Below are 246,361 nucleotides of genomic sequence, written 5' to 3' on the forward strand. Positions count from 1 at the left end.
TGGAAAATAAGTATTTGGTCAATAACAAAAATACAACTCAATACTATGTAACATAACCTTTGTTGGCAATAACAGAGGTCAAACGTTTACTATAGGTCTTTACCAGGTTTGCACACACAGTAGCTGGTATTTTGGCCCATTCCTCCATGCAGATCTTCTCGAGAGCAGTGATGTTTTGGGGCTGTCGCCGAGCAACACGGACTTTCAACTCCCGCCACAGATTTTCTATGGGGTTGAGGTCTGGAGACTGGCTAGGCCACTCCAGGACTTTCAAATGCTTCTTACGGAGCCACTCCTTTGTTGCCCGGGCGGTGTGTTTTGGATCATTGTCATGTTGGAAGACCCAGCCTCGTTTCATCTTCAAAGTTCTCACTGATGGAAGGAGGTTTTAGCTCAAAATCTCACGATACATGGCCCCATTCATTCTGTCCTTAACACGGATCGGTCGTCCTGTCCCCTTGGCAGAAAAACAGCCCCATAGCATGATGTTTCCACCCCCATGCTTCACAGTAGGTATGGTGTTCTTGGGATGCAACTCAGTATTCTTCGTCCTCCAAACACGACGAGTTGAGTTTATACCAAAAAGTTCTACTTTGGTTTCATCTGACCACATGACATTCTCCCAATCCTCTGCTGTATCATCCATGTGCTCTCTGGCAAACTTCAGACGGGCCTGGACATGCACTGGCTTCAGCAGCGGAACACGTCTGGCACTGCGGGATTTGATTCCCTGCCGTTGTAGTGTGTTACTGATGGTGACCTTTGTTACTTTGGTCCCAGCTCTCTGCAGGTCATTCACCAGGTCCCCCCGTGTGGTTCTGGGATCTTTGCTCACCGTTCTCATGATCATTTTGACCCCACGGGATGAGATCTTGCGTGGAGCCCCAGATCGAGGGAGATTATCAGTGGTCTTGTATGTCTTCCATTTTCTGATGATTGCTCCCACAGTTGATTTGTTCACACCAAGCTGCTTGCCTATTGTAGATTCACTCTTCCCAGTCTGGTGCAGGTCTACAATACTTTTCCTGGTGTCCTTCCAAAGCTCTTTGGTCTTGGCCATGGCGGGGTTTGGAGTCTGACTGTTTGAGGCTGTGGACAGGTGTCTTTTATACAGATGATGAGTTCAAACAGGTGCCATTCATACAGGTAACGAGTCGGGGACAGAAAAGCTTCTTACAGAAGACGTTACAGGTCTGTGAGAGCCAGAGATTTTCCTTGTTTGAGGTGACCAAATACTTATTTTCCACCCTAATTTACGAATAAATTCTTTACAAATCCTACCATGTGGATTCATGGATTTTTTTTCACATTCTGTCTCTCACAGTTGAAGTGTACCTCTGGTGCAAATTACTGACCTCTGTCATCATTTTAAGTGGGGGAACTTGCACAATCGGTGGCTGACTAAATACTTTTTTGCCCCACTGTAGATATAAAAAATGAACCCCTGGGTAATGCTGAAGAGTTAAAAATAAAAGTAGGCCTTCTGTGTATGGATAATTCAGTCGGTAGTAGATGATGAGAGGCTGTGGTAGTTGTAGTTGATTCCCGGAGAAAGTCTTGCTCTGTGATCTGCTCCTTCCAAGTGGCTGCCTTTGGCAAGCTTTACCCTTCTATGGAGGCAGGCTAATTAAAAACACACAGTAAACCATGGATTCTGATTAAAGAAGTTCTCAGTGCAGGGAACATAGAGGGAAGTATGATATACTTTATTTGGACATACCTTCTATTGCAAAAAATTTTTTTGGTATTGCAAGTGACACACAAGCACATTAGCTAATAGGACCTATATAGGCTATATTAGTTTTACACTGTATAAAGACCATTTGCAAAGCCAAGTAGAGCATCAAGAGATTCAGTAAATCAGTTCTCCTACTCCAGTAAGCAGAGGTCATGTAAAAGAATGGACAATATTTATTTTGCATTATAAGCTATTTGGTAATTAGACTCAGATCAGGAAACGCAGCAGTCCTGACAATATTTGGAAGTAGGAGAAGATGCTGGTGGTTTTGGCGGCGATGGCACACATGGAGGAAGAGGTTCACAATGATTGATGTGTGGTGGAGATGGGGAGGAGTAGGGTCATACAAATGAGTCTAAAAGGCAAATGGACAAGAGTTACTAAGATTTAAAGCACACAGAACAGAAGATGATTGGCTTTCAGGGGGCGAGAGAAAAAATGATTCGTTCAGCGCGATTGCAACTGAAGTGAATTTAACATAGACTGAAAAGAGGAAGTGATGAAAAAACAGCAACCAAATACCCAGTAATGAAGGCAGACGAGTGCACACAGATCTTTCTCACTGAACTTATGCATAAGCTTCAGTCATTTCTAAAATAAATATGCACAAAAGAAGGTCTTTCTCTGTGTAACCCAACTAAAAGGAAATGGTGTAACACTATTGTCGTTCAATCAAAGCATCACATTTGAGGCTTTAAAGCCATCAGTGGCACTACAGACAAAATAATTTGTTGTTTTGATTGTAATGCTTTCCATTCAGGTGTCAGATCTTTCCCAGTTTTCATTGGGTAAAGTGAAAACCACTCTGTGAACTCTGATGGCGTAAAACACAGCCAGCGTATTAAACATTTGATGTCATTGTTCAAAAAGGTCTCAGGAGCAGATACCCTCTACCCTGCACAGAAATCATTTTTGCTGCAATAACCTTTTTATAGCATTCATTTTTATTAATGAATTAATATTCATTGTTTACAGGTCATCAGGGTTTGTTTGCTTTTTAGGTTGGTTTTAATTATTTTTAATAGACTCCCTGTAAATCTGGGGATGTTAATCTATAAAGCACCTCCACCTGAAAGGTATATTCTGCCTACTTGGCAGTACAAATGAAATGTGTGCCTTTGTGTTGGCTGTGCAGATACTAGTGCATCAGTTCCATTAATGGCTGGAAAACATGGCTGTAACACTCAGACAGACACAGATTCTGTTTATTGCTGATTGGCATCATTGCTTAAATTTGTATTTCCTTACTTTAATACAAGATAATTGCCCTGTGTTACTTGTGTTTTGTCTGTTGTTAAAATGAATATTCATACCAAGCTTTACCCTCCCACACACACACACACACACACACACACACACACACACACACACACACACCAGGAGACTACCATCTTAGTCTTAATTGAAAGATGTAATCTTGGAAATGGAACCATGAAACATTAACAGAGAGAGGGAGAGAGTTTATGTGTATATACTTTATATTTAATCCTCAAGAGAGTCACTCAGAGACACTTCTGTCAGAATTTTAAAAAACTGACCTTCCCTCATCTTGTTTTCATCTTCTTCCCCCCTTTTTTAGTTTTGCTCTCTATTCTCTTCTTTTTCCCACTTCCTCCTTTGCATTTCTTTCGCAGTCTCCTTTTATGCCTGTATCCTTATCCCTCCCTAAATCTGACTCTCAGATGCCCTTCCCATTCTGCTAGTCTCTACCACACACACACACGCGCACACACACACACACACACACACACACACCACATCTCTCATTTTCTCTTCTCCTGCCAACTTCTTTCCTTCTCTCTAGATATCCCCTCTTTCCTGATATCTGTTCCCATATCTCACATCCATTGAGCACCATCATCTCACATGTGTGTCCACTCAATCACTCCAATTTTCTCTATTTCCTTTATAAAATATCTGAATAGGTACAATGTCTCACAGCCCCTGGTCATGTTTTTCTTATATAAAACTTATATCTATTCTTACGCTCATGCCTTTCAATATAAACCTGTGTCACTCCGATGTATGCTTTGTGAGAACCCTAACAACCTACTGGTGTTTCTGTGTGTTGTTGAAGGTGTGCTTTGTTAAAGTGTTCTGCACCCACTACACATCTCATCTGTAAAACAACTTTTTACCCTCAAGTTACTTTATATTAAATTGAAATCATATTTACATGCAGTGTGGTACCTCTGTGTTTATGAATATTAATACGACTTCATGAAAACCTGGAATAAAACTTTTCTGTATATGTTGCTAGCAGTTCAACGGTTGCAGCACACTGTAGGATTGTGCTTTATTCTCCAAATTGTACAGCTGCTTTCCTACATGAGTTGTTCACACTTCATTTTCCAAAATACTATATACTAAAAATGTTATGAAAAAGACAACCCTGGTGAGCGGTGTTTCATTTACTGTGAGTAGTAGCACAGCTCCCAGCACAGATAGTTAATACAGATAGGTTTAGACAAGAAGTACATTTTCAATTATTATCAAGCATTGGTACAAACTGTGTAACCTGTATAGCCCATATTTATGCTTAGTGATTTCCATCTGATATCATTTGCTGAGGGTTTTTTTTAAATGATCTACACATTGAGCCTATTTGTTGTCTCATCCTGGACAGTGGCTCTGACACTCACCAGTTTTCAGCCTCCTTACTTTTGCTTAGCGTACAATCTCAGGGTGCTGGACTTGGGGTAAAACCCTCTATGAATGGTCAGGAGCTTCCTTGTATTGATGTCAGTGGCTTCTGTCTTCTCCTTTGGCCATCTTATAATCCCAGCAGGGTACCTGATCATCGGCCTGGCGTAGGTGTTGATTGCTCGGACCTTGTTCTTGACATTCAGGTGACTATTTGCCTGACCATCTGCAGGTACTTGGTGATTGTGGCTTTTATAGAAGCCTCTTCATGGTTCCCATTTGCCTGCGGGATCCCCAGGTACTTGTAGCTGTCCTCAATGTGTGCAATGTTGCCTTCTGGTAGTTCAATCCCCTCATTCACTTTTTTTTTACCATTCAACTACACCTCTCCAGTCCAAATGACATTCCGTTGTCATTGCTGTAGATCCTAGTGTGGATCAGTGAAGCAATGCCTTGCTCACTCCTGGCATACAGCTTAATGTCATTCATGTAGAGGAAGTGGCTGACAATTGCTCCATTCTGTAGTCGGTATCCATAGCCAGTCTTGTCAATGATGAGGGGGGTTCAAGTCGAAGCAGAACAGCAGAGCGAACAGGACGTCTCCTTGATAGATTCTGCACTTTATCATGACTTGTGAAATTAGCTTGAAGTTGGCCTCTGCACAGTTCCTGATGAAGGCTCTTAGGGTCCTGTTGATCTTGTATAGTTCTAGGCATTCCACGATCCATGTGTGGGGCATTGTCATAGGTTTTCTTTTAATCATTCCAGGAAGTGCACAGGTTGATAAGCCTGGTCCTGCAGTCTTGGGCAACTGCTCTGTCTAGCAGTAACTGGTGTTTCGCTCCTCTGGGATTTCTGCCAATTCCTTTCTGTCCGCCGCTCATGTATTGAGCCATGTGCCTGTTCTGTGTTTAGGCCTTTCATCCACACGTAAATGGCATTTTGGATTACTGAAACATGCATTTTTAAAAACTCCTTCCAGAGTGGAGTTTTTGTGTTTGTGTGTGGACAAGGAAAACGGAGATCGAGTAACGCAAAGTCAAAGGTGTGAGCCTTTTTTGCCGTAACGCTGTGCGCCACGTTATTGTTTACATGAAATGAATTTCTACAAAAGCTTTCACGTGGATATGAATTTTGATTGTGATTGTGTGTATTATTGTGGATGCACCATAGAGACTATAAATGAAGGCTGTACTTACCCATGTCGCTGGTTTCTGAACTCCAGATATGAAGCATCAAGATCAACATTTCCACTATCTCTATTGGTTCCACAAAATGCCAAGTGTGATGAGGAGGGGTGGGTCTGGCTGAGAAACTGCTTTGTCATTGGCTAATGACTTGTGATTGGCAAGTTATTAGCCAATGAGCAGTGGAAAATACCATGGATAAGCCTCCTGTTTGAAATGTGATATGACCAAGATGTATAAAACAGATTTAATTTTTATTCCTAAGACAATGAAGTCATTAGCAAAGAGAGATCGTGCCTTCATTTTCCAGAAGCTACATCTATTTTTTCTTCTATTTTTTAGGAAATCTTAGGAGTGAAGAAGGGCGAGGAAATGAAGAAAAAAGCAAGTTAGCTGTTCTGGACTTGCACAGTCAAATTCCTGCCACATACTCTTCAGTCAAAGAAATGAATAGCTTTACTTGCACATTGCTTTGACCTGCAGCCACAGAATTACAGCTACCTTTTCTTTTGTCTAATGCTGCATTTGTGTTAGTTTTGCTATTGAAACTAAACATCATTAAAACAAAATTACTGCGAAACATAGAAGGACTTATAAAAAAAAATGGATGCATAGTGAAAATAAGCAAGATGTGAGAGAGTTCCCTGAAAAATGAGGAAATCAACACTCTGTATATCCTGGTTTTGCCTATATTTTGTCAAAGAGTTATGTATTATATTTCTGCAAATTGAGTTAAAGTGCCCTGGTGGTATGCAACTCTTGTTAAATGGAATGTGAAAAATTTTAAAGGTTATGGCTAATATTATTATGCTTAAAATAGCCTTAGCTTGACAGTCACTTTGTAACTTTGTAACACATTGCTAATACAGCTTTCTAGACACTGGCTGCTAGAACACTTCTTTGACATATTAAATTCCAATTTTTTCAGCTAATCACAGTCACTGTATTAGCCTTTATGTCCCTGTATATTATGATGCAAATTGTTTTCCCCTCTAGCAGGCATTTTTGTTTTATTTTTTCTTCTTCTTTTTGTAATAAAGCACATTGAGGTCTGTCTCTGTAGAAGGCCTTCAGTGTCATAGTCACAATATTAAAATCACTGTAAGGAGTATGTGGTATACCTATAACTAAAAGGATGTCCACTACCTGTTTAACAAAGGAATTGTTAGTTTTGTTTTAAAGTTCACTGATTTCATTCGTCTGTCTTTACAACATACTTCCTATGTGGACTTTAGAGTTCTTACTATATGCATTTTTCTCTCATTTTAATATCTATGGCCTCTAAAGCTATACTATAAAATGAGCATATGCCACTTTATCCGGGGCCAGGTCGCGGGGGCAGCAGCCTAAGCAAAGAGGCCCAGACCTCCCTCTCCCCAGCCACCTCCTCCAGCTTATCCGGGGGAATACCAAGGCGTTCCCAGGCCAGCCAAGAGATATAATCTCTCCAGCGTGTCCTGGGCCTGCCCTGGGGCCTCCTCCCGGTGGGACATGCCTGGAACACCTCACCCAGGAGGCGCCCAGGGGGCATCCTTGTCAGATGCCCGAACCACCTCAGCTGGCTCCTTTCGATGTGGAGCAGCAGCTGCTCTACTCTGAGCCCCTCCCGGATGGCCGAACTTCTCACCCTATCTCTAAGGGAGAGGCCAACCACCCTTCGGAGGAAGCTCATTTCTGCCGCTTGTATCCGCGATCTCGTTCTTTCGGTCACTACCCACAGCTCGTGGCCATAGGTGAGGGTAGGGACGTAGATCGACCGGTAAATTGAGAGCTTCGCTTTTACACTCAGCTCCCTCTTCACCACGACGGACCGGTGCAGCGTCTGCATTACTGCAGCTGCAGCCTCAATCCGTCTGTCGATCTCCGCCTCCCTTCTCCCATCACTCGCGAACAAGACCCCGAGATACTTGAACTCCTCCACTTGGGGCAGGAACTCATCCCCGACCCGGAGTGGGCACTCCACCCTTTTCCGGCTGAGAACCATGGCCTCAGATTTGGAGGTGCTGATCCTCATTCCCGCTGCTTCACACTCGGCTGCGAACCGTTCCAGTGTGAGCTGGAGGCCCTCACCCGATGAAGCCAACAGAATCACATCATCTGCAAAAATCAGAGATGAGACTCTGAGGCCACCAAAGCGAAAGCCCTCCGCCACTTGGCTGCGCCTAGAAATCCTGTCCATAAAAATTATGAACAGAACCGGAGACAAAGGGCAGCCCTGGCAGAGCCCATCACCCACCGGGAACGAGTCCGACTTATTGCCGGCAATGCGAACCAAGCTCTTGCAACGGTTGTATAGGGATCGAATGGCCCGTAGCAATGGGCCAGACACCCCATACTCCCGCAACACCTCCCACAGGACACCCCGAGGGACACGGTCGAATGCCTTCTCCAAGTCCACAAAACACACAAAACACATTCTTGATAAAGCTGCAGGTGTCATGAATCGGCTGTGGCACGCAGGATGTAGGACCCAAAATGCAGGACACTTGAACAGAAGAGCATACTCAAATAGGCTGCTTTTATTGCAGTAGCAGAAAAAAAAACTCCATAAACAACAAACTTGCAAAAACCAAAACTAAAGTAGAAACTAATGCTAAACACTAAGAAACCTGGGGACGAGGCGCACAGAGTGAAAACCACACAGCATGAGGGGACGAAGCAACACTGACTGAGAGAAACGCGGGGCTAAAATACAGTATTAAATTCCGGTTCTTTTGGATTCTTTAGGGCCAAGAAAGACACGGCTCAAAAGTGGTCCTTTTACTTAAAAAAAAAAGATCTTTATTTTACATATCCGGGATATGGAGACCTGAGCACACAACACACAACCCCAGGTCTCAAGCACAAACGGAAGCCTAGGTATTTATATACTTGCTCTCTACGTCACACCACACTTTAAGTTTCGATCAAACAGCCTAGTTGGTTTCACTTTCTAGCTGCAAAAGCACGCTCTGCAAAAGCATGCAGTTTCCTGTCAGCACTTTTGGCACAGAGTGTACTCAGAGTTAGGCCTTTCTTATTTAAAGCAATTTAATCAGCATATAAACATTTAAGATGATAAATTTAAACCTCAACAGTTCCCCCTCTTTAACTAATTCTATTAGTTAAACTAATTAACTGACCCCCTCAATAACTACTGTTTACTAACAACAGATATAATTAGCTTTTCCTGGTCAAAGGGCCTACTTACGTTTATCACTCGTTGGAAACAGTCTCTTTAGAGTTAAGTTTTCCCACCCCCTCTGTGGATAACATAAATCCGGTCTTAGCACTATTTCTTGGGCAATTTACCTAACATAGAAATCCTGGAAACTATTACTAAAGTTGCTCTCATTACTCTTCATTACTTTTATGGTCACATTTAACCTTAACAAGCTTTTAATCTCCTAAACAACACATTTTATTCAACTGTGGTGCTCTGTGCTTCTTTTGGGTGCCCCTCTCTGGTGGTCCGGTGCTCCCTGGAATCTCGCCACCCCCGTGGTCGCTGTGGGCCCAAACTCTCCTGCAAATGAAACAAACACCTTTCCCTACTATGCCTCCCTAACTTATGATGTTCATCAATTGTTCTCTTAATTATTCAAACTTGGTTCAACCTATCATGTTCGTGACTCTCTAATCAAAAGCATTAACCTAATTATGTGTATAAGCATGTTAGCATCTATCCATCGGCCCTCAAGGTCCTCCCTACAATATATCAATTCAGTCAGTCACGCTGAACCAGGTTTTCAACTTTCATTTATATATATTCTTCAATGTTACTCATCTCAGTAAACAACCTTTTAACACCTTTAACACACTTAAAGCGACGCTTTCACGTCCCTCCAGGTGCTTCCTGTTGCTCACTCTCTTCTCTCTTATCTGATTATCAACATCCTGCACACAAAACTGTTGCTTCTGCAAGTGTGAAAGTTTCCAAGCAGAATGTGCCTCTGACCTACAAGTCACAGTACATTTTATCTGTTTCTGCAAGCATCTTCATTGACCTTTTACACCCTGACACCTTTCACAATAGATTACAAGAAAATCATTATAACTGCTTATTCTACTAAAAGATCAAAGAGAAAACAAACATTTTAATCAATTGAGTTTAAGCATAAAAGCAATTACTTATGTGTAAGTTTTATCATAGCTAAATCAAACTCCCACCAGGTCCTACCATGATCATAAAGCCCCTTATTTCAAATTAAACCCAAAATCACCCCTTCTTGACACATCTCATGTGTCAAATACGCTAAAGCCAGCTCCTAAAACGTTATAACATGTTCTTGATACAGCATATTTTGATTTCATTTTGCTCTTAATGTAACGGTACATTCTAATTATACTTTACCAGACTTAACCAAAATATATGTGCTTTCCTTACTTTGCTCCTGTTTTAAAGGAAAAGACCTTGGTCACTTCGACAAGTGTTTGTTATTCTATAACTGCATGTTATATGAAAAGTCTAGCAATCGCCTCTGTGACTCATAAATATTACTTTTGTTTTAGTTATTTTCCTCTATAAACTTTAGTTGACTTCTACAGTGGCCTATTTTGTTAATGGCACGAGTTATATCAAAAAGTTTCTCCCCTTTAGCATTTGGCATTTTCCCAACAATATAATCTAGTACCATAATCTAAACCCAGTCAATAAAACAGAAATTTTCTTTTTAAAGCAAACGTCAGCAACCCAAAATCAGCAGCCAAAAGATTAAGTCTGCAAGGCATCCCCTTTCTCTCCCCAACCTAGTCAATTGTTTGTCCCCCTTTATTCATGCTAACCTTGGTCCAGTTGTCAGTCCAGTCACAGTCCAGTCATTCACACGCAATTGTGAATGACTGGACAAAACAATTATCTATCATTTTTGGTCTGGATTGACACGTGGCAATCCTTTTAGACAAGAACTCGAGGTTCCCACAGGTAGCCTTCTCCTCAGCCAGTTGTAATCTGGAAAAGGTCACCTTATATTTGCTCTCCCGAAAATGTTGATTCCCCACCTTAAATAACAGCATTCCTTGTCTTCAGCCAGTTCAACCAGAAACTCGGCCTGAACATTTCCAGTGATGTTAACCTATAACTTTCTTCCGACCGCTGCATGTGGAAAATAACAAAACTGAGACATTTTCATTATTATCATCAGTGCTTAAACGACCCACTTCTCTCTCTCCAGCCAGAAATACCAATTTATTTCATGTATTCACCTTGATAAATGTGAGCGTGTTCTTCCTTGCGTTCATTTTATGTGGTCATGTTAATGGAGTGTAAGCTGCTCCTTCATTGCATATGTATTTTATAATCAGGTTTAACTCATGCCTCTTTGCACTGAGCTGTGGATTCAAACTATCTCAATTCTGCTTCTCCCCAAAAATAATTTCACATGTAACCATTTGTATGTGTGTTTTCTACTCATTAATCTAATTCTTAGTTTCTCTCTTTATTTTTACCCTTTTTTAAATTTATTTATTTATTTATTTTTACCTATTATTGTGATGTGGTAGACATTCCTAAACCTCCATGAATTCAGCCTGCAATCCAATTTTCCCATATGCATTCACCATATGGCGTCCAGTTTCACCTCTCACAGTTTCCTGTGGGGCCTCGCAGATCAACACAGGCCCAAATCAGCTGTTTCTTCTCTCCATTGCTTCTCTCTTGATCTTTTCAGTCTTTTCTTTGAGGATTACTCCAAGCATGGCAAATATGAAACTCGGTGTCAAGTGCTTTCTCACAGTTATTTATCCCACTGTTCTTACCAGCCTGTAATTCACCGTGCATGTTGCATCACGTGCTTCCTTACATGTTGTTGCTGGAGTCGTCAGTATTATAGTTCAGTTGCACTGTCTTTTTGCCTGCTGTTAATTCTTCAAGTACACGGTGTTCTTTCTGTCTTCTGTCTTCATCAGGAGATTGACTGTCCTTTAAGCTTCTTCTCAGGATAACAAGACAATGAGAGGTGAAGCTGTCAAATTTTAAGCCAAAGGCTGGCCTGTTTTCCTCCCAATTCTGTTAATCTATGCTTTTGCCGCTGTACGCATGTTTTCAGATTGAGAAGAGTCCACCTGTATTGACACACTAAAACCTTCAATTAATATCCTTTTCATTTCTTTTCTTAAGACACCCATTAGCTTCATCTGCTTAGATCTTAACTCTTCTCTCTCTCTCTGGGTGCACACTTCACACACCAGCCAGTTTCCTTTTATGGGCATGCAAAGTTCCTGTCACACACACTGCTTCCTGTCTCACACACACACACAGCCACACAGACTAGTTTTTTCTGTTTCTCTCTTAACTGTTTCTACAGGCTAATCGAACTCTTGTTATTATTATTTCTATTTACAGTCTATAAACCCTCTGTAATTCTGCTCAGTCTTGATCTAAAAACAATGCACCCTTATTACACGCACACACACTTAAATATACTAAGCTCTTTCATTTGCCAGCATTCACACCAAAATCTTCAGCGTGCTTAGGAGAGCTCTTTCAGACATCAGGACAATTAACAATTTTCCACACATATCACCATTCTTTCAGCTCAGTTTTGTAGCATCATCCACACAATAATTTCATCAGCATTTTACACTCCTCCCTAAACTTCCTTAAAAAAACAAAATAAATCGTCTCACACACACACACACCATGCCCTTTTTCTCTCAACACAATGTGCACCTTTAATCATTCATCCCAAATAACAATTTTACACTCCCTGCTGGTCAATCACCCCGCTTTGGGATGATTAGGCCCTAATTAATTTATAACCGCTAACCGCGGCTTGACAGGAAGCTCCACCTCCAACTTGCACCTTACAGCTTTACTTAAAGCTTACCTGTCAGTCACATTGAATGGTCACGGCCGGGGCTGCGCCCCTGTCGGTCAAATAGTGCAAGTAAAGTGGTGCTTGACGACTAGCTATTAACGAGCGTCCCCAGTGCTCGCAGTTGCCAGCTGAATTAACATTTAAGATGATAAATTTAAACCTCAACAACAGTGAGGGATAACGAGGGAATGGGACACAGGAGAAGAGCACACCTGGCAGTAATCAAGCACAACAAGACCAGAGGAAGCCAAAATATCCCAATTCAGGGTCTGCAGCCTTAAAGGCTGCATTTTAAGGCCGATTACGTCACAGTGGCGCGCCGAAGGCTGTCCCAATTCAAAGGCTGCTCGAAATGCGGCCCTCAAATGCGTCCTTCATTTCCCTGAATTTTAAGGTTGTGGCAGTGTAGACTTCGTGGTCCCATATATCCCACAATTCATAGCGCCGGCAGTCGGTGTGGATAATTCTGCCGCAGACGGCAGAAGCGGAGCGGCCGTAGAGTAAACTGTGAAAAGTAAGTACTGAATATTATGTCACTTATTTATGTGCAAATGTCTAATAATGAGGAACATTAAAACATTACTGTTGGCCACATGTTGGCAAAGTTATTTGCCATTAGCGATGTTTGTACGTTCAGCTTTTACTTGCTTTTAAAGCCTTTAAAATATAATAATACAATAGTCGACCTTAATCTTACAGAGAATGTGATGATTTTGTGGATAATTAAAGTCAGTCATATATCCACAAACACAACAAGCTGAAAGTCAGTGAATGCTGCTCGGTTTGCAGTGCTGAATATCACGGCACAAGCAGGATTCACTGCACTGCTAATGTTAGCTATGTTATATTGCTGCCTCTATTCGGTGGTGTCGAGCCAAATGGACTTTAACGTGTGTTTGAACGAGCTGACGGTTCACTCGTTAGGCTGAAAGAAAGATGCTTTAATCACAGGAGTCACACATGTGTCCACTGTACCATCTGGGAACTCTTCTTGTTTAGCACTCGTAATAACACAAACACTAAATCCTCCTGTTTGTAGCAGTGTATACACCTGAGACTGTCACCTGTCTGTCTGTCCTGCACTCTCTCTCTGTTTCTTTCTCTCTGATTGTGGAATAAAAGTATGAACATGTGTTTATAAGTTACACTTGTGTTTGAATCCTGCAGCTTATCACACATTTGCTTTCCATGTGTGACAACTGCAAATGTCCAGAGTGAGGACAGACTGAGGGACCCACTGCTGCACATCATCTGTGAGGCTTTGCGCCCCTGATGATCCACCAGGACAAACTCAGCAGTGTGTGAGGAGGAGGAAGAGCCAGCAGCAGCTGACAGATTGAGAGAATAGACAGACTGTTCCCTGTTTGTGAAGGACTGCTAGAAAAGTTTAGAATAACTAATTGTCTGTCCTGAATCAGTCTTATTAGGTAATGTTCAAATCATTTTATCATTCCAGTGTTTTCAGTGTGGGAGAAAGTACTCAGGGCATTCAGGTTACACACTATGAAAGGAAGCAACAAGTTTAATATTCAGAAACCTAAAGTATGTATCAGCAGCAGAATGGAGCTAAAAATTAACGTGTGTTTCAGTTCTATGAAGCTTTGAGTATTTTGGATTAGTAGCACTGCTGTGTTTGTTGTATCATATTGCTGTAATTGTTTATATGCTTTATATATTCTGAGGTAAGTTGATCTATAGTGTTACATCATATTCTATCAGGATGTTATGTGTTTGTATACTTTCTGCCCAGTTTGACCCATTTAGCAGAAGCCAGCCTGTTTAAGGCTCTGATATCTATTCTGTATGACTGAAAGCAGTGATGACATGGTCTGATTTTCTCACCCAATAAAGGAATATTTAATATATCAGTCTACTCTTCATTTTATCACACACAGTTATCACAGCTCGTACATTTGCTTTTAACACATATATGTAATCATTGAGCCAAATGTAATAATGCCAACATACTGAAGGAACAACATTTGTCTCTTATATATAACACATATATATACACTGTCAAAGATACTTGAGTGTCTTTGAGTGAAGATTTAAGGTGATAGGACATATAAATAGCTGCAACTTTTATCTTTACTGAAGCTCAGTATTTGACACAGAGTTCACTCACATGTGCTGTACCAGTGTACTTGCACATGTGATGTGACAATAGAAGTGATTTGATTTGAGAGTTCAAACTCACTGCTGCAATAACTAATAATGATTAGTATAATAACTATAACATTGGCCATATCATATTTACACTGACTTTAGTCTCATGAACAATATTAACTATTTGTTATTTACTAGTGTGGAATACACCAGGCACAGACACACGCACACACAGGTAGGTACAGCCAACTTCCACATTTATTCAAGTGTTGTTGTTTTGACAGCTGACTCAGTCACACAGTCTGACAGCTCACGAGCCCAGCTGATCTCTCCCCTGGCCGCTCCTCCTCGTCTCACTATAAACACAGCGGAGGGAGACCATCATCAGTCCATAAACAACATCAGCTGTTCTTACCGGCCTCGCAGCGCCGCCCTGATGAGCCTTCCGCTCCACTCCTCCCCTGCAGCTGCGCCCGGGGCCACGCCTCCGCCACACACCCCCACCGCCCGTTCGAGGCCGGGGAGCCGTCCGGCCGAGCCAACTCCCCCCCCCCGCGAGCGAGAGAGGAAATCGGCCACTGCCATCTGCGCCCCCGGCCTATGGATCACCTTGAACTTAAAGGGCTGCAACGCCAGATACCACCGGGTGATCCGGGCGTTGGCATCCTTCATGCGGTGGAGCCACTGCAGCGGGGCGTGGTCCGAACAGAGGGTGAATGAGCGTCCCAGGAGGTAATAGCGCAGGGAGCCGACCGCCCACCGGATGGCCAGGCACTCCTTCTCCACGGTGCTGTACCGGCGCTCGCGCTCTGCTAGCTTCCGGCTGATGTATAGGACAGGGCGGTCGGCCCCCCTTACCTGCTGGGACAAAACGGCTCCCAGCCCTCTGTCCGAGGCGTCAGTCTGCAGAACAAAAGGGAGGGAAAAGTTAGGAGTGTGAAGCAGCGGCTCCCCACAGAGAGCCTTTTTCACCTGCACAAACGCCGCCTGGCACGGCCCCGTCCACTGGACCAGATCCGGGGCACCCTTTCGAGTGAGATCGGTCAGGGGGCTGGTTAGCTGCGCAAACCCCGGCACAAAGCGACGATAGTAACCCGCCAACCCCAAGAACCGTCTCACCTCCTTTTTCATCCTGGGGCGCGGGCAGGATGCGATAGCCGCCGTCTTCTCCACCTGTGGACGCACCTGCCCGCCCCCCAGGTGGTACCCCAGATACTGCACCTCCCTCCGTCCAACCGCGCACTTCTTCGGATTGGCCGTGAGCCCCGCCCCCCTCAGGGACTCCAGGACCGCGGCCACCCGCAGCACATGCTCCGCCCAGGTGTCGCTGTGGATGATCACGTCATCCAGGTAGGCGGCAGCATACGCTGCGTGCGGACGCAGTACCCGGTCCATGAGACGCTGGAAAGTGGCCGGGGCCCCGAACAGGCCAAACGGAAGTGTCACGAACTGGTACAAACCGTACGGAGTGGAGAAGGCCGTTTTCTCCCTGGCCTCGGCAGACAAGGGAATCTGCCAATAGCCCTTGGTTAAGTCCAGTGTCGTGAAAAAGCGGGCCGTGCCTAACCGGTCCAGGAGCTCGTCGACCCGAGGCATGGGGTAGGCATCAAAGCGTGACACTTCGTTCACCCTGCGATAGTCGACACAGAACCGTATAGACCCATCCTTCTTCGCCACCAGAACGATGGGGCTACACCAGGCGCTGTGCGACTCTTCTATTACTCCCATCCTCAGCATTTCCGCCAATTCCCTCTGCACGATTTTTCGCTTGTGCTCCGGGAGCCTGTAGGGCCGTGAACGCACCGTCACGCCAGGCTGCGTCACGAAATGGTGCTCGATGAGGGACGTCCGGCCGGGCAGGGGGGAGAACACGTCCGCAAAACGCTGTTGCAACGCGACAACATCCGCTCTCTGGGCCTGTGTGAGATGGTCATCACAAGGGAGGGAGGCGGGAATGATAGAATTTGGCACCTCAGGCCCCAACTCATCTCTCTCCTTCACCAAGCTCACCAGAGAAGCGGTTTCAACCTCTCGCCACAGTTTGAGGAGATTGAGGTGATAAATCTGCGTGGCTCCTCCCCTGTCCGACCGAGCGACCTCATAGTCCACGTCCCCAACTCGCCGTGTGACCACAAAGGGTCCTTGCCACTTGGCGAGCAACTTCGAGCTGGAAGTAGGGAGTAACACAAGCACTTTATCTCCCGGTGAAAATTGCCTGAGCCTAGCCCCTCTGTCATACAGGCGTTGCTGACGCTGCTGAGCCTGGAGCAAATTCTCCCGTGACAACCTCCCCAAAGTGTGGAGTTTTGCTCTCAGGTCCAACACGTACTGAATCTCATTTTTGGCGGGGCTCGGACCGTCCTCCCAGCTTTCTTTAATCAGGTCGAGCACCCCACGTGGCCTCCTGCCGAACAGCAGTTCAAAGGGAGAAAATCCCGTGGAGGCCTGGGGCACCTCCCGCACTGCGAATAACAGAGGGTCTAGCCAGTGATCCCAATTGCGTTCATCCTCGTTAATGAACTTCCGAATCATGGACTTTAAAGTCTTATTCAGCCGCTCCACCAGCCCGTCAGTCTGAGGGTGGTAGACACTGGTCCGAATAGATTTAATGCCCAGTAATTCGTACAGTTCCCGCAGTGTACGAGACATAAACGACGTGCCCTGGTCAGTCAGTATCTCTTTCGGGATTCCGACTCGGGAGATGACCTGAAACAGTGCCTGCGCCACACTCTTTGCAGAGATGGTGCGCAGCGGAACTGCTTCCGGGTACCGCGTTGCGTAATCCACCAGGACTAACACAAAGCGGTAGCCGCGTACACTCCGGTGAAACGGCCCGATGAGGTCCATGCCGATGCGCTCAAACGGGACCTCAATGAGGGGGAGAGGGCGCAGCGGCGCCTTCGGTATGGCCGGCTGGTTAACAAGTTGGCAGTCCGGGCAGGACGCGCACCAGCGGCGCACATCCGCTCGGATGCCCGGCCAATAAAATCGGGCCGTTATTCGCTCCAGAGTTTTCTCATAGCCCATATGCCCTGCCATGGGGTTATAGTGGGCCGCCTGGAAAAGCGTTTCCCGGCGGCCCTGCGGCACCAACAACTGGGTGTGTGTTTCCTCTGTCTGAGTGTCACGACTCACTCGATATAATCGGTCGTTTAATAAGACGAAACGCGGGTAGGTCTGCGCGGCCTCAGGGCGCACCACGTGACCATCAATAGCCATCACTTGGTCAAAGGCTGAGCGTAGGGTGCCGTCATGAGACTGCTCCAGTGGGAAATCACCCATGGGGGACACTTCCGGGGCCGGCGGGACGTCCCGGCTCCTCCCCCCCGGAGTCAGTGTCGGACGACCCCGCGTCACCGCTGAACGCCGCGCACACGCTACACCCCGCTTCCGGTCGTGATCGCACCCCCGCGTACTGTCCCAGTAGCTGATGAAACCCCGGCCAATTGGTACCCAGAATCAGGGGGTGCGACAGGCGCGGGCTAACCGCCGCCGTTACTCTATGCGTTTTGCCCTTATACTTTAATAACAGCGGCACTATGGGATACCTGTGAACGTCACCATGCACACACCTCACCTCCACCCATTCTGCCTCCAGCAATGCCCCGGGGCGAACCAAGCTTTGGTGTACGAGGGTCTGCGTGCAGCCCGTGTCCACCAACGCCTGGCGTATACCCCCTCGAGTCCTTACCGGAATACTGTATGTCCCTCCTGGACCGGGGGAGGGTGCTGGGGCGCCAGCAACACGAAACACCTGCCCCACTTCCATAAGCGGACAATCCCTCCTCAGGTGCCCCGGCTGCCCGCACTTCCAACACTCCGGCCCCGGCGTCTGTGCTGCTCTCCGTGGCTCAGGGCGGCTCCACTTGGCTCGGCTGCCCTGGACGGCACCAACGCCGCGAAAGGGTTAGTGGGGCTCAGCGCCGGCAGCCGCTCTGCCTGCCCTGGTGCCGGCACACGGCGCCTCGGGGCCGGCACCGGGGCCTGTTTGTTCGGCCTCCGTCCGGCGTCTCCGGGTTCCCCTGCTCCAGCGGCAAGGTGGTCCTCCGCCAGCGTCACCGCTACCTCCAAGCTTGCGGGCCGGTGGCACCGGACCCATCTCGCCGTCTCCGCTGGCAATCCCTCCGTGAACTGCTCCAGCACCACCTTGTCCACCAGCTTCGTCTCCCCCTCCGATGTTCCCGGTTGCAGCCAGCGTACCGCCGCGTCGCGCAGCTGCCGGGCCCAGGCGAATGGTCGGTCCGTTGTAGCCAGCCGACAGGCCCGGAACCGCCGGCGGTGGTCTTCGGCGGTGAGCCCTAGCCTGTCCACCACCGCCCGGCTCACGTCCGCGAAGCTGCTCCTCAACGCCGGAGGCAGACTCAGGGCCGCTGTTTGTGCCTCCCCGGACAGCAGGGGGAGCAGCCGCGGAGCCCACTCCTCCTGCGGCCATTGGCAAGCCTCCGCCGTGGCACGGAAGGTCTCCAAAAAAACCTGTGGGTCGTCCCCGTCCCCCATCCGGGGCACCGCCACCGACAGTGGCGAGGGCTTCGGCGTGGCAGCGGCCCCGACCAGCCGCTCCAGAACTTGCGTCTGCCGGTCCGTCTGCTCCCGCAGCGCGGCCAGGTGGGCACGCTGGTCGGCCGCCTGATCCCGGCTCATCGTCGCCATCTCCGCCAGCATCTGCGCCAAGAATTGCAGAGGCTGGGCGGGTGGCGCGGCCTGTGGGTCGGACATTTCCCCACCGGCACTTTCCTGGGTTTCGGCACCACTTGTGGAATACACCAGGCACAGACACACGCACACACAGGTAGGTACAGCCAACTTCCACATTTATTCAAGTGTTGTTGTTTTGACAGCTGACTCAGTCACACAGTCTGACAGCTCACGAGCCCAGCTGATCTCTCCCCTGGCCGCTCCTCCTCGTCTCACTATAAACACAGCGGAGGGAGACCATCATCAGTCCATAAACAACATCAGCTGTTCTTACCGGCCTCGCAGCGCCGCCCTGATGAGCCTTCCGCTCCACTCCTCCCCTGCAGCTGCGCCCGGGGCCACGCCTCCGCCACAACTAGCTAATCTTATATGACTGTTCAGCACAGATATGAAGCCCAACAATAATGTTTTACAGTCCTGTGGTCTCAGCCTCAGATACTTATTAAATCACGCAAAGCTCATGTAGAAACAAACAAACGAACAAAATATGTTCTCCTTCATTTCTGTCAACCACACATTTCCAGCTATCATGTTTGTTAGGCAACCTGGGCAGCGCAACGGAGGCTAGACCGTCCCATTTCACAAGCCTCACACTTCCAGCCTTAGCGGTCTTTGAGTATGCGGCCCTTGAGGACCGTTGAGGCTGCATACTTTAAGGCTGCAGACCCTGAATTGGGATACAGCCACTGACATGAGACACAGACTTACAAAGTAAAACAGGAAACACAAAACATAAACACGGATTTGACAAGGGGAGACAGAGCAACCATGGAACACAGAGACAAAAACCAGAATACTAAGAACGCTAACACAGAAACCAAAATACTAGAAATAATAAATACTGAAAAAAATCAAATGTCTATAATAATACAAAACTCAAAATCGTGACAGCAAGTCTTCTTTTGTTTTTTCTTTGCCTGTCCCATTTGGTTCTTTAGCTGCCAGAATTGTTATCTGATTGCCAACAAAGATGCCCAGTGGATTTACTTTACCAAGTGGATCATCACAGCCTTGCCGTATTGGCCATTTGATCGACCTTTGTTGTTATTATTTATTTTATTTTCAGTTGTTACAGATGGGAAAGACATGGCTGGGGGATAGGAAAGGGAGAAAGAAAGATGAAGGAAAAGAAAAACAGTGGGGAAGAGGGACAGTGAGAAAGGGCACTTAAAAAGAAAAAAAAATCTCCCAGATCAGCTGTTGAGAGAAATAAAAGAGAAAACAAGCAAAAAAAAAAGAGAGCAACATAATAAACACAACACCATCGTATTAATCTAGTTAAGTGTAAATAACAATAAATACTAAATATTGAATTCCAGGACCGACAGTGCACAATGTGCTTTGAGGTAGCAGCCAAGAAAGGTGTAGTTTGTGTCTATGAACAGTGAACACCCGTGTGCACACCTGTGTGCATGAGCGTGCTTGTATTTAAAAGGTCTCTCCATGTAACGATCTGCTAGAGGGTGTAGGAAGCCATAGCCCTTACAACCAGGGCATGAAGCAGGCATGGAAGAGATGCAGGGCCCAGACATCCAGAGGCCTCAGAGTGCGAGAGCCCAAGGAGGACCACCGGAGGGGCATCCATGCCACCCTCCTGGAAAGAGCTGAGGACAGCCCCAGACGAGGGGTCACCCAGCAGCCATGGAGCAAAATCCAGAGGGGCTGCAGTGGCGTGTACGGGCTCTGCCGGTAGCCAGCTGTGCCAGAGTGAACCGAGCCACAGGCCCAAAGGCCGGAGGCCTGAGGGCCCCCATGCCCCGGAAGAGGCCCGACCGAGCCACGGACGCCAGGCCCCATCAAGCAGCCACCAGGAGTGAGCGGGTACACACCTGAGCTCCCAGCCCCGGACACCAAGAACCACCAACGCACCGATGCCTGAGGGCATCAGCCACCGGCAGGGAGTGTGGTGATGGGAGCTATAGGCCTCCATACTGAGAAGTTCCCAGAGAGGTGGAGTCTAAGACCCAACCTGACATATGGACACAGACAAACAGGCACACACAGACACAAACGTGCATTCCCACCCTCATGCACACATATACAAACACTCAGCACTCACCCAACGTGAAGACAGACACAAATGGACACTGTACACACAATCATACTCCCCAAACATACTCTATACCCCAGGTTCATGTACCCTTGCCCCCAGAGGGGGAAACTGCACCTAGACCCAGAAGCTGTGGGTCTTTCAAAGTTTTGCCTCCTAGACACCTCCTCTGGGAGGTATTTCCAGCATGTTCTACCTGGAGGAGTTTCCAGGGCTAGGGAACATCTCAATGTGCCCACTGATGAGTTGGAGGAAGTGGCTGGGGTGAGGGAGGTGTGGGCTTCACTGCTCAATTCCGGATATGCAGAAGAAAATGTACCTTGTACCTGACGATTTTCTGAACAATTTAGTTTGTTTACTTGTTTGTTTGTTAAGTCATTTAACATGATCTCATGAATCATCTCAGCATAAAAAGTCATAAAAACTCAAGGTATGAATCAATGTGTCTGGAGTGGAGGACAAAAAAAGACGTGGTAGGCCCAAACATACTATCCATAGCAGATGAACTGGATCTGAAAGTTATGTTCCTAAGAAATACAAAACATCCAGCAAAGACCTGTCGCAGGACCCAATGTTTTTCTTTTGAAATATTCAAATGATGTTTTCAAACTGAACTTCATAGTATTCTCTTTCTCTATAATTGGCGATGGTTAGTAGAACTAAACTCATCTTACAATGACTCAAACGTTTCACTTTATGGAGAATCTGCCTGCTAAGTAAGGGTGAATAAATGAGTTAGCTAATTTCTCAAGGTTTTCTAAATTAAAAACTTAGTGTGCAAGAAGTAAGAGAGATTTTTTCAATATGCATTCATATTGAAACTAGCTTCACTTTGACTCCTAGGGGATTCTTTACCCTCTCTCCAAAATGCACATGGAAATCAGCAATAATAATAATCACACATAAACATACTAGAATTATAACAGCTGCCCTATGACAGCTGGGGGATGACACATTCCCATCCCCCAGCTGTTAAATAAGCAGAATAAATTAAATGGATGCTTTCTGCTAGAGAAGAAAATTCACTATAAAACTGGAAAAGAGTACTACTGCTTTCCTATTTGCAGACCTTTTAATTGATCCATTCTGCCGAGTTGACAGACTTGTCACAGTTTCATGCAACAGTTGTTTCTCTTTTAAACAAAGAGCAGTCCAACAGATCTCATTTGTAGCACTGAGGGACTAAAGATTATTCAGTTAGCATCATGGATTGTTCTTAAGCTTTTGTCAAGCAAGCTAACTAGCAAAACAATGGAGCCAAGGTGGTTATGCTTGTCTTCAAAGTTGGATGGATAAAATCAAATCAATTACATAGGAGATCTAAAGATAGTATAACACATCTAAACCTGTATCTGGTATCAAATAGCACTTGTCCAGGTTTTTCAGTCCACCCAGTTTCAATTGCAGTCACTACTGCTGACACCAGCCTGAAGCTATACACTGAACATAGCTTTTGATCACTGCCATAAAACATCTAATTTGCACATCGCACAATATGATGGAGAACTCAGATAAACTAAAATAAGTGCCTCGAATAACCAGAGAGAAGGCTCAGTGAGTCTGTGTAACAGTGAGAACGAAAGCAGGGGAAGAGTCATACAGCAAACTCATCGGAAGAAAGAACTCAGATCAGAAGCTGTTTACACTGCTGCTGCAAACAAGCAAAGATTAAGCTCTTTAACCAAGCTCACAGGCCTCTTTGAAACAGACATCAGGGCTTTGTTCGGCGAGAGCCTCAACACAATAGCTACAAATTCGCTGCATGGCCACACACCCCGAGAGTGACAGAAAACTGATGCACCTGCCTCTATGGGGAGCGCCTTTATTCAGACTTGGCACTGCTTCTGCAACACTGAGAGCTTTTTTCTGTTTTTATATTTTTATATAACAGCACAGAAGAAACTGTTATGAGACTGATGCAAGAGAAGTCAATCATAAGAACTGCCCTCACCATTGTCATGCTGGGTCATTCCAGCTGGGCTTATTGACTCTTTCAGGGACAGGTGGAGAAATGACGTTTGAGTACAGTATCACTATTTATAGTAACCTCAATTCAAAGTCTGCTTCCATGTCTAAATATCAATGCAGAAATTTGTAAAACTACACTACTGTACAAAATGACTCAAGATATAGTCTTGAGCCATTTTGCTTCCAAAGAGACAGACTTTCTTGTCATTTTTTGAAAGGTTTTGAGTAGTTCTCCAGACTTTCTGCAGGTCTTTCAAAGTTTTCTTTAGCCATTGGCTACATTTTCACAAATTTTCAGGCCAGTCATTGTACCTAACTATTTGCAGAGGAATGTTCATGTTTTTAAGACACTTAATCCTAATAATTCAAGCATAAAAAAGGCAAGGGATGAACCAGAGCTGCGTGTGTGTCCTTTAAATATTTGAGGACATTGGACAATTGGGGACAAAAAAGAACTAACAGGCCTAACAAACCATCATGTCCTTAGGAAACAGGAAAGATTCCAGCAAAGACCTGACACAGGACCTGAGATAGTGGATGGCGCCCTTCAGTTGATCCATCTACTGTGTGGGATCGTCTTGGCAGAGAATGGAATGAAAGCCAGCCAATATTCAAAGAAGAGCTTTGAATGTCCTTTAAGAAGCCTGGAAAATTATTGCTGATGACTACTTAAAGAAATTACAAGAATGCTTGCATACGAGAGCTCAGGCTGTGGTGAAGAATCAGCATACCAAATATTGACTTTCAAGCTTAAAATTGTACAAACGTTTTTGCTTTACATATTCTATTTCCATTCATGTTTTTTCATGTTTCTGTAGATTGCTGCACCTATTTCCAAAAATTCTAAACAAATGTGCACTGGCTCTAGACTTTTTGGACAGTACTGTAGAATATTTAAATAAACCCAAGTTGGAAGCAAAACAGACACATTTGCTAGCAATTTCGTTGTGTGAAGATGCAAAAGTCCAAAATAAAGAAAATTATATGGAATAGAGATGCATTGAAGGTGTTTATAAATACACAAGGTGATGAAAAAGAATAAGGAACTAAGATGTTTGGAATGATAAGAAAGGAGAGCGTGTAAGGGTAAAATGGGAGAAGGGAATGGACACATAGAACAACAGGGCTTGGAGAGGGGATCAGTGTGCAAAAAATACGGAATATCAGATAGAGAAGGATTAGATTCGAGAGATACGTAATTTGAAGGAAGAGGGACAGCTAAAATACCATTTGGGAAATGTAATGATAGTCCACAAAAGAGTAACAGAGAATTTAATTGGAAAGATTCCTTAGAGGGACAGGAAAAGAAATAAAAAAGGAATTTGAGAACAATTTGCAGCGTGTGATTGAAGGAGGAGAGAAGATTCAATATTTAAAATGAGAAGAAGCAAGTCACAATGAGCAGAACAAGCACTATTAAGTAATGGCTGTGGTGAGTGAGTGTGAGTTGATTCAGCAAGAGAAAGAGACAGTTAAGAGGATGGTCCAGACAGAGGGGTGGAACAAAATGAGGGTAAAAGTGTGATTCAGAAAGCGATAGGAGGAAAGAGGGGGTGCAGCAGGCATAGACAAGCTCAGAAAGGGGGGTCTTCTTCCGTTCAGCTGTGTGTCTTGGCCGGCTGTGAAAAGCCGCTCTCTTCCTGTCAGCACAGGAAGCCCACAGGGCGCCATTGTGTCAGACTCGGAGAGAGATGAGGACAGAGAGATCAACAGACAGAGGTTTGAATAATTTAGTGGATTTATTGATACATTTAAATTTCAGGAGGTTGTGTATTAGTTGGTATTCAAGTCATGCTTGTTTGTTATATATTTCCCCACCTATGATTTAGCTGCCGCATATCTAGATGGCCAATACCAGACAAGTCTCATTAAGACTAATAAGAGACTGATTTGTGTTTGTTGGACTGATTCACAGTCCCAATCGCAACAAAGACAGAATGAGGCTGCCTTCAAGCATGACAGTCGCACTCAGTCATGCGGTGGCTTAAACCCTTCAGCCCCCCCCCCCCCCCTTGCCCATATTGACTAATACATTTAATTACTGGGAAATTTTACCCAGGGTCTCTGTTTCACAGACAGTTTATTGTCTTCTTTGGGCACATTCACCCTAATGTCACTCAGAGATTAGTTGCCAAGAGTCTGTAGTGGTAACTGGTTCTCCTCAAGGGAGATAGCTCTTTCAAGCTCTTTCAGTGAAATGAGAAAATCTTTCATTTAATTTCACTTGTTTTTGTAAGTAATTGAGCAACTCACACTCTCAGAAAAAGTGTCTCAAATAGAAGTGCACAGCTGTGTGTTCACTGGAACAAAAATGTCAATCATCTCACCTTACTCATTCAAACACTCGCATTAATTGACACAAATTGCACATCATAAAATTACAGTACATGGCAAGACTCTTCCGCCTGTTTATTAGTTTTTCCCATTACGCTGTTTAATTTTTAACCAGAGTTAGAAATCAGCGTGTCTACTATTGTGACTGTGATTTTTTTTTTCCTGGTGGGATTTGTCCGAAATACCTTACCTAGGATGACGGCTGTCCAAATCACACCAAACCACCATTTGAATTTGTGATCTCATTCTTTCAGTCACAACCCAGAGCACATGACCACAAGTGAGGGTAGGAATGAAGATCAACCAGTAAATCAACAGCTTCACTTTTATCCAACACCCACAGATAACAAGCTTGACTTATTGTTTGCACAGTGGTTGTACAGGGATCTGCAACAATGGGCCCATGGGCAAACTCCTATGCATCCTTGAATATCCTTGCGGAGACACAGAGCTGGTGCAGAAAAATTGTTTCCTTGAATATTATTGTTTTGTTTTGGGGTTTTATGTAGTGATGTTTCCAGGAAATACAAGATTCCTTTTTTGGGAAGTGTGGAAAACTGATTGATCATCAGTTGGAAAATAGGCTGACCTGACCATAAGTCAGGTAAGTGTTAAGTGTGTTAGGTGTTTTAGGTCAAGGAGCCAGAAAAAAAAAATTGAGGAATTGAGAAATACTACAGTGTCTAAACTATGAACTATGATGTCACACGGGACTGTGAACTATACAGCAGGAGCAGAATGGAGTCTCAGGGAGAGGGTTGCTGCTTGCGCAGTGGAGTGTCAGAGACAAGTCTTTGCAGATGGAAGCTGGCATGGAAGGGAAAGCAGTCAAAGTGGTCCGGGTGAGTTTCCAGAGGCAGGGAGTCCAGAAGGTAACATGGTTCGTAAATCCTTTTGCTGTGGCAGGGAGGCAGGCAGGTAAACTAGCAATGAACTGAGCTTGGGCTGTGGCTGTGATTCCAGAGAAGACCAACATGCAGATAAGAGTGAGCATTTCCAAGGGTGAGATAATGAACCGAAGGATGGACTAGTTTAGCAGAAGATCTAGTGAGGGCTCATTGAGAGCGCTGGTCTTATATACTGGCAGGCCAAATTGCCCACAGGTGCAACTCGTGGTAGGGATGAAGGTGGCTCCTTCATCCCTACCACTACAGCTCTATGGAAAAACAAAGCCACTCGCCATAACACTATGGATAAAACTATTGTCAAGCTGTTGTCAAACAAGCTGTGGATCAGAGGCAATAAGTAGTAATAACTAACAAAGGAAAAGAAAATGAGGTATAGCAGCATATATAACATGTGCATTCTGAGGTGTTGAAATCATAGATCATAGGGTAAGTATTACTTACTTACCTCCCTTGTAGTACACCCAAGTTTGAAGAAGGTAATTTGTTTTGAACATTTTAATTATTATTACTTTCTGAATCCTCTCCACAGTGTGGTGTTTGTCCTGTCTTCCTCCCCTCACTCCTAGCTGGTCACAACAGATTGCTGCCCCTCCTTGACTCTGGTACTGCTGGAGGATCCTTCCTGTTAAAAGGGAGTTTTTCCTTCCCACTGTCACCAAGTGCTTGCTCATAAGGAGTCATGTGATAGATGGGGTTTTATCTCAAGACAACTGTTGTTGTGATTTGGCATTGTATAAATAAATTTTAATTGAATTAAATAACTAACAGCAGAAGTTACTGTTGAAATATTTGTTGGTCACATAGATTTCTTTCTTTACTAGTGAGATATTTTCTGATTCCTTCAGTCCACTCTTGAAACTTCCGTACAATAAAACAAACAACATAGATCATTTACTATAAGTATTCATATCTGAAAACAATTGTCTTTGTTTTCAGTTATTTCTTCGATCAAATTTTCTTTTTTCTTTCCCTTGTGCGCTTCTTTCATATTTTCCTTTCACATTCTTTCCTTGTCCTCTCAACTACCAAATCCCTGGTCTCCTTTTCTCTCTCCTCTTTTTCTCTTTTATCCCTGCTCCCTACTCTACCCTGTTTTGTTCTCCTTACTCTGTCTTGTTCTTTGTTTTTGTCTTCAGCTCTTTTGCTTCCCCTTTTAAGCCATCCTTTCCTTTCATGTTTTATTTCCCTATTCCCCTTTTCCCATCTCATATTATGTCTTGCCTGACCCATTCTGATTTCTCCTCCTACCTTCTCCTTTCATTTCTACCACTCATTCCTCTTCAGCCATTGCTTCTTCCTTTTTCTCTCAACAAAGTTTCCTGCTTATTTTTTTACTTGTTTGATAATAATCTCTCAATGGAGGCATTGCCACTATTACTCCATCCCAAACAAATGTAAGCACTGACAAAAATGGTGAATGTAGGCAAAGAGTAAAAAAGTAACATGCCAAAAAAAAAGTATTGTAAAACTAACATCTTTTGGACTGTGGACTGATGCAGCCATCTGCAGTGAGACCGGGTCATCACAGATGAGATGTAGGGTACCACACTCAGCTATTTACTCTAGTGGCTTTTTGTAGTGCCAGGCCATAATAAACCACAACCACGACTTTTATACACAGATGCTAATGTTGGAACAAAACACCTCAGGCAAAATTCTGAACACCCAACTTCAAGTTGCTGGTAGTTACTTCAGGCCCAAGCCCTAAGATCCTGCTGCGAATTTAAGTGTTGCACCACAAAAGTGTCAGCATGGGTTCATCCTCTGATCTGTTCTTTTTTTTTTTTCCTTCACTTGATATAATGGTTCCCATCTGTAGCTATTTTCTGGTGCTCAGATTTGTTCACAGCAAGAGAAGGCCAAGCTGACCCACACAAAGCCTGACAGCTTCCAGCCTCTAACAAAATGCGTTGACATCACATTAATTGGCTCAAAGTGATATATTACACAGGTTACAGCAGACAGAAAATGTCATTTTCAAGTTAATATGAACTTTGAGTAGTTCTGTAAGATCTTGTGTAATTTATGAGTCACTGCACTGCTTTTGACATAAGTGATGTTTTTTTTACATACTGCTTTTTCTCTTAGCTGTGATTACCTGTCAACTGATCTGAAAAACAATGCCTCACTGAGAATACATATTCTGAGATCACTCTGTGGGCTTGATACCTGCAAAGCTGCAAAAACAAATGTTTTCAGCATACAGTATACCAAGGTCATAACCAGTGGATTGAATTTTGCAGGTGGGAGAGCCCTAAGATCCAGTGCTGCAGAAAAAACAATTTGTAGTGTGCTCCGGTGTTTCTGTCTTCATTCTATGTGTCTGAACATTACTGCTCAACATGCCAACAAATAATTCATCAGTAATTATCAGCTACTTTAACTATAGGCAATAGTAATGATATATTTCTCTCTGCAGAAATTTTTTTCATTGAGAAATACCAGAATGTCCTGCCACCTACCAGCACTAGATTGGAAAAAACTTATATTTGATAATCTAAAGGAAAACAGGACATGAATTCCATGTATTTTAAATGGAAAATAGCAATTTTGAGACATTTGGGAAAACATCATGTACTGCACAAAATGACTTTGCAGTGACCTCTTTTATTTGGACGTCCAATTTCGTCCACTAATGGGGTTGTTTTGTAACGCCAGGCAAAGTTTTTTTTTTTTCAGATGTCCCATGTTTGGGCTATTTATAATCCAAATGTGCTCGTTGTGGACGTCTTTTCAATGTCAAATTTAGACTCATTTTAGATGTTGTTTTTATATTGCTTCTTGAGGTTCTGTAGTCCCATATTTCCAGAGGGTGGAGGACATGTAACCTTTAGGCTCATTTTCCTGTAGTTTTGTTCAGAGGCGGAGCCAGACATTTGAAACACCCGGGGCTTAGCCAAAAAGGGTAGTATGCATGTGGGATTTTTTTTTTTTTTTTTTTTGGGGGGGGGGGGGGGGGGGGGGTAGAAATGACTGAAAGATTAATTGGCTCTGTTTTGAGTTTTGTTCAAAGAAGAATGACTTCATATAGGGAAAAATATATATCATATGCAGGACACCTAAAACTAGTTTTTTAATTAGGCAGCAAGGCAGAACAAGGTCAGGGCTGTATCAAGACACGAGGACTAAACCCCAATTCAACCAGACCCAGAACTGATCCAGAATTAAAACAGGACTACAACAGTTCAAAATCAGGACTACTGAGGACTTAACCAAGACAGAACCAGAATCAGAACTAGATGATAGTAGCACTAAAAATCATCATAGACCTGCACTACACTTATTTTTTTAATTCTACCAAAGTTCACTATTTAGATTGAGAAAAGTTTATATAATTATTTAGCCTTGTTGTGCAAACAAGCCTGCATAACTTAATAAATATAGAATTTGAAAAATAACAAACCTAAAAAGAAACACTAGGTACGAGATACATGAGGACCTATGATACGGTGATACTTTTGGTAAACAACCATTTGACTAACATGTGTGTCTCACCTGCTCTTGTTCATCTCTGTTCTGTCCTCATTCTCCATCTCCCTCTCTGTTCCTCTCTCTCCCTCTTTGTGCTGACAATCATCAAATATACAGTTGAAACCACATATTTACAAACTCTTCAGATCAAAACACTTTTATAATTGTAACATCAAATCAGACTAAATGTTTATTTTTTAGATTGATAAATATAAAAAACATATTTGTTAACTTTAAGAGTAAAGAGAGAAACTATCTGTATTTCTTAATTGTAAATGGCACCAAATTGTATTCAAACTGAGCCACACTTATGGAGCTCCACAATTATTTTCCTGGTGTTTTGGTTGACATCTCTTGATTTTCCCATGTCAAAGAAACAGGCTCTGTGTTTTGCCTTATATGCATCCACAGCTGTGCCACCAATTTACTCACATGGACTCTACTAACCTATCAGAAGCTTCTTCAGCTCAGAATGGAATCGTCTGGAGTTTTCTTATTAATTAACAATAAACTTAGTGTACATGTACTCCTAAATTTGATGAAAGTGATAAAAAACAGAAATCTCTGTCTCTCTTTATTCTGACATTTAACTAATTCAAAATATATTTCAATATTTATCTAAAACAAAAGTTTACTCTAAATTGATGTTGTACAGTAAAAATGTTTTATGTTTTCTCCCTAAAGTGTATGTAAATATCTGGTTACAAATGTGAATATCCTGCTGTGTACTGAAATCCCTCTTATTTTGCATAGAAATATACTGAACAACATACAAAGCATAATATATAAAATAACATTTACCTGAGTTTTTTCTTTGAAAGAACCCTCGAATGTCCATTCTTATATTTCAGTACATAACTGAAACCGATTTAGTCGGGGAGGGTAAGAACTGAAAATATGAAATAAACACACGTAAGCTAAGACTCTCTAAAAAAATAGCATTTGTTCGGCTTTTCATTTTGCCATTTGTTGATTCACTTGAAGAGCAAGTAACGTAATATTGGTCAAGTGATCAGTTTGATATCAATCTTTCGTGATGCACCGTCATATTTACATTATTTGTACGGTACGAATGATTTGCTTTGGTACCTGCTCAAACTTAAGCTCTCCTAGTATGGCTGGCTCCGTTTCTCCAACAGCGCACACAGGCAGCAGCTGCCCCGCCCCCTCGCTCAGTCGCTTAGTGCCTGAGCTCAGATCATACCAATATCAGGGGGGATTCACGCACAGTCATAAATTCCCCCAAGTGTGCACTATGTGCTTCGAATATTGTGTGTACTTTTTGTTTTATACAGTTGTCAGCCAGGCATCTATGAAAAAATTACACTCCAAAAGACCCCGGGCTTCTGACAAAACAACCCGGGCTTAAGCCCAGTAAGCCACCCCCACGCTCCGCCCCTGGTTTTGTTTACATCTGCAGCTGAGAAAATCAAATGAAATTATTGGAAAATGATCTGGAACAGTATGCCACCTTCCGAAATGGGACTAGATCATAACAGTTATGTGTGAAGGAATGCAGAATCAGCAGACATCTGCATGATAGTGCAGGCTTTTGACGCTAAAACAAAAGTGAGCAGCTGCACGGACTTCGAGCAGAAATGTCCTCGGCTTCTCACAGGCAGTTTGCAAAATGTACAACAAACAAACAGATAGTCCAGTTCATACACACTTACACAAACATCTCATACTTTCCATTCTTCTCTCAGTCCAGCTACCAATCACAACCACATTCACTTCCTCTTACAATCATGAACTTTTCATAATAAAACAGGATACTTGTAAAAATGAACCATTTGTAATGCAAATGCAATTTATTAAACACATTTTTCTAAACACTTTAACCATTATTATTTTACATTTTAACATGGATTTCAATGTTTTTTAATATTTCAACACATTTTAATAAATGGCTGTTTTAACCTGGTTACAAACAAATAAGTTGATTCATTAAAATAAATAAGCCAGTTAAAGAAAAACAGGAACATTTAAAATAACAAAAAAAACACTGCACGTGTACTGAATAAATCAAAAGAAACACATAATAAATCATGTTTGTTTATAAATAATCTGTATTCATATTTATGTTGATAACAACAATGTTGATATTTTTTTAAAGAAATAAATAAATTATTAATCATTTATATTTCCTGCACCTGCCATAGATGTTCACATGTTGTCCAAAAAAAATTACCCAATCCAAAGTTCAAATGTTAACGTGTCTATAACAGAGTCTATAACATTTTGATAAAGGAGATTGTTTCAGTGGCAAAAATATTTAATTTTCTGGGAAGCTACTTCTGGTGTAAAGCTTATGCTCTGTATAGAGACATTAGATGTTCTCAAACAGCTTCACTTTTCCTATACACAGTAATATAATGCATGACAAAATGCCACTTTTGTACCATTAGGCAGCATGGGATCAGGCACCTCCAAAGGATAAAAAAATATTGTTGATATAAAAAAAAAACGTAAGTTAATTGTCTGCTTTTTTATATCAGACCAACTGAAACCATATATGATACACATGCATAAAAGACACACACTGTTCCCTGCCAACCCCCTCTCCCCCATTATCATCATGATCATTTATTAAATGTGACTTCCACCACAACGAGTGAGACTAAGAGTGAGGGAGCTCAAGGGAAGGAGGGATTGCTTTCTTAATTAAACGAGAGGAAAAAAGAGGAAGAGCACGGCGCCACAGGCTGGGCTCCTTTGAAGAAAAAACATTTATCTCATTCACTGCATTCCCCTGCTCCTCGTTTCTCCCTCTTTAAGTTGGCTTAGTTGCTCTGTGGCAGAGAACAACACGTACACACACACACACCGCTGTTCTGTCGCTCATTTTCTTTGTAGAGGTGTAACATGAGGATTATTTCTTTCCAGGTCACAAAAACTGTGCTAAATTATATAACATTAAACATTCTTGTGCACCTGCCAGTTTGGCTGCATGTCGTGCTCTTGCTTTCTTTCTCCCACGCAAACTCACACAACTCAAGTGCATTCGAGTTGAGGTGAGTAGAGTTACACACATTAACGCTCACAGTTAATAACATAAGCAGAATTTACACGAGTGCAGATAGAAATGTAATGATAAAAAAAAAGCCATAAAAGAAAAAGGAAATCCTAAAACTTAAGCTTTTAATTTCTATAATTACTTGTTATTAACGCCAGTAACATGAAGCGAGCTCATATACACTTTAATGATGTCATTCATTTGTCGTGCATCATTTATATTTACATACAATATGACCATTTTGTGAAAAAAGCATTACATAAAGTCATGCAATTGTAGGCCGTTTTTACACTTTTTAAAATGGTCCTCGACTAAGGGCGTTTCCCCTCTAATGGAATTTTAAGGTATTTTATTTGAAATGACAATTTAATTATAATTACACACAAATACGTAAAGGTAGGTACATTAGAATAAGGGTGTAACAAGTCAGGTTTTACATTACACAACGGAAAAATTATACTTGGCTTATCCTCGCTCAACTTACAGGTATATTACAGCAAAGGGTGAGCAAATTACATCTTAAGAAGTTTTAAGTACAACATAACAAATTTAAGTAGTGTGTAGTTCCTTAGTAATTTTGCAGAAAAACAATATTTCCCCATTTTGCAGTACAATTTACTTTCCTGGGCTTTATTATGGAGCAACTTGACCTTCTCTTCTAACATTGTTATTTAATATTTACTATGTTGATATGCATTATGGATTTTCTTTTACTCAACTATCCTTTTGTACTTATGCTGTACTCAAAATTACAGTATACTTGCAGTATAATGCGTCTCTTTTCCTGTAAAATACCCAGAACTTGGGCAGGGTTAATGCACTCTATAATATGGAAAGTACAGGGTATATTCGATGTAAGGTTGGGAAATATTGTTTGTTTTTCCACTATATTACCAGGAAATTATGCAGTATCTAAAATTATAGTATATTTTTTTCCTGATTTTTTTCCCCATATTCATGTGTACCTATCTTTGAGTATTAGTATGTAAATATGATGGCATTGTAATTTTAAATAAAATATGTTGAAATTACATTTATTTACAGAGTAATTACACCTTCAGACATGGGCCACATTACAAAGAGTTACCAATAGTTTTATCAGTTTTCCGTTTGTATGACCTTCTTTCACGATAGGTAACACAAATTTTAAGTGCTTGGCACAAAGTAAATAGTTTAAGACTGAGTTACTAGTGATTTACTTGCACACTGTCACTTGCAGTGCTATGCTTGTGGGAATGGAAATGTCATCAATATCAAGCAAGTTATTATATGTCCAAGTATTGCTTTTATCACATCGAGTTGGTCTTCACGGTTGGGCATTATTGTCTGCCCCACAAGCGGATATCTCCAAAATAACAAGCAGCTTGGGTGAACTGATAGCAGGCTCAGTTTTTTTTTTATGTTGAAGCAAAAGCCAGCATAAACGTTGTTTTGACAGAACATGAAATCTACTCAATTTGCTCAAAGAGGTCTCCAGAGAGCCCTGAGCTTCTTTGGATACTCCCTCTGAGGAGATTTAAACACACACTGTGTCCTCTGCCCCACTTCCTGCAGAAAGATTAAGATTAAGATTAAGATGGCGCCGGTGAGGTCGGCTGCCGTCACGACTGCTCCGACCACTTTTTCTTTGTCTTTGTTTTTTACGTTAGTTTTCAGCGTTTCTAAATCGGCAAAATCATCACCATTGGGTACATTAGGTATGACAGTGACACTCTTGTTTCTATTGGTATACAATGTACTCACAATTCGAAGTTTTTAACTCCGGATCCGAGCTGGCCGAGTGAGATCTCGAGGGAGAACAAAGGGAAGCGGCGGCGGCCTAGAGGGAAGCGAGCCGGCGTCAGGAACAGGCTGAGAGCTCGTGCACACCGCACACCTCTGCCTAGCATCCTGCTCGCCAACGTCCAGTCACTGGAGAACAAGCTTGACGACCTCAGGGCCAGGATAAAGTTCCAGAGAGACATTCGGGACTGCAATCTCCTCTGCTTCACCGAGACATGGCTGAACCCAGCGGTGCCGGACCACGCCATCCAGCCGGCCGAGTTCTTCTCGGTTCACCGCATGGACAGGACACGGGACTCGGGGAAGTCAAGGGGAGGCGGCGTGTGTTTAATGGTGAACAACAACTGGTGCAACAGTGCGAACGTTGTTCCTCTCACACGCTCCTGCACACCAAATCTGGAACTACTGTCCATCATGTGTCGTCCTTTTTATCTACCTCGGGAATTTACATCGGTCATTGTAAGTGCCGTTTATATTCCACCACAAGCGGACATGGTCACCGCCTTATGCGAGCTGCATGAGGCACTCACACAGCACCAGACACAACACCGGGACGCTGCGCTTATTGTGACGGGGGACTTTAATAGCGCCAACCTCAAACGCGCAGCGCCGAACTTTTATCAACACATCACCTGCCCCACCAGGGGTGAAAGGACACTGGACCACTGCTACACTACGGTCAAGGACGGCTACAAGGCACAATCCCGCCCCCCGTTTGGCAAATCTGATCACGCCGCCATCTTCCTCATGCCAAAATACAAACAAAGGCTAAAACAGGAAGTTCCGGTTCAGAGGAAGGTCGCGCGCTGGACGGATCAATCGGTGGCCGCGTTACAGGACGCACTCGATGACGCAGACTGGGGCATGTTCAGAAACAGCTCCGACGATGACGTCAACGTGTTTACGGAAGCGGTTGTGGGATTCATCGGGAAACTAGCGGATGATACCGTGGAGACAAAGACTATCACAACGTTTCCCAACCAGAAGCCGTGGGTGGATAAAATCATCCGCGACGCTCTGAGATCCCGCACCGCTGCCTACAACACGGGACTCACGACGGGGGACATGGACCCGTACAAAGCCGCGTCATATAACGTGCGGAGGGCGGTGAAAGAGGCGAAGCAGCGCTACGGGAGGAAACTAGAGTCACAACTCCAACAGAGTGACTCTAGGAGCCTGTGGCGGGGACTAAGGACAATAACGGACTATAAAGCACCAACAACCGGTATGACGAACGCGGCCGTGACTTTGGCAGACGAGCTGAACACTTTCTATGCTCGCTTCGAGGCTGCAGCTAAGGTCTCCAACAATGCTAGTGTTAGCAGCGCTAACGGCTGCAGACAGGAAGATACTGCCAGCACCGGAAACGTGCTCGTCATCTCCGAGCATGAAGTAAGGAGAGCCTTCAAGAGAGTGAACACCAGGAAAGCAGCAGGACCAGACGGCATCCCAGGTCGTATCCTAAGAGACTGCGCATACCAGCTAGCTCCTGTGTTCACTGAGATATTCAACATCTCTTTATCTCAGTCGGTGATCCCCACATGCTTCAAAGAGTCCATCATTGTTCCTGTCCCGAAGAAACCCCACCCTGCTTCTCTCAATGACTATCGCCCTGTAGCCCTCACCTCAGTAGTGATGAAGTGCTTTGAACGCCTGGTCAGAGACTTCATCATTTCTTCACTACCAGACACACTGGACCCACTACAGTTCGCTTACCATCCAAATCGTTCCACAGACGATGCCATCTCTCATCTCCTCCACACATCACTCACTCACTTGGACACTAGAAGGGGGAATTATGTTAAAATGCTCTTCATAGACTACAGCTCTGCATTTAACACCATAATTCCCTCCACACTCACCACCAAGCTGGAGCATCTGGGACTCAGCTCATCTATGTGTCAGTGGATCTCCAACTTCCTAACTGGCAGACCACAGGCAGTAAGGATGGGCGGACATGTCTCAGCCTCCACCACTCTCAGCACTGGAGCCCCCCAGGGGTGTGTTCTGAGCCCCCTGCTGTACTCTTTGTACACATATGACTGTGTGGCCACTACCAGCTCCACCACCATCATCAAGTTTGCTGATGACACCGTCGTGGTGGGCCTGATCTCTGATAACAACGAGACGGCCTACCTGAAGGAGATTAGGAATCTGGAGAACTGGTGCCAGAGGAACAACCTCCTTCTAAACGTCAGTAAGACAAAGGAGCTGATAGTGGACTTCAGCACTAAGCAGGAGAGGAACTACCAGACCCCCGTCATCAACGAGTGCCCAGTGGAGAGAGTGGACAGCTTCAAATACCTCGGAGTTCACATCACGCAGGACCTGTCATGGTCCTGTCACATCAACACCGTGGTGAAAAAGGCCCGACAGCGTCTCTACCACCTCAGACGCTTGAGAGACTTCCAACTGCCCTCCAAGGTGCTCAGGAACTTTTACTCGTGCACCATAGAGAGCATCCTGGCGGGAAACATCTTAACCTGGTTCGGGAACAGCACCATGCAGGACAGACGAGCTCTACAGAGGGTTGTGCGGTCAGCTGAGCGCACCATCCGCTCCGAGCTCCCTGACCTGCACTCAATCTACAGCAGGCGGTGCTGGACCAAGGCCAGGAAGATCGTGAAGGACCTCAGCCATCCCAACAACAGACTGTTCTCTCTGCTGAGGTCAGGAAAGCGATTCCGCTCCCTGAAGACCAACACAGAGAGACTGAGGAGGAGCTTCTTCCCGCAGGCGATACAGTCTCTCAATCACACCACCACACAGTACTGACCCACACATATGGTTCTTACACACACACTGGACTTTCTGGACTTTGGTTTTGCACAACACTGGTCACTATATTCTTCATTTCCGGTTAATACTTGTACAGCTGCTGTTATTGTGTATATATTTATTAGTGTGAATGCTTGAAAAGCATTCACAGTATTGTTCTTCTAATCTTTATTCTTCTATTTTATTATTATCTATTCCGTACGTTTTTTGAAAGCCTACTCCTTCAAAACCGTTCAACTTAGAAAAACCATTCAAACACCATTAGATTCCTATTCTTTTGGACATGATTGCTTGTATTTTTCTCATTTTTAACATTTATATTTTTAATTTTATTCAACTTTATTCAACAAAAATTTCCCATGTATTTCAATGGGGAGACCCTTCAAATTCTCATTCAACTTACTCATTTTTAAACTCTTACTACTTCAACATACGTTCACATAGAGCCACCATTCAAACTTTAAAACGAAGACAAGACATTCAACTATTCAACTTGTATTTATCTTTTCAATATCTATTATACTTTTTCTTCAGTTCCAGTTTAAGTTTCATGATGTTTTTTCACCCGTTTCAGAGTTTATAATGGGTGTGTATGGGACGGAATGTTGGGGCTAGAGTGAGGCAGCTCAACTGCTAGAGTGAGAGGAGCAAAAAAAAATAATCTTAAAATCTTTTTTAAAACTGCTGCTGTGTCCGCAGCGTTTGCTCTACAGGTATGATTTTACCCTCAAAACGTAGCCATGGCTGTCCTCTTTCATCCAATGTGTTTACTATTGTACTAGGTGTTATGGTTCTTTCATGAAAGTCACCAATGCACAGCCTCCTCCCTCCAACTCTTCCATAGACTCTAATGTTAAAATGGCTCAGAAGGTTCGTTTGAAAATCAGAAGAGCATGGTGTCTTTCCACTGTCACCACGTCCATATAATAAACTCCACAGGCATGAAAACTGAGAATTCAGTAGACTAGAAGCTGCTGTCACTCACGGTGAAAGAATTTTGTCAATACGACTTTTACTTTTCATTTGGGAACGATTTGTTTCGGCCTGACTTTTCTGTTCATTTTAAGCAGCAAAAGTGAGGCGCATGTCTGTGTACGTGTGTATGGAGCCATTGGGTGCGGTCACTATAGCAACCAGGCTCACACCTGCCTGCTTAACGAGCTCTGCCTGCCACTGTACCAAGATTCATCTTAAACACTTCTCTTTCAACTGCTGCTGTGTCCACAGTGTCACAGCCATCATTTTACCCTCAAATTGTCGCCATTATTGTTCTCTTTCCAACCCCGTATCTTTCAAAGCTCAGGCATTTAAACTTTTTAAACTGTGTGGATCAAAGTGGAGGGATCACATTTGAGTCATTCAGTGATTCAAAGAATATGACCTTTTAATATTCATTCAGATGTTTTCTGACTCTAAATGTTCTTTTCTCATTTCTTAGGGTTTTCTAATTTACATTTAAAACATTTTCAGTTTTTTTCCAACTCCTTCTTCTGTGTAACCTTCAGCTTTTAGCAGTTCAGCACCTTTGTTTTCAGGTTAAATTCGTTTTTTTTTTTGTTTTTTTTTAATCTCATTCAATATTTTTAACTCAAAATTCAGCAATTAATTCATTTCAGTGCATACATTCAGATTCAAGCATTCACACTGCAGTTTCTTCAGAAAATGCACTTTCTAGTTTATATTTAGATTTCTTCATACATTCTTATATAGTTCTATATTGTGTATTTTGTTGTACAGTTATTTTATTTTCAACTTTAATTTATATATTTATCTTTATCTTATTCTTCCCAGTTAAATTTACCCTTCATTCTAATTTGTGTTGTACAGTTATTTCATTTTTAACCTTAATTTATATTTTATTCCTTCCTAGTTAAATTTACCCTTTTTAATTTTTCATATTTATTTCCTATCTTATTCATAGCCTTTTCCTTTTTTGTTTTCTTTAGGTCACGAGCAGTTGTCCAAGCATTTCACTACATATCGTACTGTGTATGACTGTGTACGTGACAAATAAAAATTTGAATTTGAATTTGAAAGCATGTTACAACAAAGTGACTGAAAACAGGCCTCCAAAACCAAAACCAAAATGAGGCATGCTCAAGATAATTTTCCCAGATACGTTCTGTCCAGTGAAAATGATGGTTGTGCAAACTGAGCAGGGCAGAGAGGAGAGCCCTTTTTCCTACAACACATTTAAAAGCTCATCCATTTGGATTTTCATACAAGAACAGTAAATTCAGTAGATCCATGCGCACCACATGATCCCCACCAACAAGGCGCTATCGACATTTTTTTTTTAATTGCTATGTCTGGTTTCTGCTATCTTATTACTATATGCATATTTGTATTGTACAGCACTTTGGTCTACCAGGTGTGTTTTTAAAGTGCTATATAAATAAATGAGGATGATGATGATATTCACATAAGTTCGAGCAAAAACAGCTTCATTACATCAGTGATTCTTGTTGTGCTATTATGTCACTAAGTGCTTGTACCTGACTCACTTTAAAAGTGTTTTCTGTAAACACAGCAACATCTTAAAATGGACTACTCTTTTAAGAGCAGGGGGCAAAGCTTGGGAAAAGGGGGGGGGGGGGGGGGGGTGTCAAGGAGCAAGTGCTGAAGAACATTGTATCCCTGACATCCATCTGTAGCAGCCTGATGTTGCAAGTCTTGACAGTTCTGTCTCACACAACCAACTTGTCATGGTCCTGGGTCGTGTGACCCAGTGTGTTATGCTTAACCTATTTTGATGTTTATTGTTTGCTTAGGTTCTTTAAGGTAGTCCAGTCCTTTTTGTAATTATGTTACCCTTGCATTACGTCTCCCTTGCCCTTCGTGTGTTTATGTCTGTGTGTCTTGTACTGTCAAGTTCATACTGTCAGTTATGTCACCTCCCCCTGTACTACGTCTCCCCGGTTCATGTCTCATGTTTCCTGTTTTACTTTGAAGGCCTGCATTCACTGTCTGTGTATTCAGCTCACTCCTCCTGTCCTGTCGTTAAGTTCATGTGTGTCAGCTGCGTTCCCATGTGTGGCCACTTCCCCTGATCATCCCTCCTGTGTATTTAGTCTCTGTGTTTCTTACAGTCTGTGTTGCGTCGTCTGTGTTCCCACCCTCCGTGTTTCCATGCCTGGTCTGTTGTCTTCCAAGCCATAGCCTCACCATAGTTTGTTCCCAGTTTAGGTTTTTGTTTAGCCACGCCATCCCTGCTGTATTTGCACACCTTGTTTTCAGCCATATTAAAGGCTCGCCTTCTGTTAAAGCTCACTCCCGTCTGTTCACTTGTGTATGCACCTGGGTCCATTACACGCATTCTCCACTCGGTCCGTCACAGCGGACCGTGACACAACTACATTTGTTCCCTCTTTTACCACCTCATGAGTGAATTTTATTCTGAGAAGGTATTGTAAGTCTTCTTGCGTCACAATCTAAAGGATTTAACTTGGATTCAATAGCAAACTGATTGCTGGAAGAAAAGGTAAGTGTTGCTTTTTGTGATGTTCTTGTCTAGGCCTGGGCAGTTACACTAATTACATATAGGCAGTTCCTATCACAGCAGCGTGAAGCAACTAAGTGGAAAAAAGTCATTTAAGGCTTCAGTAGTTACAGAAGAGTGAAAAATTAAATAAAAAATTACCATGAAGTGTTTTGGCCACCAATAGCCTAAAAGTGGGGTTCAACTTGATTGGATTGTATCGGCTATAAAGAGCCGCAGAATATAATTCATGTCATTTTTATAGTAATCAAATTACTCGATTCTCTTTTATTTTTTTCCCTCCCAACATAGCATTAGGCTTTATAGAATGTGAAATCAGAACTTGGAGATCAGTCTAAGAAGAAAGAAAACTATTCACACTTGCAACAGACCCCTTAAAACATAAATTACTGTCAAGGAGAACGATACAGGAAGCCGTCAAATTATACAGGGACCATACTGTGCACTAAAAAAAATATTTAAATACCTTTGCACTTGTGTTGACCATTTAATAGACTTTAATACTCTGGGGTATTTACAGACCGTAATAATATTAACTGTTTATTTATTCATCAGGAAAAATACCTGCACATAGAGAGAAAGCTGATTGCACTGCAGATAAAGGTCATGAAAGGTTAGTGACTTCTCCCACTGCTCACAGTCGGTTCTCAGTCAGCAATTGCGAACGGAGGGAGAGAAGTGAGAGAGAGACGGACGGAGAGAGAGGAGGAAGGGGAAAGTGAGAACAGAGAAAATAACCGTAGCTCAAAGAAGGGTCCAAAAAATGGAGGGAGTGAAGGAAGCAAATTAAAAATGAGAAGAGAGTATAGATAGGAGGAGGATGCGAGGTTAAAAGAAAGAGTGGGTTGAGTAGGGTTTCACAATTAGATCATTGATGGATGGATGGCATTTAGCTCCCCGCTACTTACGGAAATAACTAATTAAGTGTGTGCATGTATGTGTGTCTGTGGTCTTGGTATTAGAAATGATATGGGACCTATATCTTTTATCTTTAAGCTGCAAGTATTCACAAGTATGTCATGTTTAAGGGAACTTATTACGTATCCTGTCTGATAGACTAATGGCTATAATCCTCCTACTAAAACAGTCTGTAAAGAGGATGAGCAGTGAGAAAAATAAGTTGGCGTGGAGATAAAATAAGGCTAAATGCTGTTGTTTCTAGAAATTTTGCAAACACCGTGTTACATTCAGATATGTGTTATGAATAATACTGTTAAAGTCTGGCACCAAAACTGGCTCCAAAAAGTAATGACAGCAGGCAATTTGAAGCGCCCCACCTCTATTAGTAGGAGGTTTACACTTTTCCAAACACAAATTGGTCCAAACATTTCTTTTTGTACCTTTTCTGTCCTAAATAGTTTATATATTACCATTTTTTAAACACTTTCTATTTTTTTGATTATTTTCATTCAATGTGCGATTGCTTTTGTGGAAGCACTCCAACACTAATAATAACTCAGTGGTAGTATACGCAACATAATTGGCGCGATACATTTTTGTAACAATAATTTAAATAATTGCACCCCTTTCCTTTTTTTTGCCCGTCCCGTTTGGTTCTTTTGCCATCAGAATTATTGTCTAAAGGCAAAGGAAGATGCCCAACAGATTTACGTTACCAAATGGACCATCCCGGCCTTGCCGTATTGGTCTATTTGATTCACATTTGCTTTTATTGTTTATTTTATTTTATTTTCACTTGCTACACACGGGACAGACTTGACTGGGGAAAAGAAAGGGGAGAAAGAAAGAGGGAAAGCAAAAGCAGTGGGGAGGAGGCACAGTGATAAAGGGCAAAAAACAAAAACCAACAAAACAAACAAACAAAAATACATATATCAATCACCTGGATCACCTGTTGAGAAAACAAGCAAAAAAGAGAGAGCAATATAATAAACAACATCATCATGATGATCTATGTGAATATAACAGTAAATACTAAATATTGAATATTATTGTGCAGCATGTAAGATCGACAGCGCACAGTGTGCTTTGAGGTAGGAGCCAAAAAGGGTGTAGTTTGTGTGTGTGAGCACCTGTGTGTACACCTGTGAGCATGAACGCGCTTGTATTTAAAAGGTTCCTTCATGTAATGATCTGCTAGAGGGTGTGGGGGGGCCACAGCCCCATCCACCAGGGCATGAAGCAGGTATGGAGGAGATCCAGGCTCCAGACATCCAGAGGCCCTCAGAGCACAAGAGACCAAGGAAGACCAACAGAGGGGCAGCTGCGCCACTATCCTGGAAAGAGCTGAGGAGAGCCCCAGATGAGGGGTCATTCAGCAGCCACGGAGCAGAAGCCAGGGGGGGTTGCAGTGACGTGCCCGTGAGCTCCGCCGGCAGCCAGCTGTGCCTGAGTGACCGAGTCCCAGGCCGAGAGGCCGAGGGCACAACACCCTCGAAGGGGTCAGAGCGAGCCCCAGGCTCCAGGCCCTGACAAGCAGCCACCGGGAGTGAGCCAGTGTGTACCTGGACGCCCATCCCCGGACACAAAGAACCACCAATGCACCGATGTCTGAGGGCGTCTGCCACTGGCAGGGGAATTGGTAAGGGGAGATAGGCCTCCATACCTTGGAGGGCCTGAGATGTCCCTAGAGAGGTGGTGTCTGATACGCGACCTGACATATAGACACTGACACCCCTTTCCTTTTAACATGAAACACATGAGTTTTCATTTCAGATGGAAAAACATTAATATTATATAAATTTCCTGAATTAATACATCATTATGAAGAAGATTACTGCTTAACTATTTTGGACTGAACCACAGATATGCAAAAACCGGGATGGTAGAATTAGTTGGTAGTTTTATTTTTAACTTTTTGTACTATGACAGTTTTATACTCTATGTTTTCTCCATTCTGTTATGTATCTTTTACCTATAGATAGTGAGTATCTGTTCCACTTTCACTTTGCTTAATTTCAATCTTTTACTCATTTGAAATTAGGAGAAAAGGACTCATGAACGCACCAGACTGCATACTACTACTTGCTTAGCAATTAGACCATATTGCGACCATATTGCTATACAAAGCTTTTACGTGACTTTCACAGAAAGCATCCAGTGCAATTTCCTAAACAGTAACAGTCCATTGCCTAGATTCTACACAGCATACTTCTGCCAATGTTTATGTTTTACACTGTATTTTTCCATTTTATATAATTTATCCACAGGCTTTATCCTAAAATATTGTATTCCCTGATCCATCTGGTATTCATCTGGGTAGCTAATTTAGCCCGTTGATTATAATGGAGGATTGCCAGTACGCCAAGGGGGTTGTCCTCAAACAGACTGTGTTTTAACAGAGGTGGTTCCTCAAATAGGCCTATTAAAAAAACAAATTTCAACCAGTACTACTCTAAGTTTTGGTTTACAAGTTATGTTTCAATTAAAAATATTTCTCCAGAAGACTTTTTTTTCCCTTTCTACTAAATCTAAACAATTTGAATAAATTCATAAAACAATTACAAAGACTGGGTTTACTATAAATATACATGGTTAAGATTAAAAAGGACTACAAAATAAAAGATTAGTTCTACAAAGGAGCAGCATGGTGGTGCAGTGGTTAGCACTGTTAGCCTGTCTGTGTGGAGTTTACATGTTCTTCCCATGTCTGCATGGGTTCTCTCCAGGTCCTCCAGCTTCCTCCCACACTCCAAAAACATGCAGTTTGTTGGGTTTGGTTAAGCTGGTGTATCTCAATTGGATCCTCACGCTATGGCAGCTTGGATAGCCCACCTCCGAAACACCATAACAGTAAATTGGATAAGTGAAAGAAAATGGATGAATGGATAGTTTTCCAACACTGGTGTTTTACCGGGACATTTTAAAAAATTTAATCACTGTAGCTAGCGTACAGCATTATTGGTACATGCTGCACAATCAATCCTCAGTCAAAACAGTGCTTGCTTGTGAAAACAAACCAATCTGTACAAACCTCAGCCCCATCTGACTGAAGAAATGAATAAGCCTTCAGTTTCATATATTTGAGTCTGAATGCACTGTCAGCATGTGACGTGTGTTATCGCCACCACTTTGTAACTGAGAGCAGCGGGTGGTCGAAGCTTGTTCTGAGTGTCTTTCTGAGAGGTCTCACCTTGCGTGCTGCTGTGATCTGTTTTTTACAGCTTCAGGAACTATGCCAGTAGACTGTGGACAAACATCAATTTGAGCACTTTATTATAGTTAGGAATTACAAAAACTGTTTAAGATATCATTGTCTCTGGGATTAGCAATAAGAAATTAGTTGGTTGTTTCAGTCACGATAAAGGTCAATGGAAAGATATAATATGCAATTCTAGGTTGCGGGGGAGAAGTTTTAGTGCTCATAAAAAATCAGAGTGAGAGAGAAACTGATGAAAGGGGGGTATCATCAAGATAATTGTCAGGAATGAAGAGATGAATACGAATACACAGACTGAAAGCTTTTATGCCAAATGTTAAAGTGACAAAGTGCTCTTGAGGAAGAGAGGAAACATAGTCAAACACAGCTTTTTTTGCTAAACCCCACCTAAAGGACAAAGTGCTCTTCAAGTATTCTGAGCTACTGGCAAACACTTGTCGTGCTCACACGCATGCACACACACTTTCATCCAGTGCTGTGTGTTTAGAAAGCTCTACAGATATATGACACTCACCTGAACTCCATTCAAACATGCACGCACGCACACACACACAAACACACACACTTCAGCTTCTAGGAAGGGATTAAACTCAACCTCCTCATACTGTACCTTCACTGTGCTGCATGTGGCTCAGCTGGTGTTAAATCGGCACACACTTACACACTCACACACTGCCTTGGTATTACTTTTACTTTCAGTGCCAAAAATAACCACTGTGTCATGTTGAGAGAAACATAATTTTTTCATAGGCACAAACTAGTTGTGGAATACTTCACTGTGTTTATATTTCATAGAAATACAGTATGCACTCATAGCTGATCACTGTTGAGTGGATTAATTTTGAATGCAAGACTTCACTGTTAACCTTTGCTGTATTTTTCACAGTAAAATACCACAAAATGCCCAGTAACTTACCTGAAAACATTTCTACAGTTAATTACTGTAATTTGCTTTGCATTATGGGTATATTAAGGTTATTTACATTTACTTACTGTATTTTTTTAAATTGCGGTAGTAGTTATACCTACCGTTAACACATTAGCAGTAGTGCTACTGTATTATGTGATTTGAATGGTTCATCATACTGTTTGTGTATTTTTACTCTTTCAGTGGTTGGTTGCAATAGTGCATTACATTTTAACTCTTTCACTGCCAACCATTTCCAGATTTTCCTCCAACCTATGCCATTTGTCAGTATGATACCAGTGAAAGTATTATGGTTTTGACTTTTTAGGGGACTTGCCTGTGTGTAAGGTTCAAGAATTCTGATCATCTAATCTGCTGCATGCAGTTGTATGCACATGCACAGCTGCTGCAAATGTGTGCTTGCCACTGCGTTGCCAAAGGCGAACTTCAGTCAGTGGAGAATATTGTAATAATTTGGCGGAGGCTTCTCAGTCGAGCAGTAACTGAATTGCTCATTTACTGAACGTGCAACATGTACAGAACTCTTCTGGGAACTAGTCAACCCAACTTAGTGAAACACACACTGAATGCATGCTGGCCCCGCCCACCCACCTATCTCTACCAACCACCACTCCATATCCTGACTGACATGACCTGTGATCCAGTGATTGACAGGAGAGGAAAGACAGTCCAACTTTGTTAACTCTTCATTACGATATGCTCGAGAGGACAAAAGATTTTGCACCTCGTTATTGTTGGACCTCTGTGTGGAAACTGCAAACGGGACGTCATAAGGTAATGCAAAGGACTCTCCTACCTAACATACTCGTTTATTAATTCTTAAGAGCATATATATTTTTTGTGTGGGGGGGGGGCTTAAAATCGGTGTTAGCTTGGTCGAAATAGCACATTAGCTGAATTATTCTGGAAAAAATAGGTTGTGTGTGTTTTTTTTCTTTTCTTATTTAAATATATTTAGATATATATTTTCCACGGGGAGGGGCGAAGAACACAGGCGCAACGACAGTCTTTGTCTTTTTCCCGCCGAGTGTGGTGCATTGTTCTCCTGCGCTTCTGTTCTATGACTATTGAGAAGCTGGCCATGCTAACAGTGGGACATTTAGCTTCAGCTAAAGCAGCAGGTAAAAATACACATTTAATGAGAATAAAGAAAGACAACTTTTTTTTTGGAAATTTAGAGACTGCTAAAACAATCTTATCCAGTTTTGAGCTTGCTCATGTAGGTTAGCCTGCTTTATTTAATTTTGTGTGAGCTGCAGTACACAACATTAAAAAGTTAATATAACATTAGGTTGGTGGCGTGAGGAACTCCAACCTAAGTTTAATATTTATTATTTTTTTAAGTGGGAAGGGGAGCATGTTTTTTTCCCTTTAATACAACGTCTTCCAGGGCCTTTTTCATAGGAAAACCGTGTAACGTCTGTGTTAGGTTGGTCAAAAGAGCAATTAGTTGAATTATTCTGGAAAAGATGGGTTGTGTGTTTTTTTTCTTTTATTTACTTATGTAAATATATTTTTCAAGGGTTAAATAAATGCAACATTAAATTAACAATTGTCTCTCTGTCTTTTCCCGCCCAGTGTGGTGCATTGCTGTTCTCCTGCCCTTGCTGGCTGCGCTGACAGTGTGATGTAGCCTCAGTGTTTGTGTTTTAAATGCTTTTTCCACCAAGATGTCTGTTGAGAGAGAGATGACCTTACCCATCACACCAAGGGTAATAGCGCTTGGTAAGTAAATACTTTCAATCCTCTTGTAATATTTTTGTAAAAAATCTATGTAATTATTGTGGTATTTGTACCCACAACAACTTACTTAACAGGGGTTTGTCTGTTTTATATTGTATAAAAATAGAATACACACAGTTTGCTGCTGTTTCTCTTATTATTTATTATACACAATGACCAACAGGAAAAAACAGCCTAACATTTCAGCACAGGCCAAAATGCCAAAACATTAGGCAGTTTTTTCCTGTAATTGATCATAATTTTCATTACATAATAAATAATAAGAGAAATAGCAGCAAACTGTGTGGATTCTATTTTTGTACAGTGTGAGGCCTGCTATCCAGCATTCTTGTGGAAACCTTATTTGTAACGGTGAGCACATTGTCTTATTGGACTCTTGTCTGTTTTTAGGGAATAATTTCATGTCTGCAAGCCGCTGGATGATCAGTTTGGAGGGCAAGGCATTTTATGAGCCTGAGCAGATGCATGACTTTGCCAGCACCCTTGCTGTCTTCTTTGCGTCATACTACGTTTTCAACCTTGAGTATCAGGAGTCAGCGTCCATCACACAGGAGATGATACAGAGGTAAATACTTTACACCATTAAAGCTTACACCATTTAAGAATGAAATATATGTGATAGCTTGACTACAGTTGCAGAAACATATAGGTGATTGCTGTAATGTATGTTTTAATTTTGAAATTAAAGCAGCCTTTTTTCCGTTAAAAGGTTCTTTGTGAGGATCAATCCAGACATGGGAACAAAATGCCCTGCAAAACTTGGTACAAGCTGCAAGACAGGTCGTGTCGTAAAGAGGAAGGTTACAAGCATCAGCCCTCGGATCACCACCTTCCTCCAGCGGCTCTCTGAGTTTGAATGGAGGACTTCCAACTAGGTAAGAATACAGAGATGATAATATCTTTTACATAGCTGATAATTATATACATACTGTACACACATCCATACAACAGTATGAATGATCTCAGACAGATGTGAACAAGTGAATAACCTGAGCAAACATGAATATTGATGATGTGTCTTTGACAGGTGGTGATAAAGACTACACTGAACCCGACCATCCTGGTAACGGAAATCTAAATCCCATGTCACATTCTATTTCCTGGGACCCACTGATAATTATTACATTTTGTAAATGATTTTTGTTTTACAATTGTAATAGTTTATTTAATGTTCATGCTGGTGGGTTTGTCCTGTTTTTAGTGGAATGAAAAACTGTTTTCCTTAAAAAAATCAGACACAGAAAGGTGAAGGACTGTGTAGTTTTCATGTACACTTCTATTTATTTTGGTTATTGACATTGTTTTTATTCAGTTGAAAAATGTTTTTCTTGTTAAAAAAAATATCAACAATAAATGTTGGTTTAATTCACTATTCTGAGACTACTTTATTGAATTATATTGTTTTTTGTAAATGTTCTTATATTGAATATGAATGTTAACATTATTTTTATTTGCTGTAAAACACAATTACAGTCTAAACAAATTATACTGTACACAATTACAGTGTTATACCATAAACCACATTTGCAGTACAGTGATACTATAAAACTTAATCACGGTAAGTCTTTCTAACTGTAAACCACGTTTACAGTAAAGCTGTTATACTGTAATATATGTTTACAGTAAAGTGGTTGAACTGTAAAACATCACAACAGTAAAGATACTGTAGATCAGTAATTACAGTAACTTACTGGCAATAGTGTTGCCAGTAAGTTGCTGTAAAAATACAATAAAATGTCTAACAGTGTTGCTTCCGCACACACGTTCTTCTCTTTCTGTCCCACGCATATACAAGTTCAGAACAAGTTAAGACACGAGTAGAGTACAGACATGTTGTTCGGCTGTTTACAGTGGAAGCAAGCGTTTCATTATTCATGTTGATTAAAGAACATCTCTGTTTTTGTGTTCCACTAACAGGCCAAACAAGAGGACAGGAACAGAAGGAAAACAGTAATTGTCTTCATTACCAGCAGCCTTCATACGCTGCGCAACACACACTCAAACACATTCAGCTTACTGCTTACCATGTTTAAATGACTGACAGCTGAAACTGGCATTGTGTTGAGTTGCTTGGAGTATTCCTTTGTCTTGATTGTGTAGGTTTGTTCACAATGCTGGCTTGGTTTCTATTCAAATCTAGTGCAAATTTTAATTGAATCTGCAGAAAATCTGCAAAAGAGAACCATCCACAGCTGTTGTGCATAAATAAGAGGTTTGCCTAATTTTTTTTTAAAGCAGCAATAATCCAGTTGAAATTAAACCAACCAGCTGAAGAAGAAGAAAATATGATGCATGTATGACATTTCTGTGTGTTTCACCTATTAAATTCAGAAAGTTTCCTTTTCATAATGCACATGTTTGAAGGTTTTGTCTGCAACAACAAGAGAAGACACTTCAGTGGGCATTTAAATAGATTAAGCAATGCTATTGTTCATTTGTACAGTAGTACTTTCATTATGGCATTACTAGAAAAGGGCTGGGATTAGATAACATCAAAAAAAAGACCCCATTCTGAAGAATGTTTCATGGTTATTAGATATTGTTTCTGTAATTAAGTTTTAATGAAAACGTGTGTGCTGAAAGTTGCACCCATGATAAAATTCTACTACAACACCAACTTATGTATAGCATAATACCTATAATCAATTCAGAGGGACATACAGTACAGTACATTCATGTTGTAGTAGTGATCTTGTGAATGTTTGGTAAAAAGCAGGTGCTCATGAATATTCAATAAGAGGGGAAATTGTCCAAATGTGTGCTGCTTTTCAGCCTAAAAAACATCCACATGTATGTATTTGTAGTTAACGTATACGGGATGAAAATATGTTTCCATGTATACTGCCACTGGTGTGAGTACTCGTGTTTTCTTCTGTCGACGTTTCAGCTATTCAAACTGTGTCATAGGTTTGATAAACCCTCTTCTCTTCAAGCATCTTGTCTTTCATTAGTATGCATGGTTGGGTTCACCATTGGTTCACAGAATGAATGAATGCAGTAAACTGTAAGAGCTGTCTTTGTGCCAGCAACATTGCAGTCATTTTGATTTCTCAAGGTTATTTTTCTCTGATATGCATCCAAGAAATGCCACTGTGTTGTGACAGCCAACAATGAAAGAGAGTGATATTATACCCCTTTCGTCAAACTGACAGGTCATTAATTATTCATGAGCTCCGGAAGTAGGAAGTAATTAAGTAATAAAAATATGATATTCATAAAAATATGATATTCATAAAAATATGATATTCATAAAAATATAATTGATTATTTAGAAAGTTTCTTATATATCAAAATAGCATTCTTTTATTTCTTTAAGCAATTAAATTTTCTTTTTATTTTTTTATGCTCAAAAAACGCCATCTGGTGGCGGGTCAGTGTGTGTGTGCGCGCGCCCGCGCGCGCCCGAGGCTGTGTGTCTGGGCGCGCGGGGGCGCGCCCGTGTCTCCGGACCGTGCTCTCTCGGGCTCCGTGCTCATGTGTTTAAAAATGTATTAAACCATATTAAAATTGTTTAGTTAAACTTGTGCTTTTGTAACGTTCAGTATGGCCACAAACACATGCTGCATGCCTTGGGGGAAAACTTTATTTCGATTTATATGCATTTGTAGATTTAGAATAAAACTCATACTCAGAAAAAACTCGCGATCCCCTAACCCTCCTTAGACACATAAGCAGGGAAAACTCCTTAAAAAACCCTCCGCGTTTTCTCCAAAACCCTACAATAACTTGTTAGGGTACCCCCTCTATTCCCAAAACCTTATATTCGATAACAGGAGAAATCCTGAAAAAATCCTTAGTCTTTTTTCCTTCAAAAACTTCCCTCTTACTAGCAAGCTCTAAAATTCAACCCACACTCTAAGTTCTACCTCGCTCTTAATCTCCGATCCACAACTTCTTGCAGAGCACAATTTTTTCCTACTTGTTCGCTCCCTGCTCTGCTCCCGAATGCGCTGCTTACCTCGTTTGAAAATTCCCCCCTTAGACCAACTCCGCCTCACTGCGCCCCGCTGCCAATCACATAACCCTTGCACCGCTCCCTTCGCACCCCGGTTAGCCAATCCGCTCCAGGTCCGATTTTTATGATCTCCCGCTCAGGTTAAGACTACCCCCGAGCTCCCAGAAGACCCCTGCCTTCAGCCATATCAACAACTGGAACCGCTCAGACTGCTTGCGAGTTCGCATAGGGAGCGGCCGATTTCAACAGCAACTTGCGTCTCTTTCCTTATCCGCATATCATTCGGTAAGTGTTAATCTTCCTCTCTAACTACATTTTTGCATTTTCCTTTTTACCATTCTGTCAATCCTTTCATTTAAAAAAATAAATAAATATCACAATGGTTTGTAACAGGTACAATACACCATCCATCCATCCATTCGCCTCCACTTATCCTTTTCTCAGGCTCGCGCGGTGCGCTGGAGCCTATCCCACGTACAATACACTTTAAAATATATATAAGCTCCACTTTTAACTCCCGTAAAAGTTTATACATTACATGTCTACATCACCTATCATGGCCTCATCGGGTATCTCATATCATCTTGTTATTGTTATGTTATGCTCCTTTGATATTTTGCTAGTTTGCGTGTTTTAAAACTCTTTTTGTTTTTCTTTATATTTTTAGACCCAGATGTGTTAACCTGATCCCTGCGAAACACCAGCTCTGCGTGGATTTTGACCGCGAGTGACCGGATGTTGTTTCCGGCCTGAGGTTGCCTGAAATGCCGTGAGGCTCGTTTGAAAGATTGCGCCCGAGACCAACTCCGCCTCCAAGGCATGCCTACCTTTAGCTGCCACCAGTGAGATATCAGAGCCGGGCTCCACATATCCAATCAGGAGCACGAGCAAGACAGCTTTTGCAGACTCTCCAGAAATATACAAGTCCTTACCAACTGCTCTGCAACCCAGTGTTTCTGGTCCCCTCACTAACATCGCTTTTTGAGATATTTTTTATGAACCACCAAAAAAGCAATTTTACCCCACAGTACAGAAGACTGGGTCTGAGGGCAGCAGCGGGGACAAATGATTGTAATGAAGCGACGGACATTTCATGGCTGGTCTTGCATAATCGTGAGTTATTATGTCATATGGTGATAAGTACATAGTTTTGCAAGAGGCATACAAGCACTGTGGAAAAAGTAATCATAAAACTGTTTTTGTGAACACCCTACGTTATGCTTTAAAAAATGTGATACATGTAATGTGATCATCAAAGAACATGATTTTTTTTTTTAACTTTTATTCTTATGCTTTTAAAGTATGTCAGATTATCTTAAAACACTTATTTGTATGTTATAATGTTTTTCTTACACCATGTGTAATTTTTATAGACACCTTATTCATTGTATCAATGTGTAATTATGTATCTTTGATAAATAAATAAAATATTTAATCTTGTATTTGTGTACTTTCTGGTGATTCAATAAAAAATTAGTCACATATCGCTCTGATAAACACAGATGGCTGAAAGAAATGTTTGATGGAACAAAGGAAACAAGTGTCTTGCTGCTAAACTTTTAAGTCACCATGGTTTAAATGAGAAAGTCTGTATGTAAAACATGAAAAACTCCATATCAGTGATATCTACAAAGGTGTACTCATTTCTTTGTAATGGTACTTTACTGTTCCAATGAAACAAAAAGAAAATCTCATTTTTAAAGTACATTTTTCGGCCATCCTGACCTATTTTCAGGGGCAAGAATGTTGATGTTAGACTGTGTTTTAAATCAGGTTGTGATCTTAAACTAACTATCACAGCACTGATTTCAGTTGTAATCTCAATTAGAATCCCAATTTGGCTTTTCTCCAGTCAGTGTTATGGTGAAATTTAACTTGTTCTTTTGTGTAATTGCACATGGCCCAGCAAAGGACCCCTTAGTAAGCTGTACAGCATAAGTTTTCAATTCACTTTTGTCAGAAAACTTCACAGTATGAGAAGTTACAGCACAGTTTCTCCAAGTGTGTGCTTCTTTTTCAGCCAGCGTGCTTTTAGAGCATCTACATTAGCTCATGTAGTAAAAGTACAATCAGTAAGTGTACTTTAACATTTGAGATTCCGAGTCACTCTTGCTTAGATCATGTGAACTATATCATGAACCTTTTTTGTATAATGCATCAAACGTGTTCAAATCAGTTTATTTTCAATTTATTTTAACTAATCTAGAGACAAGCAACTCCTTTTTAGCTTCTGTTATGCATTTACCTCTCACACCTTAATCTAGATGTTAGTGTTCTCAGAGTTAACATGTCTCATGTTGCCATGTTGTATTTCTAATACCCAGCCTCAGTGTTCGCCCTGTTCACCCTCAAATCCAAACACCAATGATCTAGATATTCACAACATTCATAAGGAGATTCTTAAGGTCTTAAGTTTTGTTGTTTTTATGTTTTACAAAAAAAAAACTTCACATTTTTTATATTTTTAAACGAAAGTGACATGCAAGGATATTTTTCTTTAGTGATGTTGCTTCAGCAATCTCAAATACTAATTATTCTGGGAATTTTTATGGTCAAACTATGTGATTTTCCAAATGTGTGTGTGTGGAGTAAAATGACCTTGTTCTTATGATGTTGTCACCGTGAATCATTTAGGATTAACAACACAAATTGTATCGATAGCAGAAACAGTCTTATAACTTATAATTCTCACACGTTACCGCTAGTTTTACAAACGCAGTCTTCTTCAGCTCTGTTTATGTAGCTTTTATGAAACTGATTTTCCATAGTACAAGTAGAATTTAATTTTTCTTTGCTCTCCAGTATAAATGCAATAATTTGCAGGCTTTTTACTGAAACTCTCACAATGCAACACTCAATGCTCAGAGCTTCATATATCAACAGCTCTGAAAATATCTTCTTTTTTAAAGTAATGTAGGACAGGATCTCTCACTCTCTGTGTCTCAAAAAAACCCAACTAAACTGGCAATCACCACTAAACAAATGAAAGTAGTTTATGGCTTTTTTTATCAGCTGCATTTCTTTCATTTATGTATTGATCCCATTGTTTATTGGTAATGCTTTTAGGTCACTGTTTTAGCATGTCTGCCTCACACTCCATTTAAACAGTTTAACAGATAGTGGGGTCTGGTAAGGAAGTTGGGGGGAAGCAGACAACTCCACAGGAAGAGTCTTTTTGTCTTTTCTCCACTGTAAAAGATAGCAAGGCAGTGTGAAACTTTCTTTGCGGGAAAGACAAAACTGAGAGCCATGCTAGGCTCAGTGAGAGACTCTGCTCACCCTCTGCCCCAGCGATGGCAGTCCCTCACCAAGCTTGATTTCTGTTCTTTGTCTTGATTAAAGAATGTTAGCTACCGCTCATCGCTTGTCTGCAGGCTTTATTAAACGGAAAACTTCCACAACAACCTCTAAACAGTGGTTTATGGCTTTTTGTCACCTGCAACATCATGTAACACTTGGATGTTAGATTCTTTTACCAGTCAGTGTTGTTAGCCCCAACCCCCAGGCTCCAGCTGTCTGAGCTCTAACCCTGGCTGCCAAATGTCCCCCTGAGGCCTTTGTGCCTTTTACCACCAGACTAAGTTTGTAGTCCTATCTACTAATATTATTTTATTTTTTTATTATAGCACAAGGTTCAGTTAGGTTACTACTTTGACTTCCTCAATTTGAGCACATTTCTGACCCGATACTTTATCAAGCTTTTACTCGAGTGTTTTTGACACTAGCAGCTGTACTTCTACTTAAGTGAAAATTGCCTGCAATTTTGCCACCGCAGTTGCCACTTTTCTGGAGTTTGTACACTTTTTATATTGAAACGTTCAACGTTTTACGTGTTATCCTTGATCACAGTTCTAAACAAGTTAACTTTCTTCACTTCAAAGTAACCCAAAAAAGAAACTATATGTCCAGTTCTCTTTACTCCAAACCTGGTTTAAGGCTATGCTGTTGTTGTGATATGGCCATACAAATAATATTAAGTTTAATTAATCTTTAAAAAAAATGGCTGCTTCATGGCTACCTGTTCAGAGAATTTGCAGACTTTTATGGAAACTGTCACAATGTAACACTCTCACTGTCAAAACAGGGTTGATCCATGTTTCTATGAACACTGATTAATATATCAACAGCTCTGAAAATCCTTTTTTTTTAAGTAAAGCAGAACAGGATCTCTGTATCTCTAAAAATCCCAACAAAACTGGCAATCACCTCTAAACAAATGGAAGTAGTTTATGGATCTTTATCACCTGCAACACCATGTAACACCTAGATGTTAGACTCTTTTACCATCACATTTGCAAGGGTTTATGTGTTATCCTTGATCACAGTTCTAAATAAGTTAACTTTCTTGACATAAAAGTAGCCCAAAGAAGACAAATATATGTCCAGTTCTTTTTTACTCCAAACCTACTGATCGGAAAACATTATGTGATGCTGGAAGTTTTCATCCTATCCACCTGCAAAACAAGTTTACCTGTAAGCCAACACATTAGACGTAAGCAAATTTGTGAAATTCCTGAACAATGTGCTTTGTGGAGTAGCAGTAGTACTAGAACTAGTACTAGTAGTCCTAGTATTCTGCAGCAACCAGGCTTCAAGAGTGATCACTCTTCTGGCTTTCAAATGGTGAAAACATGTCACAGTCTTAACCGCAAATAAGAAATGTTGGTAAATTTAAAAAGGAATTTAAACGTCAGCTTTGACATAGACACAGACTTTATTAATGCCACACTCAGGAAATTCACATGTTACACATGATTTAGCTCACCTGCTAAATCCCCAGAGCAATAACCCCATCAGCATCATTAGCCTGAGTGTTGATCCTCCAGGTGAGCGTTGTTGTCAGTCAAAACCTTTTTGGAAACTCTTTACAAGAATCAATGTAATTATTTGTTTTACTTGAATCAAATGTAATGGTTTATATACCTGAAATAAAACCCTGTACATGAAGTAAAAGGTTTTTGATCTTGTAAGTTCTGGCTTTAATATTTTCAAACTGTGTCTCATGCGTGTGTATTGTGACTGCTCCATCACAATGTATAATTTGACTTGTGAGGTACACACAACTTTGTAGAAAGCAGCCATCCGATCAATAGGTTTGGAGTAAAAAAGAACTGGACATATATTTGTCTTCTTTGGGATACTTTTATGTCAAGAAAGTTAACTTATTTAGAACTGTGATCAAGGATAACACATAAACCCTTGCAAATGTGATGGTAAAAGAGTCTAACATCTAGGTGTTACATGGTGTTGCAGGTGATAAAGATCCATAAACTACTTCCATTTGTTTAGAGGTGATTGCCAGTTTTGTTGGGATTTTTAGAGATACAGAGATCCTGTTCTGCTTTACTTTAAAAAAAAGGATTTTCAGAGCTGTTGATATATTAATCAGTGTTCATAGAAACATGGATCAACCCTGTTTTGACAGTGAGAGTGTTACATTGTGACAGTTTCCATAAAAGTCTGCAAATTCTCTGAACAGGTAGCCATGAAGCAGCCATTTTTTTTAAAGATTAATTAAACTTAATATTATTTGTATGGCCATATCACAACAACAGCATAGCCTTAAACCAGGTTTGGAGTAAAGAGAACTGGACATATAGTTTCTTTTTTGGGTTACTTTGAAGTGAAGAAAGTTAACTTGTTTAGAACTGTGATCAAGGATAACACGTAAAACGTTGAACGTTTCAATATAAAAAGTGTACAAACTCCAGAAAAGTGGCAACTGCGGTGGCAAAATTGCAGGCAATTTTCACTTAAGTAGAAGTACAGCTGCTAGTGTCAAAAACACTCGAGTAAAAGCTTGATAAAGTATCGGGTCAGAAATGTGCTCAAATTGAGGAAGTCAAAGTAGTAACCTAACTGAACCTTGTGCTATAATAAAAAAATAAAATAATATTAGTAGATAGGACTACAAACTTAGTCTGGTGGTAAAAGGCACAAAGGCCTCAGGGGGACATTTGGCAGCCAGGGTTAGAGCTCAGACAGCTGGAGCCTGGGGGTTGGGGCTAACAACACTGACTGGTAAAAGAATCTAACATCCAAGTGTTACATGATGTTGCAGGTGACAAAAAGCCATAAACCACTGTTTAGAGGTTGTTGTGGAAGTTTTCCGTTTAATAAAGCCTGCAGACAAGCGATGAGCGGTAGCTAACATTCTTTAATCAAGACAAAGAACAGAAATCAAGCTTGGTGAGGGACTGCCATCGCTGGGGCAGAGGGTGAGCAGAGTCTCTCACTGAGCCTAGCATGGCTCTCAGTTTTGTCTTTCCCGCAAAGAAAGTTTCACACTGCCTTGCTATCTTTTACAGTGGAGAAAAGACAAAAAGACTCTTCCTGTGGAGTTGTCTGCTTCCCCCCAACTTCCTTACCAGACCCCACTATCTGTTAAACTGTTTAAATGGAGTGTGAGGCAGACATGCTAAAACAGTGACCTAAAAGCATTACCAATAAACAATGGGATCAATACATAAATGAAAGAAATGCAGCTGATAAAAAAAGCCATAAACTACTTTCATTTGTTTAGTGGTGATTGCCAGTTTAGTTGGGTTTTTTTGAGACACAGAGAGTGAGAGATCCTGTCCTACATTACTTTAAAAAAGAAGATATTTTCAGAGCTGTTGATATATGAAGCTCTGAGCATTGAGTGTTGCATTGTGAGAGTTTCAGTAAAAAGCCTGCAAATTATTGCATTTATACTGGAGAGCAAAGAAAAATTAAATTCTACTTGTACTATGGAAAATCAGTTTCATAAAAGCTACATAAACAGAGCTGAAGAAGACTGCGTTTGTAAAACTAGCGGTAACGTGTGAGAATTATAAGTTATAAGACTGTTTCTGCTATCGATACAATTTGTGTTGTTAATCCTAAATGATTCACGGTGACAACATCATAAGAACAAGGTCATTTTACTCCACACACACACATTTGGAAAATCACATAGTTTGACCATAAAAATTCCCAGAATAATTAGTATTTGAGATTGCTGAAGCAACATCACTAAAGAAAAATATCCTTGCATGTCACTTTCGTTTAAAAATATAAAAAATGTGAAGTTTTTTTTTTGTAAAACATAAAAACAACAAAACTTAAGACCTTAAGAATCTCCTTATGAATGTTGTGAATATCTAGATCATTGGTGTTTGGATTTGAGGGTGAACAGGGCGAACACTGAGGCTGGGTATTAGAAATACAACATGGCAACATGAGACATGTTAACTCTGAGAACACTAACATCTAGATTAAGGTGTGAGAGGTAAATACATAACAGAAGCTAAAAAGGAGTTGCTTGTCTCTAGATTATTTTCAATTTATTTTAACTAAACTGATTTGAACACGTTTAATGCATTATACAAAAAAAGGTTCATGATATAGTTCACATGATCTAAGCAAGAGTGACTCGGAATCTCAAATGTTAAAGTACACTTACTGATTGTACTTTTACTACATGAGCTAATGTAGATGCTCTAAAAGCACGCTGGCTGAAAAAGAAGCACACACTTGGAGAAACTGTGCTGTAACTTCTCATACTGTGAAGTTTTCTGACAAAAGTGAATTGAAAACTTATGCTGTACAGCTTACTAAGGGGTCCTTTGCTGGGCCATGTGCAATTACACAAAAGAACAAGTTCAATTTCACCATAACACTGACTGGAGAAAAGCCAAATTGGGATTCTAATTGAGATTACAACTGAAATCAGTGCTGTGATAGTTAGTTTAAGATCACAACCTGATTTAAAACACAGTCTAACATCAACATTCTTGCCCCTGAAAATAGGTCAGGATGGCCGAAAAATGTACTTTAAAAATGAGATTTTCTTTTTGTTTCATTGGAACAGTAAAGTACCATTACAAAGAAATGAGTACACCTTTGTAGATATCACTGATATGGAGTTTTTCATGTTTTACATACAGACTTTCTCATTTAAACCATGGTGACTTAAAAGTTTAGCAGCAAGACACTTGTTTCCTTTGTTCCATCAAACATTTCTTTCAGCCATCTGTGTTTATCAGAGCGATATGTGACTAATTTTTTATTGAATCACCAGAAAGTACACAAATACAAGATTAAATATTTTATTTATTTATCAAAGATACATAATTACACATTGATACAATGAATAAGGTGTCTATAAAAATTACACATGGTGTAAGAAAAACATTATAACATACAAATAAGTGTTTTAAGATAATCTGACATACTTTAAAAGCATAAGAATAAAAGTTAAAAAAAAAAAATCATGTTCTTTGATGATCACATTACATGTATCACATTTTTTAAAGCATAACGTAGGGTGTTCACAAAAACAGTTTTATGATTACTTTTTCCACAGTGCTTGTATGCCTCTTGCAAAACTATGTACTTATCACCATATGACATAATAACTCACGATTATGCAAGACCAGCCATGAAATGTCCGTCGCTTCATTACAATCATTTGTCCCCGCTGCTGCCCTCAGACCCAGTCTTCTGTACTGTGGGGTAAAATTGCTTTTTTGGTGGTTCATAAAAAATATCTCAAAAAGCGATGTTAGTGAGGGGACCAGAAACACTGGGTTGCAGAGCAGTTGGTAAGGACTTGTATATTTCTGGAGAGTCTGCAAAAGCTGTCTTGCTCGTGCTCCTGATTGGATATGTGGAGCCCGGCTCTGATATCTCACTGGTGGCAGCTAAAGGTAGGCATGCCTTGGAGGCGGAGTTGGTCTCGGGCGCAATCTTTCAAACGAGCCTCACGGCATTTCAGGCAACCTCAGGCCGGAAACAACATCCGGTCACTCGCGGTCAAAATCCACGCAGAGCTGGTGTTTCGCAGGGATCAGGTTAACACATCTGGGTCTAAAAATATAAAGAAAAACAAAAAGAGTTTTAAAACACGCAAACTAGCAAAATATCAAAGGAGCATAACATAACAATAACAAGATGATATGAGATACCCGATGAGGCCATGATAGGTGATGTAGACATGTAATGTATAAACTTTTACGGGAGTTAAAAGTGGAGCTTATATATATTTTAAAGTGTATTGTACGTGGGATAGGCTCCAGCGCACCGCGCGAGCCTGAGAAAAGGATAAGTGGAGGCGAATGGATGGATGGATGGTGTATTGTACCTGTTACAAACCATTGTGATATTTATTTATTTTTTTAAATGAAAGGATTGACAGAATGGTAAAAAGGAAAATGCAAAAATGTAGTTAGAGAGGAAGATTAACACTTACCGAATGATATGCGGATAAGGAAAGAGACGCAAGTTGCTGTTGAAATCGGCCGCTCCCTATGCGAACTCGCAAGCAGTCTGAGCGGTTCCAGTTGTTGATATGGCTGAAGGCAGGGGTCTTCTGGGAGCTCGGGGGTAGTCTTAACCTGAGCGGGAGATCATAAAAATCGGACCTGGAGCGGATTGGCTAACCGGGGTGCAAAGGGAGCGGTGCAAGGGTTATGTGATTGGCAGCGGGGCGCAGTGAGGCGGAGTTGGTCTAAGGGGGGAATTTTCAAACGAGGTAAGCAGCGCATTCGGGAGCAGAGCGGGGAGCGAACAAGTAGGAAAAAATTGTGCTCTGCAAGAAGTTGTGGATCGGAGATTAAGAGCGAGGTAGAACTTAGAGTGTGGGTTGAATTTTAGAGCTTGCTAGTAAGAGGGAAGTTTTTGAAGGAAAAAAGACTAAGGATTTTCCCTGTTATCGAATATAAGGTTTTTGGGAATAGAGGGGTAGCTAACAAGTTATTGTAGGGTTTTGGAGAAATCGCGGAGAATTTTTTAAAGGAGTTTTGGCTTTGTTTGGCTGAGCATGAAGGGAGCCGCGGGGCGCTGAATTTGAGAAAAAAGACTAAGGATTTTTTCAGGATTTCTCCTGTTATCGAATATAAGGTTTTGGGAATAGAGGGGGTACCCTAACAAGTTATTGTAGGGTTTTGGAGAAAACGCGGAGGGTTTTTTAAGGAGTTTTCCCTGCTTATGTGTCTAAGGAGGGTTAGGGGATCGCGAGTTTTTTCTGAGTATGAGTTTTATTCTAAATCTACAAATGCATATAAATCGAAATAAAGTTTTCCCCCAAGGCATGCAGCATGTGTTTGTGGCCATACTGAACGTTACAAAAGCACAAGTTTAACTAAACAATTTTAATATGGTTTAATACATTTTTAAACACATGAGCACGGAGCCCGAGAGAGCACGGTCCGGAGACACGGGCGCGCCCCCGCGCGCCCAGACACACAGCCTCGGGCGCGCGCGGGCGCGCGCACACACACACACACACTGACCCGCCACCAGATGGCGTTTTTTGAGCATAAAAAAATAAAAATAAAATTTAATTGCTTAAAGAAATAAAAGAATGCTATTTTGATATATAAGAAACTTTCTAAATAATCAATTATATTTTTATGAATATCATATTTTTATGAATATCATATTTTTATTACTTAATTACTTCCTACTTCCGGAGCTCATGAATAATTTAATTACTTCCGGAGCTCATGAATAATTAATGACCTGTCAGTTTGACGAAAGGGGTATAATATCACTCTCTAATGAACTACTACAATCTGTCATGACACCTGTTTGCACTTTTTTGGTGATTTCGTTTTATATATAAATATATGGTGGTTTCATCATCAAATAAGGTCCAGACTCAGTTTGTTAACATGTTGACTTCAGTTGATACAGCATTTCTTCAATACAATACAGGCCATCTTTGACTTAACAATAACATTTCTAAAAATGTTTTTATATACTTTTGAATGTTTTAAGATTAATAACTTACAACTCCCCCTTTAGCAGACTACAGTAAATTGTCTGTGCTTTCACTGGTACTACCGGTGTTAAGACCTATTAAAATATATATATATATATATTGCTAAATGCACTTAAATGCTAAACTGAAAAGAAACAGAAGATAAAACAAATAGAAGAAACTACTAGTATGTCTACAAAAATTCAGATAATAGATTTTTTTAAACTGGTTCTCAACACATTTAGGCATTACACCATCTTCATCTTTGAGAGGACATTTGTACCATCACATGCTCGGACTCCCGGTGATACTTACATGTGGATGTTTTGCCCCAACAGTCATAAACACTTTCCAGATTGCAGTTTATCTATGTGCTGCAGTGTTGGATGTGGGTACTGTTAGGCGGTTGAGAGTGTTGAGGGAGAGCAAGGTTGTGCTTTTTTCATTGATCCGGATTCCACTGCAAATCCCCCTTTAAAGGAGTGGGTTGGTCATAAGGCAAACCTTTTTAAATTTCTAAATTACTGCCTGGAAGGAGCTATCAGACGTGATGATACCACAGTAATAGTTTTTACCTCTCGACATCATGAAGAAATATTAGACCAGGTAATAATCTGTAATTCTGATGACATAATCAAAATCATTAAATTTCTCTTTGCTTGGGGTTTTAATAATACATTCAAATCATGAAGAGAGGTCTGTATGGCCAAGAAAGGTTGATTACACTGAGTTCCAGCTGAATATTAACAAATTCAGGTCGACAGTGTCAGTGCCGTGTACGTGAAAGGTTGTTTAAACATGCAGGCCTGCTTGTGTTCATACATCATAATAGTTTAATTGCTGGTAACTTATATTTCCTCTGCTCAGCTCAAACTTACACATACAAACAATTTAGTTCAGTTCAATCAAGGTTTATTTATACAGCCTTAAATCACAACAACAATCACCTCAATGTGCTTTAGCCTGCACTAAAGACCCTACAGTAACACACATACACAAACACACAGACGCAAACCCAATTTGTAGTGCAGGCTTTTCTTAAACATACAGGCAATGACAGTAGTGTTAATAAATATTCAACTGCCGTGCACAAATGAAATACAGCCATGCACACACACACACGCATGTACACATTCAATGAGCTCACAAGTCGTAATCAGCTGCCATAAAAACCTTGGTGTAAACCCCTGCCTCCCCCTTAAATCCCAATAATTTCACTGAGGCCAATTCTCAGCAGGCTCTTTCAGCACACTGACATACCTTCAATCACACAGAGAGACACACACAAGTACTGTTGTATTCCATGTTTTAGATTACGCCTTAGGTTATTATAGTGAATGTGAGGGGTGGAGATGGTCAGATGCCTAGTTTGTCTGCTGATCAATTGAAGCCAATGACCTATTGAAGACAACATCATGGAGCTTACACCTTGTAAAAAACATGTATCTCCCTTCATGAGATACCAAACATACTGTTGATTTCAAATACAACTAAGATGCAAAATGTATCTCCTTTTTCCTTCTTTGACTTTCAAGAATCCTACTTCTCTTCCCTTATGTTTTGATGTACCTACGACCCAAGCACCTACTTATAAGCTCCAGAGAGCTATTTTCTCATTCCTCATTATAGTTCACCAACTTCTTATGTAACATATTTGTGGGGAGTGATGAGCAGCTTATATCCTGTATGCAAAAGTATAACTACAGAAATCCTTATTCAAAAACAAAAGCCTAAAAGATTTGTAAAGCAAACAGAGGGCAGTAACAAACAACTGATACAATGTATCTGTATCTGTATCTGAAATTATTTCAAACTGGTTCTCAAATGGTATCCACAGTCACCAGATCTTAATCCTACAGAGGGATGTGGTGGAATGTGTGATTTACATCATGGATCTGCAGCAACTATGTATTGTTATCATGTCAAAATGGATCAAAATCACTAAGGAATGTTTCCAACACCTTGTGAAGTCTCCACAATGAATTAAGGCAGTTCTGAAAGCAAAAGTGGGCATAACCTGTTACTAGCTAATCAAGTGACAGATGATAAGTGTGCATTAAAGAACATTTTTGTAGACTGTGTAGCTTTTTGGAAAATAATTTCGATTTTCATGTCAAGAATGCGAGGCAAATTGGTAGTTTCCAATGCTTCCAGTTTTGTTCATTCGTCTCTTTTCTATTAGAAAATAAGGTTTCATTAAATTCTTAATGCAATTGTCCATCCATCCATTTTTAGGTTCTTATCTGAGTCTGGTTCCCTGATGTATATATAAGTCAACAAAGAGATATAACCCCTTGAACATATCTTGGGTCTGCCCCATGATTTTCTCCCACCAGGACATGGCTAGCAGGTGCCTAGGAGTAATCCTAATCAGATGTCTAAGACACCTCATCTGGCTCCTTTCAAACTGGAGGAATAGTAACTTTATTTTGATTTGTTTCTGTAATCTTATTCTTTCAATCACTACCCAGAGTCCTTGTGCCCATAAATGAGGGCAGGAATGTAGACTGACTGGTAAATCAACAGCTTTGCTACATCCTTGAATATCCCTGAGAGAATAAAGAGCTGGTCCAGTTTTCCACAACTAGGATGAAAATACCATTTTTCCTCCTGATTCAGCTAGCAGACCAATCGTCCTTCCCAGCACTCTGGCATAGACCTTTCAAGGGAGGCTCCAGCGTATGATCCCTCTGAAGCTGGAAGAAGCTCACTGGTCCCCCTTCTTGAAAAGGGAACCACCATCCCAATCTGTCTGACTTCCAGGCAGTGTGGCAGAGGTGTGTCATCCAAGAGCTTTGAAAACCTCACAATGAATCTCATCCACCCCAGGATCCTGGCTACCAAGGAGCTGTTTAGCTACCTCAGTGATCTTGCCTCAAGTGCTAGGCAATCTACTCCATTCCTCTAAAGAAAGCATGTCAGTGGGATTCAAGTGAACCTTAACATATTCCTTTAATACGTTAAGGTTAGAAGTTAGAAGCACTGCAGCCATGGTGTGTAGTGTGGACAGCTAGACCCTAACCCATCTTGAGTTTCATAACAGTTTGCCAGAACCACTTCAAGGTCCACCAAAAGTCTTGTCACTAAGCTCTTCCCACACCTAGGGTTTTGCTTTGGTTGTTTCTAGCGTGAACCTCATCTTTTCCAATTGCCTATCAGCTGCTTCTGTAGTCCTACATGCCATTCAAGCTCAACATGACTTCTGCAGCTTGACAGCTCCCTTCACCTCTTGTGTTCACTATCTGATTTATACAATATTACATACATATTAAAACATTAGATATGCTGTAACTGTCATTATATTCAAATTATGTTTTCTCATAGAACAAAGAATTTTGTGATTTTTACATTAACTGATGACATGGTCATATTTAGAAGTCTTAACTAATCATTCATTTTGACACAATAAGCTAATGTTGCAGAATAACATATTTGACATGGGTGCAAATGTTGCCATTGATGTGACAGATGATGTTAAAACATTATATTTCAGTGAAAAAAAAATGTTTTTTTTATTTGTAATTAAATCCTTAAAAAAGTTAAAAAGAGCAGCGAGAGCAGCCAGATGTAGATGAAGAACATGACATGGGTAGACCATCATTCTAGCATGGAGGAAGAGAGGGAGGCAGAGGTTTGTGACCACTACATTAGCCTCTGTGCTTGTCTCCCTCCAGCACCATTAGCATATCATTAGAAAACATCTGAACTCACAGATGTTGGACGCTTAGCCTGGCAGGTTTGCTGGGAAACCAACACACACAAACACATGCACACACAGGCTCACTGCAAAGCTAATGTGTTCTCTTGGTGAACACACCACATCGAGACACACAATGAACGCCCAGATGTTTTTTGCTGGCTGATGGCAGGATGAGAGAAAAGGAGAAAGGACATGGTGCAGATCTGACTTAGGCTACGTTCACACTGCAGGTCTTAATGCTCAATTCCGATTTTTTGATCAAATCCGATTTTTTTGTCTGCTCGTTCACACTACAAATAAAATGCGACAGCAAACGCGCTCTAGTGTGAACGCTCAAAGCAGCAAAAGAAGATGTCACACACAACGCGCTCTGTTTAGACCCAGAGCAACAGTATTGTTTGACTGATGGCCCTTAATATAAAGACTTCGGACTTCACGTTTCCCAATTTTTGCTTTAAGTTATTTTGTTATTTACATAATAATGTAAATAACCTAATAATGATCCTTATTGCTGTTTAAGAGAGGAGCGGTGCTTCAAAGGATAGTTGCAGATTTCTGTCAGAATCTGCAGATTATACAGTACAAATAAAATGTTTACGTTGTCTTCCCAACAGTTTCACTAACATCTACACTGGATGGCTAGGAAGCGTTCGCGATGTCTTCTCGGGCGCTTCTCTGGCGCTGATAATTGGCTTCAGTGTGTCGGTGACGTAAAAGGCGGATTTAATGCGACTTGACCGTTCAAACAGCAGTCGCTTTCTAAAACATCGGATATGTATCGGATTCAGTACCACATACGAAAGTGACCCAGATCGGATTTGAAAATATCGGATTTGCGCCATTCACACTGTCATAGCATGATCGGATATGGGTCGCATAGGGTAAAAAAAAATCGGATTTGATGCGCTTTCGCCTGCAGTGTGAACGTAGCCTTAGAGGCCAGATAGAGAGATGCAGAGAGAGATTTTATTTCCATCCATTCACTTAAAACTACAATACAAAATATTCCATATGTACATGTGCATCACTATCAATGCAAGCCAAAGTGACAATTCTCATAGCCCTACGGGTGCTCAAATGCACATGTATGTGTTTAGATCTCTATGTCTGTATGCACTGGTAAACTTCCATTGGCAGCACTGCAGATTTATGTGTGTGTGCCTGAGCCTGAATGTTCAAATGGTCATATTATCAAAGCAGTTTAAAGCCATCTGCCAGCCTTTGGGGACAGTGCTGTCTGTGATCTGTCAAACAGTTTGCATTTAGTCTGCCTTGCCAGAAACCAGGCAGAGCATTTAGACAAGGTGTGTGAAGATCCAGGACCACTGCACAAGAGGGTAATCATTATCTGACAGGCACCCAGGGATGGCATTTAATGGTTTTGGCAACCGGCCCAGCTAAGTCATTTGCCTGCTGGCTCCAAACCATCTCCACAAGGATTCTTAAAAAGGGCAACTTAAGATACATGCAGACTTGAGTACAACAAATGCAGATTTTCTGAAGGCCCAAGGTACACAAGGTAATCTTAAAAACCAAATGAAACTATTTCAAATCCAATTTTGATAACATTAATTCCTTGCATGTAGTACTTTGGAAAAACAAGCAAAAGTACTGCAGATTGACCTTTCAGCACAAAAGGGAAGCAATTTACTTAATAAAAATAAGTAGAGGTGTGACAGTCCACATCGCAAGATCTTGCCGCGTTTGTGTTGCACAGCTAAATCGGGTAGTATTAAATGTGACTTTAAAGAATAATAATTGGATAACTACTATTGTCACAAAAAGGTGCGCAGAAAGAGCGAGATTGAGGTTGCAATAAATGTATCTTAATTTATAATCTGGTTAAAAAGTTTTCATTAAAAAAAAATCAAAGTCTTTCTACAAACGTATCTAATTTTTAGAAGAGCCCAGTGTGAAATTCAGATAAAGAGACTACTCTTAGTTTTAGCTGCAGCCTCTGGGTGACCTCAGCTCCCTCGCTATCAAGTGGTGTGTCCAACTGGCGAACACAGAAGGTGAAAACAAAGTAGCGGTTTCCTCTCATATCCTCCTGTTAATAAAGAGTTAATGTGATTTAACACCTTAATGCCTAGTGTATCATATTTAAAATGAATGAAATGAATTGAAAGAAGCATATATATTCCATATATAGCATATTTGAAAGCTGGATTATCTGTAGTTTTCCCACAAAGTATGTCCCTTATTCCTGGAGTGGTCTGTATTTTCCATTTCTCCCAGAGTCATTCTATTTCGTCCGTTTTTGAGAGAGGTGGGATTTTCAGTGACGGGTGTTACTACCTTTGCATGTGCTTCTGTTTGAATCTGAACTGTATTCTGCTTTAAATCTAAGATTAATATGGTTTCATGTACTTTCCCCTTCTTTCATGATAATTCCTCTCACGTCCAATACCCACATGTGAGCCAAATTAAGAGCAAGTGTTAGCCTCCACTTGTGCAAAGCTTGTACTTAATTGTACTATTTTTCAGTGTGTCATTTCTTGTTGTATTATTACCAAAATGTTACATGAGTTGTATTTCTATTTCATCCAAATACTGTAAGTACATTATATTTAATTTTACTGTTATATTTGGCTTCTGACTTTGACTTATTATTTTTAATTTTTCAAATAAAAGTTAAATCCATATATGCAAACTGTTTTATTTAGTTGCTGACAGAAAATACGAATGCATGCAGACCTACATACATAAATGCTTCGTCAGTAATAGTTTTATTAATAAAATGTTCCTCACTGGAGCCTCTGAACAACTCTCAGAATGTTCCTTTTGTGACGGTTGCATTTCATTCAAATCTCCCTTGCTGCTTTCCTTCAGGGGCTTTCTGCCTAAAAGGCTTCGTGATGGAGTGCTTTTTTAATAATAGTCAGTATTTTTTGTGTGTAGTTTAGTGAAGCTAGGAAATAAAGTACCTGATTAGGTTTAGGAATGGGTCATGGTCTGGATTAAAATACAACCTTTCAACAACCTGACCATGACTTAGACAATCCTCCTGGCAGAAAGCCTTAAAGGACCTCAACCACACCTAAACACATCCCATCACCCTGCTACATTGGGAAGCATTAGGACTTGAGTGCCACTTTATGAGTCTCTTCAATGAGCTCTTGTGTATTTATATTTAAGTCCCATGGACAGAACTCAATTTGATTAGAGGTTCCACAGAAACAAGTAGTGCCAAGGATACAGCAGTATGTTGCAACTATATCTGATAAACAAAGTGCTTGGTGAAGGACGTGAGAAACGTTATTTTAGTTGCAAGTTTTTCAGCATGTCTTCAAGACCTCTAATCCATATATGGCACAATATATTATAACGGCCACTTGATTTTGCCTCTTAGTGTACTCTGTCCACTGTGCTGGACTGTCTCAGGGTTGTCATTGCAAGTATGCTCCTATGTTTATGGATCTGGTGCTTAGGGCCCTTTCAAGTGCTGTCATGATTAGGGCCAATGTGCTACCTGTCTCTTTTTTAGCCAGTGATAGGATTTCTTCCTCTGTCTGGAGTGAATTGGTCTTCCGTGACATTTTCTTCTCCTCCTCCTAGTCATTTCCATCAGTCGTCTGCTGCCTTTGGCAGTTCTTGTAGCAGTTTGTCTCAGGGGGGCATTTCCCTGATGTATTCAAGGATGCTCCTTGTTTTATCCTGGATCATGGCTCTGACACTCACTTATCCATGTAGTCCTTCTTTTTGCTCTCCTCAAGCCTCAGCATGCTGGACCTTTGCTGGAACTGACGATTGTGGGGAGTTTTCATGTCTTGACATCAGTGACATCTGTCTCATCTCCACTGTTCAGCTGTGTATCAGATGACTGGTAGGACATTACAGTTTTTCTCAGTCGCTTTGGTGCATTTCTCACAACAGAATTGAACTCTCCACCACTACTAAGGCACTTCTCAAAACAATTAGTGCAAACTGCAAAACATGGTGGATAACTTGCAAAAGTGAGTCACTCCATCAAAAAGAAAAGTCAGGTGTCCAAAATAAGTTGTCAATGCATCAACAACAAATCCCTTGAGCAAAACAGATAATACATTCATCAAAAGCAAGTACTTATATCAATCAAAGTGTCAGGGCTGTCACAATTACAAGTCATTACACCAGCACCTTTGGTCACAAAATCAAATGGTTTGAACATGTTCTCATTGTGACGGATTTCTTTGTAGGTGCTTCCCAATGACATGTCAAGTCTGGACAGCATGCATGGCATGTTGAAAACCATAAATTGTAAAGGAAAATCAAGACACTCCATATGCACTCTTGATAATATTTAATTGAAACTGTTCACAGCATTGTGCAAACTGGGGAAATACAGTAAATCAAACATTTTACAGCAAACATAAACTCACTTAGACAGTAAACCTCACTCCAGTGGTTATGAAACAAAAAAACAAAACTGAAAAACAGACACTGCTGCATATCAATCATTGATATCTAGACGCTCCCGTCTGTCTGCCCACATATTTGCATCAACATCACAGCGAATGTCAGCTCTATCGATGCATCGGGGAAAGTATCTTCTGGAGTGTCAACTCCACTCTCTGCAGGACTCTGCTGTGATGTCATCACAAGCTGCATCCATAGCTGCTAGCAGGGTCATTTGGGTATGTGGATGCCTGTCATATACCTTCCACCTCCAGAAAGAGAAAAACTCCTCAATTGGATTTAGGAATGGAGTGTAAGGAGGAAGAAACTCCATAAGTATCCTGTCGTGTGCTGCAAACCACTGCCCGACTACAGCAGAGTGATGGAAGCTAACATTATCCCAAACCACTACATACATTGTCCGATTGTCACCAGGATCATCCCTTTCATTTTGTGGGATTAGGTCCCTATAAAGAGCGTCCAGAAAAGCCAACCGGTGTTGTGTATTGTATGCACCAATACGAGGAATATGGGTGTGAACGCCATTTTCTGAGATTGCTGCACACATTGAAATATTTCCTCCTCGTTGGCCTGGGACATCAATGGTGGCTATTTCTCCAATGTGATTTCGTTCACGCCTTTTGCAAGATTGAATCCCGCTTCGTCAAGATATACAAACGTGTGCAGGGGTTTCATGGAAACTCCTTAAAAATAGGGTTTTCAAAATGGGTGTACAAAGTGTTTGACAAGATGTTCAACAATTTTGAGTGCACTGACACAAGCAATGAAATGAAGACTATTAGTTGTGAGGACAATGACTATTCAGCCGGTACAAGTATGAATAATTGTGACATTCATGATAAAAGAAAGGAGATAGTGATGAATAGGAAGTCAAACGTGACCATTCTTTAGATATTTGTACTCACTCAACTGCTTCATGTCCAAAGGCATTTGCCTTTGGACGCAGTGAACGTGAAACCGCCACAGGGTTGTGCCAAAACGACTACATGTTGTGGTGGTTGAACTAACTGTTGTGCAATGTTTAATTCTGTTGTGAGAAATGCACCAAAGCGACTGAGAAAAACTGTAAACCTCACTCCAGTGGTTATGAAACAAAAAAACAAAACTGAAAAACAGACACTGCTGCATATCAATCATTGATATCTAGACGCTCCCGTCTGTCTGCCCACATATTTGCATCAACATCACAGCGAATGTCAGCTCTATCGATGCATCGGGGAAAGTATCTTCTGGAGTGTCAACTCCACTCTCTGCAGGACTCTGCTGTGATGTCATCACAAGCTGCATCCATAGCTGCTAGCAGGGTCATTTGGGTATGTGGATGCCTGTCATATACCTTCCACCTCCAGAAAGAGAAAAACTCCTCAATTGGATTTAGGAATGGAGTGTAAGGAGGAAGAAACTCCATAAGTATCCTGTCGTGTGCTGCAAACCACTGCCCGACTACAGCAGAGTGATGGAAGCTAACATTATCCCAAACCACTACATACATTGTCCGATTGTCACCAGGATCATCCCTTTCATTTTGTGGGATTAGGTCCCTATAAAGAGCGTCCAGAAAAGCCAACCGGTGTTGTGTATTGTATGCACCAATACGAGGAATATGGGTGTGAACGCCATTTTCTGAGATTGCTGCACACATTGAAATATTTCCTCCTCGTTGGCCTGGGACATCAATGGTGGCTATTTCTCCAATGTGATTTCGTTCACGCCTTTTGCAAGATTGAATCCCGCTTCGTCAAGATATACAAACGTGTGCAGGGGTTTCATGGAAACTCCTTAAAAATAGGGTTTTCAAAATGGGTGTACAAAGTGTTTGACAAGATGTTCAACAATTTTGAGTGCACTGACACAAGCAATGAAATGAAGACTATTAGTTGTGAGGACAATGACTATTCAGCCGGTACAAGTATGAATAATTGTGACATTCATGATAAAAGAAAGGAGATAGTGATGAATAGGAAGTCAAACGTGACCATTCTTTAGATATTTGTACTCACTCAACTGCTTCATGTCCAAAGGCATTTGCCTTTGGACGCAGTGAACGTGAAACCGCCACAGGGTTGTGCCAAAACGACTACATGTTGTGGTGGTTGAACTAACTGTTGTGCAATGTTTAATTCTGTTGTGAGAAATGCACCAAAGCGACTGAGAAAAACTGTAATGGCTTATGAGTTATACACATCACTGTGCTGGCTTCTCAATACATAACTTGTGTGTGTGTGTATACACATCTGTATTATTTATGCACTAACTCTGCATTATTCATGTGTTTATGGTTAGTATTTAAACATTAGACAATATCACTCCTTCAAAAAAAGAACAAATACATAAATTGCAACCTGTTAAGATAATGATGAGCACAACACTGCTGGCTTAATCTCTGAATTACTAGCTTCCTCACAGTTGTAGCTGCCTCTAATTTAGCCTGACGTTAATTCTTGCCGGTAGTCATATTGATGCGGCACACTGCCACTCTGTCACTGAATCAAACCATAATAGCATTTATTTACAAGTCATGGTTTACTGGCACAGAGGGCTCTGATTTCACAGGTGTGGGAGAGACTGAGCACAGTCTGTAACCATAATCTGCATATTTCCTCAGTCATCGATGTGCTCTGCAAAGACCTTCAAATCTCTTCAGAGGTTTGTGTAACTACTCAATGTGTGGGCTGTCGCTCCAGCCTTGCGCAACTGCCGAACATGTTGCTTTAAGTCTTTCACACCTAAATTTTGATTTAAATTTGTATTGATCTGTTACTTTCACTGAGCACACTGACGTCTATCTACACTTTCAATATGCATGCCAGTTTTTTGGGGGGAAAAAGCTGCATTTTATAGTAATGGGTGTAAAAATGACCAAGACCTATGTCTACATTATATCCCCACTGTCATCATTTAGGGCCATTACTAAGCATGCATTTTTTAACAGTCTGAAGTCACATGAGCTAAACAATAGCTGCTACGTGTTATAAATGCACTGGTCACCGGATGTCATTGATTTGCATTGATCGTCACTCTACTTAGAGTAATGCAGCTCCAACCTCGTGGTGTAATACAATCCATTGATGCATATCTACAAATGCTCCTTTTTTTGGTCTGTTTTCAACAAGGTGCAAGCTGGCTAAAGGGAAGCTGGGCCATAGGACACAATTTGACATGGTACTACAGGTCAAGTTGCAGGAAGGGAAGGGTTGGGGACAAGAATTAGATAAAAAGATAAAGTAGAGGGAAGACTACTGAGAGGTCTGATAGATTATGATATCAACATAATGAAGTGCTAACAGAAATAAGGGAGGGTTAAAAAGAGAGTGGGGAAGGAGGAATATGGTTATGTGAATATGGTTAAAAGGATGAGTCACAGAGACCATGGTTAAGGTAGAGGATGAAGCTGAAGAGCTGTAGGAAGTATGCGGAAGGTGGGGAAGGAGGAGGTGATGGGGAGGAGGAAGAGGACATTTAGACTGATGAGTCAGCACAAGAAAGAGAATGATGGATGAATAACCAGCACTCAAAGTGGAGGGGATGATGGTTATTTCTTGTAACCTTTTAAGCACGAGTGGTGACAAGTTGCTCAGTGGCTGCTGGAAACACAACTTACGATCTAACAGACAGACAGACAGACAGACAGACAGACAGACAGACAGACAGACAGACAGACAGACAGACAGACAGACAGACAGACAGACAGACAGACAGATAGATAGATAGATAGATAGATAGATAGATAGATAGATAGATAGATAGATAGATAGATAGATAGATAGATAGATAGATAGATAGATAGATAGATAGATAGATTGATTCTTTGTTATTAAATATTCCACAGTCAGCTGTTAGTGGTATTATAAAAAGTAAAAGTGATTGGGTGCAACTGCAACAGCATTATAAAGTGGTAGGCCACATAAAATCACAGAGCGGAGGCCAGTGGATGCTGAGGCGCATAGTGTCAATCGCTACAGACCGTCAAACTTCATGTGGCCTTCAGATTACCACAAAAGCAGTGCATAGAGAGCTTCATGGAATGAGCTTCCTTCGTCAAGTAGAGCATCTCTATGCTCACAACTTTGTAATAGCAGTTTGGACATGGCCCATTTCTGTTCCAGCATATCTGCAAACAGTGCACAAAGCAAGATCCATAAAGACATGGATGAGGGAGTTTGAGGGAGACATACCACGTATGGGATGAATTAGAGTAAAGATTGCTAGCCAGGCCTTCTTGTCCAACATCATTGTCTGACCTCACAAATGTGGTTGGAAGAACTCCTTCTGGAAGAATGCTCCCACACACTCTTAAACCGTCTGTCTGTTTGACAGAGTGTGTTAATGGTCCGTAATGATGACGAGAGAGCTGAGTGTAAAAGCGAAACTCTCCATTTACTGGTCGATCTACGTCCCTGCCCTCACCTATGGCCACGAACTATGGGTAGGGACCGAAAGAACGAGATCGCGGATACAAGCGGCGGAAATGAGCTTCCTCCAAAGGATAGCTGGCCTCTCCCTTAGAGACAGGGTGAGAAGTTCAGCCATCCGGGAGGGGCTCAGTAGAGCCGCTGCTCCTCCACATCGAAAGGAGCCAGCTGAGGTGGTTCGGGCATCTGATAAGGATGCCTCCTGGGCGCCTCCTGGGTGAGGTGTTCCAGGCATGTCCCACCGGGAGGAGGCCCCGGGGCAGACCCAGGACATGCTGGAGAGATTATATCTCCGGCTGGCCTGGGAACGCCTTGGTGTTCTCCCGGATAAGCTAGAAGAGGTGGCTGGGGAGAGGGAGGTCTGGGCTTCTCTGCTTAGGCTGCTGCCCCCGTGACCCAGCCCCAGATAAAGCTGAAGAAGATGGTTGGATGGATGGACACTCTTAAACCTTGAGTAAGGCCATCCCAGAAGAGCTGAAGCTGTTATAGCTGCAGAGGGTGGGCTGGCATCATATTAAACCCTATGGATTGATTATGGGATGTCACTCAAGTTCATATGCGTGTGAAAACAAACGAGTGAATACTTTTGGCGATATAGTGTATCTTACTATATTAGTTTACTGATGATAAATTAAATGCAGTAGAAGGTGTTTAGTAACATGAAATATGGCAACAGTGATTAAAACTGGATTGCTTATTTAAACTTTCAGGAAACAGTCGAATGAAAAGTAAAAATTTCTTTTTCACTTTACACCCATTCTGGTTTGAGTCAGCTGAAAAAGCAAACACGAGAGTGTCATTTACTACAAGCCTATGGGACTCTTTGTTGATCGGTCGTTTTTACTGGGGTGGTATATTGACTGTGAACTTAGCAAATGACTTCAATCCAGCAGAGGAAGAGAATGCCTCAGAGGCAATGTATATATTGATGAATGGATTCAGAAATTGGTTACAGCTAGATATTGCAAGATATGAGGGAATGTGCAATCATTTTCTGCTGTAGCATTATCTGTATTGACTTGCTATGAGTAGAACAGAAGTATATAGACAGAACTAAAAACTCTCCTTTCTATATCGTCTTCATTTAGTTATTTTTTCTGTCTACTTTCCAGGCCGCGGAACAATATAATATATATATAATGCAACATGCTACCTTTTGAATGCTGGGAATTTGTATTTGTAAACGGTCCAAAAAGTATGTGACAGGTGACAAATGATCTCTTTGTCTATTGCTGTCCACCACAGGTCAGCCTAAAATAATCCTGTTATTGATCCCTGCAAAAACAAGCCACGTCTGAGAAGCTTTCAGAACAAGCAGACAGCCATTTATGTAGTTATAGGTATTTAAGTATGTAGTTCATCATTCTTGCTTTCTGTGCAATGAACATTTGTGCATAAAAAGCCACGGGGAAAGGCACTTTCAAAAAAAAAATAAAGTTCTTGCCTGTAGCACACATACTGTGAAGTCTCACAAGATGAATTCTCTCAGGATCAGGATCTTGCAAATCTTGCAAAAGCCCAGCTGCCTTGCAAGCAATAATATTCACTTTAAGAAACTATTCATGTTATTATTTTTAAAGCATCCTCATGTTAATTTCATCCATCCATGCATGCCCAGACCTCCTTCTCCCCATCCACATCTTTCAAGCTCTTCCAGGCGGACACTGAAGCATTCTCAAGTGAGCAGATATACATAATCTTTCCAGCATATCCTCAGTCTACCCAGCAACTCTCTCCCAGTAGAACATGCCAGTGCTTATACACTCAACAGTGCACGCTGGAGGTCAACCTTCAGTGAAGCCAACAGAATCCCGACATCCTTTGCCTGCATCCAGAGCTTCTGTTCATAAAAGTTAAGAACATCATCAGTGATAAAAGGGCAGCACTGGCGAAGTTCATTATCCACTGGGTATGAGTCTGACTTTTGACTGGTAGTGCAAAACAAACTCTAATTGTGTTTGTACGGGGATGAAATAGCCATGGCAATGGGACCCTTACGCCTGAAGCACCCTGAAAGGAACATGGTCCAATACCTTTTCCAAGCTTCTCTCCCACTGCTGGCTTTAGGTTGGAGGCCTGATATCCCACAGGCCGGCTCCTCACTCTCATCAAATTTTCCTTGGTAGATCCCATCAGGGACAAGCAGCCTTTGACAACATAACTCCTTTGATCACACAGGCATGCAAACCCCTCCAACACAGTAAAGTGGTCATTCATGAAGAAACTTCTGCATGGTGCCTTGTGTAAACTTCACCCTGCAACAAACACTAGGTTATGCAAAGCGGAGCACTGAACTGTAGCTTTTACTGAATACTAGAAAAGATATTTTTTATTAAAAATTAAAAACCTTTTATTTTGAATGTTTTATAACATTCACAATTGATAACATAAGCACTGATATTGTATCTCAGTCATGATCCATCTAATGCATTTTTGAGGCAACGGAAAAAACAAACCAAATTCAAAAAGTCAATAAATGTCATTTAGTTGCTGCATGTTTGACATTTTAAATATTTTTATGAACTGTTTTTGAAAAAAAAAATCATCTGGTAAAAAAAGGAGTTAAAGTGTTTTGTCACATATTCTTTGTAATTGCCGTACTTTTCTTTGGATACAGTACACTTCACATTTATTTCATCCTTGAGCTGCAACATCAGCTGGCCAGGCAATAATTTAATGATTTAATAATCAGTCGGTACATCAGTTTGATTCAGTGGCTGCTTTGTTTTGATTGTTCAGTTTGCCTTACACACAAACAAAGCCACTGATACACACATCTCAGTCATATGGTGTTCTTGTGCCGTTGAAATGGGACCACCTGGAAGATGAAACCAGTGGAATCCAGATGTCGGTTATTATGGTGAACTTGTTCTTTTTGGGTATACTCAGGAATGCCAAGTTTCTGCCTCTCTAGAAGATGTTCAAATTACAATCTGAATATTTTTGTGTGAAGATTTTACCACAGTTTACATTGACTAATAAAATACATTTTTACATGTATATCGTAGAGTTAACAGTTATTAAACTGCTACCTGCTTTTGCCAGCTTTGCTTTCTGTATGACTAAACTTTTAAAAATTACTGTGGGGTTTTATTTATTGTCATCACTGTTTAAAATGACTATATCAGTAATGTGGAAAAGCTAAGTGGTTGTTTTTGAAGCCGCTGATGTCCAGAGTTGATTTCTAATGGCATTGCGTTGTTGCAGAAAGTGACTTGGCAAGTGACAGTGGTAAAAGCCATTATTACATTCAGTGAGCTTAAATTCAACGACCGGGACATTTACACTCCACAGTTTTAAATATGAGGTGGTTCTGTGCTCAAAATAAACCACAATAAATGTCCATTACCATGCAACAAATTATTGTACAGATGGCTTAGCCCTGGACTGAAAACTCTGAGAAAATATCTTCACTTTGGGTTCCCAACACCACATTCTGCTCACTCTGGCAAGTGACTTTTGTACAAAGCAGCACAATGGATCAGTGGATCTGTGGCTTTAGTCTGGACAGAGGCCATTCTGGCATGCATTTGTATTGTCTGCAACACAGTTAGAAAATGTTCACATAGATAGTCCACATATACATGATATGAAGAGTAAGCAGTGCTACTGAATTTCTGAGATCCTATGAGATCCTTTCCATTACAGCCACATTGCAATACTTGGTATAATTATATCTATGTATAAGTTTACATTAGACTTCACCAAAACAAGTGATTATCAAGTAGATTACTACAATTTGCATACCTGACTAAATTAAAATGTCAGAAAATGTATATATAAGTGTATCTTATGTGGCATACACAATAATGCCATCCGGCCAAGTAACAGTCACAGTAGGAGGTAGGTACTAATTAGCACACCTTTGTCCAGAGGGAAGTAACTCATCAGCATTATGTTCTGGTGTGATGATTGTTTTTAGCGATACCTGCAGATTGTTTGCTCTCAGCGGCACATGGTGTGAGAGCAGTGACGAGTCAGCCTGCCTGTAGCGCAGTTTGACTTCAGCACCATGGACAGATTTCGTCAGTGCGGTGGAGGAACTTGAGGCTTCAAACTGCTGGACACTGGTTTGCAGGACTCTGAATATACATGAACCCTCAGCGTGTAGCTTTTGAGCTTTTGAATATAAAATGCTTGTACATGATACTGCCCGATGGAGGTAAACAACCAGCCAAGATCAACGATGCCACCCTGTTTATCCAAGCACTCTAATAAGGCCAGGCTACAATAAGATGCAGAGTGTTTGCTTCTATGGAAAAACTCTAGCTTTAAATCAAATACAATCAACCGTTTGCATGCTGCTTCATCGCGGAAAGAGAGTCTTAATTGTAAGTGAATTAACATTCTCGGAAGGTAGAGATGTATAGTGGAAAATGTAAGAAAATGTTGAACTCGCATTTTTCCAGGCTGTTTGATTTAGTCGCATGTTCTTGCAACCGACCGGGAAAACCCTTCAAAGACGGGCAGAGTACATCTTTCACTGGGACAAGCCGTGAAGCAACCCTTTCGTTTTGCCATCTGGAAAAATGAAACTGTGCTCTCCACCGTGTAACTACGCGATCCCAGACCGTCTGTCAGTTTTACCGACCTGCTACCGGCAGGCTAGATTAAACGACTCTGAATGGGATACGGCATTAACATAACGCACTCTAACACGGAGTACTCCGGGCTATGATTCCCTTTCCGCCGTTTTATTCCCTTATTCTAAGCTATTCCGACTATCTCATTATTTCAGACTTTTATGAGCCCGTGTCAAGGAATGGTCGCACCGTCTCTCTTGTATTTGCAGTTTTCCCCTCACTGGGCAGATGTTTGCGCTCACGGGGTCGTGACGTTGAAATAACGATGATTTTAGCTGAAACTCGGGACGCGAACGGCGTCCGGCAGTTAAAGAGAGCTTGAGGTTTCCCTCACAGGTTTGCACAGGTTGGACAAACATATTCCGCTCTAACAGCGGAGTGGAGCGCTGCGTGAGGATGGATTGGGTTCGTAATGTAATTAGTTATTCACCAGCGCGCGTTCTCTGACACTCTTTCTCACTTTGGACTTAAACCCCACCAACAACAACGCCACCCCCAAAAACCCAACAGTATATATGTTAAACGTCGCATTTTCAAATTAATCACTTTGATTTTCTGACTTTATGCCCCGCGCACCCCTTTTGTGAATCATTCATTGACAGATTAAACATGAGTTCTGTTGTTTTGTTTTTCTCTCCACTTTAACCCGTCCAGAATTTACCATTTGGGTTCAAGCAAACCTAAAGACGTCGGAGAAGGAGGGTGGAAGATGTAGAAGGAGATGGAGAAACAGTCCGTCTAACCCTGGGTGAGTGAGTGAGCGAGTGAGAGACAGAGCAGGGGCGGACGAGCTGAAGAGAGAGAGAGACTGGGCGCGCATGTCCAGTTCTTCCATGCAGGCTGTTCTCCCTGCTCGCCAATCATTCTACGAGTTTCCCCTCACTCTTTCTCTCTCCCTGTGTTCACATGTGCACCGGACCCACAGCTTTCTTCTGAGCGGACACTGCAGGGAAAGAACCGACCGAAACCACCATGGAATAGGAATACGACCCGGGAAACGGGGGAAAATAAAACCTCTCTTATCTTCTTCTCTCTTTTTTCCCCGTCTCTTTTTTTCTAGCGCCTTTTTCTGTCTTTTCGCATCTTCCCCATCTCCCTCGATGTCTCTCAACAGTTTCTGAAGGGATTGAATTAAAGAAAAATGAGGATTATAATTTTTTCTTGGCACTTTCTCGGGGTGTATTCCGCCCTTTGGGGGCTGGCGACAGGGGCTTTCCCCAGCTCAGTGCAGATAGGTGAGTTGGATGATTACTGATTTTACGCACGGACACTCAGATCTGACACACTAAGCGGAATTTTGGTGGATTTTTAGCGGACAGCAGTCACCATGAAAAAAAGGTGCACCAGGACCCAGCAAACCATAAGATTCTGTAAAACACGAGAAATCCACTTAAGAATGAAGGAACAGAAGAACATATAACTATAGGAACATTCCCTCTGTGGTGCATCTTTTCTTACTTTTATTATTATTTTTCTAATCCAAGATATTTTAGTGCTGGTTTGGTTGTGACTCATATGGTTTATAAATGCACACAAACGCTTTCACTCTGTCTGTCCTTCTAATGTATTTGCGTGTATTTTACACGCTGTTCGGGGCTCATGAATGTTTCAGCGAGCTTTGTTCCCTTCTAGTCTTCTTCAGTGTTTAGACACTGCAGTATTCTCTCTCTCTCTCTCACACACACACACACACACACACACACACACACACACACACACACACACACACACACACACACACACACACACACACACACACACACACACACTCTTTCTCTCTCTCTCTCGCTGTCTGCCCTTTTCCAGTTACCCCGTGTCAGTGCGGGATGAGCCTGTATTTCAAGCCATCTAATAGATCTGAGATGAAGTTAACTGCATCTGAATCATGGGTTTACTCATATGAACCACCACACATGCTCAGAATCTCTTCCTCCCCTTCTTTGCTTCACGCACAAACATACACACATCCAGCCAGGCATGTGTGTGATAATGAATGCACTGCATCACTCCTTGTGGGGGGCAGCTGGGAGGTCCTATAATGAGATTCGCCTCCTTGACTCTGTCTCTCTACAGCTGCCAATAAACTTAATGCGCTAAATATTTCCTGATTTTATACACACAGGTATACGCATACACACATACACACATTTGCACTGATATTCAAGCATGGATGTGCACACATACACTGTCCACATACAGTTAGAGTAATGCACACCTGGTGTATTCTGCGCATTTGAGTAGTTACAAATGTCAAGCACGCATCTAAACATTCAACAACACATGCTCACAGTGAACATGCTTGCATACGTCTACATGCTGCATGAAGCATGCACGATCATGCTAAAGCACACACATGCAGTCTTTTCTTCCCTCCTTCTGGCCAGCCTCCTTAAAACACTCCAATATACATACATGATCATCCACTTGGCTCTCGGGCTGACTTGAGAAGTCATTTGCATATCTCTGCATTGCACACAAGTGTAATGCCATTGGATGCACAGACAATTTTTTTTTACATACGTGTGTTTGAAAAAGAGAGTGTGAGACAAAGAAGAATAAAGATGCGAATATGTAGAAAAAATTATTTGACAAACTACTGCAATGACGTCCTCATCTAGTTTCAGTACGTGTTAAGTGTGTTTGTATGTGTGTGCGTGTGTGTGTGTTCTCTCAGAGGATATTTTACCCTAAAACTAAAATATATTTTCATTTTTGAACAAGCCACTTGGAATTTCTAATCATAAGCCATACAACAATTCAGTTTTGGATGAAATTGTAATGTTTGCACAAAATTATTTCTTGTGAAATTTGCGCAGTTCCCACACATGCTCCAGCTGTAAGGTCTTCTCTGTGTATGTGTACAGACGTGTGTCTTGATATTTGGAGATGATTTCTCTGGGCTTTGTAGAAGAAACACTAGAAATCAGAGTGAAGCTGATGTATTAAAGGGACACATGCAGCCACATGGATAAGTGACATGTTATGTTGTGATAATTGCTTTGTTCAATATGCTCTGCCTCCCAACTCCTCCCCTGTCATTCCTTTCTCAACCCCTCTTCTCCTCTCTCTCTCGCAAAGCAATGTCAAGGCTTCACAGTCTGCTCATGTAATCCAATTCAGTTGACTTGAGCCTGACTCGGTTGAAACTAATTCACGTTGGTTTTCCTCAAGTCGTAATGTTAGGCAGAATTAATTTATGTGATTATCTTAACGTCAATGTCAATCTTTATTTCAATAGAACAAAGCAACAAGGATGACCTAGTGCTTTACAAAACAAACAAGATAAAATCTTAGCTCAGTAAAATAAGCACAACAAAACAAAACATAAAAACAAATAAATACAATTAAATGTGACTAAAAACAAACCAAAAAAGACACCACAACATAAAAAAGACATTAATGGGACTCAAGAGTAACAGGAAGTCCAACTGAACTGGAATTAAACGGCAAAATAGAAAAAGGGAGTTTTAAGATGGGATTTAAAAGACTGTATAGACTGCAGTACAAATATCAAGTGGCAGGTTTTTCCACTAGAGGCTGCAACTGCAAAAGCCCGATCCCCTCTATGCTTAAATTAAGACCTCGGCTGCACTAAGAGCATCAGGAAAGATGATCTCCGTGCTCTTTTTGGGGTTATATAAGTTGAGCAGCTTGGTTAAACAGCTGTGTGCTATACCATTTAAAATTTGAGCAAATTTAAATAAAATGTTCAAATCAATCCAAAAAACGGACAGGTAAACGGACAGCGTGTAAATCTGTTAAAACTCCAATGATGCGCTCATGCCTTCTAATACCTGTTAAAATCGCAAGATTTGCAAGATAAATTGCAAGATCCTGATCCTGAGCACTTATAGCTAAACAACAAACCGCCTGGACTTATAGATGCCCTACAAGGGACTACTTGCCAGTAAGCGCTACAGGTGTGTTTTTTTAGTTATGACACTAAATAAATGATTTATCCAAGTACTTGCTAAGTATTTTAAAGATACAAGAAAGTGACTGACTGCGAGTTGCTTTCATACGTACAATTTTAATATGTACCTAACACAAGCCATGACTGTTAACAGCACTGACTGCTCGATAGCTCTAAAAGCTCCTTTAGGTTGTGGCTTAATTTTATTGTCTTCTGACTGCCGAGTACATTTGTGATTGACGTTTAAAACAGTTTACAACACAACATTCCAGATGGTTCAGTCAAACAGACCATTTCGCTCACTGGTTTTCTCTCTTCTTTGGTGGTTGGAGGTTCATTGCTGCCATCCATCTGTTGGAGTGAATCAGGTGAAAAATCCATTTTTTTCAGTGTTTTAGCTGATATAATTTTGCTATGTTATGTTATCTTAACACAGCTTAGGCTGCTGATGTGTAGTTTACAAGGGGTTATTCTTTGCATATGAGGTGATATGAAAAAAAACTCTAAACATTTTCACATCACTCTTTGCAGTCCTGTGAAAAACTAAGTACACCCTTAATGTTTCCACAGGAATTAGGAAGGTAAGTAGATGCCAGATGCTGCCAGATATTTGATCACCTCATCATGAGCAAGTTTAAGCACCTCTAGAAAAAGAGACCTTTTGCCAGTTTATAATTTTGAAGCATTCGGGTATTACTTGGCAAAATACCACAAAGATTGGACCTCCCAGTGAATTTGCACCATGGTTAGACTGCGTAATGGAAAAGTTCATGAAAAGATTGAATAAGTATGTCCTGAATGGGTTTTCTGCAGAAAGCCTCTTCAAAATAGAACATGGCAGCATTGCTTAGGTTTGCAAAGCTGAACCTGAACAAATGACAAGACTTTTTGAACAATGAGCTTGTTTTTCAGCCACAGTGGTCCTTAAATTCTGCTGTACACCAAAGTGTTCTAGAGTCAAATGGGAGGTCATCTGTTCGACAGCTAAACCTTAGCTAATATTGAGTCACGCAGCAGGACGATGACTATCCCAAGCATAGCAATAACCTACAACAGAACGGCTGAAAAAGAAAAGACTCAAGCTGTCAGCATGACACAGTCAAATTTCAGTGCTCACACTGACTGAAATGCTGAGATGAACATTAACAGAACTGTGCATGAACAAACCTCAATGAATTTTAGTAACGCAAAGAAGAGTTGGCCAAAATATCTCTATCATGATGTGAGAGACTGATGAAGTTATAATAAAGTTGTTTTTGAAGTGAAGTTTTTGCTTCTAAAGGTGCTGAATCATGGGGTGTACTTAGTTTTTCACTAGACTGCAGTGAAAAACTTCATGTCTCCCTACGCTCCTCTTTTTAGTGGGTGGGTCACTCTCAGAGCTTTTCAAACATTGTCTCACCCACTTATTTAATTCATATTTTGTTCCATTTATATCTCACTGAAGGCAAATACCTAGCATATCTATAACATTTTTGATCTCTTCTGTTGATTTTAGAAGTTACTGGTGTTATATTACAGGTAGCATATTTTTTCAAGGTTAAAGAACAGAATCTTTTCCATTGAGAATGTATGGAAAAGATTACATGACCTTTAACAGCTTTTCCCCCATTTTTTTCTTTCTTTCCTTTCTAGTACAGGTAGTAACCTGTCAGTCCCATCTATCTCTCTAGTTCTTTTCCTACATATCTGTATAAGTTTTATCTTCTTGTTAATTTGGCCTTTTTTCCTGTTTTATGCAATACAGCTACCTTTTCTGTTTCTTCCTACCTCTTCTTCTCATTCTCTTTCACTGAACTGCATGAGGGGAAGCTCTCATTTTTTAAAAAAAAAAACAATGACTTTTAACGCTTGCTCTCTGTTACTCTGTGTTTTTTCATGGCATATTCTCCTCCTTTATTTGGCTGACCCTTTTTGATCTGTTTTCTTTTAAGTCCTCTCAGACTCATTATCTCTTTGATGGCTTTCCCGACAGCTTAGTCGTTTCTCTTTTCTTCTCCTTTCCTCTCCATCTCTCTGTCTTTCTCAGATTTCATCAATGCAGTCTGCAGTGTGAGCCTCCATAAATGTGTTGGTATTCATGTTTGTGCGTGAGACAGAGAGCGAGAATGTTCTAAAAGACAAATTACCTTTTATAACAAAGCTAATGAAGATCTTGGCTATCTCCTCACTTCTCCCCTCCTCTGTTTTTCTCTGCCCTCCCCATTTATCTTTCGTTCCCCTCATTACTCTTCTACCTGTCACTCTCCGTCTTTCGCGACTTTTCCCACCCGACCCCTCTCCGCCTCACAATAACTCACTTCCTTTCTTTTGAATCATGTTTCTTACCTTCTTGGCCTCTCTTCTTCTCTCTTTGTCCCTCTTTCTAGGTGGATTGTTCATTAGGAATACTGATCAGGAGTATACAGCTTTTCGACTAGCTATCTTCCTTCACAACACCAGCCCTAATGCTACGGAAGCTCCCTTTAACCTGGTTCCACATGTGGACAACATAGAGACTGCCAACAGCTTTGCAGTCACCAATGCATGTAAGTACTTAACTATGTAGCTGGTTAAACAACAAATGCGTACAGTATGCCTCTCTCTCCATGCCTTTTGCTCCCTTTAGCTAATCTGTCATTACCATTTTAGATAAATATTTGTTTTATTTTCTACCTGAAGTTGTTCAAAGGATCAAACTGTAACCGTATTTTAAACGCACAGTATCATATCTTGCTTCGAGCGGTCTTTTTCTTCAAATTGATGTTTTAAAGTGCTGATTTTAGACACTGTACAAGACAATGAAACAGTGATAAATGCTAAAGTCGTTGCTGTGTGGCATTTTGAAGCACTGTCAAGTGGTTAATTCTGTTGGCAGTTGTTACCCAGACTGATTTATTTCATTCTCTTCTATTCACATCATCACTCCCATCTGTAAAAGGATAACATAACCCATCACAAAATATTGCAGGCTGTTACAAGTATAAAATTAGTCTGGGAACTGTTGCAGACAGTGTTTAATATGGGTCCTTTGTGTTCAGAACAGAGGGGAACAGTTGGTGCTTGTGTCCTCTCTGATCTTTTGAAAGATGACAGCTAATCTTTCACCATCCCTGTCTGTTCATGAGGGGATGACATCTAATCCTTCAAACTCCCTGTCGACCTGGAAGCCTACGAGAGAGATTTTACGATGTTTGCGCTCGCAAGGTAGTGTTAACAAGGCTATATGGGCAGCTGGTTGGCGATATGTCAGAACTGCTGCACATGCTGCAGGTTTCTCTGGGTTTTTCATAGAGGAGCCCCAACTGTGGAATACCGATTTTTGCCAGAAGCTATTTTCTTTCCAAGAATTGTAAGTGACAACATATGGACACAAAATTTAATTCCACTCAATGCAATTTGCATAATGAAAGCATTTAAGTGACAGTATAAATAAAGTGCTCTGCCATTGGAAAGAGATACCAAAAATGAGCTTTTGAGTTTACCTGACCAATCTTACCTTACCAAACAAAATAAGATGGAACAGATTTATTTAAAAAAAAATCACATGTCAGGTACTTACATCATTTTACAGTATGTTTAAAACTTCACTAGATTACAGGACATCCACCCTTTTCTCTTTTTCACTCAGCTCCATTATTTTTTTCTTAACTGCTTTGATCCTTTGCTCATACCGAGGCTGCTGGCTTGCGGCTCTAAGCTCTGGATAGCGTTAGCTTTAACACATTTTTCTTTGTTGGCTATTTTTATTTATTTATTTATTTTACATATTTGCACATCTACATGTGTAAGATCATCAAAAACATTTTAATATTACACAAAATTAAACAAAATAAAATGATAACTGGTTGCGCCACCCTTGGCAACAATGACTGCAATCAAGTGTTTATGATAAATGGTAATGAGTCTTTCACATTGCTGGGGAGGAAATCTTTACAGAGAAATCCAGCCACTGATGATAACCTCTGTATGAGGTTTGGATTTAAGAAACTGGATTTAAGTCTGGACTTTGACTAGGCTACTTCAAAACCTTAATTTTCTTTGTGAGTCACTCAGAGGAGGACTTACCTTTCAGATCATTGTTGTACTGTGTAACCCAAGTCTGCTTGAGGGGGTTCCATTCATGGTTCCATCAATTACGACAAGTCGTCCACTTCCTGAAGCAGCAAAGGTCAAAAGTCAGTATTAAAGTATGGTCATCTTTGAAATCGCCAAGAGAAGAATGGTAAACTGATATTTCAGTGGCCATTTACCACCTTAGACTGTTTTTTAACCCATTTTTTCACCCATTCTTGATTGCTATCAAATGTGTTAGGTTTTTCCGCTTAAAACCCTTAACACGTTTGAGCAGCAATCAACACTGGGTTGAATTTATACTAATCAACTAATGTTGTTTCCCACAAAGTTCAGAACTGTTTGTTATAACTGCTTCTTTAGTCTGATTTGTGTCACATCGCCAGTTTGACCAACAGTTTAGGGAATGTTAGATCAATGTGATTCTTGTTCTTGTTTTCAACTCATATGACTGAGAGATGTCCTTGTGTATTTTGTATGATAGTCATTTAGTTATTTGTTTTCTAGAAGCCCCAGTTTAAGTCAGTTGTGTGCCTGCGCTTGTTTACAAGTCTTTGTGATTGCATGTTTGAGTGCAGTGTCTTTTATGCCAGTGTTTGAGAGGGGATAAAGCTTCACTGATACTCTCGGTGAGCTGAATCTAGACATTGGGTGAGTTTGATAAAGCAGAAAAGTGAAAGCTTTAAGAAGAAAGAATTTATTTATCATTTATCCAACTGTTCGCAAAATATGTGTTTTTCCTCTCAAGGGCATCATCATATCACGTTCCCTCGTTAACTCAGTTCTAAAGTCCATCCATCCTATTTTAGGGAAATTCTCAAGAGACTGTGTTGCACCGTTTTACCTCCTTATCTCATTAAGCTTTAACAAATCGACCACCAGGGTTATTAACTAGGTGCTGTGTACGAAATCAATACAGTATTTTACAACAATGCACCGCTTGTCTTCACAATATTATATCAATTTGTTTTCCAGGAACAAATAAATGGTTCAGAATCTGAAATGTTTAAAGCATCACCTGACAATAGTTTTATGTTTGTTACGTGAGTAAAATTAATTTCGAGATGCCATACCCTCCACCCAAAAGGGAATTGCTAAAATTTAACTGAAGTAAAATTCTAGTTATATTTAATCATAAATCAAAAGTGTACAATGTAATTTCCAAGTTTGTTTCTACACACTGCACCACAGAGCCACATAAATTAATAGATTAGTTAATACAGCTACAGTCACTGGAAAATTGATAGTCTACAACCTCCCACCCTTAGATTCCTTCACACACTGCATCTGTTCCAGTCCATTGTTAAGCTGAGCGAATGAGTGGAATGGTGCACAATGAATAAACATCAGGTTGATGCTTTCTTATAAAGTAAGGGGAGGAGTATGAAGGTGCCATCAATCAGCCTGACTGACTTAGAAATGTGACCATCAGAAACCCTGTTGTGCCATAAAAAAGTGGAGATTTGGGACTAAATATTTCAATGTAAGCGCTGCATTTTTTCCCAATGAAGAGATATAGAGATATAGATATAGATAGTTAATGTATGTTAAATGATATTCTCAGAGAGGGTGGATAATTTTTTTCTCAGATATCGCACAGAGTGTCTAGTGTCTTTCTGTGTTTGCATGTTCTCCCTGTGCCTACATTTGTTCTCTCTGAATACTTGTCACACCTCTGCTATCCAAAGGCTAAAGAAGCATTCACTCTTAATCGAAAATATCAAATTCCTTGTGATAACTGAAAATTCAGGGAATCTCCAAAATCATTCGGTTTCAGTCTTTGGATTCTGTTGATGCAGTTCAGGAATTCACATTCATGAACCATCATCAAGAAGCCACACTTTTGTGCTGACTGACCCGTTTCTTCCTTGCTCTTAACACAACCGCTCAAGTTTATTTTCAGTGAATCATATGTGTACCGTTCTCTTACAAGTGTGCAAACAAACACACACATACACGCACAGGTGTTGGCAAGAGGAGGCTCTTCTATGCAAACCATGGGCTCTTCCCCTCTCTCTCTTGCTCTCTCCACAGGCTACGCGTAACAAGCAGAGCCACTTCTTTCTCTCTGCATCTTTTTTCTCTCTCTCCCTTTCTTGCCCACTCTTTTCACTTTTGTTCCATCCCTCCCTCTCACCTTCGCCGGTTTCCACTTCTCCCTCTTTTCCCTCCTTGTCTTTCCATCTCCTCAGACTCTTCCTCTTCATTGCGTTTTACTGCGCCTATCCTCTGCACAGGCGTGGCGAATGGATCACTAAATTAATCCTTGACTCTTGCTCCGGGTGGTGAGCAACACTCCGAATTTGAATAGCGAATACTGCCTCTGACCTTGGCTAGTTCCTCTCTATTCTAGCATTCAGAAAGTGTGAATGGATCATGAAAATCCTCGGTCCCCATCGCTTCTCCTGGTCACCCAGGAGTACAAACCATTTTCTCATAGCAGTGTCACACATCCGTATATCCTCATCTGCCGTCAATCTTTGTATTTCTGTCTATATCAGCACATATATCTGTGTAGGATGTGACTCTGTGTCTTACTTTGTTAAAGCTGTGTGTATTGATGTTTGTATTAATGTGTCCCAGTAGAGAACCACACTACTCCACTGGGCGAAGAGCTCCATCTCTTTTCAAGGGTTTGATCATGCTAATCCATGTGCTTGATTTGTGTACGTGTGCGTCTACAAACCTTTGCACCACTAAGGTGCGTGATAGTGTGTGTGCTGTGAAAACCAAAACAATCCACTGAGACAGAGTGCAATGAAGATAGTCAGAAAGTGATAAGGTGCATTAGAGGCAGAGACGGAAGAAATTGAGAGGAAACGATTTGTAACAATAGGTGGTTATGCTTTGTTTGTGGCGTCAAAGCTTAAAAACATAATGATGAGTGTTTGGGTGTAAGTGAGATTCTATTCTATTCTATTGCTTTCTATTCATTACTGCACAGCTGTAAAGATGATTAGGCAGGATGTGCAGTTCTGTGTGGTGTGGTTGGTTGATTATCGCTGCGATGCATGACCTCATTTGCCACCTTAAGTTAATATAGATTGTCCCTATAGTCAGTTATTCACAAATCAATAACTGACTGCCACAGACTGCGTTTACATGCTGGCTGCACATGATTATCTCTGCAGCCTGCCTGAGTCAAACTGTTGGAGTCAGACTCTCCTTGATGTGTCCGTCTTGCTTTGTTCCTAAATTAATCAGCTCAGAGATGTGGTGACAATTAGTCTTCTCAATTAAGAGTTTTCCACCTATGCATCACACAAAAAAAACAGCCTTCACACATCTAATAAGTATATGGACACAGTCTCGTATATAGATAATGATAAAATATCATAAACTGCTTACACTTCACATTTGTTCAATCTTAGCTCTGTTGCTAGTTGTGCTTCCCACTTTTAGAATAAATGACACAGTGTAACAAAACATTACTGATACACTGAACTCATTGGGTGTTTGCATCACCGTGGATATGGATAACCAGCAGTGTGCAGTGACAAGCAAAACAGTAGACCTACAGATGGGTAACAAATTAAAGTAAAAACCCAACATGAAGGGCCTCAGTCAGATGGAAGCTTCAAAGTGCAGTGACATTGGTTCACTGAGCTTCTGGACCTTTGATGGAGTGATAAAACACCAATCTTCCAAAGTATGTTGTCTTATTTTGAATTTTGATGACGTGGTGGAGTGGGCTGTCTAATAAGTCAATAGAAAACTCTCAGCTTTTCAGCTGGTTCGACATTGGGTGACTTTGAAAGCTGTAGCACATGATTTACATCATCTTTATACTCATCAAACTGTTCAGTGACCCTTTGTACCTTATCAGCTTGGGCACTCCTGCTCTAGAAGAGACAATTCCCATCGAATGCGTCGAATGTGACCCATCCCCATAGGGGTATGAGTGGATCTAGATTTGGCTGGTGTGGGCAGTATGGTCTGGATTTTTACTGCTTGTTTGGTACAAGATGTTATTTTCTGATTGTCAAAGATTTTCCCTGAAAAAAAAAGTGTTGAAAAAAGAGTTGTCGCCTTTTCAGTACTAGATTTCTTGCAAAACCTTCTCTGTTGCAAACCTTCTGCTCGGCACAGTTCCTGCTCTGTATGAATAAATAAACAGAAATACCGCAGTTGTAGATTACAGAAGTCTTCCACTTAAAAAAACACGATGTTGCCTGCATGTAACTTTTTTGCAGGGGGAATATTTCATGTCAAAGTAAATGAAAGAATAGGATGCTATGAATGCAAATCTGTCATAGAAATGTACAGGTGAACAGGCAACAGCAAGTGACGGGTAGCTTTAAAATGATTGCGAGTGTGCCAGGGTTCCAGTTAGCTCAGGTTGGCTGATATCATTTCTGTCAACAGCTCTTAGCGCTGCTGTTTTTAAGGGGCTTGTTTCCAACGTGTTTCTGGAAACACGCCCGATCCTTTCTTATTGACAAGAAAATGACTGATACGCTGCACCAATTTAGGTAGTGATTGAAATGGTGTTGATGCACGGACGACAATGAGCTCTGTGTGTGCACACATGTAGCCACACACTTCAAAAGAGTTCATCAGTGTTTAAATTTTCTCTGCATATCCAGGCTTGGAGCTTTGATTAAATAGATTCCTGGAACAGATGGCTACAACTCAACACCACCCACTCTCACACACACATAAATACAAATTTTTACACAGTCTTCTTGACACACATTGATTTTGCCAACCTTTCCACTCGTATACAGCATTACTCTGTGCCTTTACCTCACTCAATTCCTTCATTAAAAGGCTCTGTCATCTTGTAGATGATTTGAGTGGCTCAGTAATGGCACTGTACGATCTTTTTTATTTGTGATGTTTTGCATGGTTATATGTCTTCATAATGACCACACTGGAGGAAGTACACTGAAATTATATCTAAAACGCCCTGGAAAAGCAAGGAGATTGAATTTGCAACAAACCTACATTTATTCATGTTACTTGTCATGAATTATTCTAATTGTGCTGACATTCCACATCCCCAAAATGCCAGGAGTCATCCTGGATGTCTTTAGTGATATAGACTGGGTATTGTATTTGGAAAAAAAAGGATGCCACATTATTGATATGAAATGAAAATTATTAACCTACATGGGGCTCAATTCAAATACAAAAATCAAAGTGAAAATATTATGCAGGAAGTTTGTCCATTTCGCTCAAATTTCATTGCAGCGATTCATTTTAATCATACAAAATTGTACAATACGGCCACCACATGCTTGTATGTATGCCTGGCAATTTAAGGACATACTCCTAATGAGACGACAAATGGTGATCTCCCAAATCTGGACCAGGGAAGCCCTGCGCTTCTGGATAGTCTGAGGTGAAACCTGGTAGTATCAGATGACACCTACAGTAATGGCAGTCAGGATGACATTGCCTAGCCTGTAGAGGTCTGTGTGTCCATCCTGGAGGAGTTGGGTTAGGGTTAGTTAGGGTTAACAACCCCCTCTGTCATTTAACCAACCAGATCAATATCCCACACATTTAATTGGCTTGATACTACTCTCTGTTTAAAAAGCGTCCCTTTAATTTGGTGAGCCATATACATTTGAAATGTTTTATGTGTTCCTATTTTGTCCTGCGTTAATATTAGTTTTTGTTCCTAGAATTGTGATGATACATTAATGAAGCTTTCAAGATCATGTTCTTATGAACTGCTGGACCAGTTTCACATACCACACAGTTCAGGGTGTTTCCTTTGAATGTTCTCTCTGAGACACTACAAGACCTTAACATTAGAATCAGCATTGGCTGTCTCAACCCTGGAGGAGGAATGCATAGCCTGGTGTTGTTCCAAATCTAACACAGTGCCTTTTGACTTTGAAATGAAGTCTTCTGCTTCCAGAAGGTTGAGCTTTAGCTGAAGATCCTAATCCTTCACAAACAGTTTGAGTCCATTTGAAAGAGATACTAGTGTTTGCACACAAGTTTGATGCTGAGGTGAAATTGTAGAGTGCAAAGTACAAACTTCTCTGAGTGCACCTGACTTGGACCAACCAATGTAATTACATATTGAATGTAATTGCTGATTGAAAAACACTGGTTTTCAATTATCATGTTTACACAAATCCTCTTAAATTTTGCTCAACATCAGTATCGATGAGTTTACTAAAAGCTGCTGTGACTCAAAAAGAAAAAAAATGAAATGAACGGATATTTGATATAAATCACGGCTGTAACACAGTGTGTTATAATCACTATGTGTATCAGTGATGATGCGATCTAAACAGACTACGTTTCACTCAGTTGACCTTTGAGCAGTCAGCTGTGCACGGAGCACAGCGAGGTCAAAAAATTTTGGCGCTCACTAGTGTGAGCAGCTGTGGTGTTCACTGTTGCAAGTTGATGTGCCCGATACACTGACATAAAACAGGAGGAGTTCAGTGAGCATTCAGTGTGTTTTAAGTCAAATTATAAATGAATTTCAGTAAGAAGAGATTGTTTGCAAAAGAGAAAAAAGTGAAAGTAAAAAAGCATTTTTGGCAGATAGACTCCAATGAATCATTAAGGTAAATCCCAGATGAAGATAGTTTGACTGCGCCCCAGGGTGCCTAGAGACTAGACATAAGTGGGAGGCTGAGGGAGACTTTGAGTGCAACACCCTGGAAAACCGAGATGAGGTGGTGGGAGGCACGATAGACAGCTTTAATAGGAAGAGTGACAGGTCAGAACGATTTTAAAGAACAACGGCTAAGGGCTTGGAGAATGTGGATACATAGATCACTGGACAAGAGCGGTGACGCTGAAAGGTTGAATGTGATAAAATTGATGGTTTGGGAAAATGTAAGTAATGAATAAAACTACAGGGAATCCAAACTGAACATGAACATGAGAGTCAGCTCTCCCTCACAGTGCATTAAAAACAGTTTTGTAGCGTGGAGACTGCATGTCATAACTGTGTATTAGTGAATCGCACTTACTTTAAAGTTATTCATTGATGTATTTTAGTGCATTTAGGCTTCACATGAGCAACAAACAATTGAAAAATTTAAAAAATAAAAGTTACTGCCCATGTTAACATTTGTGATTCAGTGTTTTCAGTCATTGAAAATGCGCTCACGTACAGTGTGGATATAAATCTCATTTATTTCATTTTGACTTCTCTTGACCGCTAGGTTCACATGCACATGACCATCTGTGGTTGGCTATCTTACCACAGTATTGACTTTCATATTTTCCCCCCATTTCTTTTTTGTAAAATAACCACTGATGGTCAACTGCTGAACAGCCGCCTATGTGTAGGGTGCGGGGCTCCTGTGGATCACTGTAAGTGCTCCCTGAAGAATTGCTCGGTTGCTTTGTTTTACTACAGCCTCTTCAGTGATTACCAAAATGTAAGCAATATTATTAAATCACGCAGTATGTTGCAATGATTCAGCCCACTGCCTCAGATAATCTGATTTTATTTTGTGGTACAATAAAACATGCACTCTCAGTGTATTTCAATTCTTTCATTAAAAAGTCCACTGTTAGGAAGACCTGGCATCTTCCCAGTGAGAGGATTTCTAATGGCAGTAGATTCTGTCTCCTTCAGAGATAGTTAAGGCTGTGACGGACGGGATGTTTGGAGTATTTTTTTCATTTAAAATGTTTCAAAAAAGAATCGGGAGTGGCATAGTCGTGTGGTGGTTAGCGGCATGCGTGCATTAGGCTAAATTGATTATCCTAAGCTAGCTTCAGGTGTGGGTATAAATGGTTGTCAGTCTCTTTCTGTTAGCCCTGTGATAGATTGTGTACCCCGCCTCTTTTAAGCTAACGTTCACACACTCATACACCAGTGTATGCATCAACAACAGGGGTGCCAGGTGTCCCACCACTGTTCTGTTAATTGATGATGGATGGATGGATGGATCTTAATATTTGTACATATCACTGTTGTCTAAAAATGCCTCTCAGGAAATTCCAAAATGGTGATAACGCTTGTGTATCTGTGTAAGAAAGAAAGAGGTGGTTTGGATAATATATAGAAACAATATATTCCCAGTCTGACATATAAAAACATTTTGGTATAAAAGTGAAAAAGGGACAATGTATCCACTTTTAAGGAGTCAGACTGATGCTAAAGCTGCACTGGAACCCATATTAATGAAATTCTTTTTTGTGGGTCTGCTGTACCTTGAGGCGAGATGAGACACTGTGCCACATTCGTGTTGCAGGTTTTGCAGACTACCAACACTGAACCGTTAAGTTAAATCCTCCCACAACATACTGCAGTGTTGTTGTTGTTTTTTTGTTCTTGTCTTGTTCAGACAAGTGATGTGAAAGCAACAATGAGAAAAAATATTTCAATTAACTGTGGTTAGGCAGAGAACATCAATCGGGTGGATGGAGGTTTTTTCTTTTTTTTTCTGTTTTTTTTGGTGGATGTGATTTGCGGGTCAGCACTGTATTCTCTTGCCGTTTTGTTCAAGCCCCGGTAGTAATGAAGAGTGAATAATATTATTAGCCCATGCAGTATGTCTCAGTGAATAGCAATGTTCCCTCCAGGTAATCTGACTTCTCCTGGATGAAAGGCCGACTCTGTCTCTTAAACACACACGCTGACCCACACCTACACACTCGTATGCACTCACAGAGTGCCTCAACTGCCTCTATCTGTCTAATGTGTTTCATTAAGATCTCTATTTTCCCAGTAGGCATGATAGCTGTACTGTAAACAGAAAAAAAAAAGTCTGTTTCCTCTCTGTTTGTTTTTCACGCTCTGGCGTTTGGAAGATGAAAAGCTGGAGAAGAGATGACAGAGGATTTTAAGTGTTACGCGTCGCCTTAGCAAAACACAGGGGTGTTTATACTGAATGGAGACGTGTTCACAGTAATTGTCTGTGACGTCTTTCTGTTGTTCTTCACTATCTCGGCTTTACTGCTGTTGTTTTTGTGTTCTGATCAAAGGATTTCCATTTGTCGACTTTGTGCTCTTCCTTAAATTCCCCTCGCTTTGCTTTTCCTCCATCACGAGAGTCCGTTTACATACTCGGACCTAATTACAAACATAAACACAGTGCGTGTCTGTTGCCTTTTTAATGTTTTTCCTCATCTTTCCTTTTCCCTTTTTCCCATTTTCAGTAAGACATGGTTTCACCTCGCATTTACACTTGCTATTTTTTTCCTCTCTCACTTTCTATTTCTCTCTCGCGCCATCCTCTGTCTGTCATTACTCTCCCTCATTACTCATTAGCTGTTAAAAGGCTTTTGGTGTCGGACAAAACCTGTGATGTGTCTGTAGTGTGTTTATCTAAACTCAAGCTGACACCTTCGCTGCTAAAGCCCACACTGAACCTACACCTACGTTTTCACATCATCTGTCACCTGCCACAAAGTGGAACCTGGAAACTCAGTAAACCTGCAATAGCTCGTCAAACGGTTTATTTCGTATAGCACTGTTTTACTGTAAATACAGTGATATGTAAAGTATTTATTTTATATATCACACACACGCACATACAAACAGCAAGACCTTCCTGAGGCCCACGTGTGTGAGTTTGTTTCCATGGATTTATGTTGTGGATGAAAGGAAGGGCATTAGTTAATATTGATGAGTGCTGCCACTCAGCTCTTCTCACTGAAGCTCACTTAGAGATGAGAGACATGACCTTTACACACGCGTGCACAGACGCACACTCGCACACATACACACCAAGGTGTTATCTGCACGCATGCACTAACATTCACAGAAGCACACAAAAACACACAAAAAAGTGCATTTGCCGTTGTGTTATTTAAGCCGAACTATTTGTACTCCTAAATTATTCCCACTCTCACTGTAAATGGTGAAACCTAATGCGTGTGTGTAGCTGAGTGTGCTTGTGCATGTGCAAAAAAAAGGAAGGAGAAAAAAAACATGCATGTTGCTCTCAGTGTTAGTTAAAACCACATTTCCGCCTGTAGGATACGCCAACCTTAAGGTCAGTGTCAGCCTTGAACCAATTCATCTCTAATGGCTCTTTGGTATTCTGCTAGGGTAACACATTCCAAGGTAACCAGCAGGTAATTCATCACACTTACAAATAGGAAGAGACAAAATAGGATGTGAAAAAAGCTATTAAACAGATCAGAGCAGTAGTTGGACTGATATGAGGAGAGAAAAAGCCTCTCATGGAAATACAGGAAAACAATGAATTATGCGCTTTCTGCTGATTATCACAGGGACAGGAACTCTTGTGCACACATAAACACACATATACAGACACACTTTGCAATTGGGTAAAAGCAAGTCATCTAACCTTGTGTGTGTGTGTGTGTGTGTGTGTGTGTGTGTGTGTGTGTGTGTGTGTGTGTGTGTGTGTGTGTGTGTGTGTGTGTGTGTGTGTGTGTGAGAGAGAGAGAGGCCAGGCAAGATGTGTGCCTGTGTTTCAAAAGTCACATCACAGTTTGCCCACTCACATTCTGGCTCTCTTCTGTCTGAGGTAGTGGAGTGCATCAAATAACATGCAGACACACACGCGCAATCGATCTGGCCCTTCAGACAGTCACAGTGATGGATGGACACTCCCCTGCTTCTATTTTTACGCCGGAACACTCTGTGTGTCTGCCTTCTTCTTTTCACAATTACAAAAACATAAAGAAAACCCCTGTGTCATCAATACAAACTCGTCTGTGTGTGTACTGCGCGTCTTCGATACTGGTGTTTCTTTTTTTCACCCTGGTTGGAGCCCAGCAGGATTTTCCTGGCTGAACCAAAGGCAGACTTCTGACACTTTTACTCATGCAGCAGAAGTTAGGCACAGCACCACATGGCAAAACTCACAGCCTCATACGGAGGTTCCTTTGGAGTTTTTCTTTTCTAATCATAAAGAAACATGTCAAAGCAAAACCAAGTGAAACACAGTTGTAGGCTCTTGTGGTGCTTGTATTTGTGGTTTTAATGCTCCAGAATGTGTCACATTGTGCATGTGTGCCAGCTTGTGAGCATATTAGAAAAAGAGTGCGACGTCTGAACCACTAGAATTTAATGCCTTGGAAATGTCCAAACACATCACATCAGCATATTGACCAGCTGAGAATTGAAAAACACCTTATCAATAAATAAGGATGGATAAGGTAGCACCAGTAAAGGAAAATCAATGCAAAACTCAAGGCAAATGAATGTATTTGTAATTATTGTTTTGAAGGCTCTTCACCACACACAGCTATAGTTAGTTGTTACTTTGCAGACCGAAGACTTGCACTTTAACTTTGGTGTAATTCTTCTGTATAATTCAACATCTAGTCACCTTTGGTGGGGCTATTTGTACATGATGTGTTATGTAATAGGTTAAACTACAGGAGTGTGTTTCCCCCCCCCCCCCCCCCCCCCCCCAAGTTTCAATCCCATATTTATTTAAATCTTATCACTCGGGACCAATGTTCCCTCCCTGAGCGATCCCGTGGACAACTGTGAGCGACATCAGACGTGTGCACTGTGGTCACGCCAGCATCCATCCAAGTTACATGGTTTATTAAAATAATCAAATTACAGCATTTACATTTATGTTAGACTACTTTTAAACTGCTTTAGCCCACTTACAATGAAAATGTAAAAAAAAAATCTAGCCATTGGCCTGTGTAGTATGTTAACACTATTGTAAGTAAAAATGACTTGAACTCCAATTTCGAAAACACAACTTTCTTTTTCTTTTTTCTTTTCTTTTTTTTATATATATATAAAGCTCTGCAAAATATAGTATATAATGACCAATGTTGGGCAAATAATTATATAGTTACTCCTCAAAAAAGTAGCTCAGTTTGGCAAACAACAACGTTTTTTGCAGCTATTTTTTTAAATGCAGCCAAGGCATTTTTAAATAAACATTTCAAACTATTTACAGAACAATCAGCTGTTCTGCATCAAATTTGATGCCACACAGATTATTTGTGCCACTCCAAAAAATAATTTCTGTCCACTATGAGATAAAGGAGAACAACAGCCTGATACCTGCAGGCCTGACAACAGGAGATGTATCACTCCTGTAACACCTGTAACATTCAGCAGTCGCCTCACTGTTCTGACACACACAACAAAACTATTGACTACACTACACACTAACTACACAAGATTTGCGCTAAACGTCTCAAATCTCTCACATCTCAAAACACCGCCGTCACTCCTAAAATTTCCCCCCGTTACTTAACAACTAGATGCCATGTTGCCATATCATTTTTTGATTGGTTGACATGGTACTTTTTTGGACGAATAGGAAAGAGAGAGGGGGGTGGGGGCTTGTTTTTGCTCACAGGCGGAGAGCGCTTTCGAGCCTTTTTTCTTATAAAACGCCGTTTTTACTGTTTCTTCCCGCAGTAAATATAAACAACATAGTATTCAGGAAGGAAACCAAACATTGCATTTTTTTAAAATCACAACTCTGGTTTCACGTGGCCTATCAACACAATTTAAAAACTGGTATTGTTCCGTCTGTCCTGCTCACATCTCCAATGGTTGTACACATTGTCATTAACGTGGCTTCACTCCACCTCAGCCACACCACTTTGCTAGCTAAAACACCGGTGTCGGCACAAAAGGGCGCTGTCATAGCCTGTCAACGACGTTGATTGGCTGCATATACGAATGTGAATCGCATTATTGGCTGGACTATGGGATAAAGTGGGATCGTTCTAATCCCATACGGGAGCAGCCAGTCACTTACTGACTAACACTGCAAAACAGAATTGTTAAAGTATTCATTTTAATTTCAATTCAGGTTAGATTTTTTTTTTTGTGCGCAACGCAGATTTTCTGTGTGCAGAGACCGTGCCAGCAGTGCGCAATTGTGCACGTGCGCAGCTTAGAGGGAACATTGCTCGGGACCACAAGGCTAACTTAGCAATTTGTACGAATCCAGACAGTCCTGATAAAATGTCTAATTATATCAAAGCTTCAAAGCTTCTTTTGAGATTGTAGGTGCATTTTTTTAAATTGGTGTTGCAGTTTGTGGCACTGTGGTATTACTATCTTGTGTAATAGCAGAACATCTTTACCAGCACTTGTGCTTACAGCTGTGATTATCATCAGTTTTAAAAATGTCTGTTGTAATCCAAAAGAGATCTGGTGACTGTGGAGACAGTGAACTCATTGTCATTTTCTAGAAACTACACAGCAAATTCAAAAGTGTTAAATGTTTTGGTGTTAATAGTCTTCTTGCAAAAGTAGAGTTAATTTTACTCTAAGTAGAGTCACATTCTTTTAATGTAACTCTGAGGTGTAAAATGATAGTAGTTAAAATCGAGTGTTAAAAATGAGTGTTTCTCTGTCAAATCTGGAGGTGTTACAATGGAAACATTAACTCTTGACCTCTTAACTCTGAACTCCTACAGGGGCTGTGACACCAACAGAGTAAATTCACAGACTCCGCCCCAGCACGGCTCCAATCGAAGCTGAAGTGAAGCTGTTTCAGAACATTTTGCTCTACATATTTGAGTTGTTTGCCATGCTTGGTAAGTCATTTTTTCAAAGATTGTTTCAATTATTATTATGAGCTTTTACTTCTGTGGCTCTTTGGAGTTGAGACAAAGCTGTGTGAAAGGCATTAGCCATGTTGCTCGGTGATAGCATAATATTCTGTTTTAGCTAGCTGAAAGGTATTGTCTGCGGGCAAATACCACAGCCTTGAAAAAAGCTTGCATGTGAATTTTCAGTCAAACTTTTGGTCAAATACACCTAAAACAATGTCTAGAATGTGAAATGTTGGTATAATGGTGGTACTTGAAGCCTGAAAACGATCGCCCATTAAAAAAAAAAACGAGCAAACAGCAGTAGCAGGCGTCCTGACTGGGTTCTACGTTAGCATAGATCCCTCCAGAGTTTTGTGCAGACGGTTTAGGTAAAAATGAAAAAGGTTGAGGTTTTACATTTAGTTCAGTATTACCTGTTGCCTGTGTCTTTGTCTTTTGGGAAAATACTTTACACAAGTAATGGCTCAAAGAGGATTCCTTTTTTTTTTTTTTCACTGTGCTGCAATTGTTTACTGGATTATTTGTGCCATTAATTAGTGTCAACTAATTTTTATACAATCTCCACACAGGATATGCTTGTGAAGATGGAATATGGGGGAGAGCAGAAGTGCGTTGAAGTTCCACAAAGGGATGAAGGAAGGACATGCATATTGTATTGAAGAAATAAGTGATGAGAATGCTGTTATTTGCATTTACCAGTTCGCCTATGTCAGACCTTTTGATAAACACAATTCTAATGAAAGTGAGAACATGTATACTGTTACATCTTTCAGAAAATGTTTTGAAATTGTGGTGCACAGTTCAGAATAAATGTTTTTCAAAAACCATTGCATCTTTTTAGTAAAGGTTTATTTCCAAAAGAAATTTCTAGAAGTTCAGAACAGTAAAATTCCTGCTTTTTAGAATGAATTAGAAGATGACTCTTACGTAGTTAAACTAAAATACTCTTTGAGAGTTAATATATAAACTCTTAACACCAAGTGTTAAATTATCAGGCGGTTTGGTTCTTGCTCTGCTCCGAGCCTGCTGCGCTCCGAACTGTGCAGCTGCCGCCACCGACCAGGAGAATCCATTAGGGACCTAGCTAATGACATTGAAGGGCTGGTCCACCGCACCTATGCCCACATGCCCCCACCATCCAGGGCGAATTAGCTTGTGACCACTTCCTCCAGATCCTGCTTCCAGATGAGCTGAGGATCCAGACACTGTTAGCTCACCCTAAATCCCTTCAGAAGGCCCTGGAGTTGGCTACAGAGAGAGAGTTACTGTGTGCTGGGGCTGCTAAACCCATGAATGAGCCGACCAGGCCACCGCAGCGATACTGGAGATGCACAGCCCATTCGGATGAGGCCTAGACGCCTCCCCCTGGCCAGACAGGCTGCAGCGGAGAGGGATCTGCAAGAGATGCAGCGTGCTGGACTCATTGAACCATCCACCAGCCCCTGGGCCTCCCCGGTTGTTATGGTTCCAAAGAAAGTGAAGGATGACTGGAGGTTCTGCGTAGATTTCCGGCCTTTGAATAAGGTGACAAAGAAGGACCCATATCCTCTACCACGTATAGATGAGACCCTTGACACTGTGGCGGGATCCTCATGGTTCTCCTCCCTAGACCTACACAGCGGGTACTGGCAGGTACCCCTCGCACCAGACGCCAGACCAAAGACTGCATTTATTACCAGCGGAGGCTTATGGCAATTTAAAGTTCTTCCTTTCAGCCTCTGCAATGCCCCTGCCACGTTTGAGAGACTCATGGATAATGTGCTCACTGGAATTCCCCGCGTAGAATGCGTGGTTTACCTGGACGACATTTTGGTCCATGGTGCTTCTTTCCACGCTGCCCTCGGGGCCCTCAGACGGGTCCTGGAGAGGGTATTGGCAGCAGGGCTAAAACTCAACCCAAAGAAATGCTGCTTAATGCGACGTGAGGTTGCGTTCCTGGGTCACCGACTGGGGGCCGGGGGGGTCAGCACCATGGATGATAAGACCCAAGCTGTTAAGGACTGGCCCACCCCAAAATCTGTGCAGGAGTTAAAGAGCTTCCTGGGCTTGGCGTCGTACTACAGACGGTTTGTAAGGGGTTTCTCCTGCATAGCCGCGCCACTGTTCCACCTGCTCCAAAAGGGTGTGACCTTCCAGTGGACAGCAGGCTGCCAGGTAGTTTTCACCTCACTGCAGCAAGCCCTAGTGGGGGCCCCAGTGCTCTCTCCGCCTGACCCCACTCTGCCCTTTGTCCTTGACACAGATGCCAGCAGTGTCGGATCTGGTGCAGTGCTAGCCCAGGTGACACCCGGCGGGGAGAAAGTGGTGGCATACCATAGTCAGGCCTTTAACAAAGCTGAGCGCCGCTATTGTGTCACAAGGCGGGAGCTGCTGGCAGTGGTATGTGCCATACGCCACTTTAAGTACTACCTCGGGGGCCTCCACTTTACGGTCAGAACTGACCATGCTGCCTTGCAGTGGCTCATGTCTTTTAAGGAGCCAGAGGGGCAGCTAGCGCGCTGGATTGAGGAGCTGCAGGCTTATGATTTTGAGGTCATGCACAAACCTGGGGCCCAGCACAGAAACGCAGATGCGCTTTCCCGCAGACCCTGTGCCCAGGACGGATGCCACTACTGTGAGAGGAAGGAAGCTCAGGAGGAGGACCAATTGGTGCCCGATGTAAAGTGTGCTGTGACGGGGGTGGAGGAACGGCCATCCAGTCAGAGGCTGGTTGCTGTGGATGCAACGGAGTGGAGACGTCAACAGGAGGAGGATGCTGACATCAAGCCAGTGCTTGGGTGGATTGAGGAACAACGACAACCCCAATGGGAGGAAATCGCCATGTTGTCACAGACCACAAAGGGACTCTGGTCCATGTTTAATGCCTTGCGGCGGCACGATGGAGTGCTACAAAGGGGCTGGAAGGAACTGGCTACGGGCGAGACGAGGTGGCAGTTGGTTGTCCCGCGGGCCCTGCAGGAGATGGTGCTTCGCGCAGTGCATGGGGCCCCAGGGTCTGGCCACTTTGGTGTCACCAAAACAATCCGCCGCCTCCGGCAGGGGTTCTATTGGGCCCAACATAGACGGGATGTAGAGGACTTTTGCCGCCGCTGTGACAGCTGTACAGCACGGAAGGGACCCACAGCCAAATCCCATGCCCAACTGCAACAGTTTCCTTCAGGGTACCCTATGGAGAGGGTGGGGATGGACATCCTGGGTCCTTTTCCCCGCAGAGAAAGGGGAAACCGCTATATCCTCACAGCTATGGACTATTTCACAAAGTGGCCAGAGGCACACAGTTTACCTGACCAAGAGGCCGAGACAATTGTGGATGCTCTGGTGGAGAGGATGTTCAGCAGATTTGGGGTGCCTGAAGTAATCCACACGGACCAGGGCAGGAACTTTGAGTCCCGTGTGTGCCATGTGCGAGAAACTAGGCTCCCATAAGACCCGTACAACACCCCTCCACCCACAGAGTGATGGACTCGTTGAGAGATTTAACCGTACACTGGCAGAGCAACTGGCGCTAGTGATGGCTAAACACCAACGTGACTGGGACAGTCATGTTCCCCTGGTCCTCATGGCATATCGTTCGGCGATCCAAGACTCCACTTCGTGCTCCCCTGCCCTTTTGATGTTGGCCAGGGAGATCAGGACTCCAGCGGAGATGATGATGGGCCGACCCCCCGATGCTGATGGGGACCAACCAGGTCCTGACTATGCGAGGAAGCTCCAGGATCGCATGGAGTCTGCTCATGACTTTGCTAGGAGGAAACTGATAAGTGCGGGGGGGCGGCAGAAGAGGAACTACGACGTCCATTCCAGAGGCCGACATTTTAAGGTGGGGGAACTGGTCTGGGTGTACAACCCCCAGAGGAAAAAGGGCAGATGCCCTAAGCTGAACAGTGACTGGGTTGGACCCTGTAGGGTTCTGGAACGTCTGGGGGAAGTGGTGTATAGGGTACAACTGCCCCCAAGGGGACGGAGAGTCGCCCTGCACCGGGACAGACTGGCTCCCTATCGGGGTGCGGCCACTTCACTGGCACAACAGGGTGGGCCGCTGACGGACATGGACTCCACCCATACAGACTCTGCCACCACCATTGTGACAGCCCCTACTGTGAGCCCTGTGAGCCCTGGGCCCACAGCCACTTTGGACGTGGCCCCTCCCCCACCTCCCTCCGGGCACCTTCGCCCAAGGAGGCACCATAGACCACCGGGCCATCTGAGAGACTTTATCCGCCCTCGTGGGCGAGGGACTTTGAGGGGTTGGGGTAATGTAACGGACCGGGTTACAAGTTAGTTGACTGTTGTGTTATCAGTGTTTTGTGTTCAGAATTGCCAGTTACTTATGGCATAGTTGGACCACACCCGCAGCATGGTGATTTACTGAGTGTCCTTGAATGTGCAGTAGTCTAGAGGCCGGTTGGCCTGTCAATCAGATCAGCTACCAATGACAGAGAGTCTGGAGGAGAGCAGGTGTGTGGTTGGCTGAGAGTTTTCGTGGGGTGGGGGTTAGAGAAAGTGTGTGTGTGGGGCGGAAGAGAAGGAGAGTGTCGGGGGTTGTGCTGTTGCTGGAGAGCGCACTTTTTCGCTGTTTTTTTGGCGTTGGCTACGGCCCACAGTAGCCCGTGTTACTCTTCTGAATAAACAACGGTAACTGGAACGCTGATCGTCTGTGTCTTCTGTCGAGGGATGCTACAGTATAAACAATGCTCATTTGGTATTATGGCGCCTAAAGTGTGACAAGAAAATAGTCCTCACACCATCTTCAAGAACTGACAAGTGTGCTCAGACATGCTCTTCTTCATGCATTAGATATAACAAGTGGTTATTTCAGTTGCTGTTGCCTTACTGCACTCTCGCCTAACAAGCGGTTGTTAGATAGATTGTACCTTAAAAAAAGTGACTTTAATTGTCTGTTTGAAAATGTTTATGTAGAATTAGATGTATATTAGAAGTAGTGGCATCCACATTTCCCCCACTGAGCCTCATTAAAATGCTAATAAAAGAAATATGAACCATGTAGCAGTGACATATTTTTTTTAATTTTATCAAAAATCTACTGTGTTTCTTTTCATTGTAAAGCCAATGAATAGAACAATAAAGCATGACTGGATGCCAATTCAAATGACTAGTATAGGTAGAGTGGGCTCCAGCCTCCTTATCTGTAGTCAAATATAATAGAATATATATTAGATTAATATATATAGAAATGAAATTTTCAAACTCCGTGTGTGACATGTTCAGTCTGTGTTATGATAGCAGTGACACATTCTCAGTCCTAACTCCATTTAGAGAGCAACTGACTTGGGAAATGAAAACTAGATGAGCGTTCACATTACCTTTTGGCAATGCAGAAAAAGTTCAAAAAAGGTCAAAGCCTTCCCATCTGGGTCCCTTTTAGTTGGACGAGTCATCAGAGGGTACTTACTAAACACGATCACAAACTGCCTTGATGATCCGCGGCTGTTACTCCTTTCTGAAGGGGACCTTTTGCTGTGTGTTCCACATTTATTGAGCCGTGTAAAGGCTGTGTCTGTGAATACCTAGAATATAAATAAGATCCATCCGTGTTCATCCATCCATCCATCCATCCATCTCCAGTTATAGCAATCCGTACAAGCGCATACATATGCATTAAACATGCTTAACAGAGAGAAACATTAAATTCTGATGCCCCTGACTGGGAGAACAAAGTGCAGTTTGCAATTCTACTTATAGGACTACCATTAAAACTGTATGAGAGCCTGGAGTGTCAAAGCTGAGCTGGTTCTTCAAAACAACAACAGAAAAATATATCAGAAAGTTTTATGTTGGGAATGTGTTTATTTCTAAAGATCAGAACTATAATGCATTATTTTTAAAAGTGTTACATTAATTATACTACTTTTAAAAAAATGCAATAATGTAACTTATTACTGAACTAAATTTGGTAAATTCATTGCAGTTAGTTACTTACGTCACAAATTATCTCAACATAAGAAAAAAAAAAAACACAAAAACTTGCCTTTTTTCTTCCCAGCACTTGCACTAAAATCAGGCAATTCTAGATCGTGCAGGAAAGAGGAATACCAGTTGAGGCCTACAGTTTCTGAGTGGTGGTGAAATAAAGATTAGTTTTATTCCTATTGCAAGGAAAAACAAGAGCACAAGGCTAAAGTGCAAACTGTAACCAGGAAAGAAACAACGGCATAGAACAAGACAAAATTGGCTCTTTGCAAACATCTGCACAAACCTTTCTGCTAACACAAAGTTTGCATAAGCTAGCAAGAACCCAGAGTGATGTTGAAGCTGAGTGTGTGCTGACTCGAGCCCAACAGCCAGAGCCCGATCTTTAACAAGTAAAGGTAGTAAAGGTACAAAGCTTGTACCTTTATTTCTACTACCTATTTTTCTGCAGTATAATTTCATTAGCCACCCCTCCGAAGGATCTTATAACTGGTTTGATATGTTTACACTTAAATTGTATTTATGTTTTCATTAGGATGGGGATTTTGGTATGTGGGATTGAGGTTAATGTAATGTAAAGAGTAGTTAAACAAATTACTTTCTACAGGAAGAACAGTGTGGCGTGTAGTACCTCACTTTTGTTGAGTTACAACCCCAACGCTGCTGATGAGTGGAGAGGAGATGATAGAGAGGCTACACAGGCTGAACGAGGATTCCTGATCAGTCATCTTGTATGCATTAATTAACAATGATGACAGCATGTGAAAGCAGTGAAAGAATCGTGACAGCATATACACAGAAAAAGAACAACTACTATAATAATCAGCTCTATGTGAGAATTGCTGCACTGTGTCATCACAATCCTGTTCAAGGAATAAATAAACAGAGTGCAAAGGATCTTAACCCTAAAAACCCTAAAAAGTTTAAACCAATTTAAAAAGGACATTTTTATTATTCCTTTAATCAGTTTGTACAGATACAAAATTGTCATGTTGTGTGTATAATTTTAATCAACTGTAAATTAATTGTATTTTATTCTTGTTTGCATTTAAACAGTGTCTAAACTTTCTGAAAACAGGTTGTACACAGATGCATTATTGGCACAACCTAATGGGCACTTAAATTCCCTCTCCATCATGCTCATTCACACAACTATAAACATGCACATGCATGCTACTCTTTTTGCTCATTTTCCCACAGGCTCTAATCCTCACACAAACACACACTCAGTCACACGCTCAAGGGGATGATAGGATGATAGCATAGTACAGATGGCATACTAGAGTAATATTCTCCATATGGGAAGGTAATAATCAGTGCAGTCATGTAGGGAGAAGAAGAAGAGGAAAGGGAGATTAGATTTTCAGAGGGTGAGAAAGGCTGGGCTTGTGTTGTACATGGTCGAGGGATCATGCAAGACTGCATTTTGGCAATGTGGAATGGCTTCTGTTTAGCTCAAATAGTAGAAAATATAGATATTAGATTAGGCCCATAAGTATTTGGACAATGACACAGTTTTGCTTTTTCTTTTTCAATTTTCCTCCAAACATAAGAGCAGTAGATTTTAAATCGGTCAGAGGCGCTATCTGAGACTTACATGCAGCGTTGCAGAGACTTGTCAACCAGGCAACCCAAGCAACATGCTTTGAGGAACTATCCCAGGGAGCATGCTACAGAAGACTTTTTTTAACAGCCTTGTCGACATCAGTCAGTATCCCCATGGAACAGAATCTTCAGCCAGACTTTTTCAACCTTAAAGTTAAAACTAGAAATTGTATATAACACAAATGAATTGAAGAACTGACTTAAAACTACTGTCATGTCGGGGTGCGCCGGTGTGTTTTTTGAAACAGGACCCAAAAGCAGATGTGGACGAGGAGTTGCAGGTTTAAACAAAAAGCGATCCTTTATTTGGATGATGGCAGGAGTTAAACATGGTACCCTAAGTAAACTAAAAAAAAAAAAAACTCTAAGAAACAAACACTATGATGCTCTATGACTAAGACAATGGTGAGGATAACAGACGACCTGACAATGACATTCAGAAAACAGAGGACTTAAATACACACTAAATTAGCTTTCCATGGCGGCGCATGCACACGCAGCGGCTTCTCTCTCTCTCTCTTGACACATGAGGCGATCAGGGGAAGTGGAGACACATGAGGAAACAGCTGACTAGGATAAACATAATGATGCACAGGAAAGAGGAAAGCTAACCACATGAACACAGAACACAAGACCCTTTTCAAAATAAAACAGGAAACATGCAGACTTAGACACGACAACACAAGCTTAACAGGCCTAACACACATGACAGACTAGACAAGGAACCAAACACAGAAACCAATGAGACATATGATAAATAATCACTAACCTAAACCGCCACTAACCCCTAAATAAGAACAACACAAACTTATAACCAAACTAACATGAAAACTTCAAAAATTACAAAATAAAACACAAAATGCTTGGTCAGAGACCCAGCCTGTGACAACTACATTCTTTTGGTTCACCAGCAGGCAGTAGCGGTTTTAGATACGGGTGATACGGGCGACACGGGCGGTTGCCCGGGGCGGCATCGTGGTGGGCATCAGCAAAAAAAAAAAATGCTCGTACTCATGCTGCCCCGACGTCAGCTAGCGCATACTGGGAATGGTACAGGCACCGATCGGTTCTATCGTCCATTTGCTGGGAGTAAGGGCACCTTCCGTTTGCGAGGTGCGCCTGCTGCTTGCGGCGCAGAGAGGAGAGGGCGGGGCGGCGGGGGATTCTCTGGCTGGCTGGAGCAGCATCTAATAACCAACTCGCAAAATAAAACAAAATAAAAACAAACCAACAAACACGAAAACACCAGACATTATAATACAGACTTATAATTTGCACCGATGTTTTTTCGAAATTCTACACGCGAAAAGTGAGCGCGAGAGCCCTCGGTGCGCCTGCTTGCTTCTGAAGTCAAAGTAAACTTTATTGTCATCTCCACTACATACAGTCTAGTATATAGAGAGACGAGACGACGAGGCTCCAGTTACAGCAGTGCAAGTAAACAAACAATATATATAAGAAGAGTAAGAAAATAAATATACACTTTAGGACTATGGGTAATTGGATCAATAACAATTTAAAATTTACAGTTTGATGATTTAAAGTCTCACACAAGCCGTCGAAAGGGGAGGGGGGCCTGCTTCTTCCAAATAGAGCACATTTCATTCATAATGATGTAAATCCAAGCCCATTATGTATTCATGATTTGAATCCTGGGTTGTGTGAAATCTCAGAAATACACCTTAGACAAAGTGAATCTGTGAACTAGGTGTAGGTCTATTAGGTTATGTTGTGGTGATCCTCGAGTTGGGGGATTTGTGTTCATACTGGAGTGCAAAATTAAAACCAATGGAAGATGGACAAGAAAAGTTCAAAGCCATCAGGTGCTCAGTTTAGAACAAATAGAAAAGAAGAGGAGGAGAAACGAGCAAAAGATGCAGGTAAGCAGATGTGTCACTGGATAATAGCAGGTCATCCTGAAACAATCAGAATCAGAATACTTTATTAATCCCTAAGGAAATTATGTGAGTTACAGTTGCTCCAAGAAGAACAACATACTTCATACCGTGTACATTATAACATACCATAATAGACCCATTTCTGTAATATACTCACATATCTATATTATTGCTAATATATATTGTAATATATCTATATCACTAAAGCACTTCTGGATGGATGCAAACTGCATTTCGTTGCCCTGTACCTGTGCATGTGCAATGACAATAAAGTTGAATTCTATTCTATTCTATTCTAAATGGTAAAAAATAGCAACAGTAACAGACTAAACTCCAAACAATACATTATGTTACAGATTTTAATATTAATTAGTCAGTGTCAATTGTTGATTTGTCCTGTTCTCATTGTATGACAAATTATGATGGCTGTTTGGTAGCCGTTTGCATACTATGCATACTCTCTCTCTCTTCATGTGTGTGTGTGTGTGTGTGTGTGTACAACAGTTTTATGTTAATGTACAGTCCGTAATATGTTTTGTGTGTCTTTGTGTGTGTGTGTGTGTGTGTGGGGGGGGGGGGGGGGGGGGGGGGGGGGCAAGAGGGAGTGTTCGCCCAGGGCACCAAACAGGCTAGGACCGCCACTGCCAGCAGGGCACCACCTCTAATTGCAAAATATTAACTATTATTAGTGACACTGACTTATCACTTCATTTCTGACCTCACTAAACACTTTCCTGATTTCCTGAGTTTGTTTAAGGCCCATCCCACTATCTTGGGGGCAGTTCTGGGCTACTCTCGATTGGCTGAAAAGCGAGGGTAATCACCTGGGTCTTCCATGACATGAATGATAGTACAGATTATCTTTAATCCACGCTAGTAGGTATCAGTCTACTCTGATGAAGTAAACATCTTGTGTTGACTCACTCCGGGTCACATACAGTCATGGTAAAAAGAACGTTTATCAGAAATAACTTGAAGTAATATTGAAGTAATATTTTCTATGTGGCTAGATTTCCCCAGATGCGGCCGACAAATGCGTCCTCCTTTTCACCAGATTTGAAGGATGGGTTGGGTGTATCTTTCGTGGCTCAACCTATCCCAGAATTCATAGCCATTTCCAGTTACCAACAATGGCAGCAGCTACTTTGTTTTAATATTACTGTTATTACTCTTTCTGGGTCACAAAATATTTTCAGGCGAGAATGTAGGTGTGTAAACTTCAAATATCTGCTCAGTTTATCAAGACATCGCATATTTGTAAAGGTTCTCCAACGTTTTCGGAGTCGTCCCACCAGCTCGATAGCTAGCCGGGGGTTCAAGACTCACTGGAGCTGGCGACAAACACCGGACTCCCGGCAAATCATTTTCAGATCCCCCGCCGGCTTTCACTACTCAGGTTAAACATGATATATACTTACTTTTTCATGCACTACTTCTGCACTTTGGCTTAACACAACACAGTGTAATATGTAATGGTTTGTTCATCTGAGGTTGCAGTTACCTTGTTAACTTGCTAAGAACCAGATCTCTTATTTGATCCTGAGACCTGGTACTTTATTTTTGCCATGACTGTAACTTGTTCTGATTTTTGATAAGTCTTCATTCCACGTTTTAAGGCTTCAACAAAATATGATGTTTGTATTGCAAATTTATGGCTTTATTCAGGGTAGAGTCAGTGAGTCAGATCTCTTGGTTGTTATTTCTGGTTTCAAAGAGCATAGATTGAGACAGCCAAAATACCACAAATGAACCGATGTTGTATCAGTAGTCATCTTCTATTTACAGGTTATGGTCAAATCTGAGTATCTTCACACAATTTTATTTGTTTAACTTTTTGCAAAACCAAAAGATGTTGTTTACAGTTTCCTTTTCAGCACCTCCCCAAATAAATTTAAACAGTTGTCGTAACAACTCACAGAGACTGGAGGATATAGATCGTAGATTCTTTTTATAGAGCAAATCTATTTTTCATGAGTAGACACTGCATTTTGAGCTGCCTGGACTTTTGAGTGTTTGCCTGCTTTGGATGCTACATATGATGCTGCCAAAAGAGATGAAAGATGAAAGACCCATATGACATTAACAACACATTCAGCTTTGGAAATATTTCTTTTTATTAGTAAAAGAAAAAAGTAGAAAAAATGCTCAGGTGTTTTCTCTCCACTGAATTTATGCTTCTTCCTTTGTGCTCAGTTGTTCACATAATGCACGTCTTTACATATTTTTTTATTCATATATATACATATATTTTGAATGAGAAGTTTGTTTGTAGTAATCTGCATGCAAATGGCTTTGCCTCAAGAAAAAGAAACTGCGTCACAATCAAAAACAGCACCTGAAAGCTTGATGTACAAAAAGGGATTTCAGTGTGCATCTGCATATGTGTGATGGTGTGTGTATAACAAACCAACTGGCATACGCTTAATGCTTTGCGGACGTTGTTGTGGTTGACCTGGGCCAGTCCAAGAATGCTTATTGCATTAGATAAAAACAGCATTTATCCAGGCACCATAGTGCACAGTGGTTAACACCGTCACCTGGGCTTAAATCCACCCACTTGCTGGCTGGGACCTCTTTGTGTGAGGTTTGCATGTTGTTCTCGTGTCTATGTGGCTTCTTTATGGGTACTCTGGCTTCCTTCCACATGTCCAAAGAGATGAATCGATTAGATTAACTGATCACTCTAAACTGGCCTTAGGCGTGAATGTGAGCATGAATGGTTGTCTCTCTGTGCTGGCTCTATGATAGAGTGGGGACCTGTCCAGGGTGGAACTGGTCTCTTGGTCTATGACAGCTGGTACTGGTTCCACCCCCAACAGAAAATGGATGAATGGGCACTGTTTATCCAGTGTGAATAAGTAAGATGCCAAAAATATTTCTGTGTGTCAAAGCACAAAACAGCCTTTAAAGCCAGTTTCAGGAGGATTTGTTATGTATAAATAAAAAATAACCCATTACTGAGCATAATAAAGTCCTTGTTCACTAGTGACAAGCACTGTATTGACATAAAGCCTTCTGCTATATCATTAATTTGGTCCACGTATCCAAGCAGTTACTTCTAAAGTCATTATTATTACTGAACTTGCAGGCAAAACTATTACCAATTATATATTTTATTGGATGTTTATGCATGTTCTGTCAGTTGCGTGTGCTTGCTGCAGCTGTACTGCTAATTAAAAACTTCTCTGTCAAGGATGACTGTGCTTCAGACAGCGCTGGAACTAGGACATTCTGCTGCTGCAGTGCATTTCTGATAAACTTAATTCATTGTCTTATTTGCACAAATGCTCAACATTTGATTTCCTACTTTAACTTAACAAATGTCCTAATACATGTCTGAAAAACACAATGTGAAGGAATTTCTAAAGAGAAAACTCTGTCCACCGATGCACAGTGTGACTCATACTGTAATCAGAAAACCTGCAAAACACAAATGCACTGCGTCACAATTATGCTTATTGCCATCCTAATCTGAGGATTTGATTCCTCAACAACACTCAGGTTGTCATGATGACTACTGCCAAAACAGCAAAAATCAAAACTTCAGTCCATTATGTATGCATTCTTGCCCCAACTTTGAGCTCATGAGCACTAGGTCAGCTGCTTCCACACTCTGTGCTGTATGCATCAGTGAATATCATTGTGTTCCATCTCAAAGAGTATTTATTTATTTTTACTGTAAATGATAGCTGACTTTGCCCTAAGCGAATAAAATCTACATATGTTAATGAGAGATGTTTTGTGAGTCTCTTCCGAGCTTCTTATTCTGTAACACTAGCTGTCTGTGAGATCAAACCAACTATGGGCATACTGAGCATGCAAATAAAAAACATGACTGGCTGTAAACAAGAGGAAACAACAGTCCCCTTGCTCTTGGGGGTCATGCATTGACAACCCAAAGACTGCACTAATGCCCTTCTTTGATCCCACAGAGAAGTCTTGTACGCTCATAGTTATTAGATGTGCATACATAACAGTTCAGCTGGGCCCACTGTTTAGTGCTCACTTTTCAGTCAGTGAATTGTAAAGCCTGCTGTTATCTGTCTTTTTCATAGCTAACTTCCCCTAAACTCAGTTAGAAACTGTCCTTGGCAGTACATCAAGAAGAGCCCTCAGCAGTGTTAAAGTAATCTTATCTAATTAACTTGGTGGATAAATTATAGGTTCTGCACAATTCTACACAATGATTAACATGATTTCATTATACCGCACATTTTTATAGTACTTTTTCCCATAATGGGTCTCTCTCTTTCTTTCTTTTTTCTACTCTTGTTGAAAAGGTTTTTCCATGCAATTATGCTTTTACTGCACTGGGAGTGTGTTTGGCCATTGCCATACTGAAAATGAAGCTATTGCCAATCAGACACTTTCCAGATAGTATTATATGGTGGACCAAATTCTGATGGCTCATAATCCCTTCATCCATCCATCCATCTTCATCCGCTTTATCCGGGGTCGCGGGGGCAGCAGCCTAAGCAGAGAAGCCCGGACCTTCCTCTCCCCAGCCACCTCCTCCAGCTTATCCGGGGGAACACTCCAGCGTGTCCTGGGTCTGCCCTGGGGCCTCCCCCCGGTGTGACATGCCTGGAACACCAACCCCAGGAGGCATCCTTGTCAGATGCCCGAACCACCTCAGCTGGCTCCTTTCGATGTGGAGCAGCAGCTGCTCTACTCTGAGCCCCTCCCGGATGGCCAAACTTCTCACCCTATCTCTAAGGGAGAGGCCAACCACCCTTCGGAGGAAGCTCATTTCTGCCGCTTGTATCCGCGATCTCGTTCTTTCAGTCACTACCCACAGCTCGTGGCCATAGGTGAGGGTAGGGACGTAGATCGACCGGTAAATTGAGAGCTTCGCTTTTACACTCAGCTCCCTCTTCACCACGATGGACCGGTGCAGCATCCGCATCACTGCAGCCGCCGCACCAATCCGTCTGTCGATCTCTGGCTCCCTTCTCCCATCACTTGCGAACAAGGCCCCGAGATACTTGAACTCCTCCACTTGGGGCAGGAACTCATCCCCAACCCGGAGTGGGCACTCCACCCTTTTCCGGCTGAGAACCATGGCCTCAGATTTGGAGGTGCTGATCCTCATTCCCGCTGCTTCACACTTGGAGCTGGAGGCTATCACTCGATGAAGCCAACAGAACCACATCATCCGTGAAAAGCAGAGATGAGATTCTGAGGCCACTGAAGTGAAAGCCCTCCGTCACTTGGCTGCGCCTAGAAATCCTGTCAGAATCGGTGACAAAGGGCAGCCCTGGCGGAGCCCATCACCCACCGGGAACAAGTCTGACTTATTGCCGGCAATGCGAACCAAGCTCTTGCAACGGTTGTATAGGGATCGAATGGCCGTTGCCATTTGACTAGCGGACGAACTCTCCTTTCCAGCACCCTGGCATAGACTTTCCCAGGGAGGCTGAGTTAATTCCTTCAGTATTAACAATATCCCGACACCACTGTCTGAAATGCAGCCCCAAACCACGGAGCCTCCATTGTGGTTTACAGAACGCTATAGACTTCTCTGCTGACCTCTTCTATACATACAGATGAGGATTTCCAATAAAATTGTCAGATAGGGCTTCATCGCTCCATAAGACTTGTTGCCCCTGATTTTCAATCCATTCTTGGGTAATTTGGCCTACCCCAGCCCTTTCTCCCTGTTTCTATTTCATAAGGATGGCTGCTTGACAGCCACCCTTCAACTGAGACCATTTCTGATGAGGCTTCAGTCAACAGCAGATGAGTCAACTGAAGTGCCAGATGTATCTCTCATGTTCTTCAGTTGATTCATCTGCTGTTCACTAAACCAAAGAGAATATATGAAATAGTTTAAATGATTTCAAAGCCCCTCACAAACCTGAACTGAATAAACAGAAGAGGGTGGATGGATGGATGGATGGATGGATGGATGGATGGATGGATATCTTAAGTGAAGATATTAGCAAAGCAAACTCTCACTCATGTATGATTTCATCTGGTCAGCCTTAGATGGGTTAGAGTTATTTTAACCATTACTCTGGTCAACTATCATTGTTTAAAGATTAATTTTTGTGTTTGTTTGCATTTAACACACATGCAACACTGATAATGTGAAATTTTCCTATGTTTAGCTTTGGTTAGAAATATATGACCATACAGTGAGTGCTTTTCATTATGCTCACTTGCGCTCTCTTCCCACAACCCAAAAACGATTCCTCCATCTACCATCCTGAAGGATCTATCAATTCCTTAAATGCAGTTTGAGGAGATCAAACTGAGCAAGGAGGCTTCTGGAGAACGTTAGAGTGACAAATCGAAGGTGTCCTTCTTCATTTCTCTCTCACACATCCTGGCGTTAAGGAGCATGAGGAAAAGATGTGAGCGGAGGAAGCGGAGAGACACAAATAATGAAAAGCACCCAGTGGTAGTGAATAAGACACGTGTGTGGATGCGTGTGCTTAGCTTTCATCTGCAGAGGCTGGCTTTTTGCTTGAGGACAGGGACTGTTCACTGTGCTGCTACCCTGCAGAGTGTCTGCGTGTGAAGTCTCCCTGGGGGACAGAAAGTGTAGTTACATTCTTGCCAGAACTCGGGACGCTCACAGTTTATACACCTTCTATTATGTTCGACTCTCCTTTATTCTGGTGTGTTTGACAAATGGTTTGAAAAACTTCCATGTGGTAAATGCAGCATCTCATCTGGCAGCATTGCTAGTGACAGTTTGAATTGGAGATCTTGTTGATTACATCACATGAGGTATTACTTGCATGTTATAGGTAGACACCAGTAAAAACTAAAAGCTAACATTTGATAAAGACTAAACTAGACTTTAGACTACCTTGTTTAGACCAAACAATGATCCCTGCTGCTCTAAATCTGAGTTTTTGAAGTAAATTAAAAGGCTCTAAAAACTGAGTTATCAGATATATTTGTAGAGCAGACATCAAAAGCATGTATTATAAAACAATGCAAGGGGATGTCCGTGAATACCAACTTTTACCTCAGTACATAGTACTATCAACACTGTAACAGCATTTAAAACTCTATTCACATTCAGGTGTGAAGCACAGTATAAAACACAAGAAATGTGTTCTTAGCTACTAACCATACAGTACAACTTATGTACTGTTTATGTGTTGTTAGGTAGGTTATGGTTATAGGTTCTATATTTTGTTTCTTTGGAGTTAGGTAAGTTTCTTTTATTTCTACATCAGGGATGTTTTGTTTGTTATGTTGGCCTTGGCTCTGCCTGGCGTTATACCTCACTCTGAACCCAAATCCCATCACCAGTATTAAATAAACCTTCTACAATTACCATCTTGGCTCCTCCTTCTCTATCCACCTTTATGTTCGTCCCTTCAACCCCCTAGATTAGCCATGGGACGTCACATACTTACTTGTAAGTTCTGAACTCTTCTTCTTTCACCAAAGATTAGTTAGTCTGACAAGAGGCACTAAAATCAGTAAGTGCCTAATTCAATAATCTTCTGTGATAATCTGGACTATTGCTTGACCTGCTGAAACATGAAGACTGAAAGGCTCCTAGAGTTTCTAACAGTAGAATGGAAGGCAGAGGTTTCAGCTGTCATGCTGCTGTACTATGGAGCCAGCTCTCAGTTTCAGGAGGATTCAGGAAGCATACACCCTTTTTACTTTCAGGGTTAGGGTGACTCTCATCAGGTGTATCAGGTGACTCTGAACCCTCCCTTAGTCTTGCTGCAAAAAGCTGCTGGGAGGCTTCCAATGATGCATTTAGCATTTCCTCCATTTCCTCTTCACTTATCTCTTTTCACTCTGAGGTTAAACACCAGTGTTGCATTTAGCTATTAGTGATTATTAAACTCTGACTCTCTGCTATAGTGTGTTTTCCCCTAGTCTCTCTCTGCTCTTTTCTCTTTCCCATCACCACTAATCAGTCACAGCAGATTGCTCCCACTTCCTGATCCTGGTTCTTCCTGGTTTCTTCCTGTAAAAAGGTTTTTTTTGCTTCCACTGTCACCAAGTGCTTGGGTTGTCAGGGTTGTCTGATTGGGGTTGTCCTTTTAATATGATAGAGTCTTTCCCTTGAGGTTAGTGTTTTTGTAAATTGGGACAATTACAAATATATTACAATTGCTTTTAAATGAGTTGATCTGAACTGGAGTTTCTTTTGAATAATGCACTCGAATGATCAAACATAAATATGACAAGAAGGGAGTTTACTAGCTATCACATAGCAGCTCCCATAATGAAACAGACTGTCGAAAAGCTAATCAGTGTTTTCTTTTTAAACCAACTTCCCAGAATGACTCCCTTATGCCTGGGGTTCATTTTATTCCTTAACAGCTACAATAGTTTCTAAAGGAGCGTATCTTTACCAAACAAGATTTTTTGCATGTTTTCTTTAATGATTAATGTGTGGGTTCTAGATTCCCAAACCTTCTGTCTCGCACAGTCTGTTTACTCATGCTGGGTGTTTGACAGACACACAAACAGTAGCCACAGTGTAGTGGCTGCTTATTGTGAGAAATTATATTCATTCTCAATTTTTGACATTCAGTAACATAAAATTATCAGCCTGCTGGTATAATACGCTATATTCATAACACACATCATCTCATGTCATATTGCATAGTAAGATCGTTTTATAGTACCTCAGAGGGAAGGTAACAAAAAACACATGAAAGTCTGGTTGGGGTTGACCAAAAAAAAAAACATTGTGAGAAACTAGATTCTCTGATTCAGTCAAACCATAGTTGTCTTGTCTTGAGGAAATAAGGAGATCATCCATCACCTGTCCAATACCATCTCAGTGGTGAAGCATGGTGGTGGCAAAATTATGTTATGGTGTGCTTTTTAGCAGAGCGGCCAGTAAGTGGCTGTCATCTACTGATTGAAGGTTGGTGGTTCGATTCCTGGCTTCCCCTAGTCTGCATGTCAAATATCCTTGGGTTAAAGGAAAGCTGAACGAGATGTTAAGTACTACAGGGCACCCAGGAACATCGAAGGGAGCCGAAGGGTTACCTTCCAACAGTACAATGACCCCACAGTACAAAGACCCCAAGCATGTGTCAGTCAGCGATATTTGTCACACACCTTGGTTGTCGTTCTACAGGGAGTGCAGAATTATTAGGCAAGTTGTATTTTTGAAGAATAATTTTATTATTGAACAACAACCATGTTCTCAATGAACCCAAAAAACTCATTAATATCAAAGCTGAATGCTTTTGGAAGTCGTTTTTAGTTTTAGCTATTTTAGGGGGATATCTGTGTGTGCAGGTGACTATTACTGTGCATAATTATTAAGCAACTTAACAAAAAACAAATATATAAACAAATATATATAAACAAATATATATATATTGATATATATATATATATATATATATATCAATTATTTATTTTTACCATTGAAACCAATATAACATCTCCACATTCACAAATATACATTTCTGACATTCAAAAACAAAACAAAAACATATCAGCGACCAATATAGCCACCTTTCTTTGCAAGGACACTCAAAAGCCTGCCATCCATGGATTCTGTCAGTGTTTTGATCTGTTCACCATCAACATTGCGTGCAGCAGCAACCACAGCCTCCCAGACACTGTTCAGAGAGGTGTACTGTTTTCCCTCCTTGTAAATCTCACATTTGATGATGGACCACAGGTTCTCAATGGGGTTCAGATCAGGTGAACAAGGTGGCCATGTCATTAGTTTTTCTTCTTTTATACCCTTTCTTGCCAGCCACGCTGTGGAGTACTTGGACGCGTGTGATGGAGCATTGTCCTGCATGAAAATCATGTTTTTCTTGAAGGATGCAGACTTCTTCCTGTACCACTGCTTGAAGAAGGTGTCTTCCAGAAACTGGCAGTAGGACTGGGAGTTGAGCTTGACTCCATCCTCAACCCGAAAAGGCCCCACAAGCTCATCTTTGATGATACCAGCCCAAACCAGTACTCCACCTCCACCTTGCTGGCGTCTGAGTCGGACTGGAGCTCTCTGCCCTTTACCAATCCAGCCACGGGCCCATCCATCTGGCCCATCAAGACTCACTCTCATTTCATCAGTCCATAAAACCTTAGAAAAACCAGTCTTGAGATATTTCTTGGCCCAGTCTTGACGTTTCAGCTTGTGTGTCTTGTTCAGTGGTGGTCGTCTTTCAGCCTTTCTTACCTTGACCATGTCTCTGAGTATTGCACACCTTGTGCCTTTGGGCACTCCAGTGATGTTGCAGCTCTGAAATATGGCCAAACTGGTGGCAAGTGGCATCTTGGCAGCTGCACGCTTGACTTTTCTCAGTTCATGGGCAGTTATTTTGCGCCTTGGTTTTTCCACACGCTTCTTGCGACCCTGTTGACTATTTTGAATGAAACGCTTGATTGTTCGATGATCACGCTTCAGAAGCTTTGCAATTTTGAGACTGCTGCATCCCTCTGCAAGATATCTCATTATTTTTGACTTTTCTGAGCCTGTCAAGTCCTTCTTTTGACCCATTTTGCCAAAGGAAAGGACGTTGCCTAATAATTATGCACACCTGATATAGGGTGTTGATGTCATTAGACCACACCCCTTCTCATTACAGAGATGCACATCACCTAATATGCTTAATTGGTAGTAGGCTTTCGAGCCTATACAGCTTGGAGTAAGACAACATGCATGGAGAGGATGATGTGGACAGAATACTCATTTGCCTAATAATTCTGCACTCCCTGTAGTTGGCTGCCAGTAAATTCATAAATGTTTATTTTGGGTCTCACCAACTTCCCAACACCTGTTCTTATTTTACCTGTAATCACTTGAAGTCACGGGATATCATTCACTTTCTATAGTAACTGGTCAACACGTGTCTGCAAAAATTATGTCATATGCTCATTTAAAAATACGGCTTTGTTGATTTTCATTATAGCATCATAATAGCTGATAGAAAGCTCCAACATATTTTGAATACTTTCTGAATGGTCTGTACTTGTTCCCTTTCAGTCGATTCACTCGGTACAACACATAAGCATGGGATATCACGCCCTCGCGTGTCCTGGCTGAAGAAACCTTTAATCACGCCTTTAAGGCAGTTGACGTGTGATGACACGCGCACAGCCCCGCCTGCACATATAGCCGCTGTCATCACAGTCATCCCTCAGTTCTTACGCTCTTCACCTCGCTGAGAACACCTCTGCTGAGTTGGGCTAGCTAGCTGCTGCTAGTTAGCTCCGTTGTCTGCCAGTACATGGAATTGGACAGCGCCGAGGGGGCTGGCTTAGCTAACCCACCCCCTATGGAGCCGTCTCTGGCTGCTTATCTGGCCCCGTCCCATAACCATGGTGTCGGCGGCCCCGCAACTCTGCCGTCCAAGCACTGCAGATTCTCTGCTTTGCAGCTGGAGAAGATTTATCGAGCTCAGGCCGGCACTGCTCGCGCCATGAGCTCTGTCACCATGCTCCAGACGTACCAGGCAATGTGCCTGACGGAGCTCGGATCGCTGGTTCCTGATGACAGCCCGCTGGCACCTCTTCTTAACAAGGTCAGAATCGCCACAGATTACATCCTCCGTGCGTCTCGCTGTGCAGCACTCTCCCTCGGCAGAGGGATGGCTTCGACAGTAGTGGCGCAGAGGCACCTGTGGCTGACCCTCTCTGACGTCCCGGATAGGGACAGGGCTGTATGTCAGGGCACCAGTGTCTGCGGCTGGGTTATTCGGACATTCACTTGAAGCCATTCAGGCTAGATTCGATCTGAGGAAGAAGCAGATGGAAGCTCTGCGCGACATCATCCCCAGACGTCAGCCCAAGCCCAAGCCCGCAGCTAGCTCTCACAGGCCCGCCGCTCCTCTGCCGACTGGCAAGAGACCGGCGCCCACTGCTGAAGTGGGTGTGCCGCCAGCGAGAGCACATCCTCCTGCCTGAGCTCCACGCCAGTCGGCCTGGAGCAAAGGCCCACCCTCGGGCCCCCGGCAGGACCCGACGCCCAGGAGGAAGAAGCCTCAGCCCTCTTAGCTGTGGTTTCGAGTGGAGAGGGGGTCCAGCAGCAGGGAGACACTGTTTTTACCCCTCTGTTGCCGCACAAGAGGTGCCGCTTAAGTTCTGTTCAGGTTGTCAGCCCCAGAAGGCGCTGCACTTTCCTAACACTGTCTCCCAAGCACAAAACCCCTGCACACAAAATGCCTCAGGTAACTCCCTCTTCAGGTGTGTTAAATGTTCAGGTGACCACATCGAGTGTTCCCGCTGTTTTTCATTGTTGTGCCCCAGAAAAGGTGCCTCCAACAAAATGTATAAATGTCAATAAAGAGTGTTGTTTATTCTCAAACAATCACAAATGCTCAACCTGCAGGCAGAATGAGCCAGGTCAGGCAGGTGATGCAGTCCCCTGCAGACACACTGGGGGGCGACAACGCCCCGTCGACGGTGCTGCAGGTCAGCCGGCTGGCTGCTCACTTTCCTCAGTGGCGCGCTTGCGCCCCCTCTCCGTGGGTGCTGCGAACCGTTGCCATGGGTTACCGGTTGCAGTTCCGGGTCAAGCCGCCTAGTCGTAAACACGACTGTCAGCACCGAGGCGGCCATGATACTCAGAGAGGAAATAAAGGCGCTATTGCAGAAAGGAGCAATATGAGTGGTCCCCGCTTCGGAGACAGACAAAGGTTGGTACAGCCGTTATTTTGTTGTTCCGAAAAAAGGGGGAGGGCTTCGTCTCATCTTCGACCTGCGAGTCTTGAACACGTATCTACAAACGTACAGGTTCAAGATGCTAACACTCAGACAGCTCTTGAATGCGGTCGGCCCGGGAGATTGGTTTGCAACAATCGATCTAACAGATGCTTATTTTCATGTGGTTATACACCCGAAACACAGGCAGTTTATGAGGCTTGCATTCGAGGGCATAGCCTACGAATACCTAGTGCTGCCGTTCGGGCTGTCGCTCGCTCCTCGCACCTTTACGAAATGTGCCGAGGCAACGCTAGCGCCCCTCAGAGAGAGAGAGGAATCCGCATCTTAGCCTACCTAGACGACTGGGCTCTCGTAGCTTGCTCCAGAGAGCAGGTGAAGACACAGCTGTCGCTGGTTCTGTCACACATTCAGACACTGGGGTTCTCTGTGAACTTTAAAAAGAGCTCGCTAATCCCGAGTCAGCAGATTACTTTTCTCGGTTTGGAAATATGCTCGCTTTCCAGCCGCGCACGTTTGTCGGAGCACAGAGTGGCCGCGTTTCATCGCTGCCTTGCTCAGTTTCATTTGGGACGCAGACTGCGTTTCCAGACGATATTAAGCTTGTTGGGCATGATGGCATCTTTGATCGCCATAGTGCCACTTGGACTGTTAAAAATGAGAGCGTTTCAACGCTGGACTCTCTCTCACCGTTTGTGTGCATCGCGTCACCTGCCGGTAACCGCGTCTTGCATGCTAGCTCTCAGTCCTTGGAGGGAGCCCGGGCTGCTCCTGTCTCGCTCTCTGCTGTTATGGTGCAGTGTTAATTTTCTGTCTCTAAGAGCCACCCATGTCCCGGGCCACCTGAACCTGGGGCCGGACCTTCTCTCCAAGGGGGGTCCTCTGGTGAGAGAATGGAGGTTACACCCTTTAATAGTGGCTCAGATTTGGGACCTATTTGGCATGGCGCAAATAGATCTTTTTGCTTCCAGGGTAAATACTCACTGCCCCCTGTTCTTCTCCATAATCGACCACGATGCACCCTTGGGCAGACATGCTCCTGTATCCATTTCCCCCAGTGGAAACGATATCTCCAGTTCTAGAGAGAGTGCGTCGGCATTCCCCCTCTCTCTGATTCTAGTGGCCCATTGGTGGCCCACAAGGTCGTGGTATGCAGAGATAATCAGCCTGCTAGCAGCGAGTCCTTGGCAGCTTCCTCTCCGCAGGGATCTCCTCTCTCAGGCGGGAGGAGAAGTGTTTCATCCGCGCCCAGATCTGTGGCGCCTTCATGCTTACCTGCTGAGAGGTTAAACTTGATTGCTAAGGGTTTGCCACCTAGTGTGATAGCGACAATTCAGAGCGCTAGGGCCTCATCTACTAGAGGCTTGTATGCTTATAAATGGCGAGCCTTCGAGCAATGGTGCCAGGACCGCCACACTCTCCCATTTCAGTGCTCTACTGTGGATGTTTTGACATTCCTGCAGGAGCTGCTGGATAAGGGCCTTTTATTTTCAACAATTAAGGTTTATTTAGCGGCTATATCTGCTTGTCATATTGGCTTTGACGGGGTGACACTAGGTGCACATCCCCTCGCCATACATTTTCTGAAACGAGTTCGCCGGCTGAGGCCCGTGCTTAAGTGCAGTGTCCCTGCTTGGGACTTGTCTTTGGTGCTGGAGGCCCTTTGTAGCCCCCCGTTTGAACCCATTGAGTCTGTGGATATGAAATTTCTTTCATATAAGACTGCATTACTTCTCGCTTTGGCTTCGGCAAAGCGAGTGGGTGACCTTCATGCGCTCTCTGTGCATCCCTCCTGCACACAGTTCTCTTCTGATGGCCACAAGGTCGTATTGTGTCCAAATGCTGCCTATTTTCCCAAGATCATGCCTGCATCTTATAGCTCAATGGAGTTTGAGTTGCTGAGCTTTTGCTCCCCTCCTTTTGCATTTGAGGAGCAGAGGAGGATGCATTTTCTTTGTCCAGTGCGTGTGCTATGCACCTACATTGAGCGCACTCAGAATGTGCGTTTATGTGACCAGCTGTTTGTCTGCTTCGCTAATCCAAATAGAGGTAGAGCTCTGTCCAAACGGAGGCTGTCCCACTGGATTATAGAAGCTATCTCACTGGCATACGGCACTGGTGGTCTTGCTTTGTCCCACAGGGTGAGAGCTCATTTCACCAGGGGGATGGCAACCTCATGGGCTCTTTTTAAAGGGGTGCCTGTAGCTGATATTTGTGCGGCAGCTAGTTGGGCATCAACGCACACTTTTGTGCGGTTTTATCGGTTGGACGTCACAGCCCCTTCGGTGGCTCATGCTAACCCGTCAACATATTCCATGTGGTCAGCCCAGCTAATTGCGGGGACATCGACCGGAAAATCCTCGTCTTCGGACTCAGACGAAGCCGGGGCTCCAGACTCGGAAAGGAGAGGGTCATGCCGTGCGACAGCCGAGCATCCCAGCACTTTTTCCACAAACGTCACCTGCCTTTCCAGGGTCGAGTGCCGGACCTGGCGACAAAACGCACAGGCTTCGGGCTCCGTCAATGGTCTCCTAGCGTGGACGATCCCCAGGCAGACAGGGCAGGCATCGTGCTGGTCGCTGTCGTGCAAAGAGAAACCGCATCCCTGAGGACAGGGGCGAACAGAAGATTTCTGCTTTGCTCGCTTCGGTTTGGAGTCCATTCCAAAACACAAAGCAAAACGCTGCACGGGAAAACTTGAAATTAGCGCTCCGCGGGCAGCCTACACACCAACTGCGCGGTGGAGGCTAACACCAACAGGGGCAGTTAAGCTAAGTTCACGTCGGCAGACAACGGAGCTAACTAGCAGCAGCTAGCTAGCCCAACTCAGCGGAGGTGTTCTCAGCGAGGTGAAGATCGTAAGAACTGAGGGATGACTGTGATGACAGCGGCTATATGTGCAGGCGGGGCTGTGCGCGTGTCATCACACGTCAACTGCCTTAAAGGCGTGATTAAAGGTTTCTTCAGCCAGGACACGCGAGGGCGTGATATCCCATACTTATGTGTTGTACCTCGTTCCTCTCCTTCAGGGAACAGAAGGTATAGACATAACTATTCGTTTTTTTTACTATTGATTAGGTGGTGAGCAAGAATTGTTGTACTTGCACTGCGTGAAGCTAATGTCTATATTTGATACTGTATATGTATTTTTCCCTTTATGACTAGTTATATAAGGGGTTTAAATGTATCATAGAAATTATGCCAGACGATTTGTGATAACTGATCCAACTAAACAAAAATTCTGTGATACTTCTCAGATTGCTGAAATGCTCCCTTTACCTCTATAAGCAGGTCAGTGGCTGCAGGTTCATTTTTGGTACACTGCTCCAGGGATTCTAGTGTCTGTATCACTGAACTGGAAAAAATACAAATAAAATTTGGTTCTCTTAATTAAATAGCCATCTTTGCTCATTCTAAGAGAGATATGAGGCGCTTAAGCCTTGTGTCGATCAAGCACTTCTTTTTTTAGCTAGCATCGGCACTTAGCAGATGCTTGGGGAAAGTGCTAGTCATGGTTTCGACTGTTGCTATGAGACGATATGAGACAACTCAAAGCTCAAAGCTCTTTGGGTATTTTGTTTTTACTTGAATCACACTGGCACATTGAGTAAATATGCTCAGCTCTTAGCACTTGCAAACAAGGAGACAAATTGGCCAGTGAAGAATGTTACAGTGGACCAAGTGATGCAGGAAATTACTGCTCAAAGTCGCTGCAGGTTTCAAACATCTGAGACGACATCTTCAAAAACACTATTAAACAATTCTCATACATGTTTTAATTCACTAGGTTAGATAAGTCATACTAACACATCTTCTCCACATCTATTTCATACAGCACATGGAGTTAATAGGGCTGTAGCCAACATATACAGAAATAACAGAGCAGGTGTTGTTTGTGTTGACTGTATGTGTAAGAAGTGGACCGTGGCTAATGAGGGGAGATACACTAGAATGCTTCTGTCCAAAATGAATGCTTTCAATCATTTAAAAAAAAGTGACATAAGTGCTGGCATCCTTTAGGAATTAAGCACTTTGGAGAATAATTTTTCTCTGCTTTTGTTCTGCCAAATTATGCACTGTCAGGATCTCCAGACTTTCCATGTAAAATTGACTTGTAATAACTTCCATGACAAACACGAAGCAAGCTCATTTTAGCTCACATTAACCACACTATAGGTATTTTGTACCTATTGTAACATGTTACTACTAATTAATGCACTATGACCCAAATCTCTTTTTATATAACAGACCTGTGATTATCTTCTTGAATAATGTTAATGGAGTCTAAAAGCTACCGACATCTTAAAGGTAATGTAGAAAGTGTAAATGAGGAGGGGGAAAAAATGCTTTTTTTGTGTTCATTTTCTTCTCATTCATCCACTAACAGCAGCTGTGTAATGGCTGTGCATAAGCAGACGTTTGAAGTTCAGCTTTATCCTAAAGGACATATGGACATTAAGAGCCGGGGATTAAACCAATCATTCATTCAGCAGACATCTGCTTTCCTTTTTCTCCTGCCACTGCCAACTTGTACTGTAAGATGAGGCAGATGAAATTAACGTGACTAAGTTTGTTTAGACTTGACTCGATTTGACTCGATTCAATTCAAACTTAAAGTTTTAAATGTAATTGAATTTACATGAATTCATCTAAAGGATAGAGTCACACTAACTGGAGGCGAGAGCTCGGCGGATGGAAAGAGATGAAGAAGAAGACAGAGATCAGCAGGAGAGCAAGATAGATGGGCTGAAGAAAGGATGAGGAATAGCGAGGGGGAGCACTGAGACAGCAGGAGAAATGGGTGATGGGACGCCATTACCTCCCTTACATTACTGCTCTGTTTATCTTGTGAGCACACTCAATCACCGTGGACCTGTGCTCAGCTGGAAGGACACACAAACGCATAAATAGTGGCATCCGGACATATTTGTATTACTATTTCAAACAAGCCATTAAGTAACAGTTCCTCCATTTGTTGTAGTTATAGTGATAGGAGAAGACAGATGTGCAGCACACACACATATGCAATTTTTGGGTGACTGTGCATCTGGATGATGTAGATAGTCCACAATTCAATTCTCGTGCTCATTTCTAATCATTTCTACTCTTAAATGTTATCATCAGAAAGGAAGAGACGAGGTCAGAGATAAACATGAAACAGAAACACAGACACATTTTGCAATCTTTTATTTTTTAACAGAAAAATCAAGCAACAGTAGTTGAACTTTGAGAGATGGTTATCACTGACAGCTATTCAAACAGTTGCATTGTCTGGCTCAATATGCATCAGTCAGTAGTCAGAGCTTTGCTGACGGCCCTGCGAGAAAAAAAGACCTGAGATAAAATCAGCTGCTTTGTGTCCTCTCACAATTTTACAGTCAATATCAGACCGGCAGCCTTTTCTTGTTATGTGTTATTCAGCTATTTCTGAGACATGCTGTGTGTTAAACAGAGTAACACAGAGCAACTTTTGGAACGTTAATAAGACTCAGAATTGTCATTGGACACTAACTCAGATCCTCATTGATTCCTTGGACGTTGAAATAGAAATAAGTAAAAACAACTGCCTTTCTCACATCCTCTGAAAGGACGGCACCAGCCATTTCAGCAAGTCGCACAAAAAATATTCAAATGACAAAGCAGCTAGTTTGAGCTGTAGGAATTTACCAAGTTCGAATAGATTGTCAGCTTAACAAAGTGGGGTCTTTTTACACAGGAGATTGCATATTGGCAGTTGAAATGGGTTCCTTTCAACCATGGCAAGGAAGTTATTACGACCATGACAACAGAGGTCCTGTAACCCTGAGAAAGTAGCAGTTTGACCCATAACAAAACTCCTTATTCTCATCCAAACTGTGATCGTTTTCCAAAGCTGCAGGCAAATGGAAGGTTTTACATATCAGAACATGATAAAAAAAAATATCATCTTCATACGGTTTTAAAGTTTGTTACGCACAACACCTCCTGATAAGTAAAATCATAGACTTTAAAGAGGGTGTACTTTCATCTCACTCTGTACCTAAACCTATCCAAACCACAACCACAGTTTTGAGTTTTGTCACATTAACTTTTTCTTTCATCACTGATGATGAAGGCTAAGGATACTATTTGACAATAGTAATTAGCTACTAAGTAGTGGTAACTATAGTCACCGTGATGCACTTGTGCACATATGACCTAGTTAGCGCTCCGTGTGATTGCTACTTATCATGTTTTTTGCAGGCGCTCCTAAGAAGCAATCACACAGAGCGTAGAGCAGAAGGAGCATCCACTTCAAAAATACCTAAAGTTGTCCAGTAAAACGGCTTTACGCACCTTGGGCTGTTGAATCAGAGTGTGAAATGAACAAGCGGAGAATATTAAATTGGCTTTTGGATGGTTGCAAAACTGCAAGGATAACACAAGGCACATCACAAGAGAAAAGTACACATCAAGTCTGCTATACCATTGGAAAGTGGTGGGCTTTTTTTTTTTTTTTTTTGCAGATTTTTCTGTGCGATCACTCCTCGGGGGAGATAAAAGCACAGTACTTACATACAATATGAGGCTGGCATAGAGAGTTTCTTTCTCTCCTCCTTACTTTCTTCTCCTGCCCTCCCTCCTCCCTTGTCTACTGTGATGAATGGTTTTGATATTGGCTGTGTGTGTGTGTGTGTGTGTGTGTGTGTGTGTGTGTGTGTGTGTGTGTGTGTGTGTGTGTGGTGGGGTTGGGGGGGATGAGGTGCCTGTGTTCATACTGGACAGCCCAAGGGGGTTTTAGCTATCGTTAGTACTCCTTAAAGATGACTGAAAAAAAAAACACTGTCTCTTACTCACTCTCACACACACACACACACACGCATGCATGCACACACTATAGATTATCCCTATTTAAAAAACTGCATCCCATATGGTAGCAAAGCCCTGTGACAGGTGATGTGTAGTCTCCGTCGTTCTTTCCCTCTTATCATTTCCCTCCCCCTTCCTTACTCTCTCCATCTTTTATCTCAGAAGTTGCAGACCTCACTGTTGAGACAAAGTTTTTTGTAGCGCGTTGTATATGCTGCTCCAACTGCGCGTGCAGATGTGGGAGTCTGTGTGTGCATGCATGTTTTACTGGTGTATCAAGCTGTGAGCAGATCTGCTTTGGGCTGGAACTTTGCTTTGAGACTTTTTGTCAGGTTCTCCATTACAAGATTGATAACACGCCTCGGTAAAGACAATCCTGGGGACATTCAAGCATTGTTTTGTTTCATAAATGGTAAGATATTTAGGAAGGTGGACTATTTATTGCAATTGCTACTTAAATGGTAAATGGCCTGTATTTGTATAGCGCCTTTCTAGTCCCTAAGGACCCCAAAGCGCTTTACACAACCTGTCATCCACCCATTCACACACTGGTGATGGCAAGCTACATTGTAGCCACAGCCACCCTGGGGCACACTGACAGAGGCGAGGCTGCCAGACACTGGCGCCACCGGGCCCTCTGACCACCACCAGTAGGCAACGGGTGAAGTGTCTTGCCCAAGGACACAACGACCGAGACTGTCCAAGCCGGGGCTCGAACCGGCAACCTTCCGATTACAAGGCAAACTCCCAACTCTTGAGCCGATCGTGGCTCAAGAGTTGGGAGTTTGCCTTGTAATCGGAAGGTTGCCGTTTAGTGTGATCATTTTTGTAAGTTGTGGGGCGATCGTGCCCCACAACTTACAAAAATGATCACACTAAACGGTGGCACATCAGTCGTGTGGCTGTGTGTGTTGGTGTTTGAGGCTTGTAAGTGCAGCATCATTCTTAACCTGGTTATGTTAGTTTTCAATTGCAGTAAATCTCTGTGACGTGTGGGCAGCAGAATCTTTTCTAGAAGAGCCTCATGTTCCAAAGTAATGTGCTGAGCTAAGAGATATGAACTTGAGACACTAATGAGATGTTACCAAAATGCGATCGCTTCCTCACGACTACACAGAAAACAGAACTGCTGATTGGTCGTGTCCATGGCTCATTGGACTGAGACAATAACAGTTACAACTCACATCGGTGTTCAATCACTTGTGCATGTAATTCCCTTGCTCCCCATTTTATTAGAACCCTCCATTTTCAGAGTTGACTAATGCAGGAAAATGCCACAAACTTAATATTAAGAAGCAATTTTTGAAGCTCATTATAGCCCTGATGTGCAGGCTTCACACCACATTAAGACAGGTTATTAAAAATGTTCAAAACCAGAAGTGACTCTTTACGAAATGTCAATTTCATGTTTGTGCAATTCAAAAAATGAGGAAGAAGTCTATTTTTTTGATATGCTTTCCACTCCATTTTTGTAGGGTGGATGATGTTAAAGAGCTCATTTAACTTAAAACATCATCTGCTTCCACATCTGACAAACTAGCTTTGGTACCGCATTCCAGCAAAGCAGTGAGTGAAAACAGCTCGGAGCAGTGTGACAAACTTGGAGAATACTGACGCCAAAAGACACCTTAGGGGTATTTGACACCCTGGCATGAGAACTAGAGGTGGGTTTTGATTAACGATTTATGGATTAAAATTGATTCTGGGTTGGATAACGCGATATCAATTAATTAAAATCCTGAATCAATTTTTAAATATAAATTTATTTTGCCCGAAACGCCAGAATCTCAGGTTAAACCTCACAAAATTTCTACAACCACCAAACAGCTAAAACAGTAAATGAGAGCAGGTACACGGATTCTGCACAAAGACGTGAACACAAAACACGACCCAACGCATCCGAATCAGTGAGATGTTGCCTTTCTCACCCGACGCACGTATGTGGACACGGACACGCCGTCGGTGCTGAAAGCCGACAGCTCACTGATTTTGAAGTGTCAGTGGGCGCTTTGTGTTTACGTCCTTTTTGCGCTAGATTCTGAAGCTGCAGGTTTTATATCTCTCCAAACAATACTGACTGAACAAGTAGCCAAAGACAATCCAAACTACGCTTCACATTTCGCTTCACATAAACATAGTCACGAATTTCCTCTTACTTTTGCTGTTTTGCTTCCACCACGATAAAATCACACTTCATGTAGAGCTTGCTCTCTCTCCGCTGTTTTGTTTTTGTTTTTTTTACGTACTTCTGACAAGAAGGTAAGGCAAGTTTATTTATATAGCACAATTCAACAACAAGGTGATTCAAAGTGCAAATAAAAAGCATGATTTAAAAATTATTTAAAAAAAAACAGTAGATAAAATCAGTAGTTAAAATGTAAATTTTGAAATTTAAGCTTAACATTGTGGATTTGGTGTTTTATTCAAATGCAGCTGAGAATAGGTGAGTCTTCAACCTGGATTTAAATAAACTGAGTGTTTCAGCTGATCTGAGGCTTTCTGGGAGTTCCAGATATGTGGAGCATAAAAGCTGAATGCAGCTTCTCAGTGTCTGGTTCTGATTCTGGGAACTGATAAAAAACCGGATCCAGATGACCTGAGAGATCTGGAAGGTTCGTACACGTGAGGATGATACCAAACAAGGCAAAGTAAATAGTTTTTAAAGCTGAAATGTAGAGGGAAAATTAAAAGTAGTCATTTCTGCTGTTCAATACTGAACAAATTTAAACTTTTTAAAATTATGCAAAATTGCAAAATGCTTAGCTGTCTCTAATCAAACCTCTGTAACTTTGCTCTGCTTCATTTCGTTTTTGACTGCACAATATTTTTAAGGTCATCTGCTATAAAAACCCAGACCAGGAAAACCGCCTTCATGTTTTTCTGTGTTTTATCCTCAGTTACTTTGACACAAAGGAATCTGCTGTGATGCTTACATCTTTGATAACATCTCACAAGTGTCAGCTTTCTTTTTATAGATATAAAAATATAGATATGTATTGGTAAGTGATCAGGATTATAATATTTCTGACTGTCTGAGGCAAAATTTCCCCAATTCAAATCGAATCAAATCGAATCGTGGATCGAATCGATTCTAGAAATCAGTGACGATACCCAGCCCTAATGAGAACACATTTTGCAGACAAATTTGTGTTTCTAAATGTGTTCTGCAATTACATTTGGAGCTCTGGATACGATTTATTTCCTAAGTTAAGCATGTTGGTTGGTTAGACTGCGTGATGGACCTATAAAGCACATGATAGTAAGACCAGAGATTAATGTTTACATACGTGCATTTCAGCTTTGCAGAAATTAAGGTGAATATCATAAACAGTGTTGGGCAAGTTACTTTGAAAAAGTAATTAATTATAGTTACTAGTTACTTCTTCAAAAAAGTAACTGAGTTAGTAACTGAGTTACAAGATTCTAAAAGTAATTAATTACTTGAAAAGTAACTATTGCTTTACTTTTAAAAAAAAAATGTTTAACCCTCTGGGGTCCAGGGTATAATTGGCCATTTTTGACTACTTTTAATTTTCCCTCTACATTTCAGCTTTAAAAACTATTTACTTTGCCTTGTTTGGTATCATCCTCACGTGTCTGAATTTATAGTTATGTTTTCATTTTGACATACTGTATTAACACAATTAACAATTGATCTAAAATCAGACAAAAAACATAAAATCCGAGTAGAAAGTTATTATTTTTACTGTAACAACCACAAACATGTTTAATGAATCCTATTTCATAACTTTAAATGCAAATATAAATTGTCAATTTTAAAATCATATGCACAAGTTTTGCAAACAACAAAGTTATTTGCAGCCTTTTACCCTTTGTTATAACCATTTCAAACTATTTACAGAACAATCAGCTGTTCTGCATTCAATAAGATGCCACACAAATTATTTGTGCCACTTCAAAAAAATAATTTCCGTCCACTATAAAGGAGAACATCACAGCCTGATACCTGCAGGTCTGACAGCAGGTGTATCACTCCTTTTTCTACCTGGAGACAGCAGTCGCCTCATTGTTCTGAAACACAACACCAAACTATCCACAACACTACACACTAACTACACAAGAAAACACATTAACTACACACTCCAAACACGCTAAACGTCACAAATCTCTCTAACGGTAACGGCGTTGTAACGATGGGAATAGTACTGAAAAAAGTAACGCCGTTACTTGTAATGTCGTTATTCCCATCACTGATCATAACCTCTGCTTCAACAAACATTTATGGCAGGTTCTTGGGCACCGCGCTGATTGTTTGTTGTTGCACTCCTTCTGTGACGTCACCACAGACCATTGCTGTTCGCATTCGCTCTTATAGGCACACTGAGCTCACTGCAGTCTTTTCTGGAACAATAAGTGTCGCCAAAAAGAAAAAGCCTTTGTTGATGTAGGACTAGAAAAAGTCAAAAAAGTTAGCAAAACTATGGCAAATATTTCTTTTGTTTAGTTTTCTCCAGAATGTCTTTTCAGGCTGTTGCAACATCTCCCACAGCATAATGTGAGACTCCTTGAGAAGCTCCTACACTGATATAAGTCTATACGATCCTGTCGGTAAAAATCGGTTTTTACCAACAAGACTGTATACTCACACAAGGACAGAAAACTTGAGAGCTGCTGAAGTTACACCAAAGCGTGCAAGTGGAAATTTCACTGTAAAAGAAAAACCTGTGGGTTTGCAAATGAAATGCACTGTAAGATTTGCTAATATATTTACTCTATATGAACATATTCTCTAGGTGACTGAGATAGACAGCCAATAACCTCAACTCACTGTGAACTGCAGAAAATTAGTAACATTTAACTCACCTCAGTCACAGGATAAATGATCCGAAAGTAAGAACTAGAGTGTCCAAGTATTTATTTTTACATATATTTGATAGCAGGGAGTGAGCCATAGTGTCACCAACTATTAGTATTCCCTAAATGGGATAACACTAAAGGCCACACAAGTACTGTAGTTGCCTCTCTCTTGGGTACCTGTCCTCATTTTCCCCAGTCATTATTCTTATTCTTAGAAGCTTTATTCATGAAGCCTCGGGGACAGGCCCTGGGGGAGGAGCTGGGGAGGAGTGAGGAGGATGAACAGGTGCAGAGAAGCAGAAAGATGCAATCAAAGAGAATAAAGAAGTAAGTGTGGTAGTTCTACCCAGGAGCATTTTCTCCTGATGTCCCTCACCCCTGACCCGACATTCAACCCTGTATTCAGACACTGGTCCTAAAAAAAGACATATTATGAATGCTCTTTGAAGCAGCTGTGCATGTGTGTGTGTCGGTGTGTGTCAGTGTGTTAGTGTAAACGTCAGTGTGTGCTTGTGTTTATTAATGTGAAGACCTGACTCCCAACACATTCAAATGGCTATGAGTGCATTTAAGGACTAATTTCCAAGCCTTTTCTATTCCTTCACTGCCCTCCAGAGCAGTATTTCCTCACTTTCTCTTTCTCTCTGTTTGTAAATATCTTTCTCTACCTCTTCTTTTCCTCTGCACTGTCTGCTTGGCAGACTTTACACTCTCTTGCTGTCAGAGCCCCTCGTGGGTTTTGGAACTACTCTCTTCCTCTCTTGCTTTTCTCTCTCTCTCCATTTCTTCTTTCCTTCCCTCACTGAGAACAACCGAAGCCTCCGTTTTCTCTCTGCTTGAGGCAGTTTTGTGAAAGAGGGAAGAAAAAAGGGACGACAGAGCGAGATAGACGGGAGAAGTAGGCAGACAGAGAAATGAATGGCCTTATTCACAAGCACAGCAAAACCAGACACACACACACACACACACACAGTAGGGTACATAGCAATCTATCATTCTCAATAATCACTGCCCCTGTTTATGAAGCTGTTGTGGCTCAGTTATCCTATTAGCTATGTTCTACTGGAGAGGATTCGATATGAAATCCATAAGGTGGTCAATTGTTCTTCCCAGACTATTGATTTTCAAGGTTTATCTTGTCTTTATAATGCTACTAATTAGCCCACTTGAGGCATGGTGTCCCTGAAAATGTCTGATCATGTCACGGTCCTGGGTCGGGTCGACCCAGTATTTTGAGTTTCTTATGTTTTGGTTTATTTTGCATTATGGATTAGTTATTCTCTGGTGATACTGTTTTGATTACAATTATATTCTGATTCTTTAGTTATCTGATGATGATGTTGATGATGATTATTTCTGGTTTAGGTTTTGTTATCTTGCCCTTATGTTTGGTTTAGGTTGCCTGTGCTTAGTCTTCTCTGCCCGTATGTCCCTCTGTTTGTCCATGACGTCATTATGCCTGTTTACGAGTCTGTCTCTGTCTGGCGTGTGCTTCCTGTTTTATTTTGTAGGTCTGTGCCCTTTGTCAGTGCGTTCAGCTTTGTGCTCTCCCTGTCTCGTCAGTGTAATCAACGTCAGCCGTGTCTCCCAGCTGTTTCCTCTTTGCTCCGTTCACCTCTTGTATTTAGTGTCTGTGTCTTCCCCTACTCGGTGTCGCATCGTTAACGTCTGTTTACCCTCGCTTCCTCCGTGTGCTCCGTTTGCCAGCCAGCCTTCCTGCCTACTCATTCCGTTCTTCCAGTTTAGTTAGTGTTTTTCTGTTCTGCTTCTTACCAGCAATAAAGCTGTGTGTTTTGAATTACTTCCGCCTCAGTGAGTCCTGCATTTTGGGTCCTCTCTTCCTGCCTGCCCACACTCAGACATGACAGATCAATTGTTTTCTGCATGTTTGCAGATTTTTGCATTATAAATATGTTTTATTAAACTGGATAAACATATCCCATGAGATTCAAAAAACTCTTTAGGTAGCTCTTCTAGGGAGAAGAATGCGTTATAATAATGTCTCCGGGAAGGAAACCACAAAAATATTTAATTCTTCATAACTCGTTTATGCCTCTTGCTTATATTGCTTATACTGCTGTGCATACCTCTTTATTTTGGTGCTGAACAATTGGCCATTGCTTAAAAAGCTCTCGGATGCCTCCTAATTTTGATCTATTTTATAAAGTAGTGAGCATTTTCTCTCAAAGAATATTAATCTTTAGGCTTTTAGCCTGACTTCATACCTTTTTTCTTTTCTTTTCTGCTCATAAATAGAGTGGATAAAAAGCTGCTTTCTTGATTTAAAAATAAACGTGTGTAAAAAGTGTGCATGATTGTCTATTACAGAAGCATCTGTTAACCTGTTTGCTTTTTAAGAAGAGCTGTGGGGAAAAGTGTTTCATGTGTTTTACTGTTGCATGATTTTATAGAAAACATACCATTGGGTATCCTTGTTGGTCTTCAGACAACAATTCTAAAGAACCAAATGGGAGAAAACAGTAAAACAATTTTACAGGCATATTATGAAATTTCTTTTCTAACCTTTGTGGTGCCGGCAGCTTTTTGCAAGGAGTTGCTCCATTGTGTCATAATCTCCAGTATGGTGTATTATATGGGAACTAATCTGAAATCCATACAGTGACTTTGCACTCTGCCAGATTTTATTGATCTCCAAACTCCTATCTTGTCTTTATAATGGTCCTCTTTAACAGAGCTTTTGATGCCCATACAAATGTAGTGCTTCACTGTGTAATAAACGAAACTTCTAGAATGGTGCAGTGGTTAGCACTGTCACCCCACAACAACAAGCCCCTGGGTTTGAACCCACTGGTGGCTGGGTCCCTTCTGTGGGGAGTTCTCCACATGTCTGTGTGGGTTCTTTTTAGGTTTTTAGAGGCCACAATAAACCAGGAGTTCCACAAACAGACAAAGCTGGATCAGATAACTCAAGAAAGACTCTGTGGCTACAAACACACACACACATACACACACAGAGGTATAATCAGCAGGAATGGATACAGCTGGGTAACAAGAGATAGGTGATGACAATCAGGAACATGAGCCAGGGAGGAAGTACAGGTCAGAGCAAGACATTAGAAATTACCAGAGCAAAAAATGAACATTAACCCTAACTGGCACAATGTGTTTTTTGAATAGAATAACTAATTTCACATACAGTAGGAGTCTCAGTCACTGTGGACATTTTACTGTTCAAAGGATCATCCTCAAGCAGTTAAATATTTTTTCTTTGAAAATCTGGACTTTCACTTTTGCTGCGCTGGAACAAAAAAGCACAGGAGCTTGCTTCTCCAGAGCTTACCCCTGGGTAAATGAGTTAAACGTGAACTTTCAGTGTAAGCCATTGTGCAGTTCATTTGTCTATAATTATATTGCACATAAAGTCTATTATTGGTATTCACCACGTCCCCACTCCCCACCCCCCCACCCCATTCTCGGGTACTACTGCTCTACCCTGTAGGCAGCCCCAGGCAATGTCAGGGAAAATGCACCTTATGGCTTTTAAACAAGCTTGTACTCCTCATTTGCTCATGTGTGTGCTTTATTTTGGCCTTTGCCTCAAGATAATGGGAGATCACAGACTGAGAATTGCATGTGTGCTTTGGAGGATGGAGGGATACTTGTGTGTGAAGGTAACTACAGCATCTACAGTATGGGTCTGTATATGCGTACACTCAAAAAAATAATTCATTGGATGAACGTAATTTCATCTTGCCACTTATATTCCATCTAAACAAATCATGTTATATTAATCCATCTTGATTGTGTTGTTTCCACACAATATATGTTTGTTGTTGTTTGTACCAAGTTAGTCTACTTAAATTTATTTAAAGTCATGTTATATTGTTTAAACACTTTGGCAAGTGAAAAGTCAGTCTTGTTACATGAACTAGTAAAATATTTGTTTGTTACACCAGTGATAATCTTGTTGAATGAACAAATGTAACTTCTGTCTGTAGTGCATGTTGTGTTCATATTACATAATGTTCAACAAAAAAATTCAACGGATTTAGAGCAACTTCCAATCCACCCATCCTCTTATCTTTATCTGGGCTGCGGAAGTGATAGGGTAAGAGGGGCAGGGTACATCCTGGACAGGTCGCCAGACTATCACATAGAGACAAACAACCATTTGCACTTTAACACCTTTGGGTAATTTAGAATCACCAATTACCCTTACCCTAATAACTGCATGACTTTTAACTGTGGAGGAAACCAGAGTACGCAGAGAGAACCCATTGCAAACTTGGCCAGATTGTGGACTTGAACCCAGGACCTTCTTGCTCTGAGGCAACAGCACGTACCACCATGGCATTGAACCATGGTGGTACTCAACAAAAGTAGGAAAGCTATGCTTGATGCAGAATTTTCTTTATGTTTTTGTCCTTGACAAGTTAAACCATAGTAAATAGTAATACATACAATACACGTGGTGTGTATGGTTGTCTGCCTCTTCCTGTGGTTTGACATCTCGTGTAATCTTGTGAATTTCGTGAGTCCAGGCAACTAACCACTCTTCCTAGATTGTATCATGTCATCTGAACAAGAACAAATTAAGTTTTTGAATTTCATGCACATCCAACGTGATTTAATTACAGAAGGTATCTATTCTCTCTGCTATGTTAACAAAAGAAAAGCAAGAAGCTGTCGTAAAGACATCAGCATCATGGTGAGGAATTTGAGAGGGAAAATGGTTAAAGAGCAAACAACACCAGAAGCAAAGAGAGCGACTCTGTTAGACTGTGAATTATTGTACTGTTTCAGCAACATTCTTTCTTCCCTGTTATGCAAATTGGACAAATTTGAATGTGAAAACAAGAAATAAAGTGATTTTGCAGAGTATGCAGATGATTGAGAGGGCTTTCTATATAAGCACAGAGATACAAATCAGAGAATAACATGGACGGCCGTGGATGTAGAGGCTTGAGTAATGCAGACAAAGGAAGGACATCAGATTTATGGAAGGGTATGCGCAGAGAAACAGAGATGTTTGACAGACAGAGCGAGTAATTAAGAATCAAAAAACAGACTGTACATTAACAAAAAAGGAGATGCTCGTGAACAAGTGAAGGGGGAGCAACTAGATGTAAATGTAGGAGATGTCCCTGGAGACCTATTGTGTCCAGTGCTTTAACTGTGGTGATGATGTACCATGCCGCTGGTCCCTTCCTCTCATTAAAGCTTTATGAAGCAAGCTTAGCACACATTTTATTACAATGACGCCACTGTCTGGCACATTCCAGCCTTGCGGCAGGGTGGTGTTGGTGGAGAGGGTTTCAGAAAAAAAAAAAGCCAATAGAGGCATAGATCAGAAAGGGAATCAAGAGAGAAAGGAAGACAGTGAGTGTAAGAAAGGCAAAACCAACATCAGGAAGCACGAATAGAAAAAAGAAGAAGCGATAGACGGAGAACAGAAGCTAAGAATGAAAGCTCAGATGAATGAAAAGTGGGATTTCAGTTATGTGCTCTGGGCCTGTGTGTATAGTTGCAGCTGTCTTGGTATTGTATAAAAATAGACTGGTTTGGGATTAAGGCTATCAATATTTCTTTAGGTTTTGATGGAGGCCCATGAGGTAGAGGGAAAATTCAAATTTGAAGACAAGTGATGTCATAAGCTGCATCTAAGCCAGAAGTTTCAGTCAAATTTCAAAAGAAGTCATCAGCTGGCACAGGAGCTCTGCTCCAATCTGCTACCCAGGATGTCAGCTCACATGTTCAGTGCTTCAGTTCTATTATTTCTCATTCTGCTGGGTTTTTTCCTTAACTCAAAATAGTTGATCCTTTTACCACAAATTCATCCAAAATCAAGCCAGTTGTACTGAGATTTATACATACAAATGGATTTTCTTTAGCATTTATAATAGATGAAACTCCAAGTACTGCACTTTCCTGGCACTTCACTAAAAAAGTACAATCTTTTTTTATTATCTTATAACACAACCTCATTTCAGCATCGCTTATGTTACGCTCATGTGCACTGAAATATCAACCGAAATCTGGGAAAAAGTTGTAAAACTCATTTGTGAAGACACTAAGAACATTGACTTTAAGAACGCCATGACTCAGCTACTGCTGAATGACGCATGCTAAGTACGTCTAGTATGCTAGTTCTCTGAATTGAAGACATTTAGCTCCTGTCATAATCAGAGACTAAATCCCTGCCTTATCGCCTCCTGGGTGTAGGGGCCTCAGCTTTGTTTAATTGCCACAAGCCCAAGCGTCAAAGCTGCATCTCCCTCAGTGTTTACCCCCACTGAGGCTTATAGCTGATAATGGAATTACTCTGAGTCCCAGGGGGAGGGAGAGCAGGAGGAACAGGAAGAGGAGGCAGCTATAGATGAAGGAAAGTGGATGATGGTGGAAGCTGAAAGAGAGAGGATGGATGGAGCATCTGCCTGGAAAACTAAAGAAAGGGGCAAAGGTATGAGGTGATGTGATGCACAAGAAGATAAATAGAGGGAGAAAGACAGGAAGGAATTTAGAGTAATGCCTGACAGTTGCCAAAAGCAAACCCTGCAGTCTTCGTGCCTTACTGTTTACTCCAGTGTGACGTATGATGGGGCGGAGAATGAATTATGATGCAGGGTAGAGCTGAAGTCTAAAAACATGGCTGTTTGAAAGAAAGGAAGAATGGGACTTAGAAAAGAAAGAGGAGGAGGGAATAAGAGGATAAAAGAGAAAGTGGGCAGCCGAAGTGAAACATTAAATCCTATAAAAAGAAATAAATGATGACACAGTTTTCTTAGACTTCACTCGCTTAATTTCTGTCCTCTTCTTTTTTTGAGAATATGGAGGATTCCTCTGTTCACATACCAAATGCTTTTTTCTTGGTTGAGCTACAAAGATGAATGACAAAACAAAGCAGAGGGTAGAATTTTGCAGAAGCGACATAGCGGAAGATGTCAGTGCTTTTTAGTCTTCTCTCTGTCATGTTTGAAAGCTTCCGGATGTTTGGCGACTGAGCTGCAGTGCTGTAGCAGAAAATGACTATATTTGAAGTGAACTCGTGGCTTGGTCTCGGATTTTTTATTTATTTTTTTGGCTCTGCATGTCTGTATGTGTGCAGAGATGGATCTTAAGGATCTAAAAGCTGTTGGGAGTTTGGATTTCATTTTAATTTTCTCAAAAAAGGCATAAGAAGCAACATGAATTTTGGCAACTGGGAACGATTTTGTGTGAGCATTTGAAAATGTCTTGTCAGGGAGCTTAGGTTGGCGTCTGGTTTTCAACCCATGCCCCTGCAAATGTTTGTGCTTGTAATTTATAACTACATGTGGAAGTACATAAGTAGTGGCAGGGAGGGCTATTGTGTTGGGGCCTGTTTTGGGTGAAATAAAAGTCATTTTGCAAAGGCAGTCTAATGTGAAAATGACTGATGTATTTTCAAGATCTGTTCTGTTTCATTAGGCATTTGCAAAATCAGTCACACACACAACTCAAAAATAAATTAAAGAAAAAATGCAGTTTGTGGGTCTAATTAGGAGTGTAAAGTTAGTGCATAGCTGACACAAGTTGAAGCCGTCTCTCATTAAAATTGGTTCACATGTGAAACCCGATTCCACAATGTGAATTTAATTAAGGGCTTCTCCATCCTCCCTTCTTGCTGTTTTTGGACCGTTTCTCTAGCAGCTGAGTCACTGAGTATAATATAGTGTCATATAGTATTTTTGTCGACTTACCCACTTTTTTTCCTTCTTCTACCTGGATCCCTTTTGTGTCCGACACCTTATCCCCCGACCCCTCTCCATCTTCCACCTCTTCTCTGTCCACAGTCTGTTCTCAGTATTCAAGGGGGGTCTTCGCTATCTTCGGCCTTTACGACAAGCGTTCAGTAAACACGCTGACATCGTTTTGTGGGGCCCTGCACATCAGCCTAGTGACACCCAGCTTCCCCACTGAAGGCGAGGGCCAGTTCACACTGCAGCTTCGGCCGTCCATCAGAGGAGCTTTGCTGTCCCTGTTGGACCACTATGACTGGAGCCGATTTGTCTTCCTCTACGACACAGACAGAGGTAAATGCCCAGCAATGACTGTGCTAATGTTGCATGTAAAAACAGTTCGAATATATAGTGGTCTTATGACCAAGACAAAATCTGACCACTTCTAATTTTCTTCTACTTAACTTTTATTCCTTCTGAGTTTTAAAGAGCAAAGTCAGAAAAAAATCACAGAAAAAAAATCCAAGCGCTAATGGGCAGGTGTGTCATTGTTTTCATAGGACTCAATGCCATTCTGTTAATACTACATACACCACATGATCCAGTAGCTTCTGGATCCATCCTTGGTGTTAAAAATTTTTTTAAAATTAAAGTAATAATTTTCTTTTTGATTTTTAGTATTTCACATTTAATTCAATTCAGTTCAGTTTTATTTTATAGCACAAAATCACAACAAGAGTTGCCTCATGGCACTTTATATTATAAAGGTAAACACCTCACAATTATACAAAGGAAAAACCCAACAATCATATGACCCACTATAAGCACACACTTTGGCAACAATGGGAAGGAAAAACTCCCTTTTAACAGGAAGAAACCTCCAGTAGAACCATGCTCAGGGAGGGGCAGCCATCTGCCGTGACCAACTGGGAGGTGAGACAGGATAAAGACCTGCTGTGGTTAGCTCGCTCTGCTTTATAATGTTGTAATTTGAGGTTTTCGTGCATTTGCTTAAGGTCCCGCACACTGTCTCACAGCATTGAGGGCTAGACTTCGACTGGGTCTTTGCAGCACCTTGGTTCTTTTCTTTTACAGCCTATCTGTTATAGATTTGCTGCTGAGCTTGGGATCATTGTCCTGTTGGATGACCCAAGTCCTGTGGCTTCAAAACAAGCCCCCAAATGATCAACCCTCCATGCTTGTGCTTAACAGTTGGCATGAGGTGTTTGTGCTGATATGTTGTGTTTGGTTTTCACCAATCTTGGCACTTTGCTGGGCATCTCCACTTTGGTCATGTCTTTCCAATGCAAGCACTAAAGCCTTGACATTTTTTTTCAAAAGCATCTTTGCAAACCTAAGTCATACAGCCCTGTTTTGTTTTTGTTTTTTAAGGGGAGGCTTTCTCATGGCAGCCTTTCAAAAAAAGTTGTACTTTTTTACCAGTCAATCTTCATCTAATTGTGCTGTGACAAACTTTAACATTTAACACACTTACTGAGGCCTATAGACCCTGAGACCTATTGCTTGGAGGTGTTTTGCATTTCTAAGGCCGAGCATTGCATTGTTTGACTATATGGTGGATTTCCTGGGACGTCAGCTCCTGGGAAGATTGCAGCATTGAGCTAAAACATTCCTGAATCCTCCAGAACATCAAACTGTCAAAACTTTTTCTTTCATAGAGGTGCTCAGACTTGCAGATGATCAGTTAATCAAGGACATTTGATTAGCAGCACCCAGCTGCTACTGACCCTCTTAATTCCTATAAAAGCAGTAAGGGCGTACCCCTCTTAGCCTTAACCCTTTCGTTTCTTTTTTTTTTCTTTTTTTTCATAAAGTAACTCCCATATTTAGCCCTGTGTTCTCATGGAAACACAAAGGTTTTATTACTGGCAATGGGCGACCGTGGCTCAGGGGGTTGGGAATCGCATCTGTAACCGGAAGGTCGCCGGTTCAATCCCTCGGCTCTCTGTCCTGGTCGTTGTGTCCTTGGGCAAGACACTTTACCCTACTGTCTACTGGTGTTGGCCAGAGGGGCCGATGGTGCGATATGGCAGCCTCGCTTCTGTCAGTCTGCCCCAGGGCAGCTGTGGCTACAACTGTAGCTTGCCTCCACCAGTGTATGAATGTGAGAGTAAATGAATAGTGGTATTGTAAAGTGCTTTGGGTGCCTTGAAAAGCGCTATATAAATCCAATCCATTATTATTAATGAGCAGACTTTATAAGGACAGCAGCTGAAACAGTGGTGATTTGGCACTTTTCAGCCAGAGACAAAGATTTGGCGTCAGCTCTCGCGGCGTTCACCTGCTTTTGATTCGACCATGCCAAAATGCAGCACACGCAAGTTAGTGGAGCAGGCACAGCTGATGCCCTCAGACCCTAACCACTGTCATGGGGATGCTTGGCACGTTATTTCTCTCACACACACCTACATGTGTGCACAAATAGACACACACATACACTCCCACACAGACTAATCCCCAGCCACAGGGAGTGAAACACAGGTCAAACATGACGTAAAGTCCCCAGACCGTACTATAGTGGGTGTGTGTGTGCATGTGTGTAGGTGCCTCAGCCAGCATCCTGTGGCCTTCGTTGTTTTAAGTTATTACCTGGGGGAGCAAAAGGGGAAAAAAAGAGGAAGGAAAAGGGGGAACAGGAAACACAGGTTAGGTCAGTCGTGCTGGTGGCAAAGTCAAAAAGACAGAAAATTAGCTGTGAGTCATGAGAGGAGGAGACAAACAAGGTGACGGGGGCAAGGGCTAGGAAGAGGAGAAAGTGGAGGTAGATGGGGGGGCAGTGGAGGATGGCAGGGGGAGCATTACAGAAAGGAGGAATAAGTAGACAGACAAAATCACAAGCCTCTGGGGATGTACAGTAGCATATAGCACAGGAAGGAGGGGAAATGTTTGAGAGAAAGGGGGATGGGAGGGAGAAATGGAGCGAAAGATGGATGCGTAAGAATTTGGGCTGTACTCACCCATGACTTGGCCAAGGCAGGGCCCGTCATTACAGGCTCCCATCAAGACCTGCTGCCTGTAATGTGCTGGAAAATAGGCAGTAACACTGTGATCTGTTTTATGCACCCTGCTCTGCTCCAGAGACAGCTGCTAACACGCACTCACAGAGGCACGAACTGTGGATGTCCACAGAACTGCACATGTGCATGCAAAGGCAAATGCATTCACAGACAAATTCAAATAGATTACATTAGTGCATACCCATTTCTGAAAGCATTAGATAATATGTGTAAAAACAGTACATAGGAAGGCACACATACTGCAAAACACCTGAGTAACTTACAATATAATCAGTTTGTATTCTGCAATTAGTTTTAATTCTGATTTCATTTCGATTTTTTTTGTGTTCAATACAGTTTAGTTTCTGAAGCAGATAAGCTCATTTGAGTTTAGTTTTTATCCACTCTTTCATTTTCTTCTGCCTCACCAGTTCAGGGTTGCAGGTGTGCTAAAGCGGTCACAGGGCGAAAGGCAGGGTGCAATGCAAAATGATGATTTTTAGTTTAGTTTTTATTAGCTAGTCTTAAACTGGTTATTGCAGTAAAAACAAAGCACTTTGTGAAGGCGGTTGACTCCAGGTCACGCACACCTGCTAATTCTTAATAAACAAAATCAGCAAAGTCTCATCCAGGCAGGTTATGATGACACATGTGAACAAAATGTCAAAAACAAATTTTCTTTTAGTTTAGTGGATTTCGTAAGTTCACAAAATCGTTTTTGTCAGTTTATTTTTCTCCAAAAGTTGGGTTATTTTTTACACCAAGTTTTACCTTTTTAGAGTTTTAGGTTAAGTTTTAGGCACAGACATTTTCATTTAGACACATGTATGATTCTATATAGCATCAGTCTAGTGGTTAAAAAGGTCAAACTAGAGTGTGTGCTTTCTCGTCTTGTGTTTTAGAAGACTCCCGCTGTACTCGTGTTTCTCTGCCTTTGTGTCCATGTGACTTTCAGCGAATTGTGATATCATTTTATTTTGATTGAATCTGCTTTGCTCAGAGAGTTAGCATCAAGGTTTGTTTCAGCGCTCATTGTGATAGAAACATGGCCGCATGCCAATATTAAGAAAGAATATTGCTGTTGCATTGTGTTATTACTTATTATTACATGTTTCCCATTTGTCTTGACCCAACATGACACTTGTTCGGTGTAATATTATATCCATTGTCACTCATGTTGACACCGTCTGCTTGTTTGATCAAGTCAGATTCATTAGAAACACATTAAGAAGACAGCCTGTTCAAAGGTGTGTTGCCTCATATTGTAGAAGCAGAAGTCCATTTTATAGTTTTGATTCCAGACTATAAATACTAAGTATTTACACATGAATTACTTTTTAATCCTATTTTACTCTTAAGGGGGAAAAGGATTGAGAATTTAATTTCAATGAAATGTCAACACTGAGTGTCAGAATTCGACAGACAATTCAGACGTTACACTTTGCAGGCTGGAAGATAAAAAATTAAGTTGAAGATGCGTTAAATGCTAAGCATTTTGCCCCTAGTTTTTAAGCGTAATGCACACCTGGAAACAGTTTTGCTAATTCTGGTATAGTGTGCAAAGGTTTTACCTCAACTATGATTAGGATAACAGATTTTGAAAACACGAGCACTTTTATTTATTTAGTTTTTTTTCTGGAAAAAACAGCAAAGCATAATTTATCCATTTTTCAACTGCATCATGTACCTAGTGCAGCATTAATTCACTTTTTTGCTTCCCTTACTCTCTGTTGTTTAGGTTATGCAATACTGCAGGCAATTATGGAGCGAGCGGGGCAGAACGGATGGCAGGTCAGGACACACACAAATGCGCAAATTCTTGGAAACCTGCTAAAACACACACACATGCACAAGAATTGTCATGCTTTCTCAGAGCGCACAACTAGTATATTAATTTAAACATCCACATGCACACACTGTGCTCCCATGCTGTGTATTCACATTTCTGTGATTAGTTCTTCAAATAGCTTTTTCATTTGCTTGAGGTTTACATGCATGACTCTATCCATGATGTCTTCTCTTGTGTTCCTGCGCGCATTTGACATGTACAGGTGAGTGCAATCTGTGTGGAGAGTTTCAATGAGGCGGCGTATCGGAGACTCTTAGAGGACCTGGATCGACGGCAGGAGAGAAAATATGTCATTGACCTGGAGCCTGAGAGACTACAGAGCATCCTGGAACAGGTACTGTTATTGGGAAATTTAACCAACAAGATTGTGAATACTTCAGTCTAAAATCCAAAATAGTGCTTAAGCCAGCAAACCATGTAACTCATGTTAGTTGAGTATGGAGGTTGAATATGGAGAGATTTGTGGTGCAGATAACTTAGCAGGATGGAAAAACATGGAATAATTAACAGGTCTATTAAATGTTAAATAATTCTGTTTTAGAGTAAGTTTGAGGTTGTTATTGCCATTTATTAATGGCTACATTACATTTACAGCATTTATAAATACTCTACAGTCCCTGGTTACAAGTAATAAAAGGAATTTTTAAAATGTAAAAAAAGAATTATCCAACTGCTGGTGCATGGAGGTCTGACACTGATCTGGATGCTAAACAAGATCATGAGATCGAGTTAATGGCTGCCCAAATATCACTGAGTGAGGGCAGAGATGACATTACTGACCTGCACTTAACACTTAATGAGATACAGCCAAAGCACAATGATGCGTTTTTAGATCCTTTTAACCACATAATAGGTTGTGTTAAGTAATGAGGTGAGACCCTGTGAGAAATAGTGAAAACAATTAGAATTAAAGTTAAGTTACTAATGACTGTAGTACCACATAATGGAGATTTTTCACCGTACCACTAGTGTCTGCCGACTGTCTGCTCCACTCAGCTGGTTGCAGCAGCTCGCCTGATGCTTTCTGACATCTGGAAAGAAAACAAGATTTGAGTTTTTCCCTGGAGTTCGTAAATGTGGAATGAAAAACTGTGACTTCCCCAACAGTGTGTGATTGCAGTAATGACAGTAAAGAGTCCTATCGCACACAGATTTCAAGCATATACCCACGTAATAAATATCAAGGCATGCGCTCGGACACCTTATGGCTGTCTGAGTTCATTAGATTGTCTGTCTTGTTTGATGGTTAAGTCTTGAGCTCTGACAGGTCTCAGGAGTGTGTGTGAGAAAGAGAGAGCGTGTGACTCAGGGCTGCAACATCCCATTGGTCCTGCCACCTGTCATTACATGTGATCCTCACTTTGCATATGTGATAAACTCACTAACACAAACATACACACAAGCACATTCACTAATGCACATACCTCTCAGAAACTCCTACAATTACTGGTAACACACAGAAATTTAATATATGTAAAAAAAAAAAAAGCTAAAATTACAGCATTACAATGCACATAGTCATACAGCTACACAGACACAAACCCACACTAGTAGCGGCATCTCAGACACACAGACTGTTTCTTAATTGGCTTCTGTGCTGAGTGAACAGACAGACAGGAGGCGCATGCACAAACGCACACATGTGTACTGAGACGGGCATACAGACACAAACACACACACTAGTCAGCTCTGCAGAGCTGGCACTGGCTTGCATCCCTGCTCTGAGACAGAGACTGCTCTGTTTGTCTGCCCCTGCCAGCTGCGATCTTTGTGTGTGCACGCGCGTGTGTGTACGTACATCTGTCTGCGTCAGTACAAAGCCGCTGATATGTGTGGGTGAGAGAGAGACAAAGAAAAATGTGAACAGTTTGTTAATTAGGTTTATGCCACTTGTTAATCTCAATATGCATTCGACCACTTTGTCAGAATTCCCACAGTCTGCTGTATTTTCGCTCCATTTCCCTATATGGATAATATCAGTGACCAAAAACTCACGGGTTTTAGTTTTGAGCAGAAATATTTTTACCTTATAGGTCACATTTGAAATCAAATAGCAAACAAAACAAAAAACAAAAAATGAAAAGAGTGAAATCATCTGCAGCTTTTATAACCCATATATTGTGTTTGGGTCAGACTTGACCTGTTTTCAAGTTTAGGTAAAGTATTATATGCTTTCTTTCAGTGGAACTACATTTCTCAAAAGCAGCTATTTCAACAAAACAAATTAAGTTTTATCATTTCAATTTGAATGTCTCCAAAAGACAAAGTACTGGCTGTTTTCTGCATCACTAAAACATTTTAAAAGTCTGCAGAGTTTTTAGCCAGCATGGTACCAAAGTCTTCATCATTTTATCCTCCTTTAATCAGCATAATAAAGTAACCACAGCACCACTGTTAAGGAAGGTAATGGAGCAAGAGATGGAGGAAATCACTTTTTTGTCCTTGTCACCCCTGTCGTGCTCCCTAATGCTACTTTTCCCCTGGTTTCCAAATTAAATCCACGTTTTCTCTCCCCCTCTCTCTTTTCAGGCTGTCAGTGTGGGGAAACATGTCAAAGGTTACCATTACATCATAGCAAACCTGGTAAGGATGCTGGCGTTGCTTTCAACTGTTGTCCTGCTGTTTTCTGAAACACGTTTCCTACAGTGTTGGTGTAATATTTTATTCCAAAAGCCTACTTAAGAATCCACAGTTGACATGCAATACTAGACAAAACAAGATGGACCTTTGAAGAATTTTTCTTCAAGTCTTTGTCGTTACAGAGTTGGAGATTTTCTGCAATGATTAAAAAAACATTATCTTAATTATTTTCTATTTATTTCTACCAGATCCTATTATGTATTTTACTAAATTACTATTTTATCATGTGTCTCTCCTTGACAAAGTCACACCTTTGGGAAGCTGCTGGAATCAAGCTCAATAAAATCAGCATTGTTTCAACCTTAATTCCTGAAATCTTTTGAACAGTAGTTCTCTCCAGCACAGTGTAAAAGGGTCCGGCTCAGGTCAGGTTAGATGGAATTTCATTGCTTTTAGTGATTCCTCAATGTTGCAAAGTTTCCACTGTGGGGATGTAATCTGGAGATCTTAGTTTGTGGGAGGACTTTGAACCTTAGACCAGGGGTCTCAAACATATGGCCAGGGGGTCAGAATTGGGCCGACAAGGTCTCCAATCTGGGTCACTGGACAGTTTTGGAAAATGTGAAGGAAGGCTTAAACTTTGGACTTTTAACTAAAGTTTTATGTTTTACAGCTTTTCCTGCTCATAAAGACATCCCCCCATGGCCATTCATACGATACCGAAGTACTTGAGTAGTAGTTAATCAATTAAATGATCTACTGTAGAAAGTTCTGGGTTTTGCTTGACTTTTACAGTGGTTCCACAGTTAGAATAAATACATAAACAAAATAAAACACATTTCTTTATCAGAAAAACTGAGACTTTTTTCTTATATTAAGATATCTCAGGCAATAAATGTGTAGTTAGTGAAGTGTACCTTCTTTACACTGATTAAATGGTTGTTTCCTTGGATATTTCATAAGATGAATATGGACTGCATTACATCGTCTGGTCTGAAGGTTTTTGTGGTTTTTGTGTTACATTGTTCCAAACACATTTCTTTATTTCTGTCATGCTTTTGGTCTACCCAGGGTTTCAAGGACATATCTTTGGAAAGGTTCATGCACGGCGGGGCCAATGTGACCGGGTTCCAGTTAGTGGACTTCAGCAAGCCTATTGTCATAAAACTTATGCAGCGCTGGAACAAACTCGATCAGCGTGAATACCCTGGATCTGAAAGCCCACCTAAGGTAATAAAAACACGTTGCTCTATCATTGAATATGCATTTTGGAAATCTGCGGCAGACAGAGGTCTCGGTACCTGAAACATATTCTTGTGTGGTATCTGAAGCACTGAAATAAATTCTACAGCAAAATATGGAATGAAGAAAATGCAGGACTTCCATTCAGACTTACTTCAAAAATGCATGGTATTGAGATAAACAGTTACTTGAAGTGCACGCACACACATTACTGCCATTGATGTGCAAATTGCTCTTTGTACCTGAAATTCAACGCAAAAGCTGCACGGAAGGTTTTCAATCAGGTATCCAGCCACAGGGGGATACGCAGTATTTGAACCATTCAGAGTGTGATGTGGTGCATGTGTTACAGCTTCTTAGCCAATCAGAGCATGACCTCAGAATATGGCAGTGAAAAGGCTTATCTGTGATTAAGTCTCAAGGTTAACGTGATGCATACAGATTATGTAGACTAAAGACTTTGGTGTTCTGTGTCTGTTTAGAATAAAATTCTGCTGTCATGTGTCGGCTCTCTCACCTATTTACTCACTTTTCTGAGATATCTTTCTTTAACCTTTATAGTTCCAGCTCCTTATAGATATTCACAATTAAATCCCTTGACAGAGCACTGACCTGTGGGTATATTTATAGAAAAAATGTCCACCTACCCATTAAAAATACATCAGCTGTCAGCCCTCTGCCCGCTTGCTGAAATTGTTTGTATTCAATAATCCTCAAAAAAACACAGTAACGCAGTAACTACTTGTAACTAGTAACAGTGATGCAAATATATATTTATGGTTTTACGATTTCTAATTGGCACGCTATTTTTCACCCAGTCCCAGTGTTAATGAGCTAATCATCAGTTTTAGATTCACCTAATGAATTCTCATTAGTAGATGTCAGCTTCATCAATCGTCCCTTAACATTTACACAACATTTAGTGTGTTAATTGAGGTAAGCCTATTATGCATGATTGTGACAGATAAACACAGTGAACATATTTTGATGCACAAAACAGAAGCAAACACACCTGTAAGTGCTCAAATCTCAAAACCTCTAAACATCTTTGTTTAAGTGCATTCAGAGAATGTATTTACTTTTGCTGCCATGTACATATACTGTGTTACAAACCTGGAAACAATGATTTGAATGATTTAACAGTAACAGAAATCCAGTTACCTCTCGTGACAACAGATGCCTCCAAATTGCTCTTGGCTAATTTTTGCTCTGTAAAAAAAAGAAAAAAAATGAGCTCAGTTAACCTTGGGGCAACTGGTAGCCTTAGGCCAAATAAAAATGTGGCCTGATAATGGGCAGGGTGGGAAATACTACTGAGAATTGTCCCTTCTACACTTGAGGCTGGAATTTGAGCCGCCCATCAATCAAAATCTCTTAACTGCTGGTTTCTCTTTGTTTTGCTTGGAGATTTTATTGAAAAGTAATTGTCAAAGAAATATATTAAGCTCATTAAAATGTTGTAAATAATAATTAGGATCACTTCAGGAGATACAAACAATTTTTCCAAATTTCTGCAAACACTTGATCTGACTTTATGAATGTTGACCACATCTGTGTTAACAGATTTAATCAAAAATGATTAATAAGAAGGATTTAATAATGATCATCGTGATAATAATCTTAGTAAACATTAGATTTGCTCACTTAAATTCTACTTTTAGTTATTATTGCTGGTATGAAATTAAATGTTCAGATGTTATTTCCCTCTCAGAAACTCATTTAATATTTTTTTCAATGTAGTGTTTAAATGTTTTTTTTTCTTTTTGTTCGTCTATTAACTTCTTGCACAATCCTGACGTTTTCCATCTTTCTTGTTATTGCTTTTAATCAAATCCAGTTTATCCGTATTTTTTTTTAGCTATTTTCACAGGAAAGACACCCAGGTTCAGAACTTACAGGTGGAAAAGATAAAAAATTAAACATTCATATTGGGTAGAAGGCAGCAGCCCTACTTTAAAAAAAAAAAAAAAAAGAGCACACAAGCGTAAAAACACAGACACTCTGAAAACGACCAAAGTGACACAGGACTGTATACAGAGCGATGATCAGGGATGAGAGGAAACACAATGGGAACTAGACACAGCTGAGATTAAGCAAGACAATGAAAAGACAGTAAAACTAAAAGCAAGTCAAAAAGAGACAAACAACTCACAAAATAAAACAGGACATAACAAACAGCTAACAGACAAAGTCTCAAAAAGAAGGAAATGCTGGAGAGACAAAATTAGAACAGAACGTAACAGTAAAAGCCTTCACTCACAGACCGTACCGTTCTCCCTCTGAACGAAGACGAACTCGTGCTCAGCCAGTGTTATTCATGACGCCACGTTAAATGCTGTCATGCAAGGACACATCTATAACAGATTCAACAACCCTGGATATCTGGAAAACCAAAAACCCTTCTCAAAACAGGAAATTACAACTATACATGGAATTAAATAAGGAAGGCTTTGGCTACAAGACAGCAAACAAACAGCAGCTTTCAGTGAAACAGCCTGCAGCATCCAAACCCAGAGAATAATCAGAAACATGTATTTTCAGTCATCATATTGTCACAGTCATGGGAATTGTGGAAAAGGAATTTGACCTGATGATCAGACTGTGAATGTCAGGGTCAAATACCAAGTCCAAAATTATTCAGGATCAAGTTTTAGCTGTAACATCTACCCAACAGCAGAATTTTGCTCTGTTTGATTTTTGTTCTTTTGTTCTTTGTGTGGCAGTAAAAGAGGTGAAGATTCAGATGTGGAAGTCATCAGAATACTTCCAGGAGTGATCTGAAAACAGGAGGGGAGCCATAAGAGAGCTACACAAAGACAGTGAAATTTAGGTCAAATATGGTTTTGGCTCGAATTGGATGGAGTCGTTTACATCACAAACTTAGTTAGTTAGCAAAATGGCATTTTTATTAGCTTTAAAGATAAATAACAGCTGATGCTACTAGAAATAATTTTAGTTTTTCTTGCATTTGATTATACTGGACAATGTTCAAGTCCTTCCACTTGCAAAAGGAGGGATTTGATCATTTCACTTTTTGCAAAGCGTCATAGCTGCATAGATTTTTATAAATATGTGTGAAAAATGAAAACTACTTGGTTCATCTTTATATATTAATCATAAAGCCGGTCCCTGATATTTTTCTCTAAATGTTTTATCCTGTTTGACAAGCCACATTTAAAAACTTAAAGATTGAATCTGATCCTGGGGAACATTTTCTGAAACTTTGTGTTTTTAAAAGGTAATTCTGTTTCTTTGTGCCCCCAAAACATTTGTACTCTGCTCCTGACATAAACTGAAAGTTAGAAAACTACTTGGCTCACTTTTTGTTTTCTCTGTGATTCGGATAGTCTTCATCTGTCAGTCACATGCCTAAAGGCTTTCCTTAGTTTCAAAGGGTACAGATGAAAGGAGGATGACACAGTTGCGTAGCCTTGCAAAAAACACCTTGTGGGATACAAATCAAGGGATGTCAATAAGAGAGAAACTACCTGCAGAGGCGTGGAAAGCATTGGCAAGAGAATCTCAGCCGACTTGCCTGCATCCTTCCATTTTCATCCCTCCACTTCTTTCTGTCGCGATGTGAAGGCAGCCTGCTGAGTGTTTGACTGCCTCCATCTGTGTGGAGCTGCGTGTCTGTGTGTGTCCTGGGTGGGGGTGTTGCTGCTGAGTGTGTGTGTGTGTGTATTCTTCCCTGCAGCGCTGTGTCTTACCTATAATGAATTTGTCAAGCAATCTGTCAAGACCACCATCACTTGCAGGGTTTCATCAGAGCACAGACACTGATAGTGTCTTACATTGAATTAAAATTAATAGCAAGTCATTTTAAAGGTATTAAGTCTATTTTATAATACAACCCAGTGAAACAGTAATAAGCGTTTGTAAACCTTGGCAATCAGCATGACAAAGAATTATGGCATATTTGAAAAACACGTTTATGATATAATTTAACTCATTTAAATGGCTTCAATGTCACGTACAGTGACTTTATTTAAAAACTGTAACTCTGTCTAATCCTGGCACATTTACAGTGATGTTACATTTATAGTGGTGTTGATTGATATTTACTGGAGAAATAAAATAAAAGTCAGAGCAGTGAGATAGACTGTGGCACTGGTCACAGTTTACATAATGACCATGTTCCCTTATGTAGAGTTATGATGGTCTAAGCCTGGTCAAAAGATGTGAGTGGGTAGTAATACTGTTGTAGAAAAACATTCTTGGAAAGCAACAAATATACTGAAATACTTCACACTAAACATTTTAATGCAAAAGGATAATAAAACAGTTTTTAGGCAATTTATGTTATCAGTTATATAACATGAAGGACCTAAGATATACATACAGTTCTATACAAAGTTTAGGCTTGTCAAAGAGGTAACCTTTGTCCCCTCTCTCTTTTTCGCAGTATACCTCATCTCTGACTTATGATGGTGTCCTTGTAATGGCTGAAGCCTTCCGCACCCTTCGCCGTCAAAAAATCGATATCAGTCGCCGTGGCAATGCAGGTGACTGTCTGGCCAATCCAGCTGCTCCTTGGAACCAAGGAATAGATATGGAGCGTGCGCTCAAACAGGTTGGCTCAATTTCACTGATAGTGTACAAATTTTATAATAGAGTGAATGCTAAATGAATTATCCATTATCACATGTAAACACACAAAAAACAAATGAAATGAACAAAACAAAGAAGAAAGACTAGGATTGTTGCTGATGTAGAATTTTTTATTTTTTTTTTGCTTTCTCCTGAAAAGCTGGAGGTAAATAGGTTGTAAATAATCTGAAACAAAATGGTAGCAGAAAAAATTACTGAAAAGGTTTTAAACACTAACTAAACTAATTAAACCATTCAGATAAACTCTTGGTTTTGTGCCTTTATTTTGGAAAGTTAAATCCAAGTGCTTTTATTTTGAAAATAAGGCATACAGTACATGGATGCTCTGTTAGGGACTGCGGCTGTTGTCTGTTGTGAATCGGTAGAAATTTTGTGGTCATAATGTTAAAGTTGTGGAGGTCCCAACCATTTGATGATAAAAACAGCACATGACAGAACAAAATATTATGGAAATAAATGCTTTGGTCCAGTTGTTTTAAAATACTGTATCAACAGGACTTCAATTGTCTCTATGTTTATACTTGTACTGCCGTATTTCTATATCTTATCAATTTATATTAATGTCTCATGTACTTACCCATCAGCGGTATTTGCCTCAGACTTTCAGTGTAATGTTTAAAGTGAAAACGAGACAATATTAACTTTAATTAGACTTGGCCTCTAAAAGCAAAGACAAACTAACGCTTAATGACAACAAATGAGGGGCAACCTAAGAATCAACAGAGAACATTAAACAACAAACTCAAAAACACTGGGTCAAAGTATTTGCATTCATTAATTCTTCTGTTTATAGTTGCTTAGTGGCAGCAGCTAACATTCCCACACTCAATTCAGGTTTTCAGCTTGGGCACAAAGTGTTCATAGGAAACAATGCAAGCGTTTCGTTTGACATAATTGAAATAAATAACGGGTATCAGTCTTAATGTTAACTGTGCATCAAATTATTGCTAATGGAAACTCAATTTTGTCTCTGTTGCAACATCCCGTTGCAGTTATTGAACTATTTGTTTAAGCACCGCTTGCTTGGCTTCACCATGAAGACAAAAAAAGAAGCCCAAGCACTCCTATTGTACTCCTGACTGTTCACTGAGTGTCTGCGATCTTAAACATCTGTATGAACTATTTTAGTTTTATGTTTCTACTGTTACAATTCATCCAGGTGCGCATTCAGGGCCTGACTGGGAATATTCAGTTTGATCACTACGGTCGGAGGGTGAATTACACGATGGACGTGTTTGAACTCAAGAGCAATGGCCCGCGCAAGGTAAAAGTTCCTCATGCATTAAAAAAAGACAAGGACTATAAATTTTTGAGTCCAGATACTCACAGCAATACCATGAGCAAAGTATTTTAGACCGTGTTTCTAAAAAGCCATGTTAAAAGACAGGAAAATGCAAAGAAAATGCTGTTTATCTTAATTTGAGCAAATGCGATGCCTCAGCAGGATATATACATAAATCACAATTAATTTAAACAATTCCTGTTAATTTGTATAGTGCTTCATTCTTCATTCAGCCTCCATTCATAAAAAAAATAATTTACGCCATAATTATTTTCATAATTCTTAATTAATAACTTCTGTTTGCAATTATGAATACCATTAGATGACTGCAATCAAACCAGCCATCACAGCTTGTGTATATTAATGGCTTTTTGGAGTACACACTGGAGATCAGCTCCCAGGCAACCTGGGGGTACATAAAATCTGCAGTGACATAAATAAGTAAAGTTTGAACATAATCTGTCTCAATAAGAGAAGAAAGTAAGAGGACAGGATGTCATTTGGAACAGCTTATAAATTCTCTATACTGGAAAATCACATACATGTAGCCCCAATAATAAAGATATAGCACCATGTTCCAGCATCGCAATTGTTCCTTCGACAGCAATGTGTGTTTATTGAAGGTTCTTGGCTCACACTCAATATCTCCTACAGTTCCAATGGGAAATTTCCTGGAGTTTGCTCAATCTGATTTATCTTTCTCTCAGTCTCATTTTCTCCTATTTCGCCTTCTCATTTCCTTTAATGATTCTGTTTTACCTTTTCTGTCTCGATTGTATTGCATGCATGTCGAATTACATTTTGCATAAATTGTGCGAGGGTAAAACTGATTGAAAGTACATTAAACTATATTTTCATGGATGTTTTTTCTCTTTTCCCTCTCATTCATCTTCTCCTACTCCCATATATCCCCCTGTTTACCTCAGATTGGTTACTGGAATGACATAGACAAACTTGTGTTGGTCCAGAATGAAAATGCTCTGTCCAATGACAGCTCGGCTATGGAGAACCGGACTGTTGTCGTGACAACTATCATGGTAATGTACCATCTGACTGTTTTCATTTCTCCATTGTTTGGGTGCTATTTGGGTGAAGCTCTCCTTCAGCGCGGATACTCAGTCGTTCCAAAATACATAGCCTAATGTCACCAGAATCTTGATTTGACTTGAGCACGTATGCAGAGAGTTGAAGTTTATGTTGAAAAAAAATTACACACCAGAAAAAATATGATAACCATATGAAATAAGTTTTTATTTTACATTTTTTTCCAAGCAAGATTAGTAAGTGGAAATTGATGGAATAGGAAAACTATAGGCAGAGAATTTCTCATATACAGAACACCCACTTAGAATATTTCACAGGGGATAGGATACACACTAACCAGTCACTTTATTCGGCACCCCTGATCGAGTGGTATAATGCAAATACCTAATCGGCCAATTACATGGAATCGAGTCCGGTACATTCAGGCATATGGACAAATCAAGATGACCTGCTGAAGTTTAAAGTGAGCATCAGAATGGAAATAAAAGGGGATTTAAGGGACTTTGAATTAGGCATGGGTGTTGGCGCCAGCTTGCTGATGTTTCAGAAACTGACGACCTCCTGGGCCAACAAAGAATGGCCCAGAAAAGAGAAAATATCTAGTGAGTTGCAGTTCTTTGGGTAATAATCTCTTGATGCCAGAGGTCAGAGGGGAAAATTGCCTGACTTCTAGCTGATTGCAAGGCAACAGTAACACCAGTAACCACTCATTGAAGCCAAAATAGCAGCACATCAATTCGATTCAGTTTGATTGTATAGCCCAATATCACTTGTAACTGTTCGAAAGGATTCACAGGCATAAAAACATTAATGCACAGGATGTCCAACCTTGAAGCAGATGAGCTACGACAGCAGAAGAGCACACTGGCTGTAGCAACTGAAGCTACAATTCCCAAGGATTCATCAAAATTGAACAATCGAAGGTCTAATGATCCTTGATTTATGCTGAAACAAGATGAAAAGCATGGAGCCATCTTCGTGTGGTTGAAGCTACTAGAAGTGACCTAATGTCAGAAAGCTCACATCATCTCAAGCTGGTTTCTTGAATATTGAAAAATACTCAGATTAGCCTCCACCTTTTGCATTTTATCTTCTAATAGCAAGTGAGAATCTTGTTTTTAAGCCGCATCACTCCTTTTCATTGAAGGGTGTCTTGAAAGTACCCTCTAGGTGAACTGGGGCTATTTTCAGTACAATTAAATAAAGGAGAAGTGGGCATGTGTCATCCCTTAGTGCTAATAGAGTCTGCCATGAATATTGCAGTCTGTACTGTGGGGAAACAATGGCCACAACATTAATGTGATAATACGAGGCTAAAGTGCCCCTTTTAAGTGTTGTTAGACTCGTCTGATGGTTCACAGGACGATTGAACCCTTATGTCTGGACAATCTGGCTTTTCAGTCAGCCTCTGGCACACTCTCACCTCAGCCATTGTTTCAGCGTCCATGGGAAGTGTTTGGAAACTTCCACTTATCAAAAAAAGAAATGTTTTTTTAGCTTGGACCCTCTTTGTTTTCTTTTTATTGGTGGGGGCCATACATTATTCAAATGAAAACGGTAATGCGTCCGCTGATTACTGATTACACACGATCGTAACCAGTCAACATATGCAATCACTTTTCGTAGAGAGGGAAGTTACCACAGTTACTTTGTGGATACTGTAGAACTGATAGCGCTTCAAGTCCAGCTCTGTGGTGAGGTTTACCTGTCTTTGTGGTCTTTTTGGATACATTCAGCATCAGAAAGCTGGAGGATGAACTCCAACAAGGGCACAACATGGCACCGTTTTAACACTGAAAGAAAAATCAGCCTGGAAGTGGACGAGCTGGATGAGTTCAATAGAGCCCTCGCAGTACAGCCAGGAGGGAGTGGCACTTGTCCAGCTGGAAGATTTCACTAATGTCTCATTAGTAGGCAAATCCAAAAGTGACCTCAGATCACCATTTAGAAGTGACCTCAGTCCAATCTCTTCTAATAGCTTTCACATAGACACTGCTCTGCAGCCCAGTTTAATTATTCCTCTTTCTTCTACAAACAAGGATAAAGGAGGGCTAATCGGTGGATGTGTGCACATCCTCCGCTTACATTTGATTTCACTTCACCCATCTGCAGCGTTTTTATGGTGGCCATCCCCTTCCTGTAAATGCAATCAGTCTAATTCAATTTGGCATGCAAAGTGATGCAAGTGAAAGCAACTCAAAAGACTAATTTCAGCCCAGAGATAAAACAAGCCACAGATGCTCGGGCTTTAATTCGGTGTTTTGTTTTAAGGCACATTGCATCGTTTCATCCAGAAAACTCAAATGTGACCAAAATATCTGCAGTTGTACTTCGCCATTGCCCTCCCCTCATGCAAATACTTACAAACAGACAACGGCTCAAAGATGTTGATTTGAGAGTGCAGTGAGTCTACAGTGCCTCCGGTGGCCAGATCCAGTCATCACTCCTGCTGGCGCAGAGGAAAACAGCCGCGCATGCTGCTGTAAAGAGTTCAGAAACACTAAATCAGCTGGATTAGGTGTCCCCAGTTTGAGCTTCACCTTCAGCCATGCACATTTCAGCTGGCAATATATCAAACTACACTGCAGTGTTTGGTTTGGTGACTCGAGTCAGGTGCAAGAGAAACATACAAACACATCATCAAGATCAGATACTTAAAAGGGCAATTTAGTAATCTCTGACAGTGCAGTGCTGTTTTCTGTTTATTTTGTACTGTGTCAATACATTAATCTCATTTTGGTTGAAGAGCTGGTGTTATGAATAAATTAGTATGGTGAACAGTGTGTACATGCTTCCGTTGTTTATTTCCATCTGTCATTCTATAATATGTCTGTCATTCATCTGACATTCCAGCACATCTGTCCTCGTACTCCCCTCATCTCTCCTTCGTCTTCTCGATTCTCTGTAACTGTACTCACCTCTTCAGCCTCCCCAAACCTTTGTTTTCTACCTCCATGCCTGCAGTCTTTGCATATTTCTCTGTGGATGGTGACCTCAGCAGGGCTTGACTAATGTTAGCTCAGCCACCTCCTCCTCTTTGCAGCCTCTGGTGATGAGGAAACCTCTGCAGCGACACTGATGCCGAGTCTGCAGACAAACCAACAGACAGAAAACACAGACCCTCGAAAATGACTGAGAACAGACAGCCTGATAGAGTTTCTCTAAAGCTCTTAAAGGACTTATCTTTCTTTTCTTTTTTTTCTGTATAACATTTTTTTTTATTATTTGGTTCTGACATCATATATTTGCTTAGATGAAGATGGCTAAGAAATAACGGCACAGAGAAGAGACGAGAAGGAGGATCATGGCCCTGTGAGGTTTTGGGCTGACTTGCTCATTGTGCTCCTGTCTTCCTCTCGTAACAAAGCTACCACCAGATGAAAGCTCTGCAATGGATTCTGCAGCGTCTGTCAAGGTTTGACATTTGGTCGCACAAAGTCACCGGACTGTGGGACAACGTGTTAATTTAGATTCTTCTCTTTTTGAGGACAACACAGCTACCACCGTCCTCTCTGTTACACTGCCTGCAGAAGAATTTGCCTTAATCAGATTTCGATTTTATTTTTTACTTGTTTTTTTTTTTTTTTAAGAGAAGATGTAGGTGGAGAGTGACAGGTCTTCACTGTCAGTCCGGCATTTTTTTAAGCACTCACCTTTCTCTCCTCTGTCTTCATCTCTATGCTGTGTCTCTCTGTAAATCTATTCAGTCATGCCTACTCAGTCAACTTTCCTTTAGTGTATTTGAGCTCTTCTGATAGGTTTTTTTTTTTTTTTTTATCTCTTCATCAAAATAAAAGGGTAAAGTAAACCTGTTCTCATAATTTTAGGTGACTTGTTGGGCATTTGTATGAGACAGTGCTATTTTCCATGTCTCTCTATGTATTTAATCTTACTTCCACAGAGACACTGTGATCATTTGTGTACTCTACATGTAAAAGAATAGCATTTTTTTAAAAACTATCCCAGAAAATACTCCAAAGCTGACCCTACACGAAAATGGAAATATTGCAGACATCCTCAAGACCCAAATGCTAAAGTAAACATTAATTAGAAACCCAGTTACACAAACACATGAATACATGTGCATCAACAAAGCCCTCACAGATCTCAGAGCAAAGATGAGGGCAGATTGTTAGATGTGTTGCCTATGGTCATTATTAAAGAGTCCTTAACTCTATTCCAGATACACCCATGAGGACATGACTGTGTCTTATTTATGCCCCTGCTTTATAATCATAGTAGTGCAATATATCTGACTTTATATTAGTTAGATTTTAAGTTAAACAATTCTAATCTTAAAAGAAAGAATATTGTTATTGAAAAAATAAAACCAAATCTTTAACGAACCAAAAGGATTGTGCACGGCTGGTCGGTTAGACTTAGTCTGCCTTGATGTCTAATTAGTTGTCTGACTGATTCATATGTTGACAGACAAACTGACTGACTGTTACTGAAGAGGACTTGAAGGACTGGCAGTCTTCGTCTTCTGGTCATTGGTTGGCTGCTCAAATAATCTTATTAACTGCTGAACTGCCCTGCTTTCTTTATGGCTAAATAGCTGGGAGTTAATCGCACTGACCAACTGGCCAAATATGTGACCGGATAGATGATTATGTACTGTGATTGCAGTAATTGCTTAATAAATGGACTGCCTGACCAAGTAACTGACAAAGGCTGTGACTCACTGCCTGCCTTGCTTCTCTGGTCATGTGAACAGATAGCTCGCAGGCTGGTGAGATGTCTCTTGCTATGTAAAAATCTGGCTTTTAAAATGCTGTAATCCAGTTGGGGGGTTGAGGGGGAGTGAATGAATGACTGGACAGTTAGGTTGACTGTCCATTGCATTGGGGTTCGTCTTCTCACCAGGCTAGCTGACTGGCTTACATAGCAAGTCATTTCTGCCTTTTTGGCACCAGAGTGAAGTGTTTCATGTCTTATCAGCCCCAACCATTTGCTTCTACAAAGCTGTTCTCCCTCTCTCACACACCCCTTTCCCTTCTTTGCTTGCTCCCTCGCTTCTTCTCCATTTTTCTTTTTTTGTCACATTCTCTCTTTCTCTTAATCTCTCCTTCACACTTTCCCCCTTGCTGTTTCTATCGTCTATTCTCCTTGTAGCGATCACTGTTTGTATTCTGATCTCCTCCCTCATCTTTCTTCTGTAGTTTCTTACAGCCAAAACGCCCTGCATCCCTCTCATCCTGCTAGTCTCGTTTCCATTACCATCCTTCTTTCCTTTCAACCTCCTGATTCTTATTTCTTCCTCTCTTCTCCCCTCCCATTCCTTGCACTAACTCATGATGCCACATTAGGCAACACCCAAACATGATGCTTTTTCCCAGCAGTAAATACATGCGCTAACATCTTGTACACACACAAACTCACTCACTCACAGCAAGACAAAAGTGTCTGGAGCAAACTGATAACAAACCTTAAGGAGGCATTAAAGTGATACACTGCCACTTTTGCCAGAGCTTCAGCTAAAATGTGTGTGTCCATACATATAGTATATCCTTTCGTGTGTATCGGCTTACATAAAACTAAATTAACTCAGCAAAGTAGACTTGTCAGACTTTAAGCATTTGACCTTGTAATTGAGATGGCTGCATTCTCCTTAACACAAGCTGACTAAAAGATTCCCGCTGAGAATCAGTGATTAAAGATGAAGCAAACAAGCGCTCAAGGTTATTTTTTAAGGAAGGGACCCGATAAGGCGCTTCCATTTCAGGGTCAGCAAAGAAAGTTGTTTGGACGTGACAGGATTGGATTCACAGAATTCACTATAAAGCTGACAATAAAAATAAATAAAATAAATAAATATGCATTAGAAGATATTTCCATTTGCCAACTGCCAAGAGTTTGATTTGGACAATAATGCTGTTCTCCATTTGACACTACAGCATGTGCACGAATACTTGTGGATATGATTTTAAGTTGATTATTACATAAACCTTAAACCAATTATATCAGAAACAATCTCAAATTCAAATTAAGCTCCAAAAATAGGAATAGAGTGGTTTATTCAAAATGAAAATGGGAAATAGGTGTAGCAGTTTATTGAAACATGTGCAAAGATACATGGAAATAGAGATATATAAAGAAATAAATAGCTTGTTACAATTCTAACAAGCTTGAAAGGTATGACACCTTAAACGTTCAACATAGTCTGAACTCTCTTAGCTGAACTGTAGTTCTCCAATCTTCTTGAATGACATTCAAAGCTCCACTTTGAATGTTGGCTGCCTTTTTGTTCTGTTCTCGTTCAAGATTATCCCACACTTCTTTAATCATGTTGAGGTCCAGGCTCTGTTTAGGCTAAATCCTGACTGAGAGTGTTCCACTGTGTGTGTTTTTTATCAAGGTATGCTTTCACTGCATTGGCAGTATATTTGGGATCACTGTCATGTTGAAACATGAAACTGTTGCCAATCAGATGCTTACCAGATGGTACCTTTTTTTGTGTTCATAATTCATTTTGAAACGATCCCCAACCCCACTAGCTGAAAAGCTGATCTAAATCACGACAGTACCTCCACCATGTTTTACGGATGGATGTAGAGAGCAACAGAACTATTGCTCAAGACCGCTTTAAAAAATCACTGAGGAGATGTATGTTGTATTTTTCAGCTAATCCTTTGGTTGCATTCATTCCAATGGACAGTTGTGCTAAGCTAACCGTCTCATGGCTGCAGCTTCATAATTAACTTACAGAATTAGAGTGGTATCAGTCTAGCTCTGAGCACATATGTGTTAATGGAAACTATTAAGGTTATAGATAGTGCTTTAAACATGCAACCACATCAATCAGATTATAATATTGCATACGTTTGAGTTTCCTTATTTCCTTATATATATTTGTACAAGTTGTCTGCATTACAACTGGTTCCAGCGTTCAAAGCACTTGTACTTTAAAAGATGATTTCCTCACACTATCGCTTTCCTCTTACTTTTTATCCCTGGTATGCGATTGTGATGGCTCTGTGCATCTGTTTCATTTACATGAAACTGCTTTGCTTTTCACATGATTGATGTATAGTTTGTGGAATTTGTGCCCCGGAAGCTGCTAATGTATCTGATAATCATATTTTTGGGAGAAATGTTTTGTTCTTTTATGTTTTGTTTTCTTTGTATGTTATGAAACTGAGCACCAAAGGGCAAATGTTTGTACTTAATGATGATGACGATGATTGTCTTGGTAGTGCAAATGTTCAGCATTAATATTCAACATAAATTAAGAACTGATTTGAATGCTTGGCTTCAAAAGAAACAGATTTTCTTAATAGTGTTTTACTGAAAAGTGGAGAATTTTTTTTTTTTGCAAAAAGCACCTCTGTAATGTGTATTTGTTTTTGAATTGTCTAAATGTAATGTTATTTTCTGTATGTTTTTTTTTTACCTTGTTTATGTGGAAGAACAAAAAGGTGTGCATGTCCTAAGCAAACTAAAAAAAATGATGATGAACTCATTTAAAAAATAATATTTTAGAAAAAGAAATGTTTACAGCTATCCTAGCAGCTTTTTCAGGTTGTGAACATGCTTAAAATAACAATGATAATACTTTATCTTGATGTTTTTTGGGTTTATTTTATTTTGGTGGTGGCCAAAATCAAAATACCAGACTGGAGTCTTCAGAATGGTAATCCTCAATCCAGTGAGCAGTGTCAGGATGTCCAGCAGAGGCGGTGGGGAATGCTTTTAATTTTCAAGATATTTACTCATAAACCAAATTAGGAATCAGATAATATAAGACAGAAATTCTTCTGCAGTATAAATCATCTTTACATTTAGATAAATGCAAAGTCATTAAATACCCCCACTGAGAAGAATTTCTCATTTTACGCCTCAGTCGTACACAAGTGCACAAGTAAATGGTTTCATTTCAAGCTCTTTGTTTGCTGAAGAGAATAAGGATCAATCTATAAATCCAACTTCCCTTTGAAGGATTTGTTTGTATCGCTCAGCTCCTGTTGTGAGATGGTTTTAATCCCTCTGCATGCCTTCCTTTGAGCTAGACCTTTTCTTAATGTAATTCAATTTCCCAGATTGAAGATTCTCCCATTGATTTCATCCAGATCTGTGTTCTTTATTGCTCATTTGACATCTTTGATTCATGTCAGCATAAAAATTCTCCTTGATTAAACTGTACTTGAGTTTGGTGTGAATCAATTTCGCGAATGAAGAATTCAAATGTTATCGTTTTGTATGCGTTTTATCGTCCACATTTACTGTTTCATAGCTCGGCCGTGTTGGGTATTATACCGGGCCTGTTTGATTAAACAGATGAGATTAGTCTTTGATTAAAACAGGTTTGATAACATTTTAATAGGCTTTGTTTCATGTGGATTACAGGGTAAGCTGCCTCAGGCATAATACCATTACTCACTGCTTCTGATAGATGCACTGTCACTCAAAAGACTCTCTGCGTCTGTGTGCGTTTCTTTTCTCTGTGGATATCCTACGTGCAGCGATGCATTTGTGCTATTCCTAATACACCGACCACCTCACATTAAACTCACTCTTTTCGCTTTCATCTTTGATAACTGCATGCACAGAATTCATTTCGCCTAAAAGCACCAGTCTCCTCTGCTTTTTCTTCTCCTTCTTTGTATTTTTCTTCCCTCTCATACATTTCTCTCTTCTCAGCATTAGTGTTGCACTAATTCAGGTGAGGGTCCCTGTGGAGTCATGTAGACGAAGGCATATAACACAGTGCTGCAAGTTAGAAAAACAAGATATAAAACTTCACCTTGTAAAAACCATCTGTAATATATAGATATTTTCCCATTTTATCAACTATCATTTTTTATCAAGTTCTGGCTTCTGTGTTTTACTAACAAGGTAGTTTGTGTGTGAGATTTTATGTTACTACACAGTTACTAACACATGAATCTGATAATGTGATGGTGGGTTATATGGACATGGTCCTGTATGTACGCTAAGATATCATAGGGTGATGTGTATGTAGTTTATAAAATTCAGCTGATTTGCTCTTTGGTCTTTTATTCAATCCTGTAGCTTTGCATTATTTTCATATCTTGTAGAGATTTGTTACTCAAAGATTGTTTTTTACAAAAAGAAGTTCAATATAAGCTTCTCCTTAAAATCTATATACATGTCTATTTTTCACAAGAATAACATCAATTTTCTTTGTACGTGTTTCATGCGTGGTGCATTGTTCGTAAGCAGACTGGTTCCTCTTAATTCCTGCCATCATGTTCGTCCAAACAGCTGTCCTTCTTCCCTTATGCTGGTTTTGTAGGAGGGTCCTTACGTGATGCTGAAGAAGAACTGGGAGCTTTATGAGGGCAACGACCAGTATGAGGGATACTGTGTGGACCTTGCCTCTGAGATTGCCAAACACATCGGAATTAAATACAAGATCTCCATTGTACCAGATGGGAAATATGGAGCGAGGGATCCAGAGACAAAGATATGGAATGGCATGGTTGGCGAGCTTGTGTACGGGGTAAGGATGGAAAAATTGCAGCATGCAAGGAATGCTTTGAATTTTGTTCTGGATTTTCTGTTAAGTATCAGAGTATGGCGTTTAAGTGAAATCACAATGACATTACAACAGCATCACAAATCACATCCTGTTATGGTGCACTTCGGTGCCTTTTGGCAAAAACTTCTATAATCTTTGCAGAGGTCGTATGAGCTGCAGAGACATTACATCATGCAATGACTGAGAAATTCTCAAAATGACTCCCTGCAGTATAGCAACTCTCACAAGCTCTGCATCTCCATAGTTGCCAAGTTAGCTTCCCACTGAGATGTAATGTCACGGCAGGTTCACTTATTTCTTGAGATTTTTGCCACGCTGGTTAATTATGCCATATACTCCCAGGCACAGTCTGAGATCTCACAATGCTGTCTGAATACAAACTTTATTTGCACACACAAGACAATGTCAGTCGTCGATTTGACGAAGAGTGAAAGCGGAGACGTTGCAGCAGAACACTGACAGAATTAATTACCCTCCAGAATCTGGAAGGTGACACAGCAGAACATTGACTAATCGGGTTTGATTTGCATCAAACACTCACAGTCCGTCCTGATAACTCTTCTTCCACACATAGAAAATACTGTACTGCACTTGTAGTCTTTGTCTTTTCTTTGTTGTACTTTACCCCCCCGTCTTTGCTGTAATTTGTTTTATCCGTCCCTCTATTGTGCATTAGGTTGAGTGGGTATTTGATATCCTGTCCTCTCTGTTTTCTTTTCATATCACTTCTGTCCTCGTTCTTTTATATTTGCTGTTTACTTTTCTTGTGTTGCAACATCTTTACTCTTTGTAGCAATGCGCTGCTATCGTAGGTTGTTTCACTTACCACTGTAGCTATCATTTAGAATCATGCAATCATTCAGCAGTCTGTGTGCTGAATTAATGGTATTTCTGACTTTTCTTTGGATTTTGTAAATGTGTGTAAGTCTGTATGCACACTGCCTTTCATGTCTACTGTATGAAATACTCCTCTGTCGTTCTGGTATCCCATCACCCGCCTGCATTTCTTTCAACCCTCTGCTCTCCCACTTCTTCTCTCACCTTTGAGTCCAGTTCCCCTTTGCTTTGCTCATTGACAGTTTCTATTCATTATAGCTTGTTTGTTTTATATGCAGTTGATGCAAATTAACTGCAGTAAAAACATGAGAGTGAAGTGAAATCTCAGCCCCACCCCTCTCCTTTGCAGAAAGCAGAAATTGCTGTGGCCCCACTGACCATCACCCTGGTGAGAGAGGAGGTGATCGACTTCTCTAAGCCTTTCATGTCTCTGGGAATTTCAATCATGATCAAGAAGCCTCAGAAGTCTAAACCAGGTGTTTTCTCTTTCCTGGACCCACTGGCCTACGAGATCTGGATGTGCATAGTGTTCGCTTACATTGGCGTCAGTGTTGTGCTGTTTTTGGTGAGTTATTGTTACATACTAGGTGTTAGAATTTGAGCTGGATCCCAGGACTGGACTAGAAAAGTTACTGAAGCCTTGGGTTAAGGGATGAAAGTGCATACAGTAGCTACAGAAGTTAGTTTTTATTGTAAGGTGCTTTTTTACCACACAACTCATCATGACTCTTGATGTCTCTGAGTATATATTTTTTTATGTTTTATAGATTAGCCCTCAATAGCTAATGCATTTAAAAATTTAAGAAGTATGACAGTACTCCCTTTACACTCTCAGCTGAAATGGCATTTACAGTGTTGAAGACAGCTTCTAGGCAGGAAACCATTGGATACTTAGAGGCATCCTCTATGAACAGAAATATCATAATAGTGATGTATGTGAGACATTTAGATGCTCAATGTCAGATATTTAAGACAGCCCACTTCAGCATGCACAAGATCAGCATAAGCCCTGTGATACCAGATTGTCTGAATATTCAAGGAAACTGTTTTTCCTCTTTTATATAAATCAGAAATTCACTCTCCAAGGTTTTCCTTTTATCTGTTCTGAGATGTTAAACAGATGTCTCTCGCCGCTTGCTAGCTCAGTTTGCCTCTGAAAACACATTTCTATCATTTTGTATTAACTTCTGTGTGAATAGATTATAGCGCAACTTAAAAAATGCAACCCTACCCAACTAACTCTGTGACCTGTGGACTGATCTTAAACAACAAAAGAAAACAACTCTGGTCAAACTTGAAAATTTAAAGGTGCCAAAGGTGATGAAGACCAGGCAATGCTACTTGCTAGGAAATGGAGTCCACTAATAGCTGATAATCATTTTCAAAAATACACTTCAACAAAAACTTCTGCTGTTTAGTTGATAGAGGCCACCATGCTTTGCTGTAATGTTGCAAGCCCATAATCAGTGTTCATTCTCAGCCTCTGCATCTTTTTATTAGCACTACTTGTGCACTATATTATTATGAATTTATTAAAAATTCACAGAGTACACTTCAGCCCATGGGCTCATGGTGTCCTGGTCACCAAACATTTGAACATTTCAGAAAAGAAGCGCTCCCGGGCAAGAGCGATTCTTTACTGTAAGCTTTACAAGCAGCATTTGCACCTGGAAATAGCTAATGACATCAGATTTTAAAAGTGGATCAAGGTTTTTGTTTTTATTTATTCTTTTTGTTTGTTTGTTTATTATTACTATTATTATTATTATTATTATTATTAAAGAAGTTACAAAAATTATCTGGATTCAAATATGGCAGTAATGACAGTGTTAGTGAGACGGTAAGTTAAGGTTAGCCAACTTGTGAAACTTTAGCAAAACATAGTTAAGACTCTGGTAAGTCCAGCTCCCATACATACTCCCAGGGGTTGTCTTACTCATGAAGTAATTTGAAAATAACAGCTAACTAATCAGATAATGTTATCAAATGACTATAACCAAAGTCATGTAACAAAGTTACAGGTTACAGTTAACCTTAGCTTGCTAAAGTTCTGGAGTTAAAATTATTTGTGTACATATTAACTGACTAGCCAGTCAAATTACTTCACCAGCTATAGAGGAACGTGATCCATCACATCACACAGTACTGTGTATTTGCCAAAGTTTAATTAAGGCCAAAAGAATATTCATTGCCTCTATATAAATAAAAAGCCTAATACATTTTTGTACTTTACAGTCACATGTGATAAAGTAGAAAACTGGAAACAAGAAAATGTTGTCTGATATATACTGTAGAGTCAACAATTGTGATTGTAGCTTGCAACCACAAATGTTCTTTTCTGATGACCAACGGCCCAAAAAGCTATTTTTTCCTTATTTTGCTGCTTTCCTTTTCAATGTTTCTCTTGTTTTTTTCTGCCACACAAAAATACTGCCACACAACTGTGTTACCTCAAATGGGTCTGTAACTTTGTCTACACTATTATTATTACTGAGCAATGCAGGGAAATGACGCCAAGCCAGCTACCTGTACTGTAATTTAGCTGCACACCATGTCTACTGTTTTTAGCTTTGTCAAGTCCAAGTTTACTCTGTTGCTATTATATTTATACGCAATATTTAGTATAGATTATATACACTGGTATTGCTGACTTACATCTCTGGTGATTCCTTTAGTGTTCTAATGTTGTGGAAGAGCATAATAACATTGGTGATAGTGCTGTCCGTGTCTCATTACCATGTGGTTAAAAAAGGGGATTTTGACCATTTCAGACCTTGGTAGTCCTGTAGTGTCTTTCTTGAAATTAAAATGAAAACATTTGTGTGCATATTCAAGTCCTTAACATGTTTCAATTTTTCATTTTAATGTTCCTATTCAGCTTTTCTTTTTCTTTAAAATTTTCTAACCACTTTTCTGCATATGCTATCTTAGGTGAGTCGCTTCAGTCCGTATGAGTGGCATGCAGAGGAACCAGAGGAGGGTGCCACAGAGCAGGGCCCCACTGACCAACCTCCAAATGAGTTTGGCATCTTTAACTCCCTGTGGTTCTCACTGGGAGCCTTCATGCAACAAGGCTGCGACATCTCACCACGGTGAGGGAGGGAAATGATCTGTGAGAGACAAACAGAGTGCATTTGTGTTTGCATGTGCGTCAGACTGAGCGAGATCATATTTAAGGCTGTGTACAGGGTGAGTGTGTGGGCTGGGGAGAGCATGTGTGCCTGTGTAACTGTCTGTAATGCTTGAGTGCTGTAGTATTAGACAGTGGTGATTCAGACTGTTGACAAAGTGAATCACCTCTTTTAGCACTTTTCTAGGTTTAACTGAGCTGGGCTGATACACTAAGGCACACACATGCAAATACAAAAACGTAGAAGTGTGAAGAAAACACCTGCATACAGTCCAGTGGTGATGTACATGTGGGTCTGTTATGGTGGAAGATTTAGCAGTTTGCTAGGTGTGTATGAATCTTTAATGCACCACAGAAGAGGCAGAGTCCAGCTATATTTTTAGAATATTTATAAGAATATGCCATTTTATTATTGATAACCTGAGAATGCAGTTTAGTGAAATATTCATTGCCAGCATCCTCAAGACCTTTAGGGAGCAAGTCTAAGGAGAGAAGGAGCAGCAGGGAGCACTTCACACTAAAACAAATGAAAGCAAAGCCTGATGAGTGATGAACGCAAGAAAAACATAGTGTGATCAGTCGAGTTTGGGAGAACAATAAAAAAAACTGTTATGTAAGCATTCACGCGTATATGGAAATGGAAGCTTCACACTTTAGGAAGATAAAGTTATTGCTCAACTGAACATTATTCCACCTGCAACATGACATTACAACCCTTTCGTGTTACCTGAAATCGTTAAAACATGACGTTTATCTGCCTGTGGGAGAGTTACACTCTCCTTACATTTTTGGAGATTATCTTTATAGCTGCAATATGTCTTAATGGATTTAGTCTTCCAAGCACAAGACATCGAAAAGAATCCAGTCAGTAAGAACAACACAAATTAGAAGATCCCACATGCTGCAACCCAAGCAACGGTCCATTACCCATACTGGAATCCAGTGAGTGGATCCAGTCCTGGAGTGCTGTGTATATGTATTGATTTGGTACTAAGAGGTCAGGGATGCAACAATGACCTTAAATGTCACAATATGCACTGCAGGGGAAATTTACAGGCAGTCTTTTGCTGTTTTCTAACAAGCCGGGTCACTTCTGGATTTCGTGTCAGCTCTTTGCAGATGATATAGTTCTGTTGGCTTCATCAGTTGCTGGCCTCCAGCTCAAAGTGGGAATGAGAATTAGCTTCTCCAAATCCAAGCCCATGGTTCTCGACAGGAAAGGACTTAAAGTATCTGGGGTTTTGTTCCAAAGTGAGGAAGCGGAAGGTCGACAAACGGATTTGTGCAGCATCTGCATTGATGCAGATGCTGCACAAATCCATTGTGGTGAAGTGAGCTGAGCGTAAAACCAAAGTGTAAAACTACATTGCTACACTTAACTATAGTCGCAAGCTCTGAGTAATGACCAAAGGAGATCATGATTCCATGGGGCAGAAATTGGTTTCCTCTGAAGCATGGCTGGGCTCAGCCTTAGAGAAAGGGTGAGAAATCTAGTCATTCTAGAGCTGCTGCTCCCCCATGCCAGAAGGAGCAAGTTGAAATGGTTAGGGCATCTGATTAGGATGCCTCCTGGGCCTCCCCTAAGCAAGGTGTTCTGGGCATACTCGGTGGAGGGCCCACAGTATGCACAGGAAACTATGTCTCTCAGCTGGCTTGGGGACAGTTCCTCTGGATGAGATGAAGAAGGTGGTTGGGATAAACGAGGGATGGATGGATGGATGGATATACTTATACTTAAATATACTTAAAGAGGAAAGCTTTTCCTGATTTTACCTGAGTTTCAGATTCTGTTACCATTTTTTATTTCTTAAATTATTTCTTTTGCAGCACTTCAATTGTCTCTGGTGCTTGTTTTATTTTGCTCACTAATCATTTTACTTTGCTGCTCCTGCAAAGGACTTCATATCACAGATCTTGAAAAGTGGTATATGGCAAACTTTATCATTATTCGTTATTTTCTTCTTCTCAAGGACTATTCTGCTGTTTCTGAAATGAATTGACATCAAGAATCGCTCAGACATTTGTGCTGCATCTCCATTTGCATTTCTCTTTCAAAAAAAGAACAAAAGTTTCTTTTCATCCCCCCAAACTTCACTTTCGTCCTCCTCCTCTTTTGCTCCTCTGCCCTTCTCTTGTGCTCTCGCATCCATCTCTTTCATACGCTCTCCTTTTCTCTCTCCACTTCCCGACACATGTCGTCTCCTTCTTCTCCCCACTTTACTGTGACTGACAGGCCAATTCTAGCCTTAGCACACAAAATGGAAAACACTCACATCGGCTGCGCGCACAACCACTCAGAGATGCACGGTCATACAAGTTGTGCACACGAATAAACAGACACTTTACAGACTTTGCTTTCCTTATACACACGCATGTAAAAGAACAAAACAACCAGCGTACAGTTTCACAACAGTCCAACACACACATGTGGACCTTTCTGTCACTTGCAGGTCCTGAGTATAAGCTACAGCTGTCATATCAATAATGTGATACTTAACATGAAGCCAGTGTTCGTCACATAAATCACTACAGCCTGTCACTTCCAATATAGCACAACGTCTCCATAGGCCAGGATTACAGCGGCCGCAAATGCCAGATTATATTCTTACAGTAAGAAATGTGTTTAGTTTATCTTATGGATTTTTCAAACAAATCTTGGCAATTTAGGCTTAAGATTTTTCCTCATAGTAGCACCTCCTACAGTTACAGTTGATGAAGTAAATGCACTTTGATTTACACTGTATCAACATTTTAGTCTCACAAGATACACAAGGACGGGTACATTTGCTGTGTTTCTCCACTCTGATGGCATTTGGTTTTCAACCCCCTGTTTTTTTACACAGAAATGAGCTTTGGAGATGCATATCTCTTAATTGTAATATTGACAATATGGGGACATACCTGGTGTTTTCTAATAAGAAAGAAGAGGCCAAGGAGAGGTGAAAGCATTCAGTGAACAGGCGCGAGGTTAATGATGGAAGCACAAATGAAAACAAAAGTATATTAACTCTTGACCACACATGTTTAAATAGATAGCACTCAATGTTCCCAATGGCTTTGTCCATATATGTGGTGCTTTATATGGGCTCTTGCTGAAAACAGCGTGCTATATATAGTGAGTCAAGGGAGACAATGTATTGCTGCATGCTTACAAATAAGAGCAATGGTGTCTGTAAAAGACTTAACTTCTCTGAATCATGAGGCTTTGCGGTTTGGCAAATGTCATTCAGATTGGACCAATGTCATTCAAAATACAGCAGCAGAATTTTCAATGGACTCATATTTTGGCCAGTGGGTGTTAAGGGCTTAAAGTGACTTTTAGCGTTATGGGTGAGATTATTTATAATCAAAAACCTTTTACAGTCTGCCCAATCTTTTGCCCAACCTATGCATCTCGTGCTAAACCATGCATCCCTGCACCGTGATTAGCATCACACCCCTTTCTTACAGCAAACACTAAGGCTGCTGATTATAGCAAAGGAGTCTCAGTAAGGGGAGGAGAAATTTGCTATTGTCCCTCTTAATCTCTCTTCATGTGGCCCTAACGTGCTCTCCCGTATCTTTCTCCCAGTATTTCTTTTGTCATTGGGAGCCACGCTGAATGAAGCCAAATTTTACTGTTTTTAATGTGCCAATTTGGCTAGATAGCAGTGTCTGTGACTATAAAGCTTTTAAATTTAGGTTGTGTTCATGTAGTAGCATTATTCCACATGAAATCACGGTCAAAGAGTTTATTAGTCATCAGACTCATTGATGAAAAAATGAAATAAGCCCGGCGACCAGGCTTTTTGCCATAAAATCATGTGATGGATGAGCCTCTTTGACACTGTGCTCTGCAGAAATACTAGATCATGTCCTTAGAAAAGGAGACGTGTCCTGCATATCATAATGTCATATCACTTTTCTTTCTCCTCAGTTCATTTCCTTTAATCTCACATTCCCTTGTTCACCTTTGCAAGCAGGCAGAATCATAATGCTAACTCAAGTCACACCTGACAGCAGAAATGTGCTACAGCTACAGTGAAGACAAGGTATTTATGTATTATCATAACACAGACTGTAACCCCCCCCCCCCTTTTTTTTTTGCCGAGATGCCTTCAAGTTTCCTTGTATTGAAAATATCCAATAATCTTTTACTTTTATTACAAATTTAAGGATGTCTTATGCGTATGTTACCGTGATATCTATATGCAGTATCACATTCCCTCTATTAGCTGTTCAACCATATCAAAAAACAACAAAATGAACTAAATGATAATAAAGGCAAACATAACAGAATTTCTTGCAATGTTTGTACGAGAGATCAAATCCACCCATACGGAAAAGAAATAGTAAAAACTTATATGTGATTTACTCATGAAAGTGGCCACTTTCGCATTACTTTCACACATTGTTTTAGTAAGTATCCAAAACATACAAGTTTCATTATATAATTTTTCAAGGGATCTTATATCTGTTTTCACACTTATATGCTTTTCATACAAGTTTCACACAAGACAGATACAAACTTTATAAGATTTATATATATCTTTTCCATATGGGCAAAGAGACTGTATATAAACAAAATTTGAAAAAGTATGTATATATGCATTATTTTTTAAGCTTTATGACTTCTTTGGGCAAGTAACCCTCTCTGTGACACAGTGGCTCCAGATAAATATGTTATGTAAAAATGATGAATTGAAAACAACCAGAAAAACTGAAGAAAGTTCAATTTTGAGTATTGTCCACTGTAGGTAAAAACACTATGGTAGCATTGCTGGAGCTACGTCTTCTTTCAGACTTTACATGCTGTACTTCATTTTGTTATGTCTACAGTTACTTTATTTTCTCTGCAAATTATTTTGCTGAAGTCTTTGAAGAATCTAATTTCTTTATTGTTTTCCATCGTTTTTCATCATCCATATGTCTACTCTGACGCCTATTTTTTTGCTCAGGCTTTATCCTCACTTTCCTCCATCTTTCCAGTTGTATTGTCCCTGGCCAGTCAGCGGGGATCGGAATATCGAGGCTGACATTTACTGTGGAGTTGGGAATAAAGGAAAAGAGGCAGCCGCTGCAGGAAGAAATATTCTTTCTGACTGGTTGAATGCGTTCCTGTTTCTTCTATATGTTCATTTCAGTCTGTGTTCATCTGCTTTGCAGTTTGCCTCGTTGGTTGTTACAAGTGCATGGTTTCTTTTTTTTGCTTGGTGAACTATGCATCTCTCCTGCCCCGCATTATGTTTTGTCTTATTACATTTATGAACATCTGTATCCATGTGTCGATACTGGTTGTTTGACTCCGTATACTCTGTGTATTGACTGTGTATGTTGTAGTGAGCTGCCATAGTAAGTCCATTGGTATTCAGCGTGGGTCCCTCTCTCTGTGCTGCAGTCATCTCTGCAGTCTAGGAGACACAGTGTAACAACACTCCTATTCAGCTCTCTTCTTTCTTTCTTTCTCTCTTTCTCTCTATCTATCTGTCCACCTATGGCCTCCCTACCTCTTTTTTTCTTTGATGCTCACTTTTGTAGTTGGCATTTATATAATGGAAACTGCTGTGCACGTGTGTGGTGGCGTGTCTACATGTTTATGACACTACTGACTACTTTATCTGAGCATCCCACGCAACCGACGCACCGACTTGTGTTTCTTTCACCTTTCCAGTCAAGCACAAGGTAATGGCTGCCATGAACATATTTATACACCCTCAAACACATTGTCAGAGTGACCTTGATAGGGCATTAGCCCCACCCGCCTGTCATCTTTTAGCCCGGGCTTTTGGGTTTCTAATGATGGCGATTGGCTTGGTCATAACATAAAGGGTGGCAACAAAGTGATGGATGGTTAGGTGATAGTGCGGGACTTAAAAAAAATAAAAGAAAGAGATTAAATCATGGTGGAAATGTCTGTTCTCAGAATAAGAAAGACCAAGAGGGACTGCAGGGAAGCAAGAAAGAGGTAAAGGGATCGCCAGTGAACATCTCACAGGGATTAGATCTGCCTCTGTCAATAAGCATATGAAATTACAGCTTCCGTCTCTTGTGTGTACGTGTATTGAGGGGGGCTGTGCGAGTGTGTCTGCTGCTGTCTGGGCAGTTGTGAGCTTGAGTGTGTGTGGCTGCGTATAAATGTGTGTTTGTGAGTGTCATGTGCATTGAGCAAATGGCTGTGGGTGTGTTGAATAGTTAATGGTAGCAACAGATCCAGCTAATGGCATGACTAACTAACTGCACTGGGACACCGAAGCCTACTGAGTAATTAATGATTAGTCTCAAGGTCACTGATTAGAACCCAGTCACGCTGACAGACGACGTGTTTATGAATTTCACAAGTAATCCTTTTTATTTTATGAACAGTCTTTTCAAGGCTCCTCTCTCTAAGCAGCTCAGATCTTTTCTGCTTCACTTTTATAGTTCCTCTTATTGTCTCCTATTATGCCGTTCATTACCTGCCTGCAGCACCTACTGTTTAATCGATTAATTTGATTTTTTTTTTTCATGTTCGCCTTGATGCCCTTTATTCTGCCTTCATCTGCTGTGGCGTCTTTGAGCCCGTTTCAATCATTTTGCTGATTTACTTTATGTCACACCTCTAGTCGTTCCCGGAAAAAGATGAAAGCAAGAAGAGACAAAGAAGAGAAAGGTTGTATTATATTATGCCTCCCACCTGCATTATTCAGCCTTTCTGTCTTTTATTGTGCCAAAAGCAAACATTTAAGCTTCACTTTCTTAAAACATCAGTCACACTGCCAGCAGACTTGATATTTGATGAAACTGGTCTCGCTTCCTCCCGTAACTTGAAGACAGCTTTGCTTTAGATGGTTTGGAGGTGTTTAAAGGAATCTTTGATGTTGACTGATCAAAGTGAAGTCAAATGAGGTGACTCGTTGTAATTGTTGCTGAAATAACATTTAATGAGTAATTGATTATAGTTTTCAACTGATCTGCCTGACACTGATCTTCAATTGGTCTTATGGGAGTAAAAATAAAAACACACTCTAGATATTATGGGCACACCTGAAGCTCAAAATTGCAGTCTCTTCTGTCAGGCGATGAAATCCAGATGTATTGGATGCTAAACAAATTGCATAGCTCAGAAGGATTCGAGTGTTTGCGGGTGACAGTGTGAGTCCGTGTGAGAGGGAGTGAAGACGAACAGCATGCCATTAATCTTTCACACACTGGATTGGGGAGGCAATCTGTTGGCTATCATAGATGATACATGACCAGCTATAGAATGACTCGCCTGTTGCATACCAACACCGTGAAACCGCACACACAGGCAGCATCTCTCACACAGACGCGAAAAGAATCAAAGACACTGCTGTCAAAGATCAGCCGAGTGTACTGGCATGCACTCTGAGAACAGCTGAATTCATCCACACGTCCACATGAAAGCACATTTGTACACATGCCTGCTTGCACATATTGTCACACACGATTCCATCTAAATCAAGCGCCAGAGGGCAAACGTGTTCTCCAATAGGATGGTTTTCTATCAAGCTGCCTGAGATACAGAACCATTTTTAGTTCATTTTCAGAATAAAAGCAGTAACCTCGCCCCCAACATAGCATAAAAGAATGTGCCAAAGCGCATGTGCAGACTCAGTGAGCCGTTTAACTTTTACAGTGTTTCTGTCATTGTCACATCTGTATTAACAGCCCATTCAGCAAGAGGAAAACTGTGCATGGGAGTAGCTATAATTGTAAATCAGCCTTAAACACACTGAAAGGCTGCACAATCTGTGTCTCTTCCCAGTGTATTGTAATTAGTGTGAGAAGCTTTACTGTGAGGTTTAACGACTTTGCTTTATGTTACAGATTTGTAGGACTTCATTAAACGCTGAGCCTTATTTAAATGGGGAAGCCCATCTTTCCCTGGCTCTTCACTGTATTGCTGGGTTTTATCATTTAAAAAAAAGAAAATCCTCGCTAAGATCAAGTTTAGTCTGAATGTAAACAGAACAAAGGGAGATTGTTTGCAGCAGATGCTAGCCCAGTCTCAGCCCAGCAAATGACACGCCAAAGTTAAGGTATTAAAGTGAAAAAAAAATTAGTAAATTAGACTCTACTATAATGTCAGATTAACTTTGCTGGCTGTCCTGCACTGTGGTCCAACGTTTTCCCCCCTATGAAACCTTTAATCTAGAAATAAAATGAATCAGATGTGATCATTTTAGATTCATGAACACTGAGGATGATTTATTCAAAGAACCTCACGGGTTTAATGTAAATAAAATTAATTAGAAAAATGATTGAATGCTCGAATTGAGCATTCTGCTGATAAAATAATGGACCTCGGAAATTCATCTGTCAACAACTACAGCTGAAAATGCTGCTTGGCGTTGATGGATGCAGTGTTTAGTTTAAGATGACAATTCTAATGCAAAAAGAAGAAGAAATATGTCCTCATCGTACCTTATTCCTCTCTCATCTAATGACACATGCATTTTAGGTCCTAGTACATGTTCATACTGTAGTACTGTTTAGACCAGGGGTGGGCAACTCCAGGCCTCGAGGGCCGGTGTCCCTGCAGGTTTTAGATGTGTCCTTGATCCAACACAGCTGATTTAAATGGCTAAATTAGCTCCTCAACATGTCCTGAAGTTCTCCAGAGGCCTGGTAACGAACGAATCATTTGATTCGGGTGTGTTGACCCAAGGTGAGATTTAAAACCTGCAGGACACCGGCCCTCGAGGCCTGGAATTGCCCACCCCTGGTTTAGACTGTGGTTTTAGATCACTGTTAGGTGATTGCTAGATCACACGATGATGCCATAACATGTGATATTGATAAGAACCTTCAGTGGGCTGTGATGAACCAGTGTGCCCGATTGTCTTGATTCCTCAACTCCTGATCGTGTAGGAGGAGTTGGTGGACAAAAAAAGAGATTTTGTTTGCTACAGTAAGATTGCATGTTATTAGGAATGCTACTAACATCTGCTTTAAAAAAAAAAGCAAGAGTGCTTACTTACATGCTGGTCTAGTGCCTCTACAGGTCAGAAGCAGCAAGAGAAATTACACTTCCAGAAAACAAGTCAGTTTAACTGGTATAAAGAGTCCATTTTCAATGAAGGAGGTAGTGATTTAGACACATATCAAACAGACGATTTTCAGTTTGTATCCTATGTTTGGCAATTACTATTTTACTTCTTCTCTTTTGCATCTGTGGCTGTTTGCACTACTTTAGGGCAAGAACGTGGTTTAGGTTATATTAAATCTGAAAATTGTTGGAAAACAACAGTAGTTATATTTTAGCTTAAAATTTCTATTAAAGAGCCTGCGTATACGTTGCAAAAATAATTTTTGTTATTATCAACAGTGTTAATTTATGAAAGCTGTAGGCCGGAGCCTTTAATTTGATGTAATAAATTTGAGGAACCCGTATATTTTATGTTAGAGATGTGTTTTGCTGCAGTGTATTGTCATTCAGTATCTGCTCATACCAGCACCTGCGGTTGCCCCAAGAGGAGCTGTCAAATGAATTAATAAATGCTCCTTAAAAATACATTAGAGCGTATATTGGTTATTAAAAGTTTATGTAATGCTTATGAATACAAGATATGCAGAACTGCAGTAAAGTTTTACGCCACTTCTCTTGTCACCGGTCCTGCCTGAAGCACTAGCCAAGGAAATAAGCAGTGCACTCTGCCAAATGCCACTCAGTGATTATAATGGGTCAGTTACAGAGGACAAAATTTCCCCAGTGATCAATAAGGTGCAACTTAAACTTCAACAGATTCCTTACACGGTCATTTTTTCTTTTATACCACTTTCTTTTTCCACTCACCCAGAGTCACTCCACAAGGTTGAATTAATAAGGTATTGTTCACCAGCTAACCAGTCAGATCACCTCTGCGTTTTTGGCCACTAACAGAAATCCTGTGAAATCTATGAAACTTCTGAACATGCCATCCTCTTCATCCTCCTAATCTCTGTCACCGGCATATTTCCTTTTCTGGGCTCAAAGACAAACATTACATCAAAGTGTCACATGGTTAAAAAAACAGAAAGTTTCTGTTGTATCCTAATAAGTATAAAAATATATCTAACAACAGTTTCGTCTGAGAATCCATCACGGTGTATGCCAGGTTCATTATTTCAAGCAAACAGATCAAGGCCTCAAGGACAAACACTATCAAGTCTGTGTGTGTTTGCGTGTGTGTGGATTAAGAGGTGCGATGGATTTTGAAGAGCAGCATAATGCAGAGTTGCTCCAAAAGGTGACAATTTATGCCGAGTCATGCGTCAATGCGTCTCTCCACTTTCTCGCTCCTCGTTTTCTCTTCCGCTCACACTTCTTACAAATAAACCCGACTAAAAATAATTTGTCTGCCGCCGCTCTCACATCAGAGTGTTGGTATCACCAGGCTGTCCGGTAAATATCGGAACACATTGTCTGATTGTATGCAAGAGGATCTGATTATCGCCCGAGGTTTAAGTGGCTATAATCAGTGTTTTTATGATAACAACGGATCACAGATCACCTGAATCAGGAGTTCATCATAGCACCTTTCAGTTGTTTTATTTCTTTTTGGTGTAATTTTACCAAAAAAATAATAATATTAAAGTGCTTCTTAAAAGCAAAAGCGATGAATTAGAATTGATGATTTGCTTTCATGCTCAAGTTATTTATCAGGTCTTTTATCAGTCATTTTCTGCATTTTTTCTTTCTTTCTGAATGTCTTGTAGTGTATGCCCAGTAATATTTTCACTTTGTTTCTCACTCCTTTGAAGTGAAGTTGTTTTTTTGATTTTTTTTCTGTATTATTATTTTCCTTGTTGCTGTTTCTGCCCATTAGAATTTCAAGGTCTTTTACTGACTGCGGTACTTAAAAGGAAACATCATGTGGCCTTCATGTAGTTTTCTCTGACTTTCTCTAATAGGTTCACTCTCACTTGCTTTCCTTCCTTTTACTCAGTGAAAACAAGTTCATGCAAAAAAAAAAAAAAATGAATTGCCACTTACTTTGATGCTCCTGCTCACAATTGGGAGATAAACAGCGTAAGCATGGAGAAAAGGAAAAGAAGGAAAGAGGATGAGAGAGATGCTGGCTTGCCCCGATTGCTATCTGTTTCATGTAGCCTCGGTTGCTGTTAGTGCTGAATTGGTTTTCAGGTTGAAAGACAATTACTTTGGCGGTACTGTCAGTTTTGTCATGCACACAGAACGCTTTGTGAAGCTACAGTTTTCTGTGTTGCATATCTCTGCAACGGTAATTGTGTTTCTTTCTCTCTCGCGTTTTTTAATCCCTTCACTGTCGTCTTTACCTTAACCATCTCCGTTTCATCCATCTGCTGATTTCTCGTCTGTGTTTGCTTTCTTTCATCTCCCTAATCTTGCCATCTTGGCCACTTTGTAAAAAAAAAATTGACTTTATCTTTCCCTTTCTTACACCTCACTCTTCTTTCCCTGTTTTTTCTCCCTACCTCACTCCCCACTCTCTTCTCTGCAGGTCTCTATCTGGACGTATTGTTGGAGGTGTGTGGTGGTTCTTTACTCTTATCATCATCTCCTCTTACACAGCCAACTTGGCTGCATTCCTCACTGTGGAGAGGATGGTTTCACCGATAGAGAGTGCAGAGGACTTGGCCAAACAGACAGAGATAGCCTATGGGACGCTGGACTCAGGCTCCACTAAAGAATTCTTCAGGGTATGAACTCAACGCCCACTGTTCATTTTATTTGATTGCTTGAGCCTTTTCAGGTTAATGGAAATATGCAATCAGCCAATCACATGGCAACATTTCAGTGCATTTAGATATGTAGAGATGGTCAGGACAGGCTCCTGAAGTCCACACAGGCCATCATAATGCGTGGAAAAGGTGATTTAAGTGATTTTAAATGTGTCATTGCTGTTTGTACCAGACAAGCTGTGCAGTGCACAACATATCCAGACTTGAAGCTACTGCAACATAAGGCTGTTCCTGTCAGCTAAGAGCAGGAGGAACTGAGGCTACAATTCACATGGACTCACCAAATAGGACAATAGAGATTGAAAAATGGTCTGATCCATCATGGAATCAACAGTGGTGGTGGTGTAATAGTGAGGGAGATATTTTTTCAGATCATCTCAAACTGGTTTCTTGAAAATAACCTCCACAATCATCAGATCTAAATCTAACACCTGTGGGATTGATTGGTGTGCACCCAACAAAGCAGCAACTGTGTGATGCTATCACGTCAGTATAGATCAAAGTTTTCAGCACTTTGTTGAATCGATGCCACGAAGAATTAAAGCATTTTTGAAGGCAAAAGAGGGTCCAACCTGGTATTAGTAAGGTATAGCTAATAAACTGACAACTGGGTGCAGATTCAAATTTACAGAGATGACTATTTAAAATATTACATTGTTCAGAAAATACTTTAGTGGCAGAACTTTAATCACTTGTATGCTAGTAGGGAATAATGAGTGTGCCTCGGTTACCTAGGCTAATTCAAGCAGCACATACTTGAAAACCAATCTACAACATTCTAGAAAATCGAAATTAAAGGATCTTTCGTGTACTGATCTCGACTTGAGAGAGACTTGAAACGTGATGGTAAGCTGAGATGACTTTCTGTTTCCAGTTAGTTTGCGTGTAAAACCTGATCAAAGCCCACAGTAAGATTTAAAAAGATTACACCGGACATGAGAAAACAAAAGATCTGTGCTGGATTTTCTCAAACGCAATGTTGATTACAGTGAAAAGATGTTTTTTTTACCACAGTCCTCAGCAGTTAATCAAAATAAAGGAATAAAACCATAATGATTATAAAAGTAGGCAGTAAGGTAAGTAAAGTCAAGGATAACCGGTGGGATAGAATATGCTGCTATGAAAAGAAAGTGGAAAGAATAGCAGAGTGGGGTAAAGAAGCCCCAATTACACCTTCACCCTTTGACCTCTTCACCTATGTGGCTTCCAGTCAGTGCTAATAGTTGACACACATGAACATGCACACAATCCTATTTTTTTTTTCTTTCCCTTTTGCTTCACACAATTATTAAGATTTGTTTTTGTTCCTGTGCATGTTATGTGTATATAAACAGTTCTGCTCTGTAGGAATGTGTGCACTGGTATTTGTGTCTGGAGACAAAGGAGGAAAGGGGGGAGAATGTAGCAGGCAGTTTGTGCTTCTGTTAGTCGCTCTGGCATCATCAACATAACGAGCAGGCTGAAATCTGTGGAGGGTGAAAAAGCAATTTACTCTCCCACAGCTGAGGGGGATTCGCCACCACCATTAATTATCTTGTGTGTGCATGCAAGTGTGTTTGTGTGACCGTGGATGTGTACATACAATATCGTGTGCACATAAAGCAACATATGCATGTGTCTTATATGTGTAAGCAAGTTTGAGTGGCGTTTTGTAACGCGCAGAAACACGGTACGTGCGTCCATGTAAGTTTAAAAGCGTTTCCATATTGTGCATGCCTGAAGGTGACTTGCAGCATCCATTTTCCTCTTTCACAGCTACGCTCATTGTTAAAGAATCTGGAAAGAGTCACACCTTATTGTCACACATCCATCCCTCCAAGGCTAGACGGCGCTTTGTACACGCGCGTTTATTATCGGCGTCTCTCGGTCTCACTTTCTTTGATAGGTGGGGGCTTGGATAGATGGGCTGGAGGTGTACAGGAGGGGGGGTGAGAAACTGTGATAGACTTTGGCAGACAGAGGAAGAAATGGAAGGAGAAAAATGAAGAGAAAGAGGGTTGAATGAAGAGAGGCGGAGCCTTTTGATGTGTGTGACATTATTATGGGATAGGTGTCCGTCACGCACTAGCAGCACACTGATACACACACATATCATTCCCCGGGTGCTGGTTTCAGTGGCTGAGGCCCTGGCTTGTTGCTCGAAGAGCGACAGAATAACACTTTATCACCAGGAGTGAAAGAGAAGAAAGAAGCAGTGCGCTGGTGGAGGATGACAGTTTGACTCCTCTGCTTGTTATTTTCACTCTTGAGTACACGCAGTTCACACACACAAGCAAACAAATCATTTCACATATATACACACAGACCGATGTGCAGAATTACAAGACCACAGACATATGTAGGATGTATACAGTACACATTATAAAAAAATATAATAGAGTTTATTTACAATACTGTGCAGACGTCTTAAGCCACCTTTCATTTCTTCGTATTTTGCTAAGAAACTGGTGAATTTATTTACTGAAATATGTGCAACAGAGTTTGTACAATTATAATAAGCTCAAAAGCCAATATCTGGTATGACCACACAAGACGATCCCACAGCGCTTCATGGATGTTGAGGTCCAGGCTCTGGGGAGACCAATCCATGACCGATATCCAGGTGTGCTTTTACTGCATTGACAGTGTGTTTGGGATCATTGTGATGTCAATCAGACGCTTTCCAGCTAGTACAGCACGGTGGATCAAGATCTGAAAATACTTCAATGCATTCATAATTCCATCAGTTCTGACAAGATCCCCAGCACCACTGTCTGAAATGTTTTACAGATGGCTGTAGACACTCACTGTTGTAGCTCTCGCCTGACCTCCTCTGTCTTCAAATTGATTGAACCCAAAAATTTCAATTTGGATTCACCACCCCATATGACCTGTCGCAACTGATATTCAGTCTTTTTTCAGTGATGTGACATACCCCTGCTTTTTGTCCCTGGTTTGTCTTGTAGTTTTTTAGGCCTGCCACTTCTGTCTCTGTCATTTCCATTATGTGTCTTTAAGGAAACACTGTATAACATGTGGAGATGTGCTAGATTTTTGGCTCTTTGGGTATCACCATATTGGTACAAAAGCACAGTTTATATGCTTGAAAAACTGAGTTATTTTGGAATTTTTCATAGATTCAAGTTTCAAGTAAAGAAATTGCAAATAATTATCATTTTTTTAATAGGCTAAGCTAATAGTAACAAAGTGCCTAAAGATACATTTTGTTATATTTGTAGCTACAACACTGGTTCACCCATTAGGTTCGGCATATTCTGTATGCTTGAATGATTCAACCACAGTAAGTGGTTTTAAAAAACACAACATTCCTCTGAAAATAGCCAGGTACAAAGAGTGGACTGAAAATGAGTGAAAAAGCAGCCAAAGTCCAAAAACGTCTGGTTTGTTCAAGGCAAAATATAAAGAAATAAGTGGTGGCTGAAGACTTTTGTACTGTACTCAGTCCTAAATTCATAACCACACACCAGCTTAGTGTACAAGTATTCCAGTAAAAAGTAAGACTGATGCTTGACTTGTTAGCATCTACGTCATAATTTAAATGTGGTTATACAGTAAATGTGATTATACACCAGGAGATAAACATTGAAGACACAGCACACCATCAACAGCATCATTTTACTCAGGGACCAAAAGAGGAAAAGTCAGCTTCACATCATATGAAGCTGTAGCAACAAATCAAATCCAGTGGAAACATGGATTGTTAACATGGATTAACAGCTTCCTTTTTGCATCAGTAAAGTCAGCACTAAGGTCAGCATGTCGATTTGAATAATTAATTAGATAGTGTCCGCACACTGTTCAAAGTAATATTTATAAAAGAAAAAGACTGGCAGGCATTGTTCTATTTTTCTTGTAGCTGAAAACCAATTAATTTCTACTCATTCCTTAAGCATAAATCCATTTGAAATAGGTCACAAAAATGGAATTTTGTATTCATTTTTGTTAACCTTCCCAAATCAACTTTAAGAGCAATGTGTTTGGCAAGTTTGAGTGTTTAATGTTTAATATCTTTTGGAGAACATCAATAACTTAGCAACAAACAGGCAGTATTTGTTAGTGGGACTCATTTATTTTTATTAAACGGCTGAAATATATACAGTGAACATCTACAACGTAGCTTCCTTGACAGCTGGCTTCCACATCATTTTAGGGAAAATTTGCTCCTATAACTGTGAATTTATACCCATTAATTCCCTGTTAACCTTTTCCTTTCTCCCCTTTGCTCCTCTTCCATGCTAGAGATCCAAAATAGCTGTATACGAGAAGATGTGGTCATATATGAAATCCGCTGAGCCAACTGTCTTCACCAAAACCACAGCAGAAGGCGTGGCAAGGGTCCGAAAGTCCAAGGGGAAGTACGCCTTCCTTCTCGAGTCCACCATGAACGAATACACGGAGCAGCGAAAGCCTTGTGATACCATGAAAGTCGGAGGCAACCTGGACTCCAAAGGATACGGCATTGCAACACCGAAAGGCTCACAGTTAAGGTGGGTGGAATAGTGTAACAATAGGAAACAGTAACGACGCTGATACTGGACTATTGCTGCGATATTCCACCTACCCTGCTGTGCCTTTAATACTTGACCTAAATCAACCTCTCACTGCTGTCTGGTGAAAATTTCTCAACCAAAGAATTGTAAAAATTGACCGAAGTGGATATTGATTGATTCTCGCAAGCGTAAAGTCCCAAATTAACAGTAAATGTTATTGATTTAACACAGTTTATGGATTTATGGCAGTTATATGTTTTTACCGAGCAGCAGTGACTTCGATAAATGTGTTAAACGTGCAAATCATTTGTTTAGTCATGGTTTCTTTTGTTAATACCTTAATTTCTTTTTCCCCCCACTTTCTGCCTTCCTTTTTGTATTGTTTGTAATTCTGTTCGACTCTTTGCTCTCACTTCTGCCATCTGTTAAATCAAAGCATGTCACCTCCACTGTCTTTGTCCTGTGTCGCTGTCATCCATACGTCGCTTTGTGCTTGTGTCCTTCCTTTCTTTTTTGTTGCTATTTTCAACCACCTTTTCTCCACAGGGCCACCTTCCAGGTAACTCTGTTCATTTGTCTGCTATCATCTCACTCTTCCATGATACTGATGATGACAATGATTAAAAGAGAGATTTATTACCAGAGAATGACCACGAGGAGAGGCAGAACCACAGACTGCTGCCACTCCATCCAGAGCCACGGGGGGAATTTATAGACAACCAGGAAAAGAAAAAAAGTGAGGAACAGGAAGCAGAGGGGCCTGTCCAATGGGGGGAATTCAAAGTAAATATAATACAGGAAAAATACAGATCCACAAACAAAAGAAAGACACAGTTTCAATCTTTAAACCAGTTAAATTAATAGATAATTGAACAATCTCAAATTAAAGCCCAACAAACAGAAAAATTAGTAGTAGTTTTTTAAAAGGAAAAAGTGCATCAACATGAAATAGAAACCAAAAGATGGAGGAAACAAATGACAAAGTGAAGTTGGTCATTTTATCTTGTTTTTCCCTCAGTAGACATTTGTTTCTCTGGCTTGTTAACTTGAGCTTACAGTAACAGTCTCAATAGGTTTCACTGCGATATCCTCAGCAATGCAGATAATTCATTTTCCAGGTGACTGTGACAGCAGTAAAGAAACTTTGTCTTCTCAATGTGACAAGTGCCTGCTGAGAGAAAAAAAATAATTGACTAAATTCAGCAAAGCTGGACCACTTGCTCACTCCTCTCTCCTCCATCTATCTCTGTCAGCATTTCAGATTTGCCACATAAAAGGCAAAGCACAAACAGCACATCAGCCTCACACCATGTCCTATAACTTTCCCCTGTGCATGGTGCAAAGTTCCTCAAGACCCCTGTCGCCCTGTAGTTTAGCTCTTATTTTCTTAAAAGAGAAAAAAAAAGGTTTTCCCGTTTATGAGGGAAAATTGTGACAGACAGCAAGTGGATAGGTTCCTTTGGAAGCTCCCCCGTAACACATACCTGGGACTATCCACGGTTGTCTCTGGCAGCTCTCAGTCTGCAGAAACAGACTTGCACAAGGCTGCGAGTGCGCACGCCGGGTGAGCCTGCCTCTCCTCCTGGTGCAGTAATCATTTGATGTGATGAGGATGATGATGATGATGATGATGAAGAAGAGCATGAATACTCTGCTGACTGAGCTGAACATTAATAGTATTGTTTACTTTCTGCTATATGACTCCTTTTGATGTGACTTTTAATATGTGACTGTCATTATCATGCTTTACAGATCTTTTTGAACTGTTTTCATCCATTCCTCTTATGTTGATGAGATTAGTCATGGCCGGCAGATTAGATCACCCCAGAGAACGCTGTCTCTTCTCGAATCTCTCGAATATTGTTTCTAAGCTCTTAACACCAGTGTACCATCAGACCGTCAGAGATGAGATAGTGCTTCCAGATAGGCAAGTGCACAGACAAAGGGCCAGACAAATAAACAAGTACGCAGCGACTGCTGTGACCGTTGTGCAGAGATTAGTTTGGCCGATAAGCATCGCACAAACAAAAGCAGAGCACAGTCGCACAAGAAGAGGATGACAGGAAAGAGTTCATGGGCAGCTGTAAAAATCAAAGATGTGGCAGAGAAAGCAGAAAATGACACAGTCATACCATAACTCTTGGCCCTTGTAAACATGAAGCATGATTTTTCAAATAATGTTGCCGCGCAGCAAGAAGGTCCTGAGTTCAATTCCACCAACAGGCGGGGTCTTTCTGTGTGGAGTTTGCATGTTTTCCCCGTGTTTGCGTGGGTTCACTCTGGGTACTCCAGCTTTCTCCCACAGTCCAAAGACATGCAGTTTGTGGCGATAGGTTAATTGATTAATCCAAATTGCCCATAGGTGTGAATGCCCATAGGACAGACTGGCGACCTGTCCAGGGTGTGCCCCGCCTCTCGCCCTATGACAGCTGGGATAGGCTTCAGGATAAGTGGAAGTAAATGGATGGATGGATGTTTGCTATAAATCCAGGATGTCAAACTGATTTTACATTATGGGGCACATATGTCTCGCTTTCATCATAAACAGTCCAAACTCCCTTTTCTGTCAGTGTAAAGATGTTTAACTACACATTTAATCCCATTTAAAATAAGAAAAAGAAGTTTAATTTCAATTTGATGTCTCAGTTGTTCTACATGATAAAAAATTGCTGCTGTAGTAAATGAAAGAAATCTGTTAGCATAAATAAATAAATGTGTAAAATTACAGAAAAACGTTCATGTGGCTCGCTACACGGACTCTACTGCAGTTACAATTACTGGAGAGTAATTCATAATTAATAAATCATCATTAAGAAATATTTCTAATATAGAAATGTCTTTGTATTGTTACTTTGGCGTAGTATGGCCATTGGGGGGGCAGAATCTGGCCCTTATGTTTGACACCCCTGCTAAAAACTGTGTATTGATGAAGTAAATTGCCATTCAAACAGATTCAATTAATTTTTGTTCTTTTTTGCATGGAAAATTTACATGTAATTAAATTACTTAAACATAAACATTTTAGACACTCGAGGCCACACACTGCATGCACATCTACAAAGAAGTATTGGCAAGTAATGATTTTGTATTTCATTAAAATCATGCTAGGTATACAGACAAACATACACTGTACGGATGCCAAATAGTTATCCCTGTGTCCCTGAATTTTGTTTAGAGGTCAGTCCCTTTAACAGAGTAAGCAGGGCCTTAGGAAACTGAGGCCACACAAACACAATGTGCACACACAGAGCAATAGGACGACAGGGGGGCAGCAGGAGGGGGCAAGTGCCTCATCAGTACACTACAGAGACCTGGTTAACACACTATATACCAGTAATCTGACACTCACTGTGGTAGCATCTGATTTTAGTGCAGCCAGATACAGAAGAGTAACGCAAGAGGGTTTTTTTTGTAAAACCACAAAACAAATTTGGAAAAAAATTCCAGAAGTAAGTCAAGGAGTGATAGTAAGGGAGAGCGTTGTCCGGGGTGCGGTTTTCCCCCTCTAACTCACCTGTATGTGTGAATTCAGCCCATCCTAATTTCTGCTCCCTCTCGTCCTCCTTTTCCCTTTCCTTCTCCTGACTACGGTCCCCCGTCCATCTTGTCTGTTTGTCCCTCCATCCTCTGCTCTGACCAAACTATCTTATCTGTTCCTCCTTTTTTACTTAAAGAAACGCGGTCAACCTGGCCGTGCTAAAACTCAACGAGCAGGGCCTGTTGGACAAATTGAAAAACAAGTGGTGGTATGACAAAGGAGAATGTGGCAGCGGGGGAGGGGATTCCAAGGTTAGCCCTCTCTGTCTGCCCCCCCCACCTCCAGGTGACAGGGGCTGCTCACCAGCTGAGTGGCTCGCGACAGCCCCCGTCCTGGGAGTGTAACACATGCATCTGCCCTGGCAAAGAGTCACGCAGCGTACAGGGAGGATAGAAGAGATAGCTTAAATCTCTTGAGACAACCTGCAGTTGCAAAAATAGGCACATGGTTGCACTGATGTCCACGGTCTGTGACTTTATATATAAGTTCAGACACAATGACAAATGCACTTTGAAGCTTGTTGATACACATACAATGAAAACCCCTGAAATAACTTCTTTTTAAATGAATCAGCTGGCTGGACCTGGTAGAGACCCAGAACCCGATTGCTGGAAAATGTAAATATATCCTACTTTCATTTTGAATCATCAGGGGGGGAAATGCTCATTTTCTTTATAATGCATGGAAAAATATCCCTATTCTGAGTAACTGCCAAAATAAATCAAGCACATCTCATGAAGATAACCATTTTAAAGGTGCTTTGCACTGAACTGGTAATGTCCCTCTGACAGGACAGAGTGCAAAGTAATGGAAAGAGGTTTCCCTGATGGATAGCTGGAATAATAAAGAGAGCAATTACTGTCAAGACGGGAATATTTGCCCCCTAGTGGCAGCTCTGGGAAGAGTAGAGAGAAAACAAGCAGTCTAGTTAGAGTCAAATGCAGACACCCCCTGAGAGGCTCAGTTTGACTAAAGGCAAGTGGAGAGATGAATAATTAATAAAACCAAAAAAACCAGTCACAGGATATGTGTGATTTCAGCAACATTTTTCAGCAAAAAAAGTTCTATAGTGTGATAAAGAGTCAAATATTTTAATTTCTAAAAGTATTCAGCTAGATCTTTAACAAAAGTTTCATTCCTTTAGTCAGTTTGAAAACTGAGAAATTTTAAATGCAGTCTATCAAGTTCATTTGAACAGGAATAAATTCTACATGCTTGTTAGTGGCTGTAATTAGATACAGGCTTTGAGCTAAATGCATGCTAATTAGTTGTTATTTGTCATGTAATTAATATTAATTATTGTTAGTATGCACAACTATATAAACTATTATTGAAACCATCATTAGCAGTGTATATATTTAGATTTTGTCACAAATCAAAACACTGAATAAATAAAACTTTGACTCTGTGATGAATTATTTCAATTCATCTTTAGGAACACAAGAATTTCATTGCCTAGTTTCATCCAAATATCATAGCAGTCCATCGATTTTAGTCACAGCCCAAAGTGGTGGACTGGCAGTAGTCTTCCTGTTAGTGTATTTCGATGATGACTGATTGTTGATGACTGCCAACGGATTAACCCTTTGATGCTCACCCCAAATTTCACAACTAATGGGGTCAAAACAGTCAACCAACCAACAGACAGAACTACCCATTTGTTTTCTCTGATGATATGCATTAGGGAGAGTTTAAAGAAAAGATCATTTCTGCTTCGACGCATGCAAAGTAAGTTTGCGAACTTCTCACTCTCCCAGTTGTGACACAGAGCTAGCCTGATGCCAATAGTCCCGGTTTAATAGTAATTGCCTCTGGATTGTTGTAGGTTGAGCTGGGGCAGCATGGGTGTGTTACCTGAAGTGACAAAGGTGGGTCCCACTCATATGTCTGTAGCTCGCCTTAGCTCCTCGCTCCCCCCAGCCCCTCCTCAACGAGCATACACACATGTATTCAGTGGGATCCATGCTAGGTCACTCAATCTAAGCAAAAGTTTTTCTTTGTTACTGAGATGTGCAATGCAAATGAGAAATACTCTAATAACATAAAATAACATGACCTATGATGTTATTTATGTTATTTTTACACGCGAAGAACCCCAGTAAACCTTGCAGTTTTGAAACTGAGCGAAGCAGGCGTCTTAGACAAACTGAAAAACAAATGGTGGTATGACAAGGGAGAGTGTGGACCCAAGGACTCTGGAAGTAAGGTCAGTCTCACGCTGCTGTGGCCCGCAGAACGCTAGCCTGAAACTCTCATCATGAATACTACTGCAACTACTGTCTTAGAAATAGCATTTTAAGCACTTTAGATATTTCTTGAATGTGCTCCACATTAAAATTAAAAGAGTCTTTTTGGATGGTGGACCACATTTACCTCATTTTAAATACAAATGAAGACAACAGTCTTCTTCAGTCTCTGTAGCAATCTGAGGCAATTCCATCTTCAAATCAGTTATGTTGAAATATATTAAAATATGTAAAATCAACAATCTTCACTTCCATGTTTCTATTTTAATCTCATATGCTAGTCCATTCCACATGAGAATGGCACTGATCCTTATGCATCAGCAATATTAACTTGTTGCAATTACTGTCTCCATTTTATATTTGAGATTTAATCAGGGACCAGCTCCCTTGTTTTCTATTAATTTAAGAATGTTTCCATAATGTCTAGATATGTTATTATTTCCTCAAAACTTTTGTTGAAAGAAGTCAGTCAAAATAAAAAGCAATGATCAGCAGCTACACTCATTTGACTGGTTAAATTGACATGCTGTAAAATCAGTTCTGGAGTGTGCCAGGAGCCCAGCTACACAAATATATATAAATTTTTAATAAGGTAAAAACAGAATGTTGCATTTATCATTAATAGAGTTTATATCACTAATAAATAATATAATGAGCTATAAGCTAAGCTAAAAACAAAACACAACAAAATTATGTTTCTATATCTATGATTACGCTTTAGTATTTGTATAAATGGATCTAAATTACCAATGAATTACAATTACAAAGCAACTGGGAAATAACCAGGGAGTTCATACTGCATACCTCCCCTGTTAAAAACATTAATCAAAATTATATTCAAATTTTTTCAAAGTTAAACCTAAAAATTGTTGCTAAACAGTTTTGGGGTTTTTTTGCCCTGCTATAAATATTTGACATGGGAGTTGCTTTAAGTTTTAACTAAAGTACTGGAGCTTTTCCAAAAAATAGAGCAAAGTAAAATCCCCGCTCAGATTAAAATCTTGCTCTACAAATAATTCACTCTTGCTGCACTATTTTGCACACTGTAACATTTCTAGAACTGTTGAATGTTTTGTAGCTGTAGTGATAGATTTGTAGTATAAAGTATTTGTGGAGTAGCAGATGTGGTGGCAGTAGAGATTAAAGTTTTATATGAGTAGTATGTCAGTTTATATAAGTAGAATGTATTACTGTGATCATTTATGATAATACCATAACTTCAGTACCTGTAACCATATAAATTTTTCTGGTATATTCTCCATTTCTCTGTGTCTAACTTACTGTATCTGCTTTTCTTTGTCTGCTTTTTCCCTCATTTTCCCTTTCCCTCTGATCATTCCCTATTCTGTCTCCACCTTCCTCATTGCACCACTCTCCTTTTACTGCTCTCACCTTGAGCCTACTCAACGTCTCACCTCACTTTTCCCCTTCTTCTCTACTCTTCCTTCCTGTCTACCCACCACTTCTCCTCTACCTGTCCTACTACTACTACCCTTTCATCTTTTAAACACATGTTCCTTGAATCCTCCCTCCCTCCCATCTCTTCAGGACAAGTCGTCCCAGGCTCTGAGCCTGTCCAACGTGGCTGGGGTCTTCTACATCCTTGTGGGCGGCCTGGGCCTGGCAATGCTGGTGGCCCTGGTCGAGTTCTGCTACAAGTCACGGGCCGAAGCCAAGCGCATGAAGGTGGACCTTAGCCCCCCCCACTGCCCCAGCCCCTCCCCCAGCACCCAGAATCTAGCCACTTATAGGGAGGGGTACAACGTGTACGGCTCCGAGGGGGTCAAGATATAGGGGTAGGATTTAGAGGCTCCCGTATAGGTGGGGTAATGGTGGTGTTGAACATGGTGGTGGTGCTGTAGATTTTGTACCGACGAGGCTGTCGCAGCAGCCCCACGCAACCGTGTTGTTCTTCATGTGGTGATAAGTATGTGGTCAAGCATTGTGGAACCAATGTACTTTTTAATTTGTTTTTTTATGTTTTCTGCTTCATTTTGGCTGTTTTGGTTATTTATTTATTTATTTATTGGCAGAATATTTTCTTAGACTTTTGGGTTTAAATTTGGTTTGCGTTTTGTCACGGTTACGTCACCCTGGGCTAGACTGGGGTTAGCATTATGTGACCGCAGATTTGGTTCCATCGTCTTTGGCTGCAGATGATCATGATGGTGATGATGATGATGACAGTGGTGGTGATGCTCTTGGTTAATGACTAGGCACCTGCATTGTAATTTTCAGATAACATATTGAAGCCGCGATGCACAACTCCAGCATTAAATACATTTTGATTTTTTAGAACCTTTTTATTTTGAATGAATAAATTAATGAATATATTATTTATTAATTATTTATATATTAATTACCGTAATTAATGGTGTTGGTTTATTATCTTATTTCACATGTGACATCTTGAGTCCCTTCTTTAAAAGTTTCAAGTTTATTACTGCTAAAAACGTCTTCGTTATCCTCATCTGCTGATGTGTTTTCTTGGTTAAACTTTCACAAGGTTTTAGGGATTATCTATTTTCATTTTTTCACCATCCTGAGAGCAAAAGTTTGTTAATTTGGTAGCCCTCATTAAAATCTGTGACTGCTTCCAGCTACAAATTAATTAGCTAGTGTGCGGACACCAATTACTGTGGATTTGGGTCTGACTTAAAATATTTTTACCCAAAATGTGACAGACATCTTATGATGAAAAGCATTATTAAGATATTTATATAACTGTAGATGTCCGTTCTTTCAGCATAACTAGACATCTCATTACTCCCTCTAGCACCACTGCAATACCAGACAAATGGGTAGAGTGGGTTGTTAATAGCACATGAACGCAGATAGAAATTTGTGTTTGGTCCCTCTTAAGACCAGTTAGTGTTGAGCCAATTCAAACTAATTTAGAGCACGTCTGGTCTTCTGAAAGCTTCAGCAAAGTTGCTGCTGCGCCACATTCCCCCTGAAAAATTACCTTAATCAGTAGAAGTACAAATTCTTGAGGGAGATATAAAATGGCAAGGTGATTTTTTTTAAGCCAACAGCAGCTTTTAATTGCTTTTATTTATTAATTTATTTATTTATATATCTTTTGTCTGTAAAAACTTTATTTTTCCATTTATCTTAATTTCAAGTGGAAAGATGAATACAGATATTGACGCACGTAAAAGCTAAATTTTCCAACTACCACATTGTTTGTTAGGTATACCTTTTCAGTTATTATTAACGCAATCCAATCAGCCAATCACATGACAGCAACTGAATGCATGTAGGCAGGTGGACATGGCCAAGACACCTCCTGAAATTCAAAAGTGATTTCAGAAACTGCTGATCCACTGGGACTTGTCCCACACTATCATCCCACTGCTTTGAGTTAACAAGCAACAGTGAATCAAATCTGAAGAGTCTCATTTTCTCCTAAACATTTAGATGGTAGCCTGCCTTGTATCAAAGTTTCATGTTGCTGCTGGTGGTGTAATGGTGTGGAGGATATTTTTTGGCACACCTTGGGAAATTTAAACACCATGTCCAGCCTGAGTACAGTTTCTGACCATGTCCATCTCTTTTTCTGAGCAGAGTGTACCCAACTTCTGATGGCTGCTTCCACCAGTATAATACACCATGTCACAAAGCTTGAATCATATCAAACTGGTTTCTTGAATATGAGTATAAGTTCACTGTATTCAAATGGCCTCCACGGTCATCAGATTTCAATCCAATAGAGCAACTTTAGGGTGTGCTGGAACAGACGCACAAAATGTGCAGCAACCATGTAAAGCTATCATGAAAATAAGGATTAAAACAATCTGAGGAATGTTCCCAACACGTTATTGAATCTATGCCACAAGAATGAATACAGCTCTGAACGCAAAACTGGATCCAATCCAGTGCTAGCAAGGTGTACCTTATGAATTGGCTGGTGGGTGTATACTAAGGTACAGGTGAACACAATGGAAATCCTTTGTGCTAAAAAGTATACGCAAACACCATGAGTCTAAATGATCTGTTAATTCATTCCTTTTATTAAATGTGTTAATTCCTTTTGAATTTATAATAGAATAGCCCTTTGTTGTCATTGTACAATACCAAAATATAATATAAAAAATATAAATAGCAGACAGCAGGAATAAATATAGAGAAATTTATACAAAAACAATACAAAGGCACACATTGAAGAGCAAGTTCCAAGTTACCAGTCTCATCTCTGCTGGCTTTTAGTTGATATTGTGTATCATCTACTCTACGTCTCTATTGTGTCATCCAATACCTGGAGTTGTGCATCCTTACTGCAGACAGACAAAAAAGGCACTTTGGCTTTCCAGCTCTGACCATTTCAAAACAGCCCGGTTACTTACTTAGTTTTAATGCAGACGAATAATTGATGAAGCAAGTACTTCATATGGAACAGCTACTCTGTGATGTGGTTGCAACATGACTCATGTTTATTGTTATATAAAGGAGCAATTAACTAAAGTGAACAGAAAACACTGAACATTTCAGTGCGTAGGAAACCATTTAGAGGCATTATGAGGTCATACTTGATGTTCACCTTGAGGAAAGTAGCAAAATCGATACAGAGGATGCAAAAATAAGGAGAGCTAAATGCGCACTGAATGTTGGCTCTTGACATAAACTGACAGTTTTGAATACGATGGAGAATTCACCAAAGACAAACCACTTTCACAGCGGACCATTTTGGACCACACTCAAAAGTAACAACACTGATGTTAACAGCAATTCCCCAAATGATTATGGTCTGCTATCAGTCATACAAGAATATTTCAAAGAGCAGTGGTACCACACAAAAGAAATTAAATGCATAGGTTATTTAAAAATTCCATGTCTTCTCTTTAATTCTACACTTCACAACCCTTAAAATAAGAAAGCCATACAACGGAAAGGGGAATTAAATAATACACAACATTATTTTCAGATGTTATCTTGTAATTCAAGTATACAAAAGTTCACACAAGAACACCTGATTCGAAGTTTAAGATTAAGAATGTACTATTTTTCTTTGCTAGCATCGTTTAAACAGATTATTGCCTCTAGATGTTCAGTGTACTCAGTTTGAAAACCTCTAACATGATTTAGCAGGCGAGAAATTTTAAGAAAACAAAACATCCCAGAGTAGCTCATCTGTGTGAAGTGTCACCCGACTCTGAGCAGTATAGCCAGTCACTCCCTCTCTATGAATTTGAAACCCTGGAAGAAAAATCACTCCTTCCCGTTTTCCCTCTGTCTTTCCAAAGTCCTCACCATTTCAATCCTGTCCTTCCAAATCCACACCCGAGTCTGTCAGGTTACTGAAACCCAGAACCCAAAAACGCATGGTCACCTATGAAATGCAGTTGTCTAAAACACAAACCCTTCTTGTCTATAGTGTACATGTTTGTGGATTGTTGCCTGCCTCTGTATGCTACAGTAGCATTTGCACAGCGTGGTAGCCTCTTAATGAGATTTGAATGTGCAGTTTAAGGTGCTTTCACACCTCATCTGTTTAACGTAATTCAAAAAGAGGATTAGAGCTTTTTTTTTTTCTAAAATACAAATGAATACTAACATCAAATCAAAACATTTTACATCGTTCTCTAGATAACCTCTAATTTGGTGTCAAAAACAAACTTAAAGGTTTCCTGTGGCGTTTTTTATCATTAGTACCACAATGTATGATTGCCTGTTTTATTTTATTTTGTTTGCATCATGCACAAGAATGCACATGTACTCTTGCTAGTAATCGCTTAGCACAGCAATTCACAAAAAAGAGAAGAAGTGCTAGCAAGTAAAATGTAAATTAGAGTTCAGTCAGCACCACTGTGATGTAAAGATGTTATTTCCATTTGCAGTGGTTTATATTTGGAGAGCATTGCTCTCTTCTGGGACTTCCCTACCCTTTCTCACGCATATGTGGAAAGCATAAGTCAGGGAGAGCACTCCTCCCTGCCGTTTCATCTGCATATAGGAAAGCTGCAGGAAGGCTGAGCACAAGCAAGAGCCTTGATATGGATCTAAGCAGGCATTAAGGACAACAGCAAATTACTGATTAAGTCGGACACAACAAGAAAGGAGGAGATGGATTGGAGGTGGGATGCAAAGCTGCTTGCAGATGCATGCATTACATAGCACACTCGGTCAAGATGTCACATAACAAGAAGCCTACATTCCAGGCTTTTATTAGCAGCTTTTATAATGCTCCCACAGCCTCAATGAATGAAAGTTTTTAAAAAGTAATGAATAAACTTTTTCTTTTTAAATGAAGTTTGTTTACACGAGAACTCTACAGGTCACCTTTAACAAGTGCAATTTCAAAATTTGATATTTTCCAGGCTATTGAACTGAAATCCATGACCCTTTTTTTATTTTGGTTTGTTTAATAATTAAAAAAAGGAATAAGCTTCATGTCTCATATTTGGTCAGCATTTTACAATAAGAGACTTGTTTAGCCACGTACGACTTTACTAACTACTTTAATTTAGGGGACACCTGAAGGGGAGGTTACGGTGAAGCAATCCTGAAGTAATAAGGAACTGCTGAGTTAAGTAGCATCTCCCAGCTGGGTATTTGGTAAATAATCATTTTTATACTATAAAATCCAGCATCAGGCATTATTAGGGTAGAACTGATGAATAACTCATTAACTACTGGGTTGCTCCTTATTCATTCATTTACTACTACAGCTTCTATTCCTACAACCAAGCAATTGTTTGTGTCTCTTATTGTAACGTGTTTTCCTTATATGTTGATCTAATGGTCTTTTTAGAGGGATCAAAAAGATGCTGACTAGAATTTACCAAACCACAGGCTAATGTCTTTGTTACTTTTGTTAAACACCCTTGAATACAAAGACATGTACTGAATAATAATAATAATAATAATAATAATAATAATAACAAGTGTAAAAGGGAAATTAAGTACGTGATCAGTTTGAGAAACGGCAAATGTTTCAAATTTTTATTTGATCAATTATTTAAAAGAAGAATCCATCATCAGAGTTGCCTCTGATTAGCTTGATAATTAATTAAATCCTTTATTTGGTTCCTGTAGCACTGGTTTGCTTATGTACAAACTCCAAACAGCGAAACCTTCTCAATATAATTTTAACTATTTCAAATATTTTATATGTCTACGTGATCGCGCCCTGAGACCTTTTTTTTGTATTTGTGAGCCTAATATGTGTAGTGTGTGTACAGGCACATGCATGTGTAAGTGCTTTTTGTGCATGTGTTTGTACAGAAAGTTGTCGTTTTAGTTGTTGTTGCATTTGCTGTGCGGTGTTTCTGTCTATGAGAGTGTTTTCTTTTTCTCAAACGATATCTCCACTCTGCTATTTCCTCCCCTTCTCCTGTCCTCCCTTTCATCTCTCCTCATGTAGCTGTCTTTTTCTGAAGCCATGCGGAACAAGGCTCGTCTGTCCATCACAGGAAGTGTGGGGGAGAATGGCCGCGTCCTGACGCCAGACTGCCCCAAAGCTGTGCATGCTGGCCACGCCTCCCTCCGACACCCCGGCCTTGCAGTGGTCTCCTCTGGACTGCCCTGAAAACCAAAAAACACCTGCCGTGCCTTAACAACACACAAACATACTAGGACTTCGACAAAGACCCAAACACACACTTACATACAAAAAGATCTATATATATATGCTCACACACCCGCACGTACATGATCATAGCAACAGAAGCTCAAATATTCAGATACAGAGAAACACATTTTTACATGAAACACACACACACCACATCATCATTTCACATTTCCTGCTGCCACTGACTCATTTTACAGAAGACTGATGAATACAACTGTGGAGCGAACGGTGTAGAAACAGAGCAATGGACAACTATGGCGTCACACTTGCCTGCAGCATTCTTTTCTTTTTAATTTTCTTTCTTATCTTTTTTTTTTTGAGAGGATGCCAATATCGCGAGATCATCGAACCAACAGGAAAGCCAGCACAGATTCCCATGAACAATGAGCTGTGAACATGACCATAAAACTGATCATGATGATGACAGTGAGAAAGATGATGACCACAGCCGACGAGAGGAAAAAAAACAAAAAACAGACAACCAAACTACTTAGCTCCCGCTCTCTCGTCATTGGACAATAAGCCACACCCCCTTAACAGCGCCTTACTAAGACGACAAACATTGTTTTCATCATAATCATCATCACGGTCGTCATCAATTTAACTTGCCTGCGAAGAGTGCCAGCTAGTATAACCCTTAGAAGACCAGAAAACTGTAAGCTTGAACATTTGGACTACTCAGCCATGGACTGCTCAAAATGAATGAAAATGCTTATAGAATGGTTTCTCTCCCCCAAACCAGCGAGTTAATCAATATAGAACAGAAGTAACCTCCAAAACACAGACTACACAGGGGTTTGTAAAAGAAAAAAAAACGTGGTGATTCATGGAGCCCCTCATCAACAGCATCAACATGACAGTAGAAATTCTAAATAGCAAAGTGATGAGTACTTATTTTGCCGAGTGGGTGAGGTTGATAAATAGAGAAAAAAAAATAAAAAATACATGGGCAGATCTCAAATGGCTTCCTAACAAAGTGTTTCTCAGCCTGACAACTGGGATCTTACAGACGTTTGCAGAAGAAATGAATGAGACGTTTGAAATACGTTGGGTAAAAATCTTTAAAAATGTGGGAACGCATTCATTTTCCACTGTAAAAGGCAACTGATATTTGAACTATAAAGGCCAACTTTGACAATTTCCAATTCAGTTCAACTCAAATGTGCAGTTTGGTTGTTATTTGAGATCCTCCATCTTTTCCAGTCGCTGGGAAAAGGTACCATATCAGAGAGCTTGCTTTTTAAAACTGTTGTAAATAACTGCGTAGCAAAACAGAATTCACCTGTCTTTTTTAATCATCTTAGATAACAATTCATTGCAATAATGAATATAAAAAAATGCCACTACTTGTAATTAAGATGAAATTTTTTTTATAAATCTACATATTATATATAATACAAATAAATAAATATATATATATATATAAAAACCTATAGAGAGCTATAGAAAACATTGATCACTGATTGTCAGAGGCCATGGCATACATTCTGTTCAATGGCTGTTTTTTGATAACTTGAAAATATTGAAATACCACCGTTTTCATGTGTCCGAAACAACACTGAATGTCCATCTGGCACTCACAGAGACACACACATGGAAACATGCGCACATACATAGTTGCATAGACGCGGTCGGCTCAAACCATAGAACCATTAGTTATTCACTGCTTTACACTGTCTAATAGTGTCTTTACCCCCCTCAAATCTATGTTTTGTTAGCTGCAAAGCCACTTGAAACAATGTAAAAATGCCACTGTTTATGACTGTACGTAGAGGCGGTAGATCAGTTTGACTGCTGTACTGCTGGGAAATAGTTTGGGGCATTTTCAAAAGTGTAGCACTAATGGTGCTTTTATTTTTTTTTTAATCACATTTTGTCATCGCGTTTCGTTCACATTCATGTTCAAACTGAACGGGTTTGCGCTTCAATAAGTGGACTATGTTTTCCCCCGAATCTATATAGTACGGTACATTTTTGGGGACCTGAAAATAGAAAAATGCATATTGCATTAAAGACCGGTGTGTAGGTGTTAGTGACATCTGGCTGTCAGATTGGAGACTGCAACCAGCAACAAACTTACAGTCAACGTCATTTCAACAGAAAAACACAAAGGCCCTCTGGCATTTGGCTGGTCCAAACCTGGCAATATCCAATGAAGACGAGCTGCTTCCTGTGTATGTATGAAGGGCTCATTCTAGAGTACTGAAACACAGTCATTCCAGGTACAGGTTGTTATATAATGATGAAAACATGCTTAAAGAAGCACTCTAAATCCTGCACACTGATCCTTTAATATCTGAGGAAATCTTGGTAAAAAAATAAGGGAAGTAAATTAGTGCAGTTATTATACTGCAATACAGCTAAAGCATGATGCTTAAGATCTGTGTCATAATGCAGCCCGATACTGTATGTTTATGTTTTTTGCCCTTCCAATTTTGTTATTTTATAGTTTGTCCTTTACCCTACCTCTCACCTGCTTAGGCCATCATTGTTCCTTCCCCACGTTTTGTCTTATCTTCCTTTGGCTCGTGTCTCCCCTAACATGCAAAAAGCTCTGTACATAGCACATCTCAAGAATGATTTCTTGAAAATATTTTAATTTCTTGCCCTAATCCAATGCAAAGTAACAGGCTAGAGATTAATCAAGAACCTGAGACACCGGTTGACAATCTGAGTTTCTTCTAGCTCTGCGTTCTCAGCGTTGCTTTCCTTCTGTATCATAACCTTGTCTGTTGAACTCGCACCTCATCTTGTATTAGTCCTGCATCAGATCTATTCAAGCCAAACAGACAAACACATAAACAGAAAAGAACCTCTTGAATCTACATGTATTTCCGACAACAGATTTAAACTATCCATAAATTTTACCAGTAAAGTAGAAATTTTCTACTCACTTCTCGGCCGAGGGGATCAGGAGCCTGCAGAAGTACTGCACCAATCCAGCATGAGAAAAAATGCTCAAATAGTGGGTTTCTTACAGTTATCACTAATCCAGCTCACTAGACCAGAAACACCAGACACTTCAACCTCACATGATACTGTTGCCTTTTCTTTTTTTTTTCATTTATTTTATTTTTCACCACCAGAGCATAAGATTTTGTGCGAAGACAGCAAAAAGCTGACCGGTGGGTTGTCAATGCTCTGGCTTTAACAGTTTCTTTCTTCCTTTATTTCTTTCTTTCCATCAGTTTTCTTTTTTCTAGTAAAACATCAATGCTCAATCTCCTGTCTCTGTCTGTGCTTATTTATCCAGTAATCTCAATTCTACACCTCCAACAGCAGAACGGTGGATTCATTTTCAACCAGATGATGAAATTGATATTGATCGCTTTATTTAATGGTTTGTTTCACAATGAAAGATCCATAGTCAAATATACTTAACTGGACTGAGGTAAGTACTAACTAAGCAGTATGAAACATGAGAAAAAAGCAACATAGAAAGAAGGAAAGAAGAAAGCCAAGGAGTTCTACAGTTTGGACAGATTTAGACAGACTCCCAACAAAAGTACTGGATTAACTTTGGAATTGCAATCAACTTATAGCCACAGTTTTCAGGGATTCAGAAGTAACTGGAAAAAATTTAATTTTATCAATTTTATTGTTTTTATCTATTTATTTATTTAACATGAAAGTGATTTGAACTCGATCCCTGTAGTCTAGAAACCCTGAGCATCACCAAATGCTGTGTTTCCTCCCGTGAGATGCTCTGTTGCTGCTTGTTTGTGGGTCTTTCTCCATTTTTGTATTTAATAATTGAAAAGCATGCTCTACTCATATCAGGTGACTGACTTCACCATTGAAATATACAGATTTTTTTTTTTTTTTGCCTTGAGAAACGCTTGGTTTTCTTGTGTATGACTTGAGTCATCATCCTTTTCACTGTGAAGTGCTGTCCGATCAATTTTGCAGCACTTGGCTGAATCTGAGCAACGAGAGTCAACAGCTCCACTGGCACTCATACATGCCCATGCCTTAACATTGCCTTCACCATGTTTGATAGGTAATGTGCTATGTTTTGAATCACGAGCTGTTTCTGTCAGTCTTTATACTTTTCTCTTCCCATCATTTTGGTACAAGTTTAATTTGGTTTAATCTGTCTTTTAGACATTTTATGTCAAAGTCTAATCTGAGCTCCTTGTTCTTGAGCATAACCAGTGGTTTGCACCTTGTTGTAAACTCTCTGTATTTATATTCAGGAAGGCATCTGATAGTCAACTTTAACAGTGAAACTCAAACCTTCTTAAAAGTCTTCTTCACTTAGGTTGATGTTGAGGTTTTCTTAACCAAGTAAATAATTTGCATCTGCTTTAGCTGACACGTGTAGTCTTTTAGGTCTTTTTAAGACTATAACAGATCGCTGATTTTACCACCCTTAAGGTTTGTCTATCTCTCTGATAGATTTGTTTTTATGGCCTAATGATGGCATGACCTCATACTGAGAGCTACAGTTAACATCTACCAAATCCAAATTAAACACAACACTTGGAATCATCTACAGATCTTTTATCTGTATAATTACTTTTGAGCCTCAATCACATCTTCAGTCACATATTGATTGTTAACTGTGGCCAGTTTTTTGCCTCAGCTGCCACTGTTATTTGAAGAGATAAGAAAACAGAATTCAATTGACTGCAATCTGTATGTAATGTACTGACATCTAGTGGTGAGATCATACACACTGTACCTTTAAATTCTACTATAGTTGTGTACAGAGGCAAAAAGGGTTATTGCATTTTTTCCACTTCTAAATCTGTAAAACTACTACATGCACAAAATACATGGTTGACTTATATGAATAAATTAGCACTTAATGTTGAGGAAAGTTAATGAAACACTTAACTGCCAAGGTACAACAGGCACAAGTATATAACATCTCCCGATAGAGCAAGTTTAAGAGTGTAAAGTCATTATGAGACATTAAGTACACACAGTTTTAGGCAACTCGAGTCCTGACATACTCCAAAGCTGCTTTTATCCACATGTACCAGCCAGCAGGTCATAGTCCTCTCTTTACAAATACTCTTTTTCAGGTAAAGATAGAGTGTGCAGGAGCCATGACACATGATCCCCACTTATTCACAAACAGCAACATGTGAATATACAATAATTGTAGTATTTTTGATGCAGGCTTATCCACAACATAAACAAGTGTTAGGATTTCAAGGTCAGGGTTTACTAATCTTGTATTTAATCCCAGATCTACCAACCAAACACACTTTTCCTGAGGGTTTCTTGTCTTTGAGTGAGATTCTAATCAGAGTCATTCATACCTCAGCCAGACCATCACACAGACCAGTTTACTCAGGATTCGTTAGACTAGTTTCTGGCACAGAGATAAACAGCCATTAACCACCATGGAGCAGGGAGGTTTGCAGAAAGATCTAGCTTTTCATGTATTATCACCAGCACTATGCTCACATCGCTACAGTCAAATGGGAGCAGAGTAGGGACCTGGCAGCTTAAAGACCATCACTGCCCAACCAAACTGAGAAGGATACAGTTTCACCATGAACTACTGAGAAATGATCCGCACCCCAGAGCAAAGCGTTAAAAAAAAATCAATTAATTCAAATTCAAATTTATATTTATTTATAGATTTGTTACATGTAAATACTAAATAAAACACGTTGCAAGTAGCAATATAAAAGCAGGCAATAAGACCAGAAGTTACAATGATTATTTGATGATTTTGCACTCATTGAGTTTCTCTAATAAGAAAAACACTTTTACAATGGAGAATTTAACACAACACCAAACTGAAATAAGTTCATGGATATCATCTAATTGTCTATAGATTGCATGCAGCTTCAGGAACTATTTTAGTGTTTTGTTTCTACATATTTTCTGCTTTTTGCTTTGCACTTAATAAGCAAAAGGATCATAGCAGATGAGGATTACTGCGTCCATTAACTTGACTTAAAAACTAAAAAAGGGTTGGATTTTTGTGTCTGTACTTGTGCCATTACATGATTTTAAACCAAAACGAAATCGCTCAATCAGTGGTTTTGAGAAATCCATTTTTCTCCAGAGACAGATGGAGGTTTTGGGGTTGTTGTTTTTTTAAGTTTTACAGGACTTCTTATGTGTCTGCCCTGTGTGATACCAACATGTCTCAGTCTCTGCCGCTGTAGACCTGCCGTTATGGGGTTAAAAACTCCCTGCTGTGAGTTTGTCATTTGGGTTGTATTTTTCTTCAGTCCTTGGGGATCTAACACTCTTATTGCAGAGCTATCACCAACAAGCATTTCCCATTATTTCCCATCTCACTCACGCTCTCGCAGAAACCCACACATGCGCTCGCACACCATGCTGTGTTATTACTGACAAGTATTTCCCATTTACTTGAAGATGAAGCAAAATAACAGTTTTGTGGAGTTCCACCACCCTTTTAACCTTGCACCTTCGTGTGCAAATGCACACATGTGAACGCTCACACGCCTCCCGTCTGCCTCTTTTATCGTTACTGCAGAGTGACAGCAGCCTTTTCACCTTTTTATTTTTACTGACACGATTTATCTTTCTCAGCCTCTGCCTTACCTTCGCTCAGCTCTGCATTATCCCCCTTCTGCTCGGCCCCACCTCATTTCTCCTCTGCTCTCACTGCTCATTCTCTTTATCCTCCCCTCCTCTTGTCATATCTTATTTCTCCTGTTTTGCATTCGTCTCTCAGGGGGAATCCCTGTCACACCGTGATTTGTCATCCACAGCTCCTTTCCCGTTATGACCACCTCCCCTGCTCTCTCTTTTTCTTGAGGCATTTCTCACGATCTGATAGAAGATTAAATTCCAACACTCTTAGCACACACAGGCAGCTCACCGTTGTGCTGGTTTGTTGTTGTTGTTGTTGCCACTGCAGCTGCTAGGATCTGAATATTTTAAGACTGTTAAGAAGTGGGGTTACTCTAGTACATACTACCTATCTATACGCGTACAGAGCTGGAGTAGCCGCACACAAAAAATGAGATGACAATAAATAAATTCACTGCTGGGATTCTTCAGGGTTGAATTAGTGCAAATTTTCTGGCTGAATGAATAATAAATGAGATTGTTTGTCATTTAATGCCAATGGAAAAAGAATGACTAAAATATTTTCAGTTTCGATTTATGAGTAAATCAAATGGAACTGATTACAAAAAACAAAAACACTTTGCTTCTGGATGATTGTCTTAGCTTTTTCTGCACACTGTGACAACTAATTGCTGATTTCTCTGACAGTAGTAACACACGCACTGGGAGTCGAGGTCAAATGTCAGATTACATACAAATCCATCATGGCACCAAATTTACTTCACGAGAGTCCAAGGAAGTTGGAAAGAAGCTGCTGAAGGGAGATTTCAGATATGCAGTTGACTGCAAAAAGTAACAGAATTCGTGCATGTGAGAAGCTCTAAATAAAATTTATGAAAAAATATTGCCTCCCTGCAACACTGTGGTTTCTGGTCTATATTAGCAGAGCCTGTCGTGTGAGGGTTGTGTGCAGGCAGGAGTGGTAGGAGGACCCAAAGTGCAGACCGTCTCGGACAAAAGGTGAATTTAAACTCAGATTCATTGCTAGATGGCAAACAGAGAACTAGCAAAACTGGGAATACAAATAATAAACTGACGACAACAAATAACCTGACATGGCAAATGGCCAGAACACACAGCAAGATGCAAATAGATCACAACACAGACACAGAGAAACACAGGGCTTAAATACACAGAGGGAGCAATCAGGGAATGGGTAACAGGAGGGAAACACAGCTGGGGCAAATCAGGCCTAATGAGACAAGGGGAAGCGAAACCAGATACATTAACATCAGACATGGACCTTCAAAATAAAACAGGAAACATAACACAGACTGAACTAAAGACACAGACTCACACGCAGGCACTGCAACAGAGGGAACAGAGACGTGGGACCAGGACAGACACAGACACTGACTGGACACGGGGATATCGCAGACAGGGGAGACAGCAACTAAGGATGCACAGAGACATAAACCATAAAAGAGAACTCTAACAAAGAAACCCAATAGTACAATAAATTCAAAACCCTGGGTCAACGACCCAGGCATCCTAACAGAGCCATAGTAGCCTACCAGATATTTGTTATGAAAAAAATAGTAATAATAATAATATTAATAAAGGACCTAAACTCAAATAGTTTTTTAGATAATAGAATTTTAAAATGGCCCCTCAAAAAATCATCTAACACCTTTTATTAAATTTTATTTTTTGGAAACCTAATCACAGTAAAAGAAAAAAAATTCAGACCAATTTATGCACATCAAGTGGGATTATTTTTTTCTTTTTTGTTTCGTAATTTGATGGATTTAGATGGAATGACCCGAAAAGCCTTGATTTCTCTCACAGAGGAACAGCAGACACCAACCAGTTTTAAGTGACTGACAATCAACTGTTGTACAAAGCCACTTTCATGCTCTTCTATCCAACTAACATGTTGAAAGCAAATTTATCTTGACAAGACAAGGGTTTTTATTAAATTATGCATCCACTCCAACAGAAATATCAGAATATGCAGTAAAACAGCACATTAGGTTTAATCAGTACCTCATCAGATCAGTGTTATCATTACTTACATGACTCAACGTGTCTCAGAAACAAAACCAAATTCCTGTTTTTGCACTTTTTTTGGCTTTCAATGCACAGTCACAAAGCATTTATCATTAAAGGAATTTTACAAAACGATGGGTTAGAATGGGACTAGACGGGCAGAATGTTCACTTTCATTACTAATCAGATTGGCTTCGTAATATCTCTTCTCTCTTTTATAGACTGCCAACGAGAGCTCTTACAGCAAGTCTGAGAAGAAAAACCTGAGATTACCTCTAAAGTCCATCCACTGTTTTTCAAATCTTGAAACAGCTGATTTTAAGGTATTAGACCCCTGAAATCCTTGGACACAGATCTTTGAGCTGTAGCGAGCTCTGTGACCTCTGGGCAGGCAGCTTTTAGTTTTTATCCTCGCCACCTGTGAAACAGTCTGCCACAGGACCTGCGGGCATCTCAGTCTGTGCACAGTGTTTTACCTTCACAACGCTAACAGCGCTCTCTCACTTTTATTTCTTTTCTTTTTTTCAGAAAGGTTATAAATGTGTAATATCTGTTAACCTGATATAATGGGCTGCATCACTGAATAAGGTCAAGTAAAGTTAACACGATATCAGGAAGGAAATATTGTATTGTTTTTTTTCCTCTAATAAGCTCACACAGTCTAGACAGCAGTCAGTTGACTCAATATATGACTTCAGTGCTGAGGGACTCTTTGAATCAACACAGTGGATTTTCAGATCACGTCTAAAGATAAAGCAGAGCCTTTTGAATGAGGCTTTCCTCTCTCAAGTAGAGACGAGTATAAACCATGGGACCGAGAAGTAAACTAGCCTTTTGTGATTTGATCTGTCGGCCTCGACCACCTCGCTTTGAATGTGTGTCTTTGTTTGTGTAAGCCCTCGGGTGATAATGAAGGTCTTTCTTATGAACTTAAATGTTTCACTTTCAAGTGTCACCAGGTTACATCAGATTTAGTAAAGTCCTCAAAAGTTGCAGTTTTTGAGAGGCGCATCAGGGACATTTCAGCAATTGTCCCTTCTTCTTAAAGAGCATCAGTGCAGAAGAGTAAAAACTTTTGCATTTTTTCTTATTATTCTCTTTTGTCGTTATGCATAAAGACATGAAAGGGCCCTCACAGCTTAATCATCAGAAGCAGCACTTTAGGATCTGGATGTATAACAGATTTTGTTTCATTCTGAGCACCACAATTTTTGAAATTTCTCTTTATCAACAAGTATTTTAGCAAAAAGGCACAATTTCAGGAAAATATTTTAAAAAGACGCACTTGTAATGCATTCTCCACAAAGTCCAATACCCAGATTTTGTTATTTTAATTGACCCAGACCTACACCCCGATATTTAACCTTTTCTTTGCCTGTGTTCAAAGAAAGTTTCATGAATTTGGGCTCCGTAGACTTTAGTTTTATATAATAACATATTCATACTATGATTGAATGTCAAATATAAATCAACATAAGAAAAAAATATCTAACATTAGGAAAAAGTAACAATATTTATGATGACTATTATTATAATTTTCAATATAAAAGCTTGTGTTTGGTGTCATTGATGTTACAGATGACACACCTTTTAGTACAGTATGGATTACAGTCTTCAAAGCCAGTAATACTTTACAGCATGTTTACAGCAAAACTTTCATTACTTCACTTACAGTATTTTTTTTAGCATGCACATCAAACTTGCTGATCAGAAATTCCTTTAAAAATCTTGCAAAGTCCTTCCTGACATGAGTAGGAGGAATACAGATGTGTGGTGTATAAAATCAGCAATAGCTGAATTCCATTTAGGTTTCTCAGTATCAGGCTTGTGGTGTGACTCGTGTTGGATCAGTGGTAGTGATATTAGTATCTAAAAGCCTGTGAAAAGGTGAGATATCAACTTAAAATATTATTGTCAATCGTGTTTGTCTTCTGTGAACTAAATTTTTTCTGTACAACAAAAGTTGTGTGCTTTTTGTTACAGTTACACTAGAGAAAACGGTGGTTGGAGATCGCAGAACGCCGCAAATTATTGTGACCGTGTGCAATGACCATGCAATTTTGCTGCCTTTAAAATGACTGACAGGGACCATGTCTGCACGCAGTCAGGTGTCATCTGACTGACAGAACAAATTTAGTACGTCAAGACGGCAAAAAGAAAAGCAAAAGGACAGAGTCAGTCTGCTGTCAATTTATAACTGAATTAACAGAATCTGTGATTAACTGTCATAAACAGGTGGAAACTGAATCTGTGAGCCTCTACATACACAAAATTTCACATTAAACAGAAATTCACAATCACTACTTACATTCACAGTCCAAATATAATATAAAAATTCCTCCACAATTGTTGGTTTAGTTGCTGTAACATGGTGATTTAACTTCAAAATGACAGAAGTAACTGGGGATCAGTCCTCTTGGCTGAGGCTACCCAATGTACACTACACCCAACCAGGCAAGGTGTTGGCATCCTGCCGTGAGGATACCTCGGCGTAGACCCAAGACACACTGGAGAGATTATATCGCTCAGCTCGCCTGGGAACATCTCGGTGTGGTAGGCCTGGGCTTCTCTTCTTAGGCTGCTGTCCCTGCAACCCAGCCTCAAATAAGTAGAAGAAGATGGATGGATGGATCAATGGATCGATGACACAAGTGCTCCCTAACTGAAATAAACAGGAGAAAACAGTGCAAGGAAAACAATAAGGCAGCTCACCCCTTCTGTTCCAGTGCTATTTACAATGTGCTATTTACAATGAAAACTAATGTACACACTATATACAGGACTGAGAAAAGTCGCACAAAGTCACAGGCAAAAATGTCTCAGGTTTTGGAGGCCAGGGTCAGGTCTGCTGCTGCTGTCAGTGGCTGCCCAGGGACAACTGCTGGTGGAGGGATTTTGAATGCGACCACATGATCGCGGACCAATCGGCAGCCGTCAGCTCATCCACTCAGGGACCTGCAAAGACTTAAAGGCACAGACAAAGGAAAAAACCACCAAAACAGATTATCAGCAATCACCTTGCAACCAAAAGTGGCCAACCAGAGGTAGGTGGAGTTGCACACTTACCTTCTATGTGACCAGTTCGTCGCAGCTATTTGCAGTTGTTTACCAAATGCAAAATATTCAATGTAGTCATAACGCAACCACCATTTTTTCCTAGATGCAAGGAGGTTACCATCATATGCTTACTGTAGTGTGACTGAACTATTTGTTTTTCAGTAATAGATAGGCAAGGGTTAGGGTTTATAGGAGTTATAGTACAATAGCACTATTTCATATATATACTTAAATATTTCTGCACCAATAAAGATTAATTGCACTAACAGCCCAGTATTTATTTAACATCTTCCACAGCACATTTCTGTGAACTGGAGTGCTGAACATCAGCCAACAGTTGTTGCATTTGGCCGCTGATTGTGCCGAACAAATATTACACCCTAAGGCACTGTTCTCGGGCTTCTTCTTGGCCATTTAGGAAAGATCACTAAAGTGTCTCGCACCAAACGTAGACAGTATGTCTGTGAAAAATCTGCTGCTAGTACCAATAGTGATCTGGAGACATCTAATTTATTCACCCTGCTCATCTACCCTCTTTTTCTCACTCTTATCAGATTTTTACTGACAAATGGTCCTTGTGGAGCTGCATTCTCTCTTTCTCCACTTGCAGGCGCTCTCTCTCAATCTGCAACCTGCCAGCCTCAAACTTGATGAACTGCAGTCTCTCCTTCTCCAGCTGCAGTCTCTCCTTCTCCAGATTTAACTTCGCTGCCTCCAAGTCCGCCGCCGACACTCCCTTCTCCCTCTGTCCATCATGAGTTGAGGATAAGGACGAACGAGAGGAAAGGACTGGGCCTTGTTGCGGCGGCAGGTTAAAAGAAGAGTTGACGTACTCTGATTGGCCAACACGCATGAGTCTCAGCCTCTCTCTCTCCACATGTAACCTCTCCTTCTCTATTTGCAGCCGCTCTCTCTCCACCTCTGTCTGACGAAGTCGCTCTTTCTCCACCAATAGCCGCTCTTTCTCCACCACCAGGCGTTCAGTCTCCACAGCCAGCCTTTGTTTCTCTAGCTCCAGACGATGTTTCTCAACAGCAACCAGACACCCTACTCCTATGTTCTCGTCACTGCTGAGTTCACCCAGCATTCCCATCAGGCCACCGGGCAGCAGTAGATTTCTGCTGGTGGTGGAAGTCGGATCCTTGGAGGGGCTGGGCATGCCCAAGTCATTGTGGGAATAAACATCAGTATCATGCCCCTCTACACATGCCTCGATGTCACAAAGGAGAGAGGGAATATCATCATCATCCATTTCTCCATCTCCCACATCCCCATCCAGCTAGAGGGAAGGAGAAAGAGAGAGAGAGTCATCATTTAACAGGTTTTCACACATATGTGGATAACCAGTGGGGAGATCAGCAGCAAGGCTTTCAGCGCAGAACGCTGCAGACATCAGTGGTCGCAGACATGAAATTGATTAAGTCAGACAGCATGAAAATGAGGAGCTGGGGTGCAAAGTGGCCTGCAGATGTGCATCAACTGTAGCAACACCTTAACTATTGGATGTGTTTGGTATCAGCAGGACGAGGAGCTCCTCTGGGTCGGCATAACTAAAGCGAACACCACACTTATTTCTAATTCTCACAGGAGACTCTGAAGCAAGCCTTCACAAATAAACCCAAAGAAAGATGCGCTCAAGAAGCACTGAGGTAAATGGGGGATCCTAATTTCTCCTGAGTTATTTTCTTGTTTTTATATAAATGATACAGCATTAAATACAGTCATGAGCTATTCTGAGTCATCAATCTGGATTTCTGGCTGAGAGTTTATCCCCAAATTATTTTTAAACTAAATCTCTGCGACTACATTTGATGGTTTCATGTGCTGAGCTGATTATTTCACGGTCTGCACACAAACCATCATCACTTCTTTTATTACTGCAGATTCTCTGGCTGATAATATGTACCGCTATACTAGATATCGTGCAGTTTTATATTATAAGGCAGTATTAAATCAACCAAAGACACAAAATACTGGAGAATTTTTGAGATGTATAAATATCTATATTGGCAAAAAAAAAATTTCACTCGCCCATCCACATCATTGAATTCAGGAGTTCTGATCACTTCCATGGCCACAGGTATATAAATTAAGCACCTAGGCATGCAGACTGACTCTACAAACATGGCTCGCTCTCAGGAGCTCTTTGAATTCCAAGTCGAGTGGTGAAATTTCCTCATTAGTAAATATTCCACAGTCAGCTTTTAGTGGCATTATTACAAAGTGGAAGCAACTGGGAACGATGGTAACTCATTTTACGTAGGCTACGTAAAATCACAGAGGAGAGTCAGTGGATGCTGAGGCGCATAGTACGCAGAGGTCGCCAACTTCCTGCAGAGTAAATCGCTACAGATCTCCAAACTTCATGTGGCCTTCAGATTAGCTCAAGAATAGTGTGTAGAGAGCTTCATGGAATGGGTTTCCATGTCCGAGCAACTCACATCACCAAGTGCAAAGCAAAGCGTCGGCTGCAGTGGTGTAAAGCACACCAGCACTGGTCTCTAGATCAGCAGAGACATGTTCTTTTCCAGGAGTTGGGCTCGGCCCCTTAAAATAGTGAAAAGAACAAGACATTTTGGACAATTTCATGCTCCAAACTTTGTAGGAGCAGTTTGGGGATGGCCGCTTCCAAGGTTGGATGGGCATCATATTAAACCCTATGGATTAAGAATGGGATTTTTCTCAAGTTTATATCTTTTTGAAGGCAGATGAATGAACACTATATAGCGTATACTGCATATACTAACTCTTTAGCTGCTGTAACAGGAAGCGTTGTCTCATAAGATAAGAGTGACCAGTGAGATTTGATCTAAAAGCAGATCTTAATGTAATCACAGAAAAGTAATATTTAAATGTCAGTCTTCAATTATATCCTAATTAATTAACACGTGCTTAATTTAATTTAGTCTCTACCTTGTGAACCTGCAGGAGTACAATCAACAGACTGGACTGACTAGAGACACTTGAGCTGCATAATGTGTATTAAGTAATGGCTGGTAAGGACATTAATTTGACTAATTACACATTAGCAACACTTGAATTTCAACATAGGCTGTTTGTCTTCTCATAATATTAGCAGCTCTGTATTAAAGAGCATATTTTTACAAAATAATCAGTGTGCATATACATGAAATGATGATTTAACAGACTCTAAGCTTTGATGGCTGCTCTACAGAGAGAAACACACACACACTGTTACTCTGTATTCACTGACATCGTCCTCCATCTTTACTCCCGGCAGTGCCCCCACGGCCTGCCCGCTCGACCCGCTGAGAGCCACCATCTCCGGCCAGTCACAGTGCCAGTCCTTTGGGAAGCCCGAGAGGTCAAGCAGCTGGTCACAACCAGATCCCAAAGAAGGCGCCTCGTGCTCTGGAGAGGAATTTCCATACTCAGTCTTAATGGCCAAAGAGGGGGGCGAGGAAGAGAGAGAGAGTTCAGTCTGCAACTGTTTTTTCTTCGTAAGCGCACGCCAGTCGAGGTAACGACGCTTCACCTGCACATCAGAAAGGGAAGGCTGCTTTAAAAATCACAACTGGGTCCACAGAAGCAACGATACGATCTGAATGGAGACAAACACACCTCGGCAGCAGTGCGTAGCTCCCCCTCTCCCAGGGCATTCACACCTTGTGCCACTTCCTCCCATGCTTGCCTCTTCAGCTCATTAATGGCTGTGTTCTATTAAAGAAGAAAGACCAGCAGTTAAACTGTTTCATTCAAAGAGGCAAATAATATGACACTAGTTTACTGAATGGAAAAGAAAGTGACTGCACAAATTAAATTCTCCTGTGCCATTGAAACTAATTACCCTCTCTTCATTGGGAAGAAGAAAGCGAACACTGGGGCAGAGTGTACACGTGACATAGTCAGCATGAAGTTATTAAAATATTTTTTCACCTCTGCCCTCTTAACCTCTTCTACTGATTTCATTAGGGAGATTAAAATATGACTGTTATGTATAAGCAGAAATGTGTCCAGGGTGCAACACACAGGACATCCTGCAGCTGAAAAACAGACATGTCAGTGCTCTCTAGTGGCAGCAACGGTAATGTAACCAGTTCAAACCTTGGAGTCATCGTTTTGTTCATTATTTACAGCCTCTAGATGTTTTAATTTAGACCAATATGAATTGGAGCTGACTAAACACAGGCGGGCGAGATGGCAGAATTATCTGAATGGTTTGTGCTGCTGTTTTTGTCATTTTCCGCACCTTGGTTCAGACTTCCGAGGAAAGAGAGCTGTGTATGCATTTTTCGAGCTGTGTATGCATTTTTCTGTGGATAAAATCAAGAAGAAAAGAAAAGAAAAGAAAAGAAAAGAAAAGAAAAGAAAAGAAAAGAAAAGAAAAGAAAAGAAAAGAATCTCCACCTGTTGTCTGGAGAACAATACGTCTCTCCTCTTGTGGATCTCCCTGATGAGAGTTTGTGTTTCCCTCACGCTGTAGTTGCTCTTCCTCTTCCTCTTCAGGTGCTTCATTTGCAAGAAATCCAGTGTGGCAGCAAGGAGTGGGACAGAAGCCCCCAGAAATGTAGAGAGCAAGAAAAACAAGTCAAGAGAGACAACTGGAAAAACAGGAGTGAAGTTATGAGAAAGAGAGGCACAGATATGGAAGAAGGTATCAGAGGGAAAGGACTGAAACAGAGGTGTAAAGAGACAGGTCGCAGTTCAGTGTAAAAGGGAAACTCAGTCCTCAAATAGAGAGAAGTGTGGAAGTTTGCTGTAGCTTAGCTGTCCTTCAGCAGCGCAACAGTTTACACCGGGGAGGAATTCCTCCGTGGCTCCGTTTGTAGCAGCTTCTTTAAAGTTTTCCACCTGGGAGTATCTAAGTAAGGACATTTAAGGCTTGGGGGTTAAAGAAATGCTAGCTGGAAAGAAATGCGTTGATCTGGTAGACTGGAGGTATAAGTCATCAAATCCTTCCCTGCTTTGCTCAAGTTTGACTGGAGGGTTCACTTTTTCTTTTAATAAGACACAAGCTATTATTAATATTATAAGAAGGCTTCAGGTTGCAGTCCAACTTCTCCTGGAATGGGCTGCTGCCAGGTAATCTCACGTGTAGAGAAGCATCACAGGGTGAAAGTGTTCTTTAGCCCTTCTTCTTGTTTAGCCCTGTGTAAAAGACGAAAAAGAAAGCAGATAACACGATTTAGTTTATACAGCCACCTACAGTTGCATTAGTGGAATCTGAGCAGAGAGTACAGCCATGTACACTTCACACACATCATCAGTAAACACTAGTCACCTGGTTGCACTGGCAGCCATACATGCCCATGTACACTTCGGATCTCTACCTTCTATTCGGGTATTTTCAGGTCAAGTCCAATCTGACCTTCCTCTTCTTCGGTGTAACCAGTGGTTTGGACCTTACTGTAGAGACCTCTGTATTTCCATTCATGAAGGTGTCTCTTTATTGTAACTGACAATGATACTTTTGCCTCCTCAGGAATGTTCTTGACTTGTTTGGATTTGTAAAGCAGTTTTTCTTAACTATAAAAGTAATTCTGTCATCATTCACTTCAGTGGTTTTCTATGGTTTTTCAGGCTTTTTGATGTTGCTGGGCTGTTCAGTGTATTTATTCTTTTCTTTTTTTGATGTACCACAGCAGACCCTTAAGTTATGACTCTCTCTCAGCTGGCCATAAAACTTATTGTCAGTCATGTTACAAATTACATTTGAGCCACTAAAATTGAAAGACTGTGTATACCTATAGTTAATGCAGTACTTTTGTTAGATCCCTTGGATTAAGGATGAAAGTCTGTAATTCTATCACATTTTGATTGTTTGATTTAAAATACACGATGATTGCATGGAGAGGCAAAATTACACCGATTGGGTCATCATACAAATACTATGAACTAATCTGTATATTAAGCGGAATGAGTTAGTTTGGGGGGCGTTTTTATAGATAAAAAAACACATGTTGAGTATTTTAATTTACTCTAAGGGTTTTTTTTAATCAGTTGCCCTAATTTTGGATTGGAGCTGGACAATCAGCTACAGGCCACCTTTCAATCTAAAGACAGGCAAATACTGAGATCGCTCGTAACTATGATGAATACTGATGGGTAGGAACACTGCTCATGCCTCACGTGTCTCTGAAGCACATCAAACATCTCTATACTCTGCGAGTCGTCACTATCTGTCTATAATTAGCAGACAATACTGTGTTGTAACAAGAATTTTACTATGATAATGCGTTACCTTATCGCACAAGAACACAAGAAAGACCTAGTTGTATGTAAATAAATAAATAAATATATAAATGGATAAACCTCGAAGGTTAAACATTTTTCCCTCTTTAACCTTCCAAATCGTTGAAATTACGATTTTTTTTTTTGGATGACTACAAGGCATCAGTAACCAGAGAGGCTCAGCACATTTTTGTCAGAACAGTCATAAATTTCATGTTTTTTCTGCATCTCGTCAGCTCCTCCAATAAAACACCACTGGTAATAATAGTAAAAACAACTCACCTTAATCACACAGAAAAACCGCAATCCAAACAGCACCGTTTAAAATGCAATTTTAATGCTGCGTTCATCGCCCCGTCTGAAACGGGAGAGACTAAGGTTTCAAAGCTGTAAAGACGATTAAGGTTCGAGAGATTTAGACTTGACATTTAGACCTAAATAAAACAAAAGCACTTGGTGTTATCTCATTCGGACATCGTCTCTACTTTTGTCATTGTATTGCACGGGGATGGGGGTAATTTATTGAAACTGAATCGTAGTGTTGTCGTATTTCCAATGTTATTGAAACATTTGAAGTTACCACCAGTGACGCGCCATTTTAATTGCTCCTATTGGTTAATCCTCCACCGCGCCCACTTATGACGACATTGAATCAGGCCGGGCTCTTCCGGGCATGTGCACCGCTGTCAACTCCGAAATGTAAACAGGAAAGTCTGTTGGGCGAAAATCCGCACGTCTCTGAACATTACATTCGAAGACGCCGCGCTGACTTTAGCTCATTAGCAGCTCGTAAGCAGCCCGAAGTTGCGGTGGAGGAGCCCGGATGTCAGAGGTGGAGCAGGGGGCGAGGAGATGGGTTCCGTCCGGTGGGCTTTCCGCTGCGGATCGTGGACGCCGGGCAGGTCAGACTGGCTGTTCGCTGCTCGCTGCATCCAGCGGGAGGAGAAAGATCGGATCGGGCAGTTTGTGTTCGCCAAGGATGCAAAGTCAGCTATGGTGAGTCCAAAACTAAACTTTACCGATTCTTGGTATCGGCCAAGAGCCAAGTAAACAAAGAGCCAGTGTTGCCGATACCTGTAGCGATACTTTAAATCTGTAAAGTTAACTTCTGTTGGGAAGACCAGTGTGTCTTGATTATGACCACAAGATGGCTGTGATTTTTCTTTTTTCCGCATTACCTACTTAACACAATAAAACACATCTCACAGCTTTTCGTGTATTTTGAATAGACCTGGAATGCGCCTTGGGGCAACTGTTGGTGTGATTTGGCACTATTTAAATAAAATTAAATTGAATTGAACTTAGTGCAAAGCAGAGACTTACAGAATGACGCCCAGCAGGTTTACTCCTACAGGTTTCCGGTGGCATGAGGGCCTAACGGTCTTTAGCGGGACCTTCCTCACAGGTTCTTGCCAGAGAACACCAGAACTGGCAGGGCGCCCTGTTCTCTTCACAGATGGTGTTTCAGGCAGCGTATCGCTTGCCATGGCATCTCCAGATATTTTCACATCTTGTCACATGTGCTTAGTGCAAATCTGCTCTCATCTGTGAAGAGAGACAGTGTCATGAGAGCCTGTCTCAAGCTACCAGCAGTGATAAGGACACTGGTAAAAAAAAAAAAAAAAAAAAGCTAAACTGAAGTAAAAGTAGAGAGCAGCAGTCTGTGGCCCCAACCTGAAATGCCATTAATATGTTGCATATTGTATCTCCAGTACACCTGTTGTCACTTTAATTTGCACCAAAGCAATCAAAAGTAGTTTATGTTTATTACCTGGACAGAGTGATGTCCCCAAAGTTTATAAAACTTTGTATTCTGCTGTTATCATCAAGTGCTCCCTTAATTATTCTGAAAAGTTTATACAGCTGTCTTTGCGTCTCTGTTGCCTCAACAGGCTGGACGGTTGTTGCTAAGGAGGCTTGTGTGTGAGAAGATGGGGATCCCATGGTCAGAGATCAGACTGGAGCGATCTCCCAGAGGCAAACCTTACCTGGCAACACCTGGCAAGGTTCACTCCTTTTTTCCATAAAGTTCAAAGTCTGCATATACTGCAGCATTTTACTTCACTGCATTGTCATTTCACTAAACTACAAGTGTTCCAGCACAAGTAACTAAAAATCAGATATAAATCTGATATATCAGAAATATATCAGAAATAGATCTATAATACAGTGCAGGGAGGGTCAGCGTGGCCCAAATACTGGATTTTTGTCAAGCTCAGTATAGACTTCATTTATTTTGATACATTCAAACATATAATCCTTCTCCTTACAGGTCAGTTCAGAGTCAGATCTGGCCTGGAGTTTCAATCTCTCCCACCAAGGGGACTACGCAGTGCTTGCTGCAGAGCAGGGGAGGCAGGTCGGGGTGGATATCATGAAGACCGCCATGCCAGGTAAACACTGTGGTTCCCTGGTTAGGATAAACCTGTGCCAATATATGAAATGACTACATTTTTGGACTCGTTTAGCTATGAAATTCCACCACAAGGGGTCGCTGCTGCACCATATATATACAGTATTGACTAGGCCAAGGCTGTTTGTGTGTGTAAATTTGGATTTCTGTGTGACCACAGAATTCAAATGTGCGAAACACTTCCATCAAACACAGGCTGTGTTTGAATATTACTGTTTTTCTTTTCCATCACCTCCCTCATTCTCCTCCCCTCATTTATAATTTTTCATCCATTCTCTCTTCCCCTCCTGTTTTGGTTTTGTATTTTTTTTGTCCCCGCACCTCTTTCATTCGCTCCAGGTTGCAGCTCTGTGCTGGAGTTTTTCCGCATTATGACTCGTCAGTTTACAGCGCACGAGTGGAGCGCCATCCAATCAGCCGGCTCGGAGCACCAGCAACTCGCCGCATTCTACCGCCACTGGGTAACCATGGCAACCATACTACCTTGTGCCCTGTGTGTGTAACAGAAGAAAGCACAGGGAGAACGTAACATTGCCGCTGTCCTCTGAGGCGACACACACTTGTATTTTTTTACATACATGTGCAAATTTGTTTCTCAAACGCTGCCCCGCTGCATCGCTGCATGCTGTCATCGGAGACATGCGCTTTCATTTCATTTTCTTTGGTTTTTGCCTCCTTTCGCTCTCATTTTCTTGCATGCACTCACACTCTCTCGCTCCCTCTCTCTCTAATACACACACACACACACAGATGGTCAGCAAAAGCAACAGTGGAGCTAAGTAAAGATTTTGTGCGATTGAGAGGGTGGCACAGAGACGTCAAGCACTAATATCACCACCACACTGTTGACTAATGGCAGAGCTCAACGGTTGCCATAGCGATTAGCCTTGTAATAGTGTTATTGTGGCTTATTGGTTGTCGTGCATGGTCGGTTTTGGCTGGATACACACACACACACACACACACACTGACACACAATGTCCTTCTTTGGTGTGCACTCTGATAAACATGTGTGCACAAACTCCCATCTGTTGCGGTTTTAAGTGGTGTTTCTTCTTAGCCAAAACACCCTCCACCACATACACACACACCATCCCACACATGAAGACACACGCATACACACAGATCATCATTTTCTGCATGCAGCTGATCGGGTTTCTTCCCTTTCCATCAAGGCCCTGAAGGAGAGCTTCATCAAAGCCATCGGCACCGGTCTGGGCTTCAACCTGCAGAGGGTGGAGTTTCACCTGCCGTCTGAGCCGCTCACACAGGACCGGGTACTGCACCAGACCAAGATGCATCTAGATGAGGAAGAAGAAGAGGACTGGGTGTTCGAAGTGAGTCTGGTGTTGTGAAGAAAAAGAAAAGTCCAGAGATGTTGTTAAAATCTAGAGGTTTGTGTATTAGAGGTCACAGCTCAACAATTCAGTCTATTTTTGTCTCTCATCAGCTTCCAAGTAGTCTGTGGTTTTATTCTCAGGTTTAAAATGTTGCTATGCCATTTGATAATTGCTCCATTTTTCCGGATTTTCCACTTGTGTCACGAATGCATCAGTGCTGTGCTAGTTCACACTTCACAAATGTTTGCTCAGTTCACACACACACAGATAAAAATAAGCTATTCTGTGTTTGTTTCTTACATTTTTTGGAAATGAGCTGCTCTGAGCTATTCTTTATCAGTAGACTCTCCTCCTCTCAGCCACGCAGCCCTCAGCAATCGCTGCTTCCCACACAGAGTGAAATACTGTATGCAGCTATAGAACTGATGACCGATTAGTTTCAAGTGCAAAGATGATAACATGAGTGTGTGTGTGTGTGTGTGTGTATTTTTTGTTTTTTTATATTAAGTAATGTCACAAATCAGGTCAGCTCAAAACAAGACGAGCTCCACGCGAGCTTCCAAGCATTGCATATAATTTGGGATCGCATTAAACAAGCTGGAAGCAGCTTTTAGGAAAGTTTAACACATTGGTTCAAAGGACTTGGGTGCTATGCAGAGGGGACCTTGATGCACATTTCCACAGTGAATATGCCCTTGAGAGCATCTTCAGAGAGAATCATAGGTGGCCTCGTACAGAAATACAAGTGGTTGTGATTGGGGGGGGCTCTCGAGTGTTTCTTCATCCTGCCTAACATGATAACTGAAGATTAGAGGAGTGCACCTCACAGAGCAAAGAACTCCTCTTTCTGCCATTGCTCTGCTCCCCCTATTAACCTGTACATTTCTTTGCCGTAGAGCAGACACTAAGTTACAAATATTTAAAGCAAGAACATATTGGTACACAACACACCACAATGATCTAGGTCATCTCTTTCAAGCCCTTAAAAAACATGACATCTTTTAAAATTAGGAACATCCTGTCACAGAGCATAGCTGATGACCTGGTGCATGGGTTTTTACCAGGCTCACTCAAAACGTCTCTGATCCAGCATGTTCCATTAAAAGCACTAAGAGAAACTATAAAGAGATCATATTTTCCAGATTTAAGGAATTTAAAATCCTGCTCGCATACAAAACCCTTAACGACCAAACTCCGTCATATCTTAAAGATCTAATAGTACCCAGTAGAGCACTTTGCTCTCTACTTCTGGCTCTTCCAAAAATACCACGGGAGGCCTTTAGCTGTCAGGCTCCATTCCTACACAACCAGGTCGTGATGCAGACTCTCTTCTTTAATGTTAACCTTAAATACTTTATTCTTTGATAAGCTTATCATTAGGCCTGGATCAGGTGACCCTATATCATCTGTAAACCAGCTACGCTGTGACGTAATGGTCACTTCACATCTTCCTTTCTCTCTCAGTGCATTTACAGTTTGTGTCGTCTCCCCTGCAGTTTGTGCACACACATACTTTTCTTCTGTGTCTCCTTTCCTCTCTGACTTTTCAGAAACTCTTTGAAACTGCAGCGATGAGCTATCACTGGCCACATCGCCAACCTGCTGAGTGTTTACTGCTGCATTTTGTTTTTTGTTGGTTCTCCATCCTCTTCTTTGCACTTACCCCAAGCATCGATGCCGATGGCCTGTTGGAGGTTTCTGCCTGTTAAAATTTAGTTTTCCTCACCACTCAAATAAATTATTGATTTTCTCTCTATTGGCATTACTGTGTGCCCTTTTTTGTGCCAAACACCCTAAAATGATTGGTTCCAAAGTCTATCCAGACTGCATATTTTTGGATTTGTGTGTCATTCTGCAGGAGAGTTTACTGGATGCTGATCATCATGTTGCTGTAGCACTCGGACCAGCAGACAACACATGCCCTGCAGTAAGGAGGCATAACTTTTCCATTAAAAAAATGTGAACTTGGAATGAATAGATTAAAAAAAGAAAGAAAACTTAGCTACAATAGTAAGAGTAGCTATCATACTGTAGGATAAACAATATTAACTTTCTTCCTGGTTCCTCACAGCCTCGTCCGCCTTCTCTTCTTCCGCCCACCACATTTACCGTGCTGTCGTTCAGAGAGCTCATCGACTCAGCCTCACCTCTAACAGACGAAGACCCCACCTACTGGGATAGCTTCAAGATGAAGGCTGAAGCTCCGCAGAGACAGAAGGATACACACACGTCCACATAGCCGCCCGTCTGAAGCCGACACTCAGCTGCCATACAAACGCACACCTTTCAGAAGTGCCAAAGAAGAAAAACACTGACACTGAAGTTGCTTTGGTATTCAACCCGAATCCAGTCACGTCCTGTCAAGTTTATTTGCCAAGCCAGAATTTACAGGCTTGTCTCAAAGGACCTAAGAACTTAGACAGTATCTGACACCATCTATCTTTAGATTCTCAGTTCTGATAAGTATAAAAAAAGACAGGGGATTCAACAAAAATCACCAAACCAATACACAGACACACAATATATCCAACATGTCATTTTGTTTTCTTTCTACGCACTGAATCAGATTTAAGTCTCATGAAACTAGAAACTGATTGGCAACCACCAGGCAACATCTGGTCACATGACTGGTTGGTGAGAGGTTTCTGTCAGTTGTTGTGAAATTGTGAATAAATCCTAATTCTTACCTCAGCCTCCAGAAACACGCTGAGGAGGTTTGGAGTGGTTTTTAGCTTGGATATATTTTTCCATGTAATATCAAACATATGTAGGACTGCTTTAATATGTTTGCACGATATCTCTAGAATTAGAAACATCCTGTCTCAGAGTGATGCTGAAAAACTACTTCCTGCCTTTTTACTTCTAGGCTAGATTGTTGCCATTCATAATCCCTGAAAAGCCTTGAGTTGATCTAAAATGTTGCAGCGCGAGTACTGACAGGGAACCAGAAAGAGAGCATATTTCTCCCATTTTAGCGTCACTTCACTGACTCCCTGTTAAATCCAGAAGCAAAATGTTTCCATCCAACTGTTGGCTAAAAAATAAGAATAGATATGTTTAACAAGGGAATTGGTGATGATCAAAATAAAAAAACAACTTTTTTTTGTCATTTTCAAACGTTTAAAATGTGTAAAATGCAAATAAAATAAACTTTAATAATTTTGCAGATCAGCTGCTTTTCTTAATCTCTATTTTTTGCCATATTCTCTGGTGTTAAGAGGAGAAAGCCAGCATCCAAGGTCATATGGAGGTGTATTTGTGCACATGACATGCTCTTGCACATTTGTGAGGGCACCAGTAATGCTTTACAATATATAAAGTTGTTTTTAATAACATATCCACCACCCACCAATGTTCTTTGGACAAACTAGGTTTTCTTTCCTATTTCAGTAAGAAAACCTAAACCTCAGTATGCATGCTAAGCATTACTTATGACATACACTGACAGCTATAGTCCTCCTGCAGGGGTCTGGGTTCAGTTCTCTCCCAGATCATTTCCTGTCATTCACCCTCACTCTTTCTACACTTTGTTGTTATTCTCTACACATCAGAATAATAATTATAATAAAAAAAATGTCCATCCCAATTGTTCTGAAAAATAACTTTTCTCAATGTCAACAATTAAAACTTTGCATATTAACGAGTTTCAGCATTGCTACCCAATGCTACAAGTACAATTTTATGTATGTGAGTATCACAGTTGAGCACGCTCAAGCCTCATTTTGTTTACTGCTGTCTTTCTTTCCTCCCTTGTGTATCTAAATGTAAATGTCTCTCAACCTTGCTTCTCTTTCTTAACTTCACTCTTATCTTGCATGAATGTTTTCCTCCTTTCTTCCTCCACATTGTCACTGCCATCATATCTCATCTTTCTCTTTTTCCCTCTCTTCTCAACTCTGCCTGGCAGCATCTGTTTTTGTTGAACATATTCAGCTGACCGTCTCCTTCCTTCAATCTTATTCTCCTGCTCTCGAGGCTAACTCATAGATTGCTCGTGTCAGTCTGCCGCATTAACCTTTTCTTTTCCTGCATCGCATATTATTTCTTACCTGTGATCGTAAGTCTTTTCGCCTGCACACGTTGGCTATCATCAGTGCCAAGAGGTCTGTTAGCAATCTCAATGAACGTCCTACACTTAGCTTTTGCTTTAACCTTTGAATTGAACAGATACACAAACACATCAAGCAAACCAGCCACAAAGAGTTCTTTCAGTGTCACATCTGCCTTCAAATTGTAATCAAAGGCAAACATTGGTTGTCTGAGACCCACACAATGGCACGGACTGGTTGTTTAACCCAACCTGCAGAATCTGCTGCTCATCTTCATCGCTCTCTTTTTTCTAGCTATCCTTAGCCTTCCGAGAGAACAGACAGGACTTGTGGGTATTGATCTAATGGCAACCTACTCTCCAGGTGGCTTTATGGAGTCCTTTTGTTTACACTTGTATATGTGACAGATAACATAGTGTTGAAATGTCAGAGAAAAAGTGCACTGATTCAAGTGTATGTTGCTGAGCCTGTACAGAGTTGTATCTGTATACAACTTGAAATGACATATGCGTGCCGTCGTTGTCTGCAGCTGGAGTGAATTCATTTGCCTCCTCATCGTCTTAAATCTTACGTTAGCTGCAGCGGTGAAGAGGAGAGAGGAGGCAGCGGGGTCAGACTGGAGGCCCACAGGCTTTCCTCAGAGAGAGACCATTTTTAGTTGCTTCAGGTTTACTGATGTGTCAGAGACAAGACCACGGGAATAGATTTTCTCTCTTTTTTTTGTCTTATATGTGGGCTGGAGACAAGACTGCTTTGGGCATGAGACTGAGTTTAGCTTGAAGTGAGAGATGAAATCCACCTGCCTGCTGTTGAGGATAAGAGTCATGTTTCTTCTGATGGAGTAAGAGCAGGAGAACAGTTTCTGCTGCATTTAAACTTTCACTGGTATGTTTTTAAAATTAGACTCGATTTCAAAATAACATTTTTAACCATTGCCTTGCAAACAACGTGTAAAACAAAACATAAAACCCTGTTGTAACTTATGAACCTAACAAGTCCACTGAAGACTTTGCGCTTGAGTGATTAGGAAGCCAATCCCACATAGGAAGGAAAGCTCACGTAATGGGTGCACTTGTTTGCTGAGCTGGTAAGTAATACGTTTTCAGCTGCGCCTGACATTTCGTTAATTTTATTTCATCCTTTAATGTGTCCATTACTTTGTTTAATGATTCAATATGATGACATTCTCATCTACTCGAGGTGATTTATGCCAGCTGCCGATGTGACATATGCTTTGCTTTGCATTTACTTCAAAAATGCATCAAGAATTCTGGAAACTACACTTATTTATTTCCCAGCAGAGTGTAGTTGGAAGCATATTAGCTTAGCTTAAACAGAGGCGAGCAGCTAGCCTTTCTCTGTCCAACGTTTTTATAAGTTTATAAAATCTCTGTATCAGCACTTCTGTGTTTTTATGCACAGAAGCTTTTTAGGCACACCTGTTCAACTACTTGTTAAAGCAAATATCTAATCAGCCAATCACAAAGCAGCAACTCAGTGCATCTGGGCACATAGACATAACCAAGGCAACGTGCTGAAGTTCAATCGCAGCATCAGAATAAGGAAGAAAGTTGGTTTAATGGACTCTGAATGTTGTTGGTGCCAGGCGGGCTGCTCAGAGTGTTTCAGAAACTGGTGATCTTCTGGGATTTTCCAGCACAACCATCTCTGGGGTTTACACAGAATGGTCTGAAAAAGAGAGAAATATCCAGTGAGCAGCAGTTCTTCTGATGGAAATGCCTTATTGATACCAGAAGGAGAATGGCCAGACTGCTTCGAGCTGGTAAAAGGCGACAGTAATTCAAATACAACCAAATTCTGCTGTGACATACAGATATCAGGGTCAAATTTTGACATAAACAGCATGAAAGCATGGAGTTTTGCCATTCTGCCTCGTATTAATGGTCAGGCTGGTGCTGGTGGTGTAATTAGGCAGGCGATATTTTCTAGGCACATTTTGGGCCTCTTAGATTTAACCATGCCTTTATTATAATGACTTTCACGTGCAGATGATACATTACAGGGGTGAACAAACTAGAAAATGGTATAAAGATCTTTTCAAAAGATCATCTGGATGATCCACCAACCTGTGAAATAAAACTTGACTTTTTTTGACTGCAAACCAGTTTGTTTGGAAGGGGGGAAAAGGCATTGCACAACAACACAAAAACCTTCAGCCTGACTGTGAACGATGGTGGAGTGCATCATTCTGGAGCTGCTTTGGTACCTCGGGGCTTGGACTTGCAATCATCATCAGGGAACAATGAACTGAAAATTGCATGAAGAAATTTTACAGGGGAATTTCAGGGCAGCAGTCCATGGCTTGAAGTTTAGAAGGGGTGGACTCATGAGCCAAGACAATAAGCCTAAGGATACATGTGTATCCACAACAGAATGATTGAAAGCAAAGAATTTGATATTTTCATATTCATGCTTTTTTGACTTGCCAAGCCACTACTTCAGTGAGAACAGATTGTGAGCTGAAGCCTAAAGTGATTTACTGTAGTGTCATAGACTGACTTTGTTATGTCTGTCTGGTCGGCTGGAAAATATATTCAGAGTGGATTTTTTCTTCTCTTCTCCTGCATTTTCTTTCTTGTGGATACTTAAAACTTTGCTACTTCTGAGGGAGCGTGGTGGTACTTTGATGTAGGAGCTTGGAGTCGGCGAAGATATGGCGTACACGGCCCCGAGTCTTTTTTTTTCTCAATCCAAGCTTTGAGCTTCATGTTTGCTCAGATATGAAGCAGTGTTTCAGCAACGGATAAGAGGACTGACTTCTATGTGCCACTGGAATTCGTTATAATCCTCTATCGCTCAGGCTGGTTCCACTTCAGAGTCATACATTATTCAGTGGCAATGTTTCATTCTGAGTCCACAATCAACCAAAGTTTGGTTTGCAGGAGAAATCATAAACAGTGCAAAAAAAAAGGCCAGTGCATGCCTTTATTTTCTTTTTGTTTGTTTTTTGCTAGATTTGAAACAGTACTGCATTAATATCGCCTAAGATGCATGTATACTGTATGTACAATATGACATTAGAGGCATTGGTGTGTGTTTTCCATTTTCTATCTAATCCTCCTGATGCACCTGACTGAGATTAGTCAGTGAGTTAATGTGATAGCTTTTGTACAGCATGGAATTACACTGACACTCAGTAACCCTCAGTATTAGTGCAAATGCCATGTAATTAGTGCACGTGCTCTTAAATGGGATGACTACAAACCTAAATCCACACTGTTGCCTATTGTGTCACGGACCCAGTTCCAGGGATTCGGGGTCCGTGAGCAGTCTGGACTACTATTGTAGTTATTATCATTATTATTGTGGTTATTGTTATTATGGTTGTGTCTGCTGTCCTGTTTTCCGTGTTGGTGTACTGTCAGGTGTTTATGGGTGTGTGCATGTGTGTGAGGGTGCGGTCGTGGCAGGCACTTCTAGGCCTGGTGGGTGTGGCCCTGCCAGCTGACCGGTCCCACCCAGGAATCCACACACACCTGGCGCCGATCAAGCCTCGTCAGAGGAGCTTCAAAACAGTGTGGCTGAGAGCTCCTCGACGCTGGATCGTTGAGTGACTTCCCGTCAGTCTTAGTTTATCGTGCAAGGTTAGTGCAAGTCTGCCGTTAGGTTTTGTACTCACGACTGCCTTTTGTATGCGTGTTTCTCAGGAGGAATTGTGGCGACCAGGAGGCAGCACACGGACAGTACACAGGGAACGGAGACAGAGCACGGAGCACAGGATAAAGGAGAAGACACGGAACGGGAGTTGGGATCGCACGGGGAATTTATTGTTGTTTGGATTGTCACCACTGTAAATAAACGCACTGCCTTCAGCGCCAAGTCCTGCATTTTGGGTCCTCATTTCTCACATCCCCACGGTCTGCCAGCCAGACCGTGACATATTGTGTCTGATTTCATATGTTTTCATATATTTATTTTCATTTAATACAATGTAAAGGGCCTCATTCTCAGAGTTTTGTCAATTTTGCAAATCCTGCAAAAGGTGACATATCTAGTCTGGCTTTACCTAAACAGCACATCCTTCTAGAGTTTTATTTACTGGATGTATTTGAAAAGGTGCTTGATTTTATACACTTGTGGCAATGGGACTGAAAACACCTTAATTTAAAGGTTAAGAGTTGAGGTGAGCTCAGCAGATATGAAGAGATATGAACTTTCCATTCACAACTAGTCATTTATTGTTAACATAAATACTCCAATACAGCAAAGGGAAATAATTTGCATTTCAGGACCCTTGACATTTCTAAAATACGGCTAACAGAGGACAAAACAGGAAGTTTAATACCACGCTCAATAAGTTAAATAACATGTGTGCTTCTTACAGGGAGATTCTACTGCAAAGCTAACATGAACCAGCACACCTATCCTAAAATTTCAAGGCTCAATCTGCAAAACGATTAAGGTGATCACTACACATTAGCTAGTCAGACTAGGAACAGACGACAAAAACAAGCACATACACACAGAGCATCTTCTGTAGTATGACATTTGCTCACCCATTTCTTATGTGTGCAGGAAAAAGTGCCCTACAGACACACATCCACAGTCACTGTCCTATTTTCTATAAGTAACTGGGGCACCTACATCTGAGTGTGTGAGGGCCAAATAAGGAAGTTAAGTGGGAGAGGGCAGAAATAGTAGAGTTAAGGACTTTACAAATCGAATGTTGCACACTATGTTGCTAGCTAAAGGTCCAGCTGCTGTATTTCACAGGGAGAGAAAAGAGTGCGAGCTAACTTCACTCAGAGATGGAGAAAGACAGGACAGGTTAGATTAAAAGGTAAAGACTGCTCAGTGACACTCGATAAACTATATAACACTTACATGTGATGTCATAATGTTACTCACTTATTTGATTTGTATATGATGGGTTTTGATAAATTATGTATTTTCGTTTTGTGAAATGTCCTGCAAAACAAAATAAGCTATGCTAACTTTGTTTTTCAAATGTTGCATGAAAATACTGGGTAGGTTTGTCCAGGATGAATTCACAGTAAAGCTCTGTGTTGGACCGGTGCACAGAGGCTGTGGTGTTCATGGTTAGATTTAGGTTACACTAAGTGTCAGTGTAGGGGATGGACATCAGCCAGGATAGCTGTGAAACTGCTGAATTCTCTTTGACTGCAGAGGTCCTATATCACAGATTCAAACTACATACATAAATTACAATTAGAATTTAATTTTTAATAATTTTTGTATTCTCATGTATTCTCAGAGCCTGTAATTTTTCACCTTTACTTGAGCAAAAGAGTTGCTTCGGTACTTCAACATTTACTAGAGTGTTTTTTAACCCAGGTATCTGTACTTCTACTTTTCCAATTTTTCAAATGCCAATAAACAGACTGCATTTGGCAAACAGGATGCTCCTAGCTCAAAATGAGCACCAGTACTGAATATATACTGCATACTGAATATGCAATGATATGGAAATAGTAAAATAATACTATTTTACCTCAGACACACAGCTGGATGCTGCTCCGGGTCGATCAACTCTCTGAAATTGTTTCTCTGCCTCCTGAGAAGCGTTCCCAACTCTGCCAACAAGAGCTCGAACTGCCCGCTGAAACCCTGAAGTATTTATGAAAGCGGTCGTGATACAGCTTCAACTCCTGGATCAACTCTTGGGGTAGTCTGCATGAAAGATGGACATAGCTTTTGAGTCTGCAAGGTTCTTCAAAGCTGCATTCTTTTTAGTGGCCACCAGGCAGTGATACCCGTGGTAGCAAAAAGAGCTCAGGTCCCACAGAAATCTGTGGGCTATTATATATTAAGATTTTAAAAACGCATGACCTCCAATGTTGTATGCCATTTTGCATATGTAATAATCATGGTGACAGAGTAGGATCAAGTGGTCCCAGCCACATAGGCCTACTTTTTACACCATTCTGAAGTGTTTTTCCTCAACATGAATGAGGATTTCAATTTAAGTGTGCAGGAAAAGGTATGTAAGAACATACTTGTTTGAGTAGTAACTTTAATACATTTAATGTAACAGTGAATTTGGTTTAGAAACATATTACATAACTATTAAGTCTCAAATGATAATTTTGTGGTTTAACATCAAATATCATTAGACCTGGCAGAAAATGGCAGATGAAGATAAAACAAAGTCAGCTGACGGGAAAAAAGAGTGCTGCAGAATTTAAGAGAGTTATGTGGACCAAATACAACGACAATTGAAAGTAAACGCATGAAGGGCTGATTAGAAAGTCTCCTACCATCTGTTGCCAGTAACAAAAGCAATCAGCTGGGTTAATAAAATAGACTGATAACTGTGTTTTGGAATGGCTCATTAACACACACACACATAGACATGTAAATGTCTATGTGTGTGTGTGTGTTAATGAGCCATGATCATGGTCAACTTTTGCGAGTCCTCGGGGAATAGCCTTGGATGCACAAAATCAATTCCCCTTCAGGCACTGACACACATCCGCACGTCAGAGCAACGTCACAGCTGCCACAGTGGATTTAGACCTTAGATTTGATCCGGTGCCCTGCACCTGCCCCCCACAGAATATGTTGTTTCTTCCACAAATTCACTGTAACACTTTGTGTTATAAGGCATTGCACTGTGATTGAAACTGTAGTGAGAGATCAGTCAATATCGACCCTCAAAAAGGATTTCCTCATAACCTTACAGACTTTTTGGTTCATTTGCTTTTACACAAAATACTTAAATCACAAAAACACAACACATAACTTTAATTATTGTTAAAATATGGAATAAATGTCAAAAACCAAAGTCACACTAATTTCACAATAATTTTTGTCAGAGCATGTGCAGTGCTTAAGAAAGTTTGAAAATTCAATAACAACAGTACAATATTTTAGCATTGAAAAATTGATTAAAGAGTTGACATGGAAAACATCATTTTCAGGCTCATGTGACCTATTAGATTTATTATGTGAAACGTGGGGCAGCATAAGGCTTTAAATATACAGCCGGTAAAATAAGTATTAAACATGTCAACAAGTAAATATCTTCTAAAGGTACTATTGACATGAAATTCTCACCAGATGTCGATAACAACCCATCCAGTCCAATCATGCACAGTAATCAAACCATAGATGTCCATAAATTATGTGTAATTATGAGAAAGGACACAAGGAAACAGTATTGAACACATGAAGAAAGGGAGGTGCAAAAAGGTATAGAAAGTTACGACACCAAATGAAATCTATCAGTATTTAGAAAGCAATCCTAACACTAAGAGTTACGAAGCACCTGTGGAGAGCTTCAGAAGACCTCCAACTGGCAGGTACCATTGTTTCAAAGTCACTAAGTGATGCACTAAATCACGTTGTCTGGTCAGATAACCAAACCAAAACTGAACTCCTTGGATGCCATAATAGACACCATGTTCTGAGGTCAAAAGGCACTGCATATCATCCCAAAAACACCATAACAACATCATGATGTGGAGCTTTTTTGGTGAAGAATGAATGGAAAAATCCGCCATCATCTGCCAGGATGATAAAGATGAAATGAGGGTGGATGTTTCAGCAAGACAATGATCCCAAACACACAGCCAAGGAAACACTCAGCTGGTTTCAGAGACTGAAAATAAAGCTTATCTAATCAAATTTCAGGGGAGGAGGGCTGCCACCCCATGCCCCCCTTCTGGACACGTTCCTGGTCTAAAAATTGCAAGGTGTACATAATAAGGTGGCTGATGATTGCACAAGGAGACTGTTTCTATTATCAGTGCTGGATCAGAGTATGGTTATTCTTCAGTGGTTCTTTTGAATACCATAGTTTATTATTGATGCTGGTCAAAAACATATAAAAACACGATATACATTTATATATATATAAAGTAAACCTGCTGTATGTGACATAGTAGCTATAGCTGCTGCCTGGTTTTTTGTTGAAAATATATACACAGTTACAGCTCGAATTTTTCACTTTAAGGGCTCTGAAGTAAAATAGCTTTATTGCACATACAAAGTCTGCATGCACACATGCAAAGTAATCTATCCATAGCCACATACATGCACTGTAAGCATTAATAGGGGCAGATGCATAAAAGAAATAAACCAGCTATGTGGAGACATACATAAACACACACACACACACACACACACCGAGTGATTTGTTTTGACAGCACGAGTGTCCTGTGGGAGCAAACCATCATGCATCACCTCAAAAATAAACCTCACTCCAGGGTAGGAGACAAAGTGCATGGCATCACAGACACACATTTAAATGCACATCCACACCAGCTCAGACTGGTGAAAAAGAACACAGACACACTCAAAATCCACAGGACTGTAAAACGTGTGTGTGTGTGTGTCTTTTCCATAGTTTTCACATGTGTTATGAATAAACCTTTTTTTCGGTACCGGTACTAGTTTTATTTTGTTGCATTTATCCACGACACCTTAAAGGCTGGTCCATGAAAATATTGTTGGGCATAAACTGGTCCGTGGCGCAAAAAGGTTGGGGAACGCTGGTCAACATGACACATCAGAAATATTGAGTAAAAATGTTGTTCAGTGCTATCAGGTCACAAAAATCTTGCCCTGTTAGTATACACCTGGGATCGGACAGTTTTCAGCTTTACTTGAGCCTCAGGTGCTGACAGTCAGTCCAGGACAAGTTCAAATGAATTAAAAACAAAAGCAAGATTTCAAAAAACAAACGGGGTCAGCTACTGTAGGCCAACAAATTAGACCTTAACCTTATAGCTGTGGTATCTGAGTCTACACTCCAGTCACCTTGATTTAAATTTCCTGAAATCTAACTATAGGAGAGATAACCAGAATATTCATATATTATTTCCATTAAATAGTCTGATATTCTGAATATTTTAACTGCAGATTACAGGGAGTGCAGAATTATTAGGCAAGTTGTATTTTTGAGGAATAATTTTATTATTGAACAACAACCATGTTCTCAATGAACCCAAAAAACTCATTAATATCAAAGCTGAATGTTTTTGGAAGTAGTTTTTAGTTTGTTTTTAGTTTTAGCTATTTTAGGGGGATATCTGTGTGTGCAGGTGACTATTACTGTGCATAATTATTAGGCAACTTAACAAAAAACAAATACATACCCATTTCAATTATTTATTTTCACCAGTGAAACCAATATAACATCTCCACATTCACAAATATACATTTCTGACATTCAAAAACAGAACAAAAACAAATCAGCGACCAATATAGCCACCTTTCTTTGCAAGGACACTCAAAAGCCTGCCATCCATGGTTTCTGTCAGTGTTTTGATCTGTTCACCATCAACATTGCGTGCAGCAGCAACCACAGCCTCCCAGACACTGTTCAGAGAGGTGTACTGTTTTCCCTCCTTGTAAATCTCACATTTGATGATGGACCACAGGTTCTCAATGGGGTTCAGATCAGGTGAACAAGGTGGCCATGTCATTAGTTTTTCTTCTTTTATACCCTTTCTTGCCAGCCACGCTGTGGAGTACTTGGACGCGTGTGATGGAGCATTGTCCTGCATGAAAATCATGTTTTTCTTGAAGGATGCAGACTTCTTCCTGTACCACTGCTTGAAGAAGGTGTCTTCCAGAAACTGGCAGTAGGACTGGGAGTTGAGCTTGACTCCATCCTCAACCCGAAAAGGCCCCACAAGCTCATCTTTGATGATACCAGCCCAAACCAGTACTCCACCTCCACCTTGCTGGCGTCTGAGTCGGACTGGAGCTCTCTGCCCTTTACCAGTCCAGCCACAGGCCCATCCACCTGGCCCATCAAGACTCACTCTCATTTCATCAGTCCATAAAACCTTAGAAAAACCAGTCTTGAGATATTTCTTGGCCCAGTCTTGACGTTTCAGCTTGTGTGTCTTGTTCAGTGGTGGTCGTCTTTCAGCCTTTCTTACCTTGGCCATGTCTCTGAGTATTGCACACCTTGTGCTTTTGGGCACTCCAGTGATGTTGCAGCTCTGAAATATGGCCAAACTGGTGGCAAGTGGCATCTTGGCAGCTGCACGCTTGACTTTTCTCAGTTCATGGGCAGTTATTTTGCGCCTTGGTTTTTCTACACGCTTCTTGCGACCCTGTTGACTATTTTGAATGAAACGCTTGATTGTTCGATGATCATGCTTCAGAAGCTTTGCAATTTTGAGACTGCTGCATCCCTCTGCAAGATATCTCACTATTTTTGACTTTTCTGAGCCTGTCAAGTCCTTCTTTTGACCCATTTTGCCAAAGGAAAGGACGTTGCCTAATAATTATGCACACCTGATATAGGGTGTTGATGTCATTAGACCACACCCCTTCTCATTACAGAGATGCACATCACCTAATATGCTTAATTGGTAGTAGGCTTTCGAGCCTATACAGCTTGGAGTAAGACAACATGCATGAAGAGGATGATGTGGACAAAATACTAATTTGCCTAATAATTCTGCACTCCCTGTATGTTTCATTTACTTTATTTTTTTTAATACAGATTTTCTATAGGACAAAAATAACAATGCGCATGTATGTACATAGCATACTCATTTTATTCACAGAGTCAAGCGGATGTTACAGCTGCTGTTTGCCTCTAAAATTACCCTTGTTGAAGCAGTGAGCAAAAGTCTTGTTTTAAACACAACAGGAGCCTGTGTCCTCCAGAAGGTTGGCCAAACCAGCAGCAAAACATAAGGCACATCACCCTGTGCCCTGTCGTGGTGACGTTAATGAAATAAAATAAAATAATAAATAATAATATCTCTTTGCAGGATACAGCCATGCTGCCCTTGAGTGCGGCCTTTATCAGGACTTTCAGGGACCAGTGAATGCTAATAAAAAATAAGTCTAAAGATCAGATTGCCTCTCTCAGATTCCCACCATAGACCCAAATGTTTGCTCCACATTTTATATGCATGTTAGACATTCTGTTCTGACACAGCTCTGAAGCATCTACGTGGATGAAAGAAGAAATTTTAAGAGTAATAGTGAATAGTTTATGGCAAGAAGTCAACCGTTTCTCACCATAGACATGTCTTTTCTTCCCTCGTAGCTCTGACCACAAAGGTTTAAAAAAATCACCCAAACATAAATATGCCTCGTCTACTGTTTGTTAGCATGTGGATGAATGCACGTATGCACACATGACACAGGCACAGATGTTGTTACAGCTGAAGAAGAGGACACTGACTAGAACAAGTTCCCAAATGTCACATGTCAAACAGGTCAGCGGTATGTTTGTTGTTAAGCTCTATTTCAACTTGTGAATGCGTGCAGACGCACAAGGTCAGACTAACTGTTTATACATCTGTTAGAGTGGCCGGGTGTACGTGGCTGCGCGTCTTGAATTTAACGAGAGCTGACTGAGATGATCAATTAATCTATGTTCCAACGACGATAAAGAAAATGCCACTTATAAACATTTTACACTTTTAATTCACTTTCCGTGTATGTTGGTAAAAATAATCCCATATTTAACATCAGAGTATCTCTGCAGTAAAATTGCATCTGTGAATAGTTTTATAAAGCCTTTTCCATCACCTCCGCTTAAGGGTAGTGGCTACATTAGCCAAAAGTCAAGCTAAGTTGCATTGTGGGTAGTGTAGATAATACATTTTCATATGAATATGCAGGAAACATAAAGAGTGGTCTCTCTGTACTTCTAATAGTCTTCATTATGATGATAATTTGTCCATCCTCTTCAGACAGATGGTATTGGTGACAAATGCTAAATGCTATTGTCAGTCTACAGTTTGCTACATTTGCTAATTAGAAATAAAATATAAAGTGCAACCAAAGCTGAATATTACTTGGTGCTCAGGTCCGACGGCTGTAAAACAAACCCAAATCATCACCCCTCCACCACCGTTCTTTACAGTTGGTATGAGGTGTTTGTCCTGATGTGCTGTGTTTGTTTTTCATCAAACATGGTGCTGTGCATTACAGCCAAACATCTGCACTTTCATCTCATCTGTCCAAAGGACATAGTTCATGAAATCTTGGTTTATTTAAATGTAACTTTACATCCCGTACTTGTTTCGTCTTTTTCAATTGTCATGAACTTTAACACTTAACGTGCTTAAGTAAGGCCTGTAGAGTCTAAGGCTACGTTCACACTGCAGGCGAAAGCACATCAAATCTGACTTTTTTGACCCTCTGCGACCCATATCCGATCATGGTATGACAGTGTGAACAGCACAAATCCGATATTTTCAAATCCAATCTGGGTCACTTTCGTATGTGGTACTGAATCCGATACATATCTGATGTTTTAGAAAACGACTGCTGTTTGAACGGTCATGTCGCATTAAATCCGTCTTTTACGTCACTGACAAAGACAGACGCAAATTATCAGCGCCAGAGAAGCGCCCAAGAAGACATCGTGAACGCTTCCTGGCCGTCCAGTGTAGATGTTAGTGAAACTGTTGGGAAGACAACGTTGGAGAAACGTTGAAACTGCAGATTCTGACAGAAATCCGCAACTATCAATGAGTGATGTGTGCACATTGCACCATCTGACCTGGACTTGACTCCTGGAAAGATTGTAGTGTTACTAGAATCCTCCAGTCCAGCAAACTGCAAAACTATTGATTTTACAGAGGTTCTTAGATCAAATGCATTTGATTAGCAGCAACTAGTTGCTAATTACTCTCTTAATTGCTATGGAAACAATAAGAGTAAACTTTTTTCCACCGGACTGCATGGAGTCCATGAGTCTATTTCATAGGAGTGTATCGTATTACATCCTTCCTTTCTTTCCCCAAGTCTGTTATGGCAATCAAATTAAAGCAGTGCTTCAAAATTATGTTCAACTTATTAGATTATCCGAGATTTATTGCACTCTCATAAACTCTCTGTCTGTTAAGGTTAGTTGTGGACAAAGACTAAACACTCCAGAGGAAAAGATAGGTAGCAAAAACCAATACTCACTCTCATTTATCACTGTTTTTGCTGTTTACCAACTCCTGCAGGAAAGATATGAAGCCCCATCTGCTAAAAAATCTACGTCGGCCGGCTGGTTGCTTACTGTGCCTGCTGCTGTGTCATGCTGTGCTGTGGGATTTTTAGAGTACTTTTGCTAGAGGCAGCAGCCTGCTTCAGCTGAAAAATGGGAACAGTGCATACTTAATATGATAATGTGAAAAAAAAAATAAAAATCACTTACTCTCAAACTCTGGAGAAGTTTACACAATATTTCCTAAAAATGGGTAGAAATCCATTTTGTTTGCAGTTTGTGTTTTTCAACTGCCTCATGTCCGAGTCAAGTCAATGAAGATAATGCTTCACAAATACATACATGCACGTGTAAGAATAGTAGATCTGCAGGCAAAATAAATAATAAAAGGGGAACACGTCTCTTATATGGTCAGTATAGGTAACACATGTGCAACAAAAGTGATGTCGTTCTCTTTTATATAACTTAAAAAGAATACAAGTCAGTGAAGGTGAGGTCCATCTAAATCACCCTCATTAATACAGTGTATGCATGTAACAGTGAATCCCCAACTATGTAGTCTTACACAAACATGCAGCAGATGGTGCATCCCAGTTCTAATTAGCTGGGTGTTTGTAGTAATAATGGATTTCTCTCATAATTTATAAAGAATGATTAGATTATGGAGAAATCTGATTGGTTTAAATGAGTATCTAATGAGCGCATGGTAATGAGGTTACAGGATGTTCCATGATGTAGTACTGAGAGCGTATCCTTAAATCACTCTCACCACACACGCACAGTCATGTATACTTTGTTTCATCAGCTGTGTGTCTGTGTCCTGCTGCTTCCTTTGAACACCCTTGGATTGACTCCAAACCACAAAACATAAAACATTGAATTAGATACAGTTGCTCTCTGGAGTTTTAAAAGGGATGCATTGTGTATTAGTGTGATTTCAGCTATGTAAAAAGAGCATTTTTCATCATTTTTCAAAAACACATTAGGTGTCCAAAGTGATAGATGATAGATATTAGATAAGTGGTTTAACGTGTTGGAGAAGACGCTCACATATTTCCTTCTACATATTTCTATCCATACTAAGGCACAAATGTTTAAACGACAATCAGAAATGTGCTAAAGTGGAAGATGTTTAGCTCAGTGAAAGTAGATCTGGGGGACAGTTTCTTTTGAAGTATGCATAGGCATGATGAGCATCCATACATCAGCGCTGCATTTATGATTCAGCAGGTTTGACAGAAAAAGTGTAAAAGCCACATTTACGTGATTTAATTGACTTTGGATGTGGGATGGTTGTTGGTTGTTGTTGGAACCTCACAGTCTGAGTATTGTTGCTGAACACATCCACAGTGTACCCATCTTCTGATGGCTTTATAACTTCACCAGCACATTTGAGTCTGTGGCCTTCATCAAGGTCATCAAGGAATATGTTGAAAACAGCACTTTAAATACCATATACTTGTTTGAGTAGAAAAAAATCCTATTAGGAACAACCAATCATATGTGTCCAGCATACCCACCAATCTACTCAAAATTTTTGATTGTGCAGGGAAAAAAAGCAAAATAAGCAATCGTGTACATCTAATAAACTAATCCACCAATGGAGCGTAAGTGAGGATGGGTTGGGAATATGGTCATAGCATATAATTGAGGAGTGACCAATGTCCAGCCTTGGTAATGTTTAGTACTTAAAGAGAAAAAGTATCAATTTCAGTGGTGTGTTGTGATTTCATCATCCAGTGTTCCTAACATCCACTATGAAAGATCATGACTGTGCAGCCAACAAATTTGCAGCAACTGTGTGATGCTATCACGTCAACATGGACCAAACTCTCTGAGGAAGCTTTCCCGCATTGAATCAATGCAGAATTAAACGCCAAAAGAGGCTGATGCATTAACAAATAGAATGTCCACTGCATTAATGCAGTGGACATTCTATTTGTTCCAAGGCTTCGAATTATTGGGTGTTTTCAAGTAATCCTCTTTATATATATATATATATACACACACACAGACTGTGGTTAACAAAAAAAAAAAAAACAATTGCTGTCCTATACATCTGTGAGATTAACAAGTATGTCACATATGGTTGACCACAGCCAGTAAAAAAAAATGAATTAATGGATAATCTGAACTCTAATGCGTACAGTCCAGCAAAAATCCTCAAAAACACAGGAGGTGGATGTCTCTGAGGTGGTTACAAGCTCTTACAGACACACACATGTAAATAGACACAGAAAAACATGCAGACCCACACAAAGAGGTAAGGTTCAAAGAGCCTTACATGGTTGCCTCTGTGATCTTTTAATATGCATGGATCAGCACTAATCCTCGACTATCCTCATCCCGTTTCCACTCTGGTGACCCTGGTAGAACATTTCAGAGCGAGGCAGGATATGGGTATTATTGGGTCTTTGGGATAAATTCACCCAAGGTTTCTGTTTACTTGACGTCATGTCTTTTGTTCTCATTTGGCGCTTTCATTTGGTTTCTTTTGAATATTCCACTGTGCTGTAATACAACAGCAGGGTCTAAATAAGGGCTGTGGTGAAGAAAATTAGCATTAACCTGGAATAAGTGAATACTGTTTAAAGTTTTTACTGTGCTTCAAAGAGAAAAATGAAGAAAATGAGAGAAAGTGACTAAGAGAGTGATGCGCAAATCACCAAGAGATAACTGTGGTATGTGATGGATGAGAGAACGATGGAGGGAGGGGGAAGATTAAAGAAGAAAACAGGTGAGAGGGCTTTGGTGATTCACTATTGAGGACTATGCCCTTTTGGCTTAAAGTGCAGCAATGAAAACATTGCAAAGATACAAATATACCCCTGTGCTGGTTGGCAGTGTGGACACACCCTTTTAGCCACGTGATAGACCTGGAATGTGTCTCTAAAGCACTTTGGGTCAACCTCTGTTGTTTAAATGTGTTACAGCCTTTAAATAAAACACAAACAGGTTCAGACATTTTCCATATTTGAGGTATATTTTTTCATTACCAAAAACATTACTTATTTATCACAATATACTGATACTGCACTTGGAGGATAGAAAGAAAGTATCGATCATGTCACATTAATATCAATACCAGCATTGAAATTGATGCTATTGATACTTGGATTGATCCGCCCACCTCTGGCGTCTGACAGTTTATTGGCTGACAAAAACATCGAGGAAGACGAAGGTCAATCCTCGTCATCAGCATGCTGCCAACCACCAGGACAAAGCAGCTGCTGATTTTAAATCATAAATCTTTTCTTAGTATTTCGTTTTGTACACAAAAGATGGATATATAGGTGAAAGCAGTGAGAGAGTGCCTCATACCTTTCATTTTTCAAGTTATTTCCCATTTTATTCTTGCGATCTTTCGTTCTCGTGTCTTCTGTTAGTTTTCCTTTGTCTGTGTTTAAGCTGCCACATTTGTTCCCACTTCCTATACATGTGCCTCCTGTCTTTCACCTGCCGCTCAGCGTCCCAGCATTTCCCAAAAGTCTTGTTAATATGAAGTGTATGAACCTTTGGAGTGTTTGTGGGTTTTGCTTTTTGCCTCTCCCTTGTTGGCTTTGTTTATCTTATTTACTTGTGCATGACCGCTGCCTCTCTGGATTAAGGATATGGATTTTGGATTTAACGTTGTCTCTGGTGTTATGTGTTTGGGTCTTCCTCCTCTTTGAATTGGTGCACTACATTCTCACCGCAGTCGGGTAATCAAAAATTGAAGAAAAACTATTGAAGGGAGGAAAAAAAACACAGCCTATCTCTGCATTTTGGGTTTTCTGAGAGTAAAATCAGAAGTAAAGATGACCATTAGGCACTGCTGCAGATGTTTAATAACAAGAAAAATTATTATAAGAGGCCTGATTAAATTTTACTAGTAAAGTCTACATATTGATGTAGGAAATAAAGGTGTTGGGTTATGAACCAGTTCTCTTACAGGGTTATGATTTAACCCTTGTATGGTGTTCGGGTCTGTGAGACCCGTGTTCAGTTTTTTTCAAAAGAAAAATTAAACAATTAATTATTTTTTCACGTGTAAATGTGTTGTGTCTTTCCACTCACTCCACTTGATTATAACTGATTTATTTATAACATTTTATATAAAAGAAAAACGAGAAGCACATTAATTCATAAATGTGATCTAACAAAGGTAAAGGGAAAAAATTAACCATGTTTGCTGTTCATATGTCTTGTAATTGGGATGAAGTAAACATCTGTTGAGTAATTTAACATAAAATTGTTTGATAGTGTTAATTTGGAAAGCCAAAACTCTAGCGGGTCCACCAGACCCATGAACACTGGCTGAGTAACAAAAATACGAACACCACACAAGGGTTAATATTTGTCAGGATGTGACTCTGGCGCTACAGTTTAAATTTGGAAAGATAAAATCTTTGTGTTCAATTATTATTATTTTTTATCTCCATTATAGTTTAAAGCCAGAGCCACTGTACAGCACATTCTCACCACACATTCTTATTTTATGAAATTTAATTGTGAGAAAAAGTGTACGTAGTGGCAATTCTGCAGTCTTTTGGGGCCACCGTGTTTATTTCCAGACCAACCTGACCTGCTAGCTATGCTATATAGTGTCCCAGTGTCACCAGGCTGCTCTGGCAGACAGTTTAAAAGGTATAGTAAATAACTTTTTGAGGTTATTTAATAGGGAATATAATGTAAATATGCATTAAGTTTGAAGTTCATTTGAACCTTGACAGCATGCTGTGTGACAGTTTAAGGCAGAAAGAGAAGGCTTACAATCGGGCTAATTTTTGTATCTAATTTCTGCATAAAATACAAAAACATGAAATTGTTTTAACAGCAACATTGTAACAATTACAGCTAGGAAAATTAAAGATTTCATTAAAGTAATTCTTTAGTAATGGATAAGACAAAAAAAACCTTCTCAGACTACAAAAAGGCTAAGCATGATGCTTTTGAACACAAATCACAGTTTTTAAGGAAGAGTACAGTTTATGCGCAACCTTTTCTTAGAGGTCAGTCAATTCTGCTATATTTTTTCTGCCATCATTTTTCCCACAGAAATTCTCCCAAGAGGTCAAGTAGAGCACACCATATGCTCCTCAATGAGAATCAGAGAGCAGAGGATTTCCTCTACAGATCCATCCATGAATAATAACTACATAATTCATTCAGATGCACATACCCTCACCCCACAACAACATAATTCCCTGTTGAACTGCTAATACTATCAGAACCTCTATAACTCCTACTTAATTGAGCTAATACGACTGGCACAGTGTGAAAATAACCTGACCTTTGTTCATTCATTCTTACCTACATTGTTTGCGTGTGATTTCCATTAGTACCTGCTCGACGTTATGCCGAAGACCACATTCACCCACCTGATCAGTGAAGATGATCTGCACGAAATATTCAAACCTCCCAGAGCCAATTAGGGTAATGGGGGTGTATTTGCATAGTTAGAAGGAAGGGGGAAAGATAAAGGGAGAAGGGACAGATGAAGGGCTGGAGGGATGGAGGAATGAGGAACAAAGGTAAAAAGAAAGGAAAACATCATTGGAAGGTTCATAAAAATCTTTGCAGGCTTCTGGCTGTGTCGTGTTCATTGACTGTTACAACCAAAGCTGTCATCACATTACCAGCAGCACTGCAATATCTGAGAGGATTGATACAGTAAAATACACAAAATAAGCAAAAATAACTTTTAAAATGTTACATGGAATTGATATTATTTAATGCATTGAATGAAGGCTGGAAAAATTTGGCAGATAATAGTAAACTTAAACTCTAGTTAGTGAGAGACTATGCATTCTTTGAGCATCATAGCAAGCAGACAGTTTGTTGAGTTGAAGAACATAAGACACACAGAAGTTAGAGAATTAAAACCTTTGGGTACTTTTAGAAAAATAAGTAAAATACTTTTATTTTGAAGACATTGCAATTATTCAGCAAAGAGATCATTTTCCTTTGCAGCACATGTATGATCCTTCAAATTGCTTTCATAATGTTATTGATTGTATTGGTTCTGCATTTCAACAGGAACAGCCTTTATCTGGTTCAATGAAACAGCCCTGCTATTGAGCGCATATACTCTCTGTTACATTGTCAGAACAAACTGAGATGTTTAAGCCGAACTGAACCGTCATTAATGTGTAACGCTTGTCAGCTTCTGTTTTCAAACACAACTTTAAGGTGGAGAGAAAAAAATGTCTTGATGCATGCTCAATCATCCAGGTAAGTAAAGGGAAAGCCCATCTCTGAATCGAGGAGGGGGCCTAAGGATACATCTTACACCATCTTACAATGCTGTGTGAGTGACAAAACATTTCTTCCACCAAAAACGCTACGTCCATTTACGTCCGTTTTGGGATTTAAGGTGGAGAATGAATGGTGATAGGGAGCTTCAATAGTAACAAGACAAATTTATTAAGACATTACTTTTCGATTGTTTATCTTCTGATTTAGAGATTAACACATCCACACGTCTGCACAAGCCTGCAGGAAGGTGTCACACTACCTAATGCTGTGATTGCTACTGAAGTGCAAGCTCAAAACACTAAAGGCCTATATAATAAATAAGTGTGACAGTGCTTTAAACTTGCATCGCTTCCAGCAGCCAGCAGGAGGCGACCTCTCTGGCAGCACAAAGATGTTGAATTTTTGTTTTTTTTTAATACAGCGCTATTTTTATTTCGTTAAAAAGGTAACAAATGCCTTGTGTTGCTACAAACATTTCGGGTCTTAGTGAGATCTACCTCTTGCTTGTCATTTCCACTATGAAAAAAACAGGATATTGGCAGACAAAATGCTAAAGGCTCCAAAACAGCAGGTAACAATGCCCGTGGCTCACGGTGGTACCATCCCCTTATACAGCCTGAGAGAGTTGGCAGTGATGTCACCTGGTCTCTGCATATTTAATCATATTATATAGTCTGTAACCTGTACA

General features: G+C 40.8%; 4 protein-coding genes and 3 long non-coding RNA genes across 15 annotated transcripts; 5 read left to right on the top strand and 2 right to left on the bottom strand.

Moving 5' to 3' along the window:
• The first annotated feature begins 46,634 nt into the window (after positions 1–46,634).
• On the top strand, positions 46,635–49,991 carry LOC146653947 (uncharacterized). Of its 2 annotated transcripts, XM_085380280.1 has the most exons (6): positions 46,635–46,794; positions 47,599–47,745; positions 48,154–48,328; positions 48,473–48,638; positions 48,791–48,826; positions 49,681–49,991. In XM_085380280.1, exons 2-4 carry the CDS (start codon positions 47,691–47,693, stop codon positions 48,636–48,638), a joined length of 396 nt encoding a protein of 131 aa, XP_085236406.1. In that variant the 5' UTR covers positions 46,635–46,794; positions 47,599–47,690; the 3' UTR covers positions 48,791–48,826; positions 49,681–49,991. The 2 variants fall into 2 exon arrangements, with proteins under 2 accessions (XP_085236406.1, XP_085236405.1); XM_085380279.1 differs by lacking the exon at positions 49,681–49,991 and having other exon boundaries at positions 46,637–46,794; positions 48,791–49,072.
• A 1,822-nt stretch (positions 49,992–51,813) lies between these two features.
• On the top strand, positions 51,814–53,158 carry LOC146653948 (uncharacterized). Its single transcript, XR_014907341.1, has 2 exons — positions 51,814–52,003; positions 52,386–53,158. It is a non-coding gene; the product is annotated as an uncharacterized LOC146653948 (long non-coding RNA).
• Positions 53,159–59,776: 6,618 nt separating this feature from the next.
• Positions 59,777–61,107, bottom strand: LOC146653949 (uncharacterized). Its single transcript, XR_014907175.1, has 2 exons — positions 60,933–61,107; positions 59,777–60,550 (listed from the first exon to the last, which is right to left on the bottom strand). It is a non-coding gene; the product is annotated as an uncharacterized LOC146653949 (long non-coding RNA).
• Positions 61,108–80,394: 19,287 nt separating this feature from the next.
• On the top strand, positions 80,395–204,139 carry gria4a (glutamate receptor, ionotropic, AMPA 4a). 4 transcript variants are annotated; one of them, XM_085429087.1, is made up of 18 exons: positions 80,395–80,772; positions 85,820–85,978; positions 142,423–142,662; positions 147,064–147,116; positions 147,377–147,508; positions 149,704–149,757; positions 150,826–150,984; positions 155,402–155,569; positions 156,767–156,871; positions 157,816–157,926; positions 167,190–167,396; positions 168,622–168,837; positions 171,204–171,364; positions 182,844–183,042; positions 187,324–187,571; positions 191,249–191,363; positions 194,907–195,044; positions 200,722–204,139. In XM_085429087.1, the coding sequence occupies exons 1-18, from the start codon at positions 80,679–80,681 to the stop codon at positions 200,884–200,886; spliced, it is 2,724 nt and encodes a 907-aa protein (XP_085285213.1). In that variant the 5' UTR covers positions 80,395–80,678; the 3' UTR covers positions 200,887–204,139. The 4 variants fall into 4 exon arrangements, 3 of the variants coding, with proteins under 3 accessions (XP_085285213.1, XP_085285211.1, XP_085285212.1); XM_085429085.1 differs by lacking the exon at positions 191,249–191,363 and adding an exon at positions 193,204–193,318; XM_085429086.1 differs by lacking the exon at positions 191,249–191,363 and adding an exon at positions 193,204–193,318 and having other exon boundaries at positions 194,907–195,154; positions 200,722–200,860.
• Positions 204,140–212,310: 8,171 nt separating this feature from the next.
• msantd4 (Myb/SANT-like DNA-binding domain containing 4 with coiled-coils) lies at positions 212,311–219,258 on the bottom strand. Of its 3 annotated transcripts, XR_014907308.1 has the most exons (6): positions 219,016–219,256; positions 216,910–217,650; positions 216,124–216,219; positions 215,756–216,037; positions 212,551–213,820; positions 212,311–212,448 (listed from the first exon to the last, which is right to left on the bottom strand). XR_014907308.1 is itself a non-coding variant. In XM_085380840.1 (5 exons), the coding sequence occupies exons 2-5, from the start codon at positions 217,015–217,017 to the stop codon at positions 213,092–213,094; spliced, it is 1,116 nt and encodes a 371-aa protein (XP_085236966.1). In that variant the 5' UTR covers positions 217,018–217,650; positions 219,016–219,258; the 3' UTR covers positions 212,521–213,091. The 3 variants fall into 3 exon arrangements, 2 of the variants coding, with proteins under 2 accessions (XP_085236966.1, XP_085236965.1); XM_085380840.1 differs by lacking the exon at positions 212,311–212,448 and having other exon boundaries at positions 212,521–213,820; positions 215,756–215,938; positions 219,016–219,258; XM_085380839.1 differs by lacking the exon at positions 212,311–212,448 and having other exon boundaries at positions 212,521–213,820.
• On the top strand, positions 213,885–215,884 carry LOC146653952 (uncharacterized). The gene is made up of 3 exons (XR_014907309.1): positions 213,885–214,190; positions 215,470–215,537; positions 215,783–215,884. It is a non-coding gene; the product is annotated as an uncharacterized LOC146653952 (long non-coding RNA).
• Positions 219,259–219,377: 119 nt separating the features above from the next.
• On the top strand, positions 219,378–225,645 carry aasdhppt (aminoadipate-semialdehyde dehydrogenase-phosphopantetheinyl transferase). 3 transcript variants are annotated; one of them, XM_085380704.1, is made up of 7 exons: positions 219,378–219,729; positions 220,626–220,739; positions 221,006–221,126; positions 221,486–221,607; positions 222,322–222,483; positions 224,345–224,413; positions 224,558–225,645. In XM_085380704.1, exons 1-7 carry the CDS (start codon positions 219,586–219,588, stop codon positions 224,723–224,725), a joined length of 900 nt encoding a protein of 299 aa, XP_085236830.1. In that variant the 5' UTR covers positions 219,378–219,585; the 3' UTR covers positions 224,726–225,645. The 3 variants fall into 3 exon arrangements, with proteins under 3 accessions (XP_085236830.1, XP_085236832.1, XP_085236831.1); XM_085380706.1 differs by lacking the exon at positions 220,626–220,739; XM_085380705.1 differs by lacking the exons at positions 224,345–224,413; positions 224,558–225,645 and adding an exon at positions 224,037–224,242.
• The last annotated feature ends 20,716 nt before the right edge of the window (positions 225,646–246,361 follow it).

Source organism: Rhamphochromis longiceps, linkage group LG14 (assembly GCF_057381845.1).
Source record: "Rhamphochromis longiceps isolate RC_006_pf linkage group LG14, R_longiceps_female_GT1.1, whole genome shotgun sequence".
Taxonomy (NCBI): Eukaryota; Metazoa; Chordata; class Actinopteri; order Cichliformes; family Cichlidae; genus Rhamphochromis; species Rhamphochromis longiceps.

What these genes read in the sequence shown, in the direction of transcription:
- LOC146653947 (XM_085380280.1), top strand. Translation starts at nt 47,691, where the DNA reads ATGTCTGTTGAGAGAGAGATGACCTTACCCATCACACCAAGGGTAATA. An exon ending in ACCAAGGGTAATAGCGCTTG is followed by an intron (nt 47,746 to 48,153) that starts GTAAGTAAATAC and finishes GTCTGTTTTTAG; the next exon opens with GGAATAATTTCATGTCTGCA. An exon ending in ACACAGGAGATGATACAGAG is followed by an intron (nt 48,329 to 48,472) that starts GTAAATACTTTA and finishes TTCCGTTAAAAG; the next exon opens with GTTCTTTGTGAGGATCAATC.
- gria4a (XM_085429087.1), top strand. Translation starts at nt 80,679, where the DNA reads ATGAGGATTATAATTTTTTCTTGGCACTTTCTCGGGGTGTATTCCGCC. An exon ending in TTGTCGTGACAACTATCATG is followed by an intron (nt 157,927 to 167,189) that starts GTAATGTACCAT and finishes CTGGTTTTGTAG; the next exon opens with GAGGGTCCTTACGTGATGCT. An exon ending in TTGGCGAGCTTGTGTACGGG is followed by an intron (nt 167,397 to 168,621) that starts GTAAGGATGGAA and finishes TCTCCTTTGCAG; the next exon opens with AAAGCAGAAATTGCTGTGGC.
- msantd4 (XM_085380839.1), bottom strand. Translation starts at nt 217,017, where the DNA reads ATGAAGCACCTGAAGAGGAAGAGGAAGAGCAACTACAGCGTGAGGGAA. An exon ending in AGCTACGCACTGCTGCCGAG is followed by an intron (nt 216,038 to 216,123) that starts GTGTGTTTGTCT and finishes TCTGATGTGCAG; the next exon opens with GTGAAGCGTCGTTACCTCGA. An exon ending in GAGTAAAGATGGAGGACGAT is followed by an intron (nt 213,821 to 215,755) that starts GTCAGTGAATAC and finishes CCTTCCCTCTAG; the next exon opens with CTGGATGGGGATGTGGGAGA.
- aasdhppt (XM_085380704.1), top strand. Translation starts at nt 219,586, where the DNA reads ATGGGTTCCGTCCGGTGGGCTTTCCGCTGCGGATCGTGGACGCCGGGC. An exon ending in AGGATGCAAAGTCAGCTATG is followed by an intron (nt 219,730 to 220,625) that starts GTGAGTCCAAAA and finishes TTGCCTCAACAG; the next exon opens with GCTGGACGGTTGTTGCTAAG. An exon ending in CAGACAACACATGCCCTGCA is followed by an intron (nt 224,414 to 224,557) that starts GTAAGGAGGCAT and finishes GGTTCCTCACAG; the next exon opens with CCTCGTCCGCCTTCTCTTCT.